The sequence below is a fragment of the Cinclus cinclus genome, chromosome 11, assembly GCF_963662255.1.
Source record: "Cinclus cinclus chromosome 11, bCinCin1.1, whole genome shotgun sequence".
NCBI classification, from domain to species: Eukaryota; Metazoa; Chordata; class Aves; order Passeriformes; family Cinclidae; genus Cinclus; species Cinclus cinclus.
Window position 1 is genome coordinate 3,112,671 of NC_085056.1, and position 236,903 is coordinate 3,349,573.

Here is a 236,903-nt window from a genome sequence, read left to right on the forward strand (position 1 = left end):
CAAAAGGATGGGGGTGCCAGACTGCCTGAACTCTCACTGAACCGAGGAGTGGGCTGGTCCTGTGGATCCCAGCAACCTCCAAACAGCAAGAAATATTCCAAAATCTGAGTTTTTCACTGTCTTCATTATAGTAATTTGATTTAATCCCCATTTCACTTTTTGTTTTAATTTTTTTTTTTTTTTTGTATGCTGGGGTTTTACAGCAGACATTGCAAGGGGTTAAGTCTAGATAGGCTTTTCCTCTATAAAGATTAGGTGTAGAAACTTGTAGCTTTACTTTCTTATCATTTCTGGGGAATAAAATAATTTCATGTGCCATATTTTCCTTTTCCTTCTTTCCCTTTTTAAGAGCATGTTGTACCCAGTGGTGCACAAATGACTCCTTGCTTAGATAAGACATTATGTTTTTATCCTTGGACTGTGCCCCAGGCTCCCAGTAATGCCAGCATCAGCTAAGTTGGGATCTGATTACTCGTTCTTACCTCTTACTCAATGTCAGCCTTGATTATTACGCCCATTAATTTGGCTTTTTTTTTTTTTTTTAACTGAGCTGTGGGCACAATCCTGCCTGATTCTCAGCAATTTGCTCCTATTACAGCAAAGGTTTTTCGTATTTCTACATCTAGGGGTTATTTTGTTTTGTTTTGGTATTTTTTTAATGGATTTCCCACCATTAAAATAGCCATTTTGGTACTTACCAAACTTTTGGGCAGTGGTGGCTCAGAGAGGAGAAATCTGGGCTCCTGCCCCAATCTTGTTTGCTTTAGAGATCTCTCAGTGTTTTCCATCCCTCAGTACAATGTGAGGGTTGAGGATAATTTCCAAGGAAAGTTGTGGGATGAGGATGCGCTTGGACAATTTACATTTGTGGGAATGACAAAAGGTTACAGAGCAAATTTCGTATTTCAGGACCAGATTTCAGCACCACATCCACACTGATAATCAGGACTGACTTGTGGAAGGTGGTGTTGGAGGGACAGAATGTGGTTTTTATCCCCAAGCAGATGTCAGAGCCCTGTTCCTAACCACCCCAGCACAAAAGCAGCCCTGAAGACAGACAAAACCTTGCTGAGGTTCGAGCAGTTTCTTCTTTTTCCTCTCCCTGCTTTCTTGCATAATTTTCTGAGTCACAGCTGCAGTTCAACTGGGACCTACTCACGGCCAGGGCTGAGTTTTATCAATATCAGGAGAAATTAAACTCAGAGGTGGCCTCACATCTCCTGAGCATTGCTTGTGTCACAGTGATGTGACAATGGCCCAGCCAAGAGCCAGGAATGTTGAGCTGGTTTCTCGTTCCCTTACCATGATCCAAGTTGCCAGAGCAGTCAGGGAAATGGGAAGAGCACTCAGATCCTTCCCAGGCTGTGGTCACAGAAAGGATGGATTTGAGGAGACATTTGTGAGCTGACCAATTCTTTCTGCTGAGACACTTGCCGGGGTGCTTTCCTTGGGTGCTCAGGTTTCAACTCACCTGCACAGGCATCTTGGGTGGATAACCAAAGGCAAAACTGGCTGGTATAACTCAATCTTCCCAGCCTGGAAATGGATGTCAGTCCTCCTCCATACGGACATAATCCTCTTTTCAATGTGTTTTCCATTTATTCCTGTTTTGACTCTGAGGCTGGATATAGCTGGAGGGTGCAGGGGAAAGGGGAGGAGGGAGAAAAAAACAGAGTTAAGTTTAATAAAATAATATGAACGTTCAAACTCGAGCTCTGGGAATGAATCAGTGTGGATTCTCCTACATGAGGGCACAGGGCAGGATCTGAAGAACACATGGTCCCAATATTCCTAGAAATAAAACTCAGGTGCTTTTGGGGACGCTTGTTAGACAAGATGAAATACAGCAAAGATAAGGACGCTGATTGATTAAGAGAGAACACAAAGAACTGCAGGCAGGGCGTCAGAAATAACATTTCTTTGGCAAGGTAAGTGCTGGGGGAAGATGTTTGCAAGCCATGGAAGCTGCACATCCATCTCTGGAGGCTGATTTTCATGGAAAGTAACTCAATGCTGCACATGGGGAGAGGTGTCTGAGGGACTAAAACATAATGAAGGACTCGTTGCTATGCAAAACGATGAGGCAGAAGTCACTAGAAGTTTTCTTCTTTTATTCACAGAAAGGCATTTTAAATCCCCTACCACGGTTTTGAAATTTTATTTGACTGAAAGGTAGTAATAATTCTATTTTTGTGAACGTGCAAGGTTCAGGAAAAGGATTTTTATGCAGTGAGCATAAATCCATCAATGATCAGGTGGTTCTCAGAAGCAACAATAATCACAGTATTACCTACCTGGACAGGTGGTGTCTGGATAAAAACAATAATTTAAAGACAGAAGGCAGCAAGGCCCTTTTCTAGGTATAATGTATAATTAGAAGCAGTGTGCTTCTGACATTATAAGCAGTGTGAAATCATATCCTTAACATGTAATTACCATGGCAGACATTTCAAAGTTATTGAGACCAGATGTTATTAAATCAGCTCCCTGCTTTCCTGGGTGCAGTTTGATATTTGTGATACACTGCACAGCAAAAGGTTTCTTTGCATTTTCAAGTATTTCTTATTACAATGGACATTACATTTCTACATGTTGTGACTTCCACTGTGAGGGTCTCCTTGTTCTTCTAGCCGTTATCTTCCAGAATTTGGCTGTGTAGTAATTATTCATAAATAAAAAATAATTTAAGAAATTTCTCAAGTCCAATGATGGACAACGGCTTGATAGACATGGGAGAGCATCACCCATCATGCAGGAGGATGGAGAGGAGAAAAAACCAAAAAAACATCAGGACCTTCACCTCCTTTCTCTCCAGACAAACTTATTTTGCTTTACTGCTGCCAAACACATTCATTTACCATTTACTCATTTTGCTTTAGAATGATGAGGTTTGCTCTTCCATAACAACCCTTTGGACTAAACAGAAACTTAAACAAGCTCCAGTCACTACACTGGAAAAAATTCCTTTACAACAATTTAAACAAACAAGCAAATAAACAACAACAAAAAAATACCCAAACCACGATATCCCCCCCAAAAAACCCACAACAAAAGATCAAACCCAAACCAAATTAAAAAAAACCTTAAAAAAACTTTTTCCACCAGGTTGGAGTGATGGATTCTGGTCTTTACACACTGTCAAGTACAAATCACCCAAAAACCCCACTGCCAGCAATGACTTCAGGTTGGATAATTTGTGAAATTCCCATTTATTTCACTGAATTTTCAGCACAGATGAAACCTGACTTGGATTCGGGGAATAACGCTAAGATGTTTTACATTTTTCTGATGACCAAAGGTCAGGCTGATGACTTGTTCTTTCTGAGTTCACTTAACTTTTGTTCTTGGCTGCAGAGCATTTGGCCAAGGTTGGAATTTCAGAAGCACAAAGGGCTCCTTTTGATTTCCAGCTGTGAAGCAGCCTGAATCTCAGCTCTGTTGAGAAATGGGAGCTCCCACTGGGAATAACAACTGGATTTGCAAAGATCTAGCCACAGGTCACTGGTGATTTAGAAATCAACTCCAATTTTGGACACCTGAGTGAAATCTGATTAAAACCTCATTTCCCCTACGTGGGGTCCAAGATCTTTTAAAAACCTGTCCCTGCCTGGCAAACACTTCACCTGAGGCCTCCATGCACCAGTTGGAATTTCTCTTCTTGGTTTTCCATAAGCAGAAGTAAATTCTCAGAAAAAAAGAAATGCCTGCAATACTTCTGGGGGAAAAAAAATAAAAGTATTTTTCCTGACGTTACCAAATACGTCTGTCAGTGGGTATTCCTTGAGGATATTTTAGAGGACTTCTTGTCTTTTTTCTTTTCTGGAAAGAGATCAGCTGATCAACACTTGAAATAATTATAGAAAAACAGGAACAAACTTCATTTAATACATTTTTTGTGGAAAAAAATCTGTTGGTTCCATTTGTAATTGAACACTGAAGGGAAGACAGTGAAAGATTTAATAAAGAACAAAATTTAAAGCACTAAAAGGACAGAAAGAAAGTGTTTTGGTTCTTATGTTTGTTTGCAAATGTTAGGCATGGTACCAGTTTCTCTCTCAAGGTTGGGACTCTTGGCAACCTTTGGAAACTAAAATTAAAGTTATGTCCCAGGTAACAAAACTGACAAATTTGCGGGAACATCACCTTCTGTCTGAAAATTTAACAATTTTAGAGATCACATATGGTACAATCAACTCATGAAAACATCAATTTTTTTGTGAAACTCCACCTCACCAAAATGAAAATGGGACCTACTTGAACAAATTTATATTGTGTTTCACAGGTGAGATTTTAGCAGTGTTTCATTCTAAGGCAGGGAAATGTTCTTTTTCCAGTTATTTTCTCAAAAGAAAAGCAAGTTTTTCCTAGGCTGGGCTTACACAGGAAAATCCAAATTCAAATAATTTGCAAGAGCTCTGTTCCATCTTAGAACAATCTATTGCAAATTCCTCCAAACTGTTGATATATCCAACTCTGAACAGAAACTGGGAAACACAGTTTTGGAATACGCTGTCCAGGGGACAGAAAGAAATCAGAACCGAACCAAACTTGCATTTTTTCCCCTCATTCTCTCCTCACTTCCCTTGGGATGGGCTGTTCCCACGTGCTCATCCAGGTTTTGTCAGAGAACTACGAGGTTGCATCAGAGCCCCTTCTCCAGATCACCATCACTCAGTTTGGTGAAAATCAGGAGAACTAAGATTTCACATATGAATTGGAAAATCAATATCTCTGCAACCCCTGAAGGAAAATTGGCAAGTCATAGGATTGCTAAGGTTGGGAAGGACCTCCAACACCATTGAGCCCATCCATTCCCCCAGTACTGCCAAGCCCTCCAGTACCCCACATCCACACAGATTTTAAATCTCTGCAGGGCTGGTGGCTTCATCACTGCCCTGGGCAGCCAGTCCCAACACTTGATAACCCCTTCCATGAAGACATTTTTCCTACTATCCCATCTCAACCTCCCCTGGCTCAGCTGAAGGCTGTTTCCTCTCCTGCTGTGTCCAGAGGGTGATTCATCCCAAACTCAGACAGGTGTCCAGGGGACCTTGGAGGAACTGCACAGCAATGCCAACCTCCCTCCACGGAGCTCACGGGGAGCTTAAGCGACTCCCACTCAACCTGCAAATTTGATGGAAGGTGAAGTCACAGAAAATAAACTCCTCCTGCCAAGAATGAAAATGACACACGGAGCCATCAGGAATTAGGTTGGATTCCTCCACCACGGGTGACATCAGCCCTGACTAAAGCAAATAGCACACGGCAAATAAATGAATAGCAAGGAATAAATAGCAAATAAATAAGAAATAACAAATAAATAGGAAATATCCCAGCCTGAGACAGGGCTGGCAGCAGGAGAGGAGAAAGGAGCCAGGGAGAGCATTACCTCACCCGCTGTTGCATGGGACTCCTCTGGAGCACTCCACTGCCTCTGGGCCAGATTTTGGCTTTTCCTGCTGCAAACACTGTTTAGTCAGGAGCAAGCAGCCTTGAGGAGAGTGTTTGCTGTGACTCCCACGTCCCCTGTGAACAACATTCCTGCCACCTCGAGCTTTTTCGGCTGCGGTGTTGACACTTCTTCACATCTGTCATTAGCTCAGCTGAGGAGAGAACAGAAATGCTATTCAAGGCCCAGCTCCGATGTGGGAGGTTAGGAGTGCAAATGAATGTTGCACTGAAAACACGATGAGTGTTTTATGTTGGTGCTGTGCCTTCTATTTCAGGAAATGCCTTTGTTATGTTACCAGCCCTTTCCTAGCACATAAAGCACCATTTTTAAGGGGGTCGTCTATCACAGCTGTACTCATCTATTCTAAACTGCAATCTCCCACCTTCCCAAAAATTAACTCGGGATTTGGGTTTTGACTTGTATCTCACAAATTCCCAGTTCTGGGATTAAAGGCATTTATCTTATCCCTTGTTTTTCTTTTGTAATTTAAGATTTCTGTGGTGGAATCTGGATCCAGTTTTCTCACAACGAAGATTCAAATATCACCAAAATTCACCTTTTCCGGTTGTAAGATTTTTTTGTAAACCATTCTCCTCAGTGATTTCACACTGTATTTTTGTTTTATGAGATAAACCATCAGGTTTTATCTTGAGGAATCACCAGGAACTGGTTGACCTTTGGCTGTGATCACAGGAATTGCCAGCAGATTTACAGTAAACTGAACAATGTTCCTTCCAGGGAAATAATGCAGCATTTTTTGGGATAGTTTTGATTTCTGTTTCTGTCCCCCAGATTTTCTACCTTTGTCATTCTTCAGACAAGTTAATAATTCAGGACAAAGATGGAATTCCTCCAAAACCCTCCTTTCAGTATTGCTTTCTAAGTAAATAAAGTGCAAATATAAAAATTTCAGAGAGAAGACAGACCACTTAAAAAAGCCAAAATAAAACCCAAAGGTTAAGTCCATTTTATCTGCAGCAGTCCATTATATATTTGGAAATCTGACCTTGCAGCTCATTCATACACACAAACATTTTGTTGGAATTCAGCATCAGGGTAAAAGGGAGAAATCTTCAACCAACGTGTTAAGTGATCTAGAGAAAAACTTTCATTTCTGCAGGGGACTGGAAATTTGAAACAGGCACAGACATAAATAAATACTGATTATATATATATTTTTTTAATGATGGATTATCTGAAGTGTTTATTGCGTTGAAATTGATGCAGCTTTGGAGTAAGCATCTGTGAGTTATAATAGTGTCAAAGGGGTAAAGTCAAGAGGAAAAATGAGAAAACCAGCCAGAAAAGATCACGAAATTATAGAATATCCTGAGCTGGAAGGGCAAGAACCACTGAGTTCAACTCCATCAGGTGCAATAGCTTGTTCTAGAGAACTGAGGCACAGGACCAATCCCCACTGTATCTCTTTTTGAAAGAGGTGAGAACTCCCAGTAATTCTGGGTCTCACTGTTTGTCTCTGCTCTCCAGATCTGCACCCATTAAAAATACCCATCTCAGCAGCACCTGGAGAGATGGGAAATGAGACTCACCAGCAAATCTTGAATCCAGCACTGCTGCTCAGCAGCTTTTGCTGTGATTCCTTCACAAACCAGAGCTCTGAGGGGCGTTAATGTGAATGTGAGGAAGAGATGCTGCTGAGGGTTGGGTGATTTATTGTACCTCAGTCTTCAGCAGACTCCAGTGTGGGAATCATCTCTAACTGCCTCTCTGGCCTATAGCCCACGGAGACTTTCCCTTTTTTCTTACTTCTGGTGAGGGATATCTCTTAAAAATGCCTTAGGGACCATGGAGAAAGCATAGAATTATAGATGTAACATAATGATTCAACAATGTCCATAAGGAAAGCTGTGCTTGTTCATCAATAAGACACCTCCTGCTTGAGCCCTGGAGTTTCAGGATTATGTATTCATCTGCTGGAGAGGGCATTTGACAATAGGATAAAGGGGTGATGGCTTTAAACTGCAAAAATTTAGGTTTAGATGGGATATCAGGAAAAAATTCTTCCCTGTGGGGGTGGAGAGACCCTGGCACAGGGTGCCCAGAGAAGCTCTGGCTGCCCCTGGATCCCTGGAATTATCCAAGGCCAGGCTGGATGGGGCTTGGAGCAGCCTGGGACAGTGGCAGGTGTCCCTACCCATGGCCAGGGAGGGAATGGGATGATCCTTAAAATCCCTTCCAACCCAAACCATCCTTCAGAATCCAACATGACAAGTTATTTTTAAAGTATCTGGGGCAAACTCAGACAGATTTTCCTTTCAAAAAGATTATCCCCCCCCCACAAAAGGCAATAAGCAGACTGACACGTGGAAAGACACTTTTCATGACTTTAAATTGAAGAAATTATTGGAAACATCCAGCTATATTTTCCCCATAATATCCATTTTTGAACGCTCCAGTCTCTTCCAGACTGTCTTACTCATAATTGCTGCTCTCTTAGTGGGTATAGTAAAAACAAGTGACTGTTTGCCAAGTGACAAACACACATCTCCAAGCCCCTGAGTCTCACAGATATTTTCAGGAAGCTGTAACCCCTGATAAATCTTTGCAGACCACTGAGATGAATAATATTTGTGGATGCATTTTTGAGGCTGCCATACTGGAGAGGTATCTGTGGGCTGTGGGCTTTGCCACTCACATGGAAAAGTATGCTTTCCCTATATCCATCTTATAGGCTATATTTTGCTCGTCTGCTTTTAATTAGAAGCATTTCATATCTTCAGGAATATGTGACATCAAATGAATCATTTAGAAATTGGAGTTAACCAGAAAATTATACACTCCTCTGTTTTTTTCATTCATGAATTGCCAGTGTCAGAATTCCCTCAGGGCAGAGGTTTTAGCAAATCTGGTGAACCCAAATGGATGGTAAATGTCACAGACTCAGGGACAGATCAGACCTGCATTTCTACACTGTATACCTATTTACTACAGCTATTTTCCCACTGACACATGGAATAACCTAATCTCTGTCCTCCTGTTTGTTTGGGGTATTCTCCTCCAGATATTTCAGGGAAGGAATGGGGAAAACAGCCTTAAATCCTGGAGGAGCTCTCCAAGCCAAGCTTCCTTTCTGATTTCAGTGATGCTTAGAGCATCACATGGGGTTCTTATTCTGTGGTCCCTTGCTGAAACAGGTCACTGTGGCCTCCTCTGCTAAAAGCTGCCTGCCAATTATATTTTGCTCCACGCCAGAATTCTGCATAAAAACACCAAAGAATTATTAGCAGAAGGAAAAGGCTCTTTATTGCTCTTATTTATACTTCAGCAGCACTTAGGGGATGGAAGCTCCCAGACCAGGTGCTGCTCAGAAATTCTGCAAGGAACATCCCTGCTGATAATAATTGCAGCAGACAGGGGGTGAGGAGGAAAAGAGGGAAACCAGAGCAGCTCAGTCCCACACGCACATCTTCCCCACCAAATAAAGCCAAATTCTCACCAAGTAAACAGTGAGAATCGCTCAGATCTGGTCTCACTGCCTGGAGAGAGTTTAATCAGCTAATAGTTGTAATTGAAAGAGGAGCTGATCCACAGAACTGAGTTCACCATGAGAATGAGAAAGAATGGAACAAATACTGAAAATCATTCAGCCACATCTCAAGAGCCAATGGAGTTTCCATGGACTCCGAGAGAAACACCATCAGCAAGGACTGCAACAATTTCTTTTTGTCCTGGATTTCATTGATGGGTATACAAGGTATATATAAAACAAATTACCCGTCACTCTGGAACTCTGTTTTCCCAATTTATACAACAGCTCATCTCATCTTTCTCCTGGACAACTCCAGCCTTGCTGCTTTCTTCCAATTAGGAGTTTCTAACTGGCTTTGGCCCCCAGGAATAACAACCAGCCTGGCAGCCATAAGAATTTGCACCCCACAGTTGCAATATTCTCTTTATGTACTCAGGTTTTGGCCCATTTTTCTCTCTAGAAGTTTATGCAGCACTAATTACATTTTTTTTTTCCCCAAGAGAGTTGATAGAAACACATCCAAAGGCATATTTCCCCAGGCAATAGCCTGCTTTAATAAATTCTGGTTGCACTGGAAATATTTGTATTTTAATCTGTAAAACAGAGATTAGGCAAAAGTTTCTAATATCACTTAAGCACTTCAAGCCAAGAAACAATTCCATGGTACTTTAAATTAAATATGTGATCTTCATGTCATTCTGAAGCAGGGTGGATATGTTCCAGTTGTGTATTCATGAGTTTAGATCAAGATAATAAGAAAATAACCAACATCTTCTGTGTGCACAGCAGGTGACACACCAAGGCATTGCTAAATCCCACATTCCTGATCAAGGGTATCAAATATTTTTACAGAAATTTAACCTAATCATTGCTTGAAAAATAAATCCTAGAAAAGAGCAATAAGAATAAGGGGCTTTCAGAGAAAGCAGTACATGTTTAGGCAAGATGGATAAATTAAATAATGAAATCCACACCTTCAGAAATTATTGTTCTATGTTCCCTTGGCAGGCAGATCCATAGACATTGTGACAATCTATAGACCTACAGATTTAGCTACTGGATAACTTATCCCAGTAAGAAATATCCACAATTTAGGGGTGAAATCCCTTCTTTTACATCTACACAGTTCAATCTACAGCAGCAGAATTGAAACCAGCTCACCTAAAGCAGGGTTATTCTGGATTTACCGCCATTCTGAACAGAATGTCTCCCAGTTAAATCCACCCAGAGCATAAAGAAATCCTGCTGGTAATACAAAAACCATTTTGCTTCATTTGCTGTCAATTTTCAGCAGCACAAGGACACTCAGCATCAGCCTTGGATACCCTGGTGAGCACAGAAACATTTGCTGGTGCAAACAGAGCCTTTCCAAAACTCTGGACACCAGATATCAGCTTGGCTCGACTAATTGAACAAAATCCACTTTAAAAACCTTAATCAGATGCTCAGGCTTTCCTCTTACTCAAGATGGCAGCAGAGATACTGAGTCACTGAGCAGAGCTGGCTCCTGGCTTTATTTTCTGCACCTCTAACGGGGCTGTTCCCAGTCCCTGGAAACAGCTTCGTCCTGGAATGGAACAAGGCAGGACCCAATAGAAAATAAAACAAGGGAGTCAGGAGTTGATTCCGGATGTTCCTCACCGTGTCCTGTTGCTCCTGGCCATCTCCCCTGCTTTCCACACAGGAACACATGATGTTTGCACAGCCCTGGTGCAGAGATGACTTGTCTCCAGGTTGCAGCGTCAGAGAGACAAACCAGAGGAGTATCCTGGAAAAGGAGAAACAGCTGATGTGAAACAGATGTTTTCCTTTAATTGCTTATTGCAGAGGCAGCCCAGTAACTAATCCACCTGCTGTGTTCCCACAGGGGTAATTACTCACCCCGTGCTCCCAGCCAGCTGAATTTATGTTTTCCACGCCTCATTATATCCATCTCTGCCCAACAACATGCCCCAAAGTGCTGCACAAGTGCCACACTCATACAAATGCCCATCTCCTGCTTGCCCAGAGCAGCTGTGGCTGCCCCTGGATCCCTGGAACTATCCAAGGCCAGGTTGGACACTGGGGCTTGGAGCAACCTGGGACAGTGGGAGGTGGCTTGGAACTAGAGGATTTTTAAGGTCCCTTCCAATCCAAACCATTCTATGATTCTGCAGCTCTAGGCACATTTAGGAGCAGAGGCATTTTCAGTGGTGCTTAGATATAGAGATTCACATGGCAAGTCAGGTTTTCCAGAGATAAAAATAATAGTATGGTACATGTGAGAGGAGAGCTTACCAATCACAACAGTAAATAATTCATGTCTGAAATCCCTGTTTCTTCTAAGACTCCTTTTGCCATAGGAGCTGATCAGAACCACACATTGAAGGCAATGTTAGTGCTGATTTTTAATTTGCTCATACATTGCTATTCTAAGCCACATTCAGCACAGAGCAAGGGTTGATGTTTACCCATCATTTCCCCAAATATTTCTAGACACATGCACTCAAAGGTGCTGCTCAGAGAGGAGAGGAGCCCTTGGTAGTGAGTTTTGATCATGGTTAACATGCAATTAACAGTTACAAAATTTAATTGAAGAAAACCAGAAGTTTTGATGGATCTCTGCTTCTCACCTAGGCCTTGGAAGAAGGGGCAGCCCACGTCTCCAATGCTCCGGCATTCCTGCCAGAGGAATTTGTCTTTGATGGAGTGGCTGGTTCATAAGTGATGGGAGGTGAAAAATTGTCACTGACTGGACTTGATAGGGCTGGAAACAGAACGTGACCTGAGCTCCAAGCTTGGTCCTGCTCCTCGTTAGCACAGCCTTCATCTTTCCTTCTTTTCCAGGGAGCTACTTATTTCTGAGCCTCAGGCAAGAGCCAGCACCAGCTGGAGATAATTTAGTCCTACTTCACTAATGTTGATGTCTCTGGATTTAATATTGGCTTTTCTGGAACCCTGCTAGGGTTCCTTGGCTTGGCGGGATGGCTCAGGTAGTTATCCTGAGCATAATATTTTGTTAACCAAGTGGGTGCAGATCTATTTCAAATACAAAACAGGAATCTACTCATCCAGGACTAACAAAGCTCCCCAAACTCTTCCCCTGCTGGATGCTCAGCAGCCCTCAGCTCTGGGGGACATCTTCAAAAGCCTTTCAGGCTTAACTAGTGCCTGCTTGAGCAACACTCAAAACTCAAACGAAGTCCTCAGAGGGAAAATCCAGTGGCTGGAGAGATGGATGTGGATGGAAGTCGATGTTGAGCCTTGTCAGGGGGGTCACCAAGGGTTTTTCTCAGTGGCAGAAGCATCCAGGTGCAGCCAGACAGCCCCACTGCTCTCCCCATGGCTCCTGGGAATACCTGACCCAAGGGACCTGAGCAGTGGCTGAGGGAGAAGCTGGGAGGGAGCCTAGACAGAGCAAGTTTTGAGAAGAACACACAATAAAAAGCTGAGGCACAGCAGTGTTTATTTGCTCACACCCTTGTGCCTGGGGGCAGGTACAAACCCTGAGCCGAAATCCAGAGGGAGATTCAAAAATTGCCCCTTGCCAGACTGGCCATGGAATATTTTGCACTGTTGCTCCTGAGCTCTGTCCAGGAGTGTTCCCAGCCTTGTCTTACCTGTTGTTTCTCTGTGCAGGATGAGTTGGGACAGAGGGACATCAGTGCTGGAAAGGAGATCCCAAATGTGTCCCCATCAGTGCTATAATCACCATGGGTGTCATCTCAGGAGCAGGACAAAGGAAGGGCACAAAGAGACTGAAGAAACCTGTAGGTTTACAGTAACTTTAGTTTGCCAGTCTCCCCTCAGTCATGTCCAGTAAAGCCAAATTTAAAATGCCTTTCTGCTTTAATTTCAAACAGCTCAGTTTGATGCCTGCCTTTCACACAGGTCTGGTAGGAAATGTTGGTGTGATATAAAGTTTTTCCTTCAAGTCTCTCAAAATCTCATCTGTTTTATCGGTGTCTGCTGTTAAATCCAGTTATTTATGCAGGTAACTGCAGTCCTATTTCTTGCCAGTGGCATGGAAAAGCCCTGGAATTAACCCAGCAGTTTTGATGTCTGCAGTAATTGTAGTCTGCCTCCTCTTTCACGATGAGAAAAATTTGCTACAACTTTCAAGATTAAAAAAAAATAAATCCAATATAAAAGCCCACCTAATTGAATTAAATGAAAGTAGCCTCTCAGACTGCCCATTCTGTGAAACACATTATCTTCATGTTTACTGACTCTTTGACAGGAGTCTAAATGATCCCAAATTTTATCAGAATAAATCAACTAAGCAAAAAAAAAAAAAAAATCCCCTTCTAAAAAGGACAGACGTTCTTAGCAGTCATCTGGAACAGATTATTCCTCTCCAAGTAGCATTGTTGATACTGAAAGTGTTGTAACAATATCCTTTTCTAATGTGGTTCTGCTCTGGCTCCATCCATAATAAAACCAGTTGATGCCAAAGAACCCACTTAGCATGACAAGCTCCCCAAAACCTGGATTATTTGTGTAAGACTCTGATTTGACGTTCGAAGCTCCATGATCTGATGAAATTTCTTTTAATTTTTTTAAAGGAGACCAAGGAATGAGCATCACCTAATCTGGGGAAATGTTTTTGCTGAACAATACACCCTCCAAGTCCTTGTAAATCCTAAACACCACTAAAGAGAGATGGAGACTGGAAATCAAAACAGTTTCTCCTGTTTCCAGCCTTGTAAAGCCTAAAATAACTGCACCTTTTTTATTTTCTTGAGTATATATTGTCAGCTCTGCAGTGTGGCTGCACTCAGACGTTACAACAGATAAAACAGAATGTATATTAGTCTCATAAATGACAGATAAATGTCAATCAAAGAACACCACCTTTACACCAAGATGCTCAGAAAAATCCAATAATACTGGGGGTTCTAAAGGAGGCAACTGAAACAAAACCACCCAGCAGAAAGAACTGAACACTCACCATTTTTCAGCTCTAACAGATGTAAGAGTGCTCTAGCAGGACCCCAAATAAAGGAATTTCTACCACATTAATGGTGGTCAGTGATGGGAAGGGGCCTTGTCTTCCTGAAACACATCTCCACTTCTGCCACGTCACAGATATTTGTGCTTCATTGCCCAGCACTTTTCTGTCTCAAGCCATAATGAAGTGATCAGGGACAGAGAGATGAGGACAGCAATTCCCAAGGAAAATGGCATTTTAAATTACAGAAGTTCCATGATTTTCACCCTATTTTTTTCCTTTTCCCGTTGCTCTCTCACTGATGTATGATCTGTTACTGTCCTAATTATGCAACTTCAGTTTCTCTAAATGTGATGTGTCTAACACTCATGGTTACACCAAAAAAATAGTTATTCTTTGTAAAAGCTTTGTGGGGAAAAACAAGTCAAACAACATCATAACAGAGCCTGTTAGATGCTGGACATTACCAGTTCCAGCTGTTCCATCAGCCAAACACTTCCAAACAATTTAGCCCAGAGCAGCAAATCTCAATGAACACTGATCAAAAAAAGAAAAAAAAAAGAAAGAAAAAAGAAAACTAAAGAGGGGATGAGAAGAGTCAGAGCCACTTCAGAACTTCTTTGAAGTCTTAGCCTTCATCATCAGTCTGCTGTTCCCCGAGGTCAGTGGGCTGTGCCTCAGCCCAAATGCCATCCCCTCACAGAGAATTGGAGTTAGGGAGCCCTGGGTGCAGCTCTGCATTGCTGCCTGTCCTCGCGGAGGAGAGGAGCCCGTGACCCACGAGGAGCCACAAAACCAGCGAGAGGATTTTGTCCCTGTGGTTGTTGGCAGCTGCTGGGACAGAGCACGGCTTGGAGTCACAACAGGGCCTGGGGTCCCCTCCCTCCAGCCCTGCCACCCTTGCTGAGAGCCAGCTGGGAGCCTTTCTTCTTGTTCTCTTTGTTGTCTGTGTTGCCTGATAGCAGAGGTCCTGCCAACCTACAATTAGAAACAAGAGCTGTGCCTTCGTGCTCTGTCTGCCCAGAGATAGGGCAGTAATTTATGTAGTCAATATGCCAAGGACTTGCCAGCAATTTCAAAAGCAAGTTCATAATAAATTACTCTTTCTGGGCACTTCCTTCACTTGCCATGGAGGAAAAGCAAAGAAAAATGACAAAGAGCCCCGCTCGTTTCCTTCAGACAACTGTGATTTATTACAGGCGAAACAAGGAGGATTCCAAAAACATTACTCCTATAAGGGAAGGTAACTCAATCTCCAGCAAAAATAAACAGCCATGTTTAAATAAACCTTCTGAGAAGTGCTACTGCCCTTTTCCCTGGAAATTGGGGGCAGCATTTCTTTGCCCTGATATTGTTCTGCTGTGTGAAAAGCTGTCCCAGGGATCTCATCTGCTTTGGGTGGCCTGGTAAGTCATCAAAGGATAAAAGGCAGAGAAAAAAGGGAAAAATAAAAGTCTTATGAGCTGCAGCTGAAGTGCCTGACAGATGTTGGGTTGTTGCTTGTGGGAACTGCCTTCCACCCCTGGAGCAGAGGGTTCACCCCGCTCGCTGCCCAGGCTCCTGCTCCTGGGAGGGAAGGGGTGGCATGGGCAAGGTCTTTCCCCAGCACACCATCCCAGGGACCACTGGGCAGTGCTTTAGGGACTTCCCCCAGCTCTCCCATGAACACCGAATTCAATAAATCACAGCAACACTTAGGTCACATACCCCGCAAGGGTCCTCACAGACTTTAGAGCTTTCAGCAGCACCAACAAACCCAAGAACAACTTTCCCGTGGCTCACAGGACAGGATCTGGCCTCTCTGCACTGACCCTCTCCAGTCCTTTTTCTCTCCCTAGTGGGAAAGGTGGGAAGGTTAAATATCACCTTCTTTCCTCCTGTCCTGCTTTGGCACCAGGATGGCAAATTGCTCAACACAACCAATAGAAGAGGGTTAATAAGAGTTTGGAGACAAATGCAGACCTTCAAGAGAAGCCTGGCCATGGGCATCCAGCCTGGCAAAGCTGCTGGAGAAATGGCATCCAGCTGCCCACTGCTTTAAGTCAAGCTTTCCCTCCCTATCACACACGCCTCTGAGCGTGTGATGTGTGGAGAGCCCCAGGAAACTGCCCTTGCATAACCCCCAGGGATTTACTGCCTCAACCCAGTGTGATCCCAAGGCACACCCTCTGCCTGCTCTGCTGCTGGCCTTGCTCTTTGCTGGACTTCCTTATTCCAGAATCGCTCCTTAATTAACACAAGCTATTAGGAAAACTCCCTGCAGTAATGTCAATCCCGTTCTCTCTACTGAGATGAGACATAACTGATGACACAAGACAAATTAGTCATACAGTTCCTTGGGTTTGTAGATCTCTTAGATGCTGTGAACACATCACTCAAACTCAGCGTGGATTTTTTAGTTGTGCTTTATGAAGTTCATCAGCAAGAGAAAGGGAATTAAACCAGCTTTTTCTACCACACTTTAAAACTAGTAGGATAAAGGACTGGGGAGAAAAATAGCAGGACTTGTCTTTATGGATTTCTGTGATGATGAAAAGGCTGGAAAGGATAATTTACTGATGAGTTAATAGCGATCTGAGCTGCTGTGATCAGCTGAGAACAAAACCTTTCCCGGAGCTTCAGGCAGCTCAGGCAGGGTTAAATCCCTGAGGAGCCCAGGCAGCTGGGACATTGTAAGTGCAAAGCAGGCAGTGCTGCCAAGGCTCCTTTTCCAGCCTGTGGAGACAGCAAGACACCTTGGCCTGGGCTCCAAAATAGCTGGCATGGCAACCAGGGAACTGCTGGCCAAGAGAAAATGCCCGGGGAAGAAGCCTGCCTGCAACCACAGCCTTGCAGGGAATTGGGGCTGGCTTCCAGTCTGTGTTATCCATCCACAGCTGGATAAATGCCCTGAGGCAGAGCCCTGAGGACACTCACAGCCCTCACCTGCTCATTCAGTGCCACAGGAGTCACCTGTGAGGTGTGGGACATGTTCCTTATCCCTGGGCCAGGAATTCCTCCTGTATCCCATGCCCTGCTGCCAGCCCTTGTCTCTGTTGATGGCTCAGCTCTCAATCAACTCTCCAGACTGAACTCCAGGACTAAAAATGTTTTGGGAACACCCTCCCCTTATAGCCAGAGGCCTCTGGAGAAGACGGGACAGATGGAGGAACGCTCATGGTCCCAGGATGGGAATGAAGAGATGGACATCTGCACCTCTGCCCCCAGCTCCCCTGGGGGCAGACAGGGTCAGTTTGCCCAGAAACATCAGCACAAGGGACGTTCTGATGCCTCAGGAGTCTCCTGGTGGAAATGGAGAGGGATTTTCAGGGGCTTTCTAATGGGCAGCAAGCCAAAGAGAGTAAGATTAAGGTCTATACTTTGGACTGAGACACTGAGTTAAACCACAATCAAGCAACATTTTCCATTTGTGACTTCAGCCCAAAGTGCTTAAACTGTTTGGGAAACCCAGCTCATCACCCCAAGCCCCTGTGAGGCAGGAGGTCCCTCCTGAGACCCTCTGCAGAACTCTTGAATCACACATCCTGCACAAAAAACCCTTCAGGAAAGCTCCACTTCAAAGGAGTTTGCAGTGAAAATTAAACACTTCAACACTTCAAAGTACATGCCATGTATGTGTTGTGACCTTTTTGTATCATTTCCCATATTGATTAGAAATGTACCTGTAAAAAAAATAATATATATATATATATATCTTCAGAGTGGTCAGGAAAACCTCACCCGAGTTATGTTCTCTGGCCTCTCAGCCTGGGCTCCTTTGGTGTGAATTTTGTCAGACATCTTAATACAGTTTCAAAGGAGACACTTGAAAATAGTCAGAAACCACCACCATAAAGTGACTGAGAGAGTATTTTAAGAAATATTTTAACAACTCAGCTGAAATATCTTTCAGAGACAGATACAACACCAAACTGCAGGGCTTTTGTTTTTTTGTTGTTGTTCTTTTTTGTTCCCCATGGGATAGCTAGTTTTATTCCTCACCAAAAATTCAATACTTACAATTTTGATCCCTGTTCTTTCTGGCAGCTTTCACATTTCCATCATTTGGCAACACAGCAAGGATTAGGAACCTTCCTGGTGTCCCCCTCCACCCTGAAAAAGAACCCATGGCTGACGTAAATGTTCTGATTGTAATGTTTGGGCACACAACCAGCAGGGATCTCTTACCTGCTTTGTTGTCACTTCTTGTGCTTTGCCTGCCACACTGGTCTGATAAAATCAGAGCCAATGCAACAGATTTATATCAGGGAGCACTTAGCTTGGAAAGTAGGATCCTCTTCCCATAACCATTCCCTGCTTCTAAAGCTGTGGAAACACAACATGGAGCACCTAAGAGGGAGAAGAAAACAGAGGAAAGAAAACCACATCTACCAGGTAACAGGCAATGATCTTGCTGGATTGGTTAGAGCAGGGAGCACATCCAGGTCATTGTAAAAGTTTGGTGCCTCAACATTTTTGGTTTAAAAAGTACTTCTTAGTCTGGGCCTTTTTAGGCAGATCACCACAGAACAAGTCAATGGAAAACCACTGATTATAGAGTGTACATTTGCAACACTAAGAGATATCAGCCAGCCATAAAAGAGCTGTAAATCAGTGTTTCATATCTGGTCACACCAGTAGCCATTAGCAATTTGTGATAGTCTCACGTGCCTGATCCATGACATCCTTTATGGCTTTATCTGCAGATTTCCTGCGAAGTGTTCAAGGCCAGGTTGGATAGGGGTTAGAGCAACCTGAGATAGAGGAAGGTGTCCCTGACCATGGCAGGGGGTAGAACAAGATGAGGTTTAAGGTCCCTTCTAACCCAAACCGTTCTGTGATTCCATGATATTCCCAGTATCTGAACACCAAAGGTATTTCTCTGTAACCTCATGAAATTAGGGCTGCCTGAGCAAACCTGTATCTCCCACCAGCCAGGTTTCACAGCACCGTGACAAAAGGAGACACCATGGGAAAGGCAGAGGTGTGGAATTCCTGTGTATTTCAATAAATGCTCCATACCTGAGTAAAGGCTCAGACAAGGTCTTCTCCCAAATTACCTCACCTCTGCATTCCCATCTCCTCTAGGCCACTCTTCAGGCCTGCCCCAGGATGGTTCAGTGGGTGATACTCTCTTATTAGCCTATTACTAGGTTTAAAACTTCCATCTCCTCACTGCTGTCACATTTTAAGTAAACTTAGGGGCACAGGCATTTTTTAGCTGTTTAAGAGCATTTATTGATGGAAATTTAGATTTCCCTGGCAGTTGAGTATGGGGTTTGAAGCTGTAAAATTTAATTAAACCACTTAAGGAGGGATAAAATAGGAGTAATTGTTGGGCCCCAGCTAAAAGTAACTTGGCTGACATCACCTGGGCAGCAAACAGAAAACCAGGGAGCCCCACACATCTCCCACACTTGGCTGGAGGCTTTGGTGCAAGGAAACACAAAATCCCCACTGACCTGGATGAGTCTGTACCCTCTCCACATCAGGAACAAGGACATTAAAGTCTCTCAGACCTGTCTGACCTTGAGGATGATCTTTCCTGTTTAATTTGACTGCCCTAAAACTTGGGAGTAGAACTGCAATTTCAAACTGGTAATTACTTGGCAAGTAAATAAACTACAGCAGTGCTGGACCCTGAAAAGTTAAACCACCATGTGAGCTTTCATTAAGTACTTTATTCATACTTGTTTACTAGAGAAAGCCTCCAAATTTGAATTAAAACAGAAGAGTCAGCAGGAGGAGAAAGTGCAAGCTAAGTGCACGGTATTTTTTTTGCTTTCAGTTGCTGCATTAAGGACAAGAAGCCAAGAGGAAAATATTAAATAAACACTAGGAAATACTAAGGTTTTGCTGTTTCATGACAATTGTTTTCAGATGGATAGACATAAAAATAATACCACATCAAACTAACTGTGTCTGACATGCCTGCCACCAGGTATGGTCCAAGAGAGGCAGATCTGGAGGAAGTGGTGAAAGGGAGGATAAATCATTTAGCCAAAACCCACTCCCAGTTCCTCCAGACCATTCCAGTGAGCAGTGAGGGCTGTTCACACCCACACCTCTCCATCCAGAGGTGTTTTGTCAGGATTTTCTTCAAGTAGCATTCCTGAAAGGTCACTACTGACAGAAGCAACCTGCTGTAAAACCTCTCCTCAAACACCTGCGGAACAAACTGGTTTTCCAGCAAGATCCAAAGCTGGACTGGGCAGGAAGATGCTCCACATGGGACCTTCTGTGCTGAGGGTAAGACCTGAATCAGGAATTTGTGCTGCTCAGAAGCTCAAGGAATTAAAGTGCACTCAGATGACACCAACAGACTGACAGTGCTGTGGCTCCTCCTGTTGAAGGAACATCAAGAGCATTGCCACAGATCCCATCAGGGCCTTGGCCACAGGGTGTGGAGAGCTCCTGAGAGCTCATGTCACCCCTGATAGGATTTTGATTTTTGATACATATTGTTTTGATAGGAATGCCACCCCTGAAGTTATTCCATTTCTGGAAGGGGCTGTTTTGACCAGCACTTGGAAATGGCAGCATCAAGCTAAAGCTGCTCAAAATTAAAAATCGTCCTGGAGGAGCTAATTCAGAAAGGGGTGGGAACTCCAGGAGACAACAATGGGAGATCAGTATTCCTGTCCCTCACAGCTGCAGGAGGAAAAAGCCAAGTTCTATCTGTTCCAGGTCATCTGTTTCAAGACATCCAGGAAACAATCTACCCATGAAGTTAGGCAGGACACTCAGACACTGAATTCCATCCTGGAGAACAAACAATAAGAAGAAGGAATTTCTTGTCTTCCCTTTCCTGAAACCTGAACTGCTGTTAACCAGCCCTGATGAGCAGCAAACCCACGATCCCATCCCACACAGTATCTCTGGATTCAGCAGAAGGAAACCTGGGATTTTGTGATTTCTGTCTCCAGAGAGGTGCCCCTTTCTGACACCCCCAGCCACGGGACACACCACAATTCATGTTCTCTACCACAGCCCTTTGAGGAGTAAGGGAAGACATTTCTCCACGACTTCCAGCTTCCAGGAATGAAAACAACAGACCAGATTTACTCACAAGTTTCTTCCAGGGATGGCAAAGAGAAGGAGAGTTGGAAAGGCAGGAGCATTCCCAGCAGGTGAGGTCCCTTCTGAGAGGCCCACATGACCCATGCAGTATTAACATAGCTTGCACTGAATATTTCCTTTCAGCAACAAAATTTACGGCTGAAATCTGAGCTCTTGGGATCCTCTAACTTGAATGCCACAACAAAAACTCAGCTCTATACCTGCTCTTTATTTATTCCTGTATGAAATATGAAATATCTGGGCAATATGAAGGTTGAAGCTAGATGAACCTGCAAGGTCCCTTACAAATCAAACCATTCTACGAAAAATGAAAATTTGAAACTGAGAGCAAAATCCTGCCCATGCTCTGCAGGCCACCTTCCTTCTTCCAGATGCAGAAAAACAAAAGTCTCCATTGAAAACCTTCCCCTTCCAATGCCCTAACTGAGCTTGGAGCCCATCTAGCTGACCACATCTATTCCTTTATTCTGGAATTTTCCTCGGAAGTTTAAGGAGCTTTTTGGAGCATGGAGTGGCTCTTTTTTTTTTTCTTTTTTTTTTTTTTTTGCTGTGCTATGGACAAAACGAGTCCCATGCCTCAGCAATCTCCTGTGCACTGCAGGACGTCCTTGTTATTCCAGCTCCTCCGTGGGATGGCAGGAGACAAGATCAAGAGAACCACAGTGGGTGTGCAGGAAGAAGGAGGTGACCTCCAGCTCTGCTCAAAGATGGGTGTTTATTGCTTTCCCAAGATGATAAAGCTGAGCTCAGTCCCTTTCGTGCCAGCGCTCCTGAGCCATTCTTATTTCCTGTATGTGGAGGTGGAAATGTCATGCTTCAGCCCTGATTTGCTTTTTTTATTTTATTTTTATTTTTTTCTTATTTTGTGGTTTCCATGTGCTAAAACTGCCTGGGAGATGTGTCCTCTGTAATGGGGAGAGGCAGCTGCTTTCATGTGAGCTCACAGCCCCTAAAGCAGTGCCAGCAGTGAAGGTGTTACTGGGGGAAGTGTTTTCATTGCCACGATTTCTTCTGTCTCTGGGGCTGAGGCACCACAGCAGATTGTTAACACTGCTCAGAGCAGCAGCAGAAACCCCCTCAGAGCTCTTTAGGCTCTGTTAAAATGGATTTGTGCACGTTTATGATCTGCATGGGGCTTTATCATGGCACTGAAGTCCTGGGTTTCTGTCTTGGTGCAGAGGATTAAAACCCAAACTTGAATCTCTTTCTGCCTTCTGCGTCTCTCAGGAGCCAACATTGGAACAAATTACTCTCTACCTGTTCCCTCCTGGCCAGAGCAGCAATTTAACCCCCTTTTCAAAGGAAACAAACTGGTTTTAATTTCCATTTGAGTCAGGGTTGATTAACCTGGCCCTCTGCTCTTCACAAGGGACAGCAGTGACATCCAGCAAGGATCCCTTCTCCAAGGAGGATCCAGGCAGGAAGCAGCTGCCCAAGATAAGTTCCAAAAACTCAGTTATTCCCCTGAAACACATGGGAATAGTTTAATGAATCTGGGAAATTCTGTGTAAGGGAGAGGTGGAGGGCAAAGGCTCTGAGCCAGTGAAAGAACTTGAGCAAGGGGGCATTATAATGACATTAATATTTATTATAATTACATCAGTAATTGTACTCAGGGAGATGATTTCTACTTCTTTTGTGTTAGATACAAAAGGCAGACTTCATTTAATCTGCTTTCAATTGCCAACATCTCTAAAATGACAAAACCTTCAAGGCACAATAGATATCCTATTTACAGATAATTTCCCTAGAGAATGATCCACATTTGTACCTTCAAAAAAGCAGTTAAAGAATATCTGTCCAACCAAAAATCATCTCACCTCTGACCAGCACGACTTTCCTCATGGTGAATCCCCTACAAACCCAATTTGGAAACAAAGAATTGTCCCAAATCATGTCACTCTTTCTCAACCCAGGCTGTTTAACAAAACAATTGTCATTAAGATTTCAGATATCCTAAAGCTGAAACAACTCACTGAGCTACTGAGATGACAAAAGATCAAATGAAAAGAAAGATGAATCTGGCAGTGTGATTTCATTTAGATGCCTGTTAAACTTGCAGTGGGGACAGCAAGAAATAGGAAAAAACCTCCCGAGAACTCCACAGTGCAGCCACTGCTGCCCTGATAAAATGGGAAATCATCCAATGGAGCAGAAAAATCTGAGACTGACATCCTTTCTTGCAAACTTACAGCCTAATTAGAGAAGCTACAGGGAGATTAGACAGCTCTTCTTGACAGCAAACCCTGCAGAAGTTACTGCACTTTCAAAGTCATCACGTAATTTAAAACATCCATTCAGATATGGAGTAGGGGGAAATCTTCCATAAGAAACAGATCAGGAACTTCCTTTCCTTCCCTGCTTCTTAGAGCTTTCCAATGAAGGGAATTTCTGTTTTTTCCCTTAATTTTAAATATTGTATCATCTCAAAAGCTAGAGTATTTTATCTAGAAGCCTGATTTTCTACAAATAATTATTACCAAAAAAATAATGAGAGAAGAATTGTACCTAATTTCTGGCTCCTTTAGTTCCTTTCCTGGGATGATCTTGCAGAGTGGTTTACACATCCCTCAGCATCTTCTCCTAGAAATAAAATAAAAGAAATAAATAATCTGCCTTTCAGGGTGTTTCCTTTTAAAACAAAACCAGAAATAACTCCACTTCTCCCTTCACTTTTGCCAAAGCACTTCAGAAACATAAAGCTCCCTACAAACCGAGGTGAGGAGCTGAGGGCAGAAATAAATAGGAGGGTGTTTATTGCAGGGTAAACATCAATCAAATAACAGCTTTGGGGCTGCCCAAGTGTCACTGGTGATGGGCAAATCTCGTGACAACAGCAGCAGCAACCATCAGCTGGGGTACAAAACCCTGAGGTGCTCCCTGGAGGAGCCTGGAGCACTTTGAGGGACAACCAGGACACTCCAAAAAGTCTCAGTGCCATGGATGCATCCCCCAGCACTCCTCCAGCTGGGACCTCTGCCAGCACATAGCTGAAGTCTAACCAGTTAAACCACAAGGAACTGCTCTTGGTTCAATCAGGAAGATTTAAATGTTCCCTTTTTTTTTGTATAGTTTTTTGTTGGCTTTTTTTTCTTCTTCTTCTTCTTCTTCTCTTTATGGCTGGAATTGTTCAATAAAAGCTTTGCAATGACAGAATGTCTATGGGAAAAAAAAGAATAATTGTGCCTGTCCTTGGCAGGACTGAGGGACCCTGAGCAGCCACCAGGGTTGGGAGGTTCCTGCATCTTCTCCCTGTCCCAAGTCTCTGTACATCCTCCTGCCACAGGGGACCCAGGTAGTTCCTTCACCTCTGGCCGAAATTCCCTGCGGCAACAATCCAGCACTTCCCAGGATCGGCAGGTTTAGGGGTGTGTGGATGGAATCCTTTCAGGAGCCAGCAGTGCAAGCTCCAAACTCACTTCTAATCAAGGAAGGTTTAAATAAAAGTCTCGTTTTTGCAATGTTAGTTCTTAGGGAAGGGGAGAGGGCCTCACTATGGCCCCATTTGGAAGCCAGGCTAGAGACATTGGTTGTTTGCTGAGGCACATCCTCTTCCCATCCTATCCTATTTTCCCTAAAATAACTCAACCAAGCAGTAATTCATGGTTATTGACTAAGCTATAGAAAATCTCTGGGGAATCGAGGAGATAAATGGGCTTTGGTTTTCCATAAATAGGAGTGATGGAAACAGAGCCTTTATGTTGCCTCAGGCACTGCCAGGAGGGTTTGCAGCTTCTCTGCAAATCTGTAGGATTATATTGCTCTGTGCCTAAAAACATATTTACACTGGGAACAACAGGCTGGGTGGAAATGGCACTTTTTATACTGACAAACCACTGGAAAATGAAGTCCTTGATAGATTTTTGCACCACGCTGAAAAATAGGCTTTAGGAAAAAATAAAGGCAGGTGAATTGACATTAATAATGGTGAAAATCTCTGTCTTTTTTGACAAGTGTCTTTCCAAAGCAGCTCCTAGCTGTGTCCACCCCCTGCACCTCCAGTCTCCCCCATTTGCTCCCTGTGGAAATGTGGTGCTGAAAGGGCAGATGTTGGGTACAGCCCACCTCTTCCCTGATAATTTTTATTTTTCTGGGCAATGTCAGACTCTTCCAGCTGGGGAGGCTGTTGAAGCAAGGTTAATTCTATTAAATGCAGTTGCTCCTGGAGTTGTTTAGAAGGTGGGATTGCTGTTGCATGAGCAACCCTTCACGCTTGTTCCTACAGCCTTGACCTTCCTTTTAAATCCACTGGATTGCAGGCATGAAGGGTGATGATTTCCCTGGAGTTGCAGCATAATTCTTGTGTGTGATTTGGGGTGTGATCAGCACCAACAGCACATCACAGGGGCAGTGCACACCCTGGGTTTGGTGCCCAGGATGTGTCACAGTCCCACCAGAGCAGGTGACCACTCAGGTGTGACATCTGCCACACCTTCGGGTGGTGACACCATGGGAGGACGCTGACAAATCCTCCCCAGCAGCAGCAGTAATTCAGTGGATACAAGAAGAAGCAAATCACATCCTTCCAGTCCAGAAGCAAAAGCAGAGAGTTCCAGGAGCAAGAAGAGTTGCAGTTTGTTGGTTGTCAGCACTGATTCATGCACACAGCCTGGATGTACATCAAATCCTCGGCTGGAAAAGCAGGATTAGTCATTGTTTCCAGAAAAATACAGCTTGCAGCAGACACCACAATGTATCTCTTTTCTTCTGCACTTACTCATGAAGTTATTACTTACAGTCTTCAGTGGCTGATTCGAAAAATTCAAGCAGAAATTAATTATAGCACTCATTAATTCCTCTGCTCCTGGACAAAACCTACATAGAAAAAGCAAAGACTTTGTCTGGTCTGATGTGGCTGAGGGATGAGGGGTCTGTTCCTTCTTTATGGCATTGTACATCATCCCCCAAGGAAAAGGGCTCAACCTTTCCCCAGGAGAGAAAGAAAAACTTGGCATGAGGTCAGGAAACACTTTGGGTTTTCTTTCTCTGTGATGTCCCTTTCCCTGAGAACATTTGCCCTCTTCCCTGGGCTGGGCAGGCAGAGTTTTGCATCCAGATTTCAGCTGTAATCTCTGTTTTGAACGAGCTGCTGCTTCCCTTCACCAGGACTGCTCTTCCTGACACTGGTGGCGTTTATTTGTCATGGCTGGGGCAGAGGAGTGGATGGAATCACACATAGATCCATTTCTAAGAAAGGCTTTTAAGGCTCTCCAAGATGCTTTTCCTCTAAGTGTTCCTATGGATCATCTGCCAGACCACCAGCCATGAGGCATTATTGAGTGAAGCAGCTCTCTGCTATTCTATGTGTTCTTCCAGTTGGAAATATTCAAACCTTGCTAGAGCTGTGTGGAAAAGCAGGCTGGAAATATTAGATATGTTAGGAAAGGAGTAGGATTGTCATCACATAATAATAGGCAAAATTATCTTTGTATCTGTCATTGCTGCCACTTTTCCTGGAACACCACTGGAAGGAAATAAATTTATCTTTGCTGAACTAGACACCAACACCACCTTTGCTTTCATTGCTGCTGGACTTCTGTATTGGTTTTTCTGTCAGTGTAGCTAACAGAAAACAGTGAAAATGTGAAATTTTCACACATTCTAAAGTTCAGGATCATGTGAGCTCTTGAACTCTGATAAACATGCACAGAGCCACCATTGTCATGGCCAAACCCCATCTCTGCAGGGAAGGAGACACTGCAAAGACCATTATTTTATAAATATTTTTTATAAATACCTGCCTGTTTCCATAACTCTTGGCTTGCTTTCACTCCCACACATTTTGCACACAAATTTGAACGTTTTCTCTGCACGTCTCAGAGGCTGCAGCCATAACAGCTCACCAGAGCATCACTTTTGGATAACAAGCTGTGACAGACTCAGTGAGATCAGCAGGAAAAGAGGTGAGTCTGTTATGGACATCTCATCCCTGTGCAGTGCAGGCTGCTGCCAGCTCAAACCTGCATTTGCATTTTCAGCTCGCTCAGGTGCCTTGGGAAGGCTTCTTGGATGAGGGACAAACCACAGGAGTCTCAGCACATTTTGGGTGTTTTGTTGGTTCTGGGGAGAGACCACTGTTTACTGCAAAGGAATAATGCCAAAAAAACATCTGGAGGTGATGGACAGCTGAGAGGCAGAGGGTTGAGGAACTCCAGATAATCCTGTCCTTAAACCATCCCCTGCTTTCAAATGCAAAATAATAAAACCCAAAATTTCTCTACATGTGAACTTGCATGGAGCAGACAGCACCTCTGCTGTCCTTTTACTTGGTGACCTAACCCAGAAAAAAAGTCAATGATTTCAAAGAGAAACTCAAAATGCAGCTCTTTTCTTCACCCTGAAGAATTTATAGCTTTAACTATATTAGGGGGGGGAAAGACAAGAAAATTATCAATGTACAAACAAATACGAACACTTCCTGGGGAGAATACGACTGGGAAGATTTATTAATGGTGTTAAGAGAGGATTTGAAGGAAAGGAGAATATACAGGGATATACAAGAATATAGGAAAATATAACAGCTGTCAGGGAAATTAACTGAAAACATTTCTTCCCACTGTGGAAAAGGATGTTGGACCTTCGCTGGAAAACAGAAATTAAAACAAAGAAACTTTGTTTTCAAGCTGTGTCAAAAGAACTTTCCCAGGTTTTGACAACCTGGTCAGTGATATTTGTGACCCACAGTCTAGGGGTTTTTTTTCCCCAGTTTTTTATCTTTGGAATATAGAAATTGTCTAAATTCTTCTCTTTTAAAATTAATTTTTTTAAAATGTGAATTGTCCTCACGGCAACTTTTCCAGCCACTCCACAACAGGCTAAACTCACACATGGAAAGATGCAACTTCCCTCAGGAAAGAAAAGCAGAAAGGGACTGATCAAACGCTTGTGTTTTTTGTGACATGGAGAAAGGAAGGTCTAAAATCCAGCTTTGGGGATATCTGGCTGGGCTTTTCTTTGCTGCTTAAAGCCCCATCTTCAAAGCAACACGAGGACCAGGGAAGACAACAAAACTGCTCCTAATTGCAGTGATTGGGTGCAAAGCAGTGAGAGGATCCCCAGGCTGCCAAAACGAACAATGTGGAAAGGCCAGGCTTAAAGAAATAAAAAAAGAGAAGACAGATCTCTTCTGGGAGTGGAGGGAGGTGTGGGATAAATCAGTTCTGCCTAAAGAAAATCCATAAACTGCTTTTCGGGTCATAAAGAGAAATATGCTGCACATGTGGAATTTGTTCTTAGCTTTTCTGCATGAACAGTTGGGCAGTGGCCTGAAAGAAGTCACTGCCATTTTTATAGAGAGAAAATATTTTAACAAGATGTTCTGTCCTTGAGCAGAGGCTCTTCCCTGTGCCTTGGAGCCCTTGATCCCCAGAGCCAAACGTGTGGGACTGGAAAAGCAGCTGAGAAACAGCTCCCTGTGTGCCCCCAGTGCCAGCAGGAGCCGCTGGGGCAGGCTTTGCTCCTGTCAAACACCTAAATCTCTGCTCCTGAAGCAGCTCCCTGAAAAGCAGCTGCCCACTGTGGGAGCAGGGAGCATCCCAGGGATGTTGGCTCCAGGTGTGTTGGGCAATGGGTGCATCTTCCAGCCCGTTTCCAGTGTCCCTCTACTGCTGCTGCCTCCGAGTTTGGAAAGCAAGAACAGCTCCCAGGATAAACGAAGTGCTTTTCCATGCCTGGAATGCTTCCTGCCTCACTGAGGAGGCAAAATTTGGATGGAATCCAGACAGCGTCCCTCCAACCACCAACTTCTGCAGGGCTGCTGGAGCCAGCAGGGATAAATCCTCTCAGCAGTGTGCCTGTGTCTGCCCTTGCATGAGGGACAGGAGGTGATCACTGTGCCACCAGGCTGTAGAATCCCTGTGGGAATACCTGCCTGGATGATCCCAGCATCATCCCTTCCTCCTCTGATTCAGCCTCTCCTTTCCTGGTGCTGTGGGCACAGCTCTCAGCCTTGCAACACCCCACACAGATGCTTATTCCCCTTTAGGGATTAATGACCTAAATTTCCATATTTCAGGGCAAGCTGGCAAAAAAAAAAAAAAAAAAAAAAAAACCCACATCCTGTGTGAGTCAGGTACAATGGCCTTGTGGTTCCAGCATGCTGTGATGTGATGTGATGTGACATCCTGGGCAGATTCCTCCTGCATCTGCCCCATGTCTATGAATATGCCAAGGCAACACTGTCCTAGCAGCCTCAGTCAAACCTTTAAGCTCTTGAGGGTGTTGGAAGTAAATAAAAATATACCTGTGTTTATTCAGAAATAAATATAAATAATGGTGTTTTGGTTATTGTTGCTGGTTTTGACAAGTGTAACCCTTTGGGGGGTTAAGAGGCTGGTGCTGGGACCCAAAGCATCAGCCAGGACATCTGGGCAAAATCCATGCTCATCTCCAAGCCACAGAATTTATTCCAAACCCAGTGTAAGGGTATTTTTCTTTCCAACAGCTCATGATTTGTGCTGAGTTATTGTTGGCTACTCTGCATTTGTAGATATTTTCACATCTGTAAGCCTGTGAAAGGTGACATTGATCTCTCTCTGTTTCTGTGGGTAAGATTATTTTGGAAAAGGCACCTTGTAGGTAGGTGTAAGATAACCTTCAACTCACCCTTTAACAGATCAAAACTCAGGTGGTCAAAACAAAACAAAACAAATTAGATATATATATAAGAAAGACCCAGTTCCCATTTTGGAATTTCTAGGGATGCCAGCCCTTGTTTTTTGCCATCCATCTGTAAAGTCAAAGTTCTTGGGACTATTTTCACCAAATCATGACCAAAAGCAGCTCAAAAATGACAAGAGTAAATGCACTCTAACTGCAATACAGCTTAATTTTAACCAGCAGGAGTTGCAGAGGGATTAAAAAAAAAAAAAAAGGAAGAGAACTTGTTGATATGAAGCATGTGGAGTCAAATCCAGCGTTGTGTAAGGGCTGTAAATCTGCCTGGAAATGAGGCATGAAATGCATCATAAAAAAGTGTATCATCAAAACTATAAGATCAGCTTAAAATTTATGGTAGGTAACTTGGGGAGAGCGTTACACGTCTGAGCTTTAAATCAAATGCTCTTCAGCTGTATATTCCTGCAAGCTTTTGCACAGAACTCCTCTCTCTTATTTCCCTCTCCTTGCGCCAGCTCTCAGCTCCCAGTAAAACACCCATGCTATTTTCTGTAAATTCAGCAATGAAAACTCTGTAATCTGAAAGTCAATACAAAACCTGCCACAGCAAGAGAGTTACAGCAGGAGCATCACTGGTTTAAACGTTGGGGGAAAATAAAGCTCAGTAACAAAACAGAATTTGTCTTCTCCTGCAAGGGTTTTGTTGACTCAACTAATGCAGCTCCCCATTCTCCTTATTACTTTAAGATGTTCTCCTGACCTCCATAACCCCACTGTAATTATCTTCTTGGTGTTAGTTTCTCTTTCTTCATCTCCCCAAAGACTGTTATTGTCTTTCTGTGACCAGATGAAAACCAGATGGGGAGGATAAAGGGGAAAGATGAAGATTTGGGTGCCTACCTGATTTTTGCTGTGCCTGGTGGAGATGGGTAAGCATGATCAAAATTAAATAAGTTAATTATTCTCTAAAGCACAATAAAAATCATTCTTTTGGTTTTACTGTTGTGCCAAGGGAGTGGAGGGGTCATGATCCTTTCAAATTACGTGAGGCCAGAGGTTTATCTCACCTAAATTTCTCTGCACTACGTACCAGCCAACGAATTACCCAGCACAAATCTACAGAAGGTCCCTTAATCTCTAATCCTTCATCAAGAAAAGGCTGCAGAGAGCAAAGGGGGGAAGAATCTCCTGCCCACTGAAGAAACACAAAATAAGAGCAGCATCTAAAACAAACCAAGGCTCATTTTCTCCCTGATAGGTCCTGTAGCTTCTTGGTTTTTCTGATAATTCTTGCAGAGGAAAAAATGAACCACAGTTCTTACACCTGGAGCAATTCGTGCCATATATTTACATTATTGATCTGTTTCATCTTAATCCTTGCTGCAGTCTGGGATGCTCTGTGCCTTTTCCCTGTTTTTTGGAACCCTGGGACCCAGCATTGTGCAATCCCCCATTGCTGCAGCTCTGCCAGTTGTAGTGGAAAAGTTTGAGCAAGAAAAAAAAAAACGCTCCTTGGCCGGACACCAAACACACTCTTCAAAATTAATGTCAGGGTTTTGCTAAGGCTCAGCTTTCATGGGTAGCAAGAGCTGATGTGGCCCAGATTTGCAGCAGGCTGCTGACACCTTCATCCATCCTGCTGGGACTCTCCCCAGGGGCTGCTTTGCAGGGGAACCCTGTCTTTGCCTCTGCTCCCAGCAGGTCCTGAGCAAAGCCTGGGCTGGGTTGGCTTGAAGCATTTCCTTGCTCTGACAGCTGATTTTCAGCATGCAGCCTGCTGCTTTCCCAGCTGTGAATCTCTGCTCCCACTGCCATCATCTCCCGAGCAAACAGAAACCTTTTCTGTCACCTTTTCTGCCACCTCATCATCCTTGCCAAAGCCAGGCTCACAGGCCAGAGAGCAATACAGAAGCCTTCACCAGACAACGTAAAAACTGTGACTAAGCTCATCCCAGGGCCAAAAACAAACACCCATGTTTGTGTTTAGGCAACCCAAAAGCTGCTAAAGCCTGACCTGCTATGAACATCTGACACATGAAATAAATTTTGCTGACTATCTCCAGATTAAGCCAGACACTGCTGGCACTGGGCAGCACAGACAATATTTAGTGTTAATGAGAGGTACAATAAGCAGAGCAGAAATTTGGAATTCACAGGTGAGCAGTAAGGTGTTTGTTACCCCAGAGAGAGCAGGGATAGCTGTGCAACCCTAAAACTCAGAGGCTGGTGCCCTTGTCTCTCCTGGACAAGGGGAGGAAGAGGAGGTGCTACCTTCATCCCTTGCTCAGCTGCACTGATGGGCTTCTCAGTCTGGAATTGGAGACAAAGATTTCCCAGCCTTCATCCAGCTCTGGCTACACATGGGAGAAAGCAAAGGAGTTTCCCAGTGACTGCTTCCCACAGTGCTGTAAAAACCTGGGTAGAGAAGAAACAAATGGGTCTGTGATGCTACAAAAGGTGACTCTCAGCAGAAAGAAGCTGGCATGATCACCCAGAGTGACAACAATTCTGCTTGCAAGGCCCAGGAAATGCTGGGATAGAGTGAGGGTGAAACGTGGAAGGAAAGGACAGGAACACAGGTGGAAGGCAGAGGCAAAGGCAGAAACAACAGCCACCAAATATCTGAGTACAAGGTCTGTGGATCTCCTTTTCCAGACTCGTTGCACTGTCCTCTGCTGCCTGCACATCACATCCCATCACTCACTCCGGGATGGATTTCTGCCCCTCAGGGACCCAGTGCTTTGACGTTTGGACCATCAGGGCAACAAATACTGATCTCTGAGGAGCCACTCCTGATTCCAGCACACCACGTCCTGTGCTGCAGTCCAAGTCTCCTCTGTTCCATTTTACGCTGAAGTCTTGGCTGCATCTTCTGCTCTTTTTCATTTTTTCTTTTTGTCCTTTGGCCTATTTCTTCTTCTTCTTTTTCTTTTCTTTTTTTTTTTTTTTTTTTTTTCAGCAAGCTTTTCTCTAGAAATGTGCTGGAATGAACAACCAGCCGGCGTCAGCTGGGATGGAGCTGAACATGGAGCTGAGATTTTTGTGAGCTGAATGCTCAGACAGCTGTTCAGGGTGGAAACTTTCACCAGCAGAGCCTCGTGGGTGACTTTACACAAGGCCCTCTATCCAATCTCTAGGAACCTTTGATGCAAACCTTGTAGCTGTGCTCACCAGCAGATGCAGCACAAGGAGATGCAGCAGCTAGAGAACAGTTTGGGCTCGAGCCCTTTGCCACTGCTGGCCAAACCCAGTGCCTCAGCCTCCCTGCAAGCTCCCTGAATACTCTCCAGGCTGGATTTTGCTGGATTTTGGACTGCCCACCACCTCTGCAAATGTTTGATCGGCTCTGGAGGAGGCCAAGAGGTGGGAGGTGTCACAGCATTTTACACCAGATTATGGAAAGTTTGAAATTCAAAATAATTTTCAGGTGTCCCCATGAGAGCAAAATCTTTTCAGTCCAGCCCTTCCTCACGCTTGACAGTCCTATAAATCCAACAGCTGTGTCACAAGGAGCATCCCAGGGCCCTTCATCTGCAATAAGGGAGAAAATCCCCTGGAGAAAAACAGGAGCAAGAAGCTTCCCCTGGCACCACTTCCCATGAGTTTTCCAGGTACTTTGGGACCTCTCCCACCTCCCCCTGGGGTGCAGCCCCAGGTTCTGGGAATAAATCTTTAAATAAATCTCCTTTAATTTAAATAAATCTCCTTTTGCTGTTTTGATTTTGGGGCTTTATTGCTTTGCAAAGGATCTTTCTCGGCTTTAAAACAAAAGCATGAAAGATGGGAAAATAACACATCCCCAGGGGAAAAACACTTTTATGTTAGAACACAAAAGTTGTTAGATTCTAAAAATGCATTACTTTTTAAAACCTTCATTTGGGGGCTGGTGATGCTATTGGTGATGCTCTTCCACCCTTAAAGGTGGAAATATGAGGCTCAGAAAATTCAGAGTAGGGGATTAATGACCTCAGCTCCCTTCTCTCAAAGAGACATTGCAGAGCTTGGTCACATTTTTCACTCCTTCTTTCTCAACCCAAAGCCCCTGAAGTCACTTCAGCAGGTCTGAGCTGAGTTTTGTAGCAGGATATTTGCATAGGAACAACCCTCTCTGCACAGGTAAGAGAAAATATTGAAGTAAAATATTAAAGTAAGAAAAAACTAAGTAAACTTTTAAAGTAAGAAATATTTAAGTAAACTTTCAAGTAGGCTTTGCTGGGTATGAACGAGGCTGCAGAGATGTGTCCCAAGGACTGGGACTTACCTGCCTCACTCTGCCCCACCACCTGTGGATCCTCCTGAACGCTCCAGAGCTGGAGGCATCCCGTTTTTAGGTAAGGAATTCCTTGGGAGAGCTCATTGCAGGGCTTCGAGGGAAAGCCCCAGGTCTGTGGTTCCCTTTGCACAAAATAAAAGGCACCAAGACCGACTCTGGCCCGAGCTTGGCTGTTTGCCTGTGGAAAACAAAACAGTATGTAACGTTCCTCGTGCCAGTGGGGAGCCCAAGAACTATTTTAATTACTGTTTATGGTAACTGAATCGCAGTAGAGAATTCAATAGGACATTTTTGGGTTCTTAACTCACAGTCAATACATTCCTCCTCCATATCCTGGGGAGGTGCTGTAGCCAGGATTATTCTGGTTTGGAGACACTTAAACCAGTTATGTTTAAGGATAGTCATGGCGTATTTGTTCAGAACTAAGAAAATTCTACCCAAGATTCTCCCAAGCACTTTTGTTGCTTTGAATGGCTGATGGGACCAGGAGCACCTTGAAACTCTGAGCCCACAAAAAAGCCACCTCAAGATCTCAACAACCAGCTGAAGATCAGCAGAAAGGTTATTTTGAAAGGATCATGGAAAGCAAGATGGCTTTACAAAGCTAAGGATTTATATGAAAATATGATAGTGGTGGTGGAAAGGAGCTGTGAGGGAGAACTGCTGCAGTGTCCCCCTGCCATCACTGTCAGAGCCTGCACAGACACAGCTGTGGCTCACAGATCAGTGACTGATGTGCACAACACAGAGGACTCAGCATTAACCACCCCTCTTCTCCTTCCCCTGCGCTCACACTTTTTGGTTTTAAAGTTCATGTGCCTCTCATTTTAATTAATCAGAGCCAGCCAGATGTCCACCTGTTCCCCTCGGTCTGAAGTGAAAATCCATTAAAAACCAACACACAAGACACACCTGAGCTTTCCAGAAATGAAATAAAATCCTAGGAAATACCTCGATGCCGCTGTCCCCGGGAACGCTGACTCTCCTTTCTGATCATTTCTCCAACAGCTGGTCTGAGCTGCTGGGGAACGATGCTCCATTCAGCCCTGGACTGCTTCCACCCTGTGGATCCAGGAACAGAGTCAGGACACCTGTACCCAAAAGCAAAGCCATCCAAGTCTGGATATGCTGCCTGAGAGAGATTATTCTTTTCAGATGAGAAGGAACTCTTCAGCCCTGGCTATACTGGAAAAACAATACTGTATTTCTTACAAGACCTGGGATATTAATTCTGGGCACAACTCAGGACATTTTTTTTTCTCTCCTGAAATTCCCCCACCCTGAGTTTACAGTTGGTGCATTAATCTTTATTTGCCCCCAAAAAAACCACGAACTCAACTCCTGCTGCCTTGACAGTACCGTCTGTCTGTACAGCCCCAGCCTGGACCTTCAGTGGTGAAGGAATGTGCTGCAATGCTGTGCCTTGCCAAGCCTGAGTTTGGATTATTCTGGCCTCTCCAGGCCCTTAAAAACAGACATATTTTGCTACCTACCCCGCTTTCCTGATGGAAGCAGCTCTGCAGCAGGCAGGAAGCCACCAGTCCCCTCAGATGTGCTGCAGGAAGGGAGTGGGTGCTGTCCCTCAGCTCTTGGGGTGCTCTCACTGCTCTCTGGAGGATGATGGATCAGTCAGATTTGGCACAGATAAAATAATCTGAATATTTTTGTCACCACCATTCTGGGGGTCACCCTGGGGTGTCTTGTCATTGCTGTTGCCGTGGTGTAAAGATTAAAGAAGAGACACAGCAGTAACAGCTCTGGGCACAGAGCATCTGTGATGGAGGAGCTTTGGCCACGGTGGGATCAGGGGCTGGTCCTGCTGGAGCAGTGGATTTTACTGTGCAGAATCACTGCAGCATCAGTAACTGGGGCAAAAAGAAAACAGCTCCATTTGTAACAACCCAAAGTGACACTCTAAATCTCAACCTCCAAATAAATACCCTGGATGCCATTACTAAGATACACCCTCTCCACCTCAGGCTGTTTCTAATGAGCAAGAGTGCAGATCCAAATAAATCTGGCTCATGCCGAGGAGTACAGCTTTCTAACACAAGGAAAAAGGAAAGAAATCACCTCAGGTAGATCTGAACTCCTACAGGCACTGAGCAAACAGCACTGCAAGCACAGGAGTTGCAGCTATTTATCATCAGCAGGGGCCAGAGAGAAGAGCAGTGACCTGTGAAGCCAAAGCTCCTGTGGCTCTGATAGAAACCTCTGGATATTCCCCTTCCAGGACCCGGCACAATGGCTGTGTCTGGCCGGACGTGCCTTGGAGTGACTGAGCTCCAGCTCTGTCTGGGCAAGCACTCAAGCTCCACAGATCTCCATCCAAGCCTCACACCTGATGGCACTTTGAGGCAGTCCAGACAATCATCTGGAGTTTGTGCTCGGCTCCTTCCAGCTGCCAGCCAGCCTGCCTTCGCTCAGACAGGGCTGAGGAGATAAATGCCAGCAGATCCTTTTAAAAATAAAAGGAGTCCTGGGGGAAAAACAACAGGTTTTGGTTAGTCTTAGACTGATGGGGAGGTGTGAGACCATTGTGGCTGACAAGAAGCCCCAGCCAGAAGAAGTCGAGAGTCACAGGGCAGGGTGGGCTCTAATGAGGTTCTGGTGGGACCAGCTCTGACTGAAACAGGGGTCCTAAACTCATGGAATCGTCTAAATTCATGGAATCACAGAATGGTTTGGGCTGGAAGGAGATCATCTAGATCCAACCTCCTTCCATGAGAAGGAATTCCATCAGGTTATCCATGACCTCATCCAGCCAAGCTTTGAAAAGCTCCAAAAAAGGGGATTTCACAGCCACTCTAGGGCTTTGTTCCAGCATTTGAGCATAGCTGAGTGGATCCTCTCTGTGCTGACTCCTGCATGGTCACAGCATCATCAGGTCCTGCAGGTTCTTATTCCCACACAACAAATCACATTCCAGAGAAGCATCAGCACTGCCCAGTATTCCCAGGGGGACAGAATTAACTGGAATTGGAAATTAAGCCTTTACTGATGGATTCAAAACATTCAGAAGTCAGAATATGCTGGGTTTTTTCGTGGTGACTCTTCACGGTGATTCATTCTCTAATATTATTGCAGTGTCAGGGTGGCTGTCATCTCAAAATAAGGCAGAAAGCCTGAAAATCATCAGAACTGTAACTGCATTAAACACAGACCTGGCAACTCAAAACGAAAGGGACAAAACACAGTTTCCCTGGTGTCCCATTAACCTCAGAAATACAACAGAAAAATCAAAGTCACAATTCAGAAAAAAAAACTTAAATAAAATCAGCACCTAAATTGTTCCTGAAGAACCTGCTCTTGTAAATCCTGCTTTAAGCAGAGATTCCCACCAACCTCAAATATCCTGTGAGATTTTGGTGGGACTTCAAATAATATTTCACATTGTTTTGAATTCAACTGCATTGAAACATGCATTTATGTGCATTCCTGAAATGTATTTTTAGTGGGGAACCTGTTGATAAAGCCATGGACTAAAACTGAGAAATATTTCAATTATATTTGATGCAACTCCAAGACTAGTCTGGAAATTAATTTAGGGTTTTTTATGGATTTCTCTGCATGAGCTCCTTAAGTCCTCTGTTTACCAACGGGGCTCTTATGCTCATACTTGTTTTCTCTCTATCAAAACCACACACCTTCTTTATTTAATTTATTGCACCAATTGCTAAAATTGTGCAACTCCTGTGGATTCTTTCTAAAGCCTTCAGACAAATTACATCCAACAGGGGGAAAAAAAAGCCTAAGAAAAAACATCCTTCTCAGAAAGGAAGATCCTGAAATCTTCTACACCTGGCTTCCAATTTCTTGCAACAGCAAACCCCACATTTGCATATTCTAACACACATCATTTGGATAGAAATTTGGAATGAGCATCCTTGGTGTCCCAGCACTGAGTTTTTAGAGGAAAATACTGCTTCTTGTATCCTTAGCCAAAAAAAAAAAAGATGGATAAAATCTCAAAACTAGATATTGAGTGCTGGGAAGGGATGGAGGCTGAGGAAAAGGGAATGTGGATGTGGAGAAGGATTTGAAAAGAGAGAGGGAGCCAGAGGGGGGAATTTGCATGGTCTGGGCAGGAATGCACACACCCAGTACTGCTGTGGTGTTTCTGCACCAAAGGATGTCACCTTCCATCCCACATTTCAGTAAATGTCGGCAAAAAACGCCAAATGTCCAGAGCACAAACCCTTCTGCAGCTCAGCTCACGTGGAGGACGCTTTGCCTAGAGAAGAGACAGGAAGGAGATGACTCACAAAGCTCTCCTCAGTCTTCTGAAAGCTCTAAGAAGGACCACGAGGCAACAGCCTGTCCCTGAAGATAATCCAGTCCTAGAACTGGGACAAAGAACTGGGAATAACGCTGGCAGTAGAACAGACAGGCTCACCCTGGGGACAAAAGCCAGAATATGCTGATTTATGGCAAGAGGAGGAGGGATTTATTTTTATTATCCAAGCCAACCTGAATCACTGTAGAGGCAAGAAATCAAAAATGAAGACCAGGCCCATGTCCTTTCTTGCTTTAATTGCAGTCACTCCAAGAGGATTTTGTTTGAACAAGGATTCCTGATGTTATGTCTACACTGAAAATTAAAAAAAAAAAAGTGTTTCCATTTCAGTTTGGTCAAGCCCCATGAGCTAACCTGAACTAAAATAGAGGTGAGCAGACTCCAGGAACAGGAGAGGGATGCACTGGGTCAGATCAAAGGTCCCCATGTGCTCAGGGAGGAACAGCCAAGCACTGGAAGCTGTGACTAATTCCCACACCATATCCAGCCCTCAGAAACCCACAGCTCTAGGGAGGTTTGAAGTCACGGGTCCCAGCCTGGGCGTGTTCATGAGCCTCTCATGGGGACAGCCAACCCTTCATAGGACAGCTGAGCCTCCACAATATCCCGCAGAAAGGAGCTCCTGCTTTGGAGAATGATTTGTGGGACAAATGACTGCTCCTCAGCTGAGTTAAACCTGCTGTGTGGGCACCCCAGCTCCTGCAGGTCAAAGAACACCCCAGAGGTGATTTGGGTTTGGGTTGGAGTTGAATTAAAATTGCTGAATTTAGAGAGAGCCTATGTTGGTTTTCCTTCTTTCCCTTTATCCTTATTTTCATTAGAGATAATGAATATGAATTGGTTAACTGGCACTAAAAACGTACTTTCCTCTTTCTGCCTTAAATTAAAAGAGAATCAGGATGTAGGCATGAGCTAAGCCAAGGATCCAAACACACTCCAGGCTTAAGGGAAGTCCAAGCTCCAATCTAAATTTTGTGCTTGAAATCAAGGAAAAAAAAATATTTCAGTTTGGTGAGAAGAGTTTCTTAGCCTACAGAATGGTATTCTATCCCATTTGTATTTTAGCTGAGCCCACCTGACTACAACAAGGGTGAATGATTGTTTTTCCCAAGGCTCCAATCCCAGTAGTATACATCCCTTCATTTTTCTTTCTTTTTCCTAAAGATTTTTGGCAGGTAATTTCCACCTCTGGCTTCTTACACCCTATTTTGTATAGGAAGGCTCAAGACATGCCTGGCTGCACAAAGGGGTCACCCTCCAGGTTACTGATTAGGAAATAGTAGGGTTTGTCAACATCTGGCCCTGACAAACTTTTAAAATATAAATACAGATGGTTTTATTTAAAAGATAAAAGGTCCAAATTCAACTCAAGGATGAAGCCTGTTTGCTTTCCAATCTCATTTTTTCCCCTGGATGTTTGGTACGTTGTGTTCCATCGCTATGAAGTGTAATCATATTTATACAATAAAAGATAAATAAGAAATTAAAGTATAAATTGGGAGTCCTTTCGTTTTGTGACTTATTGAAGACATTTCTAGCCCAAATTGAGTAGAATTCTTGTATGTCAAGTATTTCTGAGAGCTTACTGATAAGAGGGAACACAAGCCCAGTGAAGTAGAAGAAAGAGAACAACTTCTCTAACTGCAACATCTGTGGACCAGAAAATTAATTCCCTTCATCCAGAATTTGACTCTGAAGTGCTGCAGCTGAACCTCACTTTGTGTGAGCTCTAACCTTGTTTAATTGTGCAGCACCTCAAGGGCAGATCCTATTTTAGCAATTCTTGGCCAGGTAGATTTCTACCCCAGAAAATATAAGTCAAAGCCTTTAAAATCCGTGCCCATAACTTTTCTCTGCATAAAAGTTCTGGCATCAGGGTGCTGAATTACCAAAGAAAATTACACAATAAATTCTGAGTAACAAGAACAAGCTCTCCACCAAACCTCTCCAGTTCAGGGAGGGGTTTATTATCCATAAATATAACCATATATCCATAAATATAACCACAATATGAATACATTATATATCCACCAATATGTAAATATAAATAAAAAAGTTGAGTGGATAATAACCCAACATTTGGCTCTCAATAAACCCCGTGAGCAGGCACCTGAGCTTCAAGAAATCACCAGCCTGGATCTCAGCCCTGACACTTTCAGTGACCTTTGGATGCTGCTACTTTAAAAATACCATCTCATGCAATCCTTGTGCCTCAGGGCTGATAACCCAGTAAATCCACACCTTGTCATTTCTTCCTGCTTTGCTGAGGCTCCTCTTCTCTCTCCCCCTAACAAAAGCAGAGGGATTCACTCTCTCTGTGGAGCTCTGTGTCGAGCACAGAAAAAAAAAAACAAAACAGGGGTTTTGTTGGGAAAAGGGGCACGGGGAGAAGCACAGAATCAGCATTGTGAAAGCAAAAGGGCTGGGCTGAGAGCATTGTTTTTATCAAAAGGGGTGAAAAAATATGGCATTGCTTAGCTAAGAGCTGGATAATGCTCAGAGCAGGGCAGCAGCAAGCCTGGAGCAGAGACAAAGTTTTGGAGATTTCTGTGCTGGGAATCTGACTGTGACTCTGCATGGTGTTCAGAGCAGTGATGGGGTGAGTGTGGTGGAGACAAAACCCCTTTAATGGGGATATGGAACTCATTAAAACATCCTGCTCTGCTTTATCAATTCAGAGGAAGGTCTGTGTGTAGATCCAGAGTCTGGTCTGGCTGGTGTTTGTGCTCAGGCCCGGGATAAAGGAACAAGGAGAGGACTTGCAGAAGGTTGAGCTTGTATTGCAGTAGGAAGGGTTTTACAGGACAGGATTAAATTCCAAATATTCTCAGAAAACCGAGAAATGGAAATCATGAAATTGCACAAAGAAGAGTAAAGGATTATACGCAGAAAGGGGAAACCAATTGTGAGTGAGGGGCTGGGAGCAGGGGCAGGAGAAGGTGAGAAAATGGGAAAGGTGATGGGAATAAATTCAAAGGGAGGCAGAAGAGAGCAGCTGGGGGGAAAAAAAAACAAACCTATTTTGGAAAACACAGTGCATGAACAAGAATTTTTGTCTAACCTTGAAAAGCAGCACCAGGAGATGGGAAATGTGTGTTCACAGCTAAACACATAAAGATCATTATCAAGGCAGAGGCAGCCTGCAGCTCTCCAGGAATGCTCCAAGGAGCACATGAGGCCTTTGGCTTTATTTGCAACAAATACCTTGGATATGTCCTCAGATTTAAGCAGTCCATTAATTTGTTATTTGTTAGGATTTCTTTTTCCCTCCTTGGCATGAAACATCCTGAAGGCAGCAGTAAATACATACATATATATATATATAATAAGTTAAATATATGCAGTAAATATATATTAACAACACATCTTAATCACAGAAACCCTGGGAAAACTTCAATTTGGCACACAAACAAGGTTGATTCTGCCACAAGGACTCTGTTTTCAGTGCAGTTTTTTCACTAAGCCCATGGAACTATGACACCTGAACCCCTGAGAGCAGCAGGAGCAGCGAGTCACACCTTGGGTTTTCTGCCATCAACATGCAAGGCTGCTGCTATGCAGAACATGAGGTCCAAATGCACCAAGCAGCACTAAACTCTATTTCACAATCCCATTTCTTTTATTTTTTGGTTAAAATATGGGTTTAATTTGCCTTAGGATTTAAGACAATTAAAAGAAAAGGGGGAGGACCCAGCACCATTTACTTCAACACTTGCCCACTGTCTTTTCCTTCTCTTGCTTCCCTGCAGCACATCCCTTGAGGGGCACAGTGGCATCAGGGTGACATTTGTACCCTCAAAACTGAATGGCAACAAAATAAATCACTGAGGCACGAGCTGAAATTCCCCCAAAGCCCCACCAGTGACCTCAAGAGCCTCCAATGGATCCTTTGTGCAAGGCACAAATCTCACCCAAAACCTCTCTTTGGTTTTTATGTTTTTTTTTTTTTCTCCTGCTCTGCTTGAGTTTTGTAGAAGTAAAATTCCTGCAACACTTGCACCCCTGCAGTGCCAGGCAAACCTCAGGTGACATTCCAGGCTCTGCTGTCCTAGATGGGATGTAAAGAATGGAGGTTTTACTCTGTGACATGTGGATGGACATGCTGGGCAATGTTTCCTGGAGCAATCCATCCCACCATCCAGATGGGAGGTGCTGTAACAGCTGACAGGGGCTGCAGCTAGAAAATTACACTAGAGCTTTCGGGGATTGTAGGAAATATTCCTGGAGCTTTCATACTCCATGTGCAGCTGCAGCACGGAAGGCAAAAGAGGATGTTGGCTGCACTGGTAGAGGAACGTCCTCTAATTGAAAAGATTTGGTTATTACTGCATGAGGAAATGATAAAATCTAGTGCAGAGCATGGTTTGGTCAAGAAATTATATGGGAAATAAATTGTATCAGTTCTCCAAGCTTAAGACAGGGGAACATTCAGAGCAATGGGCTAATTCTCATTTCTCACAGCCTGTGGTGGATGGATCAGCTCTAACCTTCAGGAGATGATGTTTTGTGTGTGTTTGCTCTGTTCTGCTGCCAAGTGGGAAGAAGACCTTCAAGCAGGCTCTCTAAAAGTTCCTCTGTCAGCACAGCCCTGCAGCCACACACTCAGCCCCACCAGAGGCAGCTCTGCATCCTGCACCTCTGCTCTGAGGAGACTCCAGTGCAACCCCACCAGAAACAGTCCTAAGAACACCCAAAAAAAAAACAAACCCTAAAGTGGAAGCAAGAAGCTGCCTCAGTACAAGATAACTCTCAGGGTCACCTCTGGTGACGTGACCTCACACAACTCTGGTTTTTATACAAGGAGCTCAGAAGCAGCAAGGCACTGCCAGCCTGGGCTCCATCCTGAGTGACGTTTCACACTCTGCCACAGGTAACCCAAATATTTTGCAGACATTTCTCCACCAATGAGAGAGAGCAAAAAGGACAAAACTGCCACTGAATCGAGCTAATGACGCAAGGCTGATTAATCAAAGAGGTGAGTGCTGCACTGTTGGCCTGCTGGGAGGTCAGAGCCAGGGGGAGCTTGTTGATATACCTTCAAAAATAGGTGGAGTAGCCAGAACAGATGTGCTCCCATGGAAAACACAGCTATGGAGAGAGGTGGAGCTTGGCTGGGTCAGTCACACACAATGATTTGTCAACCACGGCCTGAAAAACAGGCATAAAGACACGTAATTAAACCCACACTTCTCTAATAAAGGCAGGACAGCAACTGCATTTGGAGAGTGAGAAAGAGCAGCAATGCTGACACCTGGAGATATCAAATCCTTCTTTTCAGAGGGGATGACAGGACCTGGAGGGATTTGTGGGATCCTTCCAAACCCTCTGTGTCCCTTGGTGCTTCTCACACAGCCAAGCCCAACACCAGAACCTCAGGGGTGGCTGCCCTCAGCGCCAGTTCAAACTGGGTTAACCTCCTTGTTCCTCCCATAATACAGAAATTTCTCACCTCAGTTCAGGGCTGAGATCCTTTTCTGGTCTCTCAGGCATCAATAGAAGATTTGTGGGGTCCCCAGGGATGCTTGTTGTTCTCCAGGGATGCAGAGGCAGCCCAGATGCTCAGCAAAGACATCTTGCTTTTCATCGGGTGCTTTAAGGTATCTATGAGCTCCTGGATCCCTATGGGGAAAACAAAAACAAGCTCCAAAACCCAAATCCAGAGGTTGATGTAGAGACACAGGGTTTTCTCCAAGCATCAGCAGATTGTACTTTTTTAAAATTTCTACTCATTCTGAATTTTATATGTCATCTCTTGGAGAATACCGTGGTTCTTTCTACTGCTTTCAAAAGCAGTTTGTGTTTTCTAACATCATCAGGAGAACAGCAAAGAGAAATGATCTGTCTGGGACGTTTGAAAGCGTTCCCTTTGCTTTGGTTTGCAAAAGACCAAGCCAGATTTCTGCCACAGAAAAATTCAGCAAAGGGGAGAGATTTGAAGGAAACTTGAAACTGGCAGAAAAGAGAAGGAAAATAAATTAAGGAGATTTATTTTAGCCTACAATTTCATTTCTTATGTCTTATATTTGAGCATTATCTGACTACAGACACAAGTCATTTTTGTTAAAGCATTTAGGTGTTTATCTTTTCTGCTCTCCATGCCATGGTATTTCTGGCCAGAAATGGGTTGTGCATCAAATTAACACCTTTCTATTAATTTCTTAATAAAAATCAGCTAATTGCATCACCTCTTCTCCCTGCCAAGTGGAGATTGCAGTTTTATTTGGCCTACTCCAACTTGTTTTTTGTAGAAATCATAATACTTTTGGCTGTTTCTTTCTCATTTGAGAAAGTAAACTTTGCAAAACGGCATCAAACTTCCAGAAACACAAAAAAGTGCTGCCTTCAGACCAGGGCATTTCTCCTGAGCCAGTGCAATCATTACTCAGTGTTTGCCTGTGAAAAAGTACATGTTTGAATTTTGTCCCAGTCTCTTGTGTTATCTCCAGTGTAGGGCTTAGATGCTTGGATGAAGGAGTTGAGTAAAGTAAATGGAAATATTTGCTGGCTCAGTGGGTCTCACTTTGCAACTCCACCACAAGAACTGGGACAATCACACTCATCCTGGAGAGCAGAACATCCAAACTTGGTTAAAGGTTACCAGGCACAGATGCTGATTCATCCTCCCTCTGTCCATCCCTTTCTGTCCCAGCCCCCTTGGCTTATGAGCAAACCAGAGGCCATCCCAGTCTCACCTCAGCAGCAGCATCCAAGTGTCTGAGCCCTGCTCCTGGCCTGGCCTGCCCTGCAGAAAGATAAGGGAGAATAAGAAGAATGCAAACATCACTCTGCATTTCCAGTGATACTGGAAATATCCACTTTCGGGACAAAGCCTTTTCTTTCTCAGACAGAGAGGTTGAAAATGATCTGCTGCTGGGAGCTCAGCCTGGTTTTCTAAGGAAACAACAAATCAAATACTGCAAAAGCAATGAAGGTTGGCACTGGGGTCGTGTGGGTGTTTGGCTGCTTTTGTGTTCCCCCCTCCTCCTCCCTGCTACTCCAACTTGAGCTGACTCCAACAATGTGACCCAGACTGTCTGCCCTGGTTGCTCTTCCAAATTACATCCTGCCTGCAGATGTCCTTAAATTCAGCTCCTGCTGCTTGGTGGTGTCCTGAAGCTGATTCTGATTTGGAGGAGCCCAAGAACCCTGAGTTCAGCATGGTCAGTTCAGCTCCAGGGGCACCTCCAGCCCCCCCCAGGGTCCCAGCCCAGCTCCCACCTTGCATCCTCTTCCTGCTGCATGCTAGGAAGAACTTTTGGCCCGGTATTTTAAAGCAAAGCAAAGCAAAACCCTGTGCAGATGCCCAGAGTGAGGAAAAGCACAAATGGTTTGCCTTGGCCTGCTGAAACTTTGGCCATGTTGTTTAATTGTACCTTTGTACATCAGATTCCAAGAAGGAGAAAAAGAAAAGCAACTCTGTGCATTTTATTGCTGAGGTCAGGTTCCTGTCTCCCCAGTCCTGTTTCTCATTCTCTAATCAAATCATTCCTCTTAATACAACCAGTTCCTAAAAGTTCTGCTTGCCATGAAGTGCTTTAACCTTAGAATCTTATTTACTATGACCTTAATTGAAGGGTTTGTTCAGACTTCATCTATGAAATGTTTTGTGTAATCAGCCAAAAGCTCGAGATCAACAGCAAAGCCTGAGCCCAGAAGTCAGCTCTGCCAAGTCCAGCCACTCTCAAGGTGACCTTAAACTGGGTTGCAAAAACACTCTCTGGAAGTCCAGAACAATACAACACATTTAGAAAAAAACATCCCAGCCTCAGCCAGACCAAAAATCCTCCGTGAAGAGGTAAGGCCAACCTAGAACAAGCTGGGTCTTGGCCATCTCACTTTGGGATCTAATTTTTCAAGCTCTCTCATGGTGAAGTCAAGGAGAATTCCATGTCTGTGCTCAGCTTGGGAACAGGGACCAAGTATCTGGGATGCCCTCAGGAATTCTCCGGGGAAAAAGCATGGCCTGGGAAAAAAAAGAGAGATTTTTGTGATCATCCCACAGTGTTGGGAGCAACAAAGCAGAAGAACTGAAATACCATGGCCTGGTCATTTGTTTCCAAGGAATAATCCAGACCACTGACTTGTGTCTGAAGGTACAACTCTTCCCCCCACAGCTCAAGTTATTTCTTTGTTGCACAAAACAATTTTTGCAGAATTAATAAGAAATAAATCAAGTGAAGTCTCTCCTGCAAGTGACTTTATGGGGTTGCTTGTCTTTTTACAGATCCCTTGTAGGTTCCCACACTGAAAGATATTCTGCTCAGCACGAAGCACTCAACATCATGAACAGTCATGTCTTTATAGTCACAGCTTGGATTTCACATGGCTGTAAATAAAAAAAAAAATTAAAAAAATTTCAAAAACCCAAACCAACAGCAACAACAAAACAAAACAACAAAAAAAACCCAACAAAACAACAACAACAAAAAAAAAATGTGCCCCAAACATGTTTTCTGGAAACATTTTGATTTTCAAATTATGTGTGCGCCTTAAAATGAGAAAAATCCTTGACCAAGAAGAGCTGCTTGTTGAAAGCATTACTTGTTTCTTATTTCAAAGGGAAAATTGAAAACACTTATGAAGGGTGTAGCTATTTACAAGTCCAGAGTGTTCTTATAAACAAAATAATATAAAGCATATCCTCTTTGCTGTTTTGTTGTTTAATATCTTCCAGCATATCACAATGTGGACAGCAGAACAGAGGAGAAAATACGGCGTATTTCCAAAAAGCCTTGCAACAGGCAAAAACAGGTGAAGGACAATGTATTTCAGCTCTAAATGCACAGAAAATATGAGACAGGTACCAATTTTCCATCAGAGCAGCTGAAGAAAGCCTCTTGTGCAATTTACCTGCAATTCCAGGTGGGCACATCAGGAAAAGTGAAGAAATCAGAAGGCCAAGAGAAGAGCCGAGTTCATGCAGTGGATAAATGCATGTAGGAAATCCTTGAGCTTCTTTGACAACCTCTCCACAGAAATTCAGCTTGAGAAAACAGCAACAAAGTCGAGTTCACCATTAAATCGTTCTTATTAAACATTGCTCCTCATTTTACTGACAGCTGTGACGCTTGTAATAATTGCTTCACTCACATCGTTGTAGCCACAGAGAGCCCTGAGACTGTGAGAAATAATTCCATGTGCACAGCCTCAAACACATCTCTGGCAGATGGGGAGGATATTTGTTCTTTCCCCTGGGGGGGGGCACAGGCTGTGACAGTGCTTAAGAGGCTGCAGGAGTGAAGGAGCTGGTTTGTTTGAGAAAGAGACAGAACCAAAAGGCTCTCTGTCCTTTCACATCTGTACAACAGCTGGATTTGTCCTGTGCTTCATCCAGGCATTTGATCAGATTTTTGTCCTCTGTAAAGCAAGCAAGGGTCTAGAAATAGCCCAGCAGTAAGGGAGGAGTGATGCATTTGCTGACGCTGGTCTCCGCATGCACCACACACCTCAGAGGAGCAAGCAGGCACGTAAAAGAAATGCCATGGGAACTTTATTTCTGTTTTCAGGTCCATGTGCTTCCCTAGGAAAGGGCAGCTCTACCCAAATCCATGAAGTCTTTCCAACTGTAGCAGGAAACCATCCTCAGCAATGTCACAATTCACAGCTGGGACCTGCAAGCCCCTCCAAGAGCTGCTCTGAAGCTTGGTGAGGGGTGGGGTTGTCTCCAGGCCTGCTGCCCCTGAATTTCAGGGTGGGTTGAGCATTTTTGAATTTCCCCATCTCACTCTGTTGGGATCACCAGTGTGGGGCTTTGGAGGCTGCAGCCAAGGCTGAAGTAGGTCCAGCAGCAGCAGTGAGGTTGTATTATTGGTTATCTTGTATTAGTGTTAGTATTAGTGGCTGTATTATTGGTTATTTTCTATTAGTGTTAGTACTAGTGGTTGTATTATTGGTTATCTTGTATTAGTGTCAGTATTAGTGGCTGTATTATAGGTTATTTTCTATTAGTGTCAGTATTAGTGGCTGTATTATTGGTTATTTTCTATTAGTGTCAGTATTAGTGGTTGTATTATTGGTTATTTTCTATTAGTGTCAGTATTAGTGGTTGTATTATTGGTTATTTTCTATTAGTGTCAGTATTAGTGGTTGTATTATTGGTTATTTTCTATTAGTGTTAGTATTAGTGGCTGTATTATTGGTTATTTTCTATTAGTGTTAGTATTAGTGGCTGTATTATTGGTTATTTCCTATTAATGTTAGTATTAGTGGTTGCATTACTGGTTATCTTTTTTGTTCCTCTGCCTTCAGTCAGGGTTGGGGTTGGAGTATGAGAGACAAAGTTTCATGTTCGGAGGAACATAAGGAAATAAGAATTAATTGTTTATTAATTTTTTATCTGTAGTACAGTGAGTTTTAGAGCACTTCTATCTAACAAGCCAAAAGTGAGAAAATGTAGGTGGGTTTTGCTGGTTACAAGGTCTTTTAAAGGCAAATAGTCTATCTAAAGCTAATATCTATATTATTTATACTTTTGACTTAATGACCAAACACCCATGACCTGCACTGCAGAACTTTTTATCCATTTAAAAAGTACTACTTGAAAGCAAGTAGAAGGAACAAGAAGGAAGAAGAACCAAAACCTTTATCTTGTCCCATACTTATTACTATATTCTAAAACCCCAAATTCCAAATCCTTCACCATGTGAAATCACACACTTCTATTCAAACTACACACCAGCGATTCCAACTCCACCACTCAGTTTTGGAAGCCTTCTCCAAGGCCTCAGGTCAAAAGCAGTGTTCTCCAGGGGGTCAATGCCTGAAAACACAGAAAGCTCAAAACTCCCAGGTTTCAGGGCTCCAAGAAGGTTGTGCCAGTTCACACCCCCGTGGGTATTGCTGAGCAGGGCTTACAGTGCCTGAAAAACTGAGGGTCCCGTCCACACCCTGAAAATGCCATTTACAGTTTCAGCCTCATGGACAACCCAGCCTGTGCACCCCTGCTGCAAACCCAGCACAGAACACCAGTTTGCTTTCATTAGGGAAAAATAAATTTCTGGGGTGAAACTTGCCTCAAGATTCTCATTCATTTGGCCGAGAAGTTGAAGCAGGATTACAAATTGTATTTCCCAGACACCTGGGACCAGATTCCCTGAGACATCAAAAGAGATTAAAAGATTTACCACAAGGCAGAGAAATTGCATCTGTAAGGACATTCTTCTAAAATCAGAAGTACAGAGCACAGTCCAAGATCTTTGATTCCTGCTGTCCAAATCCAGAACATGTAACATCAGAAGTCAGGATGACACAGCTCCAGGGCAGAGTGGAGGGGTTTTCTGAGCAACACAGAGTAACTGGCCACTTCACCAGGCACATAAAAACTGTTTCAAGAAGTATATGACTTTATTTAGTATTTAGATTGGCCATGCTCTAGTTTTCCCACGAGAGAACTAAAACTTTCCATAGGAAAAGTCAACTCCCAACTTAAGACGCCACAAAATTCAGATGTCAGAAGTTCAACTTTCCCACCAAAAAAAGGTTTGATCAGAAAACGGCCACACCTCAGGCCAATATTGCTAAAGCAGGTACCAAAACCCTTCAAATGTCCTGGGCATCCCTGTTCCAGGCTATCCAAAGAAATACTGCAAGCTCTGCAGGCCATGGACAAAAATCCCAGTTGCATTCTCAGGGTAAATAATTCACAAAAGCGAGCACAGAATTATATTTATCTGCTCCGTGATCAAAAGAGTGGCCTGAGTTAAGTTTTTGGAGAGGCTCCAGGCAATCTCATGTTCATTTCAAAAATAAACCTCATATTGATGCAAGTGGACATTATGCCAAAGGGGACAAGATAGGGGTAAAGCAGAGTACAAGAGCTGCAAAGTGAAATGTGGAACTGTTTGTTGTTTGCATCCTTTGATGACTACTGCTGGGAAATTTTAGCTGGAAATCATCTGCAAAAAGAACTTCAGAGTCCAGTGTGGTGGTTTGGGTGAATTGAAAGCAGTTGGATTTCTGAGTAGGCAACGCTGATTTCTCTCTTTCCCAAAGCCATGAGTCAGGCTGTGCACAGGGATCCAGCAGGAGCAGAAGCACAGTGAAGGAAAATCCAGCGAGCTCCAACACGTGGCTGGCTTTCCTGTGCCTCAGGACACAGCTCCAGTTCCTTTCTTTGGCTCTAAAAGCTCCTGGTTAAGGTTGGCTCCTCTGGGTGGACAAGGATGTGAGCAGCTCCTGCTTTTATTGGGATGAGGCACAAGCCCTGGAAATCTTGAGTCAGCCAAACGGGGCTGCAAACAATGCAACAACACCCCTGACGTTATTGGAAAGATGTTCCACAACCTTTCTTCTCCCCAGCCCTCCTGTCCAGGATCCATAACTCACTGAGCAACATTGTCCTTCTGACAGGCATTTATTTCTTGGTGGCTGATTTCACCTCCTGGCACACCACAAAGGCTTTCATGTCTCCTCTAGACACAGTCAAGTACTGCAGTAGCTGTGTTATGTTCCCTTGAGCCTTTCTTGCTTTTCTAACATGTATTTTATGAAAACATGGTCTCTCTCTTCATGAAAGTTCATTTTGATCCCTCCTGTCTTGTTACCAGCTACCCAGTACTGAGTAATCCATTCCCATGTCCCTAAAGAAGGCTTTTGTGTTTAAAAAGGCTGGATGTGGCGCTGTGTGCCATGGTTTAGTTGAGATGTTAGGGCATGGGTTGGACTTGATGATCTTGATCTCTTCCAACCTCGTGATTCTGAGATTTAGTAAAGTACTAATTCCAAGATCAGTCACAACGACAAGTGTGTGGACCATTGTCCCAGCTGGTGTGAGGCAGAGGAGAGACTAAAGATCATCCATCAGCCCCATCACTGTCACTTCCTGCTCCCCAAAATCCAGACTTTCTTGGAAATGTCCTTCTCACCACACAACACCTTGGTTCTGGATGTGGAATGGGAACCACCTTTCCTGCCCTGCAAACCCTGCTCGTGCCATAAAGCAGGTTCACACACCAAAACTGGGATGAGGCTGCAGCAGAAGGTGACTCCATCCCATCACCAGCTGACTCAGCTGGCACTCATGAGGTTTAACGAGGGTGATTATACTCCGGAGGAGGTGCTGCCATGCCTGGAGGGCATAGTCTGTTCCAGACCCTTCACCCAAATGTGACACAGCCCAGACATTGCTCCACACCAGCCCATCACACTCCACAGCTATTTCAACCAAAGCCCTGAAGCAGTGCTCAATAAAATCAGAGAGGAAAGGAGCAGTTTCAGTTCAGTGAGTGGCTGTGACCAAGCAGTGCATCACAGTTTGAAAATCCACAGTGCAGTTTCCAGAGGAGGAATTACACAGCTGTGGTTCCAGCCTTTGGGCTTCCTGTGACACATTTGCCTGTGTTTTAATTTCTGTGCAATATCCTTTAACAAATCAGGAGGACCACTCATGGCCTGTAATTAGAAAATTGGTGAGCCTGTGTTAGAACCTCTTTCCCACAGCAGGCATTGCCACACCTTTTTCTCAGTGCCAGAGGGAACAGCACAGCCATGGGCAGCCAGAACCATGGGCTGATGCCATCCCCTACCCTGCTTCTGCCACAGGGGAAATCATTCACCTGTAAAGACACCCTCTCAAAGATGCCACCGCTCCAGAAAAATCTACGTTTTCCTGTAGATGGCTGGTTTGTAGCCTCTGATTTGTGCAGATTTTGTGCAGAACTGGGGTTCTTGTGCAGACCTATAATGACCAGCTCAGGCCCTGGTTTATGAGATCCATAAATGATCCTGACAGGGTTTTGGGAGCTTTTCTTTTCAAAAGGGATCTGTATCCTTACACCCTTTGCAATACTCTCTTCCTGCCCAGTCAAAACACATGTTGAAATCTACAGTAATTCTCAGTGCACTCATCAAAAAAGAGTCTGTGATTCATTTTTGCTTCCTTTTCCAATAATTTTCTTGTCTCCCTCCTCTTGCAGGAAATACCTCCCCACCACCAGCATGAGGGGGCTCCCTGAGCTCAGCCTGTGCCCACAGCTGCTGCCACCACTGTCCCCTGTGCCCAGCGTGGCTTTGCCTGCCCCTCTCTGCCACCAGGGAAGAGAGGGGAAATGTAAGGCAGGGTGGGTGTGCAAGTCCCAGGGGTCTCAGTTCTGCCTCTAATTAAAGGTAGAGATCACAGAAGATAATGAGAGGGTACAGGAGAGCTCAGCTTAAAGTGGGGCTATGATGAGAAGCTCACATCTGCCAAAAGCAGAGTGCCCAGAGGGCTGGTGGGTCAGAGCTGTGGGTGGGAATAGCATTTCCCTCTGCTCTGCACACCCCCAGCTCTGGGAATGACTCCTTTGCTCATCCACCAAACCAGAGATGCTCCCATGGATGGGATGCAGATCATGAAGACACAAAATCTCATTGTATCCCTCAGCACAGGGCTGGTTAAACTCTGCCTACAAATGGAGCAGCTGCAAGGGACCACGTACCTGTCAGTGCCCCAGCACAGAGCTGACAGTGTCCGTCGCTGCTGTAACAGCAGGAGTTGGCATTTCATCCAGGCTTGTCATCCTGGGCACTTTTCCAGGCTGCCTGTGCTGTTTGACCAGCTGAGTGAGCTGTTCCATTAATTTTCCCTGAGGAAAGTCCACTGGGAAGCTGTTGATATGGAGAGGTAGACAAAGGCAGTGTTGTCTGCCCGGCCACTGAGCTGGAACAGTGCCCATAATTTCCAGAAAACCCAAATGTTAGCTCAGGAAAAGCGAGGCAGCTTGTGGCTGTCTTTTCCTAGTGAGAAAATTTCCTTTATCTTGCATTTAGCTGGAAGAATGACATCCCCTAGTGTCCCACAGAAGATGGCTTTCCTGGAGGAAGGCAGAGCCTGCAGTCAAACTCTTCTAGGTGCTTTCAGGGGAAGGAAGAAATGTGTCCTCAGCATCTCTGGGCAATTTCAGCACCTTGTGAGAATCTGTTTGGAGAAGATTTGTAGGACAAGCTCTCACGTCCCCCACCCCTGAGACCCTCAGGGGAAAAGGAAAGGAAAACTGGCTCCGTGTGTCCTTGCTGGCATCTCAGTGCCACCACAGCTCTGTAGGAAGCACTGTCCCTACAGCCACAGCGTCCCTTTTCTCCTTCCACTGGATCAACTCAAAAAGCAAATGTGAAGAGGAGTATCCATTCCCTATTCCTGAAAAAGAACCTCCACCTGCGCAGCCACCAAAAAGCTCTTCTCTTTCAAGCTAATGCATGTGCTATTAATGAATTAATGAATCAACTGCTCAGAGCTAAAAGCTCTCAGAAAGTCCTTCCAAAATCAGCGTTTGGTTTAAAGGAGCTGAGGAACTGGAAGCAAGAACTTGGGACCACCTAAGTGGCAGCAGGCTTAGGCTGCAGAGCCAGGACACAGTGCTGTGGAATTACTGATGATGAAACTGGGTCTTTCATAACTGGCAGAATAAAACACTTTTCTATTGGGGAAGAAAAGGAAAATAAATTTGAAGGGGTTCAAAGAATAAGGGTCAGCTCCCATCCTGACTTCCACTCAATCCCTGGATTTTAGGGACTGGTTTTCATTCAAAGTGCATGGCAAAACTTCCCTCAGATTTCACAAAAATAAGGAGTTAGGCTCCAGTTTGAGTCCTTGTCATGGCCCCTTGCCCTTCACTCTTCCTTTAGCTCCATTCCTCAAGAAAAGCCTTTCTCCTTTACACTTCTCTCTGAAATTTCTTAGGTTTTTTCAACTGACACTCCTCCTCAATTTCAACAAAAAAATTGCTCCCTCTTCACCCAGATAGCATCTCAGTCTCCATATGAGCCAGCAAATGCCAGTGAAATACCATGGGAAAATGAAAAAAAAAACCAAACAACAAAATTAATTAAATTTTCTCATTAATGTTTTTCAACTCCAACAAGCTTTTAAGAAGCCACACTTTCAAGCATGAAAAGAAATTACTGAAATAACTGCAATCTCATTTTTTAAAACTCAGCATCTTTTAATTTTTTTTAAATATATTTTGATCAACTAAACCACTTTTTGCTTAAAACTGCCTCGCTACAAAACCAACAATTGGCTTTCACTCCATTTTGATCCTTAATGAGACAAAAATTCTTTGGGGGTTTGGGTAGTTGTATAAATTTATTTTCTTTTTCCCTAAAGGTCGGTCAATCAAAAAAATAACCCTCATTTATCTGTAATTTGCAATTATGGAGTCAGACCCTCCAATTCCCTGGGAATGCCCCACTGTTGACCCTGGGATGAGGAGTGCTGCTCAATGCCCTCCCTGCTTGGGTCCCTTCCAGGGAAATTGCTCCCCTTGTGGGACTGAAACTCCAACCAGTTTCACTGACCCGAGGCCTCGGAGTAGCTCCAAGCCTGTGTCTTAAATGGGAAAGGTTGGCACACACAAAAAAAAATATAAAAATAAAAATAAAATAAAATAAAAATAAAAAATAGAGGAACACATACCCAATTCTGTAACACTTCGCATTAAAAAAGGCCTGCCTTACAGGTCCTGCTGATATTTCTGCTCCCAATGTATGAATTATTAATATTTAGTATCTGTGACTCAGTGATATTTACTTTAGGAGGTGTTTTTATACAGTTTGAGTGTTTTCTCCATGTAGGAGCTGACGGAGGCTCCTGTTGTTAACAGCCAGGGAGCCCTCCTTGAACAAACTTTTCTGGTCACTGTTTAAACTGGGCTGCTGGGCTCTTTTGAGGCCCTGACCCTCCAGGGCTGAGCACCAAGGCTGGCAGGGATGGCCCTGCTGGGACACAGCTAATTTTAAATCTGGATCCCACGGCAAAGTTAAAAAAAACCCCTCGATTTTACTGGCAAAACTGCCCCAGCCGAGCGCTGTGTTCGGATTACGGGAAGAGGCGGCGAGGGAAGCACACACACAATCCCTTTTTTGGGTACTTGGCATCAATTTTATCTGAAGTCATGGATTACATAAGAGAAGAGCAGAGACCTCACACAACTCTCTCCTGCGTCAGTGCAGGGCACCCAGGGCAGGAGGTCCCTCCAGTCCAATCCCCCTGTTGTGCCACACTGTGCCCACGTCCAAGGGGACGGGGCTTGATCACTTTTCCAATAACTCTCCTTAAAAGTGGATCACAAGCATTTTCTGGAACTGCATCCAGAGCTGTCCACAACATCAGCTACATTTGGCTCCTAAAGTCCTTTTCTTGGTCTAGACACAGAACTTTGGAGCTCGTGAAAAGTTGGGTGTTCTCATAATTTTATGGCTCTCATTAAAAGTGGTCGGTGTCCAAACAAATCCCCATTTAGTGCTTTGGATCTGCAGAGATCATTGTTTGCTGATAATGAAGCTGTTCCCAAGGAGAGCATTGTCCAACACTGGGCTACTCAGCTCCCTGCATCTGTTTTGCTGTAAGGGTTTGAACAGCCTGACTCGCCTGGTGTCTTTGGAAAGGCACTCACAGCCTGCTGAGCTGGCCAGCTGCCCTCAGACGCCTGAGATGGTTTCATGAGTCTGCAGATGAGAAAATTTCCATGGTCTCCCTCTCCCCACCCAAAGCCTGTCCTCAGATGGTGCTGCACGCCTGGCATGGGAAGAGATGTCTTTTCTGCCTGTGCTGCTCTGCCTGGCTCAGCGACACCCCAGGGGATGCCCTAAATCACCCCTTCCTTGCCGTCACTTCAGAGCAGCATTTCTGAAGGGTTGTCCCCACTATTTTATCTCAGACACAACAGTGCATCTGCAGCCGTACCTCAGAATTCATCTGTCTGCCAAAAGACCTAAAAAAACCCCCAAAAACCAACTAAAGAAAACCTGAACAACAAAGAGTTAAAAGAACAATCACTATTTTTTATCATGACTGCCACAACACTGCACAGCTTTACCTAGGCTTCTTCTGCCAGGTCATCTCTATCTGTGTCACCCACGGGAAAATGACAGTCTCTGCTTGTGCACCATCCTGGTCCAAACAGAGGACAGCCTTTCCCACATGGTGGAATGTCCCCCTTAACTTTGAAAATTACAGAAAAAAAACACCTGGCAGGACCATCAAGGCATTTTCTAGTCCATCCTCCATTCAAAGCTGAATCTCCTTTTAGGAGCTGCCATCCAGAATAATCTTAAAAACCTACAATGGTGGTTGAAAAGACCGCACAGATAATCTGCTCCAGTCAGAGCCTTTACCAAGGCTCTTGGTGTTTCCTACTACATTTTAAATCCATCCCTTCCCAGTGGGGCCCCTTTGGGCATGAAGAACCCCCTCTCTCTTTACTGTACCTTTACACACTTCAGGCATCCTCTTCCTCACCTTTTTCATCCTCAGAGATCTCTCCTGCTTTCTCAGGGGTTGCTTTAGCTCTCAGGCCTCTCTTTCTTTCCTCCTGGACTTCCTACAGGCATTGAACATTTTCCAGGCAGTAACAAAACAAACAGTACAAACAGACAATGTCCTATTGCACCAGAGACCTGAGCAGAGGAAGCCAAGCTGAAAGGTTTCTCACCTGATATGACTTTCATCTCCTTGGCCATGATGTGATGATTTTGACTCTTCTTTATCCCAGCTAGGTTGGGTTGTTCCTTACTGGTTGGTCTCCTTCTTTTATTATTCCTTGTGCTTTTCCCTTCCAAGTGTCATCTGATTTTTCAGCCTGTTTCTTCCAGCACAAGTACTGATGAAGTTTCGGAGCTCCCTGCATTAATATAAATAATACTTTCATTACAAACACATCAACTAAGATGGTATGAATACCCCTACCTCCTACATTCAATCTGTATTGGGTTTTACTCTCTTTTTTTTCACACTTGCAAAGCCTGCTCAGCTGGTGGAGAGGGAAATTAGGCTGCCTTTGGGATTTGTCTCTGACAAACTTGTCCTCTGGCCCCTGGGTTTTGTTCATAGGTGATATTTTCTCAGCTTCCATATGTGCAAAAAACAGATGTGCAGAAACAAGACTTGAGGCAAATACTAAATAAAAAATTCAGATATCAGTCAAGCACTCCTCAGGACAGGTCCCCCTTGGGGTCACAGTCACCCACAGTCCCTAAACCACAGGATCCCAAACTTGACAGAATCAGCCCTTGTGAGACAACCCAAAGCTCTGAATTTATTTTGCTCCCTTCTGCTTTCAGCTCTCATATTCCACCTGCGCCTCCTGACTTTTCAGCTGCTATAAATATCCTTGTATTCCTCTTGACACTGAACTCTCCCTGCCATGAGCTGGGCTGAGCAGAGCCTGAGGGACACTGTGGACAGCCCTGCTCCTGTGGCACGGAGGGTGAGGAGCAGAGGGAGCTGCATAAGGCAGACCTTGTCTGTTGATTTAACTCCCTAACCCAATTTTAACCACTGTCAACAAGATAGAAGGGTGGTTTCTGTTTGCACTGAGGCTTCTTTACCCTGCTCTCTCCACACCCTCAAGTGGCATAAATGCCTCCTAAGTGCCTTAAAGTAGGTCCTTAGTGTACAGGAGAGCCAACCCCAGCGTTTGAAAAATGGCTTTGAAAACGGTGCATCCTATAAATGAGTGTGGGTTTTTGGAAGGACACCCACCCCAAGGTATGCCCCTGCTATACATAGGCTCTGATGAGCTCAGCACAGGCTGAGGAGCAGCCAGCAGAAGTCAAAACAACCAGCAACCAGATATTTGTGCCTGAGGCAGCAAGCAGAGAGAGCCTGGCTGCCTGTTGATCCCCAAGGATTCTCAGCAATGTGGGAATATCAGATCTGCCACCTTCACTCAGCTCCACTTGGTTTTCTCTTTCCCCTTTGCTTTCCTTCAACTTTCCAATCTTTATGTCTTCTCAGCTAAAGCAGAATCTGAATCACACACCAGCTGGGAAAAAAAAAGAATTAATTTTTCTCCTGCCTGTGTGTTTCACCCTAAGCCTTCACTCACCTGGTTTTCATGCCCGATGGACAGGAAGAAGGCACAGCTTTGTTTGCCACGTTGCTCTCACACAGCACTTGTGATAACACCATTTTCTGATGGACAAGTAGAGAACAAAGCTCAGGGCTTGAGCAGGAAGAGACAAAACCAGAGACAGCGTCAAAGGATGGGTTAGGTTCAGCCCTACATTTTTGAGTGTTATGCTGTTTTGCTCTCTAGGCCAACCAGGACCTAAATTTTACCACAGAATTCACAGAATCAGAGTGGATTTGGTTGGAAGGGACCCTAAAGATCATCCAGTTCCAACTCACAGGGTGGGGCATTTTATAGCACCACCAAATAGGATATCAAATAACATTAATAGGATGCTCCAGGCAGCCTCACACTAACCATTACCCTGAATTTCCCTTTCTGCTTACCTTTAAGCTCTGCTCAAGAAAATCTTCCCAAATATTTCCAGCAGAGGAGATGTTTTTGCAGCAGTAAGAATGGAGAACGAAAGCATGGAGTAAATTCAAATGAGCAGTTTGGAATTGCAGGGAATGCAGGAGCCATGAAATTCCCTTCGACAGAGATTGAAGTTCTCATCAGTCCTAGGCTGGGTTTTACAGGAAATACTGATCAACCATAACTGCATCAGCCCAGCCCTGAACTAAAGCAAACATTTCTGGATTTAACTTTAATCCTCTTGTATAGTTTATAAAAAATGCAAATTCCATGGCCTGGTCAATCAGGATCCCATCCCACGGCCCAGCCACATTTTTGGTCAAAACCCATCTGGTGCTCATGGTCTGGAGGATGAGTTATGAACCTCCCTGTGTTGCTCCTTTAACCAAATAGGGTTGGATTACCAGGAAAAATCTTGGTTTGATTTGTGGTTCTTGTCAGCAAGGATGAGCCTGGAGAAAATTTCAAAGGGAATTACAAAATCTGGACACTTTTCCTTTCAAAACATGAGGGTACGATTCACACCAGCCTGCTCAGGTGGGGAGGAGTTCATCTCACTTGGATTTTGAAGCACTAAATCATTAAACACAATTTCCAACCCATTAATCTAATTCAGCCCTTATGTTGCAGGGATTCAAAGACAGGCAGTGATTTTCCCTTACTCTCAATATGTTTCACTAAGGATACTCCTTATTTTTGATGGGGTAAAGACTGAGGTTTAATGCCTGGGTACTGGGCAGTTTATTTGGTTCTGGAACAGGTTTTGCACATCCCAATCTCATTTGGAGTCTCCAGGGGATACTCTAGTGCCCAGCATTAATCCCAAATAGGTCTTCTAAACACAAACCCAACTCTGGCTGAGCATTAAAGACAAGGGAAGCATTCATTCTGGGAAGGTTTTATTTTACAAATAATTCAGAAATCAAAAGAAAATGGAAGGGTAGGGAGGAAAAGATATTTTACAATTCTGTATTTAGGAAAAAAAAAAAAAACAAACCTAGTTTATAAACAACCACGGCCCCTTGGAAAACATGCAAAGGCACACAAAAATTTACAAGTAACTTTTATACATAGGAAGTAAAATACACCATTTTTCATAGAAAAAAAAAAAAAAAAGAAGAAAAGCAATTCTATGAACTGGCCCTAAATATTTAGACTGCACAAAGGACCAGCTGGAGCCTCCTCAACCAGCTGTTGGCTGAAAGTCTTAAAAAGAAGGAATGAGTGGACCCAAGGCCCCACCAGCACAGGCTCTGGATTTCACCCTGCTTGTGTTTCCTGGAGATTTGGCTGAGCCAGATGTTCTGCAGTGACCATGCCACTGCTTCCCAATCCCAAATTATTGGAAAAGAACAACCAGGCAGTACCAGCTTTGGCTACACCTGGATGCTACAGGTGCCTACAGGTCTGCTGAGCTGGGGCTGAGGAGGAGCAGGCCTGGTGAGATACAGCCACGATGCATCTTTAAGCTGCACTGAAATATAGCAGGCTGAGAAGTGTCTTGGTATCAGAAATAAAATCTGTCAATATTTGGCTAAAAACTGGTACTGTCCCACTTATTAATGAATAGCTAGCACACATGATTGCAAGTCATTGATAGGTCATGACTGCCTTGGAGGACCTGATCACCCCTAATTCTGGTGGAGGTATGTTTAAATTAATAGCACCCAGGACCTCGAAAAATATTTGTGTAGTAAAGTCACAATTTCTCTTTTGTACAACAAATACAAAAATAAACAGATACAGACTTAAATTAACATCGGTTTCTAAAAATCCAAACCAGTTGGCTGAAGATAAAAATACGCAATTGTAACTTGAATTAAGCATTTCAGGATATTTCTGTCGGAATAATAACCCTTCCCTTGTCCCCTTTCTGTCACCTAGGTATATCCCCAGCAGTTTGGATTTTTATGTGCTCACAGTAATCCCCTGGGTTTTACTCCAGGAGCCCTCACGTTCCTTTCCATGACCTTCCAGCCATAATTTTCATGGATCCTACGTTACCATCGAGGTGTTCTATGTGCTCCTGCAGTCCCCATGAACCTGACTGCTCCTCTCACTCTCTCCAATGCAATTCCCAGCCCATTTGGCCCAGGATGTCCCAGATTCTTGCTGTAGTGTAGGATGGGCTTGAACCAAACCATGCACATCCCAATGCTTCACAGCAGGCAGAAATGGGGAAACTTTTCCTCACTGCCAACATCCCAAGTGCTCCCAACCAGCAGCTTTTCTAGGATGTGTTCCAGCTGTTTTTAACATCAATTTACTTAGTAAGAAAAGGGAATAGTTCAGTTTCCTAGCTAAACTCAATACTGTACACCTTAGATGACAATACTAGAGAAACAAAGACAACATGAAGAGTCACTTCTCTCTACCCACCCCAAAAGTAGCTTTTCTGTGCAGTATTTTTTTGGAGACAGTGCAAAGTAGCTTCAATTTCAGATTTTACAAAAGGTTTCTTTCCAAATTCAGATTTTACGGAGAAATAAATCCCAGTGGTGGGAAAAACTGAGTGATAAATGTCATTTCCTTGTTGATTTCATGGTGTTTACAGAATTAAAGAAGCATTTAATCATGTAAGTGCTTCCGGTCTGTGTTTTGAAAGAGCTTGATGAGATGGTTCTTAGATCTGTCTAGATTAAATCAAATATGTCCTGGGCGTAAGAGCAGCTGTGGAACATCTGCCAAATAGAGGGAAATATTTTCCCATTTGTTATCCAGTATTACAATTCAGTTATTGAGCAGAAGGACTGTGCATTTACAAGGAAGAACCACTGTTGACTTTGTCTTCTCATGACTAATGAAGTTACTGGACGTGTGTGTGTCAAAAACCCATCGGATTTGTGTTTAGACCAATCATAAAAATTCATTTCCAATATGCAGCAGAGAATATCCTTCTGCCTTAAAAAAGTAGCTCGTGCTGAGCCCTTCTCTTGGCTTTGAAATGCATTTGGGTTCACTTCAAGACAAAAATATCAAAATATGGAATAACATCATTACAACTCCACACGAGTTTTGCAAACCCCACCATCCTGGATATCAAATGCTCACAGGTACAGCATTTGCACGGGAAGTGGGAATCTGTAGGTTTCACAAATTGGACAGGAAAAATTAATTTACCCCAATTTATACTGCATCTTTAAAGTCTCAGAACTGCACACACCACAAGGAGCTTCACAAAGGGAAAGTGAACCTGCTTCTTACAGATGCAACCATTCCTAGCAGAAAGAAGATTAATTTTATCACTACTTAACTACTATAAAACAACCAGCACTGCTGTATAAACCAATACACTGCATTTAACTGAAGTTATGGCGTGGAGTATAGCATGAGATGTGCCAGCACAGGAGCCCCAGTTCTCTGACTGCTCAGAGGTTGCCAGATTTGCAAAATGCCTGGGAGCGTTTGACCAGCAAACACTAAACCTGCTCTTTGGATGTTCTGGTGGCCTCATTTCTGCAGCCAGGATCTCTGCCACACCTTACACCCTGCTCCAGGCCCACAAAACCTCAATTTTGGCTACCAAGAACATCCCAAAACCCCATCGTTCGAGGCACCCAGCAGCCTTACACGGCAGTGCTGCTGCACACCACCTCAGTGGGAAAACACCACTTTTATCCTCTTCTGCACAGAAACCATCCAACATTCACAGAAGCACTCTGTCAAAGCCCATCCTCTCCCCAAAGGATGCAATTTTCCAATGAGTTTCTCATTCCAAAGTGTCCAGCACCTGGACAGCCACTCACTCCTGAGTCTGCTCATCCTCACACCCATCCCAGGAGAAGCTTCACACCCTAAAAACACCATCCAGGCCCAGGCTGAGATCCCTGAATCTGCTGCACATGGAGCTACCGCTGTTCTGTGTAGCAACACCTCTGGTAAAATGAAACTTGGAACAGTTTATGGTCGCTGAATGCCCCTAGAGAAACAAAAACATGAGACGAAAAATACAATGCTGCACAGGTGTGATGAGATGCCAACAGCTGAGTCAGAACCTGGGGTCTTTTTTGGGGGTTTATTTTTTTCCCCCTTTTCTTTTGGAATTCCCTGAAGGAGATCGGCAAGGAGGGTACGGGCAGAGCTGATGCCGTTCAGAGGAGTTTTGGTGTCTCTGGAGATCAACAGAGAGCTCTCCCAAAGAAACCTGCACCTTCCCTGGGGGTTTACTGCTTCACAGCAAAGATCCGGAAAGCATTCCCATCTGAAGGATTCTTCAAGCTGGAGTCAAAGAAAAGAGGAAAAGAAAACAAACGTGGAATAAACCAAATGAAGACACTGCAGAACCCAAACGGGCAACTCTGAATTTCTCCTATCTCTTTCCTACCAGGAGCACGAGAAAGATAAAGGATGAATAAGAAGTGGCACAAATCCATGGTTTCACCTTTTTTTTAATGTTTTCATTCCCAATCTGTTGTGCTAATGCCAACAAAAGGAGCTGGAAGACAACAGACTCTCTTACAGCCCTAGCTTTTATCCAAGGAACACTGTGCTCCCTTGTGCAGAGATTCAGGAATAAAGAGGAATATATTTTCCTAAAAAGTTAGTTGTCAAATAGGCTGGCAGGTCCCCAGGGCCTGTCTGGCTTGGCTCCTAGTGCTGCAGTGGGAATTGCCAGATCACATTAAATGACAATAAATATGGATATTAATTTTCAATCTGCAGAGATGTCCCCAGGTGCTCTGACTCCAAGCTGCTTGGGGTGGCTGAGTACACAGGGAAAAGGGATGTTTCTATTCCCAGGTCCTACTGTGCTGAAAAAACCCAAGAAAAATAGAAAATTTCATATTCCCACAAAATAAACATTGCAACAAGGGTAAGGACCCAGTAAATCCTCCAGGTCATCTTTTCCCATACCTGTTTGGGTGTGAATCTTTACCCAGGGTTATTTCCAGTGTCCTAAAGGGTAAGGGTTCACCTTAATCTTGGAAAAGCTATTTCACTGTCTGGTGGATGTCACAGCATGAAGCTGCTCCTTATTGCTGAGTGTAAATAACACTTTCCAAATCTTCATCCCCACTGTGAGAAGGTCTCTGGTTTCCCTCAGCTCTCAGATCAGCACTGGCTCCTCACATTGCATATCCCTGGGAGTGGTGGGATTTATTCTTAGCTAGGGCACAATTTGCCATTCCAGTAAAATGTTGTCTCTTACTATAAAATAGTAAGAAAGCAAGACCGAGATAGAAAAATATCAAAGAAACAGGAGGTTTTTTTACTTAAATCAAATTTATCATATTGGCAAATGGTGACCTTGGTAATCTATATTAACCCCCCCCCCCCCCCATATTTAACAGCTGCCTTAATATCAATTTAATAGCTTTCCTGTCTTAGTCTGTTTTTTTTTTATTTCTTGAGATGCTCTAAAGCATTCTGGAATAACCATTGTTAGAATAAAACCAGCAAACTTGATAGAATTTATTCTGGTCTTTATAAAAGAGGAACTGCACAGAGCAGACTGAGTTAGCAGTGACCAAACTAACTCTGGAAAATTCTGTATTTGCAAGGACAGCCCTGAGAAATCAGTGCCATCACACCAATATCTGAAAAAATACAAAACAGATTGAAAGTGAAGTCTCAAATTAGAAAGGACTGGATGAGCTGTGACTGGATTGTTGTGATCATGAGGAGGTGCAGGATTTTGGAAGCACAGATTTACAATTGGTCACTGAAACCAGCATAGCTGGCCCAACACAAAATACGAAAAAACCACAAGGGTGGAAAATTAATCTACAAAAAGAGTTAGATCACATCTCAAGAGGTTAATTTACTCATGCTTCTTTCAAAGAGAACAGAGGACATGAATCAACAAATACAAATGAAACTCATACCCCAGAACTGAATGGAAATCCAAATTACAAAACCCAAATCATGACCGGGGCTGAAAACTGAAAATACTTGTGCTTATCTCCTGATGTGTTAAACACACAGCAAAATGTATTAATATGGATTTGTGCTGAAACAAAATCTAACAAGGCTTAACAACATCTCCCACCTTTCCCAGCAGCCTGAACGCAGCTCAGCAGGACAACACGCTCCAATTGTTCGGGTGTCACAATTCACAGTGACACTGCAAAGTCACCCAGCCTGCTGAGCTGATACCTGCTGACTTTCACAGGCAGCTGGACCTGCTGTGGAAAGGAAGAGGGGAGTACAAAGGAAAGAAATCCCACCTCTCTGACTGGACACCGTTCTTTAAGGAGCCAGAGTAGATTTTCTTCTTTTCTACAGGCATCACATCCACAAAGCCACCTCGTTCATCTGAGATGACCCCTGCATGCACTGCAGCTTTGCAGATACTGGAGCTCTGAAAAATATACAATTATTTTGATTTATGCACTGTCTGTGTTTTATATATGAGGATTTATCAATTCCATAAACACCAAGAAAAACAGGGAATAGAAAAAGAAACTGTTATGAAACAATTTTTTTCCCTCCTTCAGACAAACTAGGGGCTCGATCTTGCAGGTGTGTCATAATCCCTGGGTGAAAGAACATCCACCATCACAACAGAGGACAAGCAGATTTTCCATCATGCTCAGGTAGACCTGCACCTGTGAGATCATCAGAAAATCGTGGAATGGTTTGGTTTGGAAGGACCTTAAAGCTCAGCCAGTGCCCACCCTGCCAGGGAACAATTCCTTCCCAATATCCCATCTAAATCAACACTTCTTCATCTTATCCAGGGCCAAGACTGAATTGAGGACAACTTTCCAGCCAGTGCCTCTTGGGACTGCACCAGAGAAACCGCTGAGGCAAAACTCTGTGCTCTGACCTCAGCAAAGGTTATTCACACGGTTGCTTGAAAAGGAGATGCTTCTCCTGAATTAAGGTAAATGATCACTAATTATCTGGGCTAGTTCACATCCTTCTTTCTAGGAAAGGCAGAAGGGCTGGCCCCCATTGACTGGTGAAGTTTTTGGATGAGCTTTACCCCATAAAACAGCACCAAATGTAGAGGGAGATTATACTTCTGGAAAGACTGAAGTTTATTGCACATCCCAGACCTGCAGAGTCAGAAGAGCTGGAGGAACACAAACCAGTAACAACCGGTGACTCAGCCCATAAAACATCCAGGAAAAGGGAGCAAAAACAGAGAAGGCTGAGGGACTGTATAAATTTGGCCAGCAGCTCTCTGCAGGGTTTACATACAGCAAGCTGAAAGAACAGAAAGGAAAACCTGGCTTTGTTGGTTTAGTGCTGCAAACTGCAGCAGGTGAAAATCCCAACCCCAGAAATTGCTAAAAGTCCAAGCACCACAAAACCAGTGCCAAGTGCAACTGTTCCCATTGCATACGTACAATAGGGCCCAGGCTGCTTCCCTCTCACAGCCATATATGGCAGCTTTGCCTTGTCCCCTATATATTTATCACTTTGGATGGCCTATCTCTTGGCAGCCCTCAGAGTTTTGAGTGCCAGTTTGGTATTTTGCTTCTATATATGGTCAAGGGAGCAAGGGAATGCTGTGTTTGGAAGATATGCAGTGAATTTGCCCTAATATGTGGTGGGAAATCTATAAATCTAAAACTGGCTCATAAAATTAAACTGTCCTGGATCAATTTGCAACACTCTCCACTGGGAGACATCCTGAACAATGTTTTCTTCAAAGCATTCCTCTTTTTTTTTTTTTTTTTCCCCAGGACCTGCTGTTCCACCGCTCACTCAAATCTTTGACCTACAGACGTACTCCAAACCTCCTCTCATCACTCTGTTGGATTACAGCCCTCTTATGTCCCAGGCTGGGCTGTGCTTTGATGAATTGATTGCAGAGCTTTTGGAAGATGAGCTATTACAAAAACAAGGCCTTCCCTCCCAGGTTCAGGAATACAGCAATATGGACAATACAAGAGTTTTCCATGGTAAAGCCCCTCGGGATCCTCTGAGACCAATTCCTGATGAAATGAGCCCTGGGGCACACACCATAAAATGACAACACACTTTGTAGTGGGTCATTAACAACATTCTCTGGCTATGAGCTTAATCACCCAGAATTTCCTCACTAGTGTGATTGGTTTAATTAAGTTCATATCTCCTGAGGGCTGGCTCCCAACTCGGTTTGCTCTGGTGACAAACTCCTGCCTCTGTGCAGGCCATTCATCCATCCATCCATCCATCCATCTACCCTTCCATCCATCCATCCATCCATTCATCCATCCATCCATCTACCCTTCCATCCATCCATCCATCCATCCATCCATCCATCCTCCTCCAAGCAATCACTGCACAACTGGTTTAAACCATATCTCAACAAGTGGGGAAGTTGTTCTCTTTCCTGGCTCCACAGGGCTCCTGGGCAGGGATGGGGATGGGTTTCCCCTGCAGGATTATGTCACACCAGGAGCCTGGCAGAGTGACAAATGACAGAGTCTGATGGAACTCAAAAGCTCTTTTACAACCTACATAAAGATCCCTGGCTGTTCCCACAGCTCCAGCATCAAGGCCAGGTTGGACAGGGCTTGGAGCAACCCAGTCTATGGAAACTGTCCCTGACCATGGCAGGGGGTGGAACTGGATGAGCTTTGAAGTCCCTTCCAACCCAAACCATTCCATGGTTCTACGACCATCCCAGAACCAGGCCTCTCCACTTTTTCCATTGCATTTTTCTTGCATTTTACTCATTTACCCCAACATTCAAGTCTCCTCTATGTCCTTGTTCCACAGTCTTACTTATTTCCCCAAAAACAATTTTCTGAGCTGCTTTTTAAAGTAAAGTGCAGACTGGAAATGGGGTTAAATGCTTCATTTTCTTTCAGATAGCTTAAGAAGACTCAGTTGGAGCCCAGGTGACCCCAAGGCCATGCAGGTGCCACACTAGACACGAAGCTGGCTTCCCAATGCCCTCCCAGAAGACCAGCGTTTGTCTCATCCAGCTCTTTGCCTGCTTTAATTATTCCTCAGCAGTGGGCTTAGGTTAATTCCCAGCATCCTGCACAGGCCTTTCTCCCTGGGAAAATCTTTTCCCCAAATTCTCCTTGCATGGTGTGGTTATTTCTCTCCTTGTCTTCCCATTCTGAGCATTCCCACCTCTCCCTTTGCAGCACTGTTCAGAGTCACCTCCAGCTCTTTGTCCCAGCTGGTTTCACCTGCTTTGCCACCAACCTCATGCCAACCTCAATGCTTTCCTGGTACCTCCACATCACCCTGCCAGCACAGTAGTCCTAAAAAAGGTGAATCAAACCCTTGAGGAAGTGGCCAAATACTTTTTAAACTATTATTGCTTTTTGTTTTTCTCCCAAGCCACCATCCATGGCCCCATTTATGAAACAATACCCAGGAGGGAGAGTAGGAAATGGGTTCATTAAAGGACACTAATCCTTTTGCGTCAGCACAATGCCAGCCTGGGATGCTGCTCCTCACCTAATTCTTTTGTAATCACAGGCCCTGTTCAGGGGTGATCTGAGGGAGGTTTGTGATCTGTGAAAAAACAGAAAACTATTTCCCATTTCCTGCAGGTGGGAGCAAGCAGGAGGCAGGTACTGCAGGGAGGCAGCTGCTCCATGGATTTGCCTGTGAGCTAGTCCAGGATACCCTGTTTGTGCAGCTCTACCTTCAAAAAAATTGATCTTGAGCAAAATTAAAGATAGTGGGGGTGTTTTGTTTTGTTTTTTTAATTGCTTTCAGAATTGCTTCTCCAAATTACTGGATGATTCCTGCAGGATGGATTTTCTCAGCAGTCTGCAAAGCTCCAGGGTGACCCAAAGCTGGGGGTCCACATGGTGCTGACTGCTTCTCACAGGCTTTCAAAAACCATGATCCTACAGGCTACAGGGCAGCCAGGGAACTGGGATTCCTGAGCACAGTCCCCAATGGAAAAAAGAAAATGAGGAGAAAAAAACCAAAATAACCGGACACCCGCGAATGGAAAAACATTGAGACCCAGTTTTCAGAGGCCTAATATTAAGAGATTTCAAGAAAATCACTCTGTCTAGTTTTAGTATCAAGTCTCTGCTCATCCCCATGAGCAGAACTCAGAAAAACAAACCCATAAAACCAGCTCATGCACTTTCCACTGCTCTGAGTTCTGCTCTGAGTTCTGCCCTGGCTGGCTGCTCAGAAACTGGTCATCTCCCAGAAAGAGGAGGAGAGGGAAGGGAGGTCTCTCTTCCTGTCAACTATAGTGTGATAGGATGGAACAAAAACCCTTTGGTGCTCATCTATACATCCCAAAATGCTCTACAAAGGTAAACAAGTGCCACCATGATTTCACAGCCAGAGCCCAAAGGCTTGGGGAAGTTAAGGGACATCACCAAATCTCCAGGAAGGAGTCAGTGCTGGAGAGTAGAAGAGCTCAACCAAACCCAGTGACCACAACTCCAGGAGTTGTGCAGTGACACATCCTTCAGAATAAATCCGCTTTGGAGAGCAGAAGGGCTCCCCAAGCCTGTTGACCCCACCCTTCACCCCCATTTGCCCATCCCCACGTGGAATAACCACGGGAGAGTTTGAATTTCTCCCCTGAAGCCCAGAACGAGCCCAGCTCTGGGACAGGACTACCACGACATGCATGGAAAGGTTTGTACTCACATCCGCGTAAACGTTGGTGCCAAACACCGGCGCCCAGTACGAGGGCTCGTCCTTACAGTGGGCTGGGCAATAAATCCTAGAAAACAATGGATTCAGATTTATTCTCCACATCAGGGCTGGACAGGAAGGCGAGCTGCATTCCTGGGAGATTTCGAGTGCCTGCATCTGGTCTGCAGGTGGCAACAGTGAATTTGATTATTCGCTCCCCTCAGATGACATTTGATTGTTGCTGCAGAGCTGCAAATAGAGGGATTGGGACCACTAGAAGAGGGATTGGTCTTTTATGACCCTTTCAAGGGGAGTACCTGTATTTTTGCTCAATTCTGTGCACATAAATCTCTGCACGTGTTCGTGCCCCTCCCGCCCTGTCACTTAATCCTGCACAGTTTCCAGAACAAACTTCTTCCATGTTTTAAGGTGGAAAGGAAAGCCACATTCAAAACTCAGCAAATGCAGAAGCAAAAAGACAAAGACTGTGCAGCTGCATGCTCACACATGAGAGTGTGCTGAGACAGGATTGTGAAGCCTGGCTGAAACATTACTGAAGCCATCCAAAGACATAAAGTGAATTTTCTACAGTGATGCCAAGAAAAGCATGGTGGCAGGAGGAAACACCATTCCCAAACCCTTCCTCCAGCTTAGCCAGTATGATCTGCTCTTCTCCCACCAGCCCTCAAATTCAGGGCCCTCAGCAGCTCTGTTAAGCTGCCCCTCCTTAGGGCACAGGGTTTAAACCCAACAGATTTGTGTTACCTTGGGCAGTGGCTCGCTGGCTTTTTGAAGTGGCATAGTTCAGCTACTGTGGTGTAACAATCCAGAGTCTGTGCTGCCAAGATAAATGTGGAAAGGCAAATTATTAGACCCAAAAGCTCAGGCTGCTGCAGAAAACACAAGCCAGAGCCACACAGTGCATTTGGTGAGACCCTTGCCCAACAGAGAGCACCAGCAGTAAAGCTGCTCCAGCAGCAGGATCCCAGGATGGGGTTGCCCAGCTCTCCAGCAGGAATCCTACAACCCCCCTACGACGTGGCCTTAAAAAGGTCACAGCATTCAGAAAGGACAAGCAGCTGATCCACAACACATGGCTTTGCTACAGTTCCAGATGTGGAGCCCAAATATCCTGACACCTACAGTTGTCCCTGAAAGGGGCTCAGGTGGATCTAATCAAAAGGATGGTTCTGCATGTGAGGAATTTTTCAAAGAGATTCAGAAAGTGATAGGAATTGCTTAAAAAGTTGAGCAGTGTTTGTTTATATGCCCATCAGAAATGTGATGACTCACTGTTAAAAACTAATTTCACATGTATTGTGTTTTTCATTGCATTACTGCAGTAGGACATTAACCACTTTTTTTTTATTCAGGTTTTGTAAGTGCTGACACTTGACTGAGGCTTTTTAAGATGGATGGCTCAACTTCCATCCCTTATCACCAGCTGAAGTGTGGACCTTAGCATGATCCATCAGCAGGACATGCTGCTGGAATTGGCCCATTATCACCTATTTCTCCACCTTCCTCTTAGATGCCCCCAGGAAAATGAGGTGAGTGGTGGTGGAAATGCCCGTGGTGGTGGGCAGTCACTCTAAGGTTCCAGATCACCCTACACCACCACTCCAGGGTTTGGTTGTGGCATAGAACCATTTGCCACAACCACTGAAAACAAAAAAGAGCCCTGAAAGAATGATGTTTTCAAGTACCCCGTAAAACTCCAGCAGTAACATTTTCTCCCCCCCAACTTTTAAAACTTACTTGTGACTTTGGAAACCATGAACGCATTTGAAGGTTTACTTTTCCTGTAAAACAAGCAAGCAAACAAACAATCATTAAAAAAATAAACAGAGTAGAATTACTTGGATCACTGTGTCTACATGAGAGCAACAAAGATGACTGAACATCTGCTTGTATTTAAAGCAAACACCAACAGTTTTTGGTGAAGGCAGTACCTGAACGACTCCACACCATTCCTGGTGGACTTGACAAAAGCAGGTGTCCTCCCTTTCCTCGTGATATCCACCAGCCCTCCTTTGTTGTCCAGGATTCCATAATGGATTGCAGCACGACAAATGCTGGAGGACTGACAAGAGATAAATAAACGGGTGTGAAATAAATCAAATAAATCTCATTCACAGAGCAGCGCTGCCCAACTGCTACGTGAAAAACGGAGAAGAAATTAAACCACCACCAAACACCAAGTGGAAAATAAGCTGAGTACACTCCTTTGGAATCTGGTTGTTAAATCTTTCTCTCCCAGCACAGCCTGATTCTTTCATTACTATTATTTTAAGCACTGCCTGGTTGAATAGCAAGTTTTTATTTGAATAACAAAACCATACATTTAAATACATTTTAGAGGAAAAGCAGCCTTGGAAGTGAGCAACCAGTCTGAAATATTTCCAGTTCTCAATAAAATATTCAAACCCAAAATATTTCTGCTGACGCCACTTGGAGGGGTTGGGTGTCTGCAGCCACAGAAGTTGAAGGGCAAAGACACATCAGGGGTGATTCAGTCACACACAGTTGGAATAGGGAAAGAAAACCCAATTTTACCCAAAATAAACTTTTTATCTCCCAACTTCCTTCACCCCAAAAGTAGTTTTAATGGGTAAATAGTGCCATGAGTTATTTATAAATTATCTTACTAATTTAAAATTAAGCAAAATCAGCCCAAAGTATTAATTAGTTACAAAATTTAACCATGTTTTTTGTATAAAGCTTCTGTTCAGATGACAGCTGCCCACATGAACAAAGAGAACTTTGTAGGAGCTGCCTATTGATCCTCATCCCTCATTTTCCATGGGTGCCCACATTAAGGACAATTCCTGATAAAATCACATCTGGAACCACTTTGCCTTCCCAGAGCCTGTCCCTTTTTTCAACATGAGGAAAATACAGATAATCCTTATTAGCAGCATTTTACAGCACCACAGCCAGAGAAGCTGAAAAGCCAAATTACACCAGAATGGCTGGCATTTCCCATTTCTGTCATTACCACTGACTCCCACAAATTACATCCAGGAGCTATTAAAAGGTACTTACACTTTCGTAATAAAATGTTCCAAAGATCTTTCCCTTACTGTACAAGCAGCCAGCTGGGCACAAATACCTAGTAAAGATAAATATCTCTGAGGGTGGCGAAAAACAATTCAAGAAAAACAGAATTTGACTCTATTTCATTTAATAGTCATTCCGTTCATTTCACGTAGCTCTCCTGTTTTAAAAACAAGATTGCAAAATAGCTACTTTTTTAAAACAGTTGCTCCACCCTCCTTAAGAGCCCGACCAATATTTAGGTTCTGTGGATTTGGTTTTTCTCCAAGTGATAAACTGTCCTGTTCTCTGCAGAAACCTTAACCAGCAGTTCTTGACTGGCTGGGAGGGGACAAGCCATGAATTATTGGGCTGGCTTGGACAGCAGTGGAATGTATGAAAAGGACTCAAAAAATGACCCTGACAAAATTTATTAAATTATTATGGACACCTGAAACTGTTGGGGCATCATGGCTGAATAAAATCAACCAAATTGCCTTATTGCCAGGCTTGGGTGAAGGCTTGAATTAGGAGAAATTGAGGGGATTTTTTTGGTTGGGTTTAGGGGGTTTTCCTAAAGAGATCTACCTAGAGAGTCACAAAAAATACATAGTGCAAACTATCCTATATTTGCAAGAACTGGATGATATTTACTAATAAACTATGAATATTTATTAAATATTTATTAAAAATACTTTGCAATAAAAATTAAATATTTATTTACTTTTTCCCTTAGCACTCCAAGAAGTATCAGCAAAACCCTACCTGTTGCACGTTGAGCCTCTGCACTTGTCTCTCATCTTGGTTTCGCAGGTAATGACTTGTGCTGGGGAGGAAAAAAAAAAAAAAAAACCTAATAAATACATTTTTTAAAAAGGAAATTGCTCAGCCTGCTCCTGAGCTACAGAAATGAGCAACCTTTCCTGGAGGTCTTTGGTGCAGCAAGATAAAAATCTGATTTTATCCAGCCTGGAGCAGTTAGTGCCTCTTTAGCCCTTCACCTGAGACAGGTGTCTCTGGAATATTAGCAAGGAAGATGCAGCTGACAGCTGAAGGCTTTGATTTACAGCCCGAGGTCTGCAGTCAGAGCTCTCATTCTCCTTTTAATTACAGACTCTCCAGATGCTGGCAGATAAACTTGAAAAGGACCCGCTGGCTTGCCCCACCTTGTTTTCTCAATAACTGTCTTTTAATTAACAGCGGTTGGAAAACAACTCAGGAAGTACCAGCAGCTCCACAAATAACTTCAGGGATATACCCAAGCAAGAAATAAAGAGGAAACAAGCTATAAACCCCAGAAAAGTTGTGAAGAAGGGTAAGTGCTGAGTGCAGAGTTTTTTCAAGGAGAAATAAAACCAATATTTCCTAAATTTCTTACTGGTTGAGGGGACTCTTGGTAAATTGATATTTTATTGAGATAAGGAGGACATGGACTGCAGTCAGAGGATGCCACAGAGATGCTCCAAAAGCTGGAGCCCCTCTGCTCTGGAGCCAGGCTGGGGGAGCTGGGAGGGTTCTTTTGGAGAAGGCTCCAGGGAGAGCTCAGAGCCCCTGGCAGGGCCTGAAGGGGCTCCAGGAGAGCTGGAGGGGGACTGGGGACAAGGGATGGAGGGACAGGACACAGGGAATGGCTTCCCACTGCCAGAGAGTGGATTTAGATGGGATATTGGGAAGGAATTGTTCCCTGTGAGGGTGGGCAGGCCCTGGCACAGGGTGTCCAGAGCAGCTGTGGCTGCCCCTGGATCCCTGGAATGTCCAAGGCCAGGTTGGACACTGGGGCTGGGAGCACCCTGGGACAGTGGGAGGTGTCCCTGCCATGGCAGGGGTGGGAATGGGTGGATTTTAGTGTCCCTTCCAAACCAACCCCTTCTAGGATTCTATTAAATGACCGGAACAAGCTCATAACTTTTGCAGATTGATTTGCAGAAGATACAAGTTGTTTTTGGGAGCTTTGCTCACCACTTCTAGCAGCTTTCTGCACAATTAGCAGCGAATTTTCACACAGATCACCTCTTCCTCCACTCAAACACCCTCTCAGTTTCTTTATCCCTGAGCCTCCTCATCACTTTCCACACCTTTTCCCACAGAGGTGCTTCAAAACTCAGAGGAGCTGAAGAAGAGAAAGGCTGTGTCTTACTCATGTAGGATTCTGGGGTGGTTTTCGTGGGCTTGGTGGTTTTGCTGGGTTTGTTTTCTGGAAGGTGGAACTGCACTGGCTTCTGCTCTGCCACCTGAGGAATCTCCACCTCGTTGGTCTCGTCTGTCTCAGCAATGATGGGATCTTCATAACGGTGAGCTTGGCAGAAGAGGGGATTCAAAATAATTACAGTGTGCTCACACTGCTGGGCAAGTCAGGTTCATGTTTTGTGGGGATGATTTAGTTGGACAAGGATCTGCTTTTAAACAACTGGGAGATCAAAAATTGGATTCAGCACAGGGCTAGTGCAGGACACTCCTCTCCTGCTCCTCTGCATGTGAAGCAGCATTTACAGCATGTCACAATAAAGATTTGAAGGGGTCCCACTAATTTATGAAAAAAAGTGCTTCTATTCCTCCCTCTGTTTCCCACTGAACTCTTCCTTCTGGAGGAAAACACAGATTTGCTGAAGGGCAAATTTTCCATTGGGGCATGCCCTTCCTTCTCCCTGCTGCAGCCCACCTGCACCCTGGGGTCCTCCTTCAAACCCCACAAGATAAAAAATGAGAAATGCGTGGTGGCAGCAAAATAAGCCTGTGCTTTGGGCAAGTCTCCAGGGAATCTCCCTGTTTCCAAAGAGCCAGCCCAGTTCTCTGGGAGGCAAAACACTTGGGAGGAGAGAAATGGCCCCAGAAGGTCCTGGGTGCCAGGGGTAGCAGCACTGTGCTGGAGGGTTCACCCTAATATGTTTCACTCTGTTGATCTCTCTTCCAAAAATACTCCACAGGTCAGGAAAAACCCTTCAGGATCCCCCACCTCTCCTCCAAGGGACACCAATCGCTGAGTTAATTTTGCATCCCTGAAAAGCAAGGTGAGGAGGGGGACAAAGGCTCCATCCATGGCCCCTGAAGGAGCAGGGCAGGCAGCCAAGCTCTGCCCACCCACGATTCCTCTGCTAAGCACTGGAGAGAGAACATTCCCTTCCCCAAAAAGTCCCACCAGGACGGGATCACTCCTGCCCACAACCTGCCAGGGTTCAAAACCCCTTGCAGCTCAGAGCTGCTTCTCCCCATCCAAGCTCTCTGCCTGCACCAGGAAAATGTGCTGAATCCCAGCTCCACATTTTCAGCAGCTCAGGAATTCTTTCTTTCAGCAGCTGACCATTTCCCACATTTCCCAGCATGGGAATATTGAGGATGGCTAACTAAGAGGGCCATGAAGCCGTGGCTGGTTCTAATTAGAAGCTTCCACAGGTTAGCTCCAGCCTTGTCCCCCAGCCCAGAGGTGGCCCAAGCTCCCAGCAGGTACCTTTGTAGCAGAGGTTGTTCTGGCAGCTCCCCCCATAGCTCGGAGGGCACTCGGAGCAGGGACGGCCGGTCTTGTACGGAGCTTCTCCAATCCAGTTGCCCCTGGGAGCACAGGAGAAATGAGCACCCATCAGACACACAAATACCCTTCCAAGCCTCCAAAACCAGGAGCATCATCCTGGCTGAGAGCAGCTGAATCAAGGCTAAGCAACCAGCCTTGCAGGAAAGATGTTCCTGTTTGTTTCATCTCTAAAATGACATTTTTTAGGGGTTTACTTAAATCGTGTGCCGTATGGTTTTTATATTACATTTCAGTATAAACATCGGGATCTTATGCAAACAGAAATAAATAGTGGATTACTGCATTTTGCTGAAGAAATTCCCCAAAAACAAGAGCCCATTTTGGCATTTTGTCCTGCAAGTTTTAGGGGATGAGGAGGTTGAAGGAGCTGGAGTTAAGCTGTGTCCATAAACTCCTGGGTTATGCTCTTTCAGCTGTCTCCACCTATAAGGCTACATGAGGACAATGTGCACCGATGCCAGAGAGAAAAGATGAAGCAGGAACTGCAGAAATAGAGTATTTTTCCATCCAGCAGCTCTGAATGGATGACGTGTAAGTGGCCCAGCCAGCTGTGGGGGCTCTGTGGGAGATGCTGTTATCCCTCAGGAGGAGCAGGTTGTTAAATCCCATCAAACCATGAGCACAGTGGGTTCATCTAACATGGGGAGAGGGGCTTAGAGAGCCCACCCAGAGAGCTCTGTCTGGGACATGTCAGCTGCAGCCCCACACTTCTTTTTCCTTTGCATTATTCTGCACTCTGATCCCCTGAAGTCAGATATTCCCCAAGACACTTCATTTGCACAGAGCAATTTCTCTCTTTCATTTTGTTTTGAAGTTTCAAACTGCAAAGGGCTTGGAGTGGGAGTGTTTCTCCTACTAGCCATTAAACCAGAAAATATTAACTGTCATTGCCAGGTAGTAAACTTCTCCTGGATGTAGTAGGCAAGAAATATGATTTTCATTTTGAAATTTAATCAAATCGTCGAGCTAGTGAAATCTTGACTGCTGCAGTTATTTCAGGGTTTTTTTGGCATTAACCACCACCCCATCCCTTGCCACCCTCTGACAGCAGAGAGCAAGCCTTGCTCAGCAGCACATGCCAGCTCCATCCTGGCCATCTCCTGCTCCTCCTTTCCCTTCCCGTGGCAGAACATCAAAGCTCCAGCCTGGCCCCAGCCTCTCATTCAGTTTTCCAGGCAGCGCTCAGTAGTTTTGAACCAGCCCTGTGCTGCTGTCTAAAGAAAAAATTTAAAGCCACAACCACCAGTCTAGACTGCCTGAAATCTCTTCCCCAGACCCTGAGCTAGTTCAGCAAGCTGCCAGTTTTGGGGGAGCTGGAGGGAGCCCAGCTGCTCTGCCTTACTTGGGGGAGTAGTTGCAGACCAGGTAGACAGCATTCTCCCAAATCTCTCCCCAAACATTCATCTGCTTGCAGACATTCACAGCACAGCCAATCCTGTTGGTCGTGGCCCAGACTATCTGTAAAGGAAATGTAATTATTGAAAATAAGTAAATTAGCCAGATCTGGAGACGGGGGGATGTGGGCAGTGTGGGTACAAACCCCCAGGAGTCCTTTACCTGGGTGTAATGTGTGCACATGGCACCTGTACACCTGTCTGGGCACCACGGGTTGCACTCGTGAGGATATGGGAATGTGTAATCTTTCACTTCATCATACCAGGACTGGACATGGAATGCTGGAGATCGATACCTGAGGGGGAAAAGACATTTGGAATCAGGATTTTCTGGAAGAAGTTCTTAAATTTAAAAAAAAAAAAAAAAAAGTTAAAGATTAAGGTTAGATGGGATACTGGGAAGAAATTCCTCCCTGTGAGGGCAGAGAGACCCCAGCACAGGTGTGCAGAGAAGCTGTGGCTGCCCCTGGATCCCTGGAAGTGTCCAAGGCCAGGTTGGACAGGGCTTGGAACCACCTGGGACAGTACAAGGTGACTCTGCCCATGTCAGGGTAGCTGGAACTGGAGGATGTTTGAGGTCCCTTCCAACCCAAACTGTTGTGTGTTTCTATGATTTTTTTCCCCTCAGATTCACACCCTGACCTGACTCTGTATTATTTATAGGTTTGACATGATCCTCAAGTGCTGCTGACCTGAAATGCCCTCTCACTTCTCCACTCAACTACAAAATAACTTCTAGTTTGGCAGAAAGTTGTGTTTTGAAAGTAAACAGAAGTTAGGCTTTGCCAAACATCTTAAACCAAAAGCCATCATGCACCTATTTTACCACGGGGCAGTTTGTTAAATCTGGAAGGTAACTCGCAGCCAATACTGTAAGAACTCTGAAAGTGAGAGGGCTTTTCCTCATCACATCCCACCAGGAGTTGGTGTGGAGTAGTTGGGGCACTGCACTCCTATCTTACCTTTTTTTGGCAGCAATTTTCCCTTGCACCAAGCCCCCTTTAGCCAGTGATTTGTCTGTAATTTCTGCCATGGTCTGAGGCAGTTCTGGTGCTGTTTATGATCTTTGGGGAGCAAAAGTGATGTCAAAACTACCTGTAGAAACTCATACACATTTTACACACTGTGTACACAGTGAGCAAACAGGGTGATCTGCAAACTGTACCGAACCCGCTGCTTTTTGATTGCTTTCAACAGCTCACACAAAGCAAGCTGCCAGAAATCCTAATGATATCATTACCCACTGGAGCTTATCCTTTCAGCCAACTTTTCATTAAAAAATCATTCATTAGAAGCATTTTAAAAACATCCATCTCATGATGTCATGAAGCGAATACTTTCCGAATCCTATTTTACGGGAGAGGAAATGAAGGCAATCAAGTTATGGCCCATTCCTGAAAAAGCTGAGATAAATCTGATTTTTCTTTGCTCTCAGGGACCGCAAAGGGAGCAAGATTGGATCTTCCTCCATCAGAAACCCATGGCCATCCTGAGCACTTGTAGGACAGCCAAGAACAGCACGATCCTTTCACTTTGTTTCCAGTGAATTAACCACTCTGTTTTCCAAACCTTCAAATGGACCCCATTTTTACATCAGGCTAATTTCACACCAGCAAATTTCCTTTGTTTTCCACCAAGTTCTACCTGATTTACAACACAGATAACTGGACTTCCACCCAGGGACTGGGGGGAAACACTCAGGGCTCCTGAGCAAGTACAAAAATATTTGCTGTGCAAAGCAGGTTTAACCTATAACAAGTTTAAAAACAGGGGCTTAACAATAAATAAATTTCGGCTTGAGATGGAGAAGAAAATCCCTTGGGAAGCTTTCATGTCAGCTTTCCTAACTGGGTTGATGACTCTAGTTTAACAACTTGTCCCAGGAATTGAAAAAAACCCTGCAAAGTGTTTTCAATAAAGAAAAATTGGGAGCCAGATAAATATTTATGGAAAACACAGCAAGAGATAATCAAATTCTGAACTGAATCCAGACACAAATTCTGAGCTGAATGCAAGCATTGCTCCTGAGAAACCTCAGCTTTCAGCTGCATGATGAAACATGAAATGCCCCTGAAACAGCAGATGTAGGAGCAAGGGTTCAGTATTCTGTACCTACTCTCCCTAAGGAGGGGTGAGTTAAGTGTGTTACCCCGAGATCCAGAGGGATGGAGGAGCCCAGATCAGTGTTGGTTTCCTGGGAAGTCTCAGTGGAAGGCTTTACCACTGAAGCCATCACAATTAATGATTCTGTGCTTTCCCCCCCCCCCAGCTTTTCTCCCATCTCCCCGGTGCTCTGCCAAGCATCAGAGCAAATCTTCCCAGCTGCCTCCAAAGGAGCAGCCATAAATCACCCTCTGCAATGATCCTGTAGCACCCCAAGTCTTACCTGCCCCAGTGAACTGCCAGGTTCTGCCCAATGGACCTGATGAGGTCGCTGGGTCCATGGTCCCAGATGCACTGCTGAGCCCAGGCGTGTGCTGTCCGCTCCAGCTCCTCATCCCAGCTCTGCAGGGTGTGGGCAGAGAAAAGAACAGGTCAGTTTTTCATCTCAAACTCACTTGATCAAGAGATTAAGCCAACAGCAGTTAGTGGAGAAAGACTAAGGTACAGATCACCTCTCCACACATATCTAGCCTGCCCTGGTGAATCCACCAAATTTCTGTGCTAAAATCACATTTCTCAACGCGTTCCCCTGCCATGAAAGCCCAGGGCACTGAAGGGTCTATGATTTTCCCCAGCTGATGACATGTTCCTGAGGAAACGCTTCACTCAGGTCACCAGAAAACACAAACCCACGTGGGAAGACCTCAAGAACACATCCAGACCATCCACCCTAAACCACAAGATACAATTGGCAGTTGTTTTTCTAGTGTGTTTTAAAGAATTAGAAATTAAAATTCGAGGCTCGAGATCCCATGATCTCCAACATGACACGTATTTCTGGGTCCTGCAAGAGTTCTGACATACACTCAGTGCTTTGATGTATTTTAGCATGATTTTTCATCCATTGTCCTTACTGTTGGGATATCTCCAGGCTTTCCCACCAAGGGGAATTCCAGCATTGGAGAGCTCCACTACCTCCACCACCACTGGACATTTTGGTTAAACCTCTTAATCAAGGAGAGTGGGTCTGAGTCTCTCAGTCTCAGCTCCCCTTCTCCTTCCTGAATAAATGAGAGTCCACCAGTGGATCCAGTCAAATACATCAGAGGTGGCAAAGTCCCAGGGTTTTTAAGCTTTTTCCACTCTCACTGAAACAGGCATCACGTTAGAAGTGACAAATCCCATTTCTGTTCCCACTGAGGGCAGGATGCTGGGGTGAGATCACTCCTCATCAAATATCACACAGTTGGGAGCCAAAGGAGAGCTCCAACACGACACAAAGGCAAACAGGAAAGCAGCTCTGCTGGCTCTGCTGCCCAGGAGAGTATTTGTTCTAAAGGCCAGACTTGCTGGGCCCAGCAGCCAGCACCCTGAATTCATTGTGTAATTACTGACAGCTGCTCTATTCAGAGCAGCCCTTAGAGGGTAATTCGCTGGGATTAAAATATTACTGCACATTCCTGCAAATAAAACCAAAGAGAAGAGAGGTCTTGTAATGTGTATCCAGCCCATCCACGTGCCAGCAGGAGACTGTCCTCTTTGGACATTTACCATCACAACCAGCTGCTCTTTCCAAGTCCTGTCTTCTCCAGAAGAAAACCAACTTCTGATCTCAAACATTTCAAAGGTCCTGTCAGAGTCTGGAGGGCTGCAGGGCATCCAGGCTCTCAAACACATTTAAAAACCATCAGGTGCTCATTCTGAGCACGTCTGGACACAGCGTCAGGCTGTTATAGCTGGGATGGGGAAGGATTGTCCATCCCTGGATAAGACAACAGGAAAACTCAGTGTCTCCTGGAACCTGGTGTGTCTCTGCTATCTCAGTGAGGCAAACATGACTTCATCTCACTGAGTTCACAGCCCAGGCCTCCCAGAACAGCTTATCATGAAGCACTCTCAGCAACCCAGATTCCAGCAGCACCCCAGAGCTGCCCCAGGCTCACCAGCTCGGCTTTGGATGGAGCAGTGAGCAAGAAAATTCACATCGGTCCACAGAACCCCGTGTGGACTCAGCTCTGACACAGGGAACAAAACCATTTTCCTTCTCAACCCTCCAGCTCCCTGAAAGTGATGGGATCAGACCCACCTCACCTCCCCAGCCCTCCGCTCAGGCAGCCTCTCACAGTTTTTTGTGGTTTCCCACTTTGTGGGCTCGGCAGTGACCGGCCACAGCTGCCCTCCCGTCCAGCACAAAAGCCACAGAAACTCTCCCAAGATGTTCTGCACTCCGAGCTCCTCAGAATTCCTACCCAGCTTTATTCCCTGCAGCCCCGGAGGCAGAAATGTTCCAAATCTCTTCGTTTGCTGCAGAGACTTCCTGAGCAATAGGCAATTAAATGGGAATTAATGCGAGCATACGCCTTACATCTCCCTTTGATGCCTGCGGATAAAATAAATGAACTCGGACAAAAGACACTTCACAGGTAATTGGGAAGGAGCTCCATCTCTGCACGGCTTTTTGCTGCATGAAGAGAGAAACTCTTTTCTGCAAGCATCACATTACAAAGCCATCCCATCTAAATTAGAGCAGTTATTTGCCTCTTGCTCTCAGACGGGAATGCGGTCAGGAGGCTGGAATTATTTCAGAGCAATAAACATAGCGGGGAAAAAAGAGATTTCAGACTTCCCCAGCTGCACTTGCAAGAATTCTTTATGCCAATATTCAAAGCAGTATCTAGGAAGATGACTGAAGCCAGAGGGGCAACGAGCCTGTGCTCAGCTTCCTTCAGATGCAGAGGTTGAAAATGTTATGTGTGTGTGATTCCAAGTGGTTTAGCACATGGACTCTCTTTTTTAACTCCTGCAAATTTCTAATGGCCTCTCAAAGTGGAGCAGACAGCGTGTATGTAAAATATATGCACGGCATACAGACATCATACCACAACTTGTAGGTCCAGATGTAATAATGCATCCCACAAGGAGTCTGCTCACTCAGCCTAAGGAGCCTGAAAACCCAAAGCCAGACACCTGAATTGCAGTGATCAGGTTACTCACTCATTTCCCTCCCCAGCTCAGACTTTGTGCAACACTGGCAGCTTCCTTTTAAAAGTGGCATCAAACTCCAGGACTGACATGTCCTGGCAGAGGTCTGGAGATGCTTTTTGCTAACCCCCACAGAAACACTATCCCATCCTGACAGGGAAAGCCACCACCCGACAGTTGAGAGGAAGGATGCATACCTTACACATGAAAACAAACTATTTTCCTTCAAGCAATCTGCACTGAGAACAATTTTGCTTTATCCAGCTGTCTCTGAGGCTGCTGCAAGAGGAAAGACTTCTGCCTTTCATCACTGCTGAAAGCATCTGACTAAGCCATCCTGAAAGGTCACCGTGCCTTAGGATCTATTATGTCCTTTTTCCTCTGAGTCCGTTATGTCCTTTTTACTCTGGGACTGTTAACAAGGAGTTTGTTTTGGCCTTGGCACCCATCCACCTCTGTTAAACAGTCCAAATGCACTCTGGAAGTGTCAATCATGGAGCTGCTAGAGGGGTTAAGTTAATTTTGAACTGGCCCAGCTTTGTCAGGAAGTTGTGCCCTGCTCACTCATTTTCCATTAGCACTGAATACCTGTGCCAGCCTTCAATTAATTACACAGACCCAGCAGCTAAACTGTTTCTTTCTTCATTTTTCAGCCCACTTTGCCTTTATCCCATATGTATATAACAATTCTTTTGACCTTCAGATAAGTCATAGGACTCGCTGTGTTCTCGCTTTCTTATTAACAGTGTCCAACAACTGACGTTCATCCAGTAGCAATTAAATATGTCCCTTTCCTGGATTGCATTAGGTCCTATTTCCCTTTTAGACCACTTCAATACATCAGATACGGAACTGGAAGAAAGAACTTTTACAAGGGAGTGTTTGGAGGTTGATGGGCATGAACAAGCTCTATCTACTCAACCACAAATTACACCAGCACATTTCCAGTGATGCTCCACTCTGGCACCAAAGAGAAAGAGGAAAGTTTATCTATGGTTCTAAAGAAAGACCATCCTCTTAAACGAGGCCAAATGAGAAATGTCCTCTGCAGGACAAAGGATTAAAGAGAAATTCCCCTTCAGTACATAGATGGCATTTCCAAGTCATACTGGGTAAACAGGAGCACATGAAAGGCTGATTATAGCCCTTCCAAGCAGCCCCAACTCATACTCAGCTCCTTTCTTCAGAGCACATAAGGCCCTTTCATTTGCCCTCCATCACCCATAAAAACCACTAGAAAAGCTCCCTGAGCAAAGGCAAACACAGAAGTGCAAACAGCACGGGCCATGGACTGCTCTGCCAGCCCCAGGGCCAACCAAAACACCTTGGGCTTGCCCATGCTTTGTGTTTACCCTCTGGAAATCAGTCAAGTTGCCTCTTCTGGCAGCACTTCCCTGCAGGATAAGGCCAGAGCTGCTGAGAAAGGGATACAGTTCCTGGTTCTTAGAAAGGCACAGGATTTCTGGCAAAAGCGGGACCAAAGCCCAGCTGGTGCGGACGGACCGAGGGACAGCTGTCCTTCCTCACCATCCCCTGCCCTCCCTTCCCCTCCTTTCTCCCTGCAGTCACAAAAGGCAGGATTTTCCATCTGCAGCACTCACCTCAGCACAGCTGGCAAACAATTTTATATAACATTTAAGTGTACTTTTCTTTTACCCTTTTAAACACTGTCTTAACAAGTCATCCATCATTTGATCCGTCAGCAGGAGCACAAGGTTAAAGTCAGACTAGTTTTGGTCAGAACTATATTTGCACGAGGGGAAAAGCACACAAAATGTAATTATTTGCCTACATCATTTTGTGGCCCTGTAACATTTTGATGGCACAGCAAAAATAGCTCAAAGTAGGGTCTCTGGCATCAGGTAAAAAAAAAAATACATTAACGTGAATTGTTGATGACAAAGGTGTATTTCATACTCCTCCAACTTTTAAGTTCTCCCTCTGAAGTGGGAGAATACATTGACCAAACTTTTATTTTGGTTTCCTGAACTATAAAACCCAACAGCACTGACCCATCCACCCAGGAGCTCCCAAAGCCTTTCTAGCTATTTCCAGTGATTGAAATTCTTTGCAGATGGAGCCACATTCCTCAGGCTCTCTTTCCCTGTGGTCCTGTGCAGATTCCCAGGAGCATCGTGGAGGTTTGGCTCACATTGCTAAGCTCAGGTGATCAGTGTGTGGCTGAGGGCAGGTGCCACCTTCAGCATTGGGTTGGCAACCCAAAAACCACCAGAAGATTCCCTGAGCAGACTGTGGTGTCTCCACAACAGCCTGAAAGCTTGAACAGGGAGAGCAGGGGTTAAACACCGGGGAAAATTTGCTGCTTTTATGACTTGAAGGTAATGGAAGAACCTGCTGAGGCAGGCTGGGGAATTGCCATCACCGGAGATGCATCCAGGGCTGGGCCAGATAGTCCTTTATGAATAATGGAACCAGTCCTGAAACTATGCAGAGGATGGACTCAGTGACCCATCAGCAGCTCTTTCCAACCAAAACAGGCCGCTGATCTAAAGGATCATTCACACTGGAATGAAAGGCTTCAGGAAACCTCTTGAGAAAAACTTACTTCAGGGGAAATTCACTGCACCTTTTGCACCGCAAGGAAAATTAAAATACAGTTAGGAGGGGGGAAAAAAATGTAGCAATAAAGTGATGTATCAGACTCTAGACTCACCATGTATTCCATGTTAGAGGCCACCGGATACACCTGACCTCTCAGTTTATTGTGGAGCATCAGTATCTCCTGTCTGTCTGAGAATAAAATGGCTCTCTTGGACCTGGAGTGAGCTTCCCCATCCTGATATTTGCTCAGGATGCTCTCCAGGTGGCTTGAGTTGGGCAAGATAAAGCACTCAGCTGTCTTTGCCAGCAGCAGCACACATCCAAGAGGAATGATCCAAGGCAGGGCAGGATTCATGCTGCAGCAGAAGCAGAGATGAAGATGATGGTGAGTTTTCCTGCAGCGACTCCCGTGGCTCAGTGCAGCTCTGGAATTTGGGAAGAAACAGGCAGTCAGAGCAGTGCCACAGGAGCTCTCAGTGCATTCTCCCCCACAACAACGAGGTCACACAGCCCAGATTTGAGCTTGGAAAAAAGTGGTGCTTAAAATTACTGCTCTCCCCCAAAGACGGGAAGACCAAACAGCACCACAAGAGGTGGGGACTCAGTTTCTTACACCTGGGAATAACACAGATGCTGATTTGGGAGTGAACACTTCCCAGGCATGCAGGAGGATGCCTTCTGCACACCGGGCGTCCCCGGTAACCCCAGCTCACCCCAGCTCCATCCCTTCCCAGGCAGGAGGACATTTGGATCTGTCCCCCCCACAAAGAGCGCTTGAGAAAGCCGAGAACGCTTTTATTTTATGAATAAAAGGGAAAGCAAAATCGCCAGCGAGCCGGATGAGGAGGTGAGGCAGCGGCAAGAGCTGCTCCTGAGGCCGAGGCAGAGCTGTGCAGGGGCTGTTTCTGGGAAGTGCCACCGCAGGACGAGCAGCCCCGATCCCCGGGCAGTGACGCACCGCGGCTCTCGCTGACGCTTCCCGGCGGGCGGGAGCGCTGCCAGGGATGTGAGTTATGGAGCAGCCTGATCCGCCCTCCCCCGGCCAGATTAGGTGTTCCCAGGCACTCGGATGCCGTCAGCACCGGGAAAGGGTCTCGCTTTGGTCCTTGAACAGCTTCGTTTAATCCCCGTCCCTTGCTCCGCAGCGCTCCTGCTCCATCTGTCATTCCCAAGTGCTTCCACCCCCCCGCGTGCTCCAATTATCCATCTAGCGATCCTTGAGCGTCTTGGCCGGTTTTGTTTGGATCAGGAGCTATTCACAGGAGGCGAGGTGTGCTGCTGCAGGGCTGTGCAGCACACACTGCTCTCCAGTGGGATCCAAGAACCCTGGAGCAGGATCAATCCAGCCGGGGCAAGAAGCATCAGTACAGACAAGATCTCCTTCCTTGGGGCTAACTTTTGTAAGAAAGCTCCCCCATCCCTGTCTCCAACACGAGGTGAGGATCTGTTTTTGACAGCACTGTTGAAAAACACGCTGAAAGCATTCCTCTGCAGCGGCAGGAAACAAACCCCAGATTAGCAGGAATTATTCGAGAAGTTTCACGCAATGACACGGCACTTGGACACTCCGAGAGCAGATGAGTTGGAAGCCAACCAGAGCAGGGAAGAGCCATCTAACTCCCAGCTGGAAAAGCTATGCTGGAGCACAAAGCCCCAAACCCCTGTTCCTCCAACCCACTACAGCAACATCTGGGGAGAACGAGGTGCTTTGCACAGGCAGGGACCCCAAAAAAACTCCGAGAACCCGCAAAAACTTGTTGGCTGATTGCACAAAAGATACAGAGTCCCTTGTTGAGGCTTCCTTCTCGGACTGAACGTTCGGGCAGATGAAAACCAGCTGCCCCGGGGCTCTCTCCAGGCAGCGCATTAAGCCTTTGCCTGGGTACAACAATGCAGGCTGTAATCTGCTCAGTTTAGGTAGCAGCTTCTCATCATTTCCCGCTCCGCAGAGCAAGGCGAACACACACGCCTTGTCCCCGGCTCCAGGCACTCCTGGGAGACAGGACGTTCGGTGGCATGGGGACAAACACTCCTTTAACCTCATCCTCTTCTCAGCCCCGCTTGCGGCATTCGCTTCCCCCCAGGCAGGAGCCCGACTTTCTAACCGGGCTGCAGAGGGGTAGGGGAGGCAAAAGGAGCAGTTGCTTTTGTAGACCGTCTGACCCAAATTCAGGCAACAATTCCTACTTTGAGGCACTTCCCTGAGAGTTTAAAAATAGCTGCACTGCCAGGGCCATTGACAATGTGGCCATTTAGCCCCAGCAGCTCTCCCTGCAGGAACAGCCGGCTCTCAGAGCGGCCGCTGCACCCCTCGCTTGGCCGGGTGCCCTTTGCTAAACAGGAGCCCAAATCCACCACCCATCTAAGGCAAACACTGAACTTTCAGAAAGGGCAGATTGAAAAAATCAGCTGTAGCATCTGAGAGCCAGAGGAGCTGCCAGGCTCAGGGCTCGGCGGCGAAGCCAGCGCGTCTGGCTCGGCCAGCCAGCCAAAACCTCACAACAGATGGTGCTTTATTCCTCGGGATGTGCTTCCCTGGGTCCCACTTGCCAGCAAAAGGATACCAGCACCTCTTTAAAATTAGGTCACTTTGGCTTTATCATCTATTTCACTCGGGGTGTGCAAGTCCCTTCCTCTCCTTTGGGATGAGGAGCGCTGAGCATCCCAAGGAAGGATAAAGGCATCAGAGAGGGACTGGAAGCAGAGAGTTCCCTGGCCAGGTTAATTGAAAGCAGCTGAACGATGCTGACGTTTCAGAAAGCTCTCATGGATTTCAGATGTCCATCCATCTGCCTCTCAAAATCCTCATGCCCAGGTGCAAAGAAACACTTGGATATGTGTGTTCCAGCCCAGCCAGTCCCAGTGCCCTGCAGGGCTGGGGTGATGCCTCGGGGCTGCAGCAGCAGCTCCTCATCCAGGGAGGCTGAAATCACGTTGCCTTTGAGCTGGGGTTTGACATTATTCACAGAAAGTTATCAGCTGACAGTCAGCTGAAGAAGACTCTGTTGTTGATTTCAAAGGTTCAAGAGGAGCACAACATCCCTTTAAACACATCAGGCCTTTGACACTGGTGCCAGGTGAACATCTGGGAGCCATCAGAAATGACTGAGTCAGCAGAAAAGGACTCCTGAATATGCTTAAAGCCTGTCAAAGTGGGGAGAAACGGGAGGCCTTCTTCTGGGGTCTGAGGGAGTTAAAAGTGCAGCACTGGACTTTGGGAAAGATTATTTTTAGAAAGCTATTTCTCCAGCTAATGGAGGGTGTCTGCTTTGCATGGAAAAGCAGGAGAGCCGGTCGCATCTGAAACCTGGCACACCACATGCAGGCTGGTCCTGCATTCACGTCCCCATGTCACCTTACTCCTTAGGGACACTGAGCTTTGACTGCCTCCCTCATGAAGCACACGAGGGGGTGCCTGCTCCTGGGTTATGGGTGACATTTGCAGCTAAAACATCCCAGGGCCCGTGGAGTTACACCTGGCACTAGCTGGCAAGGAAGGAAAATGCAAAGTTAGCTCAGGATCTCAGGAGAGCATTTAAACAGCAAAGCAGAGGGGAGTTAGCCTGGGATCAGCTTCTAAACTGAGCCTGGGATCTAGGGTGAGTTAGCCTGGGGTCAACTTTAACCTGTGCCAAGAAATCCAGGGATAAAGCCATAACATGAAGCACTAAACTCCAGGTCATCTCTCTCCCTGGGATGCACACACTCCAAGCTTTGCAGAATTGTGTTGGCTTCCAAAGACAAGCAGGATGACAAGTTCCTAGACACAGGACAACAGTGACACATTGCACTGAACACACCACAGATTCAGCATCTTCAAGGCCATGGCCCAAAACATCGGGGTCTTCCATTTCAGTCCACTCCCACACAACCCTAGTGGGTGATATTCTATGGAAAACCACATGGAAAACCCACTGGTAACAGACCCCACGTGTGGTGACACTGAAATTCCTTTCCTGCAGCACTTGGAAGCAGAGCTGCACAAACACAAATAGAAATCCACTCCTGTACTTGCAAACTCCTCCCATTCATTCCAGATTAATGCTTGTCAATGTTGCATTAAATTCTGCAGAGCGCATATGAGGGAAGCTCAGACAGCAGTATTGTGTTATTTTATACCATCCAGGCAACTTTCTGGAGAAGTTACTAAAATTGTACCTTCTTAAAGAGCTATTTCTTGCACTCCCACCACCCCCAAAACCACATTTCAGAAGCCAGGACCGAACTTTACACTTACCTTGCTGAGTACTTCCAAGTCTCCAGGTAATTGCAGCTCCTCCAAGCCTGCTTGTGGAAAATAAATTAATGTATCTGAAATATTTAAACGAGAAGGAGGAGGAGGAAAGGATGGAATAAGCCTCAGGAGGTGCGAGATGTGCAAGGTCTGGGCTCAGCAACTCGGACCAAGTGCAGCCTCACAGAGCTCCCCAGTGGTATTTATGCTCTCCAGGCAGAGGGGAAAACCCTGGATCATCCGCTGTGACAACGGGCGTGGAGCAATAACGAGAAGAGGGAGGGGAAAAGGGGGGGAAAAAAGCCACGAGGAGAGGGGTGTTGGTTGGGATGGCAGCAGCTCAGGGGCGGTCGCTGGGGCTCAGAGGAGCAGGACCATCCTCCCTAAGCGGGGAGGAGGAGGAGGACAGCCCCCGATCCTATAAAAGTGTTCGCTGTGCTGTCCCCAGCAGTCGGCTCTGGGACTCGCAGCAGGAATTCCAGGGGCACGGGGAATCCTCCCCGCACAGGGGGGACCGCGACGCCCCGGTCGGGAGCTCCGGTGACCAGGGAGGAGGAATTCCAGACAGGAATTTTCTCTGTAAGGGACTAAAGCCAGCTGTCTCCCTCCCGGTTGCCGGCTCAGCCATTCCTGCTCCTCACAGGGGTTTGATTCCCCAGCTCCAGCCGCCCAGTAAACCCCATGGCATCCCCTTTTATTCCAGAGCCGGACTTTTACTGGGAACAGGAGTTTAATCGCGCCCTGTAGTTCGCTGTCAAAGCACTCCCAGCGCTGACATTTCCTCCGCTGCAAGAGCGGGAGCTACAGGGAATAAGGAATGCAAAAAGTTGGTGAAACACGCAGGCAGGACTCACCTCTCCGCCGCTGTCCCAACAGCTCCAGCTTTGGCATCCAGCTCCGTGGTTTTACTCACTGTGAAAGGAAACGATTGAGCAAAAGACGAGCTAAAAAGTTCCTTCCTTTTTCTTGAAGTAAACAAACAGGGAAAACCCAAACCACTATCGTAATAACGCGATTGTGTCACGGCACCTCTGTGCCGCTCCAGGAATCAGCATCCACGGGATTCCCGTGGGATCCCCATCCCGCAGGCTCAGCACAGCCCCCGGGATGTGCCCCTGAGGAGGGGCCCCAGCCGCACCCAGCACCGAGCCAGGGGAGCACCCAGCTCCTGGCAGCTGGCACATCCAAGAAAAGCAGCTGTGATTTTTCCAAGTCCTTGTCCTCTTTTCAAAGTTCTTGGGGGGGAGAAGTCCTTCCATTCTTCTAACCAGCCAATATTTATTTCTTCAGGCAAAACACCAACCGCTTTTATTTACTGTTTACTAGGAGGGAGTTTACAAGATATTCCCAGAGGTTTGTTTAAGCCCAGCAGCGCTCAGAAAGCAGAGGGACATTTATCAAACTCGTTCAACTGAGCAGAGGAGCAAATATTGGCAGCTGGGAGAGCACCACTGCTCCGAGCAGAGAAAAGAACCCTCTGAAATCAGCACCAAGGCTGATTCCATCTCTGACACCATTTCCCTGAAAATTTCTCAAGAAGGAACACTGTCATCACTGGGGTTGTATCTCAAGCTGAGATGGGCAGCCAGTCCTCACCAGTCAGTCCCAGTCCCACAGCCTGGTGCAGCCACACCAGCCCCTCTGGCTGCTCTTCCCACTGCCCACACTCTCCCAGCTGTATTTACAAAGAGTTTCTATTTACTTTCAAACAAACTGGGGATGGGAACCAACAACACGTGGTCCAACAGTTGGACCTGGCACTGCTCCCCTGCCAGAAGCCACTCAGTGCAGTTTGGGCAGCTTGCTCCCAAAAAAAGCTCAGGCACCAACACAGGCAACTCAAAGACCACCCAGAACTGGGCTGACAGAAGGTTCTGCACTTCTTTACTGTAAAATCACTGTATACTTTTTTTTTTTCTCTCTTGCTCCTACGATTCCCTCTGGATCAGTGAGTTTGCTGTATGCTTATTTAATTAGCTGAAAGATGCTGCAGCCCCCCCCCCCCAGTTCCTAATTTCCCCAAAACACAGTGAATTTCACCCCAGTACAGTGAACCCTCGTGCCCCCACACAAGCTGCCACCCCCAAACCACGCAGCTCCCCAGCCCTGACTCACAGCCCTCAGAAGGTGCTGCTCACTCCCATTACCATAAAGCTGAATTAACTCATTTTAAATCTCACATACCCACGTACAAATAATTTCCAGACTTCAGAGGAATTTGGTATTTTGTAATCTCTGCAAATATCCCTATAGGAAATGAATCCCTGTAGGATGGTTTGGGCTGTCTGATTGTTCCATCAACCTGGCTACTTTACAAAGATTTGATTTTTTAATTTATTTTTTTAATATACACCAGGATGGTTTCACTGTACAAGACATACACAGGGCCTGGTTGTGCTCAGGGATGAACACAGCCTGGAACAAGAATTTTTACCCTCCTCATTTTGTCTTGAGTCAGCAGCTTGGGGTCATATGTTCCACCAAAGCCAAAACAATCAGAAGTTACTTTTAATCATTCCTCGTTATTACTGCCCTGATTATAACGTCTCCATTTCATATGTGGTAAAAGCCACATAAAGCAGGCTGCATATATAAGTATATATTAGCAGAGAGGCTTTTAATGTAATAGCCAATGAATGGGAAGAGACGCAGATTTCCCTATGCCCTCCTAATTGAGCAGGCAGACAGCAAGTCTTCATCTCCACGGGAATTAATGCCCCTTTATTTCCTACTCAAACACAGCTCGGCAGGAACGGCCCCAAAGCAGGCTAGGGTGAGAGGTGCAGAGCTGCCGGGGATCGATTCCCTGGTTTGACTCCTGCTCTGGAGCAGAGGGAGCACAAGGGGGAGAACAGGGTGAAGAGAAGCCAGCGGCAGCAGGGAACGTGCAGGAACTTGTCTGTGATCACCAACATGAGAGCACAGGGGGAGCAGCAGCCCCTGAACTGCTCCTGACGGGGACCAGGCACAGCCACGTTCAGGTATGGGGGATCACCCCCTGCTTGCTGCCTGCTCACATCCCCCTCCTGCCTGGGCTGTCTTCACCTGAGAGAGCCAAGAAATCCTTGCCACATCCATCGCTCCAGCAGGGTGGAGATGTCCCTCTCTCGACCGCACTGCAACCCAGAGGCTGCTCCAGCAGATGAATTAACAGCGTGGGGATCCAAGTCACAGGAGGGAGAGCCAGGCATTGATGGATTTATTCCCAAACAATTATTACTCGGTAATGTTAGCCCCTATTCTTTCTTCCTTGCTGCTCTCCTGTTTTGGGGTAGCCTGGACTGACCACCCAGGTTCATCTGCAGCTTCTCTACCTTCTCATGCTAAAGAGTATTCCCCCAACTGCTTCATCAGCTGATGAGCAAGGAAACAACTCCCCTATAAATCTGCCTTGTTTCATCAGTGACCAGGAAAAAGCTGATGTAAAACAACGAAACAAGAACACAAACACAGCAATTTCAGAAAATTCAGGGGGCACCACTGACTGCACAAAGTACAAGTCAAATGTGAACTGAAATCCACAAAATCCTTCTCTATGAAGGTGGTGAGGCACAGGCTGCCCAGAGCAGCTGTGGCTGCCCCATCCCTGGAGGAGTTTAAGGCAAGGTTGGACAGGGCTTGGAGCAAATTGGTCTAGTGGAAAGTGTCCCTGCCACAACAGGGGGTGGGATGAGTTTTAAGGTCCTTTCCAACCCAAATCAGCGTGGGATTCCATGAAAACCCCTCACCTTGTTCCCACAGCTCCTCATACTCCCTGGTCACATCAACAGACCGGAACAGTCCAGGACTCCTAACCCAGTACCCGTATTTGGATATTTCACCCCAGACCAGGTGGTGAGCTGCTATCACAAGCTCTGGGGCCACCACATCTGGTTATTTACCAATAAAAACTATTTCCAAAAAATCCCTTGGGTCATGAAGACAGCCGAAAATAAACCCCCAGTCGCACGAGTCTCCAGCACGTTGGGAACATCCCCTGCACGTCCAAGGCTCGCTCTTCACTCCTAGTGAAAAATCACAAGATTCAGAGCACACTTACAAAGATAAACTCTCTGCTGACAGCTCAGGATCCATCCTGGCAGCAGCTTGGAGCTGCACCCCCGAAGCTGGCCCAGCCCAGCCCCGAGGGACATCATCTCTAGAGCATCTTGTGCAAAACAGCAATTTCCTGCTTAAAACACCTTCCCCCAGCCCCAAACAGCTCCTGGCTTTAGCAATCCTCCTCCCCCAGACCATCCCCTGCACATCTAGCTCATGGCACAAGGTTTTTCCCACAGCCCTTTGGACTGGCACATCCAGTTTCTCGTTTTGAAAATTTCAGGTCTTAATGTGTATTAAAAAACCAAAACGGACCAATAATTTCTCAAAATCCAGATAAAACTTCAGCAAACAACCATCAGATTTACAGTGTATCATTGTGAGTGCTGGGGCTTTCTTTTACATAATCACACACAGAGCAAATGACCAAAAGCTGCAAGCCCATTGTTTTGCAACAATGGGAGGAGTTAATATAGGTAAAAATTGTGGCTGTGTGTCCACATCACTGTTGCCACATATTTTTATTTCCCTTTTCATGACAAATACATTCGTAATATTCTCAAAAGTGAATTTCTGTGTTTTTGATTAAGTGATACTGAGAATTTCAAGTCATACAGAGAGAATTTCAAAACTTGATTTTTAAACTGGCATCGTCTCACTGCCATTTCTTAAAATAGTAATACATGTAACCTCTATTAAATAATGTATTAATTACTGACCACCCGCAGTTTTCTCTGGACTATCCAGGTTAACCTGCACTATCAGAAATGCCCTTTTTCACAATGCACTGTAGACAGAGCTAAATAAGTACCCAACATAGGCACAGGATAAATTAAAAACAGGATTTCTGCTGTACAGAAAACCACTTCAACCAGGTTCCAGGAACAGGATGTGAATAATAACCAGCACAGAACAGCAAGTTCAAAACCTGGTTTCTTTCTTTTTTGGAATAACCTCCCAGTCCCCCAAGATTTCAAGTTCTCACCAGTGGGGCTCTGGGGCAATTCCCATCACAGGGATGCCCTGGGAGCATCAAATCCTTTCACAGCCCCATCTCTAGGAGCTGAGGTTTTCCCTGCAACCAGCTAAAATCCAGATCAGCTGTGCACAAAAAATAGTTTTGGAATTGGTGGAACGGCACCAAAACCAAGAGCAGTCACCATCTGTAAATAAGAAAATACTAATAAAAAGCATGAGCAGAAAAACACAACAATACACTTGGACATCCAAAACAATGTCAGAGCATCACTAAACTTTCTCAGCGGAGCAGGACCACCCCAAAGAGCCATGGGGTTGGGATGCTCCTTCCTACAGCCAGAGCTCTGGGCAGGAAACTCCTTCCCCTGTGGGACAGCATGAGAGGGTAGAAGACAGAGTCAGGACAAGCCAGGGAGCTGCCACCATGCCATGATGAAATAAGGACAGAATACCACTGTCATCAATTAAATAATATACAGGAGTTGGTGAGAGAAAGCAACAGGAAGCCGATCAAGGAAATATTTCTACCAAAAGATTTCAGGGTAATGTCAGCTGGCTGAAGAAGAGACAAACAACACATCACCTGCTTCAGAAACAACAGTGCATGGTTTCCAGGAGGATACAGAAGGAATTCCATCCCCTCTCCTGGCTGCTCAGTGCTCAACCTTGGCACTGCCACATCCCTTTTCCTCTCCCCTCCAAGTTCACTTCCACCTGAATGCAAAACAGGAACATTTCTGAAGTTCCAAAAAGTTGTAAAAGCAAAGAAAAATCATCTCCACTTCATTTTGGGAAGGCTCCCTACACCTTGAAAAGTGCTACACGGATACCTTCAGAGTTTTCAAGGGTAGGATTCACACCTGAGGAAAAACAAAACCCACACACACACCTTAAACCAACTTTGTGACTTTTATTGATGGGCGACAACTTTATACTTCTAGGTATCACTAAACTGTGTACAATTAGGAACTCAACATTATAGGAGAGCAGACAGCAAAATTAAACAAAGCAGACTTAAAGAAATATCAATCTTAATTATTTTGCCCATTTTCTTAATTTCATGTACACAGAAGCATAAATGCAGTTTGAAATTTCTTAATAGCAATAAAGTTACAATCACCCATCTATATAGACTAACATCTTAACTCCAAATATTTGATCTGCAATGTGTACTTAAGCAGTTTCTCATCGCACAATTATTAAAATGTGTCTTCCTATCAGGAACCAGCAACTCTGCAGTTTGTACATGTTTTGAAGCACAAAGGACCATTTCCATCTCATACACATTGGCTCATATTTCACCACTTATCAAAAAACTATTGGGGAAGCAGAGAGAGCTTTTTATTTTTTTTTTAATTTTTTTTCTTTTTTTACTGAAGTAAAGATAAAACATTTTCACAGAAATCTACAAGTTCTGTTGCTGGTGCAGGGTTTTCTTCTACTACGCAATTAGAAAGTGGGAATTAAATGCAAATCCCCTTTTTATTATCTTAGGATTCAGCATTAACTCGGATGAATTTTATTTCTTTTTAATATTTCTTTTTGTGATGCACGAGGCTTCCAACCGAGCCACTTCATTCTGCAAAGTCAAAAAAAGCCAACACAAACTACGTTGTGCACAAACGGCAGCTTCCTTTATCACTCTATCCCATAGTTGCAAGGGGACCCAAAAAAAAAAAAAAAAAAAAAATTAAAAGGGGAGGAAAAAAAAACCAGAAAAAACCCCCAACAGAATAAAAGAAATAAAAAGGGGAAAGATTCACTCAGAAGAGCATTTACAGGAGGAGAAGTTAGCGATGCTGGCGGGTCACAGCAGGTCCACCTGGCGGTAGTACAGGAGGTAGGCTGTGCGTTCCAGGGCTGCCTTCACCACCTGGGAGTGGTGCACGACCCTGACAGCCTGGTCATCGATGCGCAGCCACCCGTTGAGGCCGATCTGGAACACGTCCGTCGTGTAGTGCCCGCCCGTCGCGCTGTTGCCGTGGTGGTACACGACTGTGGGGGACATGGAGGGGTTGGTTGGAGCTGGCACACCAGGGGTTAAATGGTACCTGGAGATTCCCCTCCCTCACCCCACAGTGCAGTTGGTTTAGAGGAAAATAAAAAAAAATAATAATAATAATAAAAAAAAATATCTCAGGGTTTAGGGCGGTGCAGGTTATAGAATGGAAGCTGAAAGCTCGGCTTGTTCCATGTCCCCCGCCTTGGATACCCCAGCATGGAGAAATCCACAGGTGGGACAGACATGGAATCGTGGAATGGTTTGGGATTGGAAGGGATCTTAAAGCTCATCCCATCCCACCCCCTGCCATGGGACACCTGACACTATCCCAGGGTGCTCCAAGCCCCAGTGTCCAGCCTGGCCTTGGACACTTCCAGGGATCCAGGGGCAGCCACAGCTGCTCTGGGCACCCTGTGCCAGGGCCTGCCCACCCTCACAGGGAAGAAGGTATCCATGTATCCTAGGAGGCAAATCTTCATCCCAAATATCCCTCAGGTGGTATTTCTGGTGGTGACTGGGACTGTTTTGCCCATGGGAAAATGGAAAATGGGATTTTCCAGCTGCCTGCAGTCAATGCCCACATCAGTCCCAATGGGGTGACATTCAGAGGCTCGGGTGGGATGAACATCTCGGCTTTGTATGGCTCAAATAATCTATAGATCTGGAGAAAGTGAAGGAAACTGGGACAGCTCCCTGGGATTTGGCTGTAAACCCAAGGAGCAGCTTTAGGTCCCTGTGTCCCACTCCCTCCTTATGGCAGGAAGCTCCCCACCCTCACAGGGAAAGATTTCTTCCAATATCCCATCCAACCCTGCCCTCTGGCCCTGCAAAGTCACTCCCCTTGTCCTGGCACTCCCAGCCCATGTCCAAATCAGTGTTTCCTCAGCACACCTAACCTCCCAATTCTAAACAAATCCCACTAAACACATGGATTTCACACCCACGAGCTATTTCAGTGCAATTTAAAAGAAAACACTCAGTGTAATCCAGTGTCCCTATAATTCCATATGCAGAATGTGTATTTGAAATTGAGGGACCCCACAGATAAAATACCTGCAAAGAGCCGGTAGGTTCTTTGGCCTTTGGAAATTTTACTTTTCACACCAGGAGACAGTAGCTCTGGAGAAGGTAAAACAGTCACACATTAGAAATTCCATATCAAGAGGATCAATTATATATATTTATATTATATATAATATATATTTTATATTATATATATTAATTATATATATTTTCAGAGAAACCAACACTATCACAAAGGAGAATATTTAATTGGAATTTCTTCTGCAGCCTTTAAAGAATGGTCAAGGTTCTAACAACTGGTAATCAAGGGAGTGAATTTGCAGGTTTGCTGAACACTGTGGCTTATGAAAGGTTTACAAATACCACCAAAAAATGAAGGGAAAAAAAAAAGACAGAGTAAAATACCAGACTATTCCATTTTTCCCCTTTCATTCCTGCTGTCAGACAATGACAAACAATTTCAGATTCCAAGTCATGCTTACATTCCTAAAGGGAAACTGCAAAATAAAACATTAAGTAAACAAAAGGGCACTGCCTGACAATGTCCAGATCTCAGTTGAGATATGAGTATCCATTGATTTTATTTATTCTTATTTGAGCTACTGGCTTGCTAATAGTCCATTTGTCAGCTCAAAACAGAAGGCATTATTTTGGCAAGCTTCAGATGCTGGACAATTTCCAATCTCACAGTATTTAAAGTCAGTATATCCTAGGATATACTTGTTAAATAAAGGATCTTTGTTTAACCTCTACACTATGGATTGTCTACCTTCAGGCTGCATTTTCAATAAAACACCAGTTTCCTTCCACCAGCCAGTCATTAATTAAATCATCTGACACTTCTCTAAATTAAATTTGTGATAAAAATATCCAATATTGGCAACAGCCTTGTACAGACAGGGACACAGATCCAAGAGGATCACTTCCCATATTTGCCCTTAGCAGCCTATATCCTTACTCCATAAATTCATAGGAAGCTCTCATTTAGCCAACCCACTGTCCAGGACGTGCCAAAGGCTTTAAGATCTTCCATCATTAAAAAAAAAATTAAAAAAAAATAAAAAATTCACCCAAATGACCAAATTTTCAGACAACGATGCAGACAAAACCTCGTGTGAGAGAAAATTAAAACACAGACACTCGTAGGAAATACAGCACCATCTTTCCCATAAAGAGAGGGAAATTCTGTTCAGAAATCTTCTACCTTTACTGATTTCCAGATCAACAGTGTACTCAATATTCTTGATCAGCTTCTGACATCCACCAGTCTTCTCATACACGAAGCGTTTGAGGTGTAACACGAGAACGGGGGGCAGCTTTTCTAGGGTGAGCCTTCGACTGATCTCCACCTGACACACAGACCCAGAGCAAGGAAAAATGTCATTTTGTGTTACCTCCTCAAAATTCCCCCTTTAAATAAGTATTTCATTTTAAATGCACTAGCAGCAAACCCTCCAGGTTTGCTATTATTGCAGTATTAATTTATGATAAATGTTTGTTTGTGACTTAAAGTCCACTGGATCTTCAATACTAACATTATTTTGGAGAACTCAGTATATTCAAAAAGAAAAACATGAGTTGTAAACCCACTTTTCTCTACTAAATAGTGATTTTATATAATTATAGACAAACAATCCACAAAATTTCTGCCTGGAAACCAGGAGGCGAGCTCAGAATTGCAGAACAGAAATGTTTTGCCTTCCTAGAAATGAAGACATAAAAATATTTCTCAAAATAACTGCTTAAGGTTTTTCCTCCATTTTTTAATTGAGAAAAATCTCTTTACTGCTAACCATGGGCATATTATTTTTCAATAGATGGCTTGATTCTGCTAGAACCTATGTGCTGAATAGAAACTCATGGGGGAAAAGTACTTTCTCTTTGCAAGGGTCTACAGATAATATGTTCATTGTTTTTACTACAATTTTGATACAAAAACAAACTATTTCAATTTTGATTTATTTTGAAAAAAAAGATCTGGAAGACACTGTGGGTGCTTGTATTTCCATCCAAACTCTGAAATATCAAGCAGCACCAAATCTGAACACTCATTTCTTCCAACCCAGCACTGGGTTGTCAGTTAAAAACTTTAAACCATTTGGAGTAAAAAACCAAAAAAAATTAATGGAAAGCAAACCAAGATCTTTCTGGTAAATCATAATCAGCCTGCAAAAGCTCCTCTGACATGGAAAACAACTGGAGAAATATATGTTCTGAATATTCAAGGTTAACAAATTTCTGCTTTTCATCTTCAGCTTTTCAAGGGAAATGAACCATCCTTTCTCTATCTGATCCTGTTCTCACTTGGAGGATTTTGAAAACTTACCACACATGAAACTCAGAGGGAACACCTACAATTGCAGAGTTACCAACAGTGCACACAGAATTCCCATGTGAGCAATCCCTGCACACCAGAGCTGCCTTTACCACCTCCCACCACAGGAAACAAGGCAAGGCCTTAAAGAGGGAATTTTCATTATTATCCTCTATCCCAAGGTCTCAAACTGCCAGTTTTCCTCCTTCTAAGTACTTCTCTCTATTGCAATTATTACTATAATGTATTATTTGTAAAATAAAAAACCATTTACTCTGAAGAGCTGCTCCTTTACTAAGAGCATCTGGCCATCCCCAGGAATCATAAGTTATGACACTGACCAGAGTATTATGCATCTTTACCACAGTTCAGCCTGTTAATTTAGTTTATTTTCCATTAAAATCCCCAATAAATTACAACATCAACTCAAACCCCACCTATTCACAGACTGACTTTGTTTCAGAGCTGACATTTCACTGCTGCAGGACACTCTGGAAAGGTTTGTACCTCTTTTGTTCAAGTGCGTTCCAACAACTCCTTGTAAAGCCAGAGCTCGATGAAAACCCTTTTGAATTACAAGTTTAGCACTTGGCTGTGAGTAAGGGGTGAACAGAACACACCTCTTGCTTGGTTTTTGTGGTGTATCCCTGCACAGACTCTCTTGCCACCAAGCTTTCCAAGGCGTCCTGCACGGTGCGGATCTTGTCCGACTGGATGTCCAGCTGCAGGGTGAAGAAAAGCTGCAGTGTGGCAGACTCCTTGGAACTCTGCTGGTAAACAACAGATCTGTGGAGAAAAAAAATGAAATCAGAATGTAATCAAGTGTGATTTTCAATCGGGCAGAACCTTCAAGGAAAAATGAGTTACTTAAGTAACTCAATTTATAGTTCATTCAAGGCAACACATAAAGGTTAAACAACAAGTTTAAACAATTTACCCCAATTTAAGTGAATTTAACATCTGCTAAGATTATTCTGAATGGGATTGCAACTGAACTGTTTTATTTATGCGAACTTATTGGATAAGCATCCAAAATTTACAGAAAAAGACTGAAAATTTTGATAAGCATTTTTTTAAAATTTGCTTCCGGGTTCTTTTTGTTAGTTTAGTTTTTCAACAGCTCTTGACAAGTGCCAAGTGCCACTGCTTATCTGTGTTCTACTGTAAAAATCACAGCTGATTCCACATTCTCCAATGAAAACACACAGTTTTTTTCAGTCTCTTCTCTAAGACAAATTTCACAGTGATTTTAAATTGCTTGCTTAAATCTTGTCATTGGAAATATAAACTATGCTCCACTGAGGACTGGCAGTTCATTCTCTTCCCATCATTTGCTGCATACAGACTTTGTCCATGTATATAAATTATTATGTTGTTATATACTGGAACCAGAATTAAAATTAACACAGCTCTGACCCATTTGGCCATGCTGGAGTATTTCCAGGTCAGGTAGGAAATGTTAATGTTCAGGTTAATTTTAATGCTCAGGATAATCAAGAGAGCCCTTTTAACTCAGGCAAAGCCTTGAAGCACCAAGAGAAAGCCAGTGCAGCTTAATATTGGCAAATACATAGAGGGAATACATGCATTCCTTTAGAGGGAAGAGAATGCATGAAAAACAGCAGCACCTTTATTTTCAAAAGCAGAAATTATATTGTAACACCACTTCAGGATATTTTCTTCACTAGATATACAGAAATTGATTTGATAGCAAAAGCTTCACTGGGATATGATTTCTCTGTAACAATGTGTCTTATTAGAATAATTATAAATCTCAGCTGGACATGGGGAAAATGCATCATTTGCAATGAAAAATTACTCAGCCACTGCAAGAACTCTCAGGAAAACCTGGTACTTTCCCACTTAAGCCTCACATTGCTAAGAAAGACTTTATAGGCTGGGGTTTTTTAAGTAATTATGCCTAAATAGACATTTAATTGACTCAAACCTCTCAAGGACAGCCTAAAAATTCCCAAGCCTGAAGCTTCCCCAGCCAAAAGATGCCAGCTCAAATCACCTTCTCCTCACTGCTTTTCCCATTGGATTTTTCCAGTTTCTGATGCTCTCATTTAGTGGAATTCTACTGGCAGTTTTATATTCAGTCCTTCCTATCTCCACCCCCTGAGGATGAAGCTTTCCAGCATCCCATGGGATGCTGTTTCTGTGGTGAGCTGTGCCCTGGTGTGAAAGGATAAATAAAGTGGATGTGGTGCCAGCAGATGTTGGATTGGATCCTGTGCCTCTGCTGCTCATTGCAACTTCTTGCCTTTTTCCAGTATTACCCTTGCTTTGTATCATTTTCTGTGGGCTTCTACAGAAAACTGCATCATCTCAGTATTTTTAGTGGAAAAACTGATGGAATCATGTAGAGATCTAAACAACTGGGACAAATTCTGGTAAATATACCTGGGGTATGAACACCACCTTGGTTATGTGAACCAGCAATGCAGGACTCCATCAATACCTACAAACACCTGTCTGACAAATTCTATGGAAAATATAGTTTTATTTACCAGCTGTCTGGCTCAAAACCCAGAAGAATAAATAATCTCAGAGCATTTCCAAGGCAGAAGGCACTAGCCCACATTATTCACACTTCTAGACTCAATATCTGGCAACAGAGTCAAACACCAGCAATTAAGTGTCTGTCTCCAATTTAAAAATAATTCTTCAAGTCTAGCAGTTTTGTTTTGCTGTATGTTTTTAGCAAGTGTTTACTTTGCTTTCATTTTAAATTACACATCTCTCCAAACAAGTCAGGAGGCTTCCTTTCCAAAAAAATGTCATTTTAAATTCTACTTTCTGCCTTTGTCTGGTATCAGACCTGCATAGAAGTGATATCCCGCATTCTTCTCATTCCACTAGCATCTTGTAGCAATTTACATTTTTCCAGACTTTTTGCCTTTAACATTTCTTTACTATTAAACACAGCTTTCTCTGGGAAGCATGAAGGGTCTGAAAAACCTAAAATCCACAATTTTATGTTTTAGTTGTTTTACTATGTTCATTGTTTTAGTACATTGTTTTACTTCAAGATTTAACTTTGTACATCTCATTCTCTCTCAGCATCCTTATTTATAACATGAGATGAGAGGTCATAAAAATTAGGCAGCTCTAAAATGCTTTGGAATTCTTAGACAATCTTCAACGCACAAATATTCCAAACTCCTCTTCCACATGCAATTCAGGCCTTGGGATCTCAGAACAGTCTGTTCATTTTAAAACATTTAAAAAGATTCAGCCACTGCAAGTCAAGAACTCGGAGGAAAATGTACTGTACCTTATGTGACCACCAAAAATATCAGTGATTGGAGTCTGGACAAAGTCAGCCTGGCGAGTGACCGAGGATTTGTTGCGAGGTCCCACCTGCTCCCACTCATCCTCACTGCCTTCCCCCTGCTCCTCCTGCTCCTCTTCCTTGGGAACACTCTGAGCCTCGGGGCCGTTGGACACCGACACTTCTTCAAGAGACAAGGAAAAAGAACAAACACATTGGGGTTTTTGACAGATGGAACACTCAGATAAAAAATGTGAAAGCCAAAAACCCCGATATAAAGGCAAAAACCCCAGCACAATTTCTTGTGGATAAAATGTTTTCATGCATCATTGTTTTAATTTAGAAAAAGAGAAGAAGCATATTCCAGCTTTGCTCCCAGCATGACACATCCATATATTAACAGAAGGCAGCTCACTGATGACTGTATGTAAATAGCAAAGTTTGATATATTTTTAGTAGTAAATTTATGGGATTTCTAGAAAATTAGAAAGTCGAGTGTTATTCTGGAAACAGAATTAAGCCATTATTAAATACAACTCCTTTTCTGCACCAGTATTTTACAGGGAACCCAAAGCTTAGCAAATATTTTCCCAGCCAGTGCCAAAGTCAGGAGGTTATAAACTGCACACAGCTAAGGAACAGAATATGGTATGACTTTATACCCTAAAAAATTTACCCTACCAAAAAGAAATTGGGTAACTAGTGATCTGAATTCTTTCTTGGCTAAGGCTTGCACGATTTTATTTGTAAAGGGGGTACAAGCTAAAGCCTCTATAAACTAAAATGGCATTTTGCACTGCATACAAATTCTAGTAATTCTTTCGAAGTAAACTCTCTTCCAACTTTGTCAGCAAGAATTTTCAAATAACTTAGTATGTTGGTTTGTATTAGATAGAAAAATATATCTTAACAGTTGGTTTAAAGATCAGTGAAAAAGACCCTGATATATTTTTGAACTCCCATGGAGAGTCAAAAACCACTGACACTGCAGGTGTTATAAATGACAAGACTGATCAGCTCCAGTTAGCCCCAAATAATGCTTAGCTGGGCTCAGTAAAAATGTGCAATACTGAGTTTTGTTGTTTAGGAGAACCAGGGCTGTGACTTATTGTCATTCAGAGTATTGACAGAGCCATGATGCCTTTCCAGAAACCCAGTAACCCTTCACATCATTCATAAACTGGGCAGAATGGACTCTACTCTATCCAGATTTTAACAAAATACTATTTCCTTATGTCCCAGTCCTTTAAAACATGGTATTCTATCCCTATCTCAACATCTACTCCAAGCATTACTCTGTATTATGGAACCACCACACAAAAACAGTATTTGAAATCAATTGTTTGCTATTAAAAAAAATCCACTAACTTTCATTATTTGGAGAGAGAAGTTTCTTGAGGGTCAGCATTTCTTCATGTAGTCCATTGAGGATAAATCCCAAGTATTCCTCAGCATCCTCTTGTCTCCCCTGAACAAAAGTTTTTTTTCAATTAATTCTATTGTATTTTCATGGTTTCCTTTTAACAGAAGGTTCATGACACTGAACAAATCCAGTTTTCTCCTATTAATTTAGCTAGCTGAGCAACTACTGAGTCTAAAGTTATGTCAAATAAAATTTAAATTTTATTATAACACAAACCCTTTTTTAACCAGTTAAACCCAAACTGCAATAAGCAGTAAATACACACATCAGTGACACAATGGCTACAGGAATTCTGCATTTTTCTCAATACCAATTCCATTTAATGTGTAGGTTGGAATTCTTTCCCCCTATTTCTTTTACAACCATTATTAAAAGTTGCTGTCAAGCCAAGGCCGAATCAAAGGACGGTTTGAATTATTATCTTTTCTTTAAATTGAAATTAAACCTGAACATGTATTTTGAAGTTTTTGGACCATCACTCATTCTTAGCTGAATTCTTCATAAAAATGAACAACTGCTCATTTCTTAAATGTAAATCAATTGGTAATTCCATTATAAAAAAGAGATGTTCTATTCCAACAGTAATTTTTCCTTTATTCTGACACCTCAAACTGCCAAACCTGTAATTAACATTTTCCTATAACTCAGGTCCCAAGACAATCGAGCTTCAGTACCAAGAGCTCGCAATGAGCAGATTTTAGTGGCATTTGAGCAGAGCCTGAGGCTTGGCTTTGCAGAGGTTTAAGGACTGTGCCTGCCCTGCAATGCAGCTCCATAAGCCAAGGATTTGAAGTCCCACCTTTTCTGACAGACTTGATTTTATAACTGTCAAGAGCCTGTAAATGTAGGTTGGTTCAAAGGCAGCTCCTGGTCGGATGTCTCTCACTATTTTATCACCTAAAGCTGCAAGGTGAAAGAGAATTAATGTCAGTAATAATAAATAAAAGGCTTTCTTATACTATACTTGAACAGTCTCTTCACACATCACTAGTTTTGGAGTCCAGCACTTTTTTCTTAGTAGTTTTATTGCAAGTTTGGGATCTGGTGCTCAGAAGTTTTAAGACACAACTCTTATCTCTGAACATTGTTTTAAAACATATCACTCTGCAGAAACTTACAGATAGTCAGAAAAAGTTCTCTAAGAATATTAGCAAGAATATCAACAGTCATCATAAAAGAACACTTTTAGTGCTATTTGCATTCTTTGCACTTCTTTTGTACTCAAAGAACACGTCCTTAAACTTTGTGTGTATTTGTAATTCTATCAGATCATTTTTTCTCTCTGCAGAATAAAAACCCCAAAACAGCCTGACAGAATGTTCCACCTATTGGCAATACAAAGCCTCAGAACTATACTTGAAAACTACACCAAAAAATGACCTACAAGTAAAAGAAATTGCATAAGCCAATAAGATTTGTTTTACAGAAAGAAACCACAGAAACGTCTGAACTGTTTGGAAATCACTGGAACAACCAGCTCCTCCTGATATTTCCTTATCATGTTACATAAAGAATTGTTTCAGGAATGTGCTTGTTTCTACACGTCTGCAAGACAACAGACTCGGTTTCAAATTAAGACTGAACAACTGAAACCTTTAAGATAATTTATTTGCATCAAAAATTATGCTATTCCTCACTCCATAATCATCACTGAGCCTAAATATGTACTAGGAGAAGTTTTCCCACTGGAATCAGAAGCCAGGATAATATTCCTGCAGGCAATCTCCAGCTGCTTAAGGGACCTCTTATGGCCCCATTTAGTTCCAAATCAGTGAGTGTTCAGGATTTAAGGAGCAGAATTGAGCAATCTGATATATAAACAGCTGGAAATATGTAAGGAAGGAAGTGGAGGAAAATATGGAGAGTATCAACTGATTTTCTTAGAAAGGGCATGTTCTTAGAAGGCATCGTCACAATTAAGTGAACTTTCAACAAAAACTGTTCTTGTTGCACTTGCACACTTGGTCCACCAAAGAGAAGAAAATAATCCAAGGTGCAACACCTCCCCCCATGCACATCTTTACCCCAAAGGCTTCTCTCCATCATTTTCTGCTCTGTGCCCCTGCTCCCACTCACCTTGCTTTGCTTTAGGAGGTACAGGCATATTAGTGAATTCATTCATTAAACGAACACTGAAACAGAAGGGAAGCAACAACTGGATATGAGCGGCAAGCTAACTCTCAGGACAAGTCATAAAATCAGGAAATTATCATTCTGATTTCTAAAACAAAACAAAATCAAAGAGCATCACCACGAAATCTGGGTAAAGCTCAGACATAACAATCCACCTGATCATTGCAGTGAAACCCAGGCTGGTCCTTGCACCTCTCACAGTTCACTCTTGCTCATTAAACACCACACAGAACTGATACTCCCAAGGCAACAGGAATTATCTTCCTTGACAGGCCAAGCACTTGTAAAACACCAAGTTCATTACAAAAGCATCACCCAAAAACACACAAAGAACTTCTGGATACATATCAACTTCTAACAACAGCCAATGTTAGGCATTTCTGAATGAGTTTAGCCAGGTCCCAAACTTTTATTCCTTTTTCCCAAGCTACTTACAAACTGTCTAGCATTGGTGTGGAGGTACACGGCCTCTGCGATTTGGAATACATTGGAATGGACTTCATTAAATGATACATTGGAGGGCAAGCAACCAAGGCTTGCAGGGTCTATGCAGTGACATTAAGGAAATATGCAGAAATGGCATCTTGTGTTTTAACCAAATATTCTATTATATGCAAAATTATATAGAAAACAAAGCTGCGTTTTTATTACATAGATCAAGAATTAGACTGGAAAATAGGAGGAAGCTTTATCACAACATTAACCAATAATTCACAAAAGTTATACTAAAAAGAACCCAGCATCTGGCAACATGCAGTGATTTCACTGACATTTTAACCATGGTAAAAACTTGTAATTAATGGGTAAAGAAACATTTCATTCAGGAGCAGGAGAGGAAAAGAACTTTCATAGGAACGACTTTAGAGAATTAACCATTTGAAAATTGGCAGGAGACAACCTGGAACACATTTTCTGAGAAGAATGGAAGAAACCAGCTGAACCTTAAAGGTGTTGAGTCACCCCTGCAACCAAAGCAAAACCTGCTGAGATGTGAGACATTCTGCACCACAAAGAGTTGGGAGCAACACGGAAAACTCCAGAGTGTGCTGGAAGAATAATGCTCTAAAAACATCACAAGTAGGTGAGAGCAATGAATAGGGGAAATGCACAAAAAAACTGGAGGGAAAAGGAAATGACAAAATCAGGGATTGATCTCAACAGCTGAAGAGAGAGATTAATTTAATCCCTGTGGTGTGCAAAAACTGAGTAATAAATTCCAGTGTCAAACTTCAAGATTGTAAAATTGGGAGCTAAGCTGCATAGTGGATATAACCAAAGGAGTGCAGAACTGGTTATATATGATAAAAGCTTCATTTAAAGCACAGTCATTGGCCTAGAAATAGTTTATTAGGATCTGCCATGATCAGTCCTGAATTTGGTGTTCACATTTTTCACTAGCAGTATCAGCACTAGAAGTACCCCAAGTGGCACTAGCAGTCAGCCTTGCTGATATTGCTGGGAGACAATTTTTCTTAATTATTAGTATTTTATTAATATCGTAATATAGCATGGAGGGAAGGTGTTTTCTGTTCCTCAGGGTAAAAGTTATTTTTGCAGGGGAATACAACTCCAATTCATTAAGAGCAAGCTCATCTTCCATATGTAAGACTGCAGTAGGATTAGTTTAAATTAAATGCTGCTTTACACAGATGATATGACAGTGACAACCTGCTAAGCACAAACCCAAATGATTCACTTAAACTCCAATACAAAGCCCAAGTGTAAGAACACTTACTTCAAGTGCAAAGGAGAAATAACCATTTAAAGGGATGCACAGAGTCATGGGGAACCACTGCTAGAAATTACCACGGGTTTCAGTCAGGAGAAGTTACAGCTCTGAAACATTTTGACACAGGCAACAAACTGCAAACATCTCCTCCATTGCAGGAGAACCCTGCACATCAGGTTCAATAATCCAAAATCCCCCTAGATTTCTGGCTGCTACACTTCAACAGTTTAACCACAGGAGCAGGATCTGGGAAAAAAAAAAAAAACTTTTATAAAATACTTACCAGAACAATCCAGAAAAACTCTGACAGATACAATATAAAAATATCAACTTAAGAGCATTAATTTTTTCCCAGGAAGGATACAGCATTGATGTAGCACCAATTTCCTTTGTTGATCAGCCCTCGGGGTTGCAAAGACACTGGTTTATGTATTAGTCTTACATTTTCCAGTATTTCTGCAGAATGAGAAACAGTAAATTGAGCATCAGCAAAACTCTTGTGGCCATCAATCAAATATCTGCTGCAGCATTACACAGTCACTCAAATCATTGAACAAGATTCCCAGAAATGTCAGCAAATGATTTCCACTCCATTTAAGCACAGCTCACATTCCAAATCAGAGGCTTCTCTTCCACCGAAGACATCCTGGGATTCGGATCAGGAGATGCTGATACAAAACTGATCACTGCCATTCCAAAACAAGACCTATTGATTTGGATTTTGTTTTCCTAAATCCAGGTATTTTATTTATATTGCTACATAGATACATACACAGATATAAAATGCCATTAGCTGGAATCACTTGTCACCAGATTTATGAAGTATTTTCCACATTTTTCTGCTTTGAAGAGGGATGAAGCCAACGCAGCAGTCTCAGTCTAGAAGTTTCACCATCCACTATCTTGCAACAAAATCATCTCGGTGCAAACAGACAGACAGATGTGCTCTGCTCTTCAGAACAGGCTGCTTTATTTAACACTTCCAAAATCTACAAGACAACAACCTTACATAACAGAATTCCTACTCTTTCCTGCTTTCAAAACCTTCAGCAATGGCCCAAGTTTAAAACTCAGAAACCACTGCATGTGTAGTCTGTATGAAATCAAGAGCAACAAAGGAAGTTTGTCCAGGAATCCTGACTGTTATTTAGATACCTAAATAAGAACTGTTTAAAGAAAAGATTAGAGCTCATATACTTTAAACTTGCAAAATAAGGTGTATACAAGACAAAATACAAATTGCAAGTAAACACAACAATTGTGTACCAGTGGGGTTATTTATTTTTATAATAAATGTGAGGGGCTCTAAAGCTCTTATACACTATAAACTTAAAGAATTAGAGCTGTTCACTACAGGACTAAAAGATAAAATAGTATGAAACAGGTACAAAAACAGAAGTACAAAGTTGTACGTAAGCAGAGGAGGTGGCAGAACAGTAAACAAAATCCACATCCTTCTACTGCCAAGCTATCTCCCTATCTGTAAGATCACATTTCCTGCAGACAACATCAGTTCTAAGTAAACAAAATTGACAAAAAAAAAAAAATCTTTACTTTAGTTGTCTGTTACATAAAGAACCTGCCAACTGAAAGAGCAGACAGTAAAGAAATGTAAAATGGAAGATGATGTAGCACAGATGCAGAAGATTCTTTTCTACTGAGGGCTAAAACATGTTATTAAATTACTGCTGAAGTACTTCAGAATGTATTGTTAGAGCAGCAACATTTGAACTGTGTTCACACACAGTATTTCTGTTAACATAACTCATCATTGTTGAAAATAAGGATAAAAGTAACAGGAAAAGTTTCTATTTTTTGTGTCTATCAGTAACTTTTTACATTAACTCTTTTCTTCCCCATTTTTGTCTCCTGCTAAAAAAAGCTATTAAGAGGACCTTTAGCATCCTCTTGTGGTCACAAAGCTGCTTTGTGAGCAGGCTCCAGTGCAACTCCTGGGAGTTTTGCTTCTTAAAACAAAGACCTGGGTTTGTGTACAGCAATTACATTCAACAGCACATTTCCAGCTTACATCTAGCACACAGTAACTAAAAGAACTTTTAAAAATGTATCAGAAGAAAAATACACTTACAACTGTGAGAAAAAAAAAAAAAAACAACATTTCAAAACCTGTTGGAAAGCTCATGTCATCCCCCAGAAAACTAATTTCTTTTGGAGGGTACTGATTTGTGAAATGAGGAATGGCTAGATAAGTCTGTTGTGCATAAACAGAAAGCATTTAGCTGAAGTTCATTAATTGGGTTTTGTTATTACAATTATCTCTTAAGTGTTTTTTAACAAGGTGATTTCCTACACAAAGCAAGCCCAGAGTTTAAGGAAAGAGAAGCCTGGTGGATATGCATCCACACTGAAGAGATAAGGCTGGTTACAAGTTAGGAACTGAACACTTGGCTTAAGGCCTTGATTTAGAGAATATTGTCTCTGTCACTCTGCTCTTTCTCAAATCTGGACAATGATTAAAAAAATCCCAGGACAACACTGCTGGATGACCCTAAACAAAAACATTTCTGTAAGAATGCAGTTTGAATGTACAAAAGGCTGCATTTCTGAAGTTTATAATCCCCCCAGGACCCTGGATGTCTCCACAGCTCCTTGCTCTAGCATTTACCTAGCTTTACAATAAGAAAAAAACTTTCTACTATGTAACACTGAAACACTTTTCTTAAAATCTGAATTAATTTCACCTTATCACTAGTCTCGACAGAACTGTGAATCACCATCTTCTTTAAGAATTTGTTTTGTAAATTTGGATTTACAACCATGGTCATGCCAACAATGTCATCTGAGACAAATTAACTCTAAATTTTCCATGTCTGCCCACATGGTCTTTAAATCTTATTTCCTTTTTTCCTGCTGCACTACGAAATTTTACTTCAGAAGGAATGTCCAAAGACTGCCACTGCATCAAGAATTCATTAAATTGCAGCAGAATTAGTTATTTTACATGTTTTCCATGTAAATTAGTATTAACAGACACTGGGGGAAAAAACTTTGTCTTCTTCAGCTGTACTAAAGACACTCATCAATTCCTTATAACTTCCAGATCCTTTCCTCCAATACTTCTACCATTAGCTCTTCACATTGTACTTGCATTTGATTTCTGTTCTGGTGCCTTCCATACTTGTATTTACTGGATTCCCTTCCTTCTAATTTAAAACCATTTCAGATTTAGTCAAATCTTAAAAGTTCCTGTTCTTCAATCCATCTGAAATCCTGACTGCTGTAAACAGATTTTATGGGCCCTGTAACCTCCATCACCCACAGTGAAAACATTGGAAAAGAACATGATTCAGAAAACTCTTTTAGATTCTCTTACTGCAATTTTTCCTAAGATCATCAAGAAGAGTTAAAAGAGAACTCAGAGAATTGATATTTTTCCAATAACGCATTTCCTTAGCTTATATCCAACATTATATAAGGCATTATTAATTATCAGGTTATAATTGTAGGGGACCAACTATGAAATGGGACAAGTAAAGCCTTGAAGAGTCTTATTTTTTATCAATATAATTTATAACCTTACTATCCCTTAGATATGAATTATTCAAATCATTGGCCTGGCATCTAAATTAGGCTGTGGTGCATAATTACTACACTTGTCCCTTTCTGAACACACAAGTGCAGCACCTGCACAGCAGATGCCTCTTGGACACTTGCTAAAATTACCTTTTCAGTATTTACTCCTCACCAAGATTAACATGGAATTTGTCTGTTCTATTTATTTTCTAGTCCTGATCATCTCCTTACCTCGTGTAGCTTCTGTCTTTGAGGCTAAAGGAACCACAGATCTCTGCAGGTTGAATCAAGCAGCATTAAATTATCTTCAGGGTGCCTGTGAATCATCAACCTCCCTTGTAATTACTGTTGAAATTCAAGTACAAACCAATAATTTGTCCCTGGAAAAGCGACTTCTCTTCTTGTGTGCTGAGCACCTGTCCTAAATAAAAACTGTGCAGAAGGACCTCAGCACTCCAACACTGGGTTGTTAGTTAATTTGATTTGTTAATTCTGTCTGCTCACTCCAGATACTTCAGGTGTAGAATTTACCTGTGTCCAGCACTCTATGGCACTTGTGGTCAAAAATTCATTCCCACTGGCATGAGCTGAAGCTGCTGAATTCCCAGCAAATCCAACAGGAGGATCTCAACTCAGCCACAGGGAAAGCAAGGAACACACCCAACAAACACACAGACCCTCACAGAGTGATCACTGAGGCAGGAGATTTGAAATTAAATACATACAGAATAGAGCAAATGATCTGTCTGGAAATCATGCAGTGAAATTCTTGTAACATATTTTTGAGTGTGGGTGGATGAACAAAGCACTCAGGTACCTGTTTTCCCAAACAGGACAGAGAACACTCTAGTACAAATAAAGCATTCAGGTCTTCAAGTAAAACATTTTACACCTAAATCAGCAACATCTGAATTACAGGAATTGCAGCAATGACTCCAATCTAAATCAGCTACAAGGAGCAGATGAATTCCTTTTAGCTATACTCAGATTATTCCTCTGCCCAAACAGCAAGACAATACTGAAGGTGCAGAAGAACACTGGGTAAAATTTACATTTGTGTTTTACTGCATTGAAGACAAACTAAAAACCTCTGCTCCCACCTGGTGGCAAAAAATAGTACAGAAACAGTGAAAGTCTAGAAGATTAACTTAGAGCTGGAACAACTTGGACAAGATAAAAAACCTTTTCCATTTATGGCAACCAATCCTAGCTTTATGAGAACCACAAAATAGTTGGAAGTTAAAATCATTACCAAATGATAGCTTGAGATTTTCTAAGTCATTCTCCATACGGTTTCATATAGACTGTAATTACCTGCTTTTATATATATATATATATATGTGTGTGTGTGTAGTTTATTTAATAGAGTGTTTGTGGCACCTAAGTGAAAAATGCACTGAAATATCAATTATTCTGACAGCTTTTCTCACAACAGACAATTCTGAGTAATGAAACCATTTCTGAGTAAGGAGGGTAGGAAAGGCAGCACACAATTCTAGGCACTCTGAAAATCATCTCCAGGCCAGCTTCTGTTCAGAGTGGAAATCTGACTTGAAGCTGTCTCATTCAAAGCCTACAAATTAGCTTGTAACATAAACAGCACAAAGCCTTCTCACACATGGAGCGCTTCACAGATTTAAAATAATTCCTTTGGTTCTACCACTGGTGAGTCAGTGACACAAAATGCACCCAGGCTGGGAGAACTTCACCATTTCTGGCTGAATCTGCACAATTAACTCCTGCAGTTTCTAGCATTTCCCATTAGGACCACAAATATAACAGGACCAAGAGTCAAAGCTTTTGTATCACTCATTCCCTGTCCTGATGTCCCCTCTGGACAGCTCCTTAGGGTAATTCTTGAACTGGGAACAGCAAGCATTGGTTATGGTAGATACAGCAGTACTGTTTATAATGGTTAAATTGGAAGGACAGACTCCTCAAAAAGCATATTAGTAAATATGATATTTCCTGAATTGAAATTTCTGAAGTAAGACCTATGTAGCCATTACACTTAACTGCTGTTTAGTGTCCAGGAATTTCAGCTACTTTGGTATAAATACAGTAATACTTTTCTTGTAATGGAATACACTACAAAATTGTAAATAGTGGATAACAAACACACCATTTTCTGGCCAAAAGTAACATATTCTCCTTTTCATAACAGCACACAGCCTATTTGAAACCACAGATCACTTCCACAGACTGTTTGACAAGTTGTTTGACAAGCAGCAATAGTTTCCCTTTATCTCAGATAATGACATGGCAGTGCCTGGTCGGAATGTTTACCCAGGGGGATACAAACTGGCTTATTCAAATGACATCCTTCATGCAGTGTTTGAACAGTCAGCTCATAACCAGAGGAACGTTCTCTATCAATATTGCACACTCCTGTTTACAAGCAGAGTTAATACCCTTCCAGTTTAACATCCACTCGTGTGTATTAACTATACCTGCAATCTTTATGGCTACGGGATCCTCTGAAACTGGAACAGGCCCCTCTTTGACTTCAACCTGTTTTTCAGGGACCAGAGGAGATGTGGCAGGAGGGGTATACTTAGTCTCAACATAGACCACAGATGTGGAAGCAGAGGGCTTGGAATTGTGAAAAAGACTAGCCCACGATTTTGCAGGCTGATTAACAGGGACTGATCCTGCAAGCGGGACCGTTGCCTCAGTAGTAGGTGAAGCTTCCTCAGGCTTAGCTTGGTCTGAGTCAGTGCTTTCCACAGTGTGCAATTCTACCCCATTGGCAGCTGTGTCCTCACCAGAGGATTCAAGTGTTTGTCCATTAGTAACGCCCAGAGTTTCAGTAGTATCAGTACCAGCATAAGCCTGTACAAGAGCTGTCCTTAGGGGGCTATCTCTGACGGCCTCCGGGGGGAGGCACAACTGTTCAGAATGAGCAAGGCGGCATACCTCGGGCTGCCCGGCAGTCCTGCCGGGGGCTGCGCTGCCGGGGCCGGGCTCGGCACACGCAGCTCCGGCCAGGAAGTCCACGGAGCTGGCGGGGCTGCTGCAAGTCCTGGGAGTGGCCAGCGAGGGGAGGTCTCCGGCCAGCTCCGCGTCCTCCGTGCTCAGGCTGTTGAGTCCCGCGGCCGAGGCGTGCCCGTTCACCAGCGCCTCCGGGGCAGCCACGCCGTCGGGGACATCTTCCAGGTAACTGTAGTATCCGGGGGGTCTTTTCTTCTTCTTTTTCCGCTCCCTCTGCCCAAGGCCTCCGGCCAAGCCGTCGTTTTCAGCGTTGGAGCCGCTGTCCAGAGCCAGGGTGGGGTCACTGAACTGGCAGTCAATGGAGTTGTAGTTTGTGTCGCCGAGAGCATCATCTGGGGTTTTCTGAGCTGGTGCACAGCTGAGAATGAATTCTGGAGCCTGAGGATTCAGAGTACTCGAAATACTGTAGTCGGTGTTATTCAGGACAGATGACTGAGTCTCAATAACTTCATTGACACCAAATTCGATCCTCTGATACTCTTCCCCTGGACAAGAGAAAGCAAATCTCAGTCAGAGAACCACACTGAATGACAAAGCTACAAAAGCAAGAAAAACACTCTCCTACTTTCCCATAGTCAGAAAACAAAGTACGCTCCCCCAAACAAAAGGGATTCTCATTCTCAACCAGGACAGCTGCCAAAAGATCATTTTCTTAAAGATAGCACAGCATGATTCAGGCTTTCTTAACCAGAGTTATGTGATTTCCAAATCACTGCACAGCTCCTGCACATGACCCCTGTTAAATTCACCTCTTAAGAAAAACTATTAAAGTCCATTGTCTACATGAATGATCTGCATTAAATTAATTACTGGATAATTGTCTATGAAATAGAGTATAATACTTAATTCCACGCTTTTTTCAAGCCGGTCTGTTCAAATGACAACTACAAAATCCAAGCCTTTGCCTTTTTAACTTTCCCATATGACAGGTTTGCTTTTAGAGGGGCTGGGTTTGGTATTCCTGGTGTGATTTATCAGAATCAAACATTTACCATAATCCTTAATAACCAAAAAAAATATTAATCGCATGGAACACTGCAATTAAAGCTTTTGAGCCTCTGGGTTCATTGATAAATTCTTCCAATTTATCACAATTAAATTTATTACTACGAGTAATGATATATATGAGTCCAGGATCTTATGACGTGAACTACAACACATTCCTCAACATAAATCAGCATTCAACTTGTACATAGGAGTTGTACTGAAATCTTATGAACAGGTTTTTTTGTTTTATTGATTTATTTATTTATTTGCCCTGGAACTAAAGAAACACTAAGAAATAGTCTCATGAAAGGATGCAGCTTCACGAAATATTTTCAGTCACCAAGTTGGGCAATTTCCTGGAATTTATTTATTGTTATAATATATGTGTGCTAACTAGTAACACTGAATACTTCAGCTACAACTACTTCTGTAACTATGGAGTGAGGATATAAAATTAATTAAACAGTTTCAGGAATTTTGAAGGTAAGCTGACATTTTACAGCTCTGCAGGTCTTTACCATTTCTATGTTACTGTTCCAAAGAAATGACATTTTAATATTTTGTGTTTCCTCAACGATTGGGAGCTAAAACACACATTTCCAATTTTTAAGACTTCCTACAGAACCAAACAACACTAGGTATTAGTTCCAAAGGAATTAAGTGGATACAGCACTAAACTTTTAAGATTTTGTGCAACTTACATTATTCATGACATGTCAACAAATACATATTTTCAAGTACAGCACAGATTCACTAAAAATGAGGTGGATTTTTTTTAAACACAACAAAAAGCAACCAACAGTTCCCAGAAAATTAGTTATTCACACACCTAATGAAATAATCCTATGGGAAAACAATGTAGTAGGGAATATTTTGATACATGACTGTCAATACAGAAGTTTTGCAATTCTGGCTATTTTCTAGAAAAATCTGCTAACAAAGAATTTAGCTTTAAAAAATGTGAAAGGTACAAGAATCTGCATTTTTTAACATCAAATGAAGAGTAACAAACATTCCATGTGTGTTGAGCTCCGACTTATCCATGCAGTACCAACAACATATTATGATTTAATGAACAAATTATAAAAATGTTAATTGTTATTCTGCTTTGATCTATTAACCTGACTAAATGAGAAGCAAACACATCACAAATCAACTTCAATCTTGCTGCCAGTCAGACTAAAGGAGACTTTTTTAATATAAAAATTCCACACACATCTAGTTGCTCTAAATCATCTTAGGAAGAGAGTGAATTTCAAATTGCTAATTTTTTTCTCCGTCTCTCTGTAAGAAAGTATTTTTAACACCCTGTCTGCCATTCACCAAGCACTTCTGCAATCACTGCTGAGCCATCACCACCCAGAAGAGAGGGCTGAAGTTCCTTTTGAAATAAATCAGCAGCCTGGAGCCAGGGAGGGGGGAAGCTGTGCCTGGTCTGCACGGGGAAGGGCTGGGAGAGCTCAGGCAGCACCTCCAGTTCCAGGGGCTGGCTGTGCACACACAGCTCCACACCAGCCACTGTTTCATTTGCGTGCAAATGCAAAGTTTTGGGGGTTTTAAGGGATACAAATCCACAACAAAACCATTCCTATCTGTTTATGGAGTGATTGCTCAGCTCAAGCAGGAGCCAGGAGCTGGTTCTTTCCTTCCTTTGTTACAACAGCACAGAGCACAGTTGGTAACACCCAATATTCCTCCAACCTTGATACAAATTAATTACTGGGCACATTTCAAGTCCCTAGCAGTTCAATTAACACAGGACGACTTCTCTTCCAAAATCCAAGTTCCAAGAAATAGTAATTGCTTCAAAACAAAGAATGAGGTTTCACTCCACGGGCGAGCCAAGTCCATCAGAGCCCAAGGTTAAAGGTGTCACCTCTGCACCCCTGTCCTGCCCCTCTCCTCCCCAGCAAGCTCCCAGCACTGCTGTGACCCAAAGCTAACCTGGCAAAAAACATCCTCTAAGCGAGTGTTTTTTCTGGTTCTGGTGAATTTATCCATTTATTCACAAGAGCCCGCCCAGGGCTAGTGGGGAGCAGAAAACAACACATCCCTTACAGTTATGGCACAATGAATATCTTAGGCTGAAACCCTGCCAAGAGCATAACTGATGCTGTAGCACTTAACACACAAATTAGGAAGCTACATCTGAGCAATTAATCTTTGCACCTTACAGCAAGATTAGAATAATAAATACCAGTAGCTATTGTACAGTTAGTCATGGAATGACTGGCAGAAGCTCATTTTCTGTAAGACTGTGTCGAGTTCATTTGAGAAGAATAAGAGGTAATTTTTTCTTCTTATTTGTTTTGACTTTCCACTTTGCTTCAGGGCATCTTTGTTTCAATCTGGTTCACAGCTCTATTTCTGAATGGACTGAAATAGATCTCTGTGCCATGAACAACACGGCACACATATTGAAACAAGCACCAACAGATGCTCCAAGGACAGTCTATGTACAACCCCAAAATCTGTGAATGCACGGTATTAATTAGTGTGAACAGAGTTCTGCGTATTAGAGCTTAAGCCATGATTTGATTACTCCTATCAGATATTTTCATCTGTAATTAAAGTTAAACACTGAAGATAAGTACAGAAAAAAATGAAGACTATGGGGAATGGTAACATGGTACGTGTGTGTCATCATACATAAATATAAATATTCTGCATAACCAAGCATTCCAGTTTAGTTTGCACAGCTTCCTATGCAGCCATCACAGTGATAATGTGCATGCACAGTACAGTGGAAGCTTGTTAAAGACATTTTTCAAGCAAAACCTAATTTGCTGTCATTACCTAATCTCAGGGCTGGGAGGGGTTCTCTCAAGGTCTAGGAATGATCTGAAAGACATTTGTACAAACCATCTTTCTGTATGGCTTGTGAACATTAAAATCTCAGTCTGAAAGAACAAAACTTAAACCCAGTTAGACAAAGCAATACATGACTGGATGCCTCTGTCACCAACAGACAGTTCACAACACATAGCCTTTTTAAAAAACCTTAGTAACTCCTATTTAAAACTACTCAGGGCCCTAAAACTGGTCCTGTACTAAATAAAACTCCTGAATTGGCAGAAGTGCTGCTGATCTGCTCTCAAATGAGACCTGTGGTTCTTCCTTCTGACTGCCTATCTTGTTTATCTTTAAAAGCAAGGCTGAAGTCTAAGCACAATGATCAGGTGTTCTTAAACACTAATGTGTAATTTACTCCTCTTCTGAGCACTTGAGAAATGCTCAGTCAGATACTTCCATGATTTTCTAAGAAGATCTGGAGTCATTTTCATATACATCTGTCTGAGACTCAGCTTCCTTGCTCTCCTCTGGTTCAGGGAGGAAACCAAAAACTAACTGACCTGCTGCTTAAATACCATGGAAGTTTGGTTGAAATGATTCAGAGTGAGGATCCCAAGGCAGCTCCTACCTACCCTTCCACTTCTTGCAACTCTGAAGTACAGTCAAGCTGTAAGAGGTATGGGTTGAGGCACAGGAGACCTGTGAGTGTTACAGCTTTAAAAGGGGAACTCTGTAATTTATTTTTACATCAAGTCACACTTTCATCAAGAGATTAAAAAAAAAAACAAACCAGGATTCTCCAGAAAAACAGCCAAGCCAGGCAGAAACAAGAGTCAAAGGGAGCACAGAACAGAGCACTGCTTGCAGAGCAGTCTTGCTGTAACTGTTTGAAAATACTCATGCTATGGCTCTTCAGCCCCCCTCATTTTCACAGCTACATCCTACAGTGTCTCCACAGGATTCCGTGTGGTAGCACAGTGAAGGAGGAATAAGATGTCCACTGTAATTAGCTGAAGTTCAGTGCAGGATTTTCAAAACCTCTCACAGATACCATTCAGTAGTCTTAAAAACCAACCTGCCTAATATATGCCTGTATAGGTGCTGAGCAAGTTCGAACAATCATATTTAAACAGAGGTTACAGTAATCTCAGGAAAGTGTCACAACCTTCAAGTTTTAAAAAAAAAAAAAAAATCTTGATTTCTTACCATCATGCAACTTACCTGTGGATTTAATACCACATGAAACTGTTTCATTGTATGGGGGGAGCTGTACAAAAAAGAAATGAAACTTATTTAAAGGCAAAGCAAATCTATGAACATTCCATATCAGTTTTATATGAAACATCCGAATCCTTTAAAAATAACATCACAGTTGAGATTTGATTTTTGGAGAGGATGCCTTGAACTCATGTTTCTATATTTATCAAATCCCACACTGCAGCTCCAGGCATCCTTGCAGATTACCACAAATACTGAAGATAATCTTGGTTACACATTACAGGCTCACCAACCTCTCAAGCAATTCACCTCCCAGCATCAGCATCTTTCTTCATCAACTCATTTTAGGATGAGGAACATATCCTCTTTTTAGACAAAAGCTAAAGATAGACCAAACTGGATAAGGATAAACTCTGGCACAGCCAACAATCACAACTAAACCTTTTGACTCTCAACCTGCTCCAGTGTGGCCCTTGAAATGTTTCAGCTAAGGTGGATTCTTGAACACATTGATCAGCCTAAGCATAATGTACCCACAGCAGAGGGTTTGTAAATACATCTTGTATAAACACTTCCATCATTTTATGGACTCAGGGTGGACAGAACCCTTGCTGTGGTGTAACCAGAGCTGGGCAATTTCTAACCCCCCTCACCTACCCCTTAAACCTCCTGAGCAGCTGAAAGCTTCTGTGTCTGCAGAACTGGCAGAATTGTGGCAGAATTGCCACACTTCATTCCAGCAGCTCCTGGAGAACTGGTTCTGCAGTGGGAGATACAACACGGAGGGGACAGTGCAGCTTTACGCTGCTATTCTAAATAGCAACTCCAGTGGTGTAACAAATACGAGATTTCTTCATTGAAGTTTTCAGTTCCCTAAAGCTGCAGCTACTCACGTATTGCCTTTTTAATGCACTGCAGACACCAGTGCAGGAGAAACGGTAAGAAAAATATTCCTGAAATTCCATTGCAAAAGCATATTAAAAAACACATGCTGTAAATCCATTTATGTATCTCAATACATCTTAATATATCATCTCTTCAAGGAAAAAATGAAAATCAGTGGGTCAAGCTCCATATTAATTTTGAACAGAGGTTGAATATAATTTTAGTTAGAGCTAAAGAAATAATCACTCTAAATGTGTATAACAAACAGTTTATTATAAACCTTACAATTTTTGTTTTACCCAAAGCAAAGACCTTCAGGGAAACAAAGACTTTTTTAAAAAGTAGTAAAAGCAGTCAGCCTCTTGATCCCCAACACATCTGATGAATCAACAGCACTCCTGCAAAGCTGACTTGTTCCACACAACTGGGTCATGACAACCATCCCAGCCAACAGGTAAGAGACAGAATACGTGTCAAAAATGTAAAAAGGGGCAAAAACATGGGACAAAAAACATGTAAAAAGGGACACTTCAGACAACAGAACCACACAGAATCACCAGGTTGGAAGAGACCTTCAAGATAATCAAGTCCAGCCCATGCCCTAACACCTCAACTAAACCACAACGCCCAGTGCCACATCCAATGGTTTTTTAAACACAGCTGGGGATGGGGACTGCATCACCTTCCTGGGCAGACCATTCCAGCACCTGATCACTATTTCCATAGAAAACTTCTTCCTAATATCCAACCCGTATTTCCCTCTAGCTTTAACTCCTCCCTTGCCGGAGTACCCCTTGGGTCTGTGGTTAAGGGACCTCAGAGGGGACAGCAGCACACGTGGGGACTGTCCCCAGCACGACGCGTGTCAAACATCACTGCAGCATTATCATCTCTGCCTCGTCCTTCTTGGATTTCACCCTGCCTTTTTTCAGACCAATTTTTTACACCAATTAGTGTAACACTAATAAACATAATTTTTATTTCATCGCCCAGGTAATTAAAACATTGAACTGAACCAGATCAAGGACAAACTGAAGGAACATCGTTCAACAGCTCTTTACTTTGGCAGCTAACCAGGAAGTGGTACACTGAGAAAATGAAGCCACACTGGTTCTAGTGCTGCAGGTTCATACTTTGAGAACAGCTTTACACAAGTCAAGACATGACATTTGCATCACCCCCAAAGTAAGTGTGGGAACAGCTGATGGGGGCACTCCAGGTGACACTACAGGGATGAAAATGTCCCACTGCTGTAGCTGCACTTCTGCTGGGGGAACAGCAGGATCATCACAGCTAACAGGTATTACCTGAAGATTTCTTCTGCTTCTCACAACCAGAGACACAGCTCACCCCCCAAAAAAGAAGAAATATTCTTTTTCCTTTCTGAACTTCCCTCACTCCCCACCCCATTCCCTTCATGCCCTTTCACTGTTCAGCAGTTGATTATACTAATTATCCTTGGAAAATTAAACGACAGGAAACTAAGTCACATTAACAATGGTTTGTAAGCTGTGACAAAAGGATTTCCCCATCTACAGCTCGAGTGTTCGTTTCCTTTATGTTGAGAGGGCAGGATGGAAGCATGACTGAAATGTTTGAATGGAAATGTCTGGAGGAAATACATGGAAATTGACCCAGAGGAAAACTGTTTTTCAAGTCTGGAAATGAGGACAATGGGTTAAAACTCTTCCCTGTGAAGGAAAATGATTTCATCATTCTCTACCAAGAACTACAGAGAGTAAGAGCCTACAGTACTATGTACTGAGTATGCCATGAACTCCAACACACAAACACAACTGTTCCCACTCTGTGGCTCTCTCTGTCACTAATTACTTCATTATTGATGCACTTCTCAGACCTCACACACAGCCTTCCTTGTCAGCACAGCTCTGAGGGTCAGCAGTGCTCCACCCAGCCAGAAATATTAATGCCTGTGCCTCCAAAGGCTGCCAAGACTTAGCAGCCCACCTTACACCCAAGAATTCTGCTGGGAAAGCTCTCAGTATCCATCTCTCAAAAAAAAAAAAGTCACCAAAACTAAGGTACAGGGCAGGAAAATTCATAGTCTACATCCCACCACTACTGTCAGCTAGTCCAGCTCTGAAAGATGACAAGCAGAAGGTGGAACCATTAATTAATGTCTAGAAATTGGCTTAATATCGTCATACATGGAAAAAAAGACTACTGAATAAAATTTTCAGTTTGTAGATTAGCAAGCCAAGTGAATGATAATATTTGCATTGTTGCATTTCAAATTCACACAAAGAGATGGAGCTTTCAAATGTTATTTCTAAAACAAGTTTAAAGTAGGTCTTACCTCAACAGAGCATCGTGGAGTCACAAAGAACTGATTAAATTCATCAGGGCTGAACTCCCCAAAAATATACTAAAAATAAAAGAAAAGGATCTTTGTTAAAGAACGATTTCTATTCAGTGCAATTAATAAATTAATATTAAAATCCATTAGGGTACTAGAATTCAAACAGACACAAGTGCTGGGAGTCAGAAACTCCACCTTGCAGCCCAACTCCCATCTTGGCTCCTTCCCACATCTTTAGCAAAGAACTTTAAGCTCTGAAACTGTAAACAAAGCATTTTCCTTCAAATTCCCATTGAGGGTGATCACAAACTGCTCCTCATCCTGTGACCAGTTTAAAACCATCCTGTGGGATGAGGAGTTGCATCAGTTCATACACACAAAGGCAAGGACTGGCTTGACTTCTAAACTCACCCCTCACACAAGGGAAGAAAAAATAAAAAAACCCAAGAATTACTTCTCCAGAGTTCTGCTAAACTGAGGAGTTACACAAGACTAAGTGTACTGAGGGCACAAACTGAAACTGCTCAGGTGTAGAAAAATACACAAAAATCAATTCTCTGTGCCTGAAACTCCCATAACAAACCTAAGATAAAACAGCTTTCCCCAACATTATCTTCCCACAGCTTTTCAGATCTACTGCATGTAGATACTCTCTGAAAAAAAGTACCTAACAAGACCACAAAGAAAATCACTTTAAAAAGGCAAACTGAATTTACAGAAAACAAAAGATTCCCAATCAAAAGGCCTGAGCTATTGGCATTTCACAGCACCTGGAAGTTTCTATCAGCTTCCACCTCCAGCTGAAATTGGCTGAATAGCACCCCAACATTCAGGACAGAGATATTAGGACACAAAGAAGTTAAAGAAGGAGCTGAATAAACTGACAAAACTGACAAAGAGGACTGAAAGACACCACTCCTGGCATGTGGATAAAAGCAGGTCAGTCTGGCCCAGCACACCGCAGCCCCCACTCCCATTTATCTCCGTGTTCTCCCAGGGTCACTCTGGAAAATTCTTTGCTCTCCTCCATCCTCCCACCAGAAAAGTTTTTTCAGCAATGTCTTGCTCGTGGTAAATCCTTAGCTTGGCTGTATCGAGACACAGCATACCAGAGTGGGAGCTGAGCCAGAGGAAAGAATCCCTAAAACCTGGGAAATCATCTCTTCTGAAGCACGGGCTGCTGCCACACACAATAACCAAATCACAGGATTTTTTTTCCCCAGATTTTAGGTGGTTTACTCCAATGGAACTTGCTGTTTACATGACTCACAGCCATCTACATTCATAAATTTCAAAGCTTAACTGAAAGCCAAATTCCACAGCAATTACAAGCCATCGTTTTCTTACACAAGAAGTGATTTATACACACATCATTTTTACATGTGGCAGAGTGTGCCCATTTTAATGGCCTTCAGGGTTTTTAAAAAACTAGTAATGTAATCTGTTTTAGACTACAAACAACTCTAACAGTCAAAACAAACTGGAACATCTGTGACTCCAAGGGTGAAGAACAGTTAAACATTTAATGCTTCAAAAACTCTTCCCCCAGCCAACTGCAAGGGAGAATCCAACAGCCAAACCCAACAGATCCCAAAATTGTACCCGAGTGGCTTCACAGGTCCTGGCACAGACTCAGGCTTGGTTTATACTTCCAATATAACCAAGGCATTTTGTTCATCAACATATCAACTAGAATTTATCATATTCCAGAAACAAACCTAAGAAAATTACTTGCTGGCTCATCTCTAAAATTATGTTTTAGGAGGTATTTTTGATACTATCATGCAACAGAACAAAGCAATTATCTCAAGTGTAGTCTATTAAAAGTTATATAAATCCAACCCTAATTTCTCCATTTAATAATATAATATAGTCACTTTATTAACCAACATTTTTAAGCAAAGTATTACAGGCCTGCTACTTCTTTCTGAGCTTCTTTTTTAATGAGGAAACACAAGACAAAATTTGAATAAAGTGATCATTAACACTACATTAATCAACTGTGTTAATGGTGTATTCATTTAGAGAAATTTGTGTCTATGCAACCCTTCCTGCATAATTTAAAACTTTAAATATTTACCAACATCTCATCCTAGTCAGACTAAAGATCAAAAACCCCATCCTATTTCAGCTTGAAATAAAGAGAATTTGATCTGATTTGTCTTTATTTACCAATGCTTTAAACATCCATTAAGTCACCAGTTAAAAGATCCCTACATGATAATTGAGAGAAATAATGCTCCAAAATAAACTTTAGGCCATAGGACTGATGACACCAAACCTGCCCAGTTTAACCAACCTCCCCTGCCTCCAGTCAGCCTCATCTCCCAGAAATAACTTCTGCAAGCTGGACAGAATTTTCTACCCTTTTTGAGACACAACAACGCACTCGAGTGAAAAAACTGTGATTTCACATCCCTTGGCAAGTATAACAATCCCTGCCAAAAAAGAAGACAGGATTCGGGGGGGGGGGGGGAATGTATTTTAAGCAATTTGAAAGACACTTGAACTCCCTGCCTGCTGTCCATCCATCCCAAGGAATCAGTGGTACTCCACAAGTTACCTTGTGAGAAAATACTTGTTTAGCTCTATAACAGCATCAGCATAGCTGCAGTACTTACCCTGCACCATTAATTCAAATTTAGGAGGTCTTCCTGCACCTTAAATGCTCAAGCAATAAGAAATTCTAAGCAAGAGCAGACTAAGATCCTATAAAAAGTAGCACACTCTTAACAAGAATAACCTCACTATCAGCATGAGCTTTTGGGGTCCTAGCTTGTTTCCACCCTCAAAACTGCTCCAACAGGCATCAAAATTCTCAAAGCTGCCTTCTTTTTCAAACTGACAAATAAAATCTAATGTTTGGTACATCAAATATTTAATTAAATTATTTCCACAGCTTATCAAGCTACTCTCAACAAGCATTAATTTCTCCCCCACTCTATAAAAAACATTTCAGCACATGGCAGAGATACATCAGCACCTGTTAACGCTTGGCCAAACTCATTTCAGATGATTTCAACTCCAATTTTAGTATTTTCAAGTGTGTAAGAAACACACACCCATTACAACTCCATCAAACTGCTGCCTTTAATGTCCAGCTAACCTGCCCCAGGCTGTCTCAATCTCTGATCCTGTACGTCACAACGCTTCAAGGTCCCAATCAGGGATTACAGATGGACTTCACAAGCTCCAAGGAAAAGTGGGAGTCAGACACAGACAGCTCAGGGTCAGCCCTGGAGCAGGTGAGAGATTGTGCTGTGCTCATAAGCTGCTTGTCCTGCTCCATCACTGCTGTGCCAGGGCAGCAAGAGCCTCTCACCTGCACCAACAACTGCAGAGCCCTGAGTGAAGGTCGGGCACGGCACGTGAGCACAGGGCTCACCTGGCCCAGGCAGCAACAGCCAGCCCTGCTCCCATCAGGAACACACAAATTCAGGGGATCTGGCAACATACAAACTCAAAACATTAAAATATATTACCCTCCACCTGTGAAAAGTTGAGGTTTAATTGATAGCTCTACACAAATTTCATTTTAAGACAAAATTAAAAAAAAAAAGTCAAGATTTCCCCAACACAGTTGAACATTCAGTTGTTGATTTAAAAAAATTATTTTGATTATTGCCTCAGACAAAAAAGCAGCTGCTTGAAAAGCACATCAAACAGCACTCAGTGATGTCAGTGTTCACAGATAAAGCTGAGGAGAGCCAGTGTCACACCAAGACTGAATATGGAAGAAAATCTAAGAAGAACACTGGGAGAAAGTTCTAAAAATCTCCAAATGTAACAATACCCTAATCCCTAAGAGGCTTAATTCAGTCCCATCTGCCCTCCCTCTGCTTCTCAAACCCTCTCCACAACCTCTCTAAGAGCTGTCTGTCTGTCCTGGCTCCTGGAAGGAATCCTCTGGTGTTTTTGGGAGCAGGACTTGGCTCAGCACTCCCCCCTCTCCTCCCTGGATGATTGGACTCAGCAGAGCCATCTCTGACCCTGCACTGAGTGTGCTCAAGGGTCCCCTAGGACACCTCAGACTGGGCAGCTTCATTTCTGTCACACATAAAAAGCAGCATCACAACAGTATCAAACAGATCCCAACGACCTTCCACCTGCAACTGTTTAAAAAACCAGATGGGAAATGATAACTTCCTCTGGGGGGAGGCAGGGAAGAATGAGGCTTTGTGGAATTCTTGGAAAGAGGGGAGTCACGGGACCCCTCTACCTCTGCTGCCTTTCCACTTCCTCATCAGGGCTACCAAACTACTCCTTTGGCATGGAAAAACACCACCAGACCCAAAACATACTGATGGATCTTCTCTATTGTGCAATCCTCAGCACTAACCCAATCTGCCCATTTACCAGAGATGTAGAGTGTTAACAAACATACTAAAATTACTACCACAATTTAACCAATGTGAGCAAACACACACCAACATAATCAAATGCTTTGCTTACACTGCACAATCAAGTATTTATGTATTTTCCATCCAGTATCTTCCATATTGAGTTTCCATAACCAATCACTTTAAAAAGACAATTATCCACACACAAGGGCTGCTTTTCAGCCTGGTGTTTAAACACTGGTTTCAACACACACAAGTTCTGAACTTCTGGGAGTTTATAAATGTGAGTATCTTCTTGCAGATGTCACATTTATGGGACCAAGGATGAAAATAAAACTAACAAGGCTTGAATAAACCTTAAAAATGAGGCAGTTTTAGACAGCACATAACTAAAATCTTTCCCTTCAGATACTGACACTAACAAAAACCAGCACATTAATTAAAGAAAAAACTGCAAAATTAAACGTACTTTATGCCACTCTAAAATGACATATTTTCTCAAGAAGCTGCTGGTGACATGGGTGTTCCAGTACTTCAGATTTAATTTATTTGCCTTATTTCCACCTACCAAGATTTTGCAATAAAGTCTGGGCATTGAATGCAAAAATACTGTCATACCCTTGGGACTACAAAAAAACTCCACACAACTAAATTATTAAAACTAGCCAGTTCAAAAAAATCAGTTAAAACTGTAGTTCTGAACTGCTTCCTGTGTGACTGAAGACAGGAAAAAAAAAAAAAAAAGAGCTGCATCTTGACTCTCTTCTAATATTAAAATTTTAATACTAGAATATTACACAAACACTCTGCAGATGAGACTATTCTTAAAAGTGTAGCATTTTTGAAATATATTTGGTTAGGAATATTGAATGGATGAGACTATTAAAGCTGGAACAGTGTTTCCAGCTCACTCTGTCAGCAACTTCCATGTTCAGTCTGACATGCTGCAAGGAATCAAGTTCTCTATATTGAATCCCTGCCTCCCAACATTAATTCTCTTTAGAAAAATACTCATGTTAAACACCTTCCTTAGAGCAAATCCCAAATCCTGCTGATTGTCAGCCGCTGGTGCTTCCAGTCACAACAAAACAGGAATCAGTTTCTAACTTAATCTCCCCAATGTAATTACAGCAGTGTGTAACATCCAGCTGCACACCAGGAGATTCTACAGCACTTGGAACAAACCATTTCATCAATAATAACTTGTAGATGTAAAGGGGATGTTATCTGCAGCTGGATTTTAACACAAATTACATAAAATGAATTAACCAAACAAATCTATCCAAGGAGATTTGTTTTCTACCTCTCAGGAATGAAGGAAAAAGTACTCATATTTGTGCAATAACTGATCACCAAACAGCATCTTAACTGTGCAGATAAAAGCAGCAGCAACACAACTAATTCCAAGGATGGGGGAAAGACCCCCAAAGGGTTAAAATACCTGACCTGCAAGCTCTCCCCCATCCTGACTGGTTTTTGCTGTGGTCCCCCTAACAACTTTAAAAAACAAATGCTAATGTTACCCCACTGCCTATAATGGAATCTCCACTGGTGTTCCTGTCTGGCAGCACGAACACTGTCCTGGAGGAATAAAAGGAGGATGAGTACGTGTTCACAGCTGCTTGTCCTAGAAAAAAAAAAAGGCAGAAATAGCACTGCTGCTGCATCATCATCCTGGGATCACCTGTGCTACAAGAAAGCCAGGAAAATGAAGTGTCAACTTTGGCTTTCAGACAGTATTAACGTGGCTTTCATCTACCACCCAACAGCTTCAGATCTCCAGTCAAGTTAGTTAAAGCTGCAAATACTCCCACTTCAACTGCTTTTCCATAAAGGAGTTAAAAACACAGCTTTTACAGCTGGATTATTCCTTGCCACCACTAAACGTCTAAGCAGAAGGTCGAACGAGTCAAACTAGTTCATGTTTGAACTGAAATGATGAAATAGCTGATGTATACCCTAAGCTATACTTATATATACACTATATATATATATATTTATATAATCTTGCCCACCAAGTTACTCCTACGAAGTGGAATTACTCTTACAACTCTGGGATAGGCTGGAGTAGAGCAGGAAAAGGAAGCATTCAGACAGAAGTGTGTTTTCTGGCAAGGAAAAAAGGGCACATGCATCTGACTGCACTCGGGTTTTATTAGCAGACAAAACACTCTCCCATTAGTCATCCCTGCAGCAAACAAGGCATTCCTTCCTCACCCTTCACTCCTCTCCCACCTTTTCAAGGTTATCAGCTTTTTTATGGAAAATGCAGGAAAAAGCAGCCTTCCTTCAGGTTGTTCTTTCCACTGAGCTGAAATTCATCAAGTCTTACTACACAGATGATTACTCAACTGGAGACAACATTTTACAAACCAACACATCCCAAGAAACTTATTACTAAAGTGTTTTTAAAAGCACAGAGAAAATTGTCAAACTGAAAAACAGGTTGGCTGTTTGGGCTTTTTTTAGATTCTGAATTTGCAACCAGCATCCCATAACCAGGAACTATGAAAACCACTGGCCATGTATTTACAGTTGTACCACAGCCTAAATAATATTTTAGGCAAAGCATATATCAATATACCCTCTTCGTAAAAAAATAAAGCCGACTTTTATAAACACAAATGTATGCAAACAGAGCCACACTTTAAGGTGGAGCAGTTGCATATTAAAACTTTTAACAGCTGAAAATGTAACAAATCATGAGGAAACTCTCAGTGAAGCTGCCAGTCCTTTATCATTAGCCTGCAGCTGAAAACTAGAACATGAACACATCTCCATAGTGCCTGGAGAAAGATCAGAGCTAGGAAAATGTAGGTCACCTAAGCCCATGAGTCAGTGCAACTCCGCCTGCCCACCATTTAAGTTATCAAAGGCTCAAAAATATAGTGCATGACTGAACCTTCCCTTTTTACTTTCTTCCCAATTCAGGGGTTTTTTGGATGTTATAGAATTGTTACAGCAGAAGGGAGTTACACCTTTCTACACATTTCACATAAATTAATCTGATGGGTTTTATTCCTCCATGGAAAAAAAAATAAAAGAATTATCATCCTCAAAAAGCCATTTGCTGGTCACGGGAAAAGCCAGATCTCTGGCTAGTAGTGAAGCACAGTTGTGACTGTCACATTATTGGAAGGACAGGTTTTAATGGCCCCTACAGCCTGATGTAATCAAGGGAACACAACATGGATCTCACCAGTTTATCTTGAATATTTTAACTCAAATACTCACAGAAACAGAGCAGGTTGTACTCTTTTTATCAATTATATAACATACTTCAAATCAAAGCAACAAACTGAACAATAACCATAGAAAATCCTGCCAAAAGATGAGCCAGTTTCTTACACCCAAACAAGCTCTGTTTATGTATGCTCCTCACTCTATTTCCAATAATGAGGTGCCTGTTGGCACTCCTCTATTTGGAACAGCAGCTGCCACAAAGTGCATCCAGCCCAATGAGTTGTCTATAAAATGGTCAGTGTAGTTAGCAGCGGGAGAAAAAGGGAGTAGAAGAATAAAATCCAACCCATCTCACACAGCCACCACCTGAGTGGGCTGTTCCTGAAAGACTCCTCCTCTTTCCATGTCCAGGACTGCACCAGCAGAAAACCTCTGCTGCTTCACGGGTCAGATTTTACCCAGCCGATACTTTACTGTTCCACAAGACAAGAAAAAGCCCACCAAAACAGACTGGATGTAAATAATCACAGCATAAAGAGGGCAATGCAACTGTAGCACTCACACACCATCATAAAGAAAGGGCCCCTGACAGGAGAACTGTATCCAAATTTTATATACAACTTTTAATTTGCATCCTGTGGCACACCATCATTCCCTTGATGAGAAAATACCTTGCCTGCATCTTCCCCTGGGACCCAAGGTAGGAACATACAAGTTATAAACCAGAGCTGCAATGAAGAGCTGGCATTTGGGGACTACAGCAGGAATACCTGCAAAGTGTATTCCAGGCAAGAGCCAGAGGGAGGTAACTGAATTGTGAGAGGTGATTGCATCAACTCTTGGCTCTGTGGAGAGCAAAAGAAGGAAATTCTGACACCTTTCCACCACCATTACAAACCCACAGAACATCTGCCTGCGATAAAGAGAAGTAGTAACATTTTCCTATCTGTTTTCTTGCTATGTTAAATCCAAATACAAGCCAAATAATACTTTCCTATCATAATCTCCAAGCTGGCGGTCCTCACAAATATCAAATGAAAAAGAAATACTTCCCAAATGGGGAGATTGGTCCTTCCTCAGTTTTGAATTCAAGCACAGTGGTTGGTAAAACACCTCTGGCCAAGGCTCTCTCTCTTCACAGCCCCTAAAAGTTTGAAAACACCAGCTCCAGGCTGGCTGCTCATAACTCAGCAAACACATTTACTTCGAGCTCTGCAGCCTCTTCTTGCACTGAACTAATTATTGAGTCTACGTGCAAATTGGAAACTCTCCCTATAATGAACAAAAATAATTAAGACTTGCATTATTGTGATTTACCACTGCATGATAAGCTCTGAGGAGAGAGAAGTTGGAACATGAAGTTCCTCAAGAACACAGCCAGTTTAACTACTCTTTTATTACAGGTGGGGCAGGCAAAACAATCCCTTAGTAATTTTATCTAACACTTCCCAGCAGAAAACCCTTGGTGTTGGCCTTTTTTTTTTTTTTCTCTGCCAAACTAAAATCATTAGGGCTGCAACCTCCAGTGCCAGACACCTTCAGTGGGATGAAGTTCTAAGAACACGGTGGTAAAATCAGTTCTGCATCTGGAGAACACTGCTCTGGCCACATTAAAAAGCAAATTGCCTCAGAACATCTCACAGCTCACCCAAGTTCCAGGCACGCTCCATAAATCCACCTTTTTCTGTGGTTTACACAATCTTTATTTAGCAGCTAGAGATCCTGAAGGAATGTTTTCCACAAGCTTCTCTCAGTTCCCCAAGGTGGAAAACAGCACATGCATCTTTCCTGCCATCCCCACAGTATCCAGGAGCCAGCACATTCCTACCCTGGCCAGGCAGGATGCTCTGGGCTGACAGAACAAAGACTGGCTTTCCTGGAATGGCTTCCTGCTCCAAAACTGCAGAGCTGCTTGGCACTGCCCTGCCACAGCAAAGCCTTTCTTCTGTTCTTACTGTGTCTGAATTTACCTCACAGGCGGCTTTTATCTTTCAAATCCATGGTTTAAAGAAGTAAAACTAACAGATCTAGACTTGGATGAGGTTATTAAAAAGAAAAATCAGAAGTAGAGCTCTAGGAGTAAAAAGTGCAAGAATCTGAGTTTTAAGAAATTAAACAGATTAAATATGGGCACACTGTAAGGAGTCCAAAAAATATTATAATTGGTTTGATGAGGCCAAAGATGAGGAACAAGAGTCAGATGAAGAGCTAACAGAGAATCTGAAATTATTGGTAGAGACAGCAAAGGAGGAAAAAAAAAATTGAAAACGGGTTTTGTGCCTGCCAGATCACTCTCCCTTACAAAAGCTGAACTATCACCCAAAATTCTGGAATCATGTAATTCTTCTACTGTTGTGAGCAATCTCCTTAAATCAGTTCCAGCAGTTTGCATCTCATGCTCCCTCTCGTGTGAGCTGCTCCACGTGCCCGGACAGTGAGTGTCCTTTCCATGCAGGTGAAGGTGCCAACCATGCAGACACAGCAGCAAAAATTCAGGATGCCACTCTGTTATTTTAAATATGGAAATTACACTAAAAATTATGCTTCTAAAATACAGCAATCAAAAGCAAAGCTGCACAAAAATTCAGGCTGTTTGTATTTTCATTAGATTCCCACTAGTTTGTGTATGTTTGATATTTTCTTTGTTTATTTCCACTACTCTCATCTTCACAGAGTACAAATACCTCAAAGGATCAATACAGACCCATCCAGAAGAACAATTCCACCCTGGGCAGTGCAGAGACTGCTGTTCCTATTTGTAAAGCAAGCTGGAAAATACACTGGAATATAAAGAAAACTGGGAAAGAATGCATAGCCACTGAATGACTGCAGCTAAACACTGTGGAAAACTAAAACCTCTCTCTAACAGCACCTCAGCAAACGAGTCACCCACACAATGCTTTTCACAAGCAATTACTCAGGGCAGGATTTAGGATGGCTAAGATTAGCTAATTTTTGCCTCATCTATCTGGACTCCATCCTGACAAGGAGCACAGATTAGCACTTTTGGAAAGCAGCTAGGACCACCTGCCCAGGACCCATATGCCTCTTTTGATGGCCTAACTTCACATCTCAACCCTAAATTTTTGAAGACCTGAATGCTTAGAACATGTTGCTGGATTCACACTCTCATCTCCTCCCCAGAGGCTGAATGATCAGTGAGGTGATTATTGTCAAACTGAGAAAAAATTATCCAGATGATTTTTTTTCCCCCCCTCTGGTGGAAGGAGTGTTAAAGAAGTGAGGAACCAGTGTCAAGAAGAACATACAAGTGGCCAGGAACAAGAAAGAATGAGACTTTTCCCCTCTACAAGTTGTGACCTGCCAAAAATGGGTTATCTCATAGAGAAATGGGCAAAAATAAACCAGAGAATATGTGAAAACCACAATGATTGGTAAATGACTTGTGGGGATCACAGAAACGAAACACAACAGCCACTACATAATAAAGTCTCCAACATTTTAAGTTCAGTGTCAGCTGAAGTTTGAGAGCAATAGTTCTGCAGAGGTTCTTGCTGTGTTTTCTCCTGAAGGAACTCCAGCCCCTTCCAGGATTTCACCAGGTGACACACATGGATGTGAGATGGCCCATGAGGACACCACCCCATATTCTGATTCCCAGAAAATTCTCAGCCATCCACATCCTCTATCAGTCCAACATGTGGCAAGTGGAAACCTGGGAGGATCTGGCAAAGCCCGTGACAGCAACTTTGTATTTTGAAGGGGTTTGCAAGTTAAAATGAGAATTAGGACAACACACATATGCCACTGCCTCCCAAGACAGTTTTAGAGCTTTAGTGTCTGCAAAACAATTCTATGTAGATGCAATGTAGCTGCTAAAACACATGCACAATTAATACACTGCTGCCACCAAACCCCAAACAGTAAGCATACTGAACAGTCATATTTTAAGTAACAGCATTAAAAATTGGGTACGAGTATGGCAGTACACTGCAAGAAAAAAAGTCTTAAAATTGCCAAAGTTAAGTAGCTCATTTCAGAAGACTAGCACTGATAATGCTGCTATTTTATGTCTTTCCTTGTACAAGATCTTCTGTCAGCATTCAGAATTCTTTTGCACATATGAATGAAAAGAATGCACAACACAGCACTCAAGATATTTCCCAACACATTTACAATCTCAAAGATACTGAAACTCTTTTGCTTTCTGAAGGTAAAAAAAAGTGATTAAACCAGAATATACAGACAGATAAAGGCCCCAATGCTCAGAGATCAGAGTACACTCACAGCCTGTGTTCCCTCCATGCAGGCAGGAGTTGAGTCACCACTTCCTTGGCCTGCTCATCCAGGCACTCAGAATGGGAACAGTGACACCCAGCAGGAGCACACGCAGCTCTGCACTGGCTCTTCAGCTTCCTCAGTGCAGGGACAGAGGCAGGAGCAGCTCAGTCTGCAGTGGCCCTGCTCTCACCCACAGCTCCACCAGCTCTTCTGCAACTCCAGCAGCTCCTGCTCTCCTCTCCTTCATCCATCCACGGCTTTGGAGACCCCACACAAGTACTGTCAAATTGTCAACTGCCCCACGATGCAGACAAGGTTGAGCAACAGCCACAAAACCACACTCTCAACCCTCACACCTCTGCACACTCTGAACCTGTACAACTTTCAAACAACACCTATTTAGGCAGTTTTTGGAAGAACATGCTTCTCATGGGTCTGTACATCGCCTCCTTCAGCCCCAAATCTAATTAAGAGATCTTGCAAATCATAATGACATTCGGTAAAGCAATGAGTTATTCACACAATTGTTCAAAATGGTTGTTTTGCGAGTAAGGCAGAAAACACAAACTGAACTAGAAAATGCAAACTGATTTAAGTTCCACACTAGTGAAGTTTGCCATTATCAACATTTCTGGCTACTCAGTAAACACACTGGATGTGCTGGACACTCAGACCTGCCAAAAAGCAGCTGTTCACTAATTACAAGCACTTTTTATTTCAAGCTGTCACAAAATAAATAAACTTAGAGCACACACACTTAAAAAAAAAATTTGTTCACAAACCAAATGGCTAAAAAACACCTTTGTTCCTAGTTTATCTCTTTTCTAACTATAAAAATCCATGAGAAATTCAGACCAACTGTAAAGTCCCTTTACCATTAAAAGACACAGGCTACAGCTCAGCCCCCAGTGGAGCACTGCTGCTGGGCAGGAGGGACTCCTCTGGTACCCACCACTACCAGCAGCACAAAACAGGGGAAAAAATGTGCACGACTACCCTACCACACACTGCAGGGCTCAATGCTGAGGAGAACCAGAGGAAATCTCTATTTCAAGGATGTGATTACACCAAATCAGAAAACTGTATCAGCCTTAATGTGACAACCATCAGTGCAAAGGGCAATACACACCCACTGCCTTCATCCTCTCAGGAAAACCAGCTGTGGCAACATCTGGAACACCGTGGCACTATCTGCTCATGGACTCGCAGCAACAAGAGTGAGAACCAGAGCCCAGTGGCCAGCAGAGCCCAGTGCTGTGTTTGGACTACAGTAAAGTTCAAAAGACTGAGACCATGAAGCTGTTGACAGCAACAAACTCAGCAGCATTATTTCTTCTGCACTGAAAGCTCACTGCTCCTTTTTCACACTTCTGGTTCTGCTGCACTTACATTTGCTTCCATTTGCAATGCCAGGCTGCCAATTTTATGTATCTCATTCTTTCCTGCTCTGAAAGGACACTAACTGCATAAACCCTTTTCGTTGTTGCTGTTGCACATTCTGTTAGGGAGTTCTCACTATGTGTGATGAAATGTGGAAGCCTAAACTTTTTAAGGGCAATGGTCTACGGCCTCAGCCCTTAGCTGAGAAGAAAGTGAGTACTGCCTAAGCAAGTGGAAATTGCCTCAGTAAGTTATCTCTGACTTTTTTCCAACTTTGTATCAATTAACTACAGTGCTCCACAGATATTTTCAAACAGTTGTGGTTTTGGTTTTGTATCCCAAAGGCAGCAGCAGAACAGAAAGTGAGGTTTTCCACGCTGTAAGGACATCTGAGTGCTATTTCTTACTTTCTTTGGTCAGCTAGCTATTATTAGAACCCGTAAGATTTAATGGATAGACTAAGTAGACTGGAACTCAAGAGAACTTGATTCTTTTTGCAATTCAGCTTTTACCTGTGCTGACAATGACTTTTTTTCTTTCTGCTTGACTTCCCTCTCCTTTTTACCCTATCTACTCATATTTAAAATGACAAGGTCATCCCAGACTATGTACCAGCCTCATTTCAAACCAAGTATCCTCCCTAAGTAACATAGTTCAAAACCATTATTTGAATACAACTTATCTAACTGCCTGCCCCTACCATTAAACAAATTAACTGAGCTTTTTCCACTTGCCTCTGCATCCAGCCCTAATGCTTGCACCAAGAATTCAAGGGATTACCAGTACCTTACCTATTGGTAACAGGCTGCTATAGTACCTACAAAGGCATTCCCACTGACAAGACAAAACATTTTCACACCAGAAGCCTTCACTTCTTTGTATGAGACTTCTACATTTTGAGTTACAGTGGCAAATCCATAGCCAGCCTGCAACATTCACGAGATAACATGAGGCAGGAAATCCATGAATCACTACAGCAGGCTCTAAATGCTGTATGAGAAAACAGGCCCAGTGCACTGAGGGAAAAACTCAGCTGTTTCTGCTGGTCTGCTCAGTAGAGTTCAAACTAAATAAGAAGTCTTTCATACGCAGAATTCTTTGAATAAAACCTACTTTCTTGCATGTTTTTTTAAATGCATCTTTTCACACAACCTTTAGAGACGTGCTCTTCTTTACAGCTTCTTACAGATCATGCATTTTTCTTTTCTACCTCAAAGCTGAGCCTCACTTGGGGTATTTACTTTTTTTTAACAACATAAAAAAATTTCAAATCCCTTAAGTGGTTTTCCAGTTTGTGTCAACATTACCCTGGATGGCAACTGATCTGTATCCCTTTCTTTTCTACAATAATGCCAATGCAAACAGCACACAGTGCTTCTTTTAAAGCTTCCATCCATGATATGAATTCACATACAATACTAGAAGCAGCAAAATTCCCCAAAGTGCTCCTGCACATTTCTTTCCTATGGCACAGACATTGGTGACTACCACAGAATCTCAACAAGCCCTTCCTGATTTGAAGAACAGATTTTTTTTTCATAAGGTGTATGATTCAAAGAAGCCTTATACAAACACCTTGTTAGGGCTACAGTGATTTAATCTTCCTCCTGCCTAACTACAGGTGAAGAAAAACAGACCTTGTAGCACACATAGAAGATCAATAAATTGTTTGCTGTCAAACAAGGAGGAAAAGTTCTTACACACATTTAAAATATCAAGAACACCTGGAAATAAATTAGGTATTAGAGAGTCAAATCCAAAATGAAAAGACTAATGCACTTCAAAGTTTTACTCCATTAAAGCATTAATGAATATATTAACATGAGCACCAACAAAACAGAATCCTTTTAGGTGTTTTAAAAATAACCAACACAGCCTCATTATTAGAAATATTTAAAACACAGGCTTAAATACCTGCATTACAATTTCATAAAACCAAAACAGGGTTCAGAACCCCAATTTTAAAACATCAGACTGTTCTATTATGGAATATCTGAATATACAAACACACACACATGTACACACACACACACTTTTTTCACCATGAAGCACAACCCTTTGTTCCCTAATCCCCAGTTGTATGTTTAATGATCACAAATAAAACACTTCCATCAAGAAGAAAAACCGCAGTTCCAGCATGTTTAATTCTTTGGAAATGAACATCTACATTGCTGAAATGGCATTAGAGTGACAAATGACTATAATCCAATGGCCCAAGGCCAGCAAGTTCTATTCTAACAGATTTGGCAGTTTTGTACGACACAGCATGCTGACAGAAATGAGACTGCTCAGTTTACCTATAAACAAAACCCCACTTAACTTTACAAGTATTTTAGCAGCTACATGAATGGAAAGACCAGTGTGTCTGAGCAACTGCCTACAGAAGCTGGATTTATTAATAGGTAAATGGCTGGATCCATTCTAAGAAGTCTCCAGATCAGTGCTATAGTCGAGAATGCACAGAATAAATAGCAGTGATTCACAAAACCTGTGGGTTTTAGCCTATTTGCATGCTGCCATACAGTTCCAAATCTAAGTTCTATGTCAGTTTTCCCAGACTTCCTTTTTTTAAGTCAACCAACCCACATTCACCCACTTTACTCTGCGTGGATTCACCATTCATGTTTTAGAAAGGCAAATGATCCCTTCTGGCTACCGAAACTCCCAGCTTCAGCTGCAGCCTGAATTCCCAAGATCACAGAAACCTGGAATAACTGCTCACTCAATGGGCAAAAGATGAGCCCAGACCCTTCAGAGCAATGAAAAAGAAGTGGGGAGACAAATCCAGCTACTTCAGCCCTTTAAAACACTGAACAGCAACTGAGCAGCAGCAGCAAGATGGGGTATTCACACACCTCCCTCCAATTCCATTCCCCAGCAGCCCTTTCCCACGGCCACCTTTCATTTTGTGTTCAGGGTGTCCCCCCTGTCCTCAGTGGATTTCACAAACCTGACAGAATCCAACTGCCCCGGCCCCAAACGCTTCTTTCTGCCCATGAGGAAGGATGCTCCAACGTTACACATACGTGCACAAGGAATTCATCCAGCTGCACAACAACCATTTTCTGGACATTACTTTTGAGACATCCATTTCCTAATCACCACAAACATCAGGCAAGGCATTGCAAAGGCAGCACAGCACAAATGCCTGCAGACTGCTGCCTTTATTTTTTTTTTTTCTTTTTGTTTTCTAGAAAGAGCCCTGGCTTAGGGAAACATCAAACTCCACGCTGCCAGGGAGCAGCCCTCCAAGCCGGCCATAAAAGAGGCAGTTTGCAGTGCAGTATTTCAGGGAGTCATGTTGCATGCCATGTTCCCAGGTCCAGTTCTTCTGGTTGCCAGGCCAGACACAACCTGGGTGAGGATGAGCAGCTTAGGAGCTTGTTCAGCTTTCTTCCTCAGCTCCAACTCGCCTGGTTTTCACTTCAGCCGGGTTTGGGGGCAATGTGGTACATTTAAAATGGCACCGAGTTCATTTGACACCACAGTAATGGTGAAAGAACAAAACAAGCATAAATGATTCATTCTGCTATGGTATCCTTTCTTCTGCTTAACTTGTTTTCACAGGATTTACAAATTATGCATCTGTATTATTTCTTTCTATGAAAAACAATAGAAAAAGTGGCTAAAACAACTGTTTATACAGTTCCTACAGAGTTTTATTCTTTCCAAACAGGGAAATAGCTTTTAAGCTGTCTTTTCTTTTTTTTTTAAGAGATTTTTAGATGCCGTTGATGACAAGTGGTTTTAACTAGATCAGCTTAACATCCTCAGTGTCATGGAGTGATACAGCAGGTTTACTTCTAGCTCACCTTAAAAAAAGGACAGACTGTGAATGCAGGCAGCACACACCCAGCAGACAGACAGCAACACTTAAACCTCTCACGAGATGATTATGAAACAGTGACATGGAATAGAGGTACAAACCACCAGCTATATCTAAACTGTGCTATCAAACACTTCTGGTGCTTGCTGAGCTGGCCACCCAAAATCAATGTCCCTTTGGAAATATTCAATATGATGGTGCTTCAGGATTCATTTGTCACAATGTGCAAACTGACTAATGAGATATTTTTTCCCACTATAACATGAATCCATCCATTGGCAGAAATCTGACTCTGCATTTTAGCTGGAGGAGGAGCAGGATTTTTCTTGAAGTTGTGACAAAAAAATGCCTCAGTGATGGCACACCCATATTAGAGGTATGGAAGAACACACTTTTGTCTACTTCTGCATCATGACATGAACATAATGACCCAATAATCTCATTTATCTTGCACTCAGAACAGGCAACTTTTAGCAAAACTTTCTTATTTTTTCTACTGATCTGCAACACTACCATCCTAAAACAAAAAGGAAACACCTACATCTAAAACTGCATCCCTGAACTTCTCTTCAGGCTTTTCACCCCAAAGGGTCCAAAACAATGTTGACTTAATTCAGCATCACAGCACTGTTTTGGAAGATGTACTCACATAAATCCTAGACAGCATCTCAATTAACTGGATAAATTTGGGGAAAAAAAAAAAAGCCAAAAATAGGTTGTGTTTAATAATATGAACAAAGCATCAGCTACACAGTATCTCACAAACTTGCTTCCCAAATTATATACATTGTATACACATTATACAGAAACTATATAATACAAATGATAAAGTGTAACTTAAGCAGCAACCTCACCAGACCTAAAAAATCTACCTTTACCTACAGAGGGGGATGATTTAAAACAGTCTATGCTCAAGTTGCTACTAAAGATGAATTTACAGTCCAGTTTTAATTTCAGCTATGGAGCACTTCACCATAAACTAAATCATCAGCCTGACTTTTTTTTTTTTGTTATTTTAAAGTACACCAACATAATTATGTACAGTCCAAAACACAATCTAAACTCCTCTAAATGATGAAAAAAAGCTGCATTTTAAAACCCAAATGAATCAAACTGCCCACGTGCACTGCTGAGGGGGGAGAAAGCAGGCAGGGAAATAACTCTGGAGTTGGACACTGAATCCTTCTGATGTATCTGCATTCCAAAAATCATTCACTGGGACCGCAAAAAAAAAGGGTCTCAAAGTAAGTGAGTTTCCTTCACTTTGAAATGAAACTTAATGGACACAAAATTTTAAAATTAGTCTTAAATTTGAAACAAACTCCAGACACTGAAGCAGCCTTAAGAACACCCACATTAACAAAAGCATTCACATTTCTCTCTCAAACATAAATAATGCTGGACAAGAAATGTTGGTATAGTTTTCACCAATTACGAACTTTTTTAATGGAAAAATCAGTGTCGAAAAGAAAAAAAAAAAACAAACCCACAGAACTCACAATAAATCATCGCCCTGTTCGAAACGACTTACATTTTATGAAATGTGCTTTCTATGACAGAAGAGACGAACCCTGAACAAAACTGCGTTTAACGCCACTAGAGTTTTCTAAACTTTATTATTTGCTAAACAACAAAGTTGCTCTAAGTCTTGCAAATAAAACACTTCAGCGCTCCACACGCTTTTCCTGACATTCCTACTTTCAAGCTCTTTGGGAGAAAAACCTTAAGAGAAAGAAACAGCGAAGCGAACCCATTCAATCATTCGCTCTAAGCACACACTGGATTAGCCCAGGAACCGAGCTGTAAACTTCCAGCGAAAAACCACCACGACTGCAGTTTTTTTTCCACTCGGTGCACAAATCTCCCGGCTGGTTCAGCCAGTGGGATACAGGGAATCCGCACACGCATCCCCGTGCACGGCGATCTTGCAACACTCAGCCCTTTGCACCCCGATGCGCAGGGGCTTATCGAGTGTTTGGGCGGGGGGAAGGGGGGAGGATTAGTTTACAAATCTCCTTATTCCCTTCTCGTTATAGAATCGTTTCTACTTCTCCACCCCCCGCCTCCCCTCCACAACCCGGGTAAAAGATAAAAAAGAGCGGCCGGAGCGACGAGCTCCGTCCGAGGCACCCTCGGGCGGGGGCTCAGCACCGACACCCCCCGCTCCGGGCCCCGGCGTGGTGGCACCGACACCGCCGCGGGGCCGACCCCCGCACCCGGGACCCCTCCGGAATGGGAATTCCGCCCCGGGAAGGCCGGATCCGCCGTCCCCGCGGGCAGCGAGCCCGCCCCACCGCCCTCAGCACATTCAATGAACGTGCACAATCACCCTGGGCCTACTCCCGGCCACCACGCTCCCCCCCCCCCCCCCCTACCCCGGGGCCCGCCCGCCTCCGGGAGCCCGGCGGGGTCCGGGCGCGGTTCCGCAGTGTCGCCCCCGGGCCAGGACGGTACCTGCGCGCCGTGCAGGGCCATGGCGCCCCGCGTCCCCGGGGAGCTCGGCGGTCCCGGCCCCTCACGCCGCCGCCCCCGCCGCCGCCATCTTCTCCCTCGCACGCACCAGCCGGGCCGGGCGGGCGGGCGCGCGCCGCACCGCGCATGCGCCGTCCCCGCCCGCCCGCTGCGCGCGCACGGGGCGGGAGCCGAGGGCGCCGAGGGAAAAGGGCGGGAGCGGCCCCGCCTCCCTGAGGGGAACCCCGAGAGCGGCTCTGAGCGGCGGCAGGAGCGGCGCTCCGAGCGTCCCGCCTGACGGAGCCTGGGCCAGCGGGGCGGGTTTAGCCTGGAGGGGAGTAGGCTGACAGGGGATCTCGTTAATGCGTATAAAGTATCGTCAGGGCGGGTGCCGGAAGGATCGCGGAATCATGGAATGGGTTGGAGGTTTAAAAGATGGTCCAGTGTGACCCCGTGCCGCGGGCAGAGACGCCTTTCGCTGTCCCAGGCTGCTCCAAGTCCTGTCCAGCCTGGCCTTGGGCACTTCCAGGGATCCAGCGGCAGCCACGGCTTCTCCGTGCCAGAATGGTGCCAGATCTTTTTCTGCGGTGCTCAACACCAGGATGAGCGGCAATGGCCATAAACTGAACCACGAGAAGTTTCAGCTCAGCATGAGGAAGAATTTCTGTTCGTGGAAGGTGGCAGAGCTCTGGAATAGCTGCCCAAGGAAGGTGTGCAGCCTCTTCTGAGGAGACATTCCGACCCCACCTGGCCACGTTCCTGTGTCCCCTGCTCCAGATGTCCCTGTCTTGGCCACGGCGTTGGACTGGGTGATCTCCAGAGATCCTTTCCAACCCCAAAAATTCCGTGACTCCTTGATTAAGTTTGAAAAGCCTTCCAAGACCGTCGAGTCCAACCTGTGACCAATCCCTACCTTGTCAGCCAGTGCAGAGCACTGGGTACCACATCCAGGCATTCCTTGGACACCTCCAGGGATGGTGATTCCACCACCTCCCTGGACAGTCTGCCCCAATGTCTAGTCACCCTTGCTGTGAAGAAATTCCTCCTAATGTCCAAATTTCATCTGTGAAAGGCCAAGTGCCAATGGTCACTCTGGCAGGTGACAGGTAGTGTGCCCAGATGATGCCAGATGATTCCATCTGTGTGCCCAGATGATGCCAGAGTGAAGCTGTCCCACCTTTGTCCCAAATAACCAGTGTAAGAATGGGTTCAGGATTTGTATCTAGGAAAAAAAAAAAAAAAAAAAGAGAGAGAGGGGAATGACTAAGCCAATCTCATGATTTTGAGAGGCTTGAGTCACAACAATACTTGAAACCCCCAGGCAAGAATCCATCAAATTAATCGCTAATTGACTCCATATTTTTTTCCTTAAAAAAACTACCAAGTCCTGCAGAAGTCTAATTCGGCTGGGCAGCGAGTGACGGAGACAACTTTACATCAGCGAGAAAGCTGAAGAGAAGATGAGCACACAAGAACTTTGTGTCTTTGGCTGTTCACGGGAAGAGAGGAGAAGGTTCCTCCCCGTCTCCACGACAAGGACGCGTCCCTCCTGTTTTTGTGAAGTGCAACACTTACGGTGTGCTGCTGACAGTAAATGATTTTCTGTATCAGCCTTTACCCTTCCAGCTGACACACCCAGCTGCCGCTCCCTCGCTTTTGTCTCTCGCAAGTGTTGCTGTGCTGTCCTGAGGCAGAGAACCAGCAGTGAAAATGGCTGGTTAATATTAAAAGCGAGAAACAAAAAAGGGAGACAAATGTTCTGGCTTTTTGCATACAGCATTTCAAACGTCTGAAAGCCCCTCTCCCCTCGGGAGTCTAATTTACAAGGTAAATAATGGAGTGAAAACCCTTACGTAGCTTGTCTGGTTGAAGGCAAAATTCCCTTCTGCCCACAATGCCGCCTAAGTAAACCGACTGTTTCAAAATACAAATGAGCACAGTGTCTTCAGCCTGGAAAGCAGAAAATTCAAATACCAAAACTGTTAAAACCCAGAGCTCAGAGTGAAAACTGAGGAAGGATGTCACTGTCTCATTCAGCAACATTTTAAACATGTTCAATTTTATCCCATCTTGGTATAGCTTAATTATAAAGTCTGCTAACGCTTTACCATAGTATTTCCTAATAATCTAACTGTGGGCTTTTTTGTTTTGTGTGGGTTTTTTTTTGTTTTGTGTTTGTTTGGTTTTTTTTTTTTTAATGATACCATTCTTTGATGAAACTCACCTGCTGCAAAGTTTCCACCTCGGTTCTGTTTTATTAAATTTTGCCGGGTTTAGTGGCCTGTTATTTCATTACTGCTTTCATTACATAAGTCAGTTGTATTTTCTTAAATTCTTTATGCTAGTGGCTGTGAATTATCCCTCCAAAACAACAAGTTGCTTTTCCAAATTAAAAGAAAAAAAACAAAAAACCTAGTGTCATATTTTTCTTTCTTCATATCCATGTTAAGATTCGTGGAATAATACTCCTAACGACATGTGAATTTATCAAAAACAAATGAGATCCACGGCTGTGGAAATAAAGGATTGTCTGACAGCAGCCCAGGAGCTGGATAAACCACTCCCAGGGTATCTGGCTCCAGGTGCTGCTGTAATTGCTCTTATCCTGCTGGAAATGCAAAGTGTTTGGGGACTCTGTGGGATTTCACAAGGTCATGAGATCTGTGCTCGTGACAGTGCCGGGGAGATGTGTACACACGACTTCTGAGCACTTCTGAGGATGACTTTTGGGGAGTTGAAGCACTCGGGATGCTCACACCCACTTTTTCAGGGACAGAGGGTCTACTGTAGCACTTCAGCTGTTGTCCTTGTAGAGCTTCCTCCTGGTGCCAAGAGCTTCAGGAGCTCCCAGGAGCTTTTTTCTTCTTCAGAGATGCAGAATCTTTAGCCAAACAGTTTCTAGGTCCAATAAGGGCTTTGCCTACACAAAGTGTTTGCAAGCAGCAGTCACCTGCCCTGGCTGCATCTCAGGGAGGGTCAGCTGGCTCATATTAAAACCAGGATATTTAAGTTTTCAGTAGAGAACCAACCTGCTCTAGGTCAGCATCAGAGATTGTAGAATTATCAGCCTTGGTAATATTTTGTGAAATTTCTGAGTCCTAAATGTCCCAGGCCAGCAGCAGGCACTGGGAGTGGGCAAAGGAGAGCAGAAGGGCAGGAATGGTTCTGCAGGTGGAAGATTAGACAGGTAGCACAGGACACAGACAGCAGCTATTTAATTCCAAAAATGCTTTAATGCAAACCTGACTTCAAAATCCATATCCCTAAATTTTCTGGACATTTGTAAAAATTTGCTAATGTAAAAGCTTAAGCATGGACTAGTTCAAGCAGAAACACATTTGAAGTGTGGACAAGTCTTCAGTAGATCATGTGGATGCTTGACTCAGTGTTTCAATTATCTGTGCAGAACTTCTGGCTAATTAATTGTGGCTTATTCATCCTTATCTTAAATATAAGTCTTCCCTCTTCTCATTCAAGCATCTCTTTCAGTTCTGGAGCATCAAATCAGCAAGTCTCCATCTCACCTTCCCCCTCATGTTCTGTCACCGAACCCATCATCACAAAAAACAAAGGTATATTTCTTCCCAAAGCTACTCCGAGTTCCAGGAGGAACTAAAAAATGTGTGTAGCACCAACAACCCCATGACTGGGCTGTGTCCTCCCTGTGTGGAGCTACCAGGAAGGAGGAGGAAGCTGTGAGTAGCTGAGCTGTGCTCTGACTCTCACTGCATGGTGACAGAACCTCTCCATCTGCCCTGACTTGATCCCTGAGACACTCCAAAACCATAAGTTCATGAAGGAATAATTAGCATCTCACTCATTATTACATTCATGAGAACTGAAATAGCTCAGGAAGCTGAAATAAAATAATACTTTAAAGCCTGTTACACCAGCATTTTTTTCTGTAGTACTGGCCAGAGCTTTGCTAAGACATACCACCAAGGGAAGAACCACAATTCAAATCTGGGCTTGTTTCCTGCAAGTTAAATTGCTCTCAGAAAGAGTTCTGAAGGTTAAATTATTTCTTCACATTCCCTAGACACATGACCCCTTTTTTTGCTGTCACGCAAGAATCTGGAATCCTAAACAGCACTCAGAAAATCAGCAGTCCTTGGAAGAAGCCACTGAAAGCAGGAGGACACCAGCACATTTTTCTCAATTTAAAATTTTGACTTGAGAACAAAAATATTTCTGTCTTCTTTCTCAAGCCTTCAAAAAGCTGTATCTCACACCAGGCTGTAACTTTTTGTTCAGGGTATCTCGAGGGATTTGTTATCTAATGCCAGAATTACAGGCAGCAGCTCCTTGACATGCCAATGCCACAATACAGGCATGGAAGTGTGGGAAAAGCAAACCTGAGGGTTTTGGTAGCTGCTTTGTTTCAGGTAAAACAAGCTTTCCTCAAACTGGCAATGGAGACCTTTTTTAAAATGAGGTAAAGCAGTAGTTATTTTTCCTTGGGGCAGGAAGAAAGAGCTGTGCTTCCTGGCAAGAGTGAAACACTTCACAGAGCTTAGGGATGATGTGCAGGTTCAGGAGCCAGGCTGAACCAAGAGAATACACCTTTCCTCTACCAACCCTAATTCCTCACCAAGAGGACTGTTCAGACCTCACAAACCAGAGCAGAAATCCACTTGTGTCACACAAATTCTCCCTTTCATTTTTCAGAAATCGCAGCACACCCCAATTCCCCAGAGCCATGCAGGGCTGGGGAGCGAGGGTGATCTCCAAGCTCTCTGTGCTGTCTGCTGACACTTCCCGAGGGATGACCGGCCACATCTGGATCCACAGCACCCCAAACTGATGGCTGAGCAGTCACATCTGGATCCACAACATCCCAAATCCAGGGGTGACTGGCCACATCTGGATCCACAGCATCCCAAACTGATGGCTGAGCAGTCACATCTGGATCCACAACATCCCAAATCCCGGGGTGACTGGCCACATCTGGATACACAGCACCCCAAATCCAGGGGCACTCTGCCAGACCATGCCTTGCCCCCTGCCACAGGCTTGGAGGTGCAAATGGGGATCATTTGCTCCTTTAGTAATGGGAAAATGCTCCTGACAACAATAGGTACCATCCTCCAGGGGCCTCTGATGGCACAGGAGATGTCCCACACTCACTCACAACCTCTGTCTTTGGTATTTTCCCCAACACACAGACCAGGGAAACAAGGCTTGCTTTGAGGAGTACTGGAGCTGTCTTTTGTTCATGCAATGAAGTTTAACATTAAGAATTTGTAAATTGTTTACCTACACCCCATTAAATATATGGGGTTTCAAAGACATTAAATAATGTCTTTGAAACCACCCTACAAACTGGATTGTATCTTTTGTCAGACCTGAAATAATGTGAAAAGGAATTTCATAGAATCACAGAATGGTTTGGCTTGGAGGAACCTTGAAACTCATCTTGTTTCACCCCCTGCCATGGGCAGGGACACCTTCCACTGTCCCAGGCTGCTCCCAGCCCCAATGTCCAACCTGGCCTTGGACATTTCCAGGGATCCAGGGGCAGCCACAGCTGCTCTGTGCCAGGGCCTCCTCTCCCTCCCAGGGAAAATTCCTTCCCAATGTCCCATGGAACCCTGCCCTTTGGTAGAGGGGAGCCATTCCCCCTTGTCTCTCTCCCTACTGTCTGAAGCAGAAAAATGCAGAAGAGATGAATTATCTAAATAAGTTCTATTTCTACTTCATACTGTTACATTTAGCTTCCAAAAATGTTTCCACCATTACGAATTTCACTGAATAATGATTACAGGATTATATTTTTCCAATTAATCACAAAGAAAAACTTCAGTGAAATCAATACACAAGACATCAGACTGTGATGAATAGAATATTCTAAACTGGATTTATTGTTCCCAGACATTAATGTAATACATAAACACATTAAAAGAGGGAATATAGTAACAAGCAACCAAATAACAGAAAAAAAACCAAGTCTTTGAAATGTTTCTTCTATACCTACACATGAAAATGTCCCCAAAAAGTTAAGTAGTTGTCAGTCAACATAGCAAGGATTTCAGATATTAAAAAAATAACCTCAAAAAAAACTTGTCAATGAGTTTTTCATAACAAAATGTTTCATTTGGGTTTTTTTGGTTTTGTTTTCAATTTATTTTTAGGCTAGAAAGGAATAACCATTACCTCATGCAGTATACAAAAGCTTTAAAATAAATCCATTAATGCAAGTAAAAGACTGACTCTTGAGGCTTTTTTCTTAAATCAAACAAAACACCAAAAAACCCCTCAAAGAGTTTCAGAAAATTAATTCCAACTAGTTTTCCTAGCACTGAAGAAACAACCTATAACCTCCTTGCACTCCAGAAATTTATTGTAACCTCTTTCAATACACATGTGCTTGTAGTAGGTCTTAGATTTACCAGAGTTTCAAATGAAATTAAGTGCAAAAATGATTTCTTAGTGTTTTCCAGTTATTGAGGTAAGTAGTTCTGGGGGGGAAGACAAAAGAATGAGGGTAGCAGGATATCACCTGCACATACACCAGATGGAAGAGAAGGCAAATCTGAAATACACGGAAAGGGAGATGGGAGAGGAGGACTGAGAAAAAAATAACAGCAATGATCAACAGCTGAACTTTAAACCAAAGCCCTTGAAATCCACTGAGCAGGCCAGCAGCCACCGAAATAAAAGTGTATTTATGAGCATGGCTGGTGAGCTGGGCTCTGGGGAAGCTGGAATTGTGACAATAGTCCCAGTTCCAGCTGACTGCCTGACAATGCTGGGAATGCCAGTGCTGCTCCAACAGCTGCACCATGTCCTGGCCAAGCCACACAGAGACCAAAGATCATCAAACGAGGAGTTCCTGATGCCAACAATGGGGTCACGAGCACAGAGCAGCAGCTTCTATAGTCAACAACGTAATATATGGCAAACGAGAGACTGAGTTAGCAAAATGTGGTATAAAAAAGTATAAAAGTTGTTTTAAAAAACCTCCTTAAAATGTTGATATAATACGACGTATGTGGAAATGCCATAAGCCACAGAAGGAAAAGCCTAAGCCTTAGCATTCAGGAGAGCAGCAGAACCTCTCTGGCCACATCACCTTTGTATAGCAAGGGGGGAGTTTTTGGTTTATTTTGTTGTTTTTACCTTAAACGTGAGTTTAATCCAAAAACCACATTCAAGTGCGCATTTTCTGAGGCTTCAGAAGATGCCCTCCCCACCCTGTTTAAAAAGAAAAAGAATAAAGGTTAGATAGAAATGTCTAAATACAAGGTCCCTGTGGAGTCCACCATCCAAGGGTGGCTATCCAGGAGTGGTCATCTTCCTCGATCCTGATGTTTTTTTGTTTTTATCTTTTTCTTTTTGTCCTCTGTTTTGGGTTTCAGGGCGCAGACACAAGCGGACACTCCGGCAATCGCTTTGGGCAAGTCCGTTCCTTTGCACCACTTATTTTTCTCCTTATCGTAGACCTGGACTGTTTTGGAGAAGACAGCTTCCTCCCAGCTGTAACCTCCGAGGATGTAAATCTTGCCTTCCCAAACTGCCACCCCCGACTCGCTGTTGGCTTGTAGCAGAGGGGCCACTCTGGTCCACTGGTTGCACTGGGGGCTGTAGGACTCCACGCTGAGGATGTCAAACCGAGCCATGGTCTCGATGTTGTCGTCGCTGCCGCCGATGGAGTAGATGCTGTCCTGCAGGGTGCACATGCTGTGCCAGCCCCTGGCAGTGATCATGGGCCTCTTCTCCTCCCACACGTCCGTGCGGTGATCGTAGCACAGCAGGTTCTTTCTGTAGGGGCCGATCTGGTAATCGTGGCCTCCCGAAATGTACACGAATTCCTTGTAGACCGTGCCAGCGTGGCCGTAGGTAAACCTGGGGCAGGCAGACAGGAACATCCTTATGGATTTTATCAAGACACACAGGCATGCAGCAGGGACTGAAGGCAGAAGAATCCCTGATCTGGTGGTTCCCCAGTAACTCCTCTCGTTCCCAGGGCCTCACCCTGCACTGCAGAGTGTGCAGCCTGACACCCCCTTTTAAATCATCCTTCCCATAGCTGGTCGCTACAGAGCACTAAGGTATGACAATCACTTTTTAATGCATCCTCTAGAGTGTGTCACACAACAGAAATAGCCCATCCTGCTCTACTGGCATGACCTTCACTCCCATTTTCCTGCTCCAGTGCTTGGCTTGCATCAGTCTGAGAGGGCCAGAGAGGGAAAATATCCACATCTCAGTAAAGGTGTCTGTGACAGAAAGAGGAAATAATCATGACACCTCTCAGACTTACCAGCAGGGATAAAGCAAGAGAAACCCAGAAGAAAACTGCTGCTGCCTTGCCCTTGCACAGCTTCAGGATCACTGGTCACATTTCTTACCCACGGGCGCTCTCTGCCCGGTTCACCTGCAGTCCCAACATGGGACTGTGTTGCAGCGTCCTTTTCATGAGCCATCTGTCTGCTCTTCCACCACTGCTCTGCAGGAGGGAACTTCTCTGGTCACCCCAGGACAAGGCAGCAGACCCCAGTCCATCACAGATCATGGTGAAGTAAGAGAAAATGAGATGGTAGAAGCAACACCATGCGTGCTGCATCCACGGGGCAGAGAGAAACCCCCTTTGATCATCTAGAATAAAGCCACTACAAACCTAAACCTCCAGCCTGTTCTTAACTTCATGTTAGGCTATTCCTGACCAAACCCCTTTGAGCTCTCAGGAGTGGACAGCCAAGCTGATGAATAGCATCAGCTCCTTTCAATATATCATTCCTACATTTCTTTTTTTCCTCTTTTGGGGGAGTTGGGGTGTCAAAAGATGCAGCAGCAGCTACAGCAAATTGGCTCTCACAAGGAACCCCATTGATTCAATACCCACAGGGCACAGAGCAATGTGCTCATCATGCTGCATTCACCAGCCTCTACCACTATCCTTTGTAGTCAGGCACACGAGACAACTCAACCTTCACAGCACACAAACCTCTGCTAGCATTGCTTTAGCCTTTGAACCGTGCCTGAACACGCTGGGCTCCGTGTGGAGAGAACCTTGAGCTGTTTTAATTTCACAGGCTAATGGTTTCTCTGAGCCACACAAATGCTATCACAACATCTTCCACACACCTGAGTGCCAGCACTCCTGTGCCAAGGGAAAAGATGGACCAGAAAAGAAACCCCACATTTACCCTGAAAGCACAACACTTCTGAGATGAGCTAAAAGGTGGTTATTATTCTAGATGCTTACCGAAACCTCTGATCCCTGTCTGAATCAGATATTTTAATAGGTTCCTGCTACAAGAAGCAGAAAAATCCCTGGCACACTTGGGCTGATAATGCTGAGTGACCAGAACAGTCTGTTCAACTACAGGGGCTGGAGCACCAGCCCTGGAGATCTTGCAGAGGTGACTTCACAGCTGTTCTGCTTCTTGGCCTCTCAAGGAAAAGACAGGAAGGAAAAAGGAGAGAACTTTGGTACAGTTATGGACTTTATCCAAAAAGGCAACTCAAAATTTCCACAGCTCTCAGTGTGCCTCATGATGGAAGCAGTTAATTCATGCTCAGTGCTTCTGGTGGACACAATGTACCCTGAGCACACCAAGCCCTGGCTTTCACCCCTGACAGAAATACCACAGCAGATGAAGTGCCCAGAGATGCTGCTCCACTTTGTCAGAGGTCTCTTCCAGACAAGGACCAGGACTGTCCATCTCCAGTGTTTTCTGGGCTGCTTGTCAGAGCCTGTGTTTCTCCACATACACAGGAATGGGTTTAAAAATGCTCAGTCTGGGGGTGGGATGGACAGCTTGAGTCCAGATCATTTCAAACTGCAGCAGTCTTTAAACCCGCATGAAACCAAGCTGCCTGGAGGCTGTGCTGTACCAGGGAGTTTGGAGGAGTCAGGAGGAGGACAATGCAAGGGCATGGAATCCACCCCAGAGCCCGGCGTTACTGCCCTGCTGATGGCAATCACACATTCACCATTCAGGGGAAAAGAATTACCTTAAGTTAATAGAAACTTGCATTTTGGAGAAGCAAGTTAAATATTCTCCTACTCTGGAGTTCTGTACAGGTAAGCAAGCCATAGCCATTGTCTCTCAAGCACAGGCACGCAGCCCAGCACAGGCAGCTGCAGAAAAAGCATTGATCTGCTTCTTTTGCCTCAGTCAATGGCTGTGTCCAGGAACAGCAGCAGCTAAGAGAGTGTTTTGACAGAAACAATCAGATCTGAAGCACCAGATCAAATCAACCATCAGTTTGTCATTGTCCAGTATAAGACAATTACCCACTGAAATGCACCAGAGGTGTTTCACTTCCCTTCACTTCTGAAAGCTCATCCAAAATAGCATCACTTTCATAGGCACCGCATGAAATAGATGCATAAACTGAAACCAATCAATACAAATCCCTTCTACAAGCCCTGTGATTGAGAGAGGGGCATTTCTAAATGGGCACATCAATAAAGTGGGTCCAGACATCCTCCAACAGAGAGCATCGAGCATTTTGGCAGTGTTATATGCAAGATTGGCCAGAACAAATCAGAAGCATTAAGAGAAAGGAGATTTGACTTTAACATCTGCTGGAGCCTGGCACCGATTTTGAACGTCTTAACCCAGATACGGTGCTGAAAAATTAGTTCCTGACCCAGTAACACCATTCAGATGCTAGAAAACCTACCATTTACTGTCCAAGGCAGAGCACATAACTCAATAAAGCTTTGGGAATCCCCTACTCCAACCAAAGTCCAGGTGAGCTGTGCTTGCTCTGAATCTCGGTGTCCACCTGTTGCAGCCCTGCGAGATCGTTCATGACCCAACCGGCAGAGCAGATACCATCACTCCAACCTGTTCCAACACAGCTCCTCACACAACAGCTTTCAGTTGTTCTGCCAAACTTTAACCCAAGGCCGCTCAATTAATTTCTCTGCTGTCTGCAGCAGACCTTTTCATGGTCTGTTCAGGATGAGAACACACTGCCCCTCCTCCTGCTCTGCCAACTCGTCAGCCACCGCTGCTCCCTGCCGGGCTAGAAACTATGACAGAAACTGCTCCCAGTTTCTGGGAAAAGGGGCAAAAAATACAGGACCTCTCTGAAGAAAGGGAAAGGTATCCCACAACCAAGGATCCTAATGAGCGTCAGGCAAAATGAATTCCCTTGTAGCAGGCTTGGAGCAGGTCCACCCTTCAGACGACTTGGCTGAAGTTTTCACCACGAAGCATCTGCCCCGAGAGGCTGTTTGCTTCTCCAGCAAGCCTCAGTTCAGTCAAAACAGCTCAGCTCCTTCCAAGAGAGTGCTTAGGGAAAACAGCATGTTGTTTTGACCATATAGGGTGGGAAGGAGATGGGATAAGAGGAGATAAAGAGGCTGTAAAGCTCTTCCTTACAGGAGTGAGACTGCAAACAGCAGTATGGACATGGGATTTGGTGCTGGCATGTGTGCTCAAGGACACAACTACTGCCTTTCCCCTGCAAATCTCCACACACGTGGCAAGCTCTAACCCTTGGGAAGCAACAAAACAAACCCATTTTCTGGATGTTCAGCACAGAACCTTTAACAAACAACCTCTGAGAGTCCCACCCCACACAGCTCAAGCTGAACAACACAAGCCCACACCCCAGAATGACTTCAACACAAGCCTGTCACCCCAGGGAACAGGATTCCAGGCAGCTGCTGGCTTGGGGCAGTCAGGAATGGCACCAAAAACCTGCTTCTGGTGATCATGCTCCCAAGAGGAACAAAACACCTGCACATGCTGTCTTCAGAGGGAACAAGATGGAAAAACCACAGGAAAAGAGGCAGTTTTGTTGGGATACATCTCCTGATCAGCCAGGCAGGAATCAGAGGACTGGAGCGTCTGGCTTCCTCTACATGAAAAGTCCTGCTGCTAGAATAGTGCTGGGGGAGATGCTATTTGAGTGAAACAGGAACTTAAATCTGTTTGAGGAACAAAACCTTCTGGTGAGGAGGAAAACAGAGCAGATGAGGAGTGTGTTGAAGCGAGGACTGGAGCAGGAGCTGTAGCTAGAATGCTTTGACTCTTGAATGGATCACAAAATCCTCTCTCATCCTTCCTCCACTGCCAGTAAATCACATGCTCACAGGGATGGGGCAGCCACAGCTTCTCTGGGCAACCTGTATCATGGTTTCACCATCTCACAGCAAAGAATTTTTTCCAAATATCTGATCTAACCCTGTCCTTGGCTTGGGAAGCCATTCCCCCTTGTCCTGGCCCTCCAGGCCCTTGTAAAATCTCTCTCCATCTTTCCTGTGGGCTCCCTTCAGGCATGGAAGTGCCACAGTTAGGTCACCCTGAAGCTTCTCTTTTCCAGGTTGAACAATTCCAATTCTCTCAGCCTTTCATCTTAGGAGAGGTGTTCCATCCCTCTGATCATCCTGGTGCCTCCTCTAGACTTGCTCCAACAGCTCCACCTGAAGTGCCTCAAGGAAGGGCTGCCCAGACCCTTTTCAGCAGCCCCAAATCTGCCAGAGCCATTGCTCCCCCAGCTCAAGCAGTGTCAGAAAGGCTCCTGTTGCTCACCTCTGAGTCTGGCCTTTTGCAACCTGCATGAAGTTCTTTCTGCCTTATTCCTTCTGTGCAGAAACACAAACAATTCACTGCCCAGCAACGAAAGGAAAAAAAAAAAGGGCTGAAAAGATGAAAAATCCAAAGGCGCCAAGAGTCCACTAAGATCCAGCAAAGGACTTAAACGTGTAAAACAGCACCTGCATGGAAAAGTGGGAAGCTGTCTAGTTCACCACACAGCCGAGCTGACACAAGCACAGAGCAACAGGAAGAGAGGATGCAGAATCATTTATTTGGATGCAGGAATAATTCATCCCATTCCCTGCAGTGTACGAGGGGTCTGTCCCCTAAGGGGGAACTTTTGCCTCCTCCAAGAAGACCAGCCAGGTAATCTAATGAAAAATTAACACTCATGAGTCAAAGTTCACTTTAAATGCTGCAGCTGTAGAATTCCCAAAGTCAGCACACAGGGAGCAGCTGGAATATGCAGACAAACTGCTCCTTTCTAGAGTCTGGGTGGATTAAGCCAACCGTGTAAACTTCCCCAGGATCATTTATGAGTAAAAATATCCATACAGGATACACCTTACAGGTGACCCCAGTAAACAGAAGGATTTAGGACCTGAGGATACTCTCCTACACAACTTCCCAGGAAGGGCTGTGGTGTTTAGCCCCAGCTGCTGGATCTGCCTATGTGAGCAGAAATAAAAAAGCATCCTGCTTGTGAAGAGCCCAGCTGTTGGCCTGGATCAGCCTTGCATTGCAGCACCTGCCCAAAATAGAACTGGGCAACAGGCTTCTGTGCCTTCACTGGCTGCCTCTGGCTCTGCAGCTCAGGGACCAGGGAAAAACCCTCAAACCAAACTGCAGAAACATGTCTGTGATGGCACTGGGAGAGATCTGTGATCCATGGTCCAACGTCCCTGTGATTGCCACAATGGGAAACATCACTGAATCTGAGTCACTGTAAGCAAATGAAATTCTGTCCTGCTGTCCTTACAAAGTCACTGCTCTGACATTGATTCAAGACACAGCAATGCCCTGTCTGTCACCACAAGAGCTGCAGGGCTTAAACCTCTCAAAAGCAGAACAGCCAAGTTTTAACTCAGACAGAGAGAGAGAGCTCACATTTGCCAGGATTCTGTATTTCCAGTACAGGTAAATGTGTTTAGCCCAGTACTGAGAAACACCTTACAAGGAAGATCATCACACCAAGGTGACAAAGTAAGGCCAAAGAAATGACAAACCCCTTTGACCAAGATGTGAAAAATGCTTCTGAAAATATCCAACTCCAAGTGGCCTCAGGAAAAGCTTTGTAGGAATTGTAGAATGAAATGATCAGAGCTCTCCCTCCCAGTTTCTAGATGCACCTTGGGATGAAAACTAACACCTCGCTGGCACGAGGCACGCTGCCTGCTCAGATCCCAAGTGCTGCTGTGGTTTGACATGGCTGATGCCACGCTGGTTTTACATCCCCTTCCCTCCTTTCCATGGTTCCCATTCATCAGCTAAAGTCACACAAGCTCCCTTTACCAGCATTCTTCAACACAGGGGAGCTCCCAAGCACCTCAGTTACCTGGGCAGTCCTGCTATGTAGCTCCAGGAGTCCTTCTGAGGGCTGTAGGTCTCAACAGAAGACAGGGCCCCATTTTCATTCCTGCCACCAACAGCCACCAGCATGTCAGTGATGGCTCCCAGGTAGAAATCTACTCGCCGTTGTCTCATGGAGGCAACCTGGCAAAGAAAACAACCTGCTGGCATCTTCCAGTGTCTGGTAAGCAAGGGACTTAAGGGCTATTTATGTCTGAGGATGAGGCAGCTGCTCCTTCCCCTTTTTTTGGTAAGGAGAATTCTGGTTTTGACCATTATATTCAAAAAACACTTCTGTTTTTCTGCAGTAGCATCCATTTTCAAGCAACGGGAAAACAGGAAATATCTAAGAGAGGGGTTACTCTATAAATGTTTGTGTTTATAGGAACTCCTTCCCAAACTCTCAAGAAACAGGTATTGGAATCACTGAAAACCACAAGTGAACCATCCAGGATGACTGATTCATAGAGGAATCATGATTGGTTCATATGGAAACCATAACTGGCCCATATAGGAACCATGGTTGGTCCATATAGGAACAAGGAGTGGCTGATACAGTGACCCGCACAGATAAAGGGTTTTGTGGCAGGACTGGGAGCAAAGAGCTTATTCTAAAGGACATTTAGCACAGAGACACTTGACAATTGTCAGAGACATTTCCTTTTTGCATCACACCCATTTTTGACTTATATGTGCTACTGCTTGAGGAAGATGAGCCAAGCAATCACCTCTGAGTCCATTCCAGAATTATTGCCAGAAGTAATCTACAGAATTGCAGGTGGATGCTGATCAAGAGTTTCTCTGATGAGATACCCAAATCACAAATTAAGATGAAAATCTGCCCCAAACCCTTTTACTCTTTGTGTAATTTAAGCATTCCCACAAAGGACTCAAGTAGCTCCTTCAACTCAACTAACTTGACTTATCATTTGGAAGTGCTGCCATGTTGACTATTCTAATAAGCCCCAGAAAAGGAGAAAACACTCTACACATAAAGGACTTTGAACAGAGAAATAATACAGCTCAAGCCTCACCTTTATCCACTGGTTACAGCGGGGATCATACCTATATAGGAGATTTGATGCCGCATCCCCTCCATTGTCCCGGGAAAAGCTGCCCCCGGCTATGAAGATGAAGCCTCCCAAGACCGCGACACAGTGGTGACTCCTCCGGGCTGGCAGAGGGGTTTCTGCCACCCACTGTCCCTTCCTGGTGTCCAGGAAGCAGGTGTCATCACAGAGCTCCAGGCAGCGCTCCGACACCTCCCCGCCCACGAAGAGCAGCCGCTCCTCGCAGGTGCGCAGGGCCGTGCGCTTGGTCTGCAGCACGGGCTGTGCTGTCACACTGTTGTGGTAGTTCACTGCCTCCTCGATGAAACCCTCGCAGTTGGCTTCCTTGGGCAGCAGCGAGCACACCGCAGGCTTCACTCGGTGCAGGAGGTCGCTCTTGGGGATCAGGGGGAAGTGGATGTTGTCCAGCACCTGGTAAGCCTCGTTCTCCCGCTCCGGGTACTGCGTGAGCCACTGCAGGGCAGCCTGCAGCAGGTCGTGCTCACACTCCTGCTGCACGTCGCTGCTGTCCAGGTACTGGCACAGCTTCTGCAAGGAAATGTTCTGCAGGAAGTCCGGGGTGAAGGACAGCGTGCCGAAGTTCTGCAGGATGAAGGAGTCGATGTAGGAGTCAAGGCGCTTCAGGTTGTAGATGGAGGCCAGCTCCTGCAGGTACAGGTAATTCTCCTCGCTGACTTCGTTCTCCAGGTACTCGCAGCAGAAGTCCACCACCTTCCAGATCTGCAGCAGGTGAGCTGTCTCCAGCACGTAGTCGATGTTGCCTCCGTCCAGAGACAGCTCGCTGCCGTACAGGAAATCCACCACGGCCTTGAGACCGATGTAGGAGGCTCCGAAAAGCTCCACCTCCTTCTGGTGGGCCTCCCTCATGCCGATGGTGAACATGGAGTTGAAGTAGTCACTGCACACGGCCAGGAGGTTCCGGTGGGCTGGGACTCTCTGCTCGTCCACCACCAGCACGATGTCACAGAAGAGGCCTCGGTGCCTCTGCTCGTTCAGGCTCTGCAGAACTAGACTGGAGTGGTCATCCCACCTGTACACCTGGAAACCACAAACAGCATCAGGCAGGTGGCACCTCCACCAAGCTCGGCTCCAGAGTGAAATGTGTTTTCCCACTAAGTGCAGTCATACATAAGTCAGAGGCAGCTTTCTTGTGTTGCACATTCACATTTATAATAAATTCTGACATTAAATAATTGGCAAGTGACACAGTACGAGCCTCAGCTCCTCACCTTCACTTTGAAAGGTCTATGGAGACTTCTATTGCTTCCTACTCCCCTTTTTTATCATTTACTCTTCCTTCTTCCACAATGCTGCATTGAAACTTCCTCCCTGATGAGTTATACAGGCACAATTTTCTGAAACTCTTCCACTCATTGTTTTGGAGACATCTTGCTGACATTTCCTTTCTTCCTTGTCCCCCAAATGACTCCTTACAGAGTTCTCCCAGCTAAGCTACTCACAGAGCATTTAGAGTGGGAAGCACACATGCAGCAGTACTCTGAATTTTCATTCAGCCCATGTATTGTTTGGGTTACTGTTTGCTTGACAGCTGCCCCCTCTTAAATCTTTCCAGAACTCTGCATTTCTAAGCCTGTTAGGGTAAAATCCCTCTTTTTCTTCCCACATTATTCCAGGCACACACACTGCACTCAGAAGTAAAAGCTGTTTATTTATGTGCAAAGCCACATATGTGGAGGACTGATTCCCACAAGGCTTCTCCTCGCTTCCAGAAGCTGAGGTAGGTTTTGTTTAAATGAATAGGAAGAGATATTTTCCTTTTAAAGAAAAAGAAAAATGCCCTCAGGACACATCCATTAAGTGCCCTACTGGGATCCCTCTGGTCCTCACATTCTAACCACCAGCTCTGGACGAGTCACTGAGCTTTTGAGGCAAACAGCATTTGCCTGTTTTCTCGCAGACTCACATCAGCAGCCTCAGGATGAACCAAGATGGAAACATTTTGTTACCCCTCAAATGTTCCGCAGAGCATGAACTGAATGGGACTGGTCAGTCCAAAATGTCAAGAGAAGTTTCAGGACCACCCTCTGGAGGAATTAAATATGTGATGGCACAGTCAGGTACCCTGTGATGTCTCCTAATAAAATCCAGGTTAAGGTAAATGCAAATACCAAATACTTTCATTACCAAATCCAAACCAGGCAGAGCCTGTAAGAACTTGTAAGAGTGAACAGGGATGGAATGGAAGCACATCCCTGTGTCCCACCTACGGCAGCTCTGAACAGTCCTGGCTCTCTGGGTCTTGCCCTGTCCTAAACCCCCAGGCTGCATTTCCAGAGGTGACATCTGAAAAGGTCACACAGGTCTCTTCAAGCCTCCCAGACACTCCCCCTTCCCTTCACCACCAAACTGTTGTTTCTCCTAGAAATCCTAATTACCTGTGGCTCTCCTGGCTGCCCAAGCAGAGAGCAAATGATCACAGCAGTCTGGAAAAGCCATCACTGGGTTCGTTAAACCACAGTGGGACCCTCTTTACCCACCTGAGTGAAAAAGCTTTGATTCTTAGAGCCAAGAGGGTTTTTTGAGACCCAAACTAAGAGCCAAATGTGCTGCTCTTAGTGTGACATCCCAGCAGATTCTCTTTATTTCCTTATGTTCTTTTCTAAACAATGGAGCTTGAGCTGCCAAAAATCCTGCTGTTGGAATGGCTCTGAACATTCAAGTGTGCAGAGTTAAACCAGTCTAAGGGAAGAGGCTTCAATAATTAAAAGGTTTCTGGATCAAAACTCTTTAATTTGCCTTATACTCATCACACCTCTGAACTTATAAAGGGACCTGTGGCATAGACAACTAAGTGGCTTCCACTGAGGAATAAAACTGCTGGAGATCTGGAACAGGAGAAAAAAAAAAGGGATTTAAGGACAGTAAAGCTTTTTATCTGCATTTTCCTGAGGCTGGGAAAAGCAGAGCCTAAGCAGAAACCAGGGGGTGGAAGAAAGGGGGAGAAGAATAAATATGGCAAAGGATAAACCACACTTTTGTGGCACCTATAATCAGGGGCAGTTGATGGTGGCAGATGAACAGACAAGAAATAACAACTTGCAGCACCTTCTCCTGAATCTGACTCACGGCAGGTAGGATTGAACCAAATCCTTGGATTGAACCAAACCCATCCTCCCTCTCATCCCTGGAACTGGCTGATTCTCTCTAATATTCCCTCATACCATCATAATGCATAACAAGATTACAGTGGAATATAAGATTTGCCAGAGATCCCCCTCTGCTGAGCTGGATGTTGAGTCAGCAGCGTAATCCTGCCCTCAGATACGCCTGGCAACTCGCTCTCCTGAAATCCTTGTTGCCATGTGGAGCTGCTGCTGCTCCAGGAATCAGGCATGAGCCCATTCCACACTCGGAATACAGCAACACATTTCAACCACTTGGCGAGTTCATTTACTCAGGAGCTGAGAGCTGCACATTTCAAAACCAAGACTAATTTTACACCGAACTTGAACATCTTTCTCAAGCTACTTATATTCTGCAGAACAGCCTTAGCATTATCCAGTAATTCTAAGTTTAACAGATAGTGACAGCTGCCGTCAAAGCAAGCAAATAAAACAATGCTGTCAAGTTAATTAATATTTAATGTGATGAATTATCATTACATTCAGACTAAACCATTTAAGTGGCAGACAGGATCAGCACTGAGGGAAAGATTATATTGGCAGGGATGCATTTAAAAATTAGTCCTGTTTATCTTTCATCAATTGTGTTAGAGCAGAACTTCAGCTTCTCTTGGATTTGAAGATCTAATTTCTCTCAGACTGTTAATGCAGCACTGCTGCTCATCAATGGTGCAAAAGAATATTAGATCTGGCTCATTCAGCTTTGGTAAGAAAGATGAAGGCACTGAAAAGTTTCCCTTTTCCAGCTTTTTATCTGGTATTACAAGGTACCTGTTTTGCAGTTCCTGTAACTACAGCACAAAAGCAGCTTGCACTGGCATGAAACAAAGTGAACATAATAATTATAGCTGTTATTAACATGTCATCCTGAGGACCTACATAGAGAGCTGCCTGGGATGGATTTCCGTGAATTCACAAATAAAAACAATGTATTTGTGAAGACACAGGTTTGATACAAAGAAAATGAACCCCACAAACCTAAGCAAGCAACCCAGTTTCTGTGAGTTCACTGGGCTAACCACAGTTTGCAGGATCGAGATTCCCATCTTTTACAAAACCAGGACTGAATCTAAAGAGTCATCCCAGCTTTGCTTTTGTAACAAGCTTGGATTTTACGAGATGGATCAGTATAAAAAATAAACACATCACATTTCACAGCTGAATTTTTAGTATAGAGAAACTACTGTGCTGCTGTGATGTGGGTTTCTAAGTTATGAGTCATGACGAGCAGATGTCCATTTGCTGCTGCTTTGCCTTTTTTGCCCTTAATCACTAAGTAGCAACTTCTACCAAAAATACTTGAGCAGGTAAACCACCATTTCCATCCCTCTTTTTAAAAGCTTAGAACACTCACATTCCCCTACAGCAGTCCGCCCAAAGGAGAGACCCTCTAACCCCACCACCCTCGTTGTTTCCGTAGCGGGATTATTTTTTCATTATTATTATTTTTTAAATTTTTTTGGTAGGAGACACAAATCGCACGAACCTTCGAGGATTCACTTATCTTGTGCGGGCGGCAGATCCTGCTCTGCCGGGTTCCCTCCATGTCCGCCCGATCCGCAGCACTTCTGCAACAAAGGCACAGGGAGATGTTCAGCGGCTCGCCAGCCCCTCCTGAGCGCTCGCACGCATCTTGTGCTGAACAGGGAATGGTCCCAGTTCCCAGGGCGGCACGTGCTGGGTCTGCCCCTTGGAAACGCCCGCCTTAAAAAATATTATTTTTGCCTCCTCGGCGCCGTTCCCCGGTGCTGTCACAGATCGGGTGTGTCAACAAGTTGGGCACAGCCCAGCCCAGCGCCGTTCCCGGCGGTCGCTCCGGACCTGGCGCTGCCCGGGGCCGGCCGGAGCTCCCCCGGCCGCGGTGACCGACCGGCCCCGGCCCCGCTCCGAGCCTGCATCGGCCTCGGGGGGAAAATCCGGGCGGAAAACAGACGGGAAAACAAAGCCGTGACAAATTCCTGGAGGCTGTAGTCGCCCCTCGCTCCGCGCCCGGGGCAGGAAACGCCGGCGGGGCGGGACCGGAGCGGGGCCGGAGCAGCGGGGGAGGCGCCGGGACGGGAGGGGCAGGGATGGGAACCCCCCGCGGGAGAGAACCAGCACCGGGGGTACTCGGACACATCCCGGGAGATCGGGGCTGCTCCTGCCCCGGGATGCTCGGACAGCACATCCCGGGAGATCGAGGCTGTTGCTGCCGGGTCAGGGATGTGCTGGCAGGGCCTGAGGCAAGGTTGACATGGGGAGCCGTGCCAGGGGCAGTGGCTGCAGGGAACACAGTGTGTTTCCTTTGCACAGCGGTGATAAACTGCAGTGGGTGCCAGAAACCCCACCACCATCTCCTCTTGCTTACCTGGCATGACACTACCTGACCTCGGAAATTCACCTCCCCAGTGGGGCTTTCCCTGCTTCTGTGGGACTTTCCCTCATTCATTATGACCCAGGAGGCTTAAAATTAAGGAACCCCTACCCTGGTGAGCAGCAAGATGAAGGCTCCCTGCTTCAGGGGGTTGGGAATCAGAAGCAGAGACACTTCACAGACCCACCGGGTCCAGTTTCAGTGCAATGGTCCCACCACAGCGCTCCAAGGGAAAAGCCCTTTGCTAGCCCAGCGCTCCTGGGTATCCTTCAGAGGTTACGGCCGGGACAGCAGAGGGCTGGGTGTGTGTCCAGGCCCCATCTGCTCTCACCAGGGACAGCCCAGCTTGGACACTGTCCCGGGTGCTGCCGGGGCTGCCGCGGCTGGCAGAGGATGACGTGCAGCGTGTGACTCCAGGGCAGTGTGCCACGGCTGCCTGGTGCCAGCACCCCCACCTGGCCCGGCCTCTGCCACCCTCCAGTGCAGGCTGTGGCTCCAGGGCTGGGGCAGCAGCACCCAGCCAGCTCCTGGGACACCCCAGGAGACCTGAGGGGATGATGGGCTTGCAACCATCTGTTCATTATTGAGTCTGGAGATGGAAAGGGTTTTTGCCAGCTTTGGTCTCTCCTGCAGCCCTTGTGACCATGAGGATCTGGGTAAAGACCCTCGACTGAGTGAAATCCCACTTTGCTGCCAGCTCCAATGCTGGCTGTGGGCTGTAAACTGACAACCCCAATGTCAACAGTGACCTGAAAATTGACAACTCCAATGCTGTGACCCAAAAATTCAGGGCAGCCTCTTCCTGAAGGAGAGCACTGTTCTCTACATTTCTTTTTCTGCTTTTGCACAGAAAAGACAGGGGATGGAGAAACAGGATTGGGAACAGGCATATAGAAAGATTGGAGAAGCAAAAAAGAGGGGGGGATGGCAAAGAGACAAGGCACTTGCAGGGGTGTATTTTAAGATAAAGATAATGCTCCTGGGGGCCTATGACTGTGCAGAGCCATCCTGTTTGCTCAGCTCCCTCCAAATACTCTGAGACCCTTCCTAAACCTCATGGTACAGTCTAGACAACTGAAGGTCAGTCCAGACTCCCAGGACTTCATGCCTGCTGGAGATGTTTTTTGGAGGAGGTCCGTAAGTCCTCACTTTCTCTTGTGCTTCCTCTCCAAGGACTCCTGTGACATGAACAGGTATTTCTGCCAGGCCAGTGACATTTTCCTGACAGGATGAAAAGCCTCGTGTTCTGGAGAACTGCCATATGAAAAGCAAATCAGAGCTCACCAAAGTAAAAAAAAAGTAGGTAATTTCCCCACTCCAGTTACAGCCTGATGAAACTGAGCACAATACTTATCCCTCCATGAAAAAAAAAATCCATAAAAAAGTGAGAAAGAGAAATAAAGAGAAGAGGGTTGGTCTCACAAAGATGATGTGCATTTCTGATGTTTGGATCTAGCACTGAAAAGTGTGAGGTATGAAGTCCCTAATTAAGAGAATTAACGCTCCAGTAACTGGAGGTCCAGAGACCTGCACAAGGATGAGGTTCTCTCCTCCTAAGGGGATGACATTGGAGTCACCTACCTCTGCCCTAGGAAACACCAGGAGCTGAGGATCAGGGATTGAAGGGACAAGGATAAGGACAACAGCAGCAAGTGCCAATGGATGATAAACAACATGCAGACTACAAAATATACATTTATGAGCAGATAATGGTCAGCACAAAGGCTTTTGAAAAATGAAAGTGTTCCTAAAAGCAAAGACAATCAATATAAATCCAGAAGCATTAATGCGTGATTACATTATCATCTAGAGCCTGCAGCCTACAGATACTGAGTGTGATTCACCCAATGTCCTACACTTGCCCTGACTTCAGAAATATTTCCCTGTTCCCTATGACCTCATCGAATCAGAGATGCACTGCAGCAATGCCCTGCCCGTGCTGGGCCCCGGAGCTCCGGGAGCCTCACGTCACCCGGGGACGGGGATGCAGCTGGAAGGAGCTGCGGGCTGTGCTGGGGCTGTCCAGGGCCCCTGGCATCAGGGCTCGCCCTGGAGGTCTTGTTCCCCGAGATGTCTGATTGTATCCGTCTGGTAATGAGGCTCCTACCTGGAGCCTTCACATGGACGACGCTGATGCGAAACAAGCAATCGTCATCCCCTGCAAACTTTAAAAGAAACAAAATGTGATACTTTTTATCGAGGAGTGTAATTTTTATTAAATTGCAAACCGAACCCCACGGGTTTTTGGGAGAAAACAACTAAAATGCCTAAGGACCGGTTTGTAAAACCCCAGTCCTTGGGCGCGACATCACCAGGTGCCGTTTATTTCCAGCCGGTTTCTGCAAAGCAGAGACCTGTCTCTATTTCTGTGGGACCGAAGCGCAGCCTCACAGGCAGCCTGTGCCTCTCAGCCCGCATCTCCCCGGAGCGCAGAGACTCGCAGAGATGCGGGATTGCTCCTGGGCAGCGCCGGGAGCCCGGCAGGGGGAGATCGCTGCATTGGAACGGAGGGAGCCGCTCGCACACAGCACAGACAGGGACGCACACACGCACACACGGACAGACACCCAGACAGACACACAGCCGGGGCCCAGCGCCCGCACGCACCTGGCCAGCAGCGGCTGTCACCACCCAAAGTCACCCCGGAGCCGCCGTTCGAGGCCGGGGCAGCCCGCAGGGCTGGGATGCGGTGACGCTCGGTCCCCGCTGCTCCCTGACCCGGGCTCAGCCCCGAGCCCCCATCCCATCCCCGCCCCGCCCGCCGTCCCGAGCCCCCCGCTCACCTGCTCCGCTCTGCGCTACCTCCCGTGCGCCCCGCCCGGCCCCCGGCCCCGCGGCTCCGCCGGCTGCTCCATCCCGGGCGCCGCCTCCTCCTCCTCCTCCTCCTCCTCCTCCTCCTCCTTCCTCCTCCCGACCTTCAGCGGCTGCCAAAGCATCGGGGGGCTGCCAGCGCAGCGGCGGCCGCTCACAGCATCCCCGGTGCGGGTCCGGGTCCGGTTCGGGCCGGGCCGAGCCCCGCGGCCCCCGCTCCCGGGCTATTGCATCACCGCGGTCCCCCCGTGCCGGGAGGGGCCGGGCCGGGGCCGGGCCCAGCTGAGCCATTGGTGGCGGCGCCGGCGGGGGCGGGACGGCCGCGATCCACGGGGCTCGGCACGGCACGGCACGGCACGGCACGGCTCGGCTCGGCTCGGCTCGGCTCGCTCAGCGCGGTGCGGCAGCAGCGGCGGCCGCGGCCCCCCCAGCTCCGCGCCGCTCCGCGCTGCCCCCCCTCCCCTTCGGCCCCATGGCCACCAAAATCGACAAGGAGGCGTGCAGGGAGGCGTACAACCTCGTCAGGGACGATGCCACCGAGGTGAACTGGTAAGCGGCCCCCGGCATCCCCCCGGACGGGCAGCGCAGCGCTGGGATTCCCGTCCTCTCTCGCCGTTCCCCAAAGGGTGACTTCTAAAGACCTTGCCCCCTTTTCCTCTTTTTTTCTTCTCTTCTTCCTACAGGATGGGGTTTTTTACAGTCTATTCTTCCCCATCTTCTCCCTTCCTTTCCTAAAGACTGTGACTGTTCAATGTATTCTTCCCCTTCCCCTATTCCAAAGGGTGACTTTTAAATGTGTTATCCCTTTTCCTTTCCCCCATCCGGAAAGGTGACTTTAACTGCATTATCCCCCTTGTCTTTTCCCTCCCCGAAGGGTGACGTTTAAGTACAATGGCTCTACAATCGTCCCTGGAGACCAAGGGGTAGACTATGAAACCTTTAAAAGGAAGTGCACAGGTAAGCTCCGTCTCCGTTGCTTTGCTCCCTTCTCTCCCTTCCTGCTGCCCAGGGCGAGGGGGAAAGGATGGGAGGGAACTTGAGGTACTGGGATGAGTGCTGCTGCTTCCCCGTGCCTGCCCTGTCCTGCGGGATCGCGTTTCCAGCTCCACAGAGTGCAACTCCCTCAAGTCCATAGTCCGGCGGGCCCTTTGCCTCACCCTTAGACTTAAGGTCCTTTGGGCTCTTTCCCCCCTTCTTTGCACAACCCTTTCACCGTCTCTCGGTTATGAACCGAGGTAAAACGCGAGATAAGCAACACTCGCCTTGTTTGGCAATGCAATTTCAGAGCAAAACCGACTCGGCTGTCGTGGCTAGAAAGACGCGGTCATACAGATCTTTGAGAATGAAATACCAAATTCTTCTGAAAATCGCCGCACTAAAGCAGCTGCAGTCGGAAGGCTTGCTGGGATTTTTTTACGGACACGAAACCTGAGCGCAGGGTGGTCATTGCAAAGCGGGGCTCGAACAATACAGCCCTGCAAACAATCGCAGATGTGGCGTTGCACAACCGCAACTGTTGCGGCTCCCGGTTTAAACGTGGCAGTCGATTGCTGAGCTGCGGAGCATTCAGGGGAGGAACAAAGCCTGGGAAAAATGAAAACAAATTGAGGAGTGTTTAACTTGGTCTGATTGTGACTTTCGATGAGTTTCACAAAAGCGAGTTTTGATTTTTGTCTCGGTTTTCCTCCTATCTTGGCTGCTATCTAACAAAGCGAGGAGTGTTTTTTACTAATGCTGGATTATAACAAAGTCTTCCTCGCTCAGCCAGTTACTGTACAATCATTTGTATGATTCACCTGAATTTTTCAGAATTCTGTGTCTGAACTGTGGAGGAATTGTGTTGAGCAGTCTCTGCCCTCTGAAGGTGGAGCAGTTCCTGGGGACACCTCAGGCAGTGGCTGTGAAAAGAGCAGTTTGGCTGTGCTTTATTGAGTGGAAGGGGAGAGCTCCCAGGAACGTAACTGAGGGCAGGAGAGGTCTGATCAATCACAGGAGAAAAGTGTATTTCAGTCCTTGGAAAGGAGCCATGAAATGAAGATGGTTTATTAGGCTGCTCTTCTGTGATGTTGGCAGTGAGGTCTCACTGAGATTAATGCAGCCGCTCGTTTCCAGCTGTTCTGGAGAACCTGCAGGGAAAATTCTCAGAACTAAGAAAGGTCCTGTTGTAGCTGGTGTCAGAAGAGCTGATCACTGCACTGCAGGAGCTCCTTCCCACTCAACTCACTTTAGTGGGCAACAGAAGGGAAAAGCAATTACCTGGAATCCAGGGAATCCCAGGGTTTGGCACTTTGGAAGTTCATGGCAGTGGTTAGTTGTTCCCACAGCCTCTGTCTCCTCTCCTGGTGAATATAACTGAGCATCTCCAGTGTCTCCAGACACCCGAGGCTTGCAGGGAAGCCTTCCCCATTTATTTTCTCTCCTTGCCTTTATACAGTCCATGTCTTTCTTTTCGTCTGAGCTGATTTTCAGTGTTTTTTTTTTTTTTCTGGGTGGGACCCCCTTAAGAATTCCCTCTTCTCTATTCTGTGGCAAAGGGAATCCTTTTCTGGAGTGGCTGAGCAGGCAGAGGGGCTTTGGCAGAACACAGGCACATCTGGGCTGGGTAAGATGAGGGTGACAAACAGTAGAGGCACACATTGCACTCTGGAGTGCAGCCACATCTGTGCTATTAACAGGATTTATAAACAGGGTGTTCAAACCAAGCTGGCCCCAAAACAGAAAAAAAAAGGAAATTATCCATATTTTAGAAATAAGCTCAGTAAGGGAAGAGTTAAGTACTCTTAGGGCACTTGTGGGGTAGGCCATAGCCTATTGGTAACCTTTAATGGGGAGCTAAATCCCTTAGAGCTGCTCCATTGCTCCCTTCTTTCCCTTTCCCTTGGCATGCACCTGCTGAGGGCTCTTCCCTGGCAGACTAGGGCCAAGAAGTTGTCCTCAAACCCACCTCTGGAGCACAGCTGTTGGAGACTTTGAAAAAGGCAAATTGAGGTGCTTGGTCCTTGGCTGAGAGCTGAAAAGGATCTTCTTCCACCCACAAATTTCAGTGCTGCAGTTGGGGAAGGAAGAGATTAAAGTTTTGGAGCCTCCATCTGTGCAGAAAACCTTCACCTGGCCTGCTAGACATGGTCAGGAATCAAACTTTGTGCCAGCAGTGAAGTTGGAGCTTTCCTTCCCATCTGGAAGAGGGTAGAAGAGAGTTGGTTGGAATATTTCTACTGAAACAAAGTCAGTAAAACAAGAGTAGCAAGGGGTGGGGAAAGCTGTTAAATATTATTTCTTCTTGTTGCTACAACTCTTTCCTCCTGGTCTCTTTCCTTTTACATTTCACTGGATGGGAGAAGAGCTACTGTCAATGCAAACAACTTCAGGAAAGAGATTAAAAATTTTAAAAAACTTGGTATCAGAATTAACTTCCTTGTTTTGAATTCCTGCTATGTGACAAACACTGCCCTGGAAGCCACAAAGTGCTGCAGCTGCCTCTGGTAGAAGCTGAGCATCACTTGGTGGTTGGAGGTGAGAGCAGGAGCTGGGATTGCCAATCTCAGCATGCAAAGAGTCACTGTCAGAGCTCGCTCCGTTCCACTTTCTGCACCAGCTATTTCAGCACCGTTCTGAGCTGCAAACATCCGTGTTCCTGCTTTCTTTAAGCACCATTCCTATTAAAAGCACCTTGGTACCTATTGCTCCCCTGCTGGGCATGGGGCAGCAGCACAGGCAGGGTCACTCTGTGCTGATTCCTGTAGCTCCGGGACCAGGAAGGGCTTTTGTACCAGTTTGGAAGTTACTTGCCTGTGGTGGATGTCCTGCCTTGTGCAGTGACAGAGGTCAGGGGGCTGGAAGGGGCTCTTGGTAACAGGGCTGTGTTTTTGCTTCCCCCCCCCCCCCCCCCACCCCATCCATAACCCTTTCCATGCCCATCACTGGCTCTGCAAACATCCTTGCGGAACCAGCATGGCTGGGGACAAAGGGAAAGGAAAGAAACTGAAATTGCTTCTTTTAGAGGAAGTAGCAGTTCAGGGAGGCTGTGTCAGAAACCAGTTCTGCACATCTCCAGCCCTTCTCTGGGGCTGCTGGAGGAGCACACGTGACAGAGCTGCTGAGCCAGGAGCTGCTGCTGTCCCTGCTGTGGGTTCATTCCTCCTCTGCTGCACTCTCAGATACACGTCCCACGCTAGACCAGCATCTTACAGATCCTAGCACAGGGGCCTTTTCTTCCTTAGATCTTCAGTAAGCTTTGTGTAGGGTCAGAAATGTTTAATAAACAGCATCATTAAACTATTACATTTTTCCCTTCCCCATTTGGGGACAGCAATTGCCACTCTTAAAGGAAGGAAACATGGAAAGAAGAGATTCTTCAGTGCCCTTTTGTTCAGGGTCCTGGGGTGCTGCTGCAAACACAGCCTGAACCCTGGACACTTCTGTGTGTCAGTTGTTATCATGCTGTCGCTGTCAAGGTCTGTTTGTCCCAAGACAGCTCAGACAGTGCCTGGGAGACAGCAGACCCTGCTGCAGAGCCAGGCATTCATGTTCTCTGGCCTCTCCTCCAGCCCCACGTGTGCGAGCACCTCTCCTCCAGCGATCCCAAAGTAAAGCCAAGGAGGTTGGTTTAAGCCACTGGCACATCCTTGTAGGATTTGGAGGTGGCTGCTGGGGGCTCTTCCTCTTGCAGTCCTCATGGCCAGTGTCCTGCCTAATGGCCAGTGTCCTGCCTGTGCTGGCCCTTGTCTGACCCAGAGATTCTGGAGAGGCCATTCACCGTGTCAGGGCCATTAAACACTCTGTGTAGACAATCCATGTGTCCTCTGGCTGAGGACTCTTTTGGTTGGTTTTAACAGCACAGATTACCACTGCATGAAACAAGGACTTAATTCAAGCCTTCTGATCCATTTTACTTCCCAGTTCCAGCTCTTGTCTCTGCAGATGGCCTGGCTCCAGAAGAAGCATTAATTTGGTGGTTATTACTACATCCCATCAGTACACTTTGAAAAAAAAAACAGCTGAGCTGGTGCATTTGAAACCAGAAAGAGATAAGAGTTGAAGGTTATTGTATGGAAGGATGTGACAGCTCTTAGGGTGTTGTTTTTTGGGTTTTTTTTTTGGGATGTTTTTAATTTCAAAATCATATAACTGGGCTGGTGATGCTGCTGCTGAGAAGAGTAGAACGAGTTACAACTGAAATGACATCCTGTGGAACTTTTGTGTGTGTCTGTTGTACCTGACTGCCCTGGACATTGCCTCAGTGTCTGTATTATGAAGCAGCAGAGCATCACATTGGCTCTGTCTGTGGTTTAATTTCATTTTTTTCAGTGTGTAATTTGCCATTAAGCAATGGAGTGGTCAGAAGACTGCATTTTCCCTCCTTCCCCCCACCCAGCCATATGTGAACAGCTGTTCTCAATGCATCTCTGACAAAAGAAATAATGAGCCTTTTATTTGGAAAGCCCCAGTCCAGATAAATAATTGCAATGACAGCATGAAATGGGATGGTTATTCATGTGTCTGAAAAGATCAGCCCAAAACCACACTGGGCATTCAGCAGCAGGAAGAACAGAAAATCTTTGGTCTGAAATAAAAACCCTATAAAATCATTTGGGGTTGACATAAAATATTAGAAAACAGAAATAGAATTGACTCCTAACAAAAATACAAGTTTTTTTTTGGGGGGTTTAGATCAATTGTCCCAGAAAGCCTGGACTGCACATTAAAAATGTAGGAGCTGTGAGCTGAGATCACCAAGGTTATGTTGGCACCTGAGGTTGTAGGAAAGACTTGTAAAAACACACACGAGGACATATAATGAGATAGGTGCTTATCTGCATTTGGCTGCATCTTAAGTTGCTAAAATGGGCCTTGTAAATCAATCTCCTACTGCTTTTGTTTTTCCTCTTCAGTGTTCATCTCTCCTGCTTTCCCTTACTGGCTATTTAAAGGAAGACCTGGGGCCATGGGTGACTTATGGAATTTGTCACCCTGCCCCTGTGCCCTCCCTGCCTGTGTGGACGTGCTCTTGGCAGGGTCACAGAGATCTCCTGGCTGGAGCCCAGGCTTAGCCTGGCTCTGCCTGTGGACAGGGTGTGGGTTTAGGGAATATTCTCACTGATTTTTGTGGGAGTAACTCATCAGGTCAAGGCCTGCACTGATGGCAACTCTTTGGTTGTGTGATGTTTAATTGAAATGTTGTGGCTGTGTGTCTGCCTTTGCCATCCATGGGAGGCACAGGAGCAGGGAAAGAAGAGTTTTATACCTTTTTCCTGCCCTCTGTTTTGGGACCTGGCCCTTCTGGCCAACCAACACCACCATTCCTTCCTTCAGGGAAGAGCTGGGTCCTCTTCTGCTCCCACTCTGCCCTCAGTATCTGCCCAGGTCAGGACAGAAATCATGACTGTCACTGGGGCAGCAGCAACCTCCTGGTGGCTTCACTGGACCAGAGGCTCCACTGTGGGGTCATTTTCCCTGTGCACTTGTGTCCCTGCACTCACATCAGCCACCCCGAGTCACCTGGAGAAGGTTTGGTGCCCCAGCAAAGTCCTGTGGTGGCCCTGGGGTCAGACACGTCTGAGATGATTTAATAAACACGTTGGGGTGGAGCAGGATCTGTGGGCTTAGTGCAGGGTTTAAGAGGAAAAAACAGTGTAGGAAGAGGTAGGGAATGTTTGTGTCTGCACTTGTAGACACGTGACCACGGGGCTGACTGAAGAGGTGGAAAATTGACAGATTAATCTAAAATTAATCCAATTGAAGGAAACAAATTAAATCTTCGTGGAACCTGGCATGCGCTGTAGTAATTCATGTTGGACAGAAGACAAAATCAGGTCAGTCCATCACCTGCCTTGCTGCCTGTGACCTTGATTCAGCAGGCAGGTGAGGCTGGGAGCAGTGTTTTTATCGTGGCACATCTGTGGCTTGGCCATTCAGAGCCCTCAGCTCGAGAACCGTGATGGTTTGACAGTGTATTTCTTTCCTGCAGCTATTATCTTTTACTGACGACTCACTGCATTTTAATCTAATGGGGAATTTTTCACTACAGCTGAACTAAAGCACTTCAGTGGATGTAGATAAAGGGAAGGATACCATGAAGGAAATCTCTGTAGTTTGGCATTAAGTCTTGTTGACAGCCAAAGGCAGCTTAATCAGAATATCTGGAAAATCCTGCCTTAGTGATAAAAAAAAAAAAGTTTGGAGAGAAATACCAAGTGATGCTCGTTAAGGCATTCATTGTGCTGCTCATTGTTTGTCCAGCCATAGTGATAGGAGTCGTGGTATTCATTGAATTAACATTGTTAATTTCTGCTGTTTGGATCTTGTGTGATCTTGAATAAAGCTGCTATTTCCGTTCTCCCCAGATCAGTTATTTGCTTCTCTCTGCCCTGAAATTCATGTCTCAGTGGCTGGGAAGAGGGTTGCACAGCACTAGGCAGGATTTCCTCTTTCCAGGGAAATCTATCGTGTTTCTCTCTCTGATTTGTTCTGCTCCCCTCACTCCCAGCAAATTCCTAAAACCATCATGAGGGGTTTTCTGTGAGAAAGGGGTGGTGGATGTTAATGCCCTGAGATCTCTCTGGGAATTGGCACTGATGGCATGATGACTTCCAGCTTGGGGAGTTGATCTGCCAGGGTAGAACTGATTAACTGTGAAAGAGGAAATCTGGGAGCAGGAAAGAACTTGCCTTTTGATCCCCTTATCACTCTGAACATGCTTCAGACTAATTGTGGAACTCAGCCACTTCTGCTCAGGGATTTTGACCTGCAGTTGGAGAGGCTTATACCCAGGCTGAGCTAGTGCTAAAAACCTCTCCATCCGTCCCTGATGCCCTTTTAGGAACACAGACATGTTAATTGAGCAGGGCTCCAATTCTCATTCCCTCTCGGCTTTGTGTGCAGCACAATTCACACGTGGCACAGCGAGTTAAGGCATCACATTTGTGCTAAATATCTTTGGCTGAAAGCTGTGGCAGCTGGAGATCCTGCTCTGCCTCCAGTAGGGCTCTAAACTCCATGGGGAGACAGGAGGAGACAGGACCCAGTTGGGGTGTGACCCCTTCAAGCCCCCACAAGTGAAAATCTGCCCAAGAGGTGACTCAGAGCCCCAGTCCAACCTCAGGTGCTCATTAAACTTACTGGGACTGAACACGGTGAAGTAAGAGTTGTTCATGCTCAGGTGATCTCATGGATGAAAGCTGGAATTGCTGGATTTGGCTCTCTTTAGTGTCATGGAGCTGCTTTCAACCAGAATGAGAAAACACTGGAAGTTCTGCTAAGAAGCAAATCCTGCTGCTGCCAGTGAGCTGTGGGTTCATGTAAAATGGAAGTAATTCTGACAGACAAATTCAGAGAATCCCAGAGTGGTTTGTCTTGGAAGGGGCCTTAAAGATCATCTCATTCCAGCCCTGTCATAAGCAGGGACACCTTCCACTATCCCAGATTGCTCCAAGCCCTATCCAACCTGCCCTTGGACACTGCCAGGCATGGGGCATCCCTGGAACCTCCTCTCTGTGCTGCTATGAAAAAGCACTGTTTTTTCACATCCACTGTTTTTTTGGGTTTTTGTTTTTCGGTTTTTTTTTTTCCATTCTCTTTATCATAAAGGGGCATGTTTCGGTGTCCAGGCTCTGTGACAGCCTTTGTTAGAAGGGGCAGGGATGAAAACCCCACAGGCTCAAGGTGGGGAGCGAGGGCTCCATGAGAAGGGCAGGGACACCATTGCAGTCCATGACATTAAAGGGCCTTCCAGGACTGTGCCCAGAGGAGCCACAGGACAATTCTGGGCAGAGCATGGCCTCCTTTGCTGTCAGAGCTGGGGAAGCAAGGCTTGCTCCTGGATCTGTTAATTGTAATGTTAAATTTACTGTCTCACTTCCCCTTGGGTATTTCCTGACTGTCGCTTCATTTATGGTTCTAATCAATCTGGGGAAGAGGATTTACTGTCAGAACCAGGAGTCTCCACTTGTGTTTCTTACACTCACCAGCAGCAGGGATAACTGGAGAGAAGTTCTGTTTGCCTGCATTGTTGATACATGACTCTTTCTCTCCTTCCAAAGATCCATCTGGATTTTTCTTCTGAATAATATCTTTCTCTTTGTTTCTATTTTGAGATCTTCAGAGGAGTTTGTTTTGAACACTGTACTGGCTCACACATCCCCCTGCATCCATTTTCCAGTTTGCCCAGTATTATTCAGTCAGTGACAAAAAAATGAAAAAGAACAGATAGAACAAAACAGGGAGAGCAGAGGTGGATTTTCTTCAGACTTAAAAAAGTCTTCTCTTTTATCAAGGGGAATTTATCTTTGTCCACACTTTGGCAAATCAAAGTGTTAAAGAAGCTCTGAGATAACTCAGCTTGCAGAGAATATTCCAGTTTTTTTGTTTTTTTAAACATTGATTTCTAGCATCTTATTTTCTGGGGTTGAACAATTTAGAGTTGCTTCTCCCTGGTCTGCAGAGCTCTTGGGGCTGTCCTGGCTCATGGAGCATGCTGGGGATGTTGGCAGTCATTCCTACACCTGGAGCCTACGTTTTCACCTGGCAATTAGTCAACCCAGCAAATCCCTCTAAAGCATGCTGAACTGGTCACAAGAAGTGTGCCAGGATTACCAGGATTCTTCTGAAAGAGCAGCTTTGTTCTGGTTTAAGTCACCTCCTTTAAAAGGCCTCGAGTGACCTCTGAGATATGAAGAAGCCACGATGAGGAATATTCCACAACTGCACAAGTGTCCATCTGCTTTCTACCACTCCTGGTGCAAGGCTCCAGCAACCCTTGGAGCCTGGGATTGCAGGGGGATGGTGCTCCTGATCAGGAATGCTTCCAACTGCCTGGCTCCATGAGTCACCAGGAGATGGAGGAAGGAGCTCTTTGAGATTAGAGTCTACAAGGTTGTCACACTTATGGCCAGGGTAAATTAGTCTGGTATGGTGTAGCACAATCCAGCTGTGAAACTAAGATCAGCACAGCTCTAAAATCCAGGTCTTTTCCCTCCAGGGCTTCTGAAGGAGTAGAAAAACACACCTGGGCAAGTAATTGAAGGTTTTTCTTTTCCTCCTTCTCCCCTCCTTCTTGTAAACTACAAGTGAGCCAGAAACGGATGGAAGGAGGAAGTAAGATCAGATTTGCACAATGGCTGGTCACTGGTAATGTTATAAAATATGACCCTAATCCTGCTATTCTGTAAGAAAGAGAAACCAAGATAGCACTTTCTTCCCTTCTTCAGCAGACCTCCAGATGAATCATTTGGCTGAATGTGTAACTGGGGTTAGCTCTGTGCTGCTGTTGCTCTGCCTACTGACTGTATTTTAGCCATTTCCACTGTGATGTGGGGTGTCCAGTTTCCTCCCAGTAACTCAGAGAACCCAGAAGAGGCAGAGCTAACACAGGCAAAGCACATCTTGTAAGCACAGGGCATATGAGCAGAGCCCCTGTACTGCCCCCTGATTCCCAAATGCTGGCATTGAAACATAGGATCGGTGCCTTTCCCTGGTGTTTGAGAGCAATAGGCTCACCCTGGAAAAGGGGAAGGGAGGGATGTTCCTGGCTTTAATCAACTGGTCCCGTTTCTGCCTCTGCAGATGATGTGCGATTGTTCGGCTTCGTCCGATTCACCACCGGCGATGCCATGAGCAAGAGAGTCAAGTTCGCCCTCATCACCTGGATTGGAGAGGATGTCAGTGGCCTGCAGAGAGCCAAAACTGGGACTGACAAGACTCTGGTCAAGGAAGTAGTACAGGTAACCTCTTCCTTATGCTCCTAGCCACCAGCTCCCATTGCTGTTTCCTGTACAAACACCAGCAGGAGGGAGAGAGAGGGAAGGATTGGCTCATCCTTCATTTCAGGAGTTAATCCTTTAAAAAGAAGACAGTTTCCTATTGTCTGTCTTCCTCCTAGGAAAGCTTAACATCTGCCCTTTGAGCACTCAGGCATAAAGAAGCACCTTTTGAGCTTAAGGGTCCCTTAGCTATTTCATGAGGAGGGAATTTATGCACTCCCCTCCTTGTCACCTCTGAGATGTCTCTCATCCCCTTCCTTGATATGGAAATAATGCAATATTGAATAATCATGAGCAGTATTAAGTTAAGCAGGTAAAATTAAACAGGAAAACTCACACCCTTGTTTAAACTTCTCCGGAGGCCTTTTGTCTTTGCACAGTGAATTTGTGGAGCTAATCACCCAAAGTCTGAAGTCCCCATCGTGCCAATTAACTAACTCTTAATAGCTAACTAGAACAGGCTTTGTTTGGCCTTGGGCGTAGCAGGGGAAAGAGAAATGTGCTCAGTCCAAGAGAGAACAAACAAGAGCCGGGAGAGAAGTGACTCGAAGGAGGCTGCACAGAACCACAGCTGAAACCTGGCTGTGATGGAGAGGATGCTGATGTTTGGAATGTTTCTTCTGGAGAAGTATTTAAAGTAGGATTAGGTCTTCCAACGAACCATAGAACCGGCTCACCAGAGCCTGAGAAATGGTTTTGTTTATGCTCTTGGAGAATGGGCTGGTGATTAAATTAATCTCCCTCAATAAGTGAGCTCTTGCCTGTGTAAAGGAATCTCCCAACAGGACACTGTGAAGGGTGAGAATGGAGCCCCCCTCAACTCTTTGGTAGTTTATATGATACAGAAGATTACTTTTAGATAAGAAGAATGAAGAAGATAATACATTCTAGATAAACTCTGGTGCTAAATGTTTCACATTGACCACGACTCAGAGGGGTCTGTTCTCCAAAGAAAATTCCAGAATGACACCTGAGAGATAGGAAAGCAAGTTTCTACTCATGGGAAGCAGCTGAAACTGCGTAATTGTAGCTAAAGATGAAATTATAGAGTACTAATGAATGACTCTTACATGAGTCACTAAGCCCAAGATTTTCTTAAAAATCTGTTTAGACAATGTGTTCCTGTTGAGTAGAATAGCATTCCTGAGCACTGTGCTCAGATCTGTCCCTAGGTCTGTTACATGTAATTTGCAATTTCACGTGTTTCATCTTTGATTAGTAGTCTGTACAAGTTAATAATCTGGTGGAGCATTAACCACTCTTGGCTGTTACTTAAAAGCTTTCATATTCCAATTAGTCTGTACTAAAATACAAAAACAATACAATTGGTACTTGATATACTTTTACTGAACAACTTTGTCTATAAACCCCTAAAGCATTTCTCAATGTCACAGCAATGGTGATCTCCTGTCCAGAAGAAATTATCTTGACAAGTATTTTGAATAGTTCTTAATATCCAACTGAATCCCTCTGAGTAGAGTGAGATAAAAGCAGAACTATTTTCTTCTTTTTATGCCTGTGACCTTGCAGATAATCTGTCAAAATAAACAAGGACAAGAAAATCCAACTGAAATTTAATGGAAGGGATTTATCCCAGAGCTATTTCATTCTTAGTAGTTCCCTTGACCTTCAGGTACATTCTCAGTCTTGTGTTTTTCACAGAGATTATTTGAGATGTGAGTTATACATAGAAAAATACACTTGCTTTTGTTTTTCTATAATGATGAACTATAAATCTGAGTCAGTGTTGGTTCATCATTTGGAGTCAGCAGTACCCTAAGGTGGGAGTTTTTTGGTCTGCAAGCCCTGAAGGGTTTGTAGGTGCAGTTAAACTCTGCGCAGGGCCCCACAGGTACACTCACCTTGTGGAAGGGTGGCACAAGGAGGCTTTTTGTACAGCTTTGAACTGCACAAGGGACAAGCTGGGATTCCAGAAGAGCAGCTCTTCACTCTGAGAAGCCCTCAGTAAAACCTGAAGTGCTCTCACAGAAGAACTATTTGCCAAAGCAACCACGGGTCTTTATTTAAGACCAGAGAGGGGACTCCTGCTTTATATCCTGTGCTGTATTGATGAGCTGGGGCTGAGCTCTGCTCAGAGCTGAACAAACACCAATAAATGTTACTGGTCCTGTGAGACACAGTAAAAGTCAGCCAGCTCAGGCACCTCCTGCCAACACAACCCAGCCCTGGGATAAAGAGGATCCCACACAGGGATTGTTAATGGGCTCCCAGAAGCACCTGCCATAAGGAGAGCACAAGGGACATTAACTGGAGAGGAGCAGATTCTGGGCTGTGGACAAAGGGATGAACTATTACAGAGCAGAGAGAGCAACTGGGCTGCCCTGGCTTTTCTGTTCCTCCTTTGGAAGGGGGAGCAGGTGCTGTGAAATCTGTGGGGAGGTGGATTGGGAAGCAGTGCTGGTAGTGAGTGCAGGAGGTTGCCAGAAAACCTCTCAGGAAGAAAGGACAATTGATTTTTTGCTGTAATAACTGTAAAATGACAGGGATGGATCTCATCTGCTACAAATAGCTGTAGTTCTCCTGATCTGTGCTAGATGAGAGCCAGGTCTTCTGGCCCTACTTGGACCTATGCTTATTACCCCTTTAATGTTGTGGGAAAATGGCTTTTGAGTTTATTGTATTTCTTTTGGATTGTAGAAAAATCCACTTAAAGCATTATCAGGAGCTTTTTTTTTTTTTCCCCAAAGCCATTTATTTTTCCATCCTTTCCTCCTTAACTCAGCTGGAAATCTTGGCTCAAGCCTGCAGCCTGGTCCAAGCAGTCCAGCTGGGAGCAGCTTAGAAGTAAGGCCAGGATGGGGAACAAGTGTTTATCTATATCTTCTTTAGGGTCTGGCTAAGTCCTACTGTGTGAGACTGCTGTGCAAATGGAGACAGGGAGTAGGGGGATGCACAGCTCCATCTTTTATCCACTGAGCTTCTCTCCATGCTAAGGACTGATCTAATGGGGGAAGAAGTGGCACACAGTTTCCCATTGCAGGTGGTTGCTTAAGATGTTTGGGAGATCATTTCTGGGGTAGAGTCTAAACCTACCCCTAGAACAATCTAAAGAACTGGGAACTTTATGGAACAGGGACTTCTGCAAGGCTGCATCTGTTTGGCAGCAGCACAGCCATCTGTCACCTTGTGCAGATGTGTACAGACTGGTGTGCCCTGCACAGCTGCACTTTGGTCACCAGACCCCACAGCAAGGATGAGCCCTGGCACAGGGGTTGTGACACTGGGAGTGACAGCTGGTGCTGAAATGGGGTGGTTTCGATGTAAACACCAAAGAACTGGAAGCAGGACTTGGTTTCCCTATGAGTGTTCCTTCCTTTCTTAGCCTAACTCTTCCTTAGGTAGTATTTGGGTCTTTTTCCTGACAGGATTGAATTCATGTCCTGCAGGACTTTTCCAACTGAGGGACTGCCCAATCTTTGCCAGTTTGTCTGATTTTCCATGGATTTTGACTCTTTTCTGTTTTCATCAGCACTCCTTCCCCCACAAAATCATGTGCTCTGTTATTTCCCTAATTCATATTCAGGGTAAAACAGCTCTGTTTCTGTGAGCAAATATTCGAGGCATTTTATTCATCATTATTTTTGGTGAGGAATGCATCTAGCTTTCATGATGTCAACAGCTCTACTGAGTTCCTGCTTTGCAGCTCATGCCCAGATCTTTGTTTTACTCACCTTTCCCTTTTCCTCTGGATTCCTCACTGCACTGAGGATGGTGTCCCACAAGAGAGCACCCATTGATGGGGTCCCTGTCTCTGATCTTGGGATCACACAGAATTCCCTGTATGTGCCTTGGTTTTCTCATACCAGTACAGAGTCCTGATCAGAAGGTTTAATAGCTAAATTATACCAGAAGGTTTAATAGCTTTGTTAGAGGCAGTCAGGAAATCAAACTCACAGGGAACAGCTATGTCACGGAGGCTTTGAGAATTACTCATGAGGGTGAGAGAGATCCTGCTGGGAAGGCAAACTAAATTCTCCTTTTTGACTGTTTTTCCTGTTCTGATTTACTGTAATGACCATATCAAATGGATATGGATTTACAAGAACTCCCAGTCTAGAGCAGAGGATCAGAATCAGCAGCTTCTCATCACCCTGTGTCTGACACACAGACTTGTGACTCTTCCAGTAGGATGAAGCAGACTGGGAGAATTTGCAGAGCAGCTGAAATGCAGCTCCCGTTGCTGAGACAAGTGTTTGCCAGAGGTTTGGACTGGCTTCTCTCAGTGTCTGGAACTGGTCCATGTAAAATTGGCAGGGAGTAGATTTGAAGAGAGGCTTTTTGCTGAGCTTGGAGTCTGACAGCTGAGTGCAGGAGCAGGTTTGCTGGAGGCCTGGGACTCAGACCATGTTGGAAAAGAAACCTGGGAGATGTCATCTCCTCTGTACTGCATCTGTACTGAGGATGAGATGACCCGTGGATGGGAGTGGTGACATTAAGCACAGTAGAACTGAGGGTTTTGAACATCAGCAGAAGCTGCTCCAAGCCCCAGTAAAAATAAAATAAATAAGAAATGGCAAGAAGTTGCTCAGCTACCTGGCACCATCTGTAGCTGCTGAGAACCCAAGTGTCTGCAGACTATACTAGGATTTTACTCCTGGCTTCAGGCTTCCCAAGATGGGATTTATAAGGGCCTCTGCAGACCTAGTTTGGTACAATATCTGCACCACACAGATTTTCCCTTGGGCAATTTAGGAAAATTTTATGGCCCATATGCTAAATATTCAGGGCTTGGAAGAGGAAGAAGATCTACTCCACCCTTTCCCTGCCCTCCCCCCTTTAAGTTGGCTGGAAGAGGAGGATTGAGCTTTCTGCACAAATTTCATGCTTCCTTTTCAGTCTGTACCTGCTGTGGAGGTTGACACAGGGGATGGGATTCCAAAATTGTGACCCTGTGCTGCTCAGGCACAAAGAGGAGCTGGTGCCAGAGAGGTGTACTGGAGAACCACGAGTGAACCTCAGTATTTCTGTGTCCTGTTCACTGATTCGAGAGGCAAAGCAAAGAGACTGTGGTCACTGTTGTGTTGTGAGAGTGAGAAAGATAAATGGCATCATTGTTTTTGTTATCTGGAGGCTGCTGGTGACTGGGGTAAAGACAAAGGCTAGGATTCACTGGCAGGGCTTGCTGTGGTTGTAGAAAGCCTGGGGTTGGGGGGAGGAGAAGGGAAAAGGAAGTGGAGGATGTAAGATGAAGACATGTGTCAGCAAATCAAGGGCCCAAGCATCAGCTATGCACTGTGCCTTAGGATTTGCACCCTGAACAAAAGCTCAGCCCCAGAGAACTCAGACAGTAAATTCAGAGTGATGAGAGAGGCTGTGGCTGGAGAAGGTCAAGCAGGATGTTAAAATCAGAAATTCCAGGCACCTAATTCACCAAAAGCATCTTCCCTCCTTATGGCCAGGCTTGAGGAGACACCATGGTGGGTAAGAGCCAGCGTGAGGAACTGAGGAGGACCTTGAGAGAATGGGATAAAGCAGAGTTATTAATAGCAGTGACCCAGATTGCACTCTGAGGGTACAAATCTGGCACAAGAGGTGGCCCAGTCAGCTAAGAGGATATTTAAAAGTGGCTGGGAGCAGAACCCATCTGGACACTGTTAGGGGGATACTGTTCACTCCTTGCAAGTTGTCTTGGTGGTGCTGATTTGAAATTGTGGCTGATGCCCACAAACCATCACCCAGGAGCCATCTGGATTAGTCTCTATTTGAGAAGGCGTCTGAGTAATTTACTTTGTGACACATGTAATTAATTCTCCTCTGTTCGGGCATGAGTGCACTTGCAGTTTTAATTTCAGAATCAGCTGGATTCTGCAGAGTGGGTATTGAAGAAAACCCTCCCCACATTTATAAAATACACTTTTCATGGAATCCCTCTCAGAAATGGTTTTATGGACCTGCCTCAGTTCTCACTAAAGCAAGGCAAAGACTTGCCCTGAACTTAGATAGTCCTGCATAATCTGCTTCCCAAGGTGAGGAAAATTTGTTAAAGCTGGTACCATAGAAAAGGAATTGAAAAGGCTCAGCTCAAAACTCACATAGGTAGCACACCTCAGTGAGCATCAAATAGCTGAAAATCCTGGGGCTGGTCTTAGCAAGAGCTGAGCTTTGCAGAGATCTCACCCTGAAGACCTGGAAGTAGGACACTCGTGAGCATGACTAAATCTGAGGATTTGGGCAGTTTGCCTCTTTATTCCCAACAAAAAGGAAAAAAGAAAGGATTTGTTTTTTTCTGAAAGCAATGTCTTTCCCATTTTCCCTGGACTCTGCCAAGCCGTGGATGAGTGCCTGTGCTGTCCACACGGCCAGCAAAGCTGAGCATTGCAGGCAGTGGTGCAGGGTTGTTATTCCTGAGGACTTTGTGTAGCTGCCCATCAGGCAGAGCAGAGCAGACAAGGCTCCCGGAGCTGCTCACAGGATTTTCTACAGTGTGAAACAGGATCAGCCACAGCCCGGGGGGAGCAGGGAGCTGTTTTTCTCTCCCTTCCATTTCTCCCACTGCATGAAAGAGGTGCTGAGGCTCTTTCAAGCTGCATCCTCCTCCACCCCCTCCTTTACCCGACTCTGATCCCAAACTGAGACCCTTGAGACGCTGCCAAATAAAGAGCTCTCCCATGGCTTAGAGTCTGAAAGCAATTAGAGCCCCCCTTCCCGTTGTGCCAGGGCTGTCCCAGTGCCAGGGAGACCCGCACAAGATGCCTGCTGCTCTCCCAAAGCTTTGCCTGCTTCTCCCATCACCTTCAGGGCAACTCACTGCCCAGGGATACAGACATTGCAGATTTCCGGAGATGTCACGGCAAAGCTCTTGGGATTTTAATTCATATTTTTTGGTGGAGTGCAATGATGCTTGTGTTTGTTGTGCTGGCTAAAGCTCTGTGGGGTGGGGGAAGGGAGACTCATGCAGTGTTCTCAGTTGTGGTTAGGAAGGGGAGGAAAATGCTAAAGCAAGCAGCAAAGAGCCCATTTGCTGAAATGGCTGTGCACACACATGGATGCCATGCCAACCCTGCTGTGAGGCAGGAAGGACAGCCCCCACAAGGGAAAAATCCCCCGGGAAGCCACTGCTCTGACAAGAGCCCTAAAGGCACCCTGGGATCCCATTCTGCTCCCAGAAAGGTTTTCTGTGTTCACAGCCTCATGTCCCAGCACACTGCCCGGGGCTTGCCCAGCTCCCAGGAGCTGCAGAGCTCTCAAGCAGAGGGAAAGCTGCCCTCCAGCACACAAGTGCATTCATCCAGCCTCAGTGTCCTCAGAGATCACTTGGGGTCACAGAGCACAGGGCAGAGCCTGTGGACAGAGCAGCTGCCTGTCTGGGGCAGTGTCCTGGCTTTGGCCACCGTGTGTGTTGGAGATGAGGGGAGGAGGCACTAAATGGTGGAGATGAGGGGAGGAGGCACTAAATCCACCGAAGGAGCTGTGTTTGCTCCTGGTGCCATCCATGTGCTGCTCAGTCTTTCACCAAGGCACTCTCCCCTCAGCTGGCAGGTGTGACACCATAGTGTGCTCTGGTGTGGTGCTGTTCTCTTTTTAGGAGAAGGAGCCCTTAAAAGGCACAGAGAAGATTAGCAACTTGCCCAAGATTATGCTGAGGGTCAGTGGCAGTCAGGATGCCAATAATTTTGAGTGTTTTAGTTCACATACTGCTTAGGGAACTTGACCTAACCTGGCCTGTGCATCTCCACGAAGAGCCACTAGACCCCTGCACTGGGCTTGCAGCCAGTGACTCTGGAAGTAGATACACAACATTTTTCTAGGTTAAGTGTTGGGTTTTGCCTTCACAAGTCCTCTGTCTCATCCACAGCTTTCTAGTTATCATCCCAGCCACAGGAGATCAGGGTATGCAGCCCAGACACCCAGGGAAGCTGGATAATCCCTCTTCATTCAGTTACTTAGAAAATATCCCCCTTTTTTAACAGGCTTTTTCTTCATCTCTTGCAGAACTTTGCCAAAGAATTTGTGATCAGTGACCACAAAGAGCTGGACGAGGATTACATCAAGAACGAGCTGAAGAAAGCAGGGGGGGCTAATTATGATGCACAGACTGAGTAAAGGCAGGAACCTCCTGGCACCATCACCTGGATCTCAAAGGGAGGGCAAAGGCACAACAAACTAACACACCTGAGAGATGAGGCAACTGAACTCCCCAGATTTCTGTGGCTGAACCTAAGAACTCCCTTTTTTCCATACAGTGGACTTTTATTTTCCACTCTCTCACAAAACATTCCTCTCTGAGGCTCTGTTTTTCTTTTCCCCCCTTCTTTTTACTCATAACTCTGTGTTCTCACACCTGTGGAATTTAGGTTTGGCTCTGCTTTGGTCCTATTCAGCCCTGTGTTTGTAGAGGCTTGCCACTGTGTTCTTCTTCATGTCTGTGTGTTTTACTTGGGCTCGACCTGGTCTCTGAGGGAAGAAAGTTCTGGGGAGTTCTGAACATCAATTACTTTAATTTTTGAAAAATTTGTTCTGACTGATATTCTTGGGAATAACATTATTTGCTGTTCTAGGCTCAGATCAGCTTGGGATGACTTCCCTCAAACTTTGATTAAATCATCTAAGCAGAAATGTCCAGCTAAGATGTTATCTAACAGCTTAAACAACAAAGCCAACAAAAGAAATTTTTTGACTTCTGATAAATGGGAATAAATTTGCCTTAAACATTGCTTGACAGTTGCTATGCTCTGTGCTGCATCTCTGTCCCTCCCTCTTAAAGATAAGATCCACTACAATCCTAAAGTGGGTTTTTTTGCTTTTTGGAGGCATCACAGCACAGTAAACTGAGTGGCTTAGAAATGTCTGGACACTTGGTCACTATTTTGTGTACGTTGGTCTCTGGGTTTGTATCTGACTTTCCTAATGCTGGGGCTCAGGAGGTGAAACTGAAATGCATAGATTTCCTTTTTCAATGATGTCTGAAAAAAATAGCAGCTGCTGAATCTTTCCCTGCCCATGTCCCCCTGATTATTTTGCAGTTAAACACAACATCTTCAGTTCTCTAGGGCCTTTGGCAGTGAACATCCTCCAGCTGGGACCAAGGGATGGAGCAGGGCAGCTCCATCCCAGCTGGGGTTAAATAGTTAACACCAGAGGCTCAGAGAGAACCTGGGCTCAGTTTGGTATCAAACTGTTGGTTAGTGGGGGCTTCTTTGTATGGCTTTTGTTTTTCCATCAAAGGTAACTGTCCCCAGAATTACATGTTGGGAGAGACTGTGGGGCTTGGGAGTCAGCGCTATAAATCCATTACAGAAATAAATGTTTTTCAAGAACACTTCTCAGTGACTCTGTTGTTCTTTTACCTTCCCTGCAACATATTTAGGAGGTTTTTTAATCCTTGTTGTAAAGCTTTGAGCTCCTGCAGTCTTGGGGCTATTAGGAGAATTAAACACTGGCTCAGATGTAAAATGATTCCAGCGCCTGCAGCCCTTGTCTGCTCATCCCTGCTCTGAGAGGCAGAGGTGACCACAGTGCACCTGACACACTTTTTGTTCAGCAGCTCTACATCTCCATTTCCAGCACCAAAATACCAAGTGGGAGTTGTAATTAGGTCAAAGAGAATTTCACAGCCGTAAAATAAATGTAGAGAGGTCAGGAACAGATTTGGGAACAAGAACAGCACTTTCAGACAAGTTTTGCAGCTTCCTGCACAGGGTTACATGGGGCATTACAATTCTGGACAGGACTTCCTAAACTTTGCCCTGAAAGAAGGGAAATGGTTGTTTTTTACAGGATTGACAGCAGGAACAGGCATAACTAATGGGAAGGAGCTTTGTAGAGAGCTTGTGATGCTCTGAGGCTTTGCCTTACTGGTTCAGTGACCATGATAAACTTTAATTTGACACCCTGTGGCACAAATCTCAGCCTGGTTCTGAGGCCTGGCAGCACCATCACAAAAAATTCATTGGCACCAGCTGTGGTGGGGGCTCAAGAAAGAGCTCAGCAGAGGCAAATCAGCTTTCTCAGCCTTCAAATGCACCTCAGCAAGACAAATGCAGCACTTGTGTTGCCTTTGGCAAGCTGGATCCAAGGATGGAGGAAGTGGAGGCATCACTGTGGCTCTGGTTGTTTTGCTATCCTTAATCCAGTTCTTAGAACGTGAAAAATCCCATATCCCCTCTTTGAATAACCTCTGTGGTTATGGACTGGCACTTGGATTCTCATGCTGACCACAGGAATATCAAGTTTGCAGGCACTAGTGCAGCACTGCATGAGCAAGACGTGAGAAAAATGAGAAGGAATTACTGATTTGTGGTATGAGGATACATCCTTTTGAGGAAAAAAAAAGAAAAAGTACCCTAATGAATGAGAGTAATGACAGAGAATCAGTGGGGCTGGGTTTTTCCCATCCTCAATTTAATCTTTTAGGGCAGGCTACATAGGGACACCACTGGGCTGATGTTATGAAGAAGTTTGTGGGGAAAAGCTGGGGTGAGATGGACGGGAGCATTGCTGCTGCTCTGCCTCTGGTCTCACTGGGTCAGTGCTGCAAACCCAGCAGGGAGTTCCTGTTTGTACAGTCCTGTCCCTCTGACAGCACTGCAACAGCCAAATTAATCAAGTCCCTGCTTGTCAAAGCCTCAGTCAAACAGAAGATTATCTTGGTCAAAAAGAATGTCCTGGAAACACATCCAGCCCAAGCTGATGAATGCACATCCCAGGGGGATGCCTGGGAGTGTTTGGGGTAAAATGTGTTTCCAGAATTAAATGTTTCATTCTCTCTGTACTTCTGGTTCTTGCGGAGTAATCTGAATTAGCCATTAAATGGCTTTGTTTCTAGAATGTTGATTATACTTCAGTGTTAGGAATGGTTTTCATTTCCCTCAGGACAGCGACTTTACAGGTGTTATGTCAAACCCTTACCTTGGTGGTAGGAGCAGCTCAGCTGGTCCAGGGGCTGCATAAGCCTGGTGTAACTCACAATCTAAAACTCATCTCTGGGGTCTGCTCATGCTTGGCTGGAGAAGTATTTACCCCACAGTGTTTGTAGGCATTCTCCTTCTGTGCCTACAATTAATAAAGCAAGAAGCAATTGGCAAAAATGGAGCAGCAGAAAGGCTGGGACATGAAGAGCAAAAGCTTGAGATCAATTATTTGTGGTGCATTTGGGATCTCATGCTTGGCGTATCACAAGAGCACAAAATAAACTGGAATTTGTCTCTGTTCTGAGACCTCAGGGGAGCTGAGTGTTGGAGAGTGCCTGCTTTGATCAGATGCGTCAGGGACTCTGCTGAGGGCTGAATTTTCACCCAGAGTGGTGAAGACAAAGAAGGAATTAATAATGCCTATTTTTGCTGTAACACTGCTCACCAGGATTTCCCAGAGTGTTTCAGGAAGACTGGAATCACAGAATCATGAAGACTGGAAAAGACTTCCAAGATCATCAAGTCCAACCTTTGGCCCAACAATATCATGATACCTAAACTAGAGCACTGAGTGCCAACTCCAGTTGTTTATTGAACAATTCCAGGGATGGTGACTCCACCATTTCCAATGCCTGACAATCCTTTCAGTGAAGAAATTCCTCCTGAATATTGCATTTTTACTTATTGATAAAAACCAGACTGCACCAGTGATCCTGCTGGAGCACAATATCCTTGTTTAGGAGGAGCCTTTCATCATGGAAGTGGAGCAGGAGCAGCAGCCTGTGTGGGAATTGCCCTGGGAATTCAGGCTCTGGATGTGTGCCCTCCTCTCCTTATCACAGCAAAGCTGATAATGCTGCATCCCAGGATTGATGCTAAAGACCATGTGAGACAGGCATTCCTTTTTTTTTCATTTTATAGGCATTTTATACAGAGTCAGTTACCCTCCTTTTTGTCCATTTAGCATTCAAAGCCTGGCTTTGTCTTATCAGCCCATTCCTCAGGCTCTGCTGAGGCTCGAGGGCTGTGTTCTGTGGTGTCCCTCGTGTGTGGCTCAGTGGGGCTGTGCCTGTGTGGGGACACGGGGCTGGGACACTTCTGTGCCTCTCCAAGAGCTGGGACAGTGTCAGCAGCACCAGCAGCGCTCTGGGGGCTGTGTCTGACAAGGAACAGATGGAAATGGATCAATGGATGCTTTATATTTGGCATCGCCGAAGGATTTGCTATCCCTCCCCGTTAGGAGTGCGGCAGATCTGATGCAGAATCCAATTTTAGCAGGGAGGAAGCAACAGAGCCGAGGGAAACAGCCTCCAAAAATCTAGATAAATACAGAGTGATGCAGCAGGTGAGTTCATTCCAGCCAGCCCTGACTGGGGGTTTTGTGCAGTGCAGGCAGACAGAGGGAAGGGAGGGGGTGAGTGGGTGACACCCCAGGATGTGTTTAGGACACCAAGGCATCCCTCAGGCAGGGAAAGGTTTGGTACCCAGGGGCAAAGTCGTGCTTGGAGCATGGAGAAAAGCAGTCTGCAGTGAGTCAGAGCAGCCTGCAACATGTGAGCAGCAAATTCCCATTTGGAGGAGGAAAAGAGGCCTTTGCAGATGAGAAAATAGCTGAGCCAGGCAGTGCTGGCCCCTGGAAAGCGCCGGGGTTTTACAGGCTGCTGTCCCCAAGGGTGTCTAATGCCAGATTAGCCCAGGCTTTAAGGAGGCTCTGCCGTGGGCACCCCGGGGGGATCTAATCCCTGCAGTGGTTTAGCACCAGGGCTCCGAGAGAGGGGTCCAGAGAGGGCTGAAGGGACACGCAGGACATTTGGGGAGTTACAGAATGGAACTGGCCTAAAATTAAAAATACAAGAAAAATTTGGCAAAAATGGAGCAGCAGAAAGGCTGGGATATGAAGAGCAAAAGGTTGAGATCAATTGTTTGTGGTGCATTTGGGATCCCATTCTTGGCATATTACAAGAGCATGACATAAATTAGAATTTGTCTCAGTTCAGCTCAGTTTAGTGCTCCACCACACGGCACAAACAGACACGCTGTTTCAAGATGTAAGCTCAGCTCAGTCAGGACTCAGGCTCCAAGCTCAGCTCTAGTCAGAACACAGGCTCTAAGCTCAGCTCAGTTAGGACTCAGGCTCTAAACTCAGCCCAGTCAGAGCACAGGCTCTAAGCTCAGCTCAGTTAGGACTCAGGCTCTAAACTCAGCCCAGTCAGAGCACAGGCTCTAAGCTCAGCTCAGTTAGGACTCAGGCTCTAAACTCAGCCCAGTCAGAACACAGGCTCTAAGCTCAGCTCAGTTAGGACTCAGGCTCTAAACTCAGCCCAGTCAGAGCACAGGCTCTAAGCTCAGCTCAGTTAGGACTCAGGCTCCAAGCTCAGCTCCAGGCTCGTTTCTTTGCCTGGATCCTGCTGGACATTCATTCATCTGCTCATGGCTGGCACTGCATCTCCAGAGCAGGGTGAGCTGGAAGCAGGATCTGGGGCATCTCCCACAGATTTCCCCAGACTGGAACCAAGGGTTTGTGGAAGGGGAATACATCTCTTACTGAGGTATGAAGTGAGATCTCCTCTGCCCCCAAATCACACACTTTTGGGCCCTCTCTGATCTATAAGGGTGCAATGTGCTTTTGCAGCCCTCACCTGCACAGAGAAGCTGTAGCTGCCCCTGGATCCCTGGGAGTGTCCCAGGCCAGGCTGGATGGGGCTTGGAGCAGCTTGGGACAGTGGAAGGTGTCCCCGCCTTGGCAGGGGTGGCATCAGATGAGCTTTGAGGTCCCTTTCAATCCCAGTCCAGTCTGGGATTCTATGATCTCAGGCTTGGCTTTATGGCCCAGTGAGCCAAAACACCAGAGGAGGTTTAATTGCAGTCTGTGCATGGCTTGGTGGGAATGAGGGCAATAAATGACATTCACATCCCACTCAGGCCTTCATCCCTTTCTCTTCACCTTTCCCAGACATCTGTTTCTGGCCTGGAGTAGCTCACTGTGCTTGTCTTTCAGGGGCTGGTTGATTTGTTTAAGTTTATCTGGGCTGGGAAACAAAGAGAAACTTCCAAGACATTTCACCTTTCTCCCTCTCTCCACCATCAAAATGTCCAATAAAGTTTTTCATTAACCTTAAGACTTCTTCAGAATGAGAGCAAATTTCCTTGGAAAGGCAGCTGAAGGGAACAAACAGCATCTGCTGAGCAAATATTAAATGCGGGCAGGGGATGAATAGACTTATCTCCTTCATCATGATTAGCCACATTTCTCCCTTGTAATTTTGGCCTATCACTCAAAAGAAACTGTAATCAGGATGTAATACATCCTATTGGCAAATTACAGCCATGCAGCTGTTGGAGGCAGCAGCTGAGCCCTTCAGCAATTTAAAACTCGGTTTTATTACACCAGGGCAAGGCTCCAGTAAGTGTATTAGTGCCATGATTTAAAAATAATAAGAGTTGAATCTTGTCCCACTGCAGTTAATCCTGACGTCAGTTTTCGTGGGAAGAAGTGTTTTGCCAAAATCAGGAATCCAGCAGGTCTCAGGGGTGTCCTCAGCAGAGTGAGACTGTGAGAGCAAAAGAGCTGTGCTGAGATCAGCCCTAAGCAAAGGTGTGAATGCTGCCTTCTCACCGGGATTTCTGGGTTACTACCCGCCAAGAAAAGTCCCATGTGAGGAAAGTTAAATGAAATCTGACTACAGAATACAGGGCTCAGACAAGATTTAAAGGGCGCTGTGGCAAAGTAGGAATTTTCAGCTCTCTTCTCCCATGTAGCACTGAAGGGTGTGTTACCATAACAAAGAGTACCAGAAGTGTATTTAACTTAAAATGTCAATGTTTCAATTTTTGCTGAGTTCCGAAATGAGATAAAACTAAAAGCTGTTACAATTCTGGAGGGCAAAAATCCTGAAAAAGTCCCTGAAGTTTTATGAAAATATACCCAGTAATTTTAGAAAAAGAACTGTAACTCTTGGTCCTAAAACAGATTGCTATTACAAAGTCACAAATTATTCTGTGGGCTATTAGAAACACCTTGTAAGAGTAAGAGAAGCACTGTTCTCTTTTCTAGATGCCAAATCTCTTGTCTATTTTGCAGTGGGAGAGTTTCAGTGCCCCTATCTATGTGTCAATATTCCCTGCACTACTCAGACAAGCAGCTGTTTTCTATACCCATATGCTGGCTGTCACCAGACAACATATTCTCTTTGAGAATTATTTTCCTTTTTTCCCCCTAACACTTATAGTTCAGTTGGAATTAGAGGGTTGCTGAAAAACTTTTTGGGCTGAATCACAAGATTAGTTTTTAAGTCAGAAATCAGCACTTCTCTTTTAAACTCTTTTCCAGGAAGCATCTGGCTGTATCTTTCTTTTAAAATAAAAAGTTTCTGGAGAATCTCACTTCTGGATTTTCACTGGGTTAATATGGTTACAGTTATGGAGTGATTTGATAGGGAATCTCAGTTGTGATCTGTATAGAGCAGTCAGCTTATCTCACATCAGAGCTGTAAATCAGAAATGCCACAACATTTATAATCTTTATCTCCCTTATTTAAGAGCTCGAACCAGATGAAACCATAAATCTTCTCCTTGCATCAAGCCTCTTAATATTCCTGTTGATGAAAAACTCTCTGCCAATGTTTCATTTTCCTCTCATACTGACACTTAATGCCTTAAGTGCTTGGAAAAATAAACACTGGCTTTAAGCAGTACAATCTCATGATCAGTTTATCTGAGGATTATTACACGGGTGCACGGAGGAGTCAGTTATAAATTGAGCACTTTTTGCCTTGGTTGCTAATTTAATTGCAGTGAATGGAGTGGAATATTCTGAGAATCCCTGACCTGGGACACAGAGGAAATTCAACTTACAATTTTATCCAATTAAAACTTGCTGGAGTGGGACCCAGGCCGGGGGTGAGGAAAGAAGATGAATTTTACTGGGGGCTGAACCGGTGTCTTGCAGCTGAGCACAGCAGGACTAGAACCAGTGGCAAAAGGCTGAAGATAGATTAACAGAAACAACAAAATAGACACAAACATTTTATAAGGGAAGGTGATTAACTTCTGGAAGAAATAAAACAATTGACTGATTCACCTTTTTGCTGCAACATGAATCAAGAACTCTCTCCGGCAGAAGCTTGAATGAAACACCAACAATTGGATTTAACAAATGGGAAATACAATTGTGTGCAGTACACAGATGATTAGATTTGATCTCAGCTCCCTTATGAGCTTTAAGCATCTTCTCTGTCTCAGGTACAATAATACAAGAGATGATTCAAAGTGCATTTTCACAGAGCTCAGATGCATTTTCAGTGGCAAGGCAAAAGTGAGCCAGCTCTGCTCCAGGCTGGGCAAACAGCTGGAATAAAAATGTCCTAAAGTCTTAGAGGGCTCCAAAGGCAAAATTCACCTCTCAGAGCCATGGGGTTCTCAGCCTTAAATAAGGGCTCACAAGCCTTTGTTTGCTGTAATGCTCTTTTTTCCTTTTCAGCCCCATTTTGGATAGATTAAGTTGTCTGAAGTAGGGTTTATGGCTTATACCAAATGCTACTTTCAGCACAGCCAGAAAAGCTGGAGACTTCCAGGGGAAAAAGTAATTTAGAACTGATGTATTAAAATAAACCAGCACAATCTCACTCCCTTAAATGTAAACCAGGCAAGAAACCAAGAAAGTTTGATTTTAGTGCATGTTGGACCGAAATGTAGAGAAAAGTCTGCAAGATGTGCTGGGAAAGAGCTGTGACAGATTAAAACAAGGTATGGAAGAGGTCAGTGGCCCCAGCTCTGCCCTCCTGGCACGTGCTGCACCCCAGACAAACAGCCCACAACCTGCCTGCACATCACTGACTCTTCCTCTCAGCACATGAATAGAAACTGAAAGTCTCTGAACAGGATGAACAGCAAGAAATAACAAATCCTTCACTTAACAGATGCACAAAACAGAGCAGCCACTCCAGTGTCTGTAGAGCTGGGGAGGGTTCTTGTTTGTTACTCTGGCTCCAGACACCAGAGGCTGGGAACCTTCACTCAAGGGCACAGTGCTCAAAAACCAGAGTAAAAGCAGTGAAATGTTTGCTCATTTTCTGACTTTTCCATTCAAGGTTTTAAACTGCTCCCAGCAAGTCAATCTGTGTTTGCAGAAAGGAGAGTTACTTACCCAACCTTGGGCAGCACACCAGGGCAGGGGAGGAGATGCTCATTCATACCCTGCGTGGCAAATCCTGTGCAAAATGACAATGGATAAATGTCAAATAAGATCAGAAGAGTCCAGTTAGGGCAACTGCCAATTAATTATTGCCCCGGTAATGCAACTATCCCTAATATCAATGCACAGCTCTCAGCTTTCCATTCCACAAGGATGTTTTTTAGTGAGTTTAAAATCTCCTTAGTGGAGCAAGTCCCCATTCTGCTTTCACCAGCTTACAAACACCCCACACAGGCCAAAATCCTCCTGGGGTTTAGCTTTATTGGAAACGTAAATCCCAACCAACAACAAAACATCTTTCACTGTAAACTTCCTTTCCAGGCTTAACCGTTCCCAAGGCTGCTCCTGGTGATATTTCTGTGCCAGTGTGACACTTCTTTTTATTATTTGGTTGCAACTTGTAAATCTGATCTGCAAAAGTGGTTCAGCAATAATCATAGTGTTCCTTTCTGCTGGCTTCAGTATTTGAGCTGAGTGCAGCTCTGCCTGTACGAGCAGGTTGTCAGAATTACAACTCTTCTCAAATACACACAAATAATTCTTCCAAATTCACATTTTACTACATTGTTTATACCAACAGATGTTGAGGCAAGAACACACTGGATTGCTTCCTGAAAACTGAAACTGATTGCAGTTTGGGAGTACATCCTCCTAATGAAAAACACATTAGAGACGAGGATGTTTTCAAAGCAACTGGTTCTGGCATGTTAGATGTTGAAAATAAAGATACGCTTTTCTGTATCCTAAAAGAATTCCACAAAATTCACACATACTTGGGAAAACAAAAGATCTTTTTGTATGTGTGTGAAAATTGACTCATTGCTGGAGCAAGAAATTCAAGCTAACAAACAAATCTGCAATGAGAACAGATGGTTTGGGGACTTCTTTACTAAGTAGATTCTCGAACCGCTCATAGCAGTGATTTTTGAAATTCTTTGCTTTTGAAAGGTTCTTTGTGAGGGAAATGTGGTCTAGATGGAATCAGGGGTTTGGGAGCTGGAATAAAAACAGAGTCCACTTTCTCAATGAACAGAGCACTTTTCATGTTCTAACCAATACAAATCATAGATAGGCCTGAAGTTCAGTATCTGAATCCACAGGCAGATCTGCCCTTCCACTCTGTTTCAAGGGAAAGGAGGAAAAGACATCCACAGTTTATGTTCAGAACTTGCTGAACACTGACAGGACAGAGAGCTCCCATTCAGCAGCCTGGGGCATGAGATGGATTTGGGATAAACCTCCACGGAACCCTGAAAATTCTCCTCCTGAGGGGTATGGGATTACCCAGATTGCCCCAGGAACCTCTGGTGTTTTCCAGGACAGAACTGGAGAACTCTTGTGTGTCTCCTCACACACTCACAGCTTCCCTGTTGTGGCTGGACACACTGCAGCTTGCTTCAGTAATTAATTAATGTGCCTCTGTAAATTACTTCATGCAAGGAAATTACAGCAACGTCTCCTCTACTGGGATCATCTGAGGTAAGCTCTGTTACCCCAGGACTGAAATTGTACCTCACTCTCCTTTCCTACAGAACAACAACCCTTTTACTCCAGGCTTTCTGGTCCAGATTATGTTTCAACAGTTACAAAAGTGGTGTGGTGAAAGCATCACCAAAGAAAATGTCTCATAAATAGTAATAGGGTGCTGTGTTACCCTCTCACTCTTCCCAAGTGAAAGATGATTTCATTTCAACAAAGAAGTGCAGAAGACATGGTAAAAATCTTTTATTACAGGTCATCTGCTCCTTCTCTCTGTTCCTGTTGATTAAGTAGAGAGGAAAATAACAAAACTGTGATTTTTTTCTTTTTTATTGTGCATTCATAGCTTTATGTTGGATTCAACAACATGAACTATTACTGAGCTACATCTGTTAGAGAACACTGTCCAGGTAAAATCAGCTTCTACTGGCTCCTGTTCAGATGAAATCAATAGGCTTTTTGCCATCATTTTTATAGGCCCAGGTATTGCTGTAAAATGTAAGAGTAAGCTATTTGGACAGGCAGACACAGATGATGTGTCTGTGCAAACTGAAGCCAAAGCTTTTCAGCTTCCAGCGAGATTGTGTTCTTAATTAAATATAAAAAGGAAGGACAATTTGATTCAGAAATAAGATTACCTTTCCTCCACCTTCCCCTCGTACCAGAAGGTGCATTTGGTTTCACCATCACTGATGAAAAGCACAGAGCATCACAGAGCCATGTGCAGTGCTGTGGAGCTCTGCTGCTGTGCTGGTTAAAAACCAGCTCTGATTAATCTGGGGCACAGACCAGGTGTCCTGAACTGGTTTTCAAGCAGTGAGTGCTGCAGAAGGGGTGGCTGGAGGTTGAGGAGCACCCTGATGATCTATTAAATAGAAATGGTGTTTCTCTGCAAGGTCACCAGGCCAGGATGTCTGAATTGATGAGCTCAGGAAGAAATGACCCCTGAAAGGGAAGAAATGATCCCTAAAAGGGATTTATTCCACTGCTCTAGCATTGGCAGCTTCATCACTGCAGAGTGGTTGCATTTTTACCCCTCTTTTCTGTGTGTGACAGTTTTATATTAACTTCAGGATTAACACTGACAAGGGGCCATCCCCCCTGGTGGGATTGCTCTGGAGCTGCAATCTCCTCTTTGATGCAGCTCCTTGAACAGTGTCCTACATGAGGAAGCCATTTTTGAGGTTAACTGAAGAATGTAGAAGTGATGATGGGTTTTGTTTTCTCCAGTCATCAATCTTTGCCTGAGAAAGGCTCTAAAGAAACCAGTATTTTCTATATTTGCTGGCTCCCCAGTGATAAAGGGAAGGACATACAGAGTTCCTGTATTTCCTGTACACCTGCACATCCCGGTGTAGCAGAGGACAAATGACGGCTCAGGCTGGATCACCTTCCTGTCCAGGTTTTATTCCCTTTGCCTCATCAGTGGGGAGAGGCAGCTCAATTTAGAGGACACAATCAGAGCCTCTAAATTAACATTTAACTTTTCCCTGGGTGCTTTTTCTCAGTGCTTGTGACAATCTCTGTGGACACTGATATGGTCAGGGATCAGTTAGGGATCCCCAAGCTGTTGAAGACAGATGAAAATAAAAGTTCTCAACGCAATTCCTCAAAATGAACTCATCATTCAGGACCTCGTTCATACTTGGAGATTCTTCCACAACCAATGTGTGTTTTCAGTGGAAGACACAGCAATGGTTACATGTGAGCCAAACTGACAAAGAACAAAAGTAAGAAAGAAAAACTGACCCCAAAAGCAATGATAAAGCAGAAGATGAAAAGAAAGTTGGTTTCAAAGATAGAATCTTTAGAAGGCTTTTCGAAACACAGGTGAGGAGAGGAGATTATTTGAAGTTGACTAGAATATTTTTAGTGAGAAAATTAATTCAATAGCCACAATTCCCCAACACACTGTGACATTTCACTTTAATGTTCATGAACAGACATGTATTTTCTCCCTCACTGAAGCATTTTCTCTCTTCTATTTTCAGAGCCCTCTGGAGTGCTCACATAACTCCCTCTGAAAGTCAATCCCAGCAGGAAACTATTTAATAAGATTCCTTGTAAGGTAAAATATTTCTACAAAGGTGGAAATAATGCTATACCTACAGTCCTTTTCAAAGGAAGCAGAACAAGAGAATTTCGATGTGGAAACCCCCTTTTTGATCACTGCAGTCCCTTTCTCTGTCCTGCAGGACACAGCAGTGACAGAGGTATGTGATATATGATTATGGCAACCACTGAGACTCATCCGGAGACCCCTGAATTTCATTCTTTCTACACCACTGCCACTGCCCCTGCAGTGCCCTTGTACCTGCTCTGACCTGTCTGAGGGTGGTGTCAACTTAATTTGGTTGCTAAAGGACCTGAGCAAGAGCTGGAGCCCGTGCTACAGCTCCTCTGTTTGCCTTCCTGCACCTCTCAAAGGCAATGACAGGCTAAGGAGCAGAGGAACTTGCTTTATCTGCTCCAGTTTAGCAGAAAATCCTCTCTTGGTGTCTCCTTATGTGTCTGAATATTATACTCCTCTCTTGAGTGGGCCTGAATGCAATACTAAATCCCATTCTGGTAGGGGCTTTCATTTTATTCTGTACCATGGAGAACTGTCCTTGTTCATGTAAGGCACTTGGTTAATTGAGCTATTAATTTATTGGTCATGTTGATTTTTTTGGCATGTTCTCTCCAGCCCTCAGATTTATTTAATTTAATTTAATTTAATTTAATTTAATTTTATTTTATTTTATTTTATTTTATTTTATTTTTTATTTATTTTATTTTCTTAGAAGCCAGAAAGGAACATTTTGACACCTTCTCTCAGCAGGCATTTATTCCTGGCCTTTGAGTGATCTGAGCACCCAGCTTGTGCTGGTGTGTGCCTGTGAAAATCAGGGGTGCTGGACTCTCCTGAGACTTGGTTCTGCTGCCCCTCTCTCTCCAGCTGGGCCTTACATCAAGGAGAAAGCTCAGCCCCCCATCAGATGAGCAATCTGTGTCAGGAAATCTTCAGCCTTTCATGTCCCTTCAGGGGCAGGAAAATCAACATAGCGAAAAATGGTCAAGGTCTCATGTACTGTTCAACAGCCCAAAGTAGCAGAAAACAGGAACTGGAAGTCTTTTCAGTTTATTCATCAGTCCTGCTCTCTCTGCCCCACACACCCACAAGATAAAAAGACAATAGGATTATACTGACGATACATATATATCAATTCTATATCAATATATCAGTCAATTCTATATTGACTATCTATTCTACATTGACTATTCTATAGAATATACAATGTATTGACTTTCAAGTCATTTAAGTTTTTAAACACAGTCAAAACTTCAGAAAATACTCATCGTTTAGAGGAAAAAAAAACACAAAAAGTTCTGATGCTTACAATAAAACAAAATATTTTTTTTTTACCCAACCAAACCATTTTTGTGTTGATTTTGATACAATGTTTGGATATGTATAAGAAATTTTGTCTTACCACTAACATTTCTTTTATTGTTGATTCTTCAAACAGCAATAAATAATAAGTATTATGAAAAATGTCAACTATTCAACCTATCTTTTTTTTCTTCCTTGCTAAACTGAATGGATGTATTCCCAGGAAAGGTTTTAGTTCTGCAAAATCAGCACGTTCCACAGAATTTTTGTTCCATAGGAAAAATTTTATCTACCTGCATCCGGCAATTGTTCTATTTTTCACCTCAGAAAGACCTCACTTGGATCAGGTCAGCTTTCCTATTCTGGTTTACATTTATTTCCTACAGGAAGCCCTATCTGTCAACAACTGAGTATTCTGCTAGCAATTACAATCCCATCCAACATGTGACAGCTTTTTCTAGCAGGCTGTAAGAATGGAAAAAGGACATTTTGGATGAATTAGAGGTATTAATATGAATGTGTGTCGCATACTAGGCACTGTTGACTTGCCATGGAGATTTCTAAAATACCTATTCCGAGTTAATGTTTTCACTACTGATCAGAGACTCATTCAAGACCCCAAAATTTGGGGTTAGCGTGGGCATGCCAGGGGACCTGGGTTCCAAAGGAAGTACAATTAGCTCGGATGCAGTTTTCAGAGATTCACAGAATATCCTGAGCCACAAGAGTCATCCAGTCCAATCCCAGCCCTGCACAGACCCCCAACAATCCCACCCTGGCCATCCCTGGCAGCTCCTGGAGCTCTGGCAGCCTCAGGGCTGTGCCCATTCTCTGGGGAGCCTGAGCAGTGCCCAGAGCCTCAGAGGGAAGAATCTTTCCTGATATCCAGCCTAAACCTGTCCTGCTTCTGCCACAGGTTCACACAGAAGAGCTCAGTGTCTGCCCTTCCCTTTCCCCTTCCCCTCAGGAGGAAGCTGTAGACTGCAATGAGATCTGGATCACCCCAATGTTTCTGTAATCTTTCCATTCAATTTGTCTCAATAAATAAATAAATAAATAAATAAATAAATAAATAAATAAATAAATAAATAAATATTGTGGTTATTTTACATCCTCAGGTGTCATTCTCTCTCTTTTTTTTCTCCCCCTGCCTCTCTGATTTTGTTTTATTGCCAGGAATCCATCCACTCCAGGAGTTTTGTGATTTTGATCGACTCTAAGAAACTGAACTGTGTCATTTGTTACACAGTTTAATTCTGTTTGCTTTTGGAAAGGTTTTAGGATTATCTGCCTGCTGGCCTTGGTTTTAGCAGAACAAAACACCCTGTGTACTCCAGGGGGTCAGTGTTATGGCATGGGAAAGCTCCTCTCTGGAGCTCTCCTCCACTGGGTAAAATCTTGTGGCTGCACTATGCTGTGTGCTCTGCACACAAACTGTGCAAGAAAACAATAAGCATTATCACTAATGAATTCATTTCCATTTTTATCCTTTCAGCACAGATTACATTTAACAGCTATAAAGCCAAAACAGCTGTAGGTGAATAACAGCAAAGTTCAGAATGGACTCTGGCCCTAAAAGTGCCACTCAAAGCCTTCAGATTTGCAAAGCTCCCTGCTCACTCTCCATCGGGGATGGCTGGCAGGGCTGCCACAAACTGCTTCAATTCTCCCAGCTCGGGATGGACTGAGCTCACTGTGAAATGACTTTCTGGGAAGCCTCTCCCTTGTTTATTGCAATTCCTTGTTTTCTGGAAGAGACTCCAGGATTGCTCTGGCTGTTGTGAATGTGACCTCAGATGTCTTAGTTGTTATTTCTCTAGCTGGGAGGATTTAGCAGCATGGTTCAGGGACCAGCAAGGAATGTTCCCAGTTAGCGTGAAATGTTCACCTGGTGCCTGTGTCAGCCAAAGTGCCCAGATGGAAATGGATAATAAAATTCATGATACAAGAACACAACTCACAAAGAAAACGTGTCGAAATAGTTAAGGGAAATGTGCCATGGCTTTCAGCCACTAAAAAAAATCCAGGAAACTCAAGTGAATTTGCAGCCAGGGATCAATCCTGTTTCCCAAAATTAACTCAGTCTGGAACTTCTAACAGTGAATCTCCAGGATTTGCTGAGCTTCTCCTTGCTGGGACAAAGAATTTAAACTATTTCAGGCCTGACTTCAGGCATTTACTACCATGGCGTGTTTGGCAGGGGCAGCTGAGGGAATCTTCATGGGATGGACTGGGGAGGAATAGCTCCCTGTTCTACCACAGCTGGAATGTTTCACAGCTGCTTTCCCATTTGCTGATACCTCACTGGACTCTTGAGTCTGTCTGTGCCTCAGGAAGAATTCTTTGCAGTGATTTGCCCTTGCAGCTTTGCTGACTTCCCTGATGGAAGAGAAGCAGGAGAAATGAGTGTCCTGATGCTCTCTGAGTGCTTCTGTGAAAGCACTGCTGCTTTTTCCAAGCATTTTCCCAGGCTGCTGGGGCAAGGCCTTGGTTCTGGGATCAATAATAGCAGAGCTCTGCTCCTGTGGATCAGACATCGGCTCAGGATCGTGCTTCTGGAGAAATGCTGAGTGCAGGACACAGCATCCACTCTCACTTTCCCTGCCTAGAAGAGGGCAGATCATTTCTGATAGAGTAAAAATGCTGGAGCAGTAGCTGCAGGAGATGCCTCATTAGGACAGAGGCTTCTGGTCCAACATAAACTTCTCATTACTTTTTAATACATTCAAATAGGCAAGTTTGCCTGCTCTGGATCAGTGCTCTGTGTGATGTGATTCTGTGTCATGACTTTTCTGAGCTGGCACAAGAAGCTCTTAAGCTGGATTTATTGTTTTGTTGAATCATGACCTCAGGGATTTGTGAGAGAAATGAACTGCAGCCAAGTGCTGGAGATTTTAAGACAGTTTACAAGTGGAACCTCGGTCAGGCTGAAGTCAACAGCAAATCCCTGTATTCTTTTTTGGAACACACCCACTTGATTGCTGAAATGTGAACTTTCTGTGAGAACATATGGACTAGGGTTGGTGTGGCTTGAATTTCTGGCCTGAGGCTTCAAGGAGAGGATATTGATTCTCTCAGGATGATGGAGAGGCCATCCCACCCTCCTTTGGGATGGGGGCTGGAGCAGGCTCCCACCAGGATCCTGAGCATCCCAAACTTTCCCTCTCCCCTTCTCTGACAAAGCCACTCTGCAGTGTTTCTGCTCCACTGCTGCAGTTGGTGCTCCCACATTTACCCTGGTTCAAGCACGAGGCAGGAAACACTAAAATGATCCTTGTTTTGGAAAAGTGTCTTTAATCCTCCTGTGTCTGCCATTGGTGTCCTTCCAGCCAGTGACTAAGTAGTCAGAACTGGATAAAAGCCACTTCTCCCATCTCTCCTCCAGATTCTTTTCCAAGATATTTTGAAAGCCCCAAGATCCTTTCTACTGCAGTATGGAATATTTTGGAAGATGAAATATAATGTGACTTATATAAAACTGCAGGATGCAGAACAGAACCCCATTCAAAACCAATCAAAACCTCCCTGAATATTGACATCCTTTGGAAATTTTCAATTTTTTTTCACCAAATTTTCAGAATCACTAAACCAGCTGAGTTACTTCTTAATGTTAGTTTGATTAAAACATTAATTTCCTTTCAACCAATAAATTCTTTTAGCCAGAAAATAATTTGTATTAGTTGAGCATATGGGTTGACTCAAAGACAAGTTAATTACAGAACACAGCACAGAGAACCTTTGCCTACTTGAAGAAGACTTCTACAAAAAAGAAAAATTAAATAGGTGTTATCTCTTTTTAAATTAAATTGCCTGTTACAGGGGACGTACTTTATTCAACATGAAACAGAGTCTAGATGAAATGAGGAAGGAAAAGAGAAAATGAGATTGACAAGGCATTGGGAGAAAAAGAAGAAAAAACTACTAAGTCAAAGGCCGAAGGAGAGGATGAGGATTTCTTTCTGTATTTTTCAGAAGGTCCTAAAGGAACAGAGGCAACACTGAGAGATGCAAGATGGAAGAGAACAGGGCTGAACTGTGCTCCACATTCTGCTGGGTTAAGGGAATTTCCACTGCTGTTGCTGCAGCTAAGTCAGAGCCGGGCTCTGATTTCCACCAAGAAAAGAAAGTTCTTAACCCAAACAATTCCTCCCCATATACCACAGACTGCCCTGTAATTGGCACTGGGAGCAGGACAAAGCCCAGGCCACAGCCTGACACACCAGGCTGAGCCTTGCTTTCAGCTTAGGATATCTTCATGCACAACATATAATTTCAAAAGCCAGCTTTAAACACTGGGATGATACAATTCTGTTCTCTGTGATTCCTTCCACATTATATATGTAGATCTTAATTATGTAAATAAATTTATCATTCATGTAATAACTACATATGGTCATGCATATAAGCATGGGAGTCATGCCAGAGGCCAGGGAGACGCTCTGCTGAATTTTAGAACATGACCTTCTGGTGCCATTTCAGTCTGACAAGATAAGATAGGAGCAGTCAAGATAAGATCAGAGCAGTCTTGGTGCACATTAGAGCTCTATGTTCCAGTATGAGACCATTCAGAACTGGGAAGAATTTCCAGGCTTGACCTTACAGGTGGGAAAATGGAATTTCCCCAGAGAAGAAAAGATGAAAAACGCAAGATAACTTTATCCCAGCCATGTGTGCACTGCATGCTTGTAAAGAGCCCAGTAATTTTCAGGGTCATTCTCCTTAATCTCAGTGTACAGTCCATCTCCAAGAACCTACAGGATCTGAAATACCTTATGCATGAATTCAGATCAATATAATGACTACCAGGTTGTCTTCTGTGTTTCCTGACATGGCTTGTGCAGGATAGAAGATTATAATATCAGAGTTAAATTACCAAAAGCCTTGGATTTAGTGAGTTAGTTGGGTACCTGAAATTTACTCTCTTATTGATCATCCCTCATTCAACCTTTTATTTATCCCATATCTGGAAAATCAGCACATAACCAAACACCAGTTCAGTTTTGATCTCCCTCCAAAAGTTTTGTTTAGTTTGATTGATTTTTGAATTTACCTTCAGTGCTAGGTCGCACCAGCTGTGACAATGACTCTTTAGAGTCATTTCAGTATCTCTCATAAAAAGGGATTTAAGTCCCTGCTTCTCACAGTACCGCAGTTTTATTGTCTGTGTGAAAGGTTTGGACATGGCAGGCATCAGCCAACCCTGCTCTAAAGCACTATTTGATCATAGGTAAGACAAGGAAACTGCTCCTGTAAATATCTGGAGATTTATGGAGGTCTAGGAGTGCAGTGGATCTGTTTTATACAGTGAATCAGGTTTATGGCAAATCACCACAGAGACACAGCACTTTTAAAGCCTTTCCAAGGCATTTCACACATTTGGATTGTACTGTGTGTGGTAGGGACCAGCTCCAAGACAAAACCTGAACACTAATTTCCACACTCTTTTATGGCTCGAAGATATGAGATATATGATATAATATATGATCCTGTAACCCAGGTTTTGGATTACATCTGTAGATGTACTTTCCTACTTCAGCTCCACAAATCAAGAATGTCTTCATAATTAATTCTTTGGAAAGAATAAACTGATTCAAAGATGTCATTAAGGGCATAATTTAGTGTAATGAACCATCATTACAAGATAAAACCCAGCCTAGCTCGGAAATTATTGCCAATATGCACCTGAGTCTAGACTTTCCTGGTGTCTGTGATGCCTTAAGTTTCAGCTTTTGTATTTTCCAGATTCTGCACTGCATCAGTGTGTGACTCTGAACTTGGTATCAAGTGTTCCAAGTTCTGCTCACAGCTCAGTCACACAAAACAATCCTTGTGCAGCCCCAGAACCAAGGACACCGCTGCAGCTCCAGCCCCAAAAAGTGCAAAGAGCAGAGAATTGAGGAGAGAATCTGGGAGGGTGGGACTGCAGAGCCTGGAGCTGGAATTGGGCAATGAACCCCAATGTGGAAATGCACCAAAACTTATAAAAGTGTGAAAACTCGTGACATGTTGTACATCTTGGGTCCATCTTGGGCTCCTGCACTGCCCAAGGTGAATCCTTTGAAAGGGTTTTAATAAATCCCTGCTTTATTCCTTTAACACTGCCCAGCCTCTGTTCCAGGTCAGCCTCTCCAGGCATCATCTGTATTGGCGAGGCAATGTAGGCACGGGTTTGGGGCAACGTGGGGAGATTTCTGTGGGGAAGGGCAGGTCTGAGCTCTGCACCAGGGTGTTTTTATTGGCCTCAGATGCAGTGGTACTGAGGTACATCAGATACTTTCAAAAGAACCCTGACCTGTCCCACAAGGATACAGGGAGCCTTTAGATATGTAAAGCTTAAGGAGCCGTACAGGAATTTTTTTTTCTTTATTTTCAAAATCCATCTTGCTCTAAAGGAATGAACATGAGCAATCTGCTCAGCATAAAAGGACTCTAATCTAAAGCAGGGACATCCCTCACCCAAACAGTGCTCTGATGTTTAACATCAGAGAGTTGACTCACTAAAAATCTATTCAAAAGCAGGTGGCAAAAAAGGCTTTCCAAGCCAGTCTGTGTCAAACTGGGATGTGCTGGCCAGGCAGACCCAAGCCCAGTGATGCCAAACTGGTGCCAGTGCTCACAGCAGTGTAGGATGCTGGGGTGGATCTGGTGCCTGTTTTGTTTACATGCTCCCTTCACTGTTTTCCTTTGCTTAACAGGCAGCTTTACAGAATGCCTTTGGGACTTTCTTATGTCTGAGTAGTGCCAGAGAAAAGCAGAATTGGGGAGGTCTTGTACAGCATCAAAGTCAGAGCAGAGCTGAGGAAACAGAGCACTTTAACCCTAATTTGACACATTATTAAATTCAAAAAGGACAGGGGAAAAAAAAATCCTTGTGAAAGGGGACCATGAGGAGCCCTTTTTTCCCCCACTACTTGCCGACCCTGAATTAGTATTCTGTGCTCTCTGAAGGAGGAATGCTTTTTTTTTGTGCTGTACTACTTCAAAATGGCCTTCAGAAAGTGTTTCTCAGCATGCAGGGGAAAGCTGAAGGTCTTGAAAGAAAAGAGTGCATTCAAACCAGCACTTGGCACTTGCAAAGATTTTGGCTTTCTATGACCCTCGTCCTCCCATTCTTCTAGAACTACTATCCAAAAAGAAATATTTTCCTCCAGCTAGCCTCCCCTGTAACAAAATAAGCCAGAATCTTTGTGTTAATTTGCAAACTGGGCACTTCTCTGGGATTTGGGCACTCCCAGCTGTAATTTATTCCTTCATGTGACATTTATTCCCAGCATAGTCACACTGGCAAGGGCTGCAGCAGGCTCTGGCCAGGGCAATGTGGCCACTTGCCAAGAGAGCCACGAGCTCCTGCCCTGGTGGAAGGGCTCAAATGGCCACTGCAAGGGGCTGGAGGGAGTTAAGTTCTCTGCCCTTGCAACCCCACCACCCTGCTAGCAGCGGAGCCATGAGCCCTCTTCCCCAGGGATATCAGCTCAGCTCTCTGTGCAATTCTATCTATCATTCTTTCTTCTGCTCTTTCACCACACAAAAGACTCCACACCCAGACCAAATTCAGAATGGATACCAGAAACCTTGGACGGATACAAGTTCCAGCTCATTTCCATTGCTTTGATTTAGTCTGACATCAGGTCTTTAATTTGTCACAACCTTTAAGTTCTTTTACAAAATTAGACCATTTTCTTATCTGTTACTGATCATTTTCTTATGTTCCTTCCCCGGGAGATTAAGTGAGATAGTATCTGTAAGCACTTTGAAGATGTTAAAGTGCTTATTCCTGGATTTGAGAAGTCAAATCATAAAGTTACAGGGTAAAAAAATATATATTTAAAAAAGAATAAATCCCAGACACCACTCCTGACTAATCAACACAGCTGGATGCTGAGACCTTCTGACCCTGGATCATGTGCTGCTTTTTATCCCACTGACTGCCCAGGTGAGGAAAAACAGGGGCATCACCTAGTTCAGATTCCCAGTTTCATCCTAAAGATATCCCTTGGGATCAAAAGCTTGCTTTTCTCTGAGCAGAAAAGGAATTTTACATCACCAGCGTCTGGCCTTGCATATGTAAGCAGACAGCTCTGGTTTCACAACTTGAACATCCTGGGCTACAAATTACAGCCTGATTCAGATGCTGCTTCATATGTGGCTCATCTGTGCCTTCTGCCAGCCCATGAATTGCTAGGAGTTAGGCAGGGCAGGGCTTGGAGCTCCAATTTAATCTCTTAGTGCCTGGCAGTCAATGCCCCGAGGGAATGGAAAGGAGGTGCAAAGTGGAGCCCTACCAAATTCAGGTCAGGAAGAGTCATAAGGACACAGAACACTCACAGATGGATTTCCCTGTTCTCCAACCCACAGTGATTGAAGGATTATTGTGCAATTAGTGGCAAAATAATACAGAGCAGAAAATGGATTCAGGGTAGATGTTAACATTGGGGAGGGGATATCGAAGGTGGTGGAAAGGTGGTACCACGATGTCACTTGGTTTATGTCCCTTTATCTCCTGGACATAATTAACCTTGGGGAAAGGAATGTACCCTGGAATAGGGGCTTTGCCTTCACTCAGCAGATTTTGCAGCCAGGCCTTTGAGGGCTCCTGTAATACAAATCCTCCATCACCTGCACTTCACTGAACTCCCTGTGTATTTTAAAAACTTGTTTTCTTCTCAGAAGTCTCCCTCTTTACTTCTTCAGAGCCTCTCTTCAGTCTTGCCATCTTGGAAAGACTTTGGTCAAACCCATCAGAGAAAGATTTGGTTTTCATTGCTCACGTGTGATGTGTCTTGCTGACCTTTTGGTGCATCTGTTAACCCCGGTCACTGTGACACTTCAATTTCCTCAAACAGAAAGGAGGAATGAAAAACCAAAGGGCTTCATCTGCAAAGCTTCCACCTCTGAACTCAATAAAACAGTGTTTAAATTGAAGGAATTAATAAGTTTCAGAAGCCTTTTTTCAGACCTCAGAGAAGTGCAGAGAACACAGCAAAGAGCAGCAATGTATGCAGAACTGTGATTCAGATTTCTTGTACCTTCTTTACAGAGCTCACAGAGCTTTTCTTGGGTATTAGTTCTGTCTCTTGTGCTTTGTGCTTCTCTGACACTGAGCCAAGCCTGCTCAGCTAATGCTTTTACAACTCAAAGAACCTATTTTATCTGATTATTTCTCAACCACTCAAAATTAGGGTTTGAAACTGCTCTTACAAAGAACCATCTGAACTGATGAGAATGTCAAAAAATAGCTCGAGTGCCTATCAGAGAAATATCCTGACTGTCAGCTGCTTCTGGGAAAGAAACTACTGCACTGAGCTACAAGAGGAAGCACCAAGAGCTCTTTAGCCCCCTTTCTGCTTCTAAACAGGAAATTGTGTGAGCATGGTTTGAGGAACAAAGTGGGGAGAGCTGAGGTGTGAACTCTGCTAAACCCCAGAGGTGGTGAGACTGAGTCTGCATTTCAGCAGCTCAGAGGAAAATGCAAGGAATGGGCTTTTCATTGACCCTAAACACAAGGATAGAACCAGCAATTCAGCACCTTGCCTGTGTGCAACAGAAGGGAAAAGAGCAGGAGAGGTGTTGTGTCTAATTCTCCACCACTGTTAGGAATAAGGAAAACAGCTCTGTTAATGTGCTGTCTCTATGGTAACTGTGCAACAGGGCACTCACCGCATGGATTTGCTCACTGCTTTTTGTACTACACAGGAAATACCTGTATCTTCTGTATGAACTTCAACATCTGCGGATTTTACTGACTTCTGACACAAAAGAGAAGATGTGCCAAAATAAAAAAAAAAAGTAATTGTCTTATTTTCAGATTTCAGTTTTGGAGCTAGACTGCCAAAAGCCCTAAAAAGGAACCAGGTTTTTATCGGTGGGAAAACAATGAATAGAGAGAAAAATTCCCTCCAGTGAAAAGGTCTTCTGTGGGCAAAGGAAGAATTATTTTTTAGTAGTGTGTACTAGAGCTGTGTCTCCTTTCTCTTCCATATGCCCACTGTTTCTTAAGCATGGGTCTAAGGAGAAGGCATAGATTTTGTTTCTCTGAATGATGATTTCTTCCAGGCATTATCCAAAGCCAGAGAGCCTTTGCCTCCAGCTTGTCATATTCATATTTGAGTTTTCACTGGATCTTTTTGGCATTCGTGGGACTCATCTGGACTTCTGTAGATCTGGCCCCAAGGAAAAGTTTTGGATCTGCAGATATTTCAGCTCCTCAGCACTTCCTGACCCAAGAGTTGTATTTCATATCCATTTCAGAGAGAAGAGGTGGAAGGAGAGGAGGATGGTAAAATCAAAGATTAAAAGCAGTGATACAGATGGACAAAAGTTCTCCTATCCCACACACAACAGTGGCTGTAACACTGGCCTTTTGAACACGTTTTGGTTATTTGCTTCAGTATCCACTTCCCCTTAGAGACAGTCTCTCCTCTTTCTCAGTTCCTTTCAGAAACTGTTCCTATCCCAGGCTGCCTCAGTCATTTCCAGCCTGTGCTTACACAGAAAAAGGGGCTCAGCATAACATGAATCCTGGGAGGTCAGGGGTCTTCCACCTCTCATAACTTCCCAAGACTGAAAAATGAAAGTAGCCCAAAAACAAAAGTGAAAAGGAGCAAAAAATGATTATGCTAAGAAGACTGAGTTCACAGCAGACTCACCTGCGAGGGGCTTCCCTACTTTTCTTTCCACTGAAATTCAAGGAAATAAAATCCCCCCAGTTAATCTGCTTAATTTACTCACATCCTGAAACCATTAATAAAACCATTTGGGAAGCCAGTTGAAAGTGATGTTGTAATCTCTTTTTAATTTTTGTAACATCTCTGGAAAATATCACAGTGGGCTCTGCTCTGGGTTCAGGCAGCCACAGAGTGGCTGCAGCAACACAACACAGTAACACCAAGTCCTCCCCAAAATCCCAGGAATGCCTTATTCAGGATGTTGAGCTGAAGTCTGCAACCATTCTTGTGCTTATCACAAACAGTTTTATGTGTATACTGTCCTTTTTCCAAGGAATTAGTGGCCTCAGCTGGCTCCAGCATTTCCAACTCACATTTTTGCTAGCAACAGAGGGAAATTAATGCAATTTTAAAAGATTTTAGGTCAAGTTCATCCATGTTTAATGCACTGGTGAGTGATCTGTCCCATTCTGTGCATCGCTATTTGTATGACTGCTTAAAACAGCAACTGTGCCTTGTGTCGGAGCAAAGAACAGGACTCACATAGTCAAACATATATAATTTGTGGATTTTACTGCACAGTGAAAATGCAAGGGCTCTGTGGCTGTGCCCTGATGCAAACCAATGGGGTTTGACTGTGAACTGGAGCTCACTGTAGGTGTTACACTGAGAGGAGTCAGAGTGGGAATGGGGTGCTGAGGACACTGGAATTTTGCTGTTTCCTCTGAGCAGTGGCTTTGTGCTATTTCCTGCTTACAGTCCCAGGCCTTTTTCTTTCTACTTGTGCCTCCATCCTTACCCACTGACACTCCACCTTTCCACTTCCCGCTTTTCCATGCTCTGCTGACACATCCTTTAACAAGAGAAGCAGCTCTGCTCTTCCTTCCAGCCACCCTCCTACTTCCTGTCCCATCCTTCCTCAAATCTGGGGGTTTGACCCCAATTTCCCTTCTGATCCCTTCCTACACACATTTCTTTGTTTCCTGAGATGTTGGTCTTGCTTTGCTGTTTTCCTGTTCTTGTTTGACTGGAGAAGGGAGCCTGTGCAGGAATGTCCCTGGAGCTCAGACTGTATGAAAAATATGACAAATGGCAGCTGGTGAAAGAGGACAGATAAGGCGCAAGCACCAGCTGAAGGATGAGTAAAGTGATTTTGATAAAACCAGATAGGTGACAGCAGTGAAGTAGTTCACACTCAGAGCAGACAGAAATCACGATGAGGAAGAAAGTCTAGTAAATTTAACTAATGTTGACTCAGCTGATGTCCTCAGGGTGATCCATTAGATCTGCTTTACAGTTTCCTCAGGCTGTTGTCTTATAATTGAGTCTTTATTAAAAAAAGGTTTCAACCAACAAAAAACCCCAAACACCCCCACCTACAGCTTTCCCCCTTAAAAAAAACTCCAGAGGGTTTATCTGCAAGTGTTCTTTAGTCTGTGCTGAGCCTTCCTGGAAGAGATGTGGTTCCAGGAGCCACTGATCTGTTTCAGGTACTGGCTGACCAGCTGGAACAGGGAAGAACAAGCTGGAAATGCTCAGCTGAAATCCTCATTACTGAGTGTTTGGCAGAATTATGAGCATTCATTCTTTGAAGCCGGTGATGAATGCCAAGAAAAGCTGAATTTCTAGGATTGCCTATTAAAGTGCCTCCAATGCCCACATCCCAGAATGTGTATGCACGCCAAAATATCTGAGTTAATTACTACATCTGATATATATCAACAAAAATATTTTTAAGTGGACGCTGTAAATTGCAAATTAAATGCACTAAATCCTCTCCCGCTACTCCTACAAATGGCTTTTAAAGTTTACAAATGTCCCACAATGTCCCTCAGACAGGCTGTTTCCAGTGAGACACAGCTCACTCAGGTGAAACACAGAGTGTACAAAGCAGCAACTGCTTATTAAGGATATCAGCCTAAGAATAGCATCCATTTGAAACACCAAGGAGAATTCAGGTCAGGAGAATGCAATTATCCAAGTTGGAGTTTGTCCAGGTTACCTGGATTACCACTGCTATAAAAAGCAGAGTGGGAGACCATCAGTGAGTGATTAGAAGCTGTGTTTAGCAAGGCTTTGGAAGATCCTAAAGTGAATTAGTGTTCCATTCCAACCAACTTCTGGTATGAGTTGTGCATCCATATCATTAAATCTCCCCTTTTTGCCATGGCATTCAGCTGCTGCTTTCTGGCCAGTCACAACAGTGTGATTTATTTTTTCCCTAAAGTTTCAGTACAAAATATTACATATCATTAAAGTCTTCTGCACTGTATAAATAATAAAAATTACTAAACGCTAAGACACTGGTAATTAGTCATCTCTTCTGTTTTATTTTTGGGGTTTTTTGTGGTCTCGGCCCTACAAAGAGCCTCCAGATTGAACAGGATTAAGGACACTCCTTCCTATGAAGCCCTAAATTGGTATCTCCAGCTGTAAACCTATTAGAAAGGCAATCAGTTCCCCCAAACCTACTGCAATATGCACCTGTACAGCACAGTGTATTCCCAGGCTCAGCTGGGTAGCAGCCTTTGCCTGGAGGGTGATTTGGGAGAAGCCCCCTGTGCAGAGCTCACCTCGGGCAGCCTGACCTGCTCCATCACAACCTGTCATGAGCCAACACTCCACACTGCCTCTCCTGCACTTTGCTTTCAAAGAAGTTAAAAATAAATCTCTCATTCCCACAACAATAGTTATTGCTAAAGGAAACAGAGGCAGACTGGGGCATGTTCAAGGTTGAGTAATTCCTGACGGTTTTCCCTTCTGTGCTGGCCTGTCCCTTGCAGACCTATTTGCTCTCTTTGCTGACTCACAAATCCATGGCAGACTTAAAAGACTTTATTATAAATACACCAATAATCTGAGCTGTCACTCCTGCAAGCTGCTAAGCTTCTGCTTGGGGCATGGGTAATAATGAGTTCTTATATTCCTTTATTTTCCATGAGGGAGAGCTATGCATGGATTTGTTATCAGACATCTGCCCTGTGGGATTCTACAGTTACTTATTCCTACTTCCACATTCTGGGGAAGATGGATTCCCTTGGTTATTTTGCTTGTGAGCAGAGAAGAAAAAGAGCAGCTAATGCTGCTTCCTTTGTCTGTGTGAACTGTGGCATTCAGCAGTTCCTGGAGGGCTGTGGTGCTCCACCACAAGGGCTGAGGGAGCACAAATCCATGACTCCACAGCACACTGAAAAGCAGAGCACTCATGGACAGGGCTGTACAAGGCTCTGAGAAGCCACGACTTCAGGAAGGAGGCTGTGACTGGAGCTTGGCCATGAACGAGGAAGAGGGAAGCCATGCTAAGCCTCCAGTGAGCAAAAGTTCATTACCAGCTGTTCTACCCAACAAGGTTTTGCTGCCCACCCTCAGCCTCTCTGTCTGCACCTCTCAGCTCCTCAGCCTGGGGCTGCCAGAATAGAACAGCTTCCCTATTCACATTTTTATTCTGAGATGTTAATCAAGTAGGCTAATTATGGATATGCCAGGGTTGACATTGGCAGGAATCATGGAACTGGAACCACCTCCCACCCCCTCACACTTCCCTTCTGTTCAGACACAGGGTATTATTAATCTCCTAACACCAAATCATTTTCATTCTGTTCTTCCAGTCATGGCAAATGCATGTGGCAATTAGACTTTTGCCCCTAATTTACACATGATGCTGAGTTTTGAACAGCATGCCTCAGGAAAATGGGTCAAAATTCAATGAAAAAATATTCTACCACCACTACTTTTACAAAACCTCTGCTTTCCTTGAGAATACGTTGATTTTCATGTGTTGGCATGAAAAAAAACCTCCCTCAAACATGAAGCAATTTAACGTAGTTAAATGATTTGGCTTTGTGCCCAGGAAATATTTTTGGGGTATGTACACAGAGTTCTCTTGTGCATTTCCATTCAAAAGCAATAGGATTGATACTGTAATGATTGCTGGATTGTTGTGCTCTGCAAACATTTGCTGTGTTGTCTGCTGGAGACAGAGCGGGGGGGTAATCATTCGTGAACTATTTCTGTGGGAGAGCCCTCATGCTGCACCAGCCATTTCAGATGCACTGCAATTTATTCAGTGTCAGAACTGGCACTGGAATATTCACTGTCAGAACTGGAGAGGCTGCAGCTGCTGGCATCAGACCTGGGATCCAAGCAAACAGGAGCTCTTCCCACAGTGGGCACCAAGGGCACTGCTGAACCAACCTCACCATTCAACAAATGCATTCATAAAGCACAATCCTGTACGACTAATATTAAATACTGCACATGCTGTCTTGAAAACTCAGGAAATAATACAACCCCCTCACACTGCTTTTATTTTCTTTAAGCATTTTGCAATTCCTCAGATTGCTCCTATTCACTTTTGGCCATGTTCATCTGCTACTTCTTAAAAATAAAATTAAAAAAAAAAATCTCTCTGCATTTTATCAAGTAAGAGGCAATCAAGGCCAGATTTGTGTGGGAGCTCACCAAGACGTGTTCTTTAGAGAACAGAAAAGGTCTTTTTGATTCAGTTTTTCCTGTTTCCCATTTCAGCTGCTAGGGACTCCCCCCAGACACAGAGCTCATTCCCCTCTCAGCCAAAGGATCCAAGTACAAATGTGGTGCTCTAAGTTTTGCACACCACATTCATTTGTGTAAAGTCTCAGCTGGACTCAGAGTGACTTGTTAAAGCAAATGGTCAGAATAAGTCAAGATAAATCAGGGAAATTTGTGTTCACACGTCTAAAAAGTCCTCCAGTTTCTGCTTTCTGATAATCCTGTGGCAAATTGTAGACAGGAAGAAGGATCATGAATTGTATAACCACAGAGCCACAGATAACATCCAGTGTGACTCAGAGCAAATAAAGAACTTTTTCCTCAGAAGCAGAGAAAATATCAGTTCTGTAGGAATTCCTGCTCCACCTGAGGCAAGGACATGAAGGTCAGTAGGTGGAGCAGAATTCTTTGCACATTTCAGTTTAGGAGAGGAAGATGGTTCTGAAATGCAGTCAGCATCTAGAGAATAAAATATAATGAGAGATCCCCCGAGCTACTTTGCTCCATTGTGGGCACACCAAGGAATTCCACAAATCTGCTATTCATCACAAAGTTCATCTGATGGAGACAGAGCTTTGCATCCACGTTGTGAGCATAAGTAGGACAAGGACAGAAAAAATAAAGTTCTATTTATACCACTGCAAGCAGATATCCAAGACAGGACCAAGCAAGCAGCCAGATAAATTCCCATCCATGGAAGCTCACAGTGCTCTTCCCAGCTGAGGCTGGAGGTGTGCACAAAGCTAATTAGTACTTGCTTCTGCAACTAAATGAGTGACCTTTCAGAGTAGGGTATAAGAAATAGATGAGAACCTCCCACACCACTCCTATGGGATTTAACAGAGCTCTTCTCCAGGGTTCTGAAATTCTGGCACACAGAAGATGCACCAATGCTTTTCCAGCTGCAGCAAGGGAGAGTTTTTCCAAACAGAGCAATGCAAGAGCAGCAGTTACAGACCTCACCCCACTGGGATGATCTGGAGCTGGCAGGAGCCACCAGACTGGGTGGTTTCATTGCAAGGATCCTTCTGATCTGAGGCACTGGAAAACAAACACCTGATATTCCCACTGATTCTAAGAGCAGCTGTGTTAGCTTAGGCTCAGAAATCAGGGAACAAAGGGCTCCCAGAACACAAAGGGGCTGATAAAGCTCCTGTGGGTTCATCTGCTCGGAACTGATTTCTGTGATGGAGAAAATAAGAAAGAGGGAGAGAAAGGGAGAAAAGCCCTTAAAGCATGGGACTTTTTGGGTTTTAGGATGAATCCTTTGCAGTTTGTGACTGTGGTTGCCAGAGCAATCCTGAGCTTGTCTGAATAAAGGTAGAGCTGAAGGCACACACAGGTGGGCAGTGTTTGTGCCCTCTCTTGGGGCTACACACACTGAGCAGCTCTGCTGGGCTGCCTGGGCACCTCCATCTGCTGAAGCATTACTCAGCAGGTGTCACATCAATTCTGGGGAAGGATTAGTACAATTAAAAGGTAGCTTTTAATTTCATACAATTAAAAATTTTCTTTTAAAAAAAAAATTCTTGTTTCAAAAGCCATTCCCAAGGCTCAGCCACCTCCTGACTTTGGAGAGGGACAGGGTTTGCTGGGCAAAGGTGTGGAGTGGTCCAGCTGGGGAGATTGAGGATATAGCAAACCTGGGATCTAGACCCTCACACACCTAAATGAAGGAGAGTTTGAAGATACTTTGAACAACAGGACTGATTCGTGGATGGAGCGGGAAAATACTAAATTTCCCCTCCTTTCCCACAACACACCAAGGTTATTCTGCAATAAACTGAGAGCCTGCACCCACTTGCTCACTGAAGCATACCTGGAATCCCAAAGAGCACCTGAAGCTCCAGGGACACAAGCAGGGTGAGCACACAACCCTGCAGGCAGTTGCTGTGGAGTCAAACACAAAAGAAAGCACACAGCTCTGCACTGGTATAAATGGAGAGGAATCCCACAGCAACTTTTATCCTGCAGCTTTCAAGGAAATGGTTACAGAGGGAGCAGGAGAGGTGGAAGTAAAACCACAGCCATGAGACAGCTCCTCCCAGGACATTTGTGTTGTGCTCACATTTCTTGGCCTCTGGTTTCACTGTTATTTGTAAGGGAGCTGAAGCCAACACTTTTGCAACACTCAGCCTTTCTGATCACTGGAAAAGGCACCAGCAGCCACAGTTCCAGCTCAGCACAGAAGAGATGCAGGTGCCTGTTAAACCATGGGAGAACGCTGCAGCACAGCCACTTTTGGGGCATAAATAATTTCTGTTAACAGGCCAGGTTGGTAAATGAATTCAATTGTTTCCTCTCAAAGAGGGTTTTTGCACCCAACTTTGACAGGATGGTTGAAGTGGGGGCCCTCAACTCAGTGCTTTTTGGAGAGGTTTTCTAGAGAATACATTTCTGAAGAGCACCTGGGAATTGGGTGACATTGCAGTACTTGTAAGATCTTGTATAATGCAGTAGCAAGAACCAACTGCTAAGCATGACCTAGAACTATCTCTTTCACTGTGCTACAAGTCGGTCTGACTTTGGATAAGCCAAGTGAAGGAAAGGAGCAGGACATATGGGAAAAAACCCAAGGAAAAAAAAAAAAAAAACAAAACCACAACAACTCCACATTTTTCTTTAGGCAAATTATCAGCCTAACAAGTTCCACAGTTCAGGACACCGGATGGTCAGTTAGAGAGTGGCACGAGCTGGCATTGCTGCTGAGACAAAAACACAAGCCCAACTCTGGTCTTTGGCAAATTACTACATCTTTGACTCATCCCAAGTCATGAGAGGCCTCCCAGAGGGTGAAATCCACAGCCCTCCTTCAGGCTTTGGTGCTCAGTTTGTGTAAGAGTAACAGGATCTTCGTGTGGGATTTAAGCGTTAAAGAGGCAAGTTCTGATTCCTGGGAAAACTCAGTGCAGGCAAGATTAGATTTTGTCTATTTGTTCATCAAGTATTTGAGAAGGAACACGGCATGACTTTCCATGATGAGAGAAAGAGGAAAGGGTCCACCTCCATTAGACAAAGAAAAAAAAACATAATAATTTTGCTTGACAAGTCAGCACAGAGTGGCCATTCAGGAGATGCTGCAAGAGAGCTGAGTACTTAAGGGTTGGACTCGTGATCCTTGTGGGTCCCTTCCAACTCAGAATATACCACGACAATAGGGCTTCTATGGCTTCTGTGGATGGCAGAGTATGTTTTCTTCTATACATTTACATTTTCACTCTGGTACCATAGAGTTTACTCACTTTTGACTCAAAAGCCAAATAACCTGTGTTGCTAAACCTTCAGTTATAAGCACACCTTTTAAACCAAGATCTTGTTTAATGATAACTCTGGCATAATTAATTTTATTTACTTATTAAAATAACCCCCTGGATTCAGTTTGCTCTGTGTTGTTGCATCCTCTGCAAGGGCAGTGATCTTACACATAATAGTGGTTTTTTTTGCATTAAGCATCTGCTGTGAAAAATCAGAAAACTCCAGCTGAGCAAATTGCTGGGTGTTGTTTTGGCTGTGCTTGGTGCTGTGGTCATACACCCCACTGAAAAAAAAAAAAGAAATAAAAATCCACCTCTCATGCAAGCCTTAACAAGGGACTCGTGTGCATGCCAGCTGTCAGGATGGGGGAGCAGGGTAATTGGAGCGATTAAAAGCTCACAATGGTTACAGACATGCTTTTGCATTTAAGGTGGAGTGAAACTGTCCTGCCACAGTGCCATGGCTGCTCTGGGAAAGCCTGGGCAATCCTATCTGTCAACTCTGCACCAGTATTTTAGATTTGGGAACCTTGACTCTACCAGCTGGCACCCACAAAACGCTGGGGGAGCAGCAGCACAAAGGGATGTGCTGACCCCCAAGCTGTGCTTTAAAAAGCTGCTCCACTTGAATATATTATGAAATAGTGGCAATTTTAGTAGCTAATCCGAGGTAAACACAGGAGGGCCCTTATTTATTCTTGCAAACAGTGCAGGAGCAGTGGTCAAACAGGGCAGGGAAGGGGAAATTTCCACATGTATTTGATAGGATTCAGTAAGGTATCAGAGATAAGGATCCAGAATCCCTGTAGAAATCAGGATCATGCAAAGCCATGACATTACAGTTCATTTGAATTACTGCACCAGTGCAATTTTGCAAACATTTCTCTGTTTTCCCCCTCAAAGAGTTGAGCTAAACAATATGAGTGTGCAGGACATCTAAATATTATCTAAGTTTTCCAGAAAATACTTATACCTTTCCAAAGCATAAAAGAGACCTTGAGGAAAAACAAAACGCTGTCCTCTATCTTCAAAGGCTTTCTTTACATGCACATTTCACATTGGATAAAAATAGCCTTAAACCCTGGGTTAAGTAAGCTTCTTATATTGGAAAAACCTGTTTCAAGTGGACAAAGACAGAAGTGGCACAACATAAAGGGCCTTTGGTTTCAGTGTCTGCAACTTGAAACACCATCCCAGTCTCATTTTCTGTGTCCAAGAGGGAACTAACCAACACTGAGCCACTGATTGCAAAGAGCAGAGTAAGCACGAACAGGGTGTGGGCTGTCTACTTCTCATTTCTGCATTTCTCTCTTGAGATCAGGCTAAGTTCCTTTTCATGCCTAACTGGAAACTGTGAAAAATCAGTCACAGGAAAAGATACAAAAATCCATTCTGTACCTCTCATCAGTACTCAAAACTTACAAGCTGGTCAAGATCTTTACTACAGAAGAATCAACTGCAATCATTTCCATAGCCAGTAAATCTGAAACTGTCTCATTAGTACTACAACATTTCTAGAGACATGCACATGACTTATTCCTGTCATAACTATTTCTGAGTTACAGTTCAAAGGAAAGTTGAAGAAAGCAGAGAACAGGATATGAGACTTCCTGCTGTATTTTTAAACTGCAATGCAAAAAGCACTAGAGCTCTCTAGATGACTCCAAAGGGAATGAGAAGGGAACTAAAGCAAGCCCATTGTTTTGCTAAATTTATCAAGTGTCCAGAAACAAACAGTGAAAAAAGAGCTAAGCAAGGTATTCAGAGACTTCATGCTATTGCTCAGTTCTGCTGGTCTGTTCCTCTCAGCTACAACATTTCAAGCAAATGTGGTTGCTTCAGGGTGCCTCAGCTTCCACTTAAACACCCCACACTCCTCCAAAATAAGAAGTCAGAAGGTAAATCATCTCTCACAATTAGCCACACTAAGATCACCTTGGAGGATTCTGACCTAAGCCCTTAAAACTGATCCTGGTAGGACTAGAAATGAAAGCTTTATTATTATTGTTTCTTATTAATTACTACTTTTGCCTTAGAAGGCTTGTGGTCAAAATCAGAGTTTCTGTGAGAGCTCTCAAGGCAGATGCAGGACAAGCAGCTGGGAATTCTTCACTGTCCTACAGCAAGCCATTCCCACATCTGAATCCATGCATTTTGTGATGGAGACCCGCATAAAAGGGAAATTTAGTGGATCCCTCACTACACCAACTTAATTCTACAGCTCTGGAGACAAAGCTCTGCTACTGGCTGTGAATAGTTCAAGGTCCAGAAAGGAGAAGAAAAGTTGGAATTTTTGGCTGGAATTATATCCACATTTTTGTGGTTCTAACATACAGAACAAGCAAAAGCAGTTCACATGAACACAAGATCTTAAAAATGTAGATGTGGGAGAAACAAAGAGCAGATACACAAGAATAAATACTTTGTATTATTGGACCAAAAAGAATTTACTCATTGAAGGAACTGGTCTCAGAGCACTGCAGAAGGGCATCATTGTCCTCATACCTGCAGTTTATCACCTTTCAAGATCCTTCCTTTGAGACAACAAGTCTGTGTGAACAGTACCAAAGAAATCCCAAGCTGGAGCCACAACCCACTGAGACCAGCACCCAAGGAGCATCCCAGTGCAACAGTCCAGACTGAGTTCCATGCCAAACTTTGAGCAAAGTCATCCCACAATAAATTCACACCATTCTTTCCTGAGAAGAGATGCTCCCACACCCCCACCACCAGCACCACATGCATTTGGCTCTGCTACAAATCAGGTCACAACCCAGCAGAACAAGAAGCTCAATGGAAATAAGGAGGGTGGACATTTCACATTTACTCTCTCCCCAGACAAAACTGTTTATTTAAATAGAGCTGCACTTCTCTGCCAAACAACCCATCCTAGGCTGATGTCAGGGCTGTGCTCCCTCTTTGAGTGACTGGCCTCTTGCTCAGCTGTTTGCACAGATTTCAGAAGAGCTGCTGTTTTCCCCTGTTCAGGGCAGAGAGCCCAGCCAACATCACAAACGTGACCCTCAGAATGGATTTACATGGTTAAAGGCATCACATCACACCACCAGCTAATGGGAGTCTCACCCTTTTCTTCTCCATAGGTACCCTGGAGGCCATGATGTGAACCTGTCAGGAGCCTGATCTGGCTTTAAACATCAGGTGATTTTTAAGCTGATCAGTTCCCTGATCCACTTTGCCATATAACAAATTCCTTTGATAAAACTGAGGGCAAGACAAAACCAGGAAAAAGTGAAACTGGAGAAAGGAAAGAATACATCAGTCCAGCATTACTACTGAATAAATTAATTAAAGTCTCAGAATCACGACAGAAATCACATCCCTTAGGTACCAATACTGATGATGGGTGGCTGTGGAAAGCTGTTGTCCTCTCACAAGGTTCAGTTATAGAATCTCCACCTGCCTTGCACCAGCACAAACACATGCAGCTGTTCTTTCTCAACAACGTTTAGAATGTTAACACATCTCCATAAAGCCCTTGAAAACTAAAGTTTTTATATCCCAACCTGACACACGAGCTGTGTGAGAACTGTCAGGGAGGTATTTCAGGGTTCCATGGCTTTTTTTTTATCCCTCTTTTTTCTGATAAAAAGTTTAACAAGGAAATATCTTAGAAACCTTGGGAAGGACAGGGCTCCTGTGCCTGTTCAGTAATGAGTCATGGGCATGTCTGACCATTTGTTAGTACATGGAGAGGGATTTCTGCTCCTGCCATGCAGCCCAAGAATAGATAAAAGGGAATTAGAGTTAATTGAACAACATACCTGAGTAAGACAGAGGCAAGCAACTCAAAACTCTAAAAACTGCAGATCTTCCTTGAATTTTTTCTTGAACTTTCCATGAACGATCCTTTGAAGAAATGGAACAAATATGTGAGTCACTTAAAAAGTTCTCATTTTAAACAAAAACCTGAATTACTTGCCCACTCTAATGGGGACAGATATTGGGCTGAAAACCATGACTCCACTGATTCAGCACATTGGTGTCTCAAGAGACAAAATGTTCCTGTTGTCCAGGAAGGCTGGGAATTGCAGGAGAGCAGGGAACATGCCCTACAATGCTTTACAGGGCCTAAAACTGCAAGCAAGGGAAGCACAATATTGCTAAAAAGACAGAACTGAAATGGGGAAAAAAAAACAACCTACTTGCAGTCTTAATTTATTTCAAAACTGACACAGATTCATCTGGATTGTAACAACTTCCTAGAGGAGATGGGCCATGCCTCTTCCCTAAGAAATCAGCAGTGATACTGAGCAAGTGAAGCCACACAGCCAGTGCCAAGCTGTACCTTTGCATGCCTACAGTTAATAAAATACACTTGGGAAAACCAAGGAGTTTAAGGGGACCTGTGTTAAAGGGCAAAAAAGGAGAAGATTTACAATCAGAACGTGATTATTTGGCTCAATACAAGAATTATCAGGTGAAACTATGTGGCTTCTATTATGGAAAAGGCAGATGAAAGCATTCTAATGAACTCATTGGATTCAGAAAATTACCTGTAGGGCAAACAAGAGAATGAAAGGGGAAAAAAAAAAGCACAGACAAGATTCAACAACTATCACATTCAAGGTAACACAAACAGATAACACAAGCAGTGTTTCCACACAAGCACTGTTTCCACACACTCCACCAGTGCTTTCCCAAAAACAGAACTGTGACTTGTCTCCCTCAGACTAAACAGGAAACAAGAACTAGTTTGGACTGGAGCCACATATTCACAGTAAAATGATTACTGGTGAAAGCATTTTGTACCAGTTTCAAACTGCAGTATAAGACAGAGATTGCTCATCTAATTTCTTTTCTCACATATGAATGGGAGCTTCATATAAGATTTTAAGCTCTGCTTTCTGCGGGGTTTTCATCTGGAAAGGCACATGGCACTGGTGTTCAGGAATTAGTAGGATGGTGTGTACGCTACAGCAATGAAAATGCAGCAAAACAAAATGATAGCAAGCAGAAGATTTAACACAGGAAAACACAAACTGAACGTGCAATTCCTAGAAAACACATTTGATACACCATTATTTGGCATTTAAATCCCCAACCTTCCTATTTAGTCCCGTTGAAATGAATAATGTGAAAATAATTTTGACTTTTCCCTTCCCACTAACAATTACAGGTGACATATCTCAGCTTTGAAAGTTTTAGCTCTGCAGCTGCCATATATCTGCTCTCTTCTTACACAAGTGTTTTACTAGAGATAGCCAGACAATGCTGCTTCCAACCTTTATTTCATCTTTTGCATTTAGAACTGAGCCCATGCCAGGTATTAAGGAGTTCTAGATGCTCTGCAGTCAGAAACTCTAAATACTGTGGTGTTTAAGAAAGTGCCATATTGGTAATTTATATATCATTGCTCCTAATGAGTGCAGTCTACCAGCAAACCAGGATTTATTTATTCCAGATATTATTAATAATTTCTAACAACAAATCCATCTGAGATTTTTGCAGTTTGCCAGCAAACAAAGGAAGTGGCAGAATTTCTAAAATTAATTTTAATGCATTATTTACCAAAGCTTCTTGTATAATGAGGTAGGGAACAATTCTCTGTTGACAGAACTAGAGGAACAGTTCAAGCAGGTATTTTTCATCTTTTGTTTCTACAAAAGAGCAAGGACTACAAACGTTCATATTTGTATCCTCCATCACCTTTCTCAACACTGTGACCCAAAGCATTATATGCTACTTAATATGCTTAACAAATATGCTATTTAGTATGCTTAATTAATACGGTACTTAATACATAGCACATAATGAAATATTTACTGGCATGGCATCCCATCACTGATGACGATTTTGCTAATAAAGAAAAGAACAGCTCTTAAAAAATTAAAGATAAATTAAACCAAAACATCTCTGATATCTTTAAAAGACCTTATCAGGGTCTACTTTCCAGACAGAGCATTTCCTCCAGCAGTCTCACCCCAAGGCCTGTTCAACATCAATCAATCACTCCCCACCCGCCTCCTCATCATTTCCTTTTAAGCAATAGCTGGAAATAGCCCCATCTGCTCTGAAAATCAAAGAGCAGCAGCTGGTGGTCAGCCCTCTTTTCGAGCAGCCTGTGAGACTTAAGGATATTGTCCTGAGCAACTCAGTCAAAAATTAATTATAACCTGAATGGAATTAATTAGAGGCTATCTTTATTTCATCTCCATTGTTGTGCAGACAATTGTTTCACTACTCCTCACATGACTTGGTAATTACAGTAAGATGAAACCACTTAAGATGAAATGTTCTGAATGGGTTTTGATTCAGATTTACAAGAGTGTGCTTGCAGAGCTGGGGGGAGAAGAATGCTGTTTGTTAAATACAGAGCTGATCTCCCCCCCCACACACACAGTTTGTCAGCTCTTATTATTGCTCAGTTGGGGCAGCAAAACAGGATTTTTTTTTTTTGCTAATTAAAAAAATAAAAGGCTAAGTAGTAATAAGTTTTCTCTAGCACAGAGAAAATGCTGTTGGAAAATTCAGATTTTTTTTAGATTCAGGAAGCCTTCCCCTCATATTTGAAGGCTTAAGAAGCTTCCTGCTATCTGTTACATGTTACCAGTAGTTTTATCTTGCACCATGGGAGGGAGTTTCTATAGGCACTTTAATTCCAATCAGATCAAATGGCTCTAATCAGTATTTTCTCAACCTTTTATCAAGGCAGGCAAGATCCTGCATGAGATGGACGCTTCCCAGATGGATTTCAGCTAAAAGGAAAGAGTTTTATCAGGACAGAAAAGAGACAGTGGCACATTTCTATTTGGTTAGCAACCACTGTTCATCATATTAACATCTTTGACTAGATTACAGGAATAAGATTCTCTAGTTTAACAGCATGAAACCCATTTGAGAACAGCAAGAAAACCCCAAACCTTGCATTTAAGAGAGAGAAAAAAATCCATCCAGCTGTAATCTACTGAAGTAATTTCTCCCCAGAAGCATAACAAAGCTAAATTATTCTAAAATACTAATGTCTGTTACACATGGGCTTGTGGGAGGCTAAATGGAAGCTGACCCTCCCTGTGGACATGAGTGCTTTGTGTTTCCAGGGGTAATAAATAACATATCCCTTGTTGGAACTAGCAAATGCAATGCTTGGCACTCCTGGGAATTGGGCTAAACTGAGTCAATGGCACAAAAGTGAAGATGGAGCTGAGTGATTAACTCATGTGGTGCCTGCTAAGGGGAAGATCCACAGGCCATGGGTCATGGGGACACTATTTTTAGAGTGTGAAATCCTATGAAATTATCATGAGTTTATAATACATGAGGAGGCAGGGAGGCTCAGCTTCATTTTGCCTCTTACAAGCAGTGGTTCAAGAGAGAATCTGCTTCATCAGTCATGCAACAACCTCAGGAGAAGGAAACACCAAAGACAAAATGGTTCTTGATAGCAGCAAACTGTTCTCAAAGTGCTCAGCTTTCTCCTTTCTGAAAAACTCAAAGGAAAACATGTTTAAACTCAACATGAAAACCATCAGGCAGTTTTTGGGACAGGTAACAGTCACAGGCATTTCAGTGGGAGCCTTCCCAGACATTCCAGAGCAATCCACTGCTTTCCTGAGGTAATTCCAGTTGAAATGAACACTCTGTATCCATCTCTGCTTCTACAGCAGTGATTTTCACCTGCAGATACAGAGCTATACCCAGCAGTAGGACTTTGGGTACTAAAATGTTCCAGTTACACAACACACACACAAAACATTCAGAAGATTTTAAACTGAAAAAGTACACAACACTCCTGTGGTTGTCACAGATATACAAGATTAACTAAATGTAGCAATAAATGAAAGAAAGATACATAAATTCCTTAAACCCTAATAATCCTGTGACAATCTGACTCAATTTCCAAACCAATTTTCCCATTTTTTATCCTCTGAAGAATAATTGGTGTTTACCAAGTTGCTTCCTAGAAACACTGCTGTAAAATATTAAAACTCCTGTAAGCAGGAAAAGGTCATCATGAACATTATGTTCAGTGGAGCACAGAAAAACTCAATTCATCCAAATAAAATGAATTATATGTGTTTATAGAAAAGCTATGTCATCCCATTGTGTAATTGGTTTAATTAATAGGAACTTTAGTCTAAATCCAAACTGGGCACAAAAGATTCTTCATAAACTAGCACAAAAAAAAAAGTGATTAATTTATGTCTGCTAAATCCTAAATATTTCACACACCATTGTTCAAAGGATCTTTCTGCTATTTCAGTCTCATTTTAATCTTAACAGCATAAGAGACTATTTACAGTTCCTCCTGCTCTAGAAGAGGACTTAAAAACCTTGTGTCCCAACCAGCCACACTATAATTTCCCACTTTTAATTAGAAAATAGATGAGATCAGTTTATTTGAACTGGCACTTGAAGTAAGCAATTAAGTGCTTCACTTAATAGGAGTGTGTGCTGTAAATCTGGCCTTTCATTACATGTACAGCTCCCCACACAATAGGTTTCTAGTAGCAGACAGAAGCTTGCAGGCATTGCTTTAATAAAAATACACTATTTAGGAATATTGTGATGTATTTCCACTGCTCCTGAGAGACTTAGACTAATACAGCCTATTAGCTGTCCTTATTACATAGAACTAAGTATGCAATTAATTGGCAATCTGTAATGGATTATGGAAATATTCCAGGTGGATTGGGGTTTATCACAGCATTTTGCTGCAGCAGATACTGTAATTTCCTAAGTTTGGGACGCTGACTTTACAAGAATTTATTTCTTTGTCAGATAAATCTTGTGAGCAAGAATTTCCATTTCCTTTTACAGCAGAGGCAAGGGCTGGAGATGCAGCACAAAGCACCCGTGAGATAACACAGTATTGCTTCAGCAGACTGTCTGTGCTCAGACACAATGGGATGTGTGGGCTGCACCTCCCTCAAGAAATGAAAATGCAATCAATTCACTTAGTTAATATTTTGCTCTGTGGGAAAAACTCCATCAGACAGTCTGGAGCTCCATTAATCCGTGGCATCACATGAGCTGTGGCAGCCTAAGCAGGAGAAAGCCCTTTGTGGCTTGCCAGCACTTCTCAGCAATTTGGGGGTGAGAGGGGCAGTTGTTAACCTTTCACTCCTTGCTTTCCACTGCCACTGGAGCTGGATAATGCAGGAAAAGCCTGGGATGAGGTATCTGGAGCTGTCACAGATGGCTCTGCTGTCACGGGGGCCTGTGGCTGTTGGGAGGGAGAGTTCACCTGGGAGCTGAATCCAGAGGAGAGAGCAGCAAAGCTCAGCAATGCATCATAGAGCAGGCAGGGCTTTGGAACACACTACTCTCCCAGGAAGCGTCCTGTAAGGTATTCAGATAAGATGTTATTGTGCACAAACCTCATCCATGTATTGTCAATAGAAAGGAAATGTACAGAGAGCTCCTTCTGCCCCTGTTCTTTCAGAACCAGCAGAACATGAGCTCCTGTTCTGGCGCAGCAAAAACAGAAACAAACCAACAAACAAACCAAGAAAAAAGCACCATAGGGAAAAACCCCTCTCACTGTATCACACTTTGGAGTAAATTCTCACATCTCCCTTTCTGCAGTGGCAATAAGTATTGTCATTCACTAGATTACCTAGGTTTGTGTAGATAAAAAGTCACCTTCAAACAGAATTCATGTTATATAGCAGCTCTTACTCCATGTCTCAAGACTCCTGTTTTCTCCCCTCAGCATAAATGCCATAGAAAGTTACTACAATGCATGGATGAGAGTTGTATTCTTGCTTAACTGGGTATCAGTTCCTAAAAGTGAACAGCTCACTGCTTTTCCTATGCACTCAGCAAGTATCAAAATTCTGGTGAACATTTATATTGAACATATTTGCATAGACCACAGCTCAGCCAAGTAACCCAATCCTCATGTGAACTACATGTCCTGATATAGGAATTTTCACTTTCAAGTAACTTAAGATATAAATCTGACTGTAGAATAAAATATCTTTTAATTCTTCCAGCGATACCTAAGCCTCCTGATTCCCCCTTCTCTTTGGCACTTGCCACTCTCATTTATTTTCAGTCTGGTAATTGCCCCCTTTACATTTCCATCAACAGACCTCCACGCATCCAGCAAATCTCCAGATTGCTTTTGCCATGTGTTAGGATTAATAATTAATGAAGCCAGCTGATTGTTCCAAGTGACCCATTATCATGTCAGGGCAGAGATGAACTAGGGAGAAGACAGGATTCATTTCTGAACCTCCAATTTCAATATCAAAGTTCAACATCAAAACACCACCAGCAACATAAACCAATTTCTCTCAAGAGATTTTTTTTTTCAGAGCTGGCCAGAACAGTCCCTCAGCCTGGAAAGTAGATATTCCCATGCTCAGAGCTTTTTAAACATGAACAATTTTTTCTCCAGTATGTGGCATTTCTCAGGGCTTTTCTGACATTTAAGTCCAGGTATTTAATGATAATCAAGAAGAGAAAAAGAATGGAAAGGGCAGTGTACATTAGCATGAAAGATTAAGGAAATGAATATGTATAGAGCACGCACAAGAATAAAAAGCTGGTATACAATAAGATGCCACAGAGCAGAGTGGGAGGGCTTCTGTTCATTAAGTGTTGATACAGTGGATTGAAATAAAATTGAATAAAATCCAATTTAAATGCCAGGATAAAAAGCCTTGAAAGATCAGGCAGGGGACAGAATGGATTTCTGTCCCTCAGAGGTCAGATCAATGCCTGACCGACAGCAGATGGTTGACAGCAGAAGCTTGCAAAAATTAAAAAATTAAATGGTTAGATCAGGTCTGCTGATTCCTTTTAATCCCATTTTTGCTGTTCCTGTAACATAATATTTATCCCTAGTACAAAAAAATAGTACCTATCACGGGTGTCTTAACAGAGTTGCTATCTTAATAGTTTTCATCACATCTCACACACCTTAGCCTCTACATGCATAATCCCAAAAGAGTACTATTCAATTCTACAAGAATAATTAATTCTTTAGCAAGAATAGTAAATTCACCCGCTGAGAAAAAGCAAAGAAACAAATAAATGACAGCTCATCAATTTCTTTGAAGTCAGAGCAAAGCTTCACTGGAGATAGCACTGCACAGCTTATTATCAGCCTGTTGTTAATGTAGGGCTCCCTGCTTTGAGATTATTTAAGGATGACTAACTCATGTTACATTTATTTCCTCTAAACTTGCTCTGGGCTATATGAAAAGCAGGAATCAATTAATTATTTGCAGGACCATTCAGACAGCACTACAAACAAAATTTAGGATTTCAATGCAACACTTCTGTGAGGTGCAATATCACATAAAGTTGTACCACAAGAAATGAAAAAAAAAAAAAAAACAAAAAACCAAAACCAGAAAGGTAAAAATTAGCTTTCCAATGGGTAATAAAACCACTGAAGCGTTTTGAGTTTGAGAGCAATTTAGAGATGGAAATGTTGACATCTGAAAATTTAAAGTGCAGATGGAATTGCATAGGTTTCATTGTTTTCAATTGTGTCTGCTTCCTTCACCACTCATAATTAATATTTACGGAATGCAAGACCCTTCTTAAGAGCCATCCTGCTGCCTCAGGCTCAGTATTTTTTCAGCAGATGACTCACATTTTAATCCCTTGCATGTCACAGTAGGGCACATAAAAGGAGGGTGCTTACATTGTCTCTAGCTGGCTGCACAGCTGAAATGGTGCTGCTGTGACTTCACTGTCCCCAAGGGACTCAGCATGGGCAGCGTGTTTTAGTCATGACAGAAGGCAAAACCTGTGTGTGGTTTTTTAAGGCAATCACTGAATCACTTTTGTGTTGTGCCTGCTATTGATTCACTCTCAACTGCTCTTGGCTTTCAGCAATAATCTCAATTTACCCTGAGATGTGTCAGGGACTGCACAGGTGGGGACAGCACAGTCACAGAGTAGCCTCTAAGGTAAATTACAGACAGGTTACAATAGAGTGGATAAAACATCCTAAATGAGATACTCCTGCCTTCTGTCTTAATGGAGAATACTTAACCTACTCTTGGATTTCTGCTTCAAAAGATGGGCTGGAATCTCCAGCATTTGGATTAGACACTGGGAGCAATCCCACACTAGTTTAAGGAAAGGGTCAATGATTTATCAAGCTGCTGCCAGCTCAAATGAGATTATCATGCCATAATACAATGATACCTTAAACACTGTGGTAATAATGTCTTTTAGCCACATAAATTAAGACACCTCCACAGTAAGTAAAAGAGAAAAGTTGCATCTGAAACCTGAGTGGACAGCACATTTGAAGGTACTTATTACCCAAAAGGATGCATGGTGCTTTTTCTCTGCAGAGAAAAGCAAGCAAGACCTCTCCAGAGATTTTCTGTGGATCTTGCAAAACAGGCCTTTTTATCATTTTAGAGGAGCAATTACCAAACCACTTCAGCCATGGAGTGCAAGCAGCTGTCTATCTTAATTTTTCCTGAAAATGTTAAAAGTGCAAAATCCACTGGAAAGCTCCTTGCAGAGCAGCTGGGGATTATTTATTTACTACCCATGGTCTCAAATGCACTGTTCCACATTGAAGGAATATGCCTTACACCCATGAATGATCTGTGAAACAGACAGTCCTAGCCATTCACTACTGAAAACTGGATGTCTTGAGGGAAAAAAATAGAGCTGGTGAGAGTGCATTTCAGATAATAAAGTGCATTCAGTACTAATTAATCTGTAAAGTGACAATATGAACAGACTGGCTGGATCCTCTTTGTCTGGTTATTTTGTTGTGTGCCAACACAGAGCTATTCAGGGATATCAGAGCAGTTTGTTAAGTACATGACTGGGTGGTATATGATTAAATTTCCTGGAATTACATATGCACTTGACTTTACATGTACAAAAAATATGACTCAAACCTGTGCTAGGTTAGCAGTGCCATTTTCTCGTGCATTTTTCACTTGTGTTTCAAAAACCTGGCTGAAGTTTCTGATTTCAAGTCTGCAGATTTTCCTCCAAGACAATAATTTTGTTTGCCCATTTCACTGCTACTGGAAGGGGACAGCAACTCTTCCCCACCCAAGATGAAGGGGAAGAAATAGTCTCAAAAATCAGACCTGTTGTCATGGAAACCAGAACAAGGATTTTTGAGGCCAAAATGGATGCATTTATAAATTAGAGACGAGGAAAATCCTACCCTTTTATTAAAAAAATGTTAAGTGGAAAATGTCTTTGTCAAAGGAAGTCAGATATTTACTAGCTCAACAAATGCTGCAGTGTAAAGCAGCATGTGAGTGATTTTTTTTTTCTGTAATACAATATGATCTCATCAGCACCAGTGGTTCACGCATTTGAGAGAAAGGCAGTAGTAGCCATAGAAACAGCCTGCTCTGCGTGAGTGGCAGAAGGTATCGTGTGACAGGCACTTTTGGTGGTGGCCTCACACTCTGCCAGATTTGTGGCTGCTTTTGAATGTGAGGGGGTTTTTGATGCACCTCAAGCCACTGGAACCAGTTTTATTCTGTTCAGCTCCACAGCTTGGCATCGCCTCTGAGACAAGGTACCCAAGGGAGGGAGATTCTTTCTGCAGCATGGGAATAAAAGGCGGCTCCAGGGGTGCTTGTAGAAACAATGCTGTTACTTTCCATCCCTGTGATGTTAGAAAGCATGTTTCTACAGCACTGGGATAAAATCAGGGCCATTACATCATGTACTCTTTCAGTATTTGTGTGGAGAGATGTACAAGTGAACAACAAGCCTGCCTGAGGCCATAGAGCAAGACAAGAGCAGATGTTGGGAAAAAAAAAAAGAAAAAATTTTTGGTTTTTTTATTTTTAAATCCCAACCATTCACACAAAGCATTTCACCACCTCACCTTCTTTTCCTCACCACCATGAATCTCCCCTTCCCCACATCAGCTGCCAGCATAGAGCTCTACCTAAAGGTGGAGCTTGGCTTGGACTCTGATCTCCTGTGACATATTTTCTGTTTAGTGCTGCAAATCGCTGCTTTAAACTGCAACTTGAGCCCTGTCTGGGGACACACGCTCTGAGTCACCTCTAGCAGCAGATGATTTACAGGCAGCCCTTCCAAACTGTCGAAGCTCACTGCTATTACCTGATCTCACTGGTACCTTAGTATAAAAGCACAAGTCATCCTCTTGCTTGTTTGAAGTGCCTAATTAGGGCCGAGCTGTAAAGAGCCAGACTGACCTTTAACAGCTCTTTGTGCTGGGGAGAAGAGTTGGATTTGCAGATTAAGACTGCTGGTTGATAATGATGGTTTCACTCTCCTGTGATAAAGTACAGCTTGAAAACAGAAAACAGAAAACAGAGAGAGCTGCTGTGTTCTGCTCTGGAGAGCATCTGTGAGGGACACATCTGCCACACGTGTTTTATGAAGGTACTGGAGTACTCACACGTGGGATAAACACTGAGATGGAAGCAGTTTAATGCCCTAACTTCCTCCCACAGCTCATGGCTCCAGCAGGTAGTACAGCTGGATCACACAGGAAGCTCCTGGATCACACAGAAAGCTGCTCCAGAATCAGGCTTTTATAGCTCAAAGTTTTGAAAAAGAAAAACCAACCTGGAACTGATTGGAGTAATTTGGCAATGCTGAGATGTACAAGGACATGACTGCATACTATATGTAGGATATATATACATACAGCCCTGGGAAAGGCATGAGGCAGGAACAGCTTCCTCTCTCACACTTCAATCCAGTGTCTCACCTTTTCCTGGATATTCTTGGAGCAGAGATCCCAGCACCGAGCAGTCAGCAACAACTGGGTGCTCCCACAACCTGCACTGGTTTTGCTTTGGACAATAACCATCCCATTGTGGGCACTGGGTTACTCAGTGAAAAGTAAATCAAAGGCTTTGGACTCTGAGAGACACATTCCCCACCTGGACAGAAATGTGGAAAGCAATCAAAAAGATGAGTTACAGTGGAAAATAAACTGTACTGCACAAACAGAGAATGAATAGATCAAAGCCAGCCCAGGTGGAAGGAAAGCTGTGTGGGAAAAGGAGCAGCACGTAACAAAGCAGTACATTGCCACTTGCACAAACCCCAGTGAAACTGCAAGAAATTTATTTGTTTACTCAATGGCTCTTGACATCGCAAACCATGATCATGTTTCCATCATTTATTTTCAAAACCTAAGGGTTTTCCATACAACAGAGGACAAAACACTGGTTTCTTGTTACATGGTGGGTGTCAATGTTGCACACTGCCAAGAAACACAGCTGCCCTGCTGAAAAAGTCTTCCCTCACAAATCTCAGATGTTTCAAGGGGTTTTCTCCCCCTGTTTGGAGAAAGAGTCTGCATGCATTAAAGAGCTAAACAAGGGTGAAAATGAGTTCAGGAATGTTACCAGAACTTTCCCACCTTCTACTCAAATGTGTTTTTGTTTGCCAGACAGTGCTCTAAAACTGTTGGATGTTTTTCACTGTGTTTCCACCTCATTGTTTCTGATGGCCGTAGCACTTCCAGGGTTTGGGGTGGGCAGACCAAACAGCCTGACCCCAAGGACATAACTGGGATAACAGCCTGTGAGGTGATCCATGCTCACAAACAGAACAAAGAGTCTGGGCCACAGTGTTACTGTGTGTAGTGCTGCCCACATTACAATTGAAATAGATGGAATTAAGCTGTGTTCTGAGGAAATGAGGCCTTCTGTTTCCATCTGTGTCAAAAGGATCCTCTGCTTTCCATCCTGCAATACTATATATGGAAACAGCTAAAGTTACGTATTTTCTATGGAAGACTTCCTCACTGGAAAAAAAACCCCAAACAAATTCTTAAATTCCTTCATAGCAAGCGGCTTGTAAATGAAAATAAAAATAAAAATAAAAAACAACCAAAAAACAGAAAAAAACCCCCACAAAATAAACGAACAAAAAACCCCTAAAAATTAAACCAATCAAATAAAAAAAAGAAGCAAACCCAAAGACTGTTGATATTCAGTGAGAGACAGAATTCCACCATTTGACTCCTTTACTCAGTTACAGGTTGGCTGTACTCCTCTACAGCTTTCACTAAACACAGATCACGAACCTTTGCAAACAAAACAAAAGAGTTGGGTAATGCAGTAAGTAATCTGGAATTTAATTCAAACTTGGTCTGGGCTAAGCAGAAAATAAACAAAAGGGGCTGTGTGGGGTTTCTCAGCATCAGAGGTCGCATATTTGTGGAAAAGGTTGTCTTGTTAAGGATTATTTGCCTTGTTAAATTGGCTGTGGTTTATATTATTTATGTTTATATATTGCGGAATATTATTCCACCTGTAAGTCCATTTTCTAAAATACTGCATGTTCTAATCTACACTTAATCACAGAATCAGAGAACGGTTTGGAGGTGACTTTAAACGTCATCTAGTTCCAACCCCAACAGTCAGATTCATCTGTTCACTGCACCCTTTCTCCTTTTATAGAAGAGTTGGTTACCAGCAGGCAGAGAGGTTTGTAAAAGGAAGTACAAAGAGTTGCAAAACCCAGAACTTCCTTTGTGACTACCTAAGGACTGTTCGGGTGAGAATCAGACTTTCTTTTACCCTTATATGGCAATCCCAAATAAACCCTACAGCAAATCAGGTGAGAAGCTGAGAAGGTACAGCTCCCACAGCAGCCAGTTACAGGCAGAGCTGAACAACGTACCAAAAGGCACCAGAGGTAGGTTTGGACTATACCTTTTAAAGTCAAAGGACTTTTGTGCTGAGGTCACCCTACAGATGATTAGTGGGCTGAGCCTATAACTAGTTTCATCAAATAATATTATTGCAGGATTTCACTGTGACTGCAGATGGCTTGTGAAACTTCATGTCTCCATCAAAACAGGAAACACAGAGTCTGATGGCATTAAAAAAGATTAAATGACTTTTGTATTCACTAGACCATAAAACATGGGTAAGGGTCTTTTATAATTTAACTCTCTTAACTCAAATGCAACCTCTTTTGCAAAGGCCAGAGCTCTGCAATATAATGTAACTGAAATGCTGAGTAACATCTGGAAATGAAAAGCATCAGACGCGTTTCCTCCATGTGACTTGGAGCAGTGCTTATCTACACTCCAGGCTGCAAGAGGCTTGAACCTAATGGCTTTTTTTGACCTTTAATCCCAATCTCCCTTTCCCAGAAGGAGAATATACCCCCAAAATACCCTGCTGAAAAGTGCCTCCCGTGTGATATCACCATTTTTGGAGTTCTCAGATGCCTGTGGCTGAGAAGGCTGGAGTTCTGCTCATTGCATGTGTGAGTGCAGCTAGTTATAAGCTCTTTGGAACAGAAATCCTGTCTCTGTCTGCACAGGCTTTGGCACAGCGGGGTTCTTTTCTCAGCTGGCCTTCAGTGAAACCCAGTTCGAGGTGTGAATCATATCAAAGGTGAATCAGAACGATTCTGAGTCATTGACACCAAGAGTAACAACTTTAACATACGTATACAAGATTATTGAGCTGCAAAATTTCACTGTTCCAACTCAAGAGAGAAGAAAAAATATTTTTAAAGAAACTAAAAGATAACTGAGGTAAAACAGATGTGCTTCATATAAACGCACAGCTGCTTAGCTCATCATTTGCATTCTGTTATCTCGAAATAATTTGTTTTAACTTTAGGAGATTACCTGAACTGAGAGACTGGAACTGAAATGAGGATTACCCAGAACTAAGGTAATCTAAATTTTCTGTAGTCTTGGCAAACTAATAAAACCAAATCTACTCAATTTTAAAGTAAGTATATAGTCTTTTAAATAAGCAGTTGGGGGTTTTTGTGGTTTTGTTTTTTTCACACACGTCTAACACCAGTTCACAAAATTAACCACAATTGTTTATAGAACCTCCTTGTGTCTTTTCCTCTTCTATTATACATCAGTATATTCCTGAATGTCCTTAAAAGGCATCCTAGTATATTCTCTCTTTCTTACTGGTAGAAACAAAGCACTCGAGACACTTAAGCAGCTCTGCTGAGTAGCTGAAAATACACATGAGGAAGTGACGACTCATTTAATGAGAGCTGTGAATTACAACCCTTATGCACCAGGTTTCCAGCTTGACTTTCTTACACTCTCAGTGCAAAAAAAAAAAAGAAAAAAAAGGCGTTGAAAGGGTGTTTAGCCTCTGACCTGGAAATTCCCCCTCAGCTGGAGCATAATCTGTGCGATTTAGTGTATCTTGTGGCTTTAAGAGCTGGTTACCCTGCAGTTTACAGCCTAGTGTCACAGGCAAGTGACAAAACCCCATCCAGGAGCAGCAGGAAGCTCAGGTTAGATTGACAGGCAGGGCAAACAAACCCACAGTTCACAGTCAGCTCTGTGACAAACGGGCAAGGCTTGAACAAAAGAGGATAAATTCGAGCTAAGCCAGGCCAGGTACCTTTCAGTGGATTTTGACTGATTCTGAGCCCGGTAGCTGGAGAAAAAGGGTCATGAAATCATCATTTGTTTGTGAAGATACTGGTCAATCGGAATTAGCTGGCTGGTTGTCAGTGCAAGGTCACTGTCTCTAGCCGTGTATTTTCAGACTGAAAAGAGGTCCCACAGAAAGAGAGAAAATATGAAACACAACCTGTAAAACAAACAAATGAAAAAATCCAACTACATGTGAAGCAATACATCCACAGAAACACTAACCTTTAAAAATAATCAAGAAAAAGTTAACTTGAACGAAAAAACTTTGTTTTCCCCATTCCGCATGTTTAACTGTTCTCCTTGGACATCAATTGGAAGTTCATTAACACTGATGGAACCAAAACACACTTTTGGACTTTTTCCAGGACCTGCTCATGTATCCCAGGGAGGGACTTCCACGAAGAACCGAGTTTTGTCCTCATGGTCATTACACAGAGTTTATAGGAAAGGGATGAACTAATTTATTACACAAGGTTTTACTTCTAACACACAGTGTGTAAACCCACTTTGGGATTTGGGGAATCCAAACCCACTTGGAGCAGTGTTGAAGCCTGCAGTGTGGGCTCCACAGAGAACTACCTAAACGTGTGATGCCATCGTGTGGGCAAAGCCATCTCCAGCAGTTTCCAGAGGAATGCCATTGAATCTTAGAATGTTTTGAGCTGTTTTCAGTTAAAATGGTCATCTCGACCCTGCTACGGGCAGGGACACCTTCCCCTGGCTCAAGTTGCGTTCACATCATATGAACATGCCATTAATTCCTTCATTTTCACTTTCTGTGTCCTGACCCTGCTGACAGGATCCGGGTAACTCTTGTTCCTCTAGTGGTGATCAGAGAGAATCTCAAACAACACCCACCCTGGAATTCTGGTCAATCTGTTTCTAAGTCTGAGCCGGCAACAAGAAGTCTATCCTACAGTTTTCTTTAAATTTTGCATCCGTGAAGGTTAAAAAAACACCCCACAATTAAAAAGTGTGGTTTAACTTTATCAAGGTTTTTACTCATTCTTGCAAAAGAGCAAAATAATGGGAGCTCTGCCATGGTTAGTACAGACAAAATCACAGATTAGGTTGGGTTGGAAAGGACATTAAAGCTCATCTCATTCCAGCCCCTGCCATGAACAGAGACACCTTTCACAATCCCAGGGTGCTCCAAGCCCCATCCAACCTGATCTTGAAAACTTCCAGGGATGGGACATTAATAACTTCTCTGGGCGACTGTTTTTCCCCCTAAATTGTCCTCTTTTGTACATTCCTGCATTTTGTTGAAAACACACTGATCAGATTATAATTAGAAGTGAAATGCCAAAGCTGTTAACCTGTTCCATGGTACCTCGTTGCAGGAACACTCACAACACCGGATTTGTGGGAATTTGCCCATCTGCCCCCATCTGGAAGGAGAAGGAGGCTTCACACTGAGCTCAGGCTGCAAGATAATCAACCAGTCAGCCAAAGCATGGACAAAAACGGTGTCACTGCGATGACTGTGAAGATCTTGGTGTGCTGCAGGAACTCAGCCGTGTGGCTGAAAGGAGAATAATGCAAATGGGATGAAAAGTTGGCAACCTGAAAAAAAAAATAAAAAAAAATAAAGCGAGCTGTGGGAGCAGAGTTTTGCAGCCAGTGAGGTTACAATTTTTCTCCCAAGTATTAACACGTCTGACTGAAGGCATGGCCAGTCCCTGTGACCTTGCATTTATCCTATGTACAGTCTTTTTACCTCTCAGCCTCAGCCCAGCCTGATTTTGGCAGCCAGGAAGATAGAAACCCAACCAATTCATTGAGAAATTGTTGCGCTTTCCCTCCACTTTCCACTGCCATTGAAATTCCCCAGAGACTGTGTGTTTACCCTGAATGTGACCCCTGTGTGTGTATTTATTATACAGAGGCACACCCAGCTTTTCACTCCCCAAAGTTGTTTCCAGCACAGATCAGGGCCAGCAGCACCTTCTCCCACAGACCTTTCTGGGATGCTTTTTAAAACTCTTCAGCACAGGGCACCTGGCACCTCAGCTCTGACAGGAGCTTCAGGGAGTGGTCGCTGTGTCCCAGCTATAGCTCTGAAATTTTACTCTTTTTGAAACACGTTTTAAGGCCATGGAGGCTGAGGGGAAAGGGATGCCTCAGGAAGACGGGTCTCCTCACTGAGGAGGTTTTTCTGGAAAAAAAAGCAGGGTCTCCTCAGGGAAAAGGGTTTCTGGAAAAGCAGGGTCTCCTCAGGGAGGACGATTC

The 236,903-nt window shown here is 44.0% G+C and overlaps 4 protein-coding genes across 4 annotated transcripts; 1 reads left to right on the top strand and 3 right to left on the bottom strand.

Moving 5' to 3' along the window:
• Positions 1–62,500: 62,500 nt before the first annotated feature.
• CRISPLD2 (cysteine rich secretory protein LCCL domain containing 2) lies at positions 62,501–84,821 on the bottom strand. Its single transcript, XM_062499879.1, has 14 exons — positions 84,579–84,821; positions 79,206–79,324; positions 76,983–77,115; positions 76,768–76,883; positions 75,345–75,445; positions 74,037–74,195; positions 72,665–72,725; positions 71,909–71,975; positions 70,816–70,946; positions 70,622–70,665; positions 69,629–69,701; positions 68,876–68,951; positions 64,525–64,658; positions 62,501–62,575 (listed from the first exon to the last, which is right to left on the bottom strand). Exons 1-14 carry the CDS (start codon positions 84,819–84,821, stop codon positions 62,521–62,523), a joined length of 1,512 nt encoding a protein of 503 aa, XP_062355863.1. The 3' UTR covers positions 62,501–62,520.
• A 9,785-nt stretch (positions 84,822–94,606) lies between these two features.
• On the bottom strand, positions 94,607–141,859 carry USP10 (ubiquitin specific peptidase 10). Its single transcript, XM_062500096.1, has 14 exons — positions 141,771–141,859; positions 122,343–122,411; positions 119,144–119,189; positions 113,602–114,627; positions 107,982–108,073; positions 106,324–106,433; positions 105,832–105,887; positions 104,555–104,658; positions 103,701–103,800; positions 102,336–102,516; positions 99,676–99,841; positions 97,946–98,090; positions 96,772–96,837; positions 94,607–95,711 (listed from the first exon to the last, which is right to left on the bottom strand). Exons 1-14 carry the CDS (start codon positions 141,789–141,791, stop codon positions 95,524–95,526), a joined length of 2,370 nt encoding a protein of 789 aa, XP_062356080.1. The 5' UTR covers positions 141,792–141,859; the 3' UTR covers positions 94,607–95,523.
• Positions 141,860–148,614: 6,755 nt separating this feature from the next.
• Positions 148,615–165,251, bottom strand: KLHL36 (kelch like family member 36). The gene is made up of 6 exons (XM_062500035.1): positions 165,189–165,251; positions 161,539–161,620; positions 156,874–157,947; positions 155,826–155,983; positions 148,887–149,612; positions 148,615–148,640 (listed from the first exon to the last, which is right to left on the bottom strand). Exons 2-5 carry the CDS (start codon positions 161,596–161,598, stop codon positions 149,057–149,059), a joined length of 1,848 nt encoding a protein of 615 aa, XP_062356019.1. The 5' UTR covers positions 161,599–161,620; positions 165,189–165,251; the 3' UTR covers positions 148,615–148,640; positions 148,887–149,056.
• A 393-nt stretch (positions 165,252–165,644) lies between these two features.
• On the top strand, positions 165,645–185,218 carry COTL1 (coactosin like F-actin binding protein 1). Its single transcript, XM_062500039.1, has 4 exons — positions 165,645–165,765; positions 166,091–166,173; positions 175,777–175,934; positions 183,927–185,218. The coding sequence occupies exons 1-4, from the start codon at positions 165,689–165,691 to the stop codon at positions 184,035–184,037; spliced, it is 429 nt and encodes a 142-aa protein (XP_062356023.1). The 5' UTR covers positions 165,645–165,688; the 3' UTR covers positions 184,038–185,218.
• The last annotated feature ends 51,685 nt before the right edge of the window (positions 185,219–236,903 follow it).

Excerpts from the sequence above, each read along its gene's own strand:
- USP10 (XM_062500096.1), bottom strand. The coding sequence starts at position 141,791 with ATGGCCCTGCACGGCGCGCAG. Across the intron at positions 105,888-106,323 it reads ACACCAATGCTAGACAGTTT|TGTTCGTTTAATGAATGAAT; the intron begins GTAAGTAGCTTG and ends CTTCTGTTTCAG. Across the intron at positions 96,838-97,945 it reads TGATCTGGAAATCAGTAAAG|AGCTACTGTCTCCTGGTGTG; the intron begins GTAGAAGATTTC and ends TACCTTCTCCAG.
- COTL1 (XM_062500039.1), top strand. The coding sequence starts at position 165,689 with ATGGCCACCAAAATCGACAAGGAGGCGTGCAGGGAGGCGTACAACCTC. Across the intron at positions 166,174-175,776 it reads CTTTAAAAGGAAGTGCACAG|ATGATGTGCGATTGTTCGGC; the intron begins GTAAGCTCCGTC and ends CTGCCTCTGCAG. Across the intron at positions 175,935-183,926 it reads TGGTCAAGGAAGTAGTACAG|AACTTTGCCAAAGAATTTGT; the intron begins GTAACCTCTTCC and ends CATCTCTTGCAG.
- CRISPLD2 (XM_062499879.1), bottom strand. The coding sequence starts at position 84,821 with ATGAATCCTGCCCTGCCTTGGATCATTCCTCTTGGATGTGTGCTGCTG. Across the intron at positions 71,976-72,664 it reads AGAGGCTCAACGTGCAACAG|GTATTTGTGCCCAGCTGGCT; the intron begins GTAGGGTTTTGC and ends TATCTTTACTAG. Across the intron at positions 62,576-64,524 it reads AACGGTGTCCAGTCAGAGAG|CTTGAAGAATCCTTCAGATG; the intron begins GTGGGATTTCTT and ends CTTTGACTCCAG.
- KLHL36 (XM_062500035.1), bottom strand. The coding sequence starts at position 161,598 with ATGGAGGGAACCCGGCAGAGCAGGATCTGCCGCCCGCACAAGATAAGT. Across the intron at positions 157,948-161,538 it reads AGATAAGTGAATCCTCGAAG|GTGTACAGGTGGGATGACCA; the intron begins GTTCGTGCGATT and ends TGTGGTTTCCAG. Across the intron at positions 149,613-155,825 it reads TACATAGCAGGACTGCCCAG|GTTTACCTACGGCCACGCTG; the intron begins GTAACTGAGGTG and ends TGCCTGCCCCAG.